General features: G+C 32.2%; 9 protein-coding genes and 2 long non-coding RNA genes across 15 annotated transcripts; 7 read left to right on the top strand and 4 right to left on the bottom strand.

Annotated features, from left to right (window-relative positions):
- The first annotated feature begins 14,316 nt into the window (after positions 1 to 14,316).
- Positions 14,317 to 31,924, top strand: LOC115884285. Of its 2 annotated transcripts, none has more exons than XM_030902819.1 (6): positions 14,317 to 14,640; positions 25,589 to 25,845; positions 28,030 to 28,287; positions 28,626 to 28,739; positions 28,820 to 29,013; positions 30,779 to 31,924. In XM_030902819.1, exons 1-6 carry the CDS (start codon positions 14,492 to 14,494, stop codon positions 30,878 to 30,880), a joined length of 1,074 nt encoding a protein of 357 aa, XP_030758679.1. In that variant the 5' UTR covers positions 14,317 to 14,491; the 3' UTR covers positions 30,881 to 31,924. The 2 variants fall into 2 exon arrangements, with proteins under 2 accessions (XP_030758679.1, XP_030758678.1); XM_030902818.1 differs by lacking the exon at positions 14,317 to 14,640 and adding an exon at positions 14,661 to 15,432.
- A 2,236-nt stretch (positions 31,925 to 34,160) lies between these two features.
- LOC115884310 (integrator complex subunit 13) lies at positions 34,161 to 41,903 on the bottom strand. Its single transcript, XM_030902849.1, has 10 exons — positions 41,389 to 41,903; positions 41,156 to 41,334; positions 40,986 to 41,099; positions 40,298 to 40,388; positions 40,127 to 40,238; positions 39,826 to 39,980; positions 39,298 to 39,771; positions 37,622 to 37,795; positions 37,179 to 37,526; positions 34,161 to 34,286 (listed from the first exon to the last, which is right to left on the bottom strand). Exons 1-10 carry the CDS (start codon positions 41,704 to 41,706, stop codon positions 34,167 to 34,169), a joined length of 2,085 nt encoding a protein of 694 aa, XP_030758709.1. The 5' UTR covers positions 41,707 to 41,903; the 3' UTR covers positions 34,161 to 34,166.
- Positions 41,904 to 42,208: 305 nt separating this feature from the next.
- LOC115884340 (histone-binding protein RBBP4-like) lies at positions 42,209 to 55,621 on the top strand. The gene is made up of 8 exons (XM_030902895.1): positions 42,209 to 42,339; positions 42,400 to 42,616; positions 43,065 to 43,276; positions 46,332 to 46,553; positions 50,374 to 50,568; positions 52,944 to 53,126; positions 54,612 to 54,689; positions 55,256 to 55,621. Exons 1-8 carry the CDS (start codon positions 42,309 to 42,311, stop codon positions 55,486 to 55,488), a joined length of 1,371 nt encoding a protein of 456 aa, XP_030758755.1. The 5' UTR covers positions 42,209 to 42,308; the 3' UTR covers positions 55,489 to 55,621.
- A 1,657-nt stretch (positions 55,622 to 57,278) lies between these two features.
- On the top strand, positions 57,279 to 59,237 carry LOC115884323 (probable histone-binding protein Caf1). Of its 2 annotated transcripts, none has more exons than XM_030902867.1 (8): positions 57,279 to 57,452; positions 57,509 to 57,740; positions 57,803 to 58,005; positions 58,065 to 58,286; positions 58,348 to 58,548; positions 58,605 to 58,781; positions 58,842 to 58,925; positions 58,980 to 59,237. In XM_030902867.1, the coding sequence occupies exons 1-8, from the start codon at positions 57,416 to 57,418 to the stop codon at positions 59,123 to 59,125; spliced, it is 1,302 nt and encodes a 433-aa protein (XP_030758727.1). In that variant the 5' UTR covers positions 57,279 to 57,415; the 3' UTR covers positions 59,126 to 59,237. The 2 variants fall into 2 exon arrangements, with proteins under 2 accessions (XP_030758727.1, XP_030758726.1); XM_030902866.1 differs by having other exon boundaries at positions 58,065 to 58,289.
- Positions 59,238 to 61,790: 2,553 nt separating this feature from the next.
- Positions 61,791 to 74,464, top strand: LOC115884299 (homogentisate 1,2-dioxygenase). Its single transcript, XM_030902840.1, has 9 exons — positions 61,791 to 61,899; positions 61,964 to 62,118; positions 62,181 to 62,292; positions 62,448 to 62,631; positions 64,370 to 64,598; positions 64,732 to 64,909; positions 64,986 to 65,159; positions 73,926 to 74,060; positions 74,229 to 74,464. The coding sequence occupies exons 1-9, from the start codon at positions 61,888 to 61,890 to the stop codon at positions 74,355 to 74,357; spliced, it is 1,308 nt and encodes a 435-aa protein (XP_030758700.1). The 5' UTR covers positions 61,791 to 61,887; the 3' UTR covers positions 74,358 to 74,464.
- On the bottom strand, positions 69,594 to 71,536 carry LOC115884300. 3 transcript variants are annotated; one of them, XR_004050539.1, is made up of 4 exons: positions 71,005 to 71,536; positions 70,846 to 70,932; positions 70,553 to 70,671; positions 69,594 to 70,501 (listed from the first exon to the last, which is right to left on the bottom strand). It is a non-coding gene; the product is annotated as an uncharacterized LOC115884300 (long non-coding RNA). The 3 variants fall into 3 exon arrangements; XR_004050540.1 differs by having other exon boundaries at positions 69,594 to 70,483; XR_004050538.1 differs by having other exon boundaries at positions 69,594 to 70,671; positions 71,005 to 71,532.
- A 6,500-nt stretch (positions 74,465 to 80,964) lies between the features above and the next one.
- Positions 80,965 to 84,299, bottom strand: LOC115884283 (guanine nucleotide-binding protein subunit beta-like protein). Its single transcript, XM_030902817.1, has 6 exons — positions 84,064 to 84,299; positions 83,629 to 83,837; positions 82,740 to 82,871; positions 82,507 to 82,684; positions 81,762 to 81,867; positions 80,965 to 81,245 (listed from the first exon to the last, which is right to left on the bottom strand). The coding sequence occupies exons 1-6, from the start codon at positions 84,170 to 84,172 to the stop codon at positions 81,020 to 81,022; spliced, it is 960 nt and encodes a 319-aa protein (XP_030758677.1). The 5' UTR covers positions 84,173 to 84,299; the 3' UTR covers positions 80,965 to 81,019.
- Positions 84,300 to 84,516: 217 nt separating this feature from the next.
- LOC115884284 lies at positions 84,517 to 84,981 on the top strand. The gene is made up of 3 exons (XR_004050537.1): positions 84,517 to 84,586; positions 84,639 to 84,729; positions 84,820 to 84,981. It is a non-coding gene; the product is annotated as an uncharacterized LOC115884284 (long non-coding RNA).
- Positions 84,982 to 85,853: 872 nt separating this feature from the next.
- Positions 85,854 to 217,540, top strand: LOC115884380 (ankyrin repeat domain-containing protein 6). The gene is made up of 8 exons (XM_030902939.1): positions 85,854 to 86,507; positions 179,967 to 180,364; positions 181,833 to 182,015; positions 188,482 to 188,776; positions 203,496 to 203,952; positions 209,783 to 209,975; positions 210,046 to 210,221; positions 215,913 to 217,540. The coding sequence occupies exons 2-8, from the start codon at positions 180,029 to 180,031 to the stop codon at positions 216,334 to 216,336; spliced, it is 2,064 nt and encodes a 687-aa protein (XP_030758799.1). The 5' UTR covers positions 85,854 to 86,507; positions 179,967 to 180,028; the 3' UTR covers positions 216,337 to 217,540.
- LOC115884381 (putative nuclease HARBI1) lies at positions 131,597 to 132,956 on the top strand. Its single transcript, XM_030902940.1, has 2 exons — positions 131,597 to 132,036; positions 132,089 to 132,956. The coding sequence occupies exons 1-2, from the start codon at positions 131,819 to 131,821 to the stop codon at positions 132,954 to 132,956; spliced, it is 1,086 nt and encodes a 361-aa protein (XP_030758800.1). The 5' UTR covers positions 131,597 to 131,818.
- A 1,959-nt stretch (positions 217,541 to 219,499) lies between the features above and the next one.
- Positions 219,500 to 225,217, bottom strand: LOC115884292. The gene is made up of 7 exons (XM_030902832.1): positions 225,079 to 225,217; positions 224,762 to 225,014; positions 221,822 to 221,937; positions 221,648 to 221,761; positions 221,445 to 221,594; positions 221,072 to 221,110; positions 219,500 to 219,817 (listed from the first exon to the last, which is right to left on the bottom strand). The coding sequence occupies exons 1-7, from the start codon at positions 225,149 to 225,151 to the stop codon at positions 219,678 to 219,680; spliced, it is 885 nt and encodes a 294-aa protein (XP_030758692.1). The 5' UTR covers positions 225,152 to 225,217; the 3' UTR covers positions 219,500 to 219,677.
- Positions 225,218 to 225,618: the final 401 nt, after the last annotated feature.

The raw sequence follows: 225,618 nt of genomic DNA, 5'->3' as shown, positions 1-225,618 counted from the left end.
GATTATCGATGTTCTGATGTATCGATATTTGCGAACATCGCTAGCGTGAAAATTAAACTTCCGAGGGGAAAGGAATTTTAGCGGTAAGTGACACGTGCTTCGCTCATACGAAAACAAAAGGAAAATTATGTCGTAATCGGTATAAACAAGGTATTTGATAGTGCGAAAACTCCTTTGATCTAATTTGTACGTCTCTCCTAGTGTAAATCTCAGTGATTTTTCGACAAGCTGTAAACAATAATGATAGTGACATAATATGAAGACTTGAAGTGCCAAAATCATGTACACATACAGGAAAAATCTAGGGATATCATTTTATTAAAGTTAAAAATAAATGTTTTGAATAAACAACCACATATTTGTAGGCCGATTCTTTCTACTTCGATTGAAAAGAAGTAGTCACACTAGTTATTTCTAAATTTGGGATATTTGCAGAAGTGTTTGTGCATTTTTTGTCAAATGTATAAAAAGCACCTAGCGTTAATTGTTCGAATTTAACCTGTACTGGCTATGTTTTTATGATAACTGGCCAGAATTAATTCAAATAACTCTGTTTAGTATTATACGACATTATGGAGCGTATACATCTTAACAGAGACGAAATGCTAAGGGTCATGGGTATGCTCGAAGCTGGAATACGCCAAATCGACGTATCTAGAGCATTAAATACAACGCAAAGTGTAATATCGCGATTAAGTGCACGCTACCGTGAAAGTGGTGATGTTGCTGAAAGGCACACAGGGCGACATCGCATTACTACCCCTCAGCAAGATCATTTTTTACAATTAAATACTCGACGCCGTCCGACTCTTACAGCACCAGAGCTTAGTTTAATTCTCCAGGAAACACATAATGTAACCGTTAGTCCTAACACTGTTCGCAATAGATTAAGAGGTCCAACTTAAGCAGACGCCCCTGGAGAGCTCAACCCTTAACGAGAGGAAATCGTGAGGTACGATATTTGTGGGCTCAAGATCATGTTCAGTGGTCGAATGAACAATGGGCCAATGTTCTCTTTACGGATGAGTCACGCTTTGGAATTCATCCGGATTCGAGAAGGCTTAGGGTATGGAGAGAATCGGGAAATCTTATTCGGTTGGATCATGTTCAGGAAGTGCACCCTTATCAAGGTGGAACAGTTATGGTCTGGGGAGGAGTCCAGTTAGGCCGAAAAACCGATCTCGTTTTTCTTGAAAGGTTTCTAACAGGAATCACATTTCGTGATTTAATTCTTGAGCCTGTCGTGTTACCATATGCCAATGATTTTGGGAGAAACTTCATTCTCATGCATGACAATGCACGGCCTCATACAGCCAGAGTGGTAAGTGAGTTTATCAATGCTCATCAATTAAACATCTTACCCTAGCCGGCACAATCTCCTGACCTCAACCCCATCGAGCACGTATGGGACGCGGTCCAAAGAAGAATTTTGAGAATGGGTATGCCTCGTGAAACTCGTAGGGATCTGGTTCGGGCCGTGAATGCAGCGTGGCAGGCTGTACCTCAAGGAGAGATCGACAACCTGATCAGGAGCATGGAGAGACGATGTAGGGCTGTAATGAACAGTAGAGGAGGCCATACCCTTTATTAAGTAAATATGGTTTTATCTTTTTTTAATTCACAGTTTAGAATAAAAAAAATGTGTGTATTTTTTTGAGTTCAATAAAAATCAAGGTAAATTTGAAAAATTCGGTAAATTTCGCATTTTTATTTCCAATACGTCCTGTAAACTATTTGTTTAGTTTAATTTTATTATATCCGAAATGCAAATAATAAAATTACTGACGATGGCTGGATAAAATTGTAATATCCCTAGACTTTTCCGGTGTGTGTATATTTTTAAAATGTATTAGAGAGCAATCAACGGTATTAGTTTGACACTCTCAAGAGAATGAAACTTTATAGTTTATAGGGGGTATTTTCCGTTGACCTAGAACCATATAAAACAAGTTTTATATGCCGTGCTTGAACTATGAAATTTGGTTTAATAATAAAATCTGGAAATTATGAATTTTTAATTAAATCATAGAAAATATAGTCTTTAAGTCCGACCCATACTTGACCGGTTTTTTTACTAAGAAAATACCCTTTTTTTCTGTCGATATCAGCTGTTAACTACTGAAAGTAAATAAGAGATTTCTTTCGGAGCAAGGGGAGACTGGTTGACCAGAGGCAACCGATTAACGGTAGTTGGTGTGTGTCCTTTACTGTCTGGTTCCGTAAAATATCGCCCACCGGTTGCTGATTTGTTCAATTGGAGACGTAAAGGCCGTTACCTTTACGTCGTTTTCCCTGTCAGGGACAATCTGCACCAGATCACACAATTTAATTATGTGATTATGTGTATGGTTAGTAGGGTGAGGAAAAAAAGCTAATCTATGGAATTTATGGGTTAAAATGAACCTAATAACCGAGAAAAAAATATCATCGGAAGGCAGGATTTTTAGCTCAATTTTAAAAGGTGTCGGTGAATATTCAAAGTTAGATCAAGGCACCTTACGTTGGGCGTCAAAATTTAAAAAAACTCTTTACAGTATGTCAAGCTAGGGGAAACCCGTAAAGGGAAAATGAAATTCTCTGTTAGCGAGCGATTCATGGGCGTGCTATAAATATTTTAAATAATATTACTTCCTTATACGAAAATTTCAAAAATTCCCAATCAGTTTTATTTTTTCAATGTTTTTTCCACATAAATGAAACATTTTCTTCATAAAAATTACAAAATCAAGAAGAGAAACAATAAAACATTATTAAAACCACGCAACTATTTTACCGATAATGACTGCACTGTTCTCCAAGCTCGGTCTGCTACTTGAAAAGTAGTCTCTGGATCTCTGGCTGAAAAATCGACCATCACCACCTTGTTTGTTAACTTTTTGAAAAAGGTTATATAAATAAATAAATAAATGCCTTTATTGTCAAAAAATTTTTCAATTTGTAGACAAAGGTAAACTAACAAACAAAGTAAAAAAAAACAAGGTACACAAACAAACAAACAAAAAATAATACAAAACATTATACAAATAATATTGTCAGTCTTATTGTTAAAATAAATATTTATAAATGTTTATAATGTCAAAGAACAAAAAAATAAAAATAATATTCAAAAATATTTAGCTAGTTTATAGTAAAATATCATGACCTCTAAATAAATTCATTTCGATGTCATTAGTAAATATAGCAATAGCAAACATTAGACCAGTGTTTACATGATCAAATTTGATTTTCAAAATATAATTCATTTACGGCGTAGAAAGCCTTGTCTAGTAAATAAGAGTTCAATGCTTTGCGAAATGAAAAAAATGATGTTATGGATTTGATTTCAAATGGCAGGTGATTGTGCATTTTTTTCGAGTTGTATAATATTGAACTTTTAACTAACTCTGAGCGTGGGGTAGGTAGATAAAGATCTTGCTCCCGCGTTCCTGAGTGGATAAGTGTGAGATGGCCTTTCTTGAGAAGCTGATACATGTTTACGTATTAGGCAAACGGATTCAAATATAAATAAGGAAGGAAGAGTCAATATTTTTAATTTTTTAAAAAAGTCCCGGCAATGAGTTCTGCTGTTTAGTCCCAGTGAATATCGAACAGCTCTCTTCTGGAGCCTGAAAATGCGGTCAAATTGAGTCGCACAACACGTACCCCAGAATGGAAGGGCATACCTGAGGTGCGACTCAAAAAGTGCATAATAGGTTATTAAGAAGATATGCTCCGTTTGTGCTAGTTTATATATTTTTGATGCCAATTTGATTAAACTAGAATATAATTATAAAGGAATATTTGAGATTAATACTCTATACCGGGTGCGTCTCAAAAGTGGCTCACCCCTATAACTTTTTTTATTTTTTTAGTTAAAAATCGAGATTCGGTATGTTAGTATATGACATAAATTAGAATTGATTGACGTATTCAATTGTTTTCGGTCACTTCCTGTTTCACCGGAAATAACTACAACTTTTAATTTTTAAATGGCACCCTCTCGAACGAGAATGACATATCATATATCAACTTTTGACATTTTCGCATTTTATGGTTTATTTGAAATTATAACTTGCGGTTCGTAACGATGAATTTGACTCGAAATACCAAGTGTGTGGTATTAAATTATTCGTAAAAAAATGCTTTTTCCAAATATGCTAATGAGCCACCCTCGTTCCATTTGAAAAAATTGAGATATGATTAAAAATACGATTTGAGCATTTTCTAACTGGCCAGGACAAAACACTAAAAACATTACACGATCAAATTTATTTTTCCAAGGCTTCTTGACGAAGAATTAGTGTTTTTACCATAGCCCCTTGGCACTCCAGATTGAATTTTAAAATGCGATTTTTTATAAAGCGAGAATGTCAAAAGGTGACATATGATATGCCATTCTATTCAGAATTTAATTTTCTATCGAATAAAGTAAAAAAATACCTAAAGCGCCCTTTAAAAATCAAAAGTTGTAGTCATTTCCGGTGAAAGAGGAAGTGACCGAAAACAATTGAATACGTCAATCAATCCTAATTTCTGTCATATACTAACATACCAAATCTCGTTTTTTATCTGAAGAAATAAAAAAGTTATAGAGGTGAGCCACTTTTGAGACGCACCTCCTATTTCGAACACAGAGACTATTATTTGTATTTAAAACACTCGTTCGTGCAATACGTCTCTGCCCCTGATCTCCTTAATTTATGCCCTCACACTTCAATCAAGATTAGCGCCATTGAATCCTCGTTTCCTTCTCTAGCGCCCATTAACAAGTGCAGTGCGGTCCAGCTGTGTGATGGTGGGAGGTAGAAACATTACTATTATTCCACCACACTCACACACAAATGCAACGCGGCGCTTAGCGCCACAATGCCGTTATTCGTGTTTTTTTGCCGCTCAGAGGCGCCAAAGAGTGACGTAACGCGTGCCAGTTGGCCAACGGGGAATTCCCAGAAGCTTGGTGAAGTTTCTTTAGTCATGTTACAAAGGGGAATTTGCAATTTCTTCGAAGCGTACTGAAGGATTTCTTGTATTATCTAGTTATGTTACGTTATTATTGTGCTGCGTTGTGTTTGCTTAATGTTGAAAAAAGACTATTAAAAGATTTCTTTTTAAAAAAATCATCAATCAAGCATCAAAGTACCATACGATCTTGAAAAATATCATACTATCGAAAAAAAAAACGGCGTCAGGAACGGCTGAGGAGAACGGGAATGAGAATCGATGATACTTTTGGCGATACGTCATTTACTTGGCACGTATATTCTTCTTTATTTAGTAATTGCGCTTATAAGTTGGCCAGCATAAAAAGGCCGTAATTTATTTTTATACAATGTTTGCCAGAAATAACTGCAAGTATTTTAAGGTGTGGTAGATCTGGTCAAAAGTTCAGAAACCCCAAAACCAAAGAATCCTACTTCTTCAGCTAATGGTAAACTGCTGATGGACACATGCCATCCAGTTCGAAAGGACCCAGTCCAGGAAAGTTTCCTCGTTATAATTCGGTTTTAATATATTCTTTTGATGATAATAATGGTATTTAATAATGAATTTATACCCCACAATCAAAGAATTCTACTTCTTCAGCTAATGGTAAACTGCTGAAGGACACATGCCATCCAGTTCGGAAGGACCCAGTCCAGGAAAGTTTCCTCGTTATAATTCGGTTTTAATATATTCTTTTGATGATAATAATGCTATTTAATAATGAATTTATACTCCACAATCAAAGAATCCTACTTCTTCAGCTAATGGTAAACTGCTGAAGGACACATGCCATCCAGTTCGAAAGGACCCAGTCCAGGAAAGTTTCCTCGTTATAATTCGGTTTTAATATATTCTTTTGATGATAATAATGGTATTTAATAATGAATTTATACCCCACAATCAAAGAATCCTAATTCTTCAGCTAATGGTAATCTGCTGAAGGACACATGCCATCCAGTTCGAAAGGACCCAGTCCAGGAAAGTTTTCTCGTTATAATTCGGTTTTAATATATTCTTTTGATGGTAATAATGGTATTTAATAATGAATTTATACCCCACAACCAAAGAATCCTACTTCTTCAGCTAATGGTAAACTGCTGATGGACACATGCCATCCAGTTCGAAAGGACCCAGTCCAGGAAAGTTTCCTCGTTATAATTCGGTTTTAATATATTCTTTTGATGATAATAATGGTATTTAATAATGAATTTATACCCCACAATCAAAGAATCCTACTTCTTCAGCTAATGGTAAACTGCTGAAGGACACATGCCATCCAGTTCGAAAGGACCCAGTCCAGGAAAGTTTTCTCGTTATAATTCGGTTTTAATATATTCTTTTGATGATAATAATGCTATTTAATAATGAATTTATACCCCACAACCAAAGAATCCTACTTCTTCAGCTAATGGTAAACTGCTGATGGACACATGCCATCCAGTTCGAAAGGACCCAGTCCAGGAAAGTTTCCTCGTTATAATTCGGTTTTAATATATTCTTTTGATGATAATAATGGTATTTAATAATGAATTTACACCCCACAATCAAAGAATCCTACTTCTTCAGCTAATGGTAAACTGCTGAAGGACACATGCCATCCAGTTCGAAAGGACCCAGTCCAGGAAAGTTTTCTCGTTATAATTCGGTTTTAATATATTCTTTTGATGATAATAATGGTATTTAATAAAGAATTTATACCCCACAACCAAAGAATCCTACTTCTTCAGCTAATGGTAAACTGCTGAAGGACACATGCCATCCAGTTCGAAAGGACCCAGTCCAGGAAAGTTTCCTCGTTATAATTCGGTTTTAATATATTCTTTTGATGATAATAATGGTATTTAATAATGAATTTATACCCCACAACCAAAGAATCCTACTTCTTCAGCTAATGGTAAACTGCTGATGGACACATGCCATCGAGTTCGAAAGGACCCAGTCCAGGAAAGTTTTCTCGTTATAGTTGGGTTTCAATATATTCTTTTGATGATAATAATGTTATTTAATAATAAATTTATACCCCACAACCGAAGAATTCTACTTCTTCAGCTAATGGTAAACTGGTGATGGACACATGCCATCCAGTTCGAAAGGACCCAGTCCAGGAAAGTTTTCTGATTATAATTCGGTTTTAATATATTCTTTTGACGATAATAATGCTATTTAATAATGAATTTATACCCCACAACCGAAGAATCCCACTTCTTCAGCTAATGGTAAACTGCTGATGGACACATTCCATCCAGTTTAAAAGGACCCACTCCAGAAAAGTTTTCTCGTTATAATTCGGTTTTAATATATTCTTTTGACGATAATAATGCTATTTAATAATGAATTTATACCCCACAACCGAAGAATCCTACTTCTTCAGCTAATGGTAAACTGCTGATCCATGGACACATGCCATCCAGTTCGAAAGGACCCAGTCATGAGCACATATTTTCTCTTTAGCATTTTTAAAATAAATTGCTAATAACCGAGTTATTTAACTTAGAAAATTTAAAAATAATGGCAACATTTTGAGAGCCGCCGCGCCGGTAGCAATAGATAATCAGCCAAAAATACCAAGCAATTACCAGAATCTCAGCTTGTTCGACGCCCAGTGTTGACACATCGACTAGAATGATTTAAAACGACTTGAATACGTCAATTTCAGGCCATCCTTGAATACGTCAACACAGGCCATCCAGTTCGAAAGGACCCAGTCCAGGAAAGTTTTCTCGATATAATTTGGTTTTAATATATTCTTTTGATGATAATAATGTTATTTAATAATGAATTTATACCCCCAACTCAAGAATCATACTTCTTCATCTAATGGTAAACTGCTGATGGACACAGGCCATCCAGTTCGAAAAGGACCCTTGGAAATTCAGATGAAAAGTAAAAAAACTTACCTAACATTAGAAAACGGGACTCCGATAGATATCAGATCGATGTAGTGAGGTTAGAGCATTGTTTTATCACTTTACCTAAAACCGCAATTTTCACTTAACAATAACACTTCATTTGACTGCGATTCTTGACAGCACTATACTTACACGTGTATTTGGCACAAAATACATTCATACAAATTTCCGCAAACTGAACAAGCGGCACTCAAAAGTTTTTCAATATTTTCCAGAAAATGCCAAGAAGAAATTTAAAAATTTCAACATTTTTTTTTTTTGGGGCATGTTTCTGGGGTCGAACTCAAGGTAAAAAGCTAAAACTATTTTTTTCGAATACAAATATTGCTTGAACTTAAAAATGTCAGCAAAATTAGAGAAAATGAATAAAGACTTTAAATCGCGCCAACTACTGTGATTGGTTCAAAGCTACGAGGCAACCTGTTAAATATAATAATATATACTTTGAGTCGAACTAAACTGCCAGTTAAAATACTTGCACTTATTTCTGGGACACCCTGTATTGAGTAAAAATTTTTAAAAATATGCAAATTTCGAGAAAAAAGACATTTTGGAAATAGATTTATGTGTGTCTCGAAACGTTCTATCCTTTTTAATCTTTCTGTAATTAGTGCTAATTTTTAATGAGGCAATATATAGTAATGCAAAATAGAGGAGACTGCAGTATGAAAAAACTTTCTTAAAAAAATTCCCCATCATACCATTCCCATAGAATTAAATATTCAATTTCGTAAAAGCCAACAGCGACTAATAAAATAATATTTCTCAAAAGCCTCGCTCGTCTGCTTGCCGTTGTCTCTGGCCTGACCTCCCCTCTACTCCCCGCGCGTTTACGTCAGCGCGGGGCCTCGCCACCTACTATACCGTTCCCGTCCGGAATGTCCCCCTCGACCCCCAAATCGCGGGATAACGGGGGTCCGCTCGATTCCGGAGGAGGCGCGTAGGCGCCCCGGACTAGTCCGGCGGTCCGGGCGTCTCGGCTGCCCCCACAGGTGGTTCCGAGACCGACGTCGCCGTCGTACGGAGGCGAGGAGCCGGCAACGGCGCCGGCGGTCCGGTCGGGGTGGGTGACGTGCGGCCGGATCGGGATATTTAGCGGGGTTGCCGATGTGGCCGGAAACAAGTTGGTTTTAGGGATTTATTTCCTAGAGACCTTTAGAAAGGACCGAAAGAACTGTTTTGCTTGCTTAATATTAGACGTTTTCATTTATACGTCCGGAATTTTAAAAAAACTTGTCAGTTAACCCTATCTATAATATTTATAACTAGATTTATAAAAAGATTTGGCAATTATTGGGCGGATTGGACATAATATATTATTCATCATGGATTATTAATTAAAAAAAAAATTGGATGCTCTCTCTGTAGAATGAACGGTATATGTTACAGACCATATATGTCAAACAGGCCATATAGAAAAGGGCCAAAGCCTAGCCCATATGTAAACGAACACTCAGAAAGAAAAGTTGTTATTTTAAAGAACCATAATACCGGGTGCGTCTGAAAAGTGGCTCACCCTTATAACTTTCTTATTTTTTCAGATAAAAAACTGTGATTTGGTATGTTAGTATATGACATAAATTAGGATTAATTCACCTATTCAATTGTTTTTGTCACTTCCTGTTTCACCGGAAATGACTACAACTTTTGATTTTTAAATGACACCCTTGGTACTTTTTACTCTACGAGGACGGTCTGAAAAGTTTCCGACTTCAACATGAAGATGGTAGCACTCGTAGATAAAAGCTAGTGAATTTTCATTGTTCATCTGTTGACAGTTATTCACCAAAGTTTCAGCCATTTTGGATACAGGTTGTTATGTAAATGTAACAGTCGTTTAAGTGAGTTGATGTCAGTGTTTTTGTGAAAATGGACAAAATCGAGTATCGAGCTGTCATTAAATATCTGGTTTTGAAAGGCAATACGCCTACACAAATTAAAAATGAGTTGGATTCTGTGTATAGGGACTCTGCACAATCATTTACCACAGTGAAATTTTGAGCAGCTGAATTTAAACGTAGCCGTAAGAGCTTGGGAGACGATGAACGTTCGGGACGTCCAAAACTGCAACTACCGACGATAACATCGCAAAGTTCACCAAATGGTGCTAGACGACCGCCGAATTAAAGTGAGAGAGATAGCAGAGGTTATGAACATATCAAAAGAACGTGTTTGTCACATATTAAATCAAGATTTAGGCATGAGAAAGCTGTCCGCGCGTTGGGTGCCGCGTTTGCTCACGTTAGACCAAAAGCGTGTTCGTATGAACATTTCCAAAGCTATGTTAGCGCAGTTTAGGCGCAATAAATCTGAGTTTTGGCGTCGATTAATTACTGTAGATGAAATTTGGATACACCACTATACACCAGAAACAAAAATACAGTCCAAACAGTGGACGGCAAAGGGAGTACCGGCTCTAAAAAAAGCAAAAACTATTATTTCGGCTGGGAAAGTAATGGCGACTGTTTTTTGGGATAGTCATGGAATTATTTTAATTGATTATCTTCAAAAAGGAAAAACCATCACAGGAGCATACTACGCATCATTACTTGACAAGCTAAAAGCAGAACTTACGGAAAAACGGCCACATTTACAGAAAAGAAAATCCTGTTTCACCAAGATAACGCACCGTCTCACACCTCAGCGGTTGCCATGGCGAAAATCCACGAATTACGGTTTGAATCCGCCTTACTCACCAGATCTAGCCCCTAGCGACTTCTTTTTGTTCCCTCATTTAAAAATTGCGCTCGGAGGACAGAGATTTTCGTCAAATGAAGAGGCAATCACCTTCGTGAACCACTATTTTGCAGAGAAAAACGCCGAGTACTATTTGGACGGGTTAAAGAGATGGGAGCATCGCTGGGAAAAGTGTGTAGAGTTACAAGGGGACTATGTTGAAAAATAAAATAAAATATTCAAAAAAAATGTCTTGTATCTTTGTTAGGTCGGAAACTTTTGAGACCACCCTCGTATTCGATAGAAAATGACGCTCTGAATAGAATGTCGTATCATATGTCAACTTCTGACATTTTCACATATGGTTTATTTGAAATTGTAACACGAGGTTCATAAAGACAATTTGACTCAAAGTAAAGTGGTACCAAATTATTTGTAAAAAATGCTTTTTTCCAAATATACTAATTCCACTTGTACCATTTGAAAAAATTGAGATATGATTAAAAATACGATTTGGGCATCTTTTAATCGGCCCGGACAAGACAGGAAAAACATTAGACGATCAAATCTATTTTTCCTTAAGTGTTTTTAACGCAGCCACTTAAAGATTGAAATTTAAAATACACCTTTTTTTAAAGTGAGAATGTCAAAAGTCGACATATGATATGTCATTCTACTCAGAGTGTCATTTTCTATCAAAAAAGTAAAAAAATACCGAGGGTGCCATTTAAAAATCAAAAGTTGTAGTTATTTCCGGTGAAACAGGAAGTGACCGAAAACAAATGAATGCATCAATCAGTGCTAATTTATGTCATATACTAACATACCAAATCTCGTTTTTTTCATCTAAAAAAATAAAAAAGTTATAGGGGTGAACCACTTTCGAGACGCACCCGGTACACTAAAATATTACTATAATTTAAGTAGCTTTTTGAACACTGAGGATTATGAAATTTTACACTAATTATCCTGATCTAAACCAAAAAGTCTACCTAAACGCTATTCTCGTCATATCGCACAAAACTACAGAATTTTTCGAAGAAATTTCTTTCAAGCTCCTGGGAGTCACCGATTCGTATTCTCACTAAAAAAAAGGAACTTCGAAGATACGGTGACTCAGTTAGATTATCTCTGTGCATGTAATGCCGGTGTATTCTGTATAGGATTAGCAACGATTACCACCACCACTACTACTGGACCACACTGATGCACTTGTCAATGGGCGCCAGTACAGGAAGGAAGAATTTTCATTCAGTGGCACTAATCTTGATATTTCTCGTAATCGTTGTGTGGGAGGGGAGGGGCATATATTAAAGAGCCCAGGGCAAGGACCAACCGCACGGCGCTGCGATAGTTTTTAAGTGGGAATAATTCTCGGAATAATTATTATTAGTAGTATTGGAACTTTTTTACAGTATGAGTGAACTTCGGAATTTGGAAATAAATACTCTAAAAGTTAATTGCCTTTTTTTTCATTTCACGTTTTTAAATAATTGAGTATTTTAATTATTTTTACATATAAAAATATGTAAAAACGTTCGTGTATAGTGCTAAAAGGCTTCGTTTTGGCTCTAGAAGTTTCATTTTTTTTTCAAAATAATTTCTGAACTAACGTGTCTGTATTTGGTTGAAAATTGATGTCTGAGTGGTTTTTAACATGATAAATTCGATTTTGATCCCTGTATGACTCCTACTTGTAGAGGGCGCAACCTACATAAAAAATAAAGTTTTAACTGTTTTGAGAGTAATAACTTTTCGTTCGTACCTGCATCACACTATTGAGTGAAAAAATATACATTTCCGCCCTTTTTACGTAAAAAATGTCTCTTGGTAAAAATCGCTACTAATAACGGTTCTCAAGATATTTGGAATGGATTTATAATCTTATTGAAATAAGATTATAAATCGAAAATATCACACTAAAAACTTCATGAAATACTGGAATAAAACTAGCAAAATAACTTTGCACCACCTACCCCAATAAAGAAGCAAAACAATGACTTTTAGCGATGCTTCGCAATTTGACACAAATGAAGCTAATGACACAGCCTTTGAATAAGAAGACTAAGGAAGGAGCATAATGCTATCCATGTATTCATGCATGGTGGGCGGAAAAAGCACCATAAAAGCACTCTAGGGTGGGGATCCTTGACAGTTCTGTTTGACGATTCATTTGACACATTTGAATTTGATTTGAAATTTTGTAGATTTGTCTGTCTTTACGGAGCTTATTTTATGTTATTTATTATTTATTCTACTACTGATAGTTGTATAAAGGTAGTAAATCTAGATGGAAATTGTGGCAGCACTTAAATTAACAGTGACACTATCGCGATTTATCGAAAAAGACTCTAAAATAGTTGGTTGTGTAGCGTGCGGTAGATCTCGGCAAAAATTGAGTGAAATAATGGAACAACTTTTCGCTAGTAAGTGACTATATAATATACATACGTGTAGTAAACCGATCATTTATGAAATTCACTTAAATTAACTAAATTATATATTTTTCTTGCATTTTAGCTTTTATTTATTACTTATCAAAGATTAGATGTCAAAGAATTTAGATACGTCAATTTGATTTATCTGCTTCAGTAGCGTATCGGATGTTTGTGTTAATAAATAATTATTATAACTTATCTATTTTTATTACAATTATATATTTTTGTAACAATTTTAATAACTACATTTATTCACAACGTAAAATAAAACAACAAATTATTGAGTCTACCCCACGTCTACCCTACATCATAGTTTTACATTTTTTAAATAAAATTAGAACGGCACTGGTAAACCGGAATATAAGTCGGCCATATTTGAGGCCCATCGCGGTGGACCTAAGATTTTTGATATGCTCCTTCCTTAGTCTTCTTATTCAAAGGACACAGCACTAAATAGAAATAAACACAGGACTTAACCCGGCTTAAATATAAATATACAGGGTGTCCCAGAAATAAGAATCATATTTCTAAGTCCAAAATAACGGAGTTATTTTACTTTGAACATTTCCAAAAAAACGATTTTTTGCTACAATTTTGAGAACCACTGGATCTTTTCCGGATTTTCTTCCTTGTAAATTTAATCTACTATCTATGTTGCCATATTATCAAGAAATTATTTTTTTAAATAAAAACTAAAAAAATCTCCCAAAAAATTTTCAAAATATTTTTTTCGCGAAAAAAACCTCATAGGCGTGTTTCTGGGGTTGAATTATAATACCAGTTAAAATACTTGCACTTATTTCTGGGACACCCTGTTTATAAATAATAAAATGAAAAAGCAAACGATCTAGCATCTAGAAAAGGAGCGAACACGTGCCATAAACTTGGAGAACTAACCTCTGCAAAACCGTCTCAGATACTGGCTTTTATCAAAGCCCTGAGACTATTGTATGACGATTTATAATTCAAGAAAGGGAGACAAAATATTTCGAACTCAGAAATTTAAAAATATTTTACCTTAATTACGAAACACCCTGTATAATAATAAGAAAACTATTTTCAAGGTCACGTGCCAAACAATACTGTAAATATCCCATTGATAATTGTTGTGGTTATTTTAAAAATACGGTGCTGTCACAGCTGGATAAAAATACCTACACGATGCACTTTAATTCTCTGTTTGCCTAGAAATAACAAAAAAACTTTAAACTCTTTAATGAAAGAAAGAGAATAATAAACTCATATATTCAATAGAAAATTACATATAAAAATGATATTATTTGTTGTAAAAACTTCAGAATTTTCTGTTCAAAACGACGAGAATATTATTTTTAATTTTATTGGCATTTAAAAAGGCTATTCCGTTGAATACACCAAACATCTGCACAAAGCGCACCGCACTTACATCGACAAAGGGAAACCTTCGGCCGGACGCTTGGCAACGCCGCAATCGACAAACTCTGCTCGATCAGTCGGCCGTCGCATTTTAGTCCGCGAACTAGTAACATGGCGACGGTAAAAGCTACGGCAAAATTTTTCACGCACGGTACGTGTGAACAATACGAACAAGTCCTCAAACTCTACCCGCAAGCACTCAAACTCAAGGCAGATAACAAGGCCAAGAAACCGGAGGAACTCATCAAACTGGACAATTGGTAAGTGATTTTCTCCCACTGTGCGTGTCTGCGATGATAAATAACTTAAATCTTGATGACAACTGACAACACTGTGTCAATGAACTCGGTTAATCAAAAGTTTCGGAATCTAGTGTCTTGTTTAAAGTGTTTTTCGAGCTTTGTTACCTACGGGAATCGTTTAAATAACGCCTGGGGAAGGTGTCGTGGCATAACGGCATCATGGCTGTTCTCGGTCGCTTGCCAACTCGTTTTACCACTCGAAAATCCGTAAAAACACCCTTTCCGTGTGTTTAAACTCCCAAACACGGTCCCTGGTTAAGGTATTTCGGGTTTCCGAGGCCTGGAAAGGTGGAATTTCGCTCGAAAACCAGTCGAAAGTGTTGCTTAACAAAGACGTTGGTCGGTTTCAAAATGGTTCCCGTTCGCGACAGACAAAGCACACTTGTACGTGTCGGACAAATTCCCGGTTTTTAGTCCCGGTTTTGGGCGAAATTGTCGCGGAAATGCGGTGGACGCACGTATCCGTATTGTTTACTTTCAAATAAATCCCGCCTTTTGCTATTTGAATTTTGATTGATCTTTACCGACTAGCGGTCGCTGGGTAGTGGAGGGGGCAGATATAATCGGCGATGTGCACATGTTTTCCAAGGATAAGACGGTGTTTTTTCGATTTGTTTTCAGTACAGTTTCGTGTTTTCGTATGATTTTTGTGATTGTTGCATTGCTAGGTTATTTGTTTAGTTGCCGTTTCAAGTCTCGCCGAAGGCGTGCGACAAAATTGATGGTTTCTCGGCTAGGATTATGCGAAAGGTTCATATTTTTCAATTTAATTCACTGGAACAGTTTGTTTTAGTTTTAATTTGTTATAGATTGTTTTTAATTCATATTTTGCTTCATAGGAATACTGTTAGTTTACTTTTCCTGTTATTTTTCTAAATTTAAATGTGCAAAGCTTTATTCAGAACCTCGCAATTAGTGGAGTAAATTAGTGGTTTCAATTAGCGTAGAAGTTTGTTCCTTTAATAAGCTTTTGTAAGCATTCAGAACGTCAAAATTAGTGGTAGACATTTTCAATTAGTAGAAAAAGTTATCAAACTTTTAACTTTTCCACTAAATATACCTACTTCAAAATTTGCCAGAAATGTCATTTTGACCTTTGATTATCTTCCGTCAAGAGAAATTGTGGTTAGACATCAAAAGTTGATTGTTTTATAAAATAAATATTGGGCTTTTCTATGGATACAACTGATTAACGCCAGCTGTTGCTAGGATATTATACTTTATATTAATTTTAATTGTGTTTTTTAATTGTGTTTTTTTAATTTTGTGTGTTTGAAGCTTTAGTGTGTTAACTTTTTCTATTAATTGAAAATTAAGCCCACTAATTTTGACGTTCTCAATGTTTACATTGAAATTAGAGGAACAAACTTCTACGCTAATTGAAACCACTAATTTCGCGGTTCTAAATAAAGCTTAAATCTTATAAACCAGGATACATATGTTAAAAACTATTTTCCGGACATTGTTAAATATTATTTTTATTTCTTTATTCTCTAAATATGTATATGTGTGTGCTTGAAATAGCCTGTATAAATAAAGTGATAAGTGATGACACTGCAACTCTCCGTGGCTCAAGTCAAACACTTGTATTACTGTTTGCTAATGAATATTGCATTATATGGTATTTTTTAGTATGCTCAGTGAAAACGGAGAACAGAACAGTGACTGTAATAATAAACTTTTCCAAGGAAGTTTCAAGCATGCGAGACAGTAATTTTATTTAAAGTTATTGTACTATTGTTTAATTATTATATTGAATGATGCTGAGATTACAAGAAGAACTTTGTTGAGTTATTTCCTTTGGGATGTATTAGGTAAAGACTGTCCAATATTAGAGAGAATTAATTATTTCTAGTTGGACAGATTGTACCAAGAAGTATTCTAACTTAAACAGTTTGTAGATTTGTGTCATTAACTAACAAATAAGCTGTAACTGATGTAAAGTAAATAAGAATACTAGTCTAAGACTGATTTAGTTAATAATTAGTTTGATTATGTGGTGTTTTTGGAGGATGTAGTCAATGTGACAACTCAAAAACGGTTTGTTTTGAATTGAAGAATGTTTGTAAACGCTTAACGCACGCGGTCGACCTTTATTAATAGAATTTAGCTCGGCATCTTTTGTTTTACCCGACCTTGACCTACAAGACGGGAAACACGTTTTGCACCGGAATTCTAATTACCTGCATCTCGGGCAGTACCGGAATTCGCAGAGATGCCACCGTGGCCGCCGGCACTGGCTCGTTTATTTGCGATAGGACAGTCAGCATTCAGTATTTCGAACACAGGCAGTAAACAGTGTACGGAAATAGTACCTGGCCTGTGTAGTTTGCATTTTCGTTATACAGGGGTGGTTATAAAAGTTTATAGTTAAACTTTTCATAGTTTTTGCGTATCGCTTAAAAGTCAATTATTTTATTTGTACCTAGAAACCTAGAACCTTTCTATAGAAAGGATACTTAGTTGTAAAAGGTATTTTATAGGGTATTTATACAGGTTGTTTGGAAGGGATATTTGATACTATCAGGAATACGAGGAGGAAGTGAAATTACGGCAAAGCTTCAGAATTTTGCGTCCAATAAAATTACATTTTGAAAATAAAGAAATTCAAAATTTTGCTTTGTGCACCAAAAAAGACTATAAATATATCGAAAATTTGACTCGAAATACCCAGTATGTGGTACCAAATCGTAAAAAATGCTTTTTCCCAATATGCTAACGAGCCATCCTTGTTCTTTTTGAAAAAATTGGCGCCGGGGGCACGTATAGCCGCCCATACTAAAATATGTTATTAAAAAGTTGGTAGGCAGTTCTTTTAGTTTCAAAGTAAAGGAATTTTTTCAATTTTTTTTAATCTCACAAACTGCGACTTGATTTTGATGTTATTACAAATTTTGTTGCAAATATTCCTAATCTTAAATTGAAAACCGCGTTTCGCTAGCTACTGTAATTTTGGAGCTACGATTTTTTAAAAATTTTAACCCCCTCCCATACCCCCTTAACAACCCCCCGCCCCCACCAAAAACTAATGGCCAGATTCTCGGGTGCCACAGTATTTTTATGCCAAATTTGGTTAAAATCAGTTTAGCGGTTTTTGAGTTATCGTGTTACAGACGGACAGACAGACAGACACTATGAAAATATTTTGTATTTAGGTCATTTATGACCCAAATAACATAACTCATTTTGAGTGCAAGAATAATTACTAGCTTTAAACGGCAATAACTTGTTTCATTTAAATGGAACACCCTATATATTTTACGTGAATCAGATGCACAATGTAATTGTCTATCAAATTGTATTATACCAATTTTTACCCATCTCCAAGTTTTCGTAGAAATTGCATTTTCTTATAATTTAGACCTCATTTATCACTATACCTATGGAATATTGACATTTCAGAACTCTTTGTAAAACCTAGTACCAATTAAATATACCACCATTATTTCCTACCAAAAATTAGTTAATTACATACTTTTAAATTGTTTTAATTAATAAATTATTCTAAATAAATGTGGATTTGGCTCAGAAATCAATATAATAATAAGTTATGAAAATGAATGTCTCTGTTTTTATAAATAAGCATTCGTCAATAAATGAAATAAAATTTATAAGGTGTTAGTTTTACCACACTGTGTAATACACACACAAAAATTCAGTTTTTTAGTATTTGGAACAATTATTACTACAACGTAAACAGTCAATTAATGTAGTTTGAATACTGGGATCATATTAATTGGTCCTCTTTAACAAAAAATATTCAAACAGTTTTTTTTATTTTTTAATAAATAAGCGAACTATATCAACAATATTAGTATATGTACCCTTTGAAAATTTGTTACATCTTTAAAAATAAGCTAAAATGTCAATATTCCATGGGTATAGTGATTAAATGAGGTCTAAACTATAAGAAAATGCATTTTCTATGAAAACTTGAAGAGATGGGTAAAAAAAGGAACAATACAATTTGATAGACAATTACATTATGTATCTGATTCACGTAAAATATATAGGGTGTTCCATTTAAATTAAACAAGTTATTGCCGTTTAAAGCTAGTAATTATTTAATAAAAAATTTTGGTCACTCTGTATTAGGTCGTAAAATTTTTATTATTGCTACACAATATATGACCAATAAATAATCTTCTGTAAATATTTAGTATTAAAAACTTTTATACCCTTGGAGAAATAAAGCCTTAAATTTTTTTCTGCAATTTCATAAAATTGAAAATATTTCAAAAACGGTAAGGTTTAAGTGTGATAAACCTTAATCAAATTTACCTTTATTTCAATCGTAGAATCCAAAAATAGAATAATATACAGGCTGTTCTATTTAAAAAAATACAAGTATAATATTTTTTACTTATTTGGGACAGTCTGTATCTTGTAAAAATATTTTTAAATTGTAGCTTTAATAGTCCTTCAACGAACCCAAAACTTACAATTTGTAAAAATCTAATCGTTTAGCTACAATACTCCGTGTCGTATGTGGTGAACAACCCTGTACAAAACTAATTTTCTACGTCTGGACATGAAAAAAATCTAGAAAATTAGTTGTTGTAGAAAATTAATTTTCTACGTGTATTAAATACGGTAAACCCTGACACTCGGTATAAAAATGAAACGAAAAGTAACCTACTGTGAACGGTTTGCTGCGAAGTAATTTTCCACTTTTAAAAGAAAGAGAATTGAAGCAAGGAAGTGTTCTTCGGTTGTAACGGGTCCGGAAAACCACTGTGCGTGAAACATCCCGTACGTTTTCTTCGGTGGTACCGGTTCTGAAGACAGGAAACAGTTGCGGTGGTAATACGCAGGTGTCTTTCCCTTAAAAAACAGCACGAGACTTTTTTAGTTTTGAAAAAAATAACACGCCAACATTTTTTTTTATTTTGCTGACTCCAAAAAATATATTTTTGGTTTGCAAATAACCAGTGGCGGCTCGTGGTTATTATTGTAGGGAGGTCAATATCTGAAAATATTGCGTCGATTTTTTTTAAGCGACCAAATTTAATTGGTTTCTCATACGGTACTTGTACGTTTAGTTAAAGGAAAATAAATCTAAAAATAAATACAAATTATGTTAAAATGAAACCTACCCTTACATTTTTAAACAGATGGTCTAGTGTCATTTCACTAAAAATCCAGTTTTTTCCACGATGGGATTTTAAAGACACTTAATAATAATGTCACAAAAATATAAATACATATACAGGGTTGTTCACCACATACGACACGGAGTATTGTAGCTAAACGATTAGATTTTTATAAATTTCAAGTTTTGGGTTCGATGTAGGACTATTAGAGGTACAATTTAAAAATATTTTTACAAGATACAGAGTGTCCGAAATAAATAAAAAATATCAAAGTTGTATTTTTTTAAATGGAACACCCTGTATATTATTACATTTTTAGTTTCTACGATTAAAATAAAGGTAAATTTGATTAAGGCTTATTACACTTAAACCTTACCGTTTTTGAAATATTTTCAATTTTGTGAAATTCCATTAAAAATGTTAAGGCTTCATTTCTCCAAGGGTATCAAAGTTTTTAATACTAAATATTTATTGAAGTTTATTTATTGATCAGTTATTGTGTTGCAATAATAAAAATATTACTACCTTATACAGAGTGTCTAAAAATTTATTTTAAATAATTTCTAGCTTTAAACGCCAATAACTTCTTTAATTTAAATGGAATGCCCTGTATATTTTAGGAGAATCAGATGCACAATTTAATTGTCTATCAAATTGTATTATACCATTTTTTACCTATCCCTACAAGTTTTCGTAGAAAATGCATTTTCTTATAATTTAGACCTCATTTATCGATATACCCATGGAATATTGACATTTGAGATTGTTTTTAAAGCAACAAATGTACAAAATGTACAGGCTAGTAATATTTTAGCAAAACGATAATATTACTAGCCCATTTGTATGCAAAAAGAAAACTATTTAAATCTTTATAAAAGAGTATACCATTAATTAAATATAACACCATTATTTCCGCCCATATACTAATTAATTACATACTTAATTGTGTTCGTTAATAAATTATTCTAAATAAATGTGGATTTGAGTCAGAAATCAATATAATAATAAGTTATCACAATTAAAGTCTCTGTTGTATATATAAATAAGCATTTATTAAAAAATGAAATATCATTTTTAAGGTGTTACTTTTTATCACACTGTCTAATACCCATACAAAATTCAGTTTTTTAGTATTTGGAGCAATTATTATTAATCAACGCAAACAGTCAATTCATGTAGTTTGAATACTGGAATCATATTAATTGGTCCTCTTTAACAAATATTTAAACAGTTTTTTTTTATTTTTTTAATGAAATAAACGAACTATATCGACAATGTTAGTATCTCTACTCTTTACAAATTTGGTACATCTTTAAAACAATCTAAAATGTCAATATTCCATGGGTATATTGATAAATGAGGTCTAAATTATAAGAAAATGCATTTTCTACGAAAACTTGAAGGGATAGGTAAAAAATGGTATAACACAATTTGATAGACAATTAAATTGTGCATCTGATTCTCCTAAAATATACAGGGCGTTCCATTTAAATTAAACAAGTTATTGCCGTTTGAAGCTAATAATTATTTAAAATAAATTTTTAGACACTCTGTATAAAGTAGTATTATTTTTATTATTGCAACACAATAACTGATCAATAAATAAACTTCAGTAAATATTTAGTATTAAAAACTTTGATACCCTTGGAGGAATCAAGCCTTAAAATTTTTACTGCAAAAGTAAAAATAAATATGTAAAAATATTCCATGGGTATATCGATAAATGAGGTCTAAATTATAAGAAAATGCATTTTCTACGAAAACTTGTAGGGATAGGTAAAAAATGGTATAATACAATTTGATAGACAATTAAATTGTGCATCTGATTCTCCTAAAATATACAGAGCATTCCATTTAAATTAAAGAAGTTATTGGCGTTTAAAGCTAGAAATTATTTAAAATAAATTTTTAGATACTCTGTATAAAGTAGTATTATTTTTATTATTGCAACACAATAACTGATCAATAAATAAACTTCAGTAAATATTTAGTATTAAAAACTTTGATACCCTTGGAGGAATCAAGCCTTAAAATTTTTACTGCAAAAGAAAAAATAAATATGTAAAAATATGTTAAAATTAAAAAAAAACGATTAAAAAAAGTCGCCTTGACTAGGATTCGAACCTGCCTTACTACGGCTCCAATGTCATAGCAGCGTAAAGTCCTAACGCTTTAACCACGCAGCCACCGAGGACTTGAAAGATTCTATGTCAAATTCTTACTTAAAAGATAATGTTTAGTGAAAGTACTTTTTTATTTATAAACATTTATTTAATTCTGTTTTTAGTATTTGTTCTTATAGCGGCAACATAGATACATTATCTATAAAAATTTCAACTGTCTAGCTATAACGGTTCATAAGATAAACCTTTGTGACAGACGGACAGACAGCGAACTCTTAGTAATAGGGTTCCCGTTTTTACCCTTTGGGTACGGAACCCTAAAAATGAAAATGTGGTAGAATTTTTCCTAAAATATGGTAGAAAGTCCCAAAAATTATATTTCTTTCTTAATCTTTTTCAACTTATTCAAATGGGATACCAATTTTTAATTATACCTCATTTGGTCATAACATTATTTTCCTAAGGTTATTACAAGCCATGTAGGTACTCAACAAATCCAAGTTCTCATTTTATTACCTTACTTAACAATGGAAGCGTTTTTTTTTGTTTAACCTGTGTGTGGCAAGCGTAACACAACAGAATACCGCAGTAGTACCGCCAGAGGTACTGCTTCTTTTGGTATACAATGCGTAGACCTCTGAGTAATGAAATAACCTAGAAAACTATGAATGGTTCGTTTACGAAAAACCACAGAGACACTTGGGTGTTAAATATGGTACAAGGTTTTTCATTTTCTATCTACATATACAGGGTGTTTCGTAAATAAGTGCACGTATTTGAAGGAGTGATAGATCAGGACAAAAGAAATTTCAGCACCCTGTATCTCTGTAATTAAGATATTTAGGACATACATTCATATGAAGTTTTTCTCTTAGAATAGGTCCAAGAATCACGCCCTTAAATATTAGCATGTCGTTAGGGAACACCCTGTATATTTAACCTATATTAATAACTAGCGTGTACCCGCGACTTCGTTCGCGTCGAATTAATCATTCGTAATGGTGATGATAAAGCAAAGCAAGAATTTCCATTAACATACAAACTGGATAAAATTTTCTTATCCAGTTTCTTCTATGGCGATATTATTATAGAACTTGGTAATATTTGAGGGGTAGTTTCATCTTGTTGGAATTTGACTTTCGAAAAATCCGTTTGCCAAAAATAAGCTTTTTACGTCAAGCAGTTTAAGCAGAATCGTGGTTAATCAATTACCCAACTTTTTGGAACACCCTGTATGATTTTTTAAAAACAGATTAACAGAAAGACTAACCCTTTTTTAAATAAAAAATATTGTAATATTTGAGTGGCGTTTTCACCCTCTGGGAATTTGAGATTCGAGAAACCCCTCCTTATCGAACCTTTACACCCCACAGTCAATCCGTTTGCCAAAAATCAGCTTTAAACTTCAAGCAGTTTAAGCAGAATCGTGATTACTCAATGGTCATATTTTATGAAACACCCTGTATAAATTTTTAAAAAATCTTAAAATATGTAAAACAACAAAATAAAATATACGCGTTTAAGAGTTTTTTTCCGAAAAACTCACCGGTTTTCAAATAAAAAATATTCTAATATTTGAGGGTTTTTTTTAAACCACTACCACTGCGAACGGCAGCTTTTCATCGGAGAGCAGTCGTGGATAAGGTATTTCACTAGAGAGAAAATTAATCAGTAATAATTAACAAAAGATATATAGATATTGGGCGCCAGGCATGTACAGAGAAAGAAAACACAGTTGTATATTACTTAAAACTAATGACTATATTTATTCATGATGAATTCTGATGGTAAATAGCATTGTACAATTTTAATAATTATTATAGTGGTTATTTGTTGAGTAAAACTATGTATGTAAATAATATTAAATATGTTCTATGAAAAGACTATGAAAAAATACAATGCGTGTAACGTTATAGAAAATATAAGAAAAGTAGCATTACTTTATTTAATTTAATATATTCCATATGATGCTAAATCGAAGATGTTACAACCTGTAGATTCTAGAATCTATTAAAATAGTGCAATAATATCTATAAAAGTAATACCATTACAAGACGTAATGCAATGAAACCTAAGATCTAAATTATATTTTAAAGATTATATCGACATGAATGTTCTTAACAATCTAACCACTGAACATAGTCTGTACGATATTACTTAAGATGTACGTTATTGTTTAAGACTGAAAATGTTTTAGATGTTAAATGTAAAACTAGAACTTAAATATACACTTAGCTGTTCTTTTATGTAACCTTGCTTCAAACAGTAGCAGCGTGAGGTGGTCTAGCATCTCTGTACTGTCTGTCGGCCATCCTGTTGGCCAAAACAACAAAAGGGGCCAGATTGAGGACACCGTGAATCACTACAGCCGCAGCCACTGATCAGGCTTAGAAATGGGAGTGAAGCAGCATGGGACTCAAGCTACATCCACGCTGTGGCACTTAGATGCAAAAAAAAATCGCTCTCACTGGGGACACTCGTCCACAGGACATCTTGGACACAGTCCGTACCTTGGAAATAGTCCGTACCTTGGACACAGTCCGTACCTTGGACATAGTCCGTACCTTGGAAATAGTCCTACCTTGGACACAGTCCGTACTTGGACCCTAAAAATATGAAACTCTTGTTTAAAACCAAACAAGGTCTAATAAACAAAATAAACCCACCTCGAAATACTTCCGAGGGCTCAATAAATAATAAACAACATGTCCTTTCTTCCATGTGACATTCTGGAGGACAAAAGAAAAGGGACGCCAACGTGCCAGCAAAACACAAATACAAGTTGGGACATCCGTAACTCTACCCTAAAAATTCAATAATAATATCGAATCTAAAAGGATAATATCTCATCTTTACCTGTTGCTTTGAAATAGCAGCTGATTCAGATTATACAGCAAGATTTAAATAATCACCATTTCTAAAAGCTGGGATAAAACAGAGCGTCAAAACAAAGTGAGGTTAAGCACGGAGAGTTGACAGAAGCGATGTTGACAGCGCGCGCCTTCACAGAATAGTAACAGGGTTGTGTCGAACGATCACAGGGTTGGCGACCAGGGAACGTAAAAATTACGCGTCAAATAAACTATCCGGCCTGAACGAGAGGGAATCCGGTGATGATAGGCCAGACATCATATATTATATATAAAAAAGACATGTAACGAACTAAAAACGTTACAACCCCCTTAGAATTCGAGTTTCGAAAAATCTTATATAATATCGATCTTAATAAAATCTTATATAATATCTTATCGAACCTCTACACCCTAAAATCAATCCGTTTTCCAAAAATCAGCTTTTTACGTCCAGGATCGTGATTAATCAATGACCAGATTTTTTGAAACACCCTGTATACATTTTTAAAAAATCTTAAAATATGAAAAAAAATAAAATAAAATATACGTGTTTAAGCGTTTTTTTCGGAAGCTTGACCGTTTTTTAAATAAAAAATATTGTAATATTTGAGGGGTGGTTTCACCCCCTTGGAACTGAAATTTCGAAAAATCCCTTCTTATCGAACCTCTACACCCTAGAATCAACCTGTATGCCAAAATTGAGCTTCTTACGTTGAGTGGTTTGAGCAGGATCGTGATTAATCAGTGAGTCAGTCACTTAAGGATTTTATATATTAGTATAGATTAAAATATTAGGTTTTGAATTGAAATCTAATACTATCTTTTTATTGGTTTTTAGGTACCAAAATGAACTGCCCAAAAAGATCAAGTCCCGAGGGAAAGACGCACATATGGTTCACGAGGAGCTGGTCCAAACGATGAAATGGAAACAAATTAGGGGAAAATTCTACCCGCAGCTCAGTTATCTGGTCAAAGTGAACACTCCCCGTATGGTGATACAAGAGACGAAAAAAGCCTTCAAAAAACTGCCCAACTTGGAACAAGCCATCACTGCACTTAGTAATTTGAAGGGTGTCGGCACTACCATGGCTAGTGGTGAGTGTTCGATAGTTCTGTTTTATAGTAGTGTTTTTATTCTTTACCCTAAGCTATAAAAAATTGCACGAAAAACTATTAGTCCGAGAGCTAGCAACGTTTTCCAGAAAGCTGGCTCTTATATCTTTTCCTATGCTCTCTGGAACAGCGTGCGAGTCGTCTGGCTGCCGATAGACGTTGCGTTCACTACTGCGGATTGAAAGAAGAAATATTCCTATACCGGGTGTTGCATCGTCGAGCGGGAAATAGGAAATCCCATGTAAATTTTAGTGGGGTCAATTATTGGCTTCCCTAATTATTTTAGAGAATAATTCTATTTAGGTTTATTGAAGAGCACTAAAACCCACATTCAAAAGAATAACTTTAGATATTTTTGATTAGCCCGTTTACGAGGTATCGTCGATTTCTTTTTAAATATTTCTCCTTTCTTATGGCCCTGTATTTACTTATGAGCACCAGTCAAGGCAAAAGATAACTGTCAAATGAAGTTGTCATTTCAGAAATTTACCTATTTAGTGCTTTATTATTATTGAAAACTCATTCCTACATCGGAAATCTTAATAAAAACTTAATAACTTATTTAATAACTTATTAATTTAGGTACTATTAAATTGTTAGAACTTTAGGATTTAAGATGCTCAAATATTCCTCCATCGACTGCTAGACAATAACCCAGGCGATCATAAAATTCTCTTCTTACATTCGCTAGTTGGTAAACTGAAATTCTATTGCATTCGGCAGGAATAGCATTTTTTAACTCGTCTAGATTTGGGTATTTTTTATCCTTGTATATCTGGTTTTTTAAATGGCCCCAGAGAAAGAAATAATTTGGCGAAATATCAGGAGACCTTGCTGGCCAATTTACTGTGTGATTTAGGTCAATAACGTTCCCGTTAAAACTATTGCCTAAATATTCCCGAACAGTCAAGGTACTATGTGCCGGGCAGCCATCCATTTGGTACCAAACTTCCTGATTTTCCCTAGCGGCATCATGTAAAGCAGATAAAATATGATTTTCGAGTAGTTCCAAATAATATTCTGCATTTAAATTTCGCGTAAGAAATAATGGCCCTATAATATTGTGTCCGGATATCCCTGCCCAAACATTTACTTTCTGTGGATATTGCGTCCTTGTTTCGACAAACCTGTGTTGGTTTTCTTTGTTCCAATATCGATAACTTTGAACCCCAATGTTCATTATTTAAGGTAAACGTGCATTCGTCAGTGAAGCATATGTTTTTTAAAAATTCCCTCTCCGTGTTTGCTCTTTCCATCATATCAAAACAAAACGCCTGCCGCCGTATGTCGTCCCCATCTCGTAGCTCTTGGTGCTTTTCATATTTGAAGGAATAGTATTTATGTCGTTTCAAAATTCGAAACGCTGTAGTGTGATCTATTCCTATTTCATCCTCAAGTTTCCTTGTGCTGATCTTTCCATCGTTCTCTTCCACGCACAATAAAACTTCCAAGTCGGTATCATTTCTTGCATCTTCTCTTTGTTCCTGCCTTGCTTCACATCTGCAGATATTTATTAGGGTACCTTTGGTCTCAAATCTCTGGATATTCCTTGCGATTGTAGATTTTCCAGGTATCGGTCTATTCGGATACAGAGCAGCAAACATGTCCGACACCTTTTGATGACTATTTCCTTGATAATACCATTTAATCATCAATACTTTTTTTTCGGTAGTGTAATTCATGGCTAATATTTTCGATGTAGGTATGAGTTTTTAATAATAATAATAAAGCACTAAATAGATAAATTTCTGAAATGACAACTTCATTTGACAGTTATCTTTTACCTTACTGGTGCTCATAAGTAAATACAGGGCCATAAGAAAGGAGAAATATTTAAAAAGAAATCGGCGATAACTCGTAAACGAGCTAATCAAAAATATATAAAGTTATTCTTTTGAAAGTGGGTTTTAGTGCTCTTCAATAAACCTAATTAGAATTATTCTCTAAAATAATTAGGGAAGCCAATAAATTTGGCCAATAATTTATTTATTTATTTATTATTTATTTATTAGAATATAAATGAAAATAAAATAAAAAAAGTTTACCCCGAGCCGCTATTGAAATCTGGACTTATAAGTCTCCAAAGCGCAGCGCTATGGAGAGCACGTCACTTGTAGATGAAAAAGACAAATGCACACACGAAACTTTACTTTTTTCTTTTTCTAGCACTCTTAGCCGCCGCCTGTCCAGAGTCTGCGCCGTTCATGGCCGACGAATGCCTCATGGCCATCCCCGACATCGAGGGCATCGACTACACCACGAAAGAGTACCTGAAGTTCGCGCAGCACATAGGCACAGTGGCGGAAAGGTTAAATAGCGACGCGGAGAGATCGAACCATTCGACGCGCTGGTCGCCTCACAAGGTCGAGCTCGCCATCTGGACGCACTACGTCGTATCAGAACTCAAACCGGAACTCTTAGACGGTAAGTTTATTGGTATAGATAATATTTTGATTTATTATTGATTAGATTCGTCAAGGTGGCTATTAGCCTGCTCCACTGCGACCTTTTCAGATCTACTGTGGTCTTCTTCTGATCCCCTTAGGTTGCATTCTTCAGTCCTATCTTTTTCAAAAAGTATCAACTTGGAGACTGAACCCTTCATATAGCCCTTTGCCAATTGCCTATAGTTTCCTAGTATAAAGAACGAAAGATTCTGACGAAATCTTCCCTGGCTCATTGAACAGATTTTACTTGATGTCGTTATTAAATGTTAATAGTACAATGCATAAAAAAATTGCAAATTTTTTTGTCTTTTGCAGATGTTCAAATAGAAAATGGCACCAGCATCCCTCCAGCCCTAGCTGCCCTTCACCAAAACGGCGATTCGTTAGATGCGGACGCCACTGTCACGTCAGACGAAAGTAATTCAGCAGGTAAATCATTAGAACTACTATCAACCAAAAAGAATAGCCAAAAAATTGACGTCGTCAATGAATATTGTGTTTGTTTCTAGGTGGAGTACCCCCGTTGAACGGTAAGTCTTCTGCGCCAGCGGCAGCAGTACCCGCCTCAGCCCTCGATGACGACACCAGGGACACGACGGCCTCGTTCGCGGACACGGACAACGGAAGTCCGGCAGTGTCCGCGGAGGAAGAACTAGGTGAAAATTCAATGTCGGCGTCCAGCGTTAGCGAATCAACAGTACAGGTGAGTCGGTCTAAAACATTGAAGAGAAAAAAACTAACTTTATTCACGAGACGCGTCGTCTTTTTACGAGAAAGATCGATTAAAACGGTAGTAGACCTAGAAGAACAGTGCAGTCGTTATCGGTAAAATAGCTGCATGATTTTATTAACTGAATTTTTATACAAATTATATTGTCTCATTTACGTGGAAAAACGTTATAAAAATAAAACTCATTTAGGTATTTTTGAATTTTTTCTATAAGGAAGTAATATTATTTAAAATATTTATAGCACGCCCATGAATTGATCGTTAACAGAGAATTTCATAACCCCCTTACCGACGTCCCGTAGCTACATAACGATATAGTATCGACATACTGTAGTTTTGTTACATTTTGGCGCCCAACGAGGGGCGCCTAGATCTAACATCTCTTTAAAAGGGTCGACGGAGCTTTCTCAAGTCTTTAATAACAACAGCTTCGAAAAAGTCTTTGTTTATAGATATTCTAAAATCGATAATATTCTTTTAAAGAGTTTTGTTACATTTTGGCGCCCAACGTGGGGCGACAAGACAGAAACATTCATGTTTTGCGACAAAGTAATGACGGATTTAATACATTTCTGCAACATTTTTGTCTCATTTTTGTTTTGTTTCCTAATTCGGAGACTTTTGAATGTCCCGTCTCGAGTCGGTAAAGTTCAAAGAGTCTCTGTTTTGTTGTGTATTTTACGACAAGTTGTCCGTGCAGTGTGGATAGCGTGCGTTGTTAAAAGTAGGAAACTAATGAAATCACACCAGTTTATTACTGTGGAGTGCTGGTACTGCTAATATAATATGACATTAGTATATGGTGGAGTACTCCATCTTTATAAAAAAAATGTCAGAAGAGAGAAAGTGAAACACGAAAAATGCCTACAAACTAATAGAGCTTTATAGAGCGCATTTATTATTTTGAGAGGGGGGTATAAACAAGGACTGCAAAAATTGTTACTAGAAAGCTGGTGCATTAGAGGAGATTTGTTTAGCATTAAATATAAACTCGGTTGATGATGTTAAGAAGAAAATAAGAAATATTAATAGCTATATAGTATATGAGAGAAATAAAAACACAAACATTATTTGTGGTTTCGTTTTGCAACATGGGATGGCGAGTCAAAGACAACACTACTGGCTGCTAGTAATATAGTTTTATCTTCTTTCTAGTGGAAAGGCTACATGATTAATAAAACTAATTCGCATATACTGAAATTTGTTGTAATTTTTTCCTCGCGGTATGGACACTTTGTCACAAATTTGTCTTGTCTGAATTTCTCATTTTTGTTGCAGATTTGTCTTGTTTTTTTCTCCAAATCGTGTTCACTTTTTGTCGATTTGGTCCGGACCCGGCATAACGTACCTTTAAAACGGTTGAAAATCGTTGAAAAAATAAAACTGATTAGGTATTTTTGAATTTTTTTATAAGGAAGTAATGTTATTTAAAATATTTATAGCACGCCCATGAATTGCTCGCTAACAGAGAATTTCATTTCCCCCTTACGGACGTCCCGTAGCTACGTAACGATACAGTATCGGCATACTGTAAAGACTTTTGTTACATTTTGGCGCCCAACGTGAGGCGCCTAGATCTAACATCTCTTTAAAAGGGTTGAAGGGGCTCGCTCTCGATTATAAAAAGCTGCTTCTAGAGCACAGTAACAAACGAGAGAAGAGGTTCAGGTAGAATTACAGCCATATAATATTGGTTATATTGAGATCGATGTTACAGTATAGTATTTTTGTGTTGCAGGACGACGATTCCAACAGTATCCAGAGCTTGAGCGCGAAGAGGCCGCTCGAGGTGCCCGACGGCCCCCCCTCAGCGAAAAAGGCGCGGGAGGAGGCCAAGTGACGTCACACCGGCCTCCCGCCCCCAACCACGCGCTCCGCTAGACTTTTTAATTCATCTAAGTAAGAGACAGAGACAGAAAGAGAGAGTATAAGCTTAGGATTTAACTATTACATGATGTTATATATACTACCTAACGTGTATAGAACCAGGCAAGACACAGTGTTACCTTTTTTAATAAAATAGACCTTTTTCCGTATATTCACAATAGACATACACACACCGTCAATACAGCATAATATTGATTGCGATTTATTTTTTTATCTATCGATTGATTAGTGGTTTTGTAAGAAATTGTTGTGAAGACACGGCGATAGAGAACGCAGGACAGGACAATGTATCACACACGAAGCCATCTCAATTAATTATTATTATTATTGTTTTAGTGAAACGCCGCTAGGTATGCAACTAAAATTACACCTAATCTTGACAGCGTACAGCTTGATTTTTATGCGTCTTTTATCTGTTGATACGATGGTCCGACGCGCGACGGCGCTCTGATTGGTCATAGCGTTTTCGCGCCACTTTTCATCCGTAAATTTTTTACTCCAGCTCGTCGACGAAGAAAGATCGTACGACACTTTTTTGACAAATTTAATTTAACCTTAATAAAAATATAATAGTACAAGAGCAAGCAACGTCGGGAAAACGAGAATTTTATGAAATCTGGTTCTTTAACTTATTGCTATGCTCTCCTGATCAAAGTGCGGGCCGTCTGGCTGCCGGTAGATTACTGCGCATCACATCTGTACAGGGTATCCTGTTTCAATTCAAATTTTCGTGTATTTTATGGGATTTCTCGTTTACGAGTAGAGATACAATGATGCGATTTTCACATTACTTTGCTACTTTTTTATGAAACTACATATGCTACACATAGGTTTGTCCTAGCCTCCTTAGTTCTTGAAATACAGGGCACATTTCTGATGCGCAGTAGTGAGCAGATATTGAATAAAGATATGATGCGCAATAGTGAACACAACGTCTACCGGCGGCCAGACGGTCCGCAAACGGTAGTAAGGGTAGACGGTAGCAAAAGATATATTACAGAACCAGCTTTCTTAAAATTCTCTCTGGAAATCGTTGCTAGCTCTTGGACTATAAGTAAAACAGCGAAATCGTTATGGAAATGAAAATATAAAATGACACCGATCACAAGCAAATCGTACATCCGATGAACGGAGGCATTAAAATGCAATCAAAATTTAAAAACTGCCTAATTTTCTAACCAATCGAAGTCTTTAAATTCAACCAATAAAATTAATATCGTATCGTCGGATAACGGATGCATGAAAATCAAGCTTAAGTTGGTTTGGTTGTTTTTTATTTATTTCTTACATTTTCTGTAAACAAAAAAAATACAGGTTTTAATATGTGCTGCTGAATAGGTTTTCCTATGATTTAAAAAAAAGTCGGAATTTTTCTAGGACTCCTTTGTGTGTATTCTTGGTTGCATACCTAGTGACGTTGACTCTTAATCACCCCCAATTTTTATTGATTGCTGTAATTTTATGATACGATTATCGTACGAACTGCCAAAACTGACATTCGTTTATTTTTTTTTAGATCAAATATATAGAGTTTTTATTTATTATTTTAGATCAATTATAATTATATTTTAGATCAATTATAATCAAATGCCGCTGCCTAGGAAGTATTTACTGATGACGGGCGGTAATCGTGTCATATACGAAACATTCTGCTCTGTAGATTTTTTCCTATATTTTTTTTATGTAGATCCTGTGAACAGATCAGTGGCGCCTAGCGCAGGGAAACAATTTTAATTGAAAAATAATTTTAACAGTTTTTGTAGATAAAGTGTTTTAATTCGTTTCATTATTAACTGAATTCGAATAAATTTATTGAATAACATTTTTTGTGTTGCCCGAACGAGTCGCCACTGGATCCACGTTCGTTCGAAGCGGTTATTCTTATTAATTTGTAAAATTGATTGATTTTAGTTCGGAAAGTAAGGCAGATTAATTATTATTATATCGAGGAATAAATATTGTTGAGAGTAGTAGTTTGTATATTCATTCCTATCTGGATTTTTGTATTTTATTTTTTAACAAATAAAGAATATGAAAACGATGTTATTTTTTAATTCTAATATTACCCAAAGTTTGATGAAAGTCAGGATAAGCATAGATAATGGAAACAAGTTTAGATTGGAATGTTCGGCTTGCCGCTAAAACTTATACTAAGGGTTGGTAAAGGTTAGTCTTGGGTCGAGATTTCCGTATGTAAGAAGAGTACAATGCGTTTATAATGTACTGAACAAAGAGAGGACAGTAAACACGTTGCCAAACGTATGAAATAAACCGAGAAACTGTGCACATCGCTAAGAGACGTGGAAGGGGATATAGCAGATTTGTCGCAGTTGACCGGTCGACTCAATCAATACCTCTGTCAGTACTTAAAGTTCTAGGGAAAGGTGTACGCCATGCGTTCAGCTTCACGATTTAATTACGTCTCGTGATACTTAATTTGTTTATTTATTAACGAGTCGTTGTAATTTTCCCTATAGCTTGAATTTTTTTAAGTGCAAGCTAGCAACACTTGCATTTTTGGTAAAAATAAGTGGAATTGAGTGGGTGTTCGATAGTGGTCGCGCTATTAGAACTCTGAATTCAAAAATCGATATCTCGAAATCTATTAGAAATAATAGATTGTAGTTTTTTCAAGAACTTTGTTAATATTTCTGCTGTATTTTCTTCGTAGACAGTATGTGAAAATCTTTATCAATAAAAAAATTACACGATTGCTGAAAATTGCTATGCTCTAAAAGTAAATGGATGGATTGTTTGAATTTTGAATGGAAAAAACAACCTTATCGAATTTTTCTTATGTAAACATATTGTTGCCAGCACGGTATAAAATAAAGTTTTTTATATGCAACACTGTATTTTATTTAAGTAATTAAAAGAAAACAATATTAAATTTGAATAAATAATATTTGGCAACATAATTCCGGAAAAAGCCGAACCGCTCCGAAATTATCAAAAGCTTTGGAGAGCGACCGTTGTGCGAATAGCGCCAAATAGTTTTTACATTGTCCTTATGGGCACTTTCCAATCTAAACTTGTTTCTTTTATCTATGTCGATAAGTAAGTGCTGTTAAGAAGCTTAAATGCGCAAGGTCATAAAATTCGGGACACATACATCAAAGAAGCCGACGCTTGCTGTCGCTTCTGTATAGCTCAAGTATTTTGTGTCCGTTAAATTAAAAACAAATCAAAATTTTAACTTAAAATTATTTATTTACATTATTTGATACATTTAATATTTATTATTCTACTTCCATGCCGCCTTCACCACGTGGTCCCCGATCTTCAGTTTTAAGGTTAGGATACAGTTTTGCCATCAGACTATCTCCAAGCCTACCAGCGAATTCTGGCCTTATTTTACTCTAAAAAAAAGTTTTATGATTACCCAGAATTTTTAGTAGTTTATTTTATGGGGTGGTAGATCTGGTCAAGAGAAATATCTTTTCTGTTTGCCATTTTTAAAAGAAATTGAAAATAACCCAGTTATTTTCAAAATTTTAAAAAATAACGACAACATTTTGAGAACCGCTGGCGATAACCAGCTATTAAGGGTTTTTCACAATGACCTCTAAATAAAGTAGACCCGGCATTTCATTCATAAAAAGGAAAAGATCAGAATCAGACATTCGTTTCTTGCTCTATGCGAGTGGGAACAAGACGGGCTGATCGCAGTCATGAAGGATTCCCGTGAGAATGGCAACGCTGTTCAGAGATCTTGAGAAAGTGTGTCATGGGCGTAGTTACTTTGATTGTAATATATAATTTAATATTATATCCGCGTAAATACCGGAAAAAAGCGGCGTCAGTTGGCTTGGAAATGACGATCGATGACATTTCCCATATAATTTTACATATAAAATGACAGCGATCTTCATTTCGTAGCCATCGTTGACGCCGTTTTTATTCGATCATACGGTATGATTTTTGGATACGATATATTGTTGTGCTCGATGGCTCTTCAAATTTTGAAAATGACTACTTCTGTACTCCAATAAATTGAAAATAACTAATTGAAATATTATGATATGCACATTTCCATAGTATAAAGTCTGTAAATTGCTCCAGTAGTAATATAATCCATCAAGCATTCAATGAATACGAGCCGACGACGACTTTTATAAAACATTTATGTGAATTAATGGTTATTATTTTGCTTGAAGCAACGGTGGAAAATGAGAATATTTTAAAACTGTCGTGACTAATTACAATTTTATATTAGGTATAAAAATATTACTATATAGCAACAATAATAAAGATCTTTGTTAAACAAAAGAAAATTTCTAAAATATTTACTTATTTCTGGAACAGTTTCTTCGCGGATAATCGGGACCTTGTACTGAATAAATAATTAACTTTTCATTAGAAATTACCAAACAAAAAATAAGTAATGCTTATAAAACATATCAAACAAAGATGCATTCATCTTTTTAAACTATATAATTTTTATAGCATTAATAAACAAAACAAAAAATACATTGCTCTATTACCATAAACATTATACCATCGAAAAAAACGGCGTAAAAATGACAATCAGTGATAATTTTGGCGAGGTGATATGTCATGACCCCTACTCTTGTTTATTTTTAATGGCACTTACTGGCAGTAGTAGGCCTTAAGGTTGTATTTGATTTTTAAATGGTGTAGTATAAATTCGAAATTTTTTTTTGGATATCGGTTTGTGTTTCTGGAAACGTTCTATCCTTTTATAATTTTTCTATAATTAGTATTAGTTTTTGACAAGCTTTATGTCAATTTTTAATAAATGACATCTAGAAATAGACCTCGCCAAAATTATATTCGATTGTTATTCCCAGCAGTCTTCGATACCGTTTTTTTTCGATCATTCGGTATTTAGTATGTAATATCCAACGTACTCTTCCCTTAACTTTTTTTCAATCATTATATAAATCTATTTTGATTTTACACTTAAAAAATCATCTTTAACAACTAAAAATCCTAATAACAATCAGTATGATAGAAAAAAAGGCCTCCAGTTGGCTTAGAAATGAACATCGATGACATTCCCCATATAATTTTACATATAAAATGACAGCGATCTTCATTTCATAGCCATCGCTGACGCCGTTTTTTTTCTCGATCATATGGTATTTCGCTTATGAACATTTTTCGTAATTGTGGCATCTTTAATTTTTTTATATATCTTTTCAACAAATTAATCGCATTTGTATACTTGGTATTTGTATACTTGGTTTTAATAATTAAAAATTATGAGCAAAATATTCAATAAAACCAAACGTGACGAAACTAACTTAATGTAATTCATTACTTATAACGGTACATTCCAAAACTGTGTGATTTACTAATACATATTTCCAAAGATTTTTCTCTATTTTACCTTTCGGCACCGCACTGATGTAACATAGCCTTACTCACCTTCGAAATGAAACTTCTAGGTTTAAATCGTCTCTATTTTTGCAAATTAAGCAAGTTCGCACCATTGTCTTATTGTTTATCAATAAAATCACTAAAAACAATACCACAAAACACTAAAATATCTGGAAATCACCTCGTAAAACATTTCGAAAAACTACAACACATTGGCAACGCCGTAGAGCAATTTATGAACGAATTCGAACTGGATGTTTTGTTGGCTGCCTAAATTTAGGAGTGAAGATAGTAAAATGCGTACGTTTTCGGCATCAGCTGGCGTTGCGACGTTGTCGATTGTTTTATGTTAAATTTCTTAATTTCTAAAAATTATAATTACAGAAGATTTAAACCTTTACTTATTAACTTTACTACCTTTAATTATTATCGGTTTAAAATATTCTACGACGTAATCTATATTTGGAATTATGGAATTCCTGGTTTACAATGTGGGTTAGCTATCCCCGTACGTATACGTAGGTAAGATTTCATTTTAAATGCGGCCGGTAGTGGAAATTTGGCATACATGCAATTTTCTAAGGCAATGATGGATTTCGCCAAAATGTAAGTCGCCGGGTCTAATTTATTTCGATGTCATTGGCTATAAGGGTTTTTCAGCATAATATTCGACGCCTCAGGTGAATAAACAAGTGGCACTAAAAAGTTTTTTGAAACTCGGAAGATGTCAAGAAAAATATAAAATTTTCAACAATTTTTTTTCACAAAAAAAACCTCTTAGGCGTGTTTCTGGGGCCGGAATATACTACCAGTTAAAATATTTGCACTTATATCTGGACACGTCAGTGGCGTAGTTTCAGGACCTTCATAAAAATAAAAAAAGAGTTATAAATAAATAAATACAATACCTTCTCCTGCACAGCGAATATCTCAAACAGACTCTTCTGTGTATTATATATCGATCCGCCTTTATTTGAGTGCTTGTTCCCAAAGGGCGCTGCTATAGCCAGTGGCGGAGGTGACATCGGAGAGTCAGTGGTAGCCCTTATAACCGAAGCTCTTTGAGCATTCTCGTCTTTCGTTTGAGCTCCGATGTTATCCAGTTGATTTAAGGCTTCATCCAGATCAACCTTTTCGGTCGTTTTGTCTTCGTCAAAGCTAAATTTGTGACACTCCAGCAGACATTGGTAGACGAGTTTGTGGTTTTCAGAATGCAGGTTACATTTTATGAAGGCTTCTAGTTCATTCCACATAGCCTGAAATAGTTTTTTTAAACTCCCAGAGTATATGCCAGGTAAAACATTATGTGTAGGCGGGGTTCAAGTTTTAATTAAAAATTACAAGTACTTACTTTGTACTGTTCTTCTCTCTTTTGTCCTTTCAATCTCTGACCAGTATTCTGTGGATGCAAGGGCTCCATCTTGGATTCTAGTGATATCAGGTTGAAAATCACTTTTTTACAGACAAAAACCTCATCATCTGTCATTTGTTCTTTAGTAATCAACGTTGGCAACGGATCGATATACTAAAATAATTAATAGAAGTCAAAGAAAACATATTTTTTCGTCCTCTGAATGAACGTCATATTACAGGATATGTTGGCTACAAAATATAGAGTCAATATTGCGGTGTCTAGTTACGGCATGACCTAAGGTTTGTTTTTTACCATTGAATAAATACTAACGAAGTTATGATCATTGACGTTCTAGTTATATTTAAAACATGTTAAAATATAAAGTAAAGCTTCACTCCTTTGAATAAGAAGACTAAGGAAGGAGCATAATGCTATCCATGTATTCATGCATGGTGAGCGGAAAAAGCGCCATAAAAGCACATCACAGGGTGGGGATCCTTGACAGTTCTGTTTGACGATTCATTTGACACATTTGAATTTGATTTGAAATTTTGTGGATTTGTCAGTCTTTAAGGAGCTTATTTTATGTTATTTATTATTTATTCTACTACTGATAGTTGTATAAAGGTAGTAAATCTAGATGGAAATTGTGGCAGCACTTAAATTAACAGTGACACTATCGCGATTTATCGAAAAAGACTCTAAAATAGTTGGCTGTGTAGCGTGCGGTAGATCTCGGCAAAAATTGAGTGAAATAATGGAACAACTTTTCGCTAGTAAGTGACTGTATAATATACATACGTGTAGTAAACCGATCATTTATGAAATTCACTTAAATTAACTAAATTATATATTTTTCTTGCATTTTAGCTTTTATTTATTACTTGTCAAAGATTAGATGTCAAAGAATTTAGATACGTTAATTTGACTTACCTGCTTCAGTAGCGTATCGGATGTTTGTGGTAATAAATACTTATTATAACTTATCTATTTTTATTAGAATTATATATTTTTATAACAATTTTAATAACTACCAACATTTATTCACAACGTAAAATAAAACAACAAATTATTGAGTCCACCCCACGTCTACCCTACATCATAGCTTTACATTTTTTAAATAAAATTAGAACGACACTGATATACCGGAATTTAAGTCGGCCATATTTGAGGCCCATCGCGGTGTACCTAAGATTTTTGATATGCTCCTTAGTGGAATAAATTAGTGGTTTCCATTGGCGTAACTACAGGGGTGCCCGGGGGTGCCGGCCCCCTCCCCAGGTATTGCTGGGCACCCCCCAGAGAAATCCCGATTTATGACTACTCTTTCTCTATGGATGCAACATGGATGCGGATGGACTCGCAACTGCTGCTAGGATATTCTATTAATTTTAATTGATTTTTTTAAAATTGTGAATAATGTTATACTCTTAAATATAAAGTATAATTAAAGCGTCTAACTTATTCCACTAATTTCGAAGTTCTGAATGAAGCACTAGTCTTTTTAATCAACGGTTTAATCCTGCCCTGAAATGACGTCACAGTAGGACTTATGTTGGTTACATGGTATCGACCAAATTAGGGTGTCTATGTATCCAATGATCTAAGGTTGTTCGAAGTCGTTATTAAAAAAAATAATTTTCTTTTCAAAAAAATTATATAAATAAACTTACCTGCTTAAGATTGAATATCAACGTGGAACTGATAGTCAAAGGCCAGTATTTCGTCTGTCTTGCCAGTCTTTCCTTCATTTTCTCTATAGGTTTTTGCTCGTCTGTAGCAATTTTGATTTTAATCGGAACCAAAGTGTTCTGTTTGATAAACAGCCCGAAATCCGTTATCCTATAATCTGTTACTCTGCCACCGCAACCCTCAGATATAGAGGGCGGATCCTCCAGCACCGACCTGGCCGTGCACAGGGTGTGAATAAAAATCTCGCCCCCGTGGGCCGCTAGCAAGTGGCTGGTGATTTTCCCGCCAGCTTTTCGCGGCATTTCCAGCATCACTGATCTGCCACTGAGTAGGAAATTAATCAGACACAACGATGGTCTAGAATTGACATCTACCGGAGTAATGCGATGCATTGCGGTGCAGTTTTGTAGCTCGTTACCGGTTACGCCTCTTGGGGTGCACCATTTTAATGTAACCTAGATAACATACAGGATTTTTGAAACACCCTGTATAGTGAATAAAAAACATACCGTATCATATTCCAAGCCTTCTTTGGGCGTTCTTATCGCCGCCGAATCGGAAGCGTTGCTTTTCAGGATAGCCGTATGAGCCAAAGACGAGTGAAATATTTCCACATCGTAATTTGCCGAAGAACTGGCGTTTTGTTCCTCCTTCATCGGAATACCTTAACGAAAATCACATTTAGATAGTCCAGGTTTCATATTACACAAAATAATCGAGAAAAAAACGGCGGCACAATAGCCTTCGAATGACAATACATTGTCATTGCAAAAGACTACCGTGACGCCTTTTTTTTCGGCCATACAGTACCTGTGACTGTTGTACTGGCCAAATCATAATGATGTAGGATTAAAGATGAAAGTTTGTTGGGTATTTGTGGAGCTTTAATAGAATGAACTTCGGTAGTCAGTAAAGGTGACAGCTAAAATTGGAGAAAATAGCAATTTTTTGAAAAAAAAAATAGATTTTTGGGTGACTTACCACTTTTGGAGGATGATTATTTACAGAGGACTCAATATTTATTGGAAAAGTATTGATTATCACTAAATGACAATGATCTATAGGTAACAGACTGAAAAAAAATATATTTAAAAAAATGTAATAAAAATCTCTTCTTTATAACCAAAGACTAAAGAATACAAGGACCAATAACACAAGGAAACAAACTGTTACCAGTTGGCACCAAAGAAACAGAATTAAATAAAAATTGCAATTTAATATTTAGTTATGAATAATCTTTATTTATTTATATTTTTAATGAAAATTTCGTCTACGCCAATAATTTAAAGAAAAAAATATTTAAAACATTCACAAAAGGCTCAAAAATAGTACGGACTATAGGTAATTGCCCAATAATTACCAAATTCAATAAAAAAAGCTAAAAAAGTGGAGTGCAGGAAACTAACTGTTTGTTTATTTATCTAGAAACATAATTCCTAGCTCTTTCTTCTATATGCAGCTTTTACACACGAAAGATGAACAAATCACCATTGTAATAAAGTTTATACAAAGTTCAGTACATGTAACAAACTATTAAAAATTGTTAAAATTATCCCTGGTGCGATTTGACACCAAAAAAATGGCATCCTATAATTTTACATCATTCAGTGTTACCTACATGTCCTTGTATTGTGTAGTTGTTGGTATAAATTGTAATATAAAAACTTACGAATCATTCCCAGCAACTAATTTATTTTGTTGATTCAAAACTGTAAGAAATATTTCTTCTAACCTCTTCATACTTTCGTTATCTCTGGCTGATGTGATACAAATAACTCTACATCTAGAAAAAAATACAATATAATAGTGATATAGACATATAAAATCATATTTTTTTACCTGTTCAACACTTTACATCCATCTGTTTTCATTTTTTCTATCTGATATTCTGTCGGCTCACACACCCCTTCAATAGCAGCCCTTAATCCATGCAACACCGTATAATCCGGTGTAGGTGTCGTGGATCTTAAAGGAGAATGGGATGGAGGTATACCGATGTGAGCACATCCATTTAAAATCTAACACAAAAAACACAGATAATAACTTTATAGAATGTTTTATACTTAACTTACATGGCTGACGGATTGTTGATTCGTATTCCAACTATTTAAAACGTGCGCTATCGTATCACTGACAAAAAATCGTACTAGTTTCCCGGTTGGAAACAAGTCCCAAATAATCCTGCAATACTCGACTGCGCTTTCTACGCTAGAGGTCCACAGGCTTTTCGAAATTGGCGTCATTGGTATAAAACTGGAAGTTCTGCCTTTCAGAAACTCAAATTCGATCACATTTTCGCAGGATATTCCAAAATACGGCGTGTGGTCCAGCACGAAAACCGTCTTGTGATTTGCGGGGTACATTTTGCTGCTGGGCAATGTATAAGACATTTTTACAAGACTTTTTGTACAATATAACTTGTTAAAAACTTTTTTACTATAGGTTAGATAATGTAGAGATAATTAGACATCATAAATATAACTAGCTGTAATAATTAAAGTATTTTTCGAACATGTATAAACAAATTACAATAAATAGAGCATTTCTGAACAAAAATAAACATTTAAAATTGACGACCACAACACCGGCCGGCAACTGTCAACGTCAAAAAGATTTAATATTATTCTATGGTCGCCACTGTCGCCAGTAATTATGTAAAAATATCCCTAGATTTTTTATTATATTCGTTTAAAATAGGATTTACATAAAAAGAACCAACGCTTTTAAATAGAATTTAATCGAAAAATAAATAATTATTGAGTTTTTTACGAACGGTAATACTTTACTCACATTTTTACTTAGTTGCAATGTACGTAGTTATGTTGCTTTTATAAAGATTTATGTTGGCTGTATTGTTTATGAATTTTTTTGGCGGGACGCACTTTCGGTACAAAAAAATTGCGTTTTTTAAGCGCATTCTTTTTCTGTCTCCAATCTAGTTCAACAACGTGTATTTTGTGTTAAAGAGCCAATCAAATATATTTCATATAAAATGGATAATTTAGAAGTCGTCCCATCCCCAGGTATGTATCTCAAAAAAATTATAATTAATTATATAGAGTATCGGCATCGATATTTTTTAGAAATGGTATTACCTAATACCGCCTATGAAACCGCAATACGTAGGGTGGCCAATCCGCTTTTTATGGAGATGGTCCATACTTTACACTGGCCCTCACTCACGGTCGAGTGGTTCCCCGATTTTGTAGCTGACGGAGAACAGGAAGACAAATTTTCATTCCACAGATTGATTATGGGCACCCATACAGGCGAACCACAAGATCACTTATTAATTGCAGGGTAATTGATGTTAAAAAGAGCGCGACTTCAAATACAGGGTGTTAAAAAAACATGCCGTTTCTGGTGGGGAGATTCCTCATCACGTAAAAAAACTACCTAGAGAAAAAATATACAGGGTGTTTGGAAAAATATGTGTCATCTCTCGTGGGGAGGTTCCTCACGTAAAAATAAGATTTATTTTTCATATACATAGGTCGTCCGATTCTGCTTTGTTTCGTAGCTACAGGGTGTTAAAATATTTTTTCGATTTATTATAATTTTCTTCCAAGGACTTTTAGCGTTTCGAATGAAATTTTGGGGGTAAAAGTTACTATAAATATACCACCCCTAAAAATATTTGCACTTATTTAAGAATCTCGTTACGCGAGAGATGGCTCATGTTATTTTAAACACCCTGTATAATTCGACGTGTCTAAAGTAAGAGCGAGTCACCCTGTATATTTTTTAGAGTTTCATTACACAAATCATTTACTGGCGACGATGATATGTCATCTTCCGATGATGAAGAAGAAGAAGATTTAGATGGTTCGAATAATCCCTTTAAGAGTGACCTAATACTCCTTCAAAAAATTAATCACGAGGGAGCAGTGAACAGAGCAAGACATATGCCTCGAAATCCTTGTCTAATAGCGACTAAAACTCCATCTAGTGACGTGTTAGGTAAGTAATTATTTTCTTAGGCGTGGCGGAGTGACACGGTCCAACTGTCACATGTATCATCATCTATATTATGCCCTTTTTGAGTCGCATCTTCGTTATGCCCTTCCATCCTACTTGCTGCGCGACAAGGTTTGATCGTATTTTCAAACTTCAAAATAGAGCAGTTCGATATTTATTGGGACTGAACAGCACTTTGAATAAGAAGACTAAGGAAGGAGCATATCAAAAATCTTAGGTACACCGCGATGGGCCTCAAATATGGCCGACTTAAATTCCGGTTTATCAGTGTCGTTCTAATTTTATTTAAAAAATGTAAAACTATGATGTAGGGTAGACGTGGGGTAGACTCAATAATTTGTTGTTTTATTTTACGTTGTGAATAAATGTTGGTAGTTATTAAAATTGTTATAAAAATATATAATTCTAATAAAAATAGATAAGTTATAATAAGTATTTATTAACACAAACACCCGATACGCTACTGAAGCAGGTAAGTCAAATTAACGTATCTAAATTCTTTGACATCTAATCTTTGACAAGTAATAAATAAAAGCTAAAATGCAAGAAAAATATATAATTTAGTTAATTTAAGTGAATTTCATAAATGATCGGTTTACTACACGTATGTATATTATATAGTCACTTACTAGCGAAAAGTTGTTCCATTATTTCACTCAATTTTTGCCGAGATCTACCGCACGCTACACAACCAACTATTTTAGAGTCTTTTTCGATAAATCGCGATAGTGTCACTGTTAATTTAAGTTCTGCCACAATTTCCATCTAGATTTACTACCTTTATACAACTATCAGTAGTAGAATAAATAATAAATAACATAAAATAAGCTCCATAAAGACTGACAAATCCACAAAATTTCAAATCAAATTCAAATGTGTCAAATGAATCGCCAAACAGAACTGTCAAGGATCCCCACCCTGGAGAGCTTTTATGGTGCCTTTTCCGCCCACCATGCATGAATACATGGATAGCATTATGCTCCTTCCTTAGTCTTCTTATTCAAAGGAACAGCAGAACTCACTGCCAGAATTTCTTTAAAAATTTCAAAATACTGACTCTTCCTTCTTTATTCGTTTTTGAATCCGTTTGCTTAATCCGCAAGTACATAATATCTGCTATTCTGGAAAGACCATCCTACAACTATCCACTTAGGAATGCGGAGCATGATCTTTATCTGCCAACCCCGAGCTCAGAACTAGTTAAAAGCTCAATACTGTACAATGCCAAAAAATGTACAGGGTGGACCATTTTGGCTGTTTCTATAGGGTATCTAGGAAACCGTGAGAAATATTCAAATTTTGATACTGCAGTCTCGGGTTCTTTTTTTGAAAAAAAAATACAATGGCGCAAACGGATCGTGGCTATCTTGATCGGTTTCGAAGCTACAGGGGGATTCTCAGATTTTGTACTTTTTGAAGATGTTCGATAGTTTGTTTATTTCAGCAACCACGGAAAAATGAATTATACATTCTAAAGGCACTTTTCTGTGTAGAATCTTCATCTTCTTTCTGATAATTTTTGGGACGCGGTTTTTGAAAAGATCCAAAATTGATTAAACTATCTTCCAATCTTTTAAAAATGGCTGGATTTGGTTGCTCTCGCTCAAAATACCGCTCAAAATATAAATCAGCTGCCATTTGCTTATGTTTGTTAGACTCAATATAACATTCTAACATATTATATTTCTCAAAATTTTCAAATTTACTCATTTTTTATTATTTAAAATACACACACTTCAATCTGTTGAAATGAAATGTCCCGCATCCATCAAACGTATGTTCCGATCACCATGATAACCGTTTACTTTGTTACTCGGCGCGGCCTACTATCTACTAAGTGGATATTTTAAGAAAAATTTGAAAAATCGAGGTTAATATTAAAAATAAATAAAGAGTGTTATATATTTTTGAGCAGCCCATGCCAAGCTGAATAAGAAAATTTAAAAATATACAGGGGGTTCTATTTAAAAAAAAAAAACATAAGTATAGTTAATATCTCAAAAAATATTTTTTTCGAAAAAAGTCTGACTACGCCACTGCATTCTACAAAGAAAAGTGCCTTTAGAATGTATAATTCATTCTTCCGTGGTTGCTGAAATAAACAAACTATCGAACATCTTCAAAAAGTACAAAATTTGAGAATCCCCCTGTAGCTTCGAAACCGATCAAAATAGCCACGATCCGTTTGCGCCATTGTATTTATTTCAAAAAAAGAACCCGAGACTGCAGTATCAAAATTTGAATATTTCTCACGGTTTCCTAGATACCCTATCGAAACAACCAAAATGGTCCACCCTGTACAATCATCTGCCTTTGAATATCAAGTCACTTTCATTCTTTCCCGCATTTCGCAAAGCTCTGAAATCAGATACTTACTGGAGAAATATATGCCCTATATGCTGTAAACGACTTTTTGTTGAATGTTATTTTGCTATAGTGACAGAACAATTTTAATTAAATACTATAATTAACCTTGTAATTGATTACTTTATTTTACTGTAATTCATATTAATTTGTATTTATAAATACATCTTTAAGATTTCCGATGTAGGAATGAGTTTTCAATAATAATAAAGCACTAAATAGGTAAATTTCTGAAATGACAACTTCATTTGACAGTTATCTTTTACCTTGGACTGGTGCTCATAAGTAAATACAGGGCCATAAGAAAGGAGAAATATTTAAAAAGAAATCGGGCGATAACTCGTAAACGAGCTAATCAAAAATATCTAAAGTTATTCTTTTGAATGTGGGTTTTAGTGCTCTTCAATAAACCTAAATAGAATTATTCTCTAAAATAATTAGGGAAGTCAATAATTGACCCCATTAAAATTTACATGGGATTTCCTATGTTCCGTCCGACGATGCAACACCGGGTATATGGGCGTTACATGTCCTTGTATTCTTTAGTCATTGGTACGAACCAAGTAAATCTACGTCTAGGGCTTGACCTCGTCAAAATTATCGTCGATTGTCATTCCCCAGCCGTCTTCGACGCCGTTTTTTTGGTATTTATGGTATTTTATATCGTTTGTAGTGTTTAATTATATGATACAACCCAATTTTCCCGATCCTAGTGGAGTATGTAATCCAGAATTGAGACTGAAAGGCCATGAGAAGGGGGGTTTTGGATTATCTTGGAACATGATTTTCGAAGGCAAGTTATTATCAGCTAGTGCGGATCAGACAGTTTGTATGTGGGATATCAATGCCACACCAGGAGGAAACAGAGTTATCAACGCACATAGCATTTTCAGAGGTATTTATTCATTTTGTATCGAGGGTATTTTATAGGTGGCCCGAACTGTACAGGGTGTCCCACTAAGAATAGCTCTCGGCTGTATCTCGGAAAGTATTGGTCGTAGAGCTTGCGGAAAAAAATATTTACAACTAAAGAGAGCATGAAAAATTGCTGGAAATTATTTTCAAGTTTGTATAGCGGCCGCTAGAGGGCGCAACTGCTATTAAAAATAAGAAAATGGAGTTTTTACACAATTTTGCCTAGATAAGGGCACTGCCGTTCTTTAAAAGATCAGCCTGGGGGCGGACTTTTGTTTACTTCATCAGCTGTACATACTTAGATATTGGGTTAGATTCCGTTTCATATTTTGTCGGTTGATTTTTGGTTTTAACTCTTTGATTTTTGGTATTATTTATTATTGTAGTGCAAAAAACTAATTATTTTGGTGTTTAAGTGACATAAACTACTACCAGATATATGGTCACTCTCGGTTTCGCATAAAAAAATAGAAAAATTACACGTTGTGTAAGTGATTTAACCTAAAAGTGCCCATACATTTTTTACTTATCGTGATTTTTGTGTGTTTTTTAAGACTCTAACAATTCATCAATAAAGCTTAAGTGGAGTGTGTTTTTGGTGCTATGCCTCATCTTTGTTGTGTTCCTGGTGGAAAGGATAGTTATACTAGGCAGCCTAAAGTGTCCGGAAGAGCAAGAAAAGTGGGTACGAGTTATAAATCAAGAGAATTCTATTGAAAATATCTTTAATAAATTTAAAAATAATATTCTCCCATGATGGTATTAATGAAAACTGGACAATTATGTTTATTTTATTCATATTGTGGAATCTCCACTCCAAGTGTTGTTGGTTCAGCTTCGATAGATTCAAACACGTAAGTTGGTATTATGATCTAGGGAAAAATAAAGAATATGTGTATTAAAGATCATGAAAAAGATTATTATTTTGAGTTCAAATTTTAAAAAAGATTATTGTAAAGACAAGACTGATACAGTTTAAAAGAAGAATGTGTTTTTGTTTGATAATATATAATGTATGTCAAGCATAACATATATTTGTTCAGTAATTTTTAATGAATAGTGTTGATTATTTATATCAAATTAATATCAAATATTTAAGTGATGGCTGAATACAATATGAATAAAATATCAATAAAATTGGTATATTTGCATAATACAAAATTAAGTTTTAAGAATAAAGGTGTTACTAAAAATTCTAAGAAATTCATATTTCTTTGTTTTAATTGGTCTAATGTTATTTACATTTTATGTAAGAATTATACCGTATCATCGAAAAAAATCGGCGTCTAGTTGGCTTGGAAATGAACATCGATGACATTCCCTAAATAACTGTACACAAAATAATTAACTAGAATTTTACAATCTTGGAAAATTTGATATTCTTGAACCTTGTTTCTAAATATTCTAAATTTTTTGATTTTCTTGGGATTTAGGTTCGGGAAAAACGCTGATTAAGTTTTCATTTGGTTTTCCATTATTTTTATTTGGTTTAAAAAAAACGTTTCGGCTAACATTATAGCCTTCATCAGTGTTGTATCATATGAAAAAAATAGTGTCGAATATAATCCAAAAAATTACATAAAAATATTCACACCACACACATAATGTTTACTGCGTACTCCATAGTCAATGTAGATAATTTTAGTGTTAAGAATAATAATTTTAAAAAATATGTAGTCATCTTTTGATAAGTTTATATTAGTTTATTAATTGCAGTAAACATTATGAGGTGTGAATTATATTGTATATGTAATTTTTTGGATTATATTCGACACTATTTTTCTCATATGACACAACACTGATGAAGGCTATAGTTAGCCGAAACGTTTTTTTAAACCAAATAAAAACAATGAAAACAAAAATGAAAAACTTAAATCAGCGTTTTTCCCTGAACCTAAAATCCCAAGAAAATCAAAAATTTTAGAATAATTTTACATATAAAATGCCAGCGATCTTCATTTCATAGCCATCACTGACGCCTTTTTTTAGATAATATTGTATTATTTGTAAATATAATTTTTCGAACATTGATACTTGATTGAAATATACATATAAATTTTGTGAATGCAAATAATAATACATCACTATTAGTAGATATTGTATTGTAATGTTTTTTGTTAAATTAGATCGATTTTCAAACCCCAAAATTTTAAATATATTTACATTTTACCCATTATCTTATGTACCTATACATTATTTGTACATTGTAAAACATTTGCTGCATTTGTATGGTTCATAGTTTATTTGCCAAAGTATTTATTACTATAAATAGGTATATATGTTGTAGTTATTAACTGTATATTATGTATATTTCATGTAAACTATATCATTTTTAAAATACAAACCAAAAATCTGAGGAATAATTATGCTTTCCATGTATTCTACAACATTTTTATTAATCCGTTATATCTAACTAGCGTGACGTCATAAATCTCGCCCGTAGGCTGATCTTTTAATAGAAGGCACTGATAAGGGGTACTATAAATAATAGCTTCATAATCTTCAGTAAATTCTGAATATTTTTTGTTTGAACCAATTTCCCCTATCAACCAAAATAAAGTGGTGGGGGAAGGTTAGATCTGTTTTTATTTAAATATTAATAACTCCGGACTGGATGGACGGAATTTAACAAACGGGAGCTCGTTTAAAAGAGCGTTTCTTACTCTATATTATACCATATAAACAATAACAATAAGCTTTTGAACGTAGACGCTTGGGGGCGCTGTCTTGCATTTTAACAAACATTGCGTGTTTTTTCAAAAAAATCAAATGCGATGGTATATGTAATTTTAGCAGATAGTAAAGAGTAATCAAAGCTTAAAAAATCAGTGGAAACCGCATCTTGATATCTTTTTTCAGACCAAAGTTATTTGCAAAATTATAATTAATACGAAAAAATAGGCCCTTAATTACCTTACTTTTTTTTAACACGGTTACAGTAGCCCTTTTGATTCTGACCATTCTAATAAAAAATAAGATAGAAACGATTAGTTTATTCTTAAATTGATAATATACCAGAATACGATAATACCAGATGTATTAATATCTAATAATTAAGATATCAATGACAGTGATTAAGAAAACGACGCCACAGTGAAGTCATGGTAGGCTTTGGAAAAAAGATGCTTTTGACGTAATTATATAAACGTCCAAGAGTTATTAAATCAACATTTTGATAGTCTTTTTTTCTCTTTTGAAGAAAGGCATTTTTAGAAAAGCAATCGAAAGATAAAAAACGCTTCTGAGACTATCAAATTGTTGATATAATAATATTTTGAGTTTAAACTATCTCTTTAAAAGCAACTTTTTTCCAAAGCCTACCATGAATTCACTGAGGCGTCGTTTCTTAGTCACTTTCATTGATATCTTCATAATTAGATATTATTCCACCTAGTATTATGGTATTCTAGTACATTGTCGATCTTTTGAATGAAATAATATTTTCTATCTTTTTTTTTATTAGAATGGTCATAATCAAGAGGGCTAGGGATACCGCGTTAGAAAGATAAGGTAATTAAGGGCTTATTTTTTCGCATTTATTATAATTTTGCTAATAACTTTGGTTTGAAAAAAGATATCAAGTTGCGGTTTTCGCTGAATTTTTAAACATTTATTACTCTTTAATATCAGCTAAAATTGTAATGTCCATTGTAAAATGTCCAAAAGTTGTCTTATTTTAGTCTTTAGCCGTTAAGATCTAATTAAGATATAAAAAAGACGTCTTTAAGATATTATGTGCTGTCTGGGAATAAACTAAAAAAACTGATGGCTTTTTCTAAACAGATATTTTGTCTCTCCAGGTCATACAAATACTGTCGCAGATGTGGCTTGGCATCCACAATTAGTTCATCTGTTTGGAACGGTGGGTTTTGATGAAAAATGGATGATGTGGGATTCCAGATGCAGTCCTAAAAGTATTCTCTCAATTCGTGCTCACTCAGCGGGAGTCACCTGTATAGACTTTCATCCATGTCACGACTATCGTTTGGTAACAGGTAGATATTTATAGGGTCTTTCAAAACAACTTTCACAGTGTTCAGATTTAGTAAAGTGATGTTGAAAGTCTACGTATAGGCTTGGTGCATTCTCCGCCGGTGCTGCCACCATCGGAGAATATCGTAAACAACTAGTATATACAAATACACGGGTTTATATAGCGAGTATACAAAAAAATATTATATATAGTTATTCTAAAAGTGTTAGAAAGTATAATTTGTGAAAATTTTAAACACACAGTTCTGACAGTTCTACCGAAGTGGTCCAGAATTAGTAGTCGTAAACAAACCAATTGTTTTCATTAGTTTCGCAACAAATCTGTGTTTTTTACGCGTTTCTATGCTAATAAAATTATACTAAATAATTTTGAGTGAATAGTGAACTATCTAGATCCGATTCATAACATCGTACCCGCGAAAAACACCATACTTTCGGTTAAAATTATAGTAACACCGGCGATGCCGGCTGTGTGTCCGGGCTAGGAAAAAGTTGGGGAATTTACATAAAAACATAATTAATAGGCGTTAGTGTTAGTGTATAGTGTTAAACCAACCTAACTGACGTGTATTTGTATGTAAAACAGTTTTCGTTTCTTTATTTTTACTTTGTGAAATAAAAAATTCCGCGACATTGTTCTGTGCCTGTGCCTTGTAGCAGCAATTATAATAAGTCCTCAGGATCTGTCTACATTTTCTTTCCAAAAATATTAACTGTAACTAGGTCACGTCCAAAACCTATAAAACATGCTGTGCCTACAATTTTTCCAAATCAACCCTCTTATGGACCCTTTGTGCATGTTCCCATAAAGAGAAAACGTCCCGATGAAAGAAAACATTTTGGAAATTCAGGATGAAATAAATAAATATTGAAAAGTAATAAACAGATTTGGAAATTCAGGATGAAATAAATATTGAAAAGTATTATTATTATTATGAAATGGCAATATATTTTAAAGAAATTAAATGAATTTGTACTTTATTTCAGTATTTTATATAAAAATAAATTATATATTTATCTTTTTATTTACGATTTAGGGAGATGGTTACTTGATGAACATCGAACTAAAAATTACTTAATGTTAATAGTTAATTCTATCTGATATCCACATTTTTTAAATATGTTAGGCAAATTTTTACAATTATTTTTAATTAAACTTTAAAATGTATTCTGCCGTTATCATATACAATACATTTTCTTAACTTGTCGATAAACGTATAGTTTTCAAATTTTTTGATATTTGGAAACTTTTTATCACAGGTATATTATTACTAGTTGCTAAATACTCGCTAACGCAATTTTAGGACACGCTTTTTATTATCTAGATTTTATTTTGTTCATCTTATGCTGTAGTTTATTTCACATTAATATTCGTGCTTTAGATCTAAATTTTAATGCTATTCAATTACTTTAACGCGATAAAAATTTAATGTTATTTTTTAATACCTTTCTGTATAATATTTTTCATATTTATATCTGGCAAAACTATCAATAAATACTATTATTTAAGCAAAACCTATATGCAGTACCATATGGCACAATACAAAAGCCGGACTAGTGCGGTGACGTCACAAATCGATGTCTCTGGCCTGACTGTCATGTTGGTCATGGGTCTAACTTGTATTATAATTTATTATTTCAGCTAAAAAAACTTTTTAGATAAGTTCAACTACGGTAGCGCGCATAGTTTTAATCACCGGTTTTGCTAGTGGGGTATAATTGGGGCTATTTCGGCTACAACGAATTTTTAAAACATTTTAAATTATATTTTATCCTCTCATAGTATATGTCTATTTAATATTTTGATTATGTAACGAGCACTTTACCTACTCATTTCTTTCGCCGAACTGCTTGAATCCATTTTTGCTTCTGATTAGATCGGTCTGAAACGTTGTGAAGCTATAAAATGTTGTTTCGGGAGAGTTGAATATCCGGGAAAGTTGAGTTATTGAATGTTGTTGCACCCAACAACGCCCTCATTACGCTCTCCTTTACTCGTTTACATTTTTTCGGCAATTTTATTAACATTTGAAATTGTCACAACACAACACGACGCCTAGTTCGAATTCTTTTTCACTTATTTTTTACTACCCGAAACAGCGTTACATCACACAAACCTCGTACCTGAGTGTTTTATAGTTTCAATCACTGTCGCACTATTAAAAACTAAAATACTTAAATATTATGACAGAGCCACGATTTCAATATTATTTCAATGCGATCAATACCGGAATTGCGTGAAATACTGAGCCGAAAACTTGTGATTTCTGCCGTACCGAGCGCTGCTGTCGGAATTTTTAAAATCAACCGAAATGCACCGAGCCTATAGAAAATTAAAAATAAAATGTATTTACGTGTGTATTTCTAATAAATTTAGGATCAGCCGATAAAACTGTAGGTCTCTGGGATTTGAGGATGCCTTCCTTGAAAGTGCATAGTTTAGGTCCAGGGTGCCATACGGCAGCAGTCTCCCAAGTGCACTGGTCGCCTCATTGCAAAGAGGTTCTAGCATCGTCAGACATAGATGGAGGCATTTATATATGGAATATAGATAAAATAGGTTAGAACCTACCTTATTTCAATATACAGTAGGGTGGCGCCCCAAGCAGCATTTGGACATCGGGACAACGTTGTGTCACGCGACCAAACGTCGGGGTGCAACGGCGGCACAACCTCGTGCCAACCCTAGTCTGCACTAGTTTGGAGAATAATTTTTGGGTCGAAACGACGTTGGAAACCAACGTTGGCTAGAAGCCTAATTTAGTACAAACTGCAACGTTGTTTAAAATCCTAATTCACAGAAATACAAAACTAATATGGCGTCTAAGTCGCGTTTTATCCTAAATTGGGATAATTATAGTAAAAATATTATTTTTATGATTTAGTTTGAGACATATGTCAGATGGCAGTGAAGGAAAACAAAACAAAAGTATTTAAGTGTGGAGGATGTTTGAAGATCATAATTATTGAAACACTTTAACCGACTCTGTAACTCGTTACCCAAGGCAAAAAAGTTAAACGCAAACAACTTTATTGATAAATGTATTGTTTCTACTTTGAAAAATACTAATGGGCCTTAAAATTAAAGAAGTTTTAAAAATTTTCTTGAATTATTCGCAGTCGAAAAAATTGTTTCCGCGTGTTTTTTAGGGTCAAATATTTCAAGTTAATGTATTCAAAAAGCAGGAATTGCTATTTTAGGAACGAAACATTTTCTTATTTAACATCATGGCGGCTTTCACTTTGTTGTTTTGGAGATTAAGATGGAGTAGTTCGAGTAGTCGCATACTGGACTAATAAAGTCGTAACAGGTAGTATATACTAGTCCCGAGTTTGCCTAATTTAGTCATCCTAGAGTCTAGCTTGTGCCGCCCTCTATAATCTAAATAAACGAGGGAGTGGATAAACTATCGGTAAAATATGTCGATGTATATTTAAATTTAGTTCTATATGTACCTTTCTTATGTCCCATTTTAATTAATTTTTTTTTTTATAAAAACAAAAACAGCACTGAACTGTCTGACTGAACAGAACAATGAAGTGAAAATTTAAGATTTAAGGTTATGGTTCAATACAGTTGCAAAAAGGTAGTGACTCGACGTCCTACCAACGTAAGAATAAGGAAATCTAAACAACGTTGGAATTAGTAAAACAGACGACGTTTGCATAACGTTGGAATAGGTCCTGAAACTGACGTCGGAAAACTCTATATTGTCCAACGTTGTAACTACGTTGTCCGAATCACCTAAAGATCACTTAAGCAAAAAAGGTTACAAGACAACGTTTATTCGACGTCGCAGAAGCTTCTACTTTGCTGTAGTACTAGTCCAACGTCGGCACAACGTTATAAAAACGTTTAAATTTATTTTAATACCTAAGGTGGGGAATTTAACTATTTTTTGTAATTAATCCAACGTTGTGTTTAGTAAACATGTGGTCGCAAGTCGTGAAAATGCTACTTGGGGCGATCTTCATTCCATAGCCATCGCTGACGCCGTTTTTTCTCGATCATACGGTATAAGTTAATATCTTTATAATTCATTAGGAACAATACCCGAAGAGGATCGAGATGCTCCACCCGAATTTGTGGATTGTCACTCAGGACCTTGGCAAAAAGTAAACGGTAAGATCGGGGATATACAGTGTTACAAATTGGTAAAATTTAATTAATATTCAGGGTCCGGCAAGAGTACCTTATTGGGCATCTGTAGCTCCTATATATAGAATAAAAAAAACTGGGGAATTTTGTTTATGTGTAAACCTAAAGTTAGTACTTGGATGAATTTCAGGAAAATATTTTAACTTCTTAGGGTGGCTCAAAAAAGTGTGAGTGGATCGGGATGGGTTTTTGAAATGGGACACCCTGTATATTATTGAATTTTTGACTTCCTTTCAGATCGCTTTACATAATCCTAAGATATGAGTAAATATATTTCGATAGTTTCAGAGATATTAATACATATTTTAAACAAATATATTTTTCAGCATTTCTTAATTCTTTAATTTCTTTGGTCTGTACTTATTTTGCTATAAATATGTCTTGCTTTGCGAAGTTTTGGCAATGTTCCAGCAATAAATTTTGCTTGTCGGGCAGGGTGTTCCGTTTAAAAAATATCATCCCGATTCACTCACACTTTTTAATATTTTCCTACAATTAATTTTCGATACTTAACAATGTATTTTTAATAGATTTCAGTTGGAATCCAAACACACCCAGTGTAATATGCCAGGTATCTGAAGAAAATATAGTGGAGGTCTTTCATTCTTATTCTCTTAAACAGTACGTCTCTGCTCGGTATGGTTATAACCCTTGTGTTAACTTTCTTGATTTACTTAACTCTGGCAGCACAATTTCAGAAAATTCAGTTCCGTCAAATAATATTCAACATAATCCTATTTCTTCAACAGCGCATCAGTTTTAGATATTATACCTTTAAAGTCGTGAACTTTTTCAAAATATAATTATTGTAAAAAAAATATACTGATATACAGGGTGGCCCCAACTGTATTCCGGAAAATTAAAAAATAAAAAAATAAAAGTAAAAAAGTTCGTATAAATGTATGTCCTACAATGCTTAGTTTCGGAGATACAGGGTGTAGAAGTTTCATTTTTATTTTCATTTTTTCCAAATAATTTCTAAAGTAACGTCAATATTTGAATGAAAAATGGCGTCTGGGAGTTTTTTGACATGAGAAATTTGATTTTGATGTCCATATGACTCCTACTTGTAGAGAGCGCCACCTACATATTTTTTAACTTGTTTAAAGAGCAATAACTTTTCGGCCGTACCTGTATAAAGCTACTGGATGAAAAAATATACATTCACGACGTTTTTTACGTAAAAAAGATCCCTTGGTAAAAATCGCTACGAGTAATGGTTCTCGAGGTATTTGGAATCGAAATGATCAATACCTGTGGTCATTGACTAAATAATTATTGAACTGAAATTATAAAATTGAAATGTTTTTGTCTAAAGTTCAACAGAAACTTTTTTATTATCATTTTTTCAAAGAAAAATTTATAATTATCATTTAAAAAAATAAAAAGTTCCCAAATTAACTATTTCAATCAAATAACTATATATCTTCTCGACATGTTTATTTTTTGTCAACAATGACATGTATTGACTATTTCTATTCTAAATATCTCGAAAATGGTTGCTCGTAGCCATTTTTACCAAGAGATATTTTTTACGTAAAAAATCACGAAAATGCATATTTTTTCACTCAGTAGTTTTATACAGGTACGGACGAAAAGTTATTACTCTTCAAACTAGTTAAAACAAAGTTAAAACACATGTAGATGGCGCCCCCTGCAAATAGAAGTCATATTGACATCAAAATCAAATTTCTCATGTCCAAAAACTTCCAGACACCAATTTTCATCTAAATATTGACGTTACTTCAGAAATTATTTGGAAAAAATCGAAATAAAAATGAAACTTCTACACCCTGTATCTCCGAAACTAAACATTTTAAAAGATACATTTATACGAACTTTTTTACTTATTTTTACTCTTTAATACAGTTCGGGCCACCCTGTATACGTTCTGTAACTTTAATAATATAGCTTCTTGTTTATCCTTTATGTTACTATTGTCTATGTTAGTATGTTTTACTAATTTTGTATTTTTTGCTGTAATGTATTCAGTGTTTTTAGTAATTTTTGACATTTTATTAGACCTATTTACATTTTTTATTATTGTATTTTAAACTGAAGTGTGTATATTATAAGAAATATAAGAGACAGTTGCTTTTAAAATGTGTTTTTTTTTTATTTTTTATAAGATACCAACCATAAAGATTTGTTAAAGGATTTGTTTGTCAAAAGATCCGTCATTCAACGTTGTCCGTCAGTTGAATATTCAATGTTGAAAAAATTCAATATTATTAAAAATCACTAACCAGAAGAGTCTGACCAAGTTCATGATGGGTTCATGTCATGACGACATAAAAGGGTGTCTAGGGCTTTATTATCTACAAAGGTTGCCTTTTAACCAAGTATCCAAACTTAACCGAAAGAAAATCCCTAGACAGAAGAAAATAAATTTAAACTTTAATTTAATATATGTTATAAACTGATATTAATAAAATTTATAACTACAAAAAGAAATTGTTATTTTTCTTGTTTTTAAAAAATGTTACCTAACTTATTTATTTTTAAAAATTAGTTTTTTAAAGAAGCAGTAGCCATATTGATTTTACGAAAATTTACGTTGGCTATATTGTCTGAATTTGTTTGGCGGGACGTTCTACAAAAAAAAAATATTTTATTTAAAGTGATTTAAAGGCGTTTAAAGCGACTTTATTATATGATATAAGTCAGTTAAAGATATACTTCAGTAAAAAATGGGAAGTTTAGGAGATAAAGGAGGAGATACTGCAGGTTTGTTTGTCTAAAATTTTTGAGTTTTCTGTGCAAACATCTAGTTTTTTGTTTAGAAACCTTCGACGATGCTGTCGAAGAACGTGTTATTAACGAAGAATACAAGATATGGAAGCGAAACACGCCCTTTCTGTACGATTTGGTCATGACCCACGCCTTAGAATGGCCCTCATTAACAGCCCAATGGTTACCTGATGTTACACGTCCCGAAGGAAAGGACCATTCACTGCACAGATTGATTTTGGGTACTCATACAAGCGATGAGCAGAATCATTTGTTAATTGCCAGGTAATTTAGGGAGTTTGTACTGTTTAACGGCTGTATTAAGTGCTGTTATATATCAATTTCAGTGTGCAATTACCAAATGAAGATGCCCAGTTTGATGCATCCCATTACGACAATGAAAAAGGAGAATTTGGAGGCTTTGGTTCTGTTTCTGGAAAGATCGAGATCGAAATTAAAATCAACCACGAAGGAGAAGTGAATAGAGCCAGATATATGCCCCAGAATCCATGTGTTATAGCCACTAAAACACCATCAAGTGATGTTTTAGGTATGTCATCAATTTTTTATATTTTAATAGTGTTTAAATTGTGTTTAATAACATTTTAGTGTTTGATTACACCAAGCACCCTTCTAAACCTGATCCCAGTGGAGAATGTCATCCGGATTTGAGACTGAGAGGCCATCAAAAAGAGGGTTACGGATTGTCTTGGAACCCGAATCTTAACGGATATTTATTGTCAGCTAGCGACGATCATACTATTTGTTTGTGGGATATTAATGCCACACCAAAAGAGAATAGAGTTATTGACGCTAAAACGATTTTCACAGGTTGTAAGGCCTTCACTCTCAAAGTATTTAACAAAATAGTAAAGTTATTTTGTATATTCAGGTCACACAGCTGTTGTTGAAGATGTGGCTTGGCATTTACTGCACGAAAGTCTGTTTGGTTCAGTTGCCGATGATCAAAAATTGATGGTTTGGGATACAAGATGCAACAATACCAGTAAACCATCTCATACAGTCGATGCTCACACTGCAGAAGTAAACTGTTTAAGTTTTAACCCATATTCAGAGTTTATCTTGGCAACAGGTACTAAAAATTTGAAACAACTTTAATAAAAACTATTTAAAAATATATATTTTTAGGTTCAGCTGATAAAACTGTAGCTCTGTGGGATTTGAGGAACCTCAAACTGAAATTGCACAGTTTTGAGTCACATAAAGATGAGATTTTCCAAGTCCAATGGTCACCACATAACGAAACTATTTTGGCATCGTCGGGAACAGATAGGAGGCTCCATGTTTGGGATTTAAGCAAAATAGGTATTTATTTTCTATAAATTGTTGTTTATATAAACTAATTTTAATTAAATTATGTATTAGGTGAAGAACAAAGTGCAGAGGATGCAGAAGATGGTCCACCTGAATTGCTCTTTATTCATGGAGGACACACAGCTAAAATATCCGGTAAGATACAGTAAAAAGTTTTTTTTTTGATACTTAACGATGTATTTTTAATAGATTTTAGTTGGAATCCGAACGAGCCATGGGTAATTTGCTCGGTATCTGAGGATAACATAATGCAAGTGTGGCAAATGGCTGAAAACATTTACAACGATGAGGAACCGGAACAGCACACTTCAGATCCCGAAACGCCAGCTCCATAAATCACAATTATTAATAATACACATATTTATTATCATTGTACGAATCTTGAATTCCATTTTAGTTGTAATTTTACTTATGTTTAAGCAAATGAATAAACCGTTTCTACTACAACTAGCAAAAAGAGTATATTTTTTAATATTGTAGGGCTGCTGAGATTGAAACGAGTCCATCTAAAGCGTCGTCTACACCTAAAGTTTTACCTGTCGGTTAAGATGGATTAAAAACTCAAATATCATATACGCTGGAAGTTTAGCTGCGGTTTTATCAATAATTATAGAATTCTGATTAGTGAGTTTTTTTACTACAAATCTGAATTTTTTTAAGTTGATTTCTATAGAGTTGCTTAAAAGAGTGTGAGTGTTAGGATGTTTTTTTTAAATGGAACACCCTGTATATTATTGCATTTTTGACTTCCTTTCTGATCACTTTGTGTAATACTAAGGTATTAAATATGTGTTGATAGTTTCAAAGATAAATAAATAAAAAATATATATTTTTCAGCCTTTATAAAAAAAATAATAAAAAAAATATTACAAATACAAGAAGTGCACTAAAATAAAAACTATACGAGGTATTTACTGTAATTGGTCTGTACCGACTTTGCTATAAATATCGTAATCTTAGATCAAACGTGTTCAAAATTCTACGCCAAATTTTCTAAAATAAAAATAAATTTTCTTCGTTTGTTAAATGGAAAACCCTGTATATTATTTTTTTCTTAGATGGAGTATTAAAAAATGAACATTTTTTGTATTTAAAGTATTTCAAAATTTTGAAGAGTTTCGCAGATATTCGCGGTAATATATATTACAAATGGCTTTTTCAATATTATTTTTTTTATCAAAACCACCTAATGATGTTTGCGTGGTGTTTTACCGTTGAAAGAGCTTTTTTTTTAATTTCCCATCTAACAAAAAATAATCTACAGGGTGGTCTACTGAAAAAAAAACAAGAAAAATTATTTTATATTTTCGAAAGTTTGGCATAGAATTTTGAACACCCTGTTTGATTTAAGATTACGATATTTTTAATAAAGTAAGTCCAGACCAAGTGTAGTACGTACTTAGCATAGTTGTGACTTAGCACGTTATTAGCGGGTGTTGCGTTAAAAATTGACTCGCGCATATCGTAACCTTAATCGTAACCGTGATAAGGTACGCGTAAATACTGGATGACGCTATTCGGTTTTCCGATATCTCTCTAATAACTGTGCCGGTCAGGCGCTGTGCACAATTTTAGAGGCCATAAGTGGGCGTGCTATGTGCGCAAACAAGTCACCTAACTAGTGCCCGATTCCGAAAATTGGAACTACGAAAAACAATAAAGAAAAAACAAAGATTATAATCTGAATAGAGAGATATCGCTAAACCGAATAGCGCGCATGGACGTTAATAAGGCCAGGTGTTATTTCCTTTACGTGAGGTGGTATTAACTCTCTTCATTTATAGTTATCGGATTGGAAAGAATTCTGTTCGCGTCGCGTCCGCTATTTAAACTTAACCTAACTTTGAATTTAAAACTTTGAAATTGTTTTGTTTACTAGGTATTTTAAAACTAAAGGGCTAAAGTGCTTATTTCCAGTGCTTTATTGTTGAACGTCCGCCAATGGGTTTAGGACAACAAGCAACAAATTCTCTTAGAAGGGCTAAGTCGTCATCTGCTGTAAACCTAATAAGACTCTTTATAGGTTCTTTAGTATTGGAAGAGGTGGAATCCATATTTTGGGCCATATTTAAATATCAAATTACCTAATAAAACTAAAGCAATAATTCAAAACAATTCAAACATAACCTAAAATAAAAGATCTCGCCGGCCGGCTCCGATTGTCAAATACCCGCACATGCCCATTTAAGCAATTTTTAAACGTTATCAGAGGTTATTTAGAAAGAGTGCTTGGTGTAATTGATCCGCAAATTACGTCAGGCCGTAACGTTATTAGCGGGTGTTGCGTTGACTCGCGCATATCGCATATCGTAACCATGATAAGGTACGCGTAAATACTGGATGACGCTATTCGGTTTTCCGATATCTCTCTAATAACTGTGCCGGTCAGGCGCTGTGCGCTGTGCACAATTAGAGGCCATAAGTGGGCGTGCTATGTGCGCAAACTAGTCACCTAACTAGTGCCCGATTCCGAAAATTGGAACCACGAAAAACAATAAAGAAAAAACAATGTTTATAATCTGTATAATCTGTGATGTAAATAAGTGATCAAGAAGAAAGCAAAAAATGCAATAATATACAGGGTGTTCCATTTAAAAAAAATCATCCTGATCCGCTCACACTTTTTTGAGTCACCCTGTAGAAGTTAAAATATTTTCCTGAAATAGTACATATTACTTTAGGCACAGAATATTTTTGTTCTGTGCTTTAAAAATGCACTTATTACACAAAATTCTTAAGTTCTTTTTTATAGGACCTACAAATGCCCGCGACGCATTTTTGCTGCATGGACCCTGTATATTGTTTATAAATACAAATTCTTTTAAACAACTTATTAAAATATTATGAGGCCGTATTTGAATGCGAATAAACAATAAACAGATTAATATTAATTCAATAGATTTACAAACATTTGAAAATGTTATATCTATCTTCATAGTTGTCAGTTAAAAACAAGTTTTCTAATTATTTTAATAAACTAGTAACAATATATTTGCATAACAAGCTTTTGAACGGTATATAAAAACATGGGAAATTTACTTCAAGAATTTATTTTGTTTTTATTTTATTGTAATGCGTTTCAGAGATACTTTTAAACATGGCTTTAAAGGTATTTATTTTTAAAATATATTTTTTTTATAAAATACTGTGATTTTGTGTGTGATATTTTATAGTATTTGAGTGGATTTGGTAACGAATTCTCCTCAGAAGATCCCAGATGTCCAAATTCATTGCCAAAAGATCAGAACAATCCCCAAAAATGCCCTTACAATCTCTACGCAGAACAACTTTCAGGGAGTGCTTTCACAGCGCCTAGAACTCAAAATTTGTAATTTTTTAACGTTTTTGCAGTGATAAAAAGACGAATTATAGTTTTTAATTTTGTTTTAGACGTACATGGCTGTATAGAATCCTACCATCAGTTGGGCATCAACCATTTAAAAAGTTTCACGGGTCCAATCTAACTCACGATTGGTCAGAGCAGGAACCAGATCCAAATCAAGTAAGTCATGGCTGTTTTTCTTTAATTTTATGTACAGAGAAACGGGATATTTGCGACAAAAATCTGTTTGGGAGGTTTTTCAGAATATTTGGTCACTCTGTAGATATCAAATTATTAAAAAAACGTTTTTATTCAAGTAAATTATTAACTTTTAGATGAGATGGAAGCCTTTTGATGTGCCCAAGCCAGTGGACCAAGTGGATTTTGTTCAAGGCTTGAGCACAATATGTGGTGCTGGTGATCCCAAACTAAAAAACGGCTTGGCCGTTCATGTTTACAGTTGTAATGCTTCAATGAAGAACAGAGCATTCTATAATGCTGATGGCGACTTTCTAATAGGTAAAATCTTTCTTATTTTTATATTTTACGATTTAGTCAGTGTTGAATACTATTTATTTCATTATAAATATACAGGGTTAATCTCAAATAGACTCAGAAACACGCCTACGACTTTTTTCTGCGAAAAAATCTAGAAAATTTTGTGTTTTTGGAATTTTTAATTATAATTTATACATGGGCGCCGGACAGGGGGGGGGCAAGAGGGGGCATTTGCCCCCCCCCCCCCCTGGATCACTGAAACAATAAAAATAAAAGCTATATCTTCTTACATCCATCTGTAAAAAAATAATCATTATTATGAAATTGTTAGGTGTTACCTGTAAAAAATAAAAATGTGGTAATTATTGGGAAAACTGGAAATCGTCCGATTTTTCACCAAAATTAGTATACACACTATTTTGAGGTCGTAGATTACGAATCTACTTTTTCTTGGCGGTCTCTTACCGTTTTCAAAAAACGGAAAATTATTTCAACATTGAATTTTTCTTTATTTCGGCCCTATAAAGTAATAATTTCACTATATTTTCATTATATTATAGTTTATCTAAAAGCTACACTTGATTGGGGATAGAAAAGTGTCCAACATTTTACTGAAAAACACTTTTCTTAACAAAATAGCAAAGAAAATTGAGACCAGATGGAAGTTTGACATTTGATATATCCTTCTTTCTCTCTCCTATGTAATAAGAGAGACAAATATATTCTAGACCTAATCTAGAAATTTTAAAATTTACAACGTTGCCATATCTTCTATTTTTCGGGTGATTAGGGATTTTAAATAAATTACCTATTTCGACAATAAGAGATCGACAATAATTAAATATACACCTATATCCAAAAATTACGCGGAAGAGTTTTGATTGCATTGGTTTTAACTTCTTTGCGGAGGGGGCTAATCTTTTTTTAGTTAATCTAATAATATAACAACAAAAGATTAACACCCTCTGCATGGAAGTTGTAACTAATGCAATCAAAACTCTTTCGTGCAACTTCGTGGCTATAAATAGTCAGATCTCGTTGGTAAAATAGCAGTTATGGGAAGGAGCCGTTCTTCTGGCGACCGCGACCGCCTTTCGTAATTCCAGAATGAGCGAAAAAACACGCTAAATTTAGGATTAGCATTGGCAACGTTGCTTTAAATGCCAGAAACACATAAGCTTACTTCGGGCTTCTCTTATTACCGATTCTGAACCGTCCTAGAACTGTGATGCGTATGCGCAGAAGGAAATATGAAGATATTATTTCATTTGCGCATGCGCTGCAGAGTTCTTGGACGGTTCAGAAAATCGGTAATACTCTTAGAACCCGAACAAAGCTATAACCTAACATTTTCAGATTGTTTACAAATTTATTTTAGCAAATTTTCCTCTATTATGCATAGAATTGGTTAAAAAAGTAACAGAAAATAGCAAAAACATTATTGATTATTGAATACCTAACAAAATATGTGTAAGAAAACCTTAAAAATATGAGAAATTAAGAAAAATTCGAAATAATTATCGAAATTATTTTCCGTTTTTCTGAAAAACGGTAAGAGACCGCCAAGAAAAAAGTTCAGATTCGTAATCTACGACTTCAAAATAGGGTGTGTATACCAATTTTGGTGAAAATCGGACGATTTCCAGTTTTCCCAATAATTACCAAAAATGTCAATTTTTTATTCATTTTTACCTTGCCCCCCCCTAAATTTCATTCTTCCGGCGCCCATGAATTTATAAATATTTGTTTTTATTGACAGTACCACAACTGGAGGCCCTTGTTATAATAACAGAACTTGGAAAAATTGAAGTGGCACCCAACGAAATATGTGTGATTCCCCAAGGAATTAAATTTTCAGTTGATGTTTCCAAGCCATCCAGAGGCTACATTTTGGAAGTTTTTGGAAGACATTTTACTTTGCCAGACTTGGGACCGATTGGAGCCAACGGTTTAGCTGATCCCAGGCATTTTCTGACCCCAGTAGCTTGGTAAAATTATAACAAACCTACACAGAGTGATTAATGATTCTGAAAAAGCTTCATATCAATTTTTTTTTAAATACATGGAGCTTTTTAAGCAAACTGGACCATCCTGTATATGATAATATCCTTTTTTGTACAGGTATGAATTAAGAGAGGATATTTCTTACGAAATAGTAAATAAATATCAAGGAAAGTTGTTTGTCTGCACTCAGAATCACAGTCCTTTTGATGTGGTTGCTTGGCATGGAAATTACGTACCTTACAAGTACGACCTAAGTAAATTTATGGTGATAAATTCAGTGTCGTTTGATCACTGTGTAAGTATTTTGACTCAAAGATATGATAAAATTTAATTTTATCATAACTAAAATCTATATTTTGGTTATTTTATAGGATCCTTCGATTTTCACTGTGCTGACTTGTCAATCAGAAAAACCCGGAACTGCCATAGCTGATTTCGTTATATTTCCACCAAGATGGTCAGTACAAGAACACACGTTTAGACCACCATATTATCACAGGAACTGTATGTCTGAGTTTATGGGACTAATCACTGGAGAATATGAGGTAAAATCACAGATAACACATAATCCAGATGGCCATTGCTTACGGAACAGCATGTTTTCGATGAGACAGTTCCCTATTAATGACACAGAGGGCGCCTATAGCCAAATCTAATAATATTTTTAAAACGAACGAATTTCGAGCCACACCACGGCCACGCGATGTGAAGCGACGTAGCCGGTTGTTCATATTTATAAGCAAATTCCCGGTCAAACCCAGGAAAATGTATATTCGGACTTTAATACTATACAATTGGATATGAAAATACTAGTCGCAGTGGATGTTTGAAAGTCAGAATTTCTAGATGAATATATATGCTATTTATAGCCATGAAATTTATAATTTAGATTTTATTCTTATTATTTGTCTCTTAATATTCATTAGCTGAAAATAAGGGTAAAGGTTATCTATATAGTAATAAATAAAATTTGGCACATAGGTTCCTTAAGTGATGTAAATGAGCACTAAGAAGGGATTTTTGAAAATTCGACCACTAAGGGGTGAAATTAGGGATGAAAAGCTGCATAAAAATTTGTTAAAATCTGGTTTAAGAGTATGAAATTTTTTCACGAGTGCTCCTTGACTGACGTAATTGAACACTAAGGGGCAATTTTTGGAAATTCGCTCGTTAAGGGGGTGATATGGGGGGGTACTTTTGTATACAAAAAAGCATGTCCTAGGACTACGAAATTTTGCATAGAGGTGCCTTAAGTAGCGTAACTTAACAGTTCGATTATACAAAGCGATTTTAGGAAATTCTTCTACTAAGGGGTGAAACTGGGGGTGAAATTTTGCATATTTTTTTAAAATTAGTCCGAGGAGTTTGAAATTTGGAAATTGTTAATTAAGCGACGAAAGTGAGTACTCAGAAACTGTAGTACTCAAAAAAATCTGTCCTAGAAGTATGAAAATTTGCACAGAGGTTCATCAAGTGATGAAAGTTATACTCAGAAGCGAATTTTGGGCATTCATCCCTTAAGAAATAAGGGATGAAAATATGTACAAAAATTTGTTAAAATCGGTTTTAGAAGTATAAAATTGTTCGCAGACGTTCCTTATATAAGGTAATTTAGCACTAAGAAGCAATTTTTCGAAATTTTCCCTCTAAGGGGTGAAATGAGGGGTGAACTTTCTGAAAAAATCTGTCCTAGAAGTATGAAAATTTGCACAGAGGTTCCTCAAGTGATGAAAGTGAGTACTCAGAAGCGAATTTTAGGCATTCGCCCCATAAGAATTAAGGGATGAAAATTTGTACAAAAATTCATTAAAATCGGTTTTGGAAGTATGAAATTTTGCGCAGACGTTCCTTATGTAACGTAATTTAGCACTCAGGAACAATTTTTGGAAATTCGCCCTCTAACAGGGTGAAATGAGGTGTGGACGAAAAAAAAATTGCTTGTTATTGCTAAATTACGTCACATAAGGAACAAACAGAATTTCATACTTCTAAACCCGATTTTAACAAATGTTTGTACGAATTTTCATCCCTTATTTCACTCTCTTAGGAGATGAATGTCCAAAATCCACCTGTACAAAATTCCACACTCGTAGGACTGTTAGTTTTAACTAACAATTTATTAAAGTGCAACTATATAAAAATTATACAGGGTGGCGCCTCTCATACGACTCGGAGGCTCCAAGGAGAACGACCAGTTCGTATTGAAATGAAATTTTGTGAGCATATGTAAGTTAATTCTGCGCACGTTTTAAAAAATATAGAGAGTTCTACAGGGTGTCCCCAAAAAGTTACACATCAAATTTGTGTTTTTTGTAACGGAATACCCCCTTTATTAACTAATTTTAGATTCTAAGAGAAAAAATAAAGGTGTGTTTTATTAGGGAAGTATATGACTGAAATGTAAGGTTTTAGACTTACTTAAGATTTTGAAGAACAATTTTTAAATTTCAAGAAAAACTACCTAAATTGGAATTTACTCTATTGCACTTTAAATCAAATTAAAACCTGACCCATAAAGTTATACAGGGTGGGGCAAAATTAATGTTGAACATTGGTATAACCTGTATAACTCCTTTAATACCCACCCTGTATAAATCCTTTAGTTTAATTGAATCACCCAGAATATTATTCCGATATTCAATGGGAAATTCATGTCACTTCCAAATACTATTAAGGTTGCCGGCCTACCCCTCAAACAAAGATTTTCCTAGATATTTTCATTTCTATGATTTAGTGTGAATAGATCTTTATTATTTGATAAAATCTAGGGTGGCTGTGATATGTCTGACGTTACTTCAACATAGCTGTCAAATTAGTTCAACTTTAGCAACTAGTTATTATTTTGTGTCAGTTCGTCAGTTGAAACAAAAAAAAATCTAAGAAATTTTCCGAAAATAGAAACTTATCCTACATCAGAAAGAATTGATATGATTCTACTTTTAGATTCAAATTTTTGTTATATAATTATACATTTATATCTAATTTTAATTCTGTGATAATTAATATATGTTTTAAACGTATGTGGATGTTGGAAATGATGGTCGATGACATTCCCCATATAATTTTACATATCAAATGACAGCGATCTTCATTTCATAGCCATCGCTGACGCCGTTTTTTTTTCGATCATACGGTATATGGTAAAAGCCATCGATCACCATTTCTAAGGTAACTTAACGCCGTATTTTTACATACAAAATGTGCAAAAAATTCTATATGAATGAACTCACCACAATTTTCTATCCACTTTGTACATAAATTAGGATCTCTTGACGCAGGAAACTTAAACATATGTACACCTGATTTCCGAGAAATCCCACAATTATAAAATTGGCACTTATTACCAGACATTTTAATAATAATTTTATTATCACTAATCACACACAGTTATAATCAAAGACAGTCAAAGGTAAATTACCCGCCTTTTTAAAATATCCGTTAAAAACAAAAGACAGTAACGACATATCTAAATCTTCTATCTTTGTCGCATATGGTTCGTTCCTTTATTATTCCGTGATAAAGGGAAGGAATAGAGATTTTCTATGATAAGTGGTAAAAGCTAGGTTTTCATATGTACAAATTTGAAAAACTTTCCAGGAAATTCGGTCATATTATTTTCATTAATAAATTGTTTATCATAAATAAATTTATTAAAAAAAAAATTTTTGAACGAATATTCAAATTCTAAACGTTTCAATTAACAAAAAAAATTGGCCAAGTGCGAGTCGGACTCGCGCACGAAGGGTTCATTATCATTGAATGTACCATTCACACATTATCTATACTCTGTTTTTTTTTCTCAGGTAAGATTTCGACAGACGATGACAAAAGAAAAGCAGATGACGTCCCATACCAATCTATTTATTTTACTAAAAAAAGTTTCTAATAATTTTAAGTTAACTATGGATGGGTTTAAATATAAATCCGTCATATGTCGCCTCTTGTTGTTTTTAACCAGTTTTATTGGTTTATTTCAAAAATGACAGATCGTATTTCAATTTTATTGGTTTGACGGAACGATGAACGACAAACGGATGCCGATGCGTATGAACTCGCCTTTAGATTTTTGACGCTTGTCAAAGTCTTGCCAAATTGTAGGTTATAATTTTGTGTCAACTTTTGTCAAATACTCTGCGTTTTGGAAGATGATGCATTTTGATTCATGATATTACGTGTGTTTTGTGTCTTTTGAAGTCAAGTGGAAGAAAAATCGAGTTAAAATTAACTGTAGACCTAGAGCAGAGTTTATGGTTAATACTCGCTACTCAAGCAGAAAGTCTTATACACCAATAAAGTTACCATCAATCTGCCATCAATAAAGTTCGTATACCATCTCGTCGTAGATAAGTGCATCTCGAATATGGTAGAAGGACCGTATTAAACACATGCTAAAAACTGGAGTAGCTGTAAAATATCGACATCGCACGATAGGTAAATAATGGATTTTAGTACTTCAGAAAAATAATATCAAAAAGTACTGGTTTAAAAAAATTAAGATTAAAGTTAATTAATCAACCTTTAAGGTATAAAATTTGGTAAGTGTTATTATTAATAAAATAGTTTGTTTTATTTATGTTGTTTTATTTATTCCTGTAGAATATTACAAATTTGTATTTGTACATAAGTTATATTGATAAATATAATCGTAAATGCGGGAAGTTTCATAAAGCTTGAAAGTAAGAAATAGTTCTTTTTTATATTTTTTTGGTATGTGGTGTCTTGTTCTTGTTTGTGTTGTATTAACACATACCGTTTTTTATTAAATAAAATAACTGGATTACATTTTTTCAGTTTTATACAGTTTTTTTTCACAATATTTTGAAGTAATCACTTGTCAGTCAAATTTTACATATATTAATTTCCTGCTATGCGTTCCAGTTGTACCAACTTATCTCTTTGTAAAATAAAATAAACTACTTTGAAAAGAAAATGACAGACACATCTATCACTGTCAAGGATCTTCTCGTTGGACAGACTATATACAACATCAGACATTATATTATTGTAAACTTTTTTCCGATTTAGCTGAAATTTTGAATGCGCTTGTAAGTAATTTAAAAAAAATGAAGAAATACATTGCTAAAAATTGTATTAATCAATAATAAATAAGTAAAAATAAATATGTAAAAATATGTAAAAATAAAAAAAAAGACTAAGAAAAAGTCACCTTGCCTACGATTCGAACCTGCCTCACTACGTCTCAACGCCTTCAAATCCTAACGCCTTTAACCACACGGCCACTCGAGGACTTGAATATTCTGTGTAAAATTCGTACTTAAACGATAATGTTTAGTGAAAGTACTTTTTTATTTATAAACATTTATTTAATTCTGTTTTTAGTATTTGTTCTTATAGCGGCAACATAGATACATTATCTGTAAAATTTTCAACTGTCTAGCTATAAAGTTAGTTAATAAGAATTAATAGGTGTAGCATATTTCAACATTATTCACTGGTTTTAAAAAGATCAAAAAATATGCATGTGTGTTTATAGTATAAATGAATTGCTCCTTACGTTAGTTCTTATTGATATAATAGCAAAAAAGTATAAAGTATAAGCGCAATTTTATTAAAAATATGTTATTCTAAGTTAGAATAACATAGAGTTAAGAAAATATGTGTTACAATTTCTAACACATAGGTATATTTTTTTAACTCTAATGTTCTAAATTAATTGTTCAAAATATAATTGTTATTTTTTTCCTAGGAAAGATAAAACTTCATTAATTTTCATAAATAAATTTATTTCTATTAAATTTTATAGAGCAATATGTACTACAGTTTTATTTCACATTTTGTAATACTGCTTCGGTGCGGTGCCCCATTGCTATCTGTGACTTCATTCAAATTATGAAAAATCACTACTGATCTAGAAGATAAAATGTACCTAAGTACCATAATATTATAATCAAAAATGACTAATTTTGTAAATTATTACCTATAATGGTTAGATGAGATGCATGTAAACTTCTTTAGGCTGGTTTCTTAAAGTTAGGTGATTAATTATCTTCACATCGTCATAGGCTCTAATCAATTGTAGATTATTCTTCAATCAACCTGAAATATGTAATATTATTTACTTTATATCTATGAAAAATTATCATTTTCTTTATGAAAATTTTGAGTTTAAATTTAAATGTGATTAGAATAAATATACGTCACTAATTAACATTTTATCACAGGTAATATTCTATATTACTTTATGTTTACTTTTGTGAAAATATTACTTACCTATAATATTTAAACGAGTTCCTGAATGTACAATTTTACTTGTTTATCGCGATGCCGAGTTCTGAATCTTGTATTGGTTGTCTAAAACTGTTTGATTTTGCTTAGTTATATTGTATCCTATATTTTATTAAACAAACTCAAAATAATGTTTATAATTACCTTCATCAGCCTTTATACCATTAAAAGTCATTATTATCAGTTATTATTATGTAGTATGTAGTTATTTCTTTGAGTTATTTGTTGTTGTTTGTTTTCAAAGATCATTTTGAGGTTAATATCATATGAAACTTTTCGTAATTAGGCAACTGGTAAATGACGTGTGACGATAAATTAATAAAATAATAATGTACGTATTAAGTTAAATATTTATATATTAATTTAACATCCGGTATTACCTAACATCCATATCTATTTCATGTTTATAAATTACATAATTTTTAATTTTATATATTCATAATGAAATGAAATATATTTCGATATAACGTTTGGCAACCACGCAACTGAAGTGCAAGCGACATCTGTGCAAGAGAAGCAAAACCTCCCAAAAAAGTTAGAAAAGGAATCTAAAAATTTCAGATTATTCAAACGTCACTCCAATATTTTTCCAAATTGGAGTGAAATTGGGGTGACAATTTTTAACACGTAAGGAGCCATCTGGATTATGTGTTATCTGTGGTAAAATCATAGACTTAAAATAAAATATAGACTACACTATTTACATCTCAACGCGGACAAACAACCTTTTTTGTACACATGTTTACTTCTGGGTACAGTCTGTGGTACAGTCGACCGAGCCTTCCACATCCAGCCTATGTTGTCACGTCTTTAATATTATCAATATTTTTTTTCTTGTTATACACATATATTGAGATATTAATACTACAGTTTAATAAAGTAGGTTTTAATATTCCATAGATGTATTAAATAGTCCTTATAATACTAAATTATAAGTCGGATACTGTTTAATAAGGATAAGTTCTTTACAATATGACAACACCGATTAGAGGCGAGGAGCCTATTCATTCATTTATTACCTTGTAGTACGTGTCGCACGTGTGCGGTAAAGCTTTGTTGCCGCTATCTCCCCGGCTGTATTAACGCATTTTCTTAGCTTGTAGTCCTTAAGTGTTTATTTTATTGACTTTTCTGTTCAAAAACTATAAAATATGGTTCGCCAGTGCCAAATTTGCAAGAAATTTGACTTAAATAATCCATTTAAGTCTTGAAACGACTTTTTGACCGGTAGGCAACTCTCAATTTACCCATTGGCAGTCAGTGGCGTTGTTGTAGAAAGGCGCTTATTTAGATAATATTTTAGTAAAATGTAAAATCTGAATTTTTTCTTCTACATTACATTATTTACTTACTTACATTGTAACAAAATCATAATTATAACCCTGTTAATAATTAATAATGTTTTTATTAACAATATATTCCGGTTTATTCTAAAATTATCTTCAGAATCTAAAATAACATACAAGAATTTTAAAATGATATTACATTATGAAACAATATTTTTTAATATACCGGGTCGTCTCAAAAGTGGCTCAACCCTATAACTTTTTTTTTTTTTTCAGATAAAAAAACAGATTTGTATGTTAGTAGGTATATGACATAAATTAGGATTTATTGGACGTATTCAATTGTTTTTGGTCTCTTCCTGTTTCACCGAAATGATTACATCTTTCGATTTTTAAAGGCACCCTCGGTATATTGCTACTTTATTCGATAAAAAATGACACTCTGAATAGAATGACATATCATATGTCAACTTTTGACATTGTCGCTTAAAAACATATCCTATTTTAAATTTCAATCCAATTTTTTTCAATCCACTAAGTTTTAATCAAGGAGCCTTGGAAAAATAGTTTTGATGGTCTAATATAGGTTTCGTGTCTTGTCTAGGCCGGTTAAAAGATGTACAAATCGTATTTTTAATCATACATATGTCAATTTTTTCAAATGGAACAAGGGTGACTCATTAGCATATTTAGAAAAAGCATTTTTTTATGAATATATTGATACCACACACTTGGTATTTCGAGTCAAATTGTCGCTATGTCAACCGCGTGTTACAATTACAATTAAACCATATGCGAAAATGTCAAAAGTTGACATATGATATATCATTCTATTCAGAGTGTCATTTTCTATCGAATAAAGTAGAAATATACCGAGGGTGCCGTTTAAAAATTAAAAGTTATAGTCATTTCCGGTGAAACAGGAAGCGACCAAAAACAATTGAATGCGTCAATCAATCCTAATTTATTTCATATACTAACATAGTAAATCTTGTTTTTTTATTTGAAAATATAAAAAAAATATGGGGATGAGCCACTTTTGAGACGCACCCGGTATAATAAAGACAGTACCGAGTTCAAATGTAGTTTTTTATTTTATCCACTTCCTATCACCTTCCTTGCTTTAATGGAACAGATTTATGTTTTCTCTAATTTACATAATAAGACATCACTTAACCAGAAAAAAAAATTACAACAATCATATTTTTTTCTCTCCTGTCGCCGATTCTATTATATCTGTGGAATAGATCCTGTTTTGATTAATATTAGGGGTTGTAAATGTTTGACTAAAATTAATAATTTATTATTAATTTCAAAAATTACCTAATTTCGATTATAAAATTTCTTCTATAACGTGTATTTTATTATTTTTATCCTTTTTGGACTCTAAAAAACCTGTCCTAAATCTTAATAAAATATAAAAAAGTTTAAATACGATATATTTTTAATTTAATTATAGCTTCATTAAAATAAAAAAAATTACCCGGCTATGATACGGAGAGTTCAGGTGTACTTGAGAAACGAAAGACAGTGTTGTGTTTCTCGACAGAGTCGTCAGGGAACGACCGTTACGACAGAGACAACCTATCTATCGCTCGTGTCGCACTCGTTATAACCTAAAACAATAACACAACAATAACAAGACAGTGTCTGACCGCATGTTCCAGCTATTTATGAATGAGATGCTCAGTCTATATTTTATTTTAAGTCTATGGGTAAAATAGAGTTATTTTCAGTACATTACATTGGTTAATTAATGTCTTTAATTAAATTTTACAGGCAAAGAAGGGACATTTTTCACCTGGAGGGGCTACTTTACATAGTATAATGACTCCCCATGGACCTGACAAAAATTGTTTTGATTTTGCATCTAAAGAAGAACTGAAACCATATAAAATTGCTGTAGGAACTCAGGTATTTAACATACTAATACAGGTATAGTCTGCCCAACGAGACGATTCAAGACAGTGACAGTACTGTCAGTTTCTGTCATTTGTTCCATGTCGTCTGTCTAAATCTTCCCTCGACTCGTTGGACGGACTATACTATACAGTATAATATTTAAACAAGAATATTTTCTAGGCTTTTATGTTTGAAAGTTGTTTGGGATTGGCTGTTACAAAATGGGGTGCCGAGACATCTGAAAAACTTGATCCAGACTACTATAAATGCTGGCAAGGTCTCAAAAATAATTTTACAGGACCTGTTTGACGTTAAAAACTTCAAATTTTACCTAGACTGAAGTACAAACTATTATTTTGTTGGCTTTAAATTAAATTTAACTTATATAATATGTATATTTTATATTAAAATAAATAATTTTAGGTCTATTTGTGACTCGTTTTTAATTAAGCTGTTGAAATATTTTGCGGAAATACCGTATGATCAACTGCGTCCAGTTGGGTTAACTGGAAATAAACATCAATGATATTCCCCATATAATTTTACATCTCTTTGAATAAGAAGACTAAGGAAGGAGCATAATGCTATCCATGTATTCATGCATGGTGGGCGGAAAAGCCACCATAAAAGCTCTCTAGGGTGGGGATCCTTGACAGTTCTGTTTGACGATTCATTTGACACATTTGAATTTGATTTGAAATTTTGTGGATTTGTCAGTCTTTACGGAGCTGATTTTATGTTATTTATTCTACTACTGATAGTTGTATAAAGGTAGTAAATCTAGATGGAAATTGTGGCAGAACTTAAATTAACAGTGACACTATCGCGATTTATCGAAAAAGACTCTAAAATAGTTGGTTGTGTAGCGTGCGGTAGATCTCGGCAAAAATTGAGTGAAATAATGGAACAACTTTTCGCTAGTAAGTGACTATATAATATACATACGTGTAGTAAACCGATCATTTATGAAATTCACTTAAATTAACTAAATTATATATTTTTTTTGCATTTTAGCTTTTATTTACTACTTGTCAAAGATTAAATGTCAAAGAATTTAGATACGTTAATTTGACTTACCTGCTTCAGTAGCGTATCGGATGTTTGTGTTAATAAATACTTATTATAACTTATCTATTTTTATTAGAATTATATATTTTTATAACAATTTTAATAACTACCAACATTTATTCACAACGTAAAATAAAACAACAAATTATTGAGTCTACCCCACGTCTACCCTACACCATAGTTTTACATTTTTTAAATAAAATTAGAACGACACTGATAAACCGGAATTTAAGTCGGCCATATTTGAGGCCCATCGCGGTGTACCTAAGATTTTTGATATGCTCCTTCCTTAGTCTTCTTATTCAAAGTTACATCTTAGATTAATAATAATTTTACATATCGACGGTTGAAAGGAGAAATGGCTAATACCCCACTTTTGTGGAAATTGAGTTATTTATACCTTCGAAATCAGCGAATTTTTCTGCGTCGATCTACTTAGGTTTCATCCTAATAATCCTATGGTTTGGCGCATTAAAATTTTAAATTTTGAATAAATTACGAGAAACATAATGTCTTAAGCAACAGAGTTTCAAAATAAAACAGACAAACAGGTCTTCTGTAAAGCTACGAAAGTGGCGAACATAGGTGGCGAATTAGCAGTTTCTCCTTTCAACCGTCGATATAAAGTGACAGCGATCTTCATTTCATAGCCATCGTTGACGTCGTTTTTTGTGGCTGTCCTTAAACTGCCGTTAAACGGTAGCTTACTAAAATGCCGTTAATAGGTATGACGTCGTTGATGTGACGCACTTGACGGCTTTATGAAATATAGGAATTTTATAAGGACTAACCAACGCTATCCACTCCACCAAATAACCAACTTAATCAACGCCACTAACCTCGACATTTATAAAAAATATAAAAAACAAATATAAATTAGTAAAAATCAACCAACCCCACCAAATAACCAACTAACCAATGAATTAACACCCTCCAAATAACCACGCTAACCAACCCGCCAAATAACTAAACCAATGCAACCAAAAAGAGTGAAACCAATGCAATAAGATCACGCTATAAGCAAAAAAAATATAAAAAAGTCTTGGTCGGCCTGAGATTTGAACCACGGACCATTCGCTTACGAAGCGATAGCCTCAGCCACTGATCCACAGGTGCTCTTGCAAAATGCTTAAGGCTAGGCATTAGTTTCCGCCAACATAAAAAAAACGCCGTCCATTTTGGAAATGACCATCGATATTTCCTATACAGGGTGTCCCAGAAAATAAGTATTTTAGGGGGTGGTAGATGTCGATAAAAGAAACATTTTCTCTTTATCGTTTTTCAAATAAGTCCAAAATAACGGAGTTATTTTACTTTGAAAATTTCCAAAAAAACAATGATTTTTTGCTAAAATTTTGAGAACCACTGGATCTTTTCTGGATTTTCTTTCTTGTAAATTTAATCTAATACCTATGTTGCCATATTATCAAGAAATTAAGTTTTTTTTAACTAAAAACTAAAAAAATTTCGAATTTTCTAATCTTCTTTCGCAAAAAACCCTCATAGGCGTGTTTCTGGTGTTGAACTATTTATACTACCAGTTAAAATACTTGCACTTATTTCTGGGACACCCTGTATAATTAAAAAAAAAATGACAGCGATCTTCATTCCATAGCCATCGCTGACGCCGTTTTTCTGTATGCTAACTGGAAATATTTTGGAAGCAGTTTTAAAAGAACAGTCCCTCTATCAGTTTGAGTTTATATTTTTATTATGATTGCCATTGTTATCTGTTCTCTGGACAGAAATACGGAAATATATTGCAAATACTAAAACCACAAAACACATACACAAGAAGAAGTGCGAGCACCTTGCTAAATATTGGAAAGTGAAATTGACGTTTAAATTTGACACTGTTGACAAGTCTACTGCTACTAGCGCCCCCAATTTCGCTTGTAGGAACTACGGACTAAATTGTCACGCATGGCGGGAAGTTTAAAAAAATAAACAATTTTATTTCTTCATTTATTTTTAATTATGACATACACAAAAACACAAAAAATACACCATTTTTAAAAATATGTTTAATATCAATATCAAATATACAACAGAAATTAATTTCACCACAATAAATTAATAAAATTAAAAGAATAATGTTACAAGTAGATCAAGGGACAAAATTAATTATAACAAAACTGAAAAAAATGGCGTCATAGATGGCTTAGGAATAAAAGATATATCATAATTTTGAAAGTAAAATTATATGGGAAATGTCTTCGATCATCATTTTTAAGCCAACTGGACGATTATTTCAAACATACAAGCTGAGCTCGTTCATAGTGCTCTGAGAAAAATAGATAAACAAAGAATAATAAATTAAAAGTATTCCAGGGGAAAAGAGAGGAAAAACCTGTATCGTCTCTGATATCTGTCAGGGTATTGTTGAAAGTGTCATCTTTTTGCTCGAAGTTTTCAGGTCGATCAAAAAGATGACATTTACAACAATACTTTGCTGTAACTTTCACAAATATCAGAGAGAGTACATACAGGTATTGCCTCTCTTTTCCTCTGGGATGCTTTATATCTGTTGTTCTTTGTTTATCTATATTTCTCAGAGCATAATGCCGAACACGACTACAGTATATAATAATTTCAATATCCGAAGTGGAAAGAAAAAAGATCACCTTTCTGTTTTGTACTATGGTCCCTTTCTTCCGATGGCTCATCTCGTTGATATTTAGGAAGGATAAATAGGAAGGAAAATATAAAATTCAATTTGATTTGATGATCCTTTTCTGTCACCTAAAATCAGGAGAACGACAATGAGCATGTTAAGATGAAAAAAAAATTATCAACACTTACCTACACGTTAGTCCGAGGAGTTTTATTAAAAACCTATATATTTGCCTAAATAATTTATGTATTAAATTTGCAAAGCAAAATGTAGCGTGTAAACAAAAGAAATAAAATGGCGACAGGTCAACGTCAACGACCCGACAAGGAGAAAAGTGGTGTTCGAATAACAAATTATGGGTCACCAAAAATTGTTTTTGTCTCCTTTCAACGCACACTTTAGAAAGAAAAAGAGATGAACTGGAATACTGAAAGAAAGTCAAGGCTTTATCTGTCACTCTTGTCAATAATTTATCGGTAAGGAAGATTCCTAGAAAATCGCTTGTAGTCAAGTTTTCAACCATTTCCAGTTCTCCCATAAGAAGTGTCATCCACCTGACTAAAACCCTTGTTTATATATTCTTAAAGTTGTTCAACCAACTCAGAGAAATAGAAGGGATAGAGAATGAGCTTCAACATGCGCGGAAGGTCTAATCAAGTTGGGCGCCATATTCCAGGTCTCCGTGTCATTTTGTATATAGGTGGTAATCTATAAGTAATCAAATATCAATTTGCTGTTTTCAACCATACGGGGGGCAATTTAAATTTAGTGAAATTCTATCATTTATTATGGTTAGTTAACATTAATATGATTTATTTAATTATCAGTTTGAAAACTGCGTACAATATTGGTATATAATACACTAAATATACGAATATTCTGACAAAAGACGCTACGGACAGATGACCTTTTCGTCGTTAAACACTCGAAATGCCATTAAATAAGTATTTAAATTATTTCATGTTTACTGGTACATTATTTATAATTTATAATGCTAATTGCTGTTAATTAATATTTAAAAAAAAATTATATACCTATTTTAATTTGATTTAATGCAGGTTTATAAAAGAATCTGCTTTACCAATTTTACGATATTTTTTTTTGAAAACATAAAACTTTTTACATTTTTGATGACAACTAATTGGCATGGTATTATTGGTATGGAAATTAGCCAAGAAAGAAAAGAATTGGCTATAACTTGTAATTTTTCGAAAAAAAACATATTATACCTATATCGCTGAAAAGCTTCATAAAGAATGGGACTCTTTATGAAGTCATGGTCAACTAGGGTTTCCATTTAAAAAAAAAACATAATGTTTGTGTCATATGTCAAAAATGACAGGCTTTAGAAAAAAAAAACAGAAAACACACTCATCAGGTATGTGATTATCTACAACTTTTATCTGAAAACTTTTTGTCTAAAATACCATATGATCGAATAAAAACGGCGTCAGCGATGGCTATGAAATGACGATCGATGATATTTTCCATATAATTTTACATATAAAATGACAACGATCTTCATTTCATAGCCATCGTTGACGCCGTTTTTATTCGATCATACGGTAGATTATAATGGAATTAGAGACAAGTATTAAAATAGCCAAAATTTGTTTTTTTTTCGTAATATCTAGTAAGCCTTGAACTTCACCGAAAAATCCGAAAGGCGCATATTTAAGACCCCACAAAACTGCAGTTCTTTCCCCATTTAACAGACTCTCTGTCTCCAGTAGTTTCCAAGATACCCATAGCGAACATCGTAGGAAACTCACTCTGTCTAGTATTTAGAAACTAACTATTATTATTATTTGACTAGATTTATTTGATTAATAAGACTCGATTAATTTATTTTAAAATAAATTTGATCAGATTTTTTTTTCGTACATGCTACTACCAGAAAACCAAAATTATATGATAAGCACTTTTCAACGAAGTTGAAAGAAGATATAGTGTATCTATCACAATACTTAATAGAATTACTACAATTAGAAGAAAAACAAAAAGAAAAAATACCCAAATACCTTCACCACTCATCTACAAAATAAACGAAAATAATCTCTTATAAAAACACTACACAACTACTTCTTGTACTTTACACTGAAAAAATGATCAAACTTACTAATTAACCAAACAAAAAGAAAAAATAACTAAATTATCCCTTCAATTCATCCTACTACTTAACTACAAAATACTAAACTATAAAAACACTACTAAACTAATTCTGGTATTCTACACTAAACATTATAATTAAACTTAATAAAATTAATCTAATTTTACACTACAACCACAACAACTACAAAGACATAAGAACATTTTTTAAAACTAGAAGAAACAGAACTTCGATACGTGCGACCAGTATAATAGATCAAGCTGACAAAAAATATAAAATACTTTAAAAATGTGCATTCAGAAAGAAAAAATATCTCGAAAATTATCTAAACAAACAAGTTTTTTTCTTATCAGTGAAAAGCATCGGCCTCGTCGGCCTTGTGGAATTTGTCGGGTATTTACAATGGTCAAATTGAATAATTACCAGCTTTTATAGCATATCTATAGACAAAAAGTATCTGGTCGATTAGTAACCAATTGGCACAGTCCGAAAATTATCGATTTTTATTTTCTCTGTTTTTATTGGTCGCTTCAAAATTCAGAGCAACAAAAAATATTTTTCTGTAGTAAAAGACTGTGAAATACGCCCCGCCATCTGGTGCTTTACATCCATAAACGTCTTAGGTTGAGCTACTTTAAAAATTCATATACAAGGCTAAAACCCTTGTACTATTTAAGATTGAGGATAGAAATTTAGTTAAATCATTTCTTCCGCACCCAAAAATAGATATAATTTCCTTCCTTGCAACAACCCGAAAGATTTTGATACATCAAACTGGTGCTTTTATAGGAAGGTACAAAAACACATTTAAAAATTACTTCAAATTTATCAATAAATGTTCGTTACCTTCTTGAAAATGCCCACTTACCTTACATCTTAGGTCCTTCTTGCAGCAAAGATCTTCCAACTGAAGAAATATTGACTTAAATCTCGTCCCAATTAGTTCGAGATTATATTTTTTGGACAAAACAGATCATTTTATAGCAGTGCAATTCAACAAAAAGGAATAGAAATCATAAACACCGAAGACATTATCTATAGACAATTAAATTAAAAATTTATTTAAAAAATACTCATTTTACAAACTCTTACAGGCTAATATTTACAGAATAAAAATACAAACATTCTATCGGATAGATTTATTCTTATCACATATATAAAATAAAAAACGGATTTATTTTAATGCGCCGACACGCTAACTTGCCATACCCTGATAATATTATCTGAGTAACCGGCGAACAAGGTTTGACCATCGGTCGACCACGCCAATGACAAGCACTGTGGTGGTTCGGCTTTGGATCCAGGCGACTGTGATACAACTTCCGGTTTGAGTTCCTCAACCATTTCCTTGCTTTCCAAGTCCCAGATTTTGATTGAAGGACCGAAAGCTGCACAGAGCCAATATCTGGAAAGAAATATTATATTTAATATTTGTTTCTTGATATCAAAGTTTTTTTAGGTTAGGAAAAAAAGTATCAGTCCCATATCCGCATAAACCCTTTCATAAACTATCAAGGGGCCAAAAATCTCATCATAAGCATTTTAAAAGTATGGTACGGTGCAACCAACAATGAATGAAACAGTTGGCAATATACTGTTATATGATTCAGGGAAGATTTCAATAGACGACGACGGAAAAAAAGTCAATTAAGAAAATTGTCAAATTAAAGGTTATTATTGGTCTCTAATTATGTCAAATAACCTGCGTTCCAGAAAATGATAAATATTTGGCATTTTGCATTTGCAATTTTAAATATATTAATTTCCCGTTTTGCACTCCGCTTGTACCAACTTATTTCTTTGTAAAATAAACTACATTGAAATTAAAATGACAGTTGTTGGACAGCCTATAGTTGATAACAAGAACAATAAATATTTCATCATTGTTGACTGTACCATATATTTTTTTGTAACTACATACCTGTTTGGTGAGAAGCACAAAGCTGTGATAATGTCGTTGTGATCCAAAGTGTGAAGATGTTTGCCATCATTCAAATCCCACAACATGGCTTTGCAGTCTTTTCCTCCTTTAAAATAAAAATCATAAAAATTAATCACTAAAAACTTGGGTAATTATTGCGAAAACTGGAAATGGCCAGTTGTAACCAATGCAATCAACACTCTTCCGCGTAACTTTGTGGATATAGGTACGTATATTTAATTATTGTCGATCTCATAATAGGTGATTTATTTAAAATCTCTAATCGCCCGAAAAAATAGAAGATATGGCAACGTTGTAAATTTTCAAATTTCTAGATTAGGTCTAGGACATATTTGTCTCTCTCATTACATAGGAGAGAGAAAGAAGGATATATCAAATGTCAAACTTCAATGTGGTTTCAATTTTCTTTGTTATTTTGTTAAGAAAGGGTTTTTCAGTAAAATTTTGGACATTTCTCTATCCCCAATCAAGTGTGGCTTTTAGATAAACTATAATATAATGAAAATATAGTGAAATTATTACTTTATAGGGCCGAAATAAAGAAAAAATCAATGTTGAAATAATTTTCCGTTTTTCTGAAAAACGGTAAGAGACCGCCAAGAAAAAAGTTCAGATTCGTAATCTACGACCTCAAAATAGGTTGTATAACAATTTTGGTGAAAATCTGATAATTTCCAGGTTTCCCAATAATTACCAAAACTTTTATTTATCATCAAAATCCTACCTGAAGCACACAGCGATCCATCAGGGGATACAGTAACTGTATTCAGGTAACCTGCATGTCCAGAATGGTTAATCTTTAGCCTGCAATTGGTCAAATTCCATACTTTAACCATACGGTCCCAGCCTGCTGAGACTATGATTGGATTGGCGTGGTTTGGAGAGAATCTCACACACGATACCTAAAAAATAAGACTAGTTATTTTAGTTTTACTATAAAGAGTGAAATTTACTAACCCAATCGCTGTGTCCATCCTCCTGAATTGTGTATTTACATTCAGCCAATGTATTCCACAATTTAATTGTTTTGTCTCGAGATCCGGATACAATTTGTCTGTTGTCAACTGAGAAAGCAACACTCAACACATCCTAAACAGAAATATTTAATGTTAAAACGTGTGTGAATAGCTATAAATTACTTATTCTATCATTATAATACATGAAAATACATTTTTTTCATTAGAACATGCCTATACAATGTTTTCTTAAATACATCTTAATTTTTCAACCCCAGAAGTATGCCTATCACTCTTTAAGAGATTATTCTATACTCTTTCCAGTGGAAGAATATACCATTATGACTCAGAAAATCTAAAAAATTACATTTGTTTATGAATTATACCATAGAAAAATTATTGTTAATGTTATGAGTATATCCTTTCTCTGGACAAAATATATAGCAAGACCGAACCTGTGTACTATTTAAGATTGAGGATAGAAATTTAGTTAAAATCATTTCTTCCGCACCCAAAAATAGATATACTTTCCTTCCCTGCAACAACCAGAATGATTTTAGTACATCAGACTGGTGCTTTTATAGGAAGGTACAAAAATACAATCAAAAATTACTTTAAATATCCCAATAAATGTTGGTTTTCTTCTTGAAAATGCATACTTACATCTTAGGACCCTTTTGCAGCAAAAATCTTCTGTCGTAACTGAAGAAATATAATAAAAAACAAAAAATCTTCTAGCTGTTGTTAAAGAGAGAATTATTAAACCGTTTACATATAAAGGTTAAGGTCCAGAGTCTTATATGAAAATTTATTACAGTAAGTCTCAAGAAAAATTAAAGATTTTCATTTAAAACTCTGCCATAACCGGGCATAGGAAAATCTAGTCAAACCTGAGTATGATCCTCGAATCTCCTGGTGGTTTTGCCTGCAGCCAAGTCCCAGAGACGTAGGGTTTTGTCCCAGGAACCCGATAGGGCATAGTTACCATCACTGGAGAGGACTACGTCAGAAATAAAGTGTGAATGTCCATGGAGACGTTTTTGGGGTACTCCGTATTGTGTGTCTTCGCGAGTCAATTTCCATACAATAAGGGTCTTGTCTGGAAAAGAGTTTTGCTATGTTAAATATGCATGGAGCAAGTCATAGCAATTTTCTACTATATTTCACTTAAAACGGAATAAACGACAAAAATACTGGTTTAAAAACATTATGTAATTCTTTGGGAATAAAGTCTGATTAAATTAAAATAAAGATGATTATCCTACATCAAAAAATTAAAAGATTTCTAAACAGACATTGAAAAAAAAAAGGAGAAGTCTTCTTACCTCTCGACGACGACAAGATCATGTCGGGAAATTTGGGGTTTGTGGCGATTTGCGTAACCCACCCATTGTGCCCCAAAAGGGTGCCTTTAAGTTGAAGGGTTTCAGACATTTCTTCGTCAGAAAAAGTTAAATCGACGATCCAACTCGTTCGACTACCAAATCAGAAAAGGATGATGGCGGATTTTGCTGGCGGAAAAGTTGACTTTTGCTCTGGTGATAAAATTATGTAACTTTTGGATGTATAGAATTCTACACAAAAAAACGACAGGTTTTTAAATATTCAACTATTTCTCTTAGGGGAAAATGAATTTATAAAATAAAAACATTAAGAATATGATTTATTAACTTTACGGACACTATACAATAAACAAAATAATTTTTATTACAACTTTTTAAAGTAGTACAAAAAGATTTTGATAGATGTCGATAACATAGGAATTATTGATATCTGTCATCTGTCATCTATCAGCCGGTCGTCAGTGCACATTTGATCTTTGCTGTTCTATTTTTCAAGAAATTTCAAGTAAGAATTTTACAATTTTAAAGTGATTTTTTCATTAAACGATTGTTTTTAGAATGGCAGGACACGAAGACCCACCAGAAGCAGCAAACCTGAAGGGCTTCAGCAAATATTTTAACAGTCTTACCACCAGAGGAAGGGCAAACGTAAGATTCTTGTTACCTAATCAGTTGATCAGTTCCCTTTAAAAAATATAACTATCTATGTTTAAATATATATTTGTTTGTTTTTTTCAGGTCACTATTGCGACATATACTGGCTGTGCCCTTTTAGGGCTCTATTTTTACTTGAAACCCAAGAAGGAGGAACCTGCAGTTAAATAGTTATATAACAATGTAGATTTTTTTCTTAAAATTATACCTATATGTTAATAAAATACCTGTGTAAGTACTAAAGTACGTTTGGAGTTTTAATGTGATCAGAAACTGACGAAAAAATCAGATTGTAGTTAAATTTTTTATAAAGTTGAAAAAATAAACTTGTGTATTTGTAGTTGCATAACTTTAGTGTTGATTTTTATTTAACAGGTTTTTAATTAAAATATAGTAATTATTTATTATTTAATTCAGATTATTTATTATGGTGTATACAAGGTGAGTCATTAGATGATTTTATTCATATTTTTAAATCTCCTAACTAGATATATATTTTATAATTTGAAAGAGTGTGATATATATTTTACCTATTTTTGGTTAAATATTTTTTAATACAGTTTTCACTACTTACCCTGTATATACTAAGCAAATATAGTCCATGAAGGCGAGACTACTTGTTAAAAGCATATCAATAATTTGCAATTTTGTAAGTGTATAATATTTAACCAAAAATGGTCATACTTCGAAAACCACCCTGTATAGATTATGAGATTTGATATTTTTAGAATGGTAATTTTATAGTAAATCTATTGAACACAACATAATTCACACAGTATTACATTTAAAAGTACTACAAAAATTTTAAAACCCCTAGTTGAATAAGACTGTATTGTTGGTTGCCGATCCAATACATAAAATGCAAATTTCCTTTCGCGGTAATTCAAGATTAAAAATATTTTTAATGAGTTTATGTAATTTAAGCTAATTAGTTTCATATTTCGCCTATATTTATTGATTTTTTTCGTTTTTAACTAATTTTAACAATACACAACATTGCGATTGTTCTAGCGGCGCGTTATTCAGTATATTTCAAGGAAAATGAAAAAAACTAGCGAAAAATAAACGGAAACGCGCGTTCTAAAAATACCCGCCCGCCGAAAACAGTACGGTGGTCGCGAATTTTCACTCAAATAGCGCAAGGTACTCGCACAGATCGCATTTTCAAGCCTTCATCTCGCGTAAAATTCATTTTGAACTTTGCCATCGCCAGTTCTTCCGTTCCTCTACCTTTTACGCTTTGACTGTGATCGAATTCCTTCATCCCGCCGTGTTTCCCAGTACATTCTAAACGTCCGCGATTCTCAGGTATGTCCTTCGCTGAAGAAATAGCCGGCATGGCGTATGTTGATGGTGGTTCTTGATCGCAGAAGGCCGGTGGATGAGCGTACTCGCTCAGTGCTGTGGTGCTGTCGTAAAACAAAAGACACACGGTTTTCGGTGTCAACAAATTTTTTTAAGTAGGTGTACAAGGTTTTATTTCAAGTTTGTTGCGTAAAATAGGTGAAAAAAAACGCTTTTTTTGTGGGTGATAAGTTATTTTCGCGCGTGTGTGTTTGGTTTGGTTTGAATCGTATCGTACAGGAGTGAAATGGATCGTATCGTACAGGAGTGAAATAGTACGAAAATTCGGTATTTTTTTTGGTGTTTGGAATATGTGATAAATCTGGTGATTAGTGAATTGTTGTAGCAGTGCGAGAAATAGCAGGGATTGGTGAATTTGGCGATCTGCAGGATAGGGATAAGAAAGTACGCGAGGAATGTGATTAAAGGTAAGTGCCATCTTTCACCATGAGGTTTTTTATATTTAATAGAGATTTATAAAAAAAACTTTCGAAAAATTATTAATAATTTGACACAAATAAATGTTTTATTTATAAATTCATCGCCCGCTAGGATTAATACTACTCTCTTGAATTAAGCCACTCTTTTGGTTGATTTTAATATCCTTTAATTTTGAACCAAGTAGATACTTTTTCTGGATCAAATTTTTTACAGAGTAGACCAATAACAATTAATAGGGCACATTAACTTATGTCGTTTCTTTGGAGAATTACTAAAAAATATCAAAGAGACTAACGTTAATTTTAAGGAATAATAAAACAAACATTAGTTTAGGGTATACAGGGTGCCGAAAATTAGTGTTTTATTTTTTTTATTGATTATAAAATATTTTAATTTTGAACTAAGCATGTACTTTTGTTGGATTGAATTTTGTGCAGTGTCAGCCAGTAATAATAGAGCACTTTTGAGAATTAGTAAAAATATTAAATACTATGCTGTATCATAGTACATTAGTTTTAGGGAAGGGGATATACAGTATGTTCCCGGATTGTCTTTACAAGAGGAAAAAAAACTTTTTTATTATGGACATTTCGAGAAAAATGCATTCTTCATAAAATTTTTTGCGTGTTCTAAAATGGTTAATCCCCTTTATAGTTTTCCAAATTTCCATACCGTTTTAGAGAAAATTAAGGAAAACATCAAATTAGGGCTGAATTTTTTCTGTCCTGAAAATCAAAACGCGTTTCTGTGGTAATATAACTTCGTTTTCATTCTTTGATAGATTTTTATTGGTAGAATTTTCTTAATTTCATGTCTTTATTAATTTTCTTCAAAACGGTATCGAAATTTGGAAAATTATAAACGGGATTTTTTAGAACAAGCAAATTTTTTTATGAAGAATGCATTTTTCTCAAAATGTCAGTAATAAAGACAATCCGGGAACATACTGTATATTAGTTTTAGGGAATATTATAGTACATAATTAAAATTTATTTTAGAGTATACAGGTTGCTTTAAATTATGCTTTTTATTGAAAAATACTATTTTTTTTATTTAATTTTAGATTCAGTCTAAAATTCTATCAATTTTTCATTAATACTTTGATAGGTATATGGAGAACTATAAGTTTTTGCTAATAAACCAATTTCCAAGTAAAGAAGTACCGTCTGATCGAAAAAAAACGGCGTCAAAGACGGCTGGGAAATGACCACGCCAAAATTATCATAGATTGTCATTCCCAGCCGTTTTTGACGCCGTTTTTTTCAATCGTATGGTACATACATTTTGCTCTAAAGAATGCGATAAATAAGTAATTAAGCAAAATTAGCTAAAATAAGGTGTAATTTTCTAACGCTATAGGTTTTCACTGTCCATTTTTTGTTTGATCATGCACGACATTTAATACCAAACTGGTTTCGTGAGACGCTACTGAAGCCTGGTCCCTGATTGAGTCGGTACACAAGATTATTATTACATAAAAATACGACGGTTTTACTGAAAAACGAATATAATGCAGCTGAAATTAACATAAACTTGTATAACAAGCTATTACCATACTATTTGCGTATAAATACCCATTTTGTTATCGAGTCTTCTTTAAAATGAGCGTAGAGAAAGTGTATTACGAGGGATGATCAAAAATTAACAGAAATAAATAAAATAAACAACCAGTAGTGAGGAATTTGCTGTACAGGGTGTCCCATTTTTGTGTGTTTTATGGGGGTCTCGTTTATGAGTAGAGATACAAAGATGCGGGTTTTCAAACAGCTTCAGTTCAACAGTTTTGAATTACGCAAGCGTGAAAAGTACTTTATTGTATTGACTATTTCCATTCTGAATATCTTCAGAACGGTTACTCATAGCGATTTTTACCAAGAGACATTTTTTAAGTAAAAAATCACGGAAACGTATATTTTTTCACTCAGTAGTTTTATACAGGTACGGACAAAAAGTTTGGTTTGGTTTGGTTTGGTTTGGTTATTACTCTTCAAAACAGTTAAAACACATGTAGGGGGCGTCCCGTACAAATAGGAGTCATATTGACATCAAAATCAAATTTCTCATGTCAAAAAACTTCCGGACACCAATTTTGATCCAAATATTGACCTTACTTCAGAAATTATTTGAGAAAAATCGAAATAAAAATGAAACTTCTACACCCTGTATCTCCGAAACTAGACATTTTACGACATACATTTATAGAAACTTTTTTACTTATTTTTATCTGCAGAATCTGCTGGCGAAGTTTCCAGAATACAATTCGGACCACCCTGTATATCTTATCAATTTTTATCAAGAACATGATGGTGAAAACCGCACATTGTACATTTTTAACAAATATCTGTAACCTTATTGCTATGGAAAATTTTGTATTTTTGTGAAAACATTTTCAAAGCACCTTTTTACGTAGAATTTAATGGTTTAAGTATAATTTTTTTTAAATTAATAATTTCAGAGTTACCAACAGAAAATTTGATTTTTATATGGGACACCCTGTATATTTTTAATTCATTGAAAATAATTTAAAATTACCTTTCCAAAAATAAGCATTTCGCTCGATTCCTCTTCGAGATATAGAGGCTTTGAACGGCACCGGCTATAATGGCAAATAATATTCTTGCTGTGAGCAGCAATTAAAACGAAAATAATATTTGCAATGAGAGATGCAGAATTTTATAACAATTTAATAACTGTATTTAGCAACATCAACATTCAACATAGATAGATAGATAGACAGATAGATAATGCTTTATTTATTTCCTTATTGTATAATACAAAAAGAAACCCAAAAAAAGGGCATGGAAACAATGTCAGTGAAAAATTTTAAAAGAAAATAACTGCATATTTCAACAAAAAATGAACTATATGAACAAAAATAAATAGTAATATTAAAATTAAATATTTTATGAAAATAATACTAATAATGAATTAAATCTATGTATGTATAGACAGATAACAACACAAAATTATACTTACAATAAATAACAAATTTAGATCAAATGATACAAAACAAAAGTAAAACCTTATATTTAAACTATATCTAATAACAATAAAAATAATAGCAGTGGGGGTGAAAGATACCTTCCTAACTACTTCTAATTCATGTCTAGATTATAGGGACAATTTAAAAATAAGAACCTTTATTCTTCCGCAAATATAAAAATTCACTAAGGATAACATGCAAGTCCGGCGGCCACGACGGCCAACGTCAGGGATCTTGGTTATCTATTCAATTATTCTCGAAATTGGCTGCAAAAATTTGCTGATAACTGTCTTGCTGGAAAAATATGTTTTCCAGTTCCATTAGGGGCAGAACATCAATAAGGGGTCCAAAGCCTACTAAAAGTGGCTCAAATATCAATTTTTGGAAAGGTAATTTTAGGTTCTTTTCATTTAATTAAAAATATACAGGGTGTCCCAAATAAAAAAATCATTTTTTCTGTTGATAACTCCTGAATTATTAATTTAAAAAAAATATACTTAAACCATCGAATTCTACGTAAAAAGATGCTTAGGAAATGTTTTCACAAAAATACAAAATTTTCCACAGCAAAAAAGTTACAGCGATTTGTTAGAAATGCACATTTTTTAAGAACACCCCGTACTCATAAACGGTAACAGATATCGATGTGCGATTTTCACCATAATGTTTTTGAGAAAAATTGAGCTCCAGACACCGATATTAGTTTTCGTCGATTTAAGGCTTCATTTCTCCAAGGGTATCAAAGTTTTTAATACTAAATATTTACTGAAGTTTATTTACTGATCAGTTATTGTGTTGCAATAATAAAAATAATACTACCTTATACAGAGTGTCTAAAAATTTATTTTAAATAATTATTAGCTTCAAACGGCAATAACTTGTTTAATTTAAATGGAACACCCTGTATATTTTACGAGAATCAGATGCACAATTTAATTGTCTATCAAATTATATTATACCATTTTTTACCTATCTCTTTAAGTTTCCGTAGAAAATGCATTTTCTTGTAATTTAGAACTTATTTATCAATATACCCATGGACTATTGACATTTTAGATTATTTTTAAAGATGTACCAAATTTTTAAAGAGTACAGATACATGACAGATACTAATATTGTCGATATAATTCGTTTATTTCATTAAAAAATAAAAAAAACTGTTTAAATATTTGTTAAAGAGGACCAATTAATATTATTCCAGTATTCAAACTACATTAACTGACTGTTTGCGTTGATTAATAATAATTGCTCCAAATACTAAAAAACTGAATTTTGTATGGGCATTAGACAGTGTGATAAAAAGTAACACCTTAAAATGATATTTCATTTTTTAATAAATGCTTATTTATAACAACAAAGACTTTAATTTGATAACTTAAATTAATTAAAAAAAAAAAAAAAAAACAAAAATCAACATATATTTATAATAATTTATTAACGAACACAATTAAGTATGTCATTAATTAGTATATGGGCGGAAATAATGGTGTTATATTTAATTAATGGTATACTCTTTTATAAAGATTTAAATAGTTTTCTTTTTGCATACAAATGGGCTAGTAATATTATCGTTGTGCTGAAAACGATAATATTACTAGTCTGTACATTTTGTACATTTGTTGCTTTAAAAACAATTAAAATGTCAATATTCCATGGATATATTGATAAATGAGGTCTAAATTATAAGAAAATGCATTTTCTACGAAAACTTGAAGGGATAGGTAAAAAGTGGTATAATACAATTTGATAGACAATTTAATTGTGCATCTGTTTCTCCTAAAATATACAGGGCATTCCATTTAAATTAAAGAAGTTATTGCCGTTTGAAGCTAATAATTATTTAAAATAAATTTTTAGACACTCTGTATAAGGTAGTATTATTTTTATTATTGCAACTCAATAACTGATCAATAAATAAACTTCATTAAATATTTAGTATTAAAAACATTGATACCCTTGGAGAAATGAAGCTTTAAAATTTTTACTGCAATTTCACAAAATTGAAAATATTTCAAAAACGGTAAGGTTTAAGTATAATAAACCTTAATCAAATTTACCTTTATTTTAATCGTAGAAACTAAAAATGTAATAATATACAGGGTGTTCCATTTAAAAAAATACAACTTTGAAATTTTTTATTTATTTGGGACACTCTGTATCTTGTAAAATTATTTTTAAATTGTACCTCTAATAGTCCTTCATCGAACCCAAAACTTACAATTTGTAAAAATCTCATCGTTTAGCTACAATACTCCGTGTCGTATGTGGTGAACAACCCTGTATAGAAACGGGTGTTTTCCTTTAAAAGCGTCGAACTTGACCCACCCTGTATATGGTTTTTTTTTAGAATTTTGTAAATAATCCGAAAATTGAATAATAAACAAGGTGTCGCGTTTAAAATGATAAAATTGGTGGTATTGGCTATCCTGTATAAAAAGTTTTTTGCTTAAAAAAATGCTCAACTATAATGGACTTATAACTAGATTATTTAGAACATGCTTTCATTTATTTATTATCAAATCTGTTACACATGGTATAAACTTCATTTATTTGACGTAGGTACTTACTATTACACTATTTTTTTTTAATAGAAAATCGAGTTATAAGACACGCTTTATAAAAATACTTTTGACAAAGTAACTAGAATGTAATAATAGCAAAACTCACGGTCGGCCTGCTGAAAAAAATCTATTTTTAACCAATTCTAGACACATGCGAACTTATAGCATAATAATTATATTTTTGTTTTAACTTGAAACTTTTAAAATTCATAGTTTTGGATTTTTAAGATTCGCCAATGTAGTGTAACAACCCAAATTCGTCAACAAAGTTGAAAAGGTAATATTTTGGCCAACTGTATAACAAGAAATTTAAATGAAAGAAAGGAACCTACGTTGTGTTAAATATTTTTTTATTGTGATTACCTCGGATGCGCCTCGACAAAGCAATATTTTGGGAAATTTGAGGAGAATAGGTTATGTAAATAAAACGCTAAATTTGTAAATAGCCCTACTTATTTTATTAAATGAAATGAAAGGAGTGCCGTACTCTGCCTGGAATTCACATGTAAAAGAGCACGGCAGAGAAAACCATGATCACTATTCCAGAGAATCTAACTATGCTGTCCTGAACTTTAATAAAAGAGAAATAATAATATAGAAACTGTCCTCATACCTAGGTTTATAGTTTAATACATTCAAAACATGCCACATTTATATCGTTCAAAACTGAAGAGTTTTTTGTTAGTTTAACGGGTCCCCACCCGTAGGTACGAAGTCCCTTGTTGCGGAATCGACCCTAAATTGGAGGTTTGGCGCCAATATCTTATAATTTAATAAATTGTAAGTTATTCTATGAATTATTTTATTTATTGTTTTTGTTTGCCCTTTTGCGAGCTAAGATATTCGCCCATGCAAGGTCGAAAATTGTAAGTACACTCAACAAGGCTCTTATTCTCACAAACCACAAACATCGGCACGAAGGAACAGTAAACGATTTTATTTAGATTACTTTTAAACTGAAATTATTTACAGCATAAATAGATTCCATTTAATGTATACACATGTTATATATTGTCTTTGTCAGATCAAATGAATAATGAAAAAGCTTTAGAACAGAATTACAACAAGAAAACAAAACAATATGATTTAGTTAACATTAGTTAAATAGTGAGAAAACATTTACTTTACCTTTAATAATATTCTTTGTCACAAAACTCAAGAACCAAAATAATATCAATGCGTCTCGAATGGTAGTCTAGAAGCTATTATCTAACAAACATCACCTCTGTTCGTCGCCTGATTTCCCTCTCCCTAGTTTGTGAATAATATTTTTAAAAATCAATAATTTTGTTTATGTATACAGAGTGTCTTAAAAATTAATGTTTTGAATTTAAATAAATATGTCTATTTTTAAATAGGCGGTTCATCTCACCAAGGAACAACAGATGTTCATTTAGTTGCTTTTAAGTTATTTTTTTTGTTGAGGCATTTTTGAAGCTAATATCTATAGGCTTGGTGCATTTCAGTTGATTTCAACAAATTCCGACTGCAGCGCACTCTACGGTAGAAATCAGAAATTATCAATATACAGGGTGTTTCAAAACAAATGCGAAAAACTTCAGGGGGTGATTCCTTGTTCAAAATAAAGGGTAGTTTGCTTCATAAACGTTGGGTCAAAAGTCAACCATTAGGGAGATATCGCGGTACAAAGATGGCGGAAAAATAATGTTTTTATTTTTTATCTTGAAAACGAAAAGAGATAGACTAATAAAATTTTATGGAAGCATTACTGTTACGAAAACACACTTTCTGGTAATTTTTTCACTTTTTTAAAATAAGTGGAAGGGGTTGAAATAAACTACCCCTATCATTCTTGTTAACGAAATTTAAAGAAAAATCTTATCAAACACATGCAAAAAAATTAATTTGGATAGTTTAGTTTGTTTAGAAACTTTTTATCTCTTGTATTTTTTTGATAAAACTCACCGATTTGAAATTAAAAAATAAAATGTAAAGCATAGACAAAAAACATTTTCTGATAAAGAATCTAGTGGGCTGCTGTAATTTTTTAGGAAAAAATCTAGTCGGCCGCTGTTACTTTTTTTAGGATGTTCCTAATATTATTTTATTTGACATTACTCTACTGCAATACGTTATTATCTAGATGATTATTATTATCGTTATTATCACTAGATTCTTAATCTAAAAATGTTTTTTGTCCTGACATGTAATGCTTTACATTTTATTTTTTAATTTCCAATCGGTGAGTTTTATCAAAAAAACACAAGAGGTAAAAAAGTTTCTAAACAAACTAAACTATCCAAATTAATGCACTTGCATGTGTTTGATAAGATTTTTCTTTAAATTTCGTTAACAAGAATGATAGGGGTAGTTTATTTCAACCCGTTCCACTCATTTTAAAAAAGTAAAAAAATTACCTGAAAGTGTGTTTTCATAACAGTAATGCTTCCATAAAATTTCATTAGTCTATCTCTTTTCGTTTTCAACATAAAAAATAAAAACATTATTTTTCCGCCATATTTGTACCGCGATATCTCCCTAATGGTTGACTTTTGACCCAACGTTTATGAAGCAAACTACCCTTTATTTTGAACAAGGAATCACCCCCTAAAGTTTTTCGCATTTGTTTTGAAACACCCTGTATAGTTGACGCCTCGGTGATGTCGATCGCATTAAAATAATATTGAAATCGGGGTTTTGTCCTAATATTTAAATATTTTAGTTTTTTGCTAGTGCAATTATTGAAACTATAAAATACTCAGGTACGAGGTTTGTGTGATGTAACGCTGTTTCAAGTAGTAAAAAATAAGTGAAAAAGAATTCGAACGAATTCTTGTTGTGTTGTGACAATTTCAAATGTTAATAAAATTGCCTAAAAAAATGTTAACGCGTGAAGAAGAGCGTAATTAGGGCGTTGTTGGGTGCAATAACATTCATTAACTCAACTTTCCCGGATATTCAACTCTCCCGACACAATATTTTATAGCTTCATAGCTTCTCACACCGATTTGATCAATAGCAAAAATGGATTCAAGCAGTTCGACGAAACAACTGAGTAAACAAAGTGCTCCTTACATAATCAAAAAATTAAATAGACATATACTATGAGAGGATAAAATATAATTTGTGCAATATTAATGACATACTTTTTTTAATCTTTTTTTAAAAAATTTCGTTATAGCCGAAATAGCCTCAATTATGCCCTACTAGCATACCAGTTGTTTACGATATTCTCCGATGGTGGCAGCACCGGCGGAGAATGCAGCTAAATGGGAAGTTGTTTTTACTTAAATCAAGGCAAATCTTCGATTTTGCTCCTGAGAATTTTTTTTTAGCTTTGATTAGAACTTGTTTGGTTTGGTTATAAAATTTTCTACAATAAATTTTTATTATTATTTTGTATATTATTAATATTTCCTCGCATTATACGCTATTAATAATTATTCAGAACGGGCAGCATTACCATAATTTTCACATTTATTTGCTTATTATACAATTTTTAAATGGTGCCTGCTGTTTTTATAGGTTTTCAGTGAAACGGATATAGCATTTTGTGGAATACGCATAAATACCATAATAATACAAGGTGTTCCAATTTTTTAAACGCTATACCATATGTTATTCGAAGAAAAAATGAGTTGCTTTCACTTTAGTTAATTTACAGTTTACAATAATGCATAAATTATTCTTTTCAGTGCACCCGCCATGTTTTTTTTTAATATAGAATCGCGTGAAAAAATTGTTAAAGAGATATATACCGTATGATCCAAAAAAAAACGGCGTCAGCGATGGTTATGGCTTATTTTTTTAAAGTTTGATGCCCTCTAGCTGACAAACCAAGCACTTTTGTATAGAGGTAAATAGTGTCAAATGAACATATTTTTATTCCAAAAATACGTAGTAGTTCTGTATCTACGGAATATTGGGACACCCTGTATAAATTTTAAGATACGAAAATCACTGTCTAAAAATATGACAAAGAGTATGACATTTACAAGAAATCTAAAAATATCAGTATTGTGAATTGAAATAAATTTCGAATCGCTTTTTTTAATTATCAACAAAATGAAGTTAATTTTGTTTTATTTTCCCTGAACAATCATCTAAAAAATGTTAAAAATAGTATTTTTATTACTTAAAATCATTTTTAAAAATGATTTTTACTTGCATTTTTTTTATTTTTTACGTTTCTTTGCACTATTTAATTGTGAGAATATTTTACATTTATTTATTTTCTTTAATAATATAAAGAAATCTTTATAATTTAAAGAAATATCATACGATCGAAAAAAAAAACGGTGTTAAAGAAGGCTGGGGAATGTAAATCGATGATAGTTTTAGCGAGGTCCAGCCCTAGACGTCATTTACTTGGACCGTACTCTTCTTTATTTTTTAACGGCGCTTACTGTCAGTAAGAAGGTGGTAATTTAATTTTATATTGATTAAAAATTATTTTTAAAAGGTGTAGTTCAAAATTCGAGAAAAAAAAATTGGAAATAGATCTACATAATATGTGTCTTTGAAACCGTTTTTTTTTCGATCGGTATTATTAGTCTGGAATATTAACAATCAGTGGCTATATATTTTCTATTATACAGGGTCGAACAAAAATTAAATTGAAAATAAAATATTTAATGATTTTTTTGGTTGAAATCAAAATACCACTTCTAATGGCTAATGTAATGCATTTTTATCAAGAACTTAGATGCATTATTGAACACTTACTTACTGCGTTGTTGAACTATTTCGATGACGTAAAATCTCAATCACACCGTTTAGTTAAAATAAACAAAAATCTGGAAATAAATCAAATTAACTTCACATAATTAGCCTGAGAAAACAGGCAAGTTTTTGAAAGGGCCTCTAAATACTCTGATTGAATTTGTCTTGTTTTGTATATTTTTGCTTATATCGTATGCTCTACCTAAATGTAATTTTCTCTAATATTTTTTTCTAACTTTTTTTAATATTCTTGGCTGGAACAAAAATAACCAAAGATCTCGAAATAAATCAAATTAACTTCGGCATAATTATCTTTGTCCGAAAATAGTTTTTTTCGCGATAGTGCTATAGGGATGAAAAAGAAACATGATATATCGATACATCCATACATTACTATATACTTTTTTTTTTATTTAAATCTTTATTCCGAAATAGAAAAAGATTTAAGTCTTTTTATAAAAGGCTTAAGTCAGATTTTTATATATTTTTATCTACGTCAGTGAGTTAAGAAGCTCTTAACTTCTTAACTCACGTATTTTCATTACCGCACTTCTTGTTTAGATGACTACCAAAGAGAAAAAAATATTTTCTAAAACATTTATTTTGTACTAAATTGGAAAAATATTTTATGAGTACCTTTTCATTTCCATAGTTGTGTACTTTTTTTTTGGTGCACCATTTTTCGTACTTAGAATATGTATATTCATACTTCTGCTTCGATCTTGCTGGAAACAATCCAGAAATGACTCTGAATGACTCTTCTTCATTGTCAGAGGGAACACTTTCCGAATCGCTCATTTTTTAAACTAGTGACATCAGTATTATTTACTGTCATATTGACATTGCCATGCATGGTGTTATTTGAACAAAGGTATTCAGGTAATTGATTTTTAGGATAGGTATATAGTTAAGTACAATAATTATTCAAATTCATTGTGTGTTTTTATAGTTAGACGTAGATAAAACAATACACGCGAGTTAACTCCATTAGAAATAGAAAAATAGAAATTTTTGCGTTTGTAGTTGATCTGAAAATTAACCGTTTTATTTGATATGTACTGAAAAAAAGGATCTCTCAGTCGAAATGAATATGACTTTGACCCAAAAGATTGGCGCTTTTCAATAGGGCCAAGAACGACGTTTCTTTGCCCAAAGCATTAACTATCTTTTCATAAGCTTTAAAAAATTACTTTAGAGAATAGAAGAATCTATCAGTCCAAAGTATTTCACTCTTCACCCAAAATGAATATGCAAAGAAGTTCTTGCTAGAAGAACAATAGTCTCTTTGATTCATGCAAAAATTCTCGATTGAAAAGGGACATTTCTTGATTAAAGAGACACTTTTCTTAAACCAATAGCGAATACTATTGACTCGACTAAAATTTATTTTGATCTAAGAGAAGTCTATACATCATGTACAGGCATATTACGAGCTATATTATTTTCTGATAAATTTAGGTTTTCCTGGTCTGTAGTTAGTAAAGTGATATTATTTTCCTCGATAGTAGTTATTTCTGCTTCTTCACTCCTTGGTATTTTTTGGGGTGGTTCATCATTCTTCAAATTACAAAGAAATATTACATCACGATTAATCAAAGTAAAGCAAATAAATTATTAAAATTATAAGTTTTGTCACATTTTGAATTTTTCAATACGACGACTTGAAATTCTAAAATTTTTGTAATTATTTGCATAAAAAAACCAATACCTATATTCTTATTCTATCTATAGTCACACATGCATTATCTAAACAGGTGCATTAGGTAAATGTCTCTTACCTTCAAATATAGCAAATAAATGCTCTAATTTCCATTTTTTCAGAAACTTCTTTAAAGAATCCATATATCCCAAAAATTTGTCGATAAAAAATGACAAATGCATGTTAATAACGATCACTAATTTGTTATACGATATGCGTTTAAAAGGTAAATTATACAAAATTCCAAATGGACAATTCCAAGCAACAAAACCCGAGCGTACTATGATGTACGACTGATCGGACTGCCGACTGATTGTATATGCCGTCCTTCGTCATCGTCTTTGCGTGTAGTTATTATTTTTCATCAAAAGAGTATTTAGCTATTAGAAAAATGGCCATGTTTCTTGAATGAAGTACTTCCTAGCGTATTTTTCTTATTATCTTAAAACAAAGTAACTTGCACTTGGTTGAATGAAAATAGATTCAAGAGAAATTTTCGAATTTTTCAAGAGAACCAGTTTTCTTGAGTTAAGAGAGTGTTTCTTCAGGCAAAATATTTTCTTTTACGCTAAAATAAATTCTCTTGCCACAATTTTTTTTTTCAAGAACGACGACGACTTTAGTTCAAGGCTATCTTTTTTATCAGTGTGGTTTTAGTTATTTCTTCTTCTGTGGTTTTAGTGTCGGTACCCAATTGGCTCAGAGTAAACCTCATTGGAAAACTCATCAATAGTTGAACATCGAAATTTTGATATTGAAGTATCGATATTTCAAAAATATCGATGTATCGTTTTCATCCCTACACAATGCCCACGATTTCATCCTCTATAGCTTCTATTTTGATTTTTACGACCATTTGAGAACGTTTCGACCGATTAATCATCAGGATTACGACTATTATTTACGTTTTTCTTTTTCCCGCGCGAGTGTATTTCATTTCTAGAAAAATAATCAGAAAATTTACAAGCGATGATTAAAATCGTATCTCGGTTTGAATCCGAACCGCAACACTACACAATCCAAGGATTTATTAAACATAGTTGCCATCATAATAAATAATTAACACTCGCAGTTTTAAATAGCTCTCGAGATATACGAGGTACATTGAAAGTTTCATGACGCCATTGAACTCAGTTGTCAACTTTTCTTTAGGGTGCATCCACACTATCCTAAAAACGGCGTATCGGCGTAACGGCGTAATGACCTTGAATAGATTTCCAGTAATTCTATTGGCTGAAACATTCATCTGTCAGAAATTTTATCTGTCAAAAATTTCAGCCAATAGAATTACTGGAAATCGGTTCAAGGTCGTTACGCCGTTACGCCGATACGCCGTTTTTAGGATAGTGTGGCTGCACCCTTAAGCAATGTTCTCAGAACTGCGACTGTCGCCAGCGACACGACAAAAGAACCAATCAGATTTGTACAAAATTCAAACAGCTGTCAATTTTAAATTTAGTACAGCTCCCATTGGTTGTTTGAAATGTCAAACTGTGTCGCCCGCGACATGACGTTGTTCTGAGAACGGGGCTTTAATTTTAATCACCTCTGTATCTTTTCTGGTTCCGATTTAATGGCCAAACAAGGCTGCTATCAATAGGGTTAGAACCACAAAACACATACACAAGAAGAAGTGCGAGCGCCTTGCTAAATATTGGAAAGTGAAATTGACGTTTAAATTTGACACTGTTGACAAGTCTACTGCTACTAGCGCCCCCAATTTCGCTTGTAGGAACTACGGACTAAATTGTCACGCATGGCGGGAAGTTTAAAAAAATAAAAAATTTTATTTCTTCATTTATTTTTAATTATGACATACACAAAAACACAAAAATACACCATTTTTTAAAATATGTTTAATATCAATATCAAATATACAACAGAAATTAATTTCACCACAATAAATTAATAAAATTAAAAGAATAATGTTACAAGTAGATCAAGAGACAAAATTAATTATAACAAAACTGAAAAATATGGCGTCATAGATGGCTTAGAAATAAAAGATATATGATAATTTTGAAAGTAAAATTATATGGGAAATGTCTTCGATCATCATTTTTAAGCCAACTGGACGATTATTTCAAACATACAAGCTGAGTTCGTTCATAGTGCTCTGAGAAATATAGATAAACAAAGAATAATAAATTAAAAGTATTCCAGGGGAAAAGAGAGAAAAAACCTGTATCGTCTCTGATATCTGTCAGGGTATTGTTGAAAGTGTCATCTTTTTGCTCGAAGTTTTCATTCGATCAAAAAGATGACATTTACAACAATACTTTGCTGTAACTTTCACAAATATCAGAGAGAGTACATACAGGTATTGCCTCTCTTTTCCTCTGGGATGCTTTATATCTGTTGTTCTTTGTTTATCTATATTTCAGAGCATAATGCCGAACACGACTACAGTATATAATAATTTCAATATCCGAAGTGGAAAGAAAAAAGATCACCTTTCTGTTTTGTACTATGGTCCCTTTCTTCCGATGGCTCATCTCGTTGATATTTAGGAAGGATGAATAGGAAGGAAAATATAAAATTCAATTTGATTTGATGATCCTTTTACCTAAAATCAGGAGAACGACAATGAGCATGTTAAGATGAAAAAAAAATATCAACACTTACCTACACGTTAGTCCGAGGAGTTTTATTAAAAACCTATATATTTGCCTAAATAATTTATGTATTAAATTTGCAAAGCAAAATGTAGCGTGTAAACAAAAGAAATAAAATGGCGACAAGTCAACGTCAACGACCCGACAAGGAGAAAAGCATGAGAAAAGTGGTGTTCGAAAAACAAATTATGGGTCACCAAAAATTGTTTTTGTCTCCTTTCAACGCACACTTTAGAAAGAAAAAGAGAAGAACTGGAATACTGAAAGAACGTCAAGGCTTTAAATGTCACTCTTGTCAATAATTTATCGGTAAGGAAGATTCCTAGAAAATCGCTTGTAGTCAAGTTTTCAACCATTGCCAGTTCTCCCATAAGAAGTGTCATCCACCTGGTTAGAACCCTTCTGAGGTGTTGCAAAAGGAGTCACAAGAATTTCTTAGACCATTGGAGGATTCCCAGTCCAGGTTAATGATGGAGTCTTCCATTTTTTTGAGTTCCGTTTTAAGACACCGTATATATGGTAGATATAAATTTATATAAAGCAAATTTCTAACTGTTCTCGAGCCTGTTATCTTCGTATATCATTTGTGGCCGTAAAATCGAAGGAATTTCGACTCACTGTAGGCGATAATAAAACGTTAAACTGGCACTTAATTACTAAGAAATGAAGTGATATGTCCGTAAATCTATGCCCAAAGGAAACAGGTGATTAAACTGTACAGAGTCGCAACAATTCAGGACACTTAAAAGTGTGATACAATTTCTTGATTGTAAAACAAAAAATACGTACATCTCGATGATATACACTTACCAGCACAAGAGTCTATTTCAATAGTCCGAAAGAGTAGCAAAATAAGCATTCGGCATTTAACTTTTTACGTAAAACTGGCTAGGTATTTTTACACAAATGAAGAAGGAAATTAAAGATAAAGGATTATCCTATATCCTATTGTGAGACAGGAAATTGTGGAGAGAAACAAGCCCTATAACATAGGATACAACATTTTAATGAACAGTGCTTTTCATAAAATCAATAAAATAAAAAATATACGAAATAATATACATGTACTGATTTCTTTCGAAAATCGACAACTATGAAACTATGATCCCTTCCCCGACACAAACGGTACATTGTGATACAGGAAACTGTAGAGAGAAACAAGCCTTATAAAATAGGATACAACATTTTAATGAACATCAGTGCTTTCCATAAAATCAATAAAATGAAAAATATACGAAGTAACATACATGTACTGATTTCTTTCGAAAATCGACAACTATGAAACTATGATCCCTTCCCCGACACAAACGGTACATTGTGATACAGGAAACTGTAGAGAGAAACAAGCCTTATAAAATAGGATACAACATTTTAATGAACATCAGTGCTTTCCCCATAAAATCAATAAAATGAAAAATATACGAAGTAACATACATGTACTGATTTCTTTCGAAAATCGACAACTATGAAACTATGATCCCTTCCCCGACACAAACGGTACATTGTGATACAGGAAACTGTAGAGAGAAACAAGCCTTATAAAATAGGATACAACATTTTAATGAACATCAGTGCTTTCCATAAAATCAATAAAATGAAAAATATACGAAGTAACATACATGTACTGATTTCTTTCGAAAATCGACAACTATGAAACTATGATCCCTTCCCCGACACAAACGGTACATTGTGAGACAGGAAATTGTAGAGAGAAACAAGCCCTATAACATAGGATACAACATTTTAATGAACAGTGCTTTTCATAAAATCAATAAAATAAAAAATATACGAAATAATATACATGTACTGATTTCTTTCGAAAATCGACAACTATGAAACTATGATCCCTTCCCCGACACAAACGGTACATTGTGATACAGGAAACTGTAGAGAGAAACAAGCCTTTAAAATAGGATACAACATTTTAATGAACATCAGTGCTTTCCATAAAATCAATAAAATGAAAAATATACGAAGTAACATACATGTACTGATTTCTTTCGAAAATCGACAACTATGAAACTATGATCCCTTCCCCGACACAAACGGTACATTGTGATACAGGAAACTGTAGAGAGAAACAAGCCTTATAACATAGGATACAACATTTTAATTTTAATTTTTTTGATTCTTTTCAGTATTTTTTTTGTTGGAGGTATATTAGGCACAAAGCTATGAAAAAATTTAATTTGCTAAAATTTTTCACTGAATTTTAAGCTCATACAAATAATTAATTTTCTTGCTTTCTTGGCGCTTCTATATGGTTTTCTGAGCTTCCTCCTTCATGTTATCGACTTTCCATCTACTATTTTCAATATCTGTAGATCGAAACGAGCCCAATAAGCATAAAATTATCGACTTAGGATCGATTTTCAACATGGGACCGGTTTAATTACAGCCTTCGATCAAAAATAACGAGACCAAGTCGTTTTTTACAACGGCAAATGACCGATAATAGCAAATATGAGGAGAAAAAACCGAAGGAAATTGTTATCGAGTAACTATTTTCTCTTTTTGGTCATTTTTCATCGTGTCTCGAAAGCTATAATTTAAAATTCATTGAGGATGTTAGCTCTATAGATTGTTGATGGTAAACTAATATAACTTTCAAAGTAATTGAAAATGTAGAAAGATGTCCGAGTAACATTTACAAAAATTAAAAATAAAGGAGGACCAGTATTTTCTAAGACCTTGGAAAATGTGTAAAAGTCAAATTAATAGTCAAATTTTTTTTCGGCATTTTTCATCGCCTAAAATTGGCGAATTTTGTCATGTCATCGATTTTGTTAAAATTGCTGTTATTTACTAATTAAAGGTGGTAGAATAAGAAAATATAGGCTGTTGTAGTCTTACGAGAACAGTAATGGATGTAGGAGACGTTTTAACCATCATCAAAAATAGCTCATAACAAGGGTCCAAAAAATTATATATTCTCACACTATATATATTCTCACAAAACCAAGACATCTAAGGCTTTAAAGGAGTATATTCTCTGAATATACATAAAATTTCCTACAAATGCTGAAATTTTCATAATTTTATGACAATGATTACTATTTTTCTAAGGCATTTGAAAATGTGTAAAAATAGCCAATAATGGTCTTCATATTTTCCACTATTTCTTAGTCGTGAAAATTGACGATTTCTGTCATATCATCGATTTTGTAAAACTGCTATTATTTACTAATTAAAAGTGGTAGAATAAGAAAATATAGGCTGTTGTAGTCTTACGAGAACAGTAATAGATGTATGAGACGTTTTAACCATCATTAAAAATAGCTCAAAACAAGGGTCCAAAAAATTAATTTTCTCACAAAACCAAGACATCTAAGGCTTTGAAGGAGCATATTCCCTGAATCTACATAACATTTCCTACAAATGCTGAAATTTTCATAATTTTATGACTATGATTACTATTTTTCTACGGCATTTGACAATGTGTAAAAATAGCCAATAATGGTCTTCATATTTTCCACTTTTTCTTAGTCGTGAAAATTGACGATTTCTGTCATGTCATCGTAATTTGTAATACTGCTGTTATTTACTAATTAAAAGGCATAGAATAAGAAAATATAGGCCATTGTAGTCTTACGACAACAGTAATGGATGTATGAGACGTTTTAACCATCATCAAAAATAGCTCAAAACAAGGGTTCAAAAAATTAATTTTCTCACAAAACCAAGACATCTGCGGCTTTGAAGGAGCATATTCCCTGAATCTACATAAAATTTCCTACAAATGCTGAAATTTTTATAATTTTACGACTGTAATTACTATTTTTCTAAGGCATTTGAAAATATGTAAAAATAGCCAATAATGGTTTTATATTCTCTTCATATTTTCCACTTTTTCTTAGTCGTGAAAATTGGCGATTTATGTCATGTCACCGATTTTGTAAAACTGCTGTTATTTACTAATTAAAAGTGGTAGAATAAGAAAATATAGGCTGTTGTAGTCTTACGAGAACAGTAATGGATGTAGGAGACGTTTTAACCATCATCAAAAATAGCTCAAAACAAGGGTCCAAAAAATTAATTTTCTCACAAAACCAAGACATCTAAGGCTTTAAAGGAGTATATTCTCTGAATATACATAAAATTTCCTACAAATGCTGAAATTTTCATAATTTTATGACAATGATTACTATTTTTCTAAGGCATTTGAAAATGTGTAAAAATAGCCAATAATGGTCTTCATATTTTCCACTATTTCTTAGTCGTGAAAATTGACGATTTCTGTCATATCATCGATTTTGTAAAACTGCTATTATTTACTAATTAAAAGTGGTAGAATAAGAAAATATAGGCTATTGTAGTCTTACGAGAACAGTAATGGATGTATGAGACGTTTTAACCATCATCAAAAATAGCTCAAAACAAGGGTCCAAAAAATTAATTTTCTCACAAAACCAAGACATCTAAGGCTTTAAAGGAGTATACATTCTGAATCTACATAAAATTTCCTACAAATGCTAAAAGTTTCATAATTTTATGGCTAAGATTACTATTTTTCTAGGATCTTTGAAAATGTGGATAAAATAATTAAAAAGGGTCTACCTTTTCAGAACTGTTCTTTTGTTGTTTTTTTTTATATTTTAATGAATTACTATAATCGTTATATAATAATGATGAGACGACCTCAGTTAATTTTCTTAATAAAATAGTTTCATGTATTTTTTTGTAGGTAAAAAAAGCAAGTATAATTAAATTCTCAAAAATCTCAGCTTTCTCCAATTCAAAAGCTTGAATAAACAAACAAGCACATATAATAAACTAGTTAAATTAGTATGAAAATCTAGGTGCCTGCATAATAAACTAAAGATTGATATAGTTATGCTATTTCTATAAAAGGGAAATAAAAATTACTGCTATTTTCCGCAGAGTTATGATACTATTAATCATAATAAATAAACATTTACTGTTGATTTTATGGTTTATTATGAAATAATGTTAAACAAATAATAAGCATAATTTGAATATTTATTACATTATATCTGTTTTTTTATATATCGTAAACTAGATATTATGTTTTATATTTATCTATATATACATTCACTTGTTTAGGTCAGTGACAGGTGATATAGTTTCAATAATTAATAATTTTTTTAACGCAACTTTGCCTTGTTATTGTTTTATTGGCTTATTGACAGCGTTCAATTAGGAAGTGATCCAATTATTTATGCACATAATTTACATAATTTTTGCATAATTTTACATTATGCATATAATATCAGCTTTCTTGAAATAATATATTTTCGCGTGGTAGCTAAAGTGTATATATTATAATATTTTTTTTATTTATTGCTTTATTTTAAGTGTAATTTTTAAAATTTAAGTCTATGAGGCTGTACTTTCGGGTCGCTCTCAGGGGTCGGGTAAAGTGGGCGTGTGGCCGAAGGAAATATACAGTGGTGGCCAAAAGTATGTAAACTCTTTTAATTTGTCATTTATGCTGAGAAATTAAAATATGAAATAAAACGACTTATATAATCGTGACCTACAAATAATTTCCTACAAAACCTAATACATTTAAATAAAAAATTACAGCTATCAAAAAATATATAAAAAATTATGAATATTTTCTTGGTCAAAAGTATGGAAAACTTAAGAAGAATGTTTATTAAAATTCAAGATAATATAAAAATTACTAATATTTAGTGGAATATCCCTTTGAATTAAGTATTTCTCTACATCTTCGTGGCATCGAATCGATCAATCTCGTACAATCTTTACTGGAAATGGCCGCCCATTCAGTTTTTAGCACTTCCCATAATTCCTTTTTATTTGAAATAGAATGGCTTCGAATTTTGCTATCCAAATGGTCCCATAAATTTTCTATGGGGTTAAGATCCGGAGACTGTGAGGGCCAATCCATTAGTGGAACATTATGTTCATTTAACAAATTTTGAACAAACCGAGATTTGTGCTTGGGATCATTGTCTTGCTGGAACAACCATCTGTCATCAGCATGAGGCAGCATATTATTCTCCAATATGTCTTTGTACAAAAAACGGTCCATTATCCCATCAATTTTAACAAGAGGACCAACACCTGAGCGAGAAAAACATCCCCATACCATTATACTCCCACCCCCATGTTTTACTGTGGGCATCTGGTACTTATGGCTGTACCGTGTACCTTTTGGTCTTCGGACATAACGTCTCCCGTCACTACAAATAGTTGAAACTTGCTTTCGTCTCTAAACAGTACAGTATACCATTTCTGATAAGACCAGGTGAGATGATCTTGAGCAAATTTAAATCGGGCCATGCTATTTTTCTTTGATATTAGTGGTTTCTTCACCGCAACTCTTCCAAAAAGTCCCATGTCATCCAACCTTCTCACCGTGCGTGCAGACACCGATATTCCCCTTTCACCCATTTCTCGAGAAATGTCTGTGGATGTTTTTCTTGGATCTCCCATTGATATTCTCTTCATTACTTTCATTGTCCTGTTGCACAACTTTCTTGGTCTTCCTGACTTAAAAGCTGTTGAAACGTTCCCTGTTTTATTAAATTTACGAATTATTTTCGAAACGGTGCCTTTTAAAATGTTTAAATTTTTACTTATTTGAATCTGTTTATAACCGCTCTTGTATAATTCAACTATTTTATTTTTTAAATCCGTAGAGAACTATTTAGACTTGGGCATGATGTTTATATTTATCTGAACCAAATCGTACCGTTTATCAGCTTAAACTAAATAATTTTAATGTATTTATTTATGATTTCCATACTTTTGGCCACAAGAAATCTATTGTTCTACAAAAACTGCTAAACAGAGTTTTTTCGCTGTGTAATTTTTGGAATACTTTTATTTGCTGATAAGCTGTTCATTTATATTCCTGACAGTTTAAGCATAGCAATATTTTCTGTGATATTTTAAAAAGTAAAAAGTTTCCATACTTTTGGCCACCACTGTATATTATATTTCAGAAATCTGCCTAAGGCTTAGCCCGATCCTGTCGTGTTAAGCCCCACCCAAAATTCCAAACACATCTTTAATTTCCTTTTTCATTTGTGTAAAAATACCTAACCGGTTTTACATAAAACGTTAAATGACAAACGCTTATTTTGCTACTTTTTCGGACTAGTAATCCAGACTTTTAGTCAAAATGGCCAAAAAAAAACTATAACAATATCAATAAATTAGTGTAGATTATCTCTATCTCTTGCTATTAGCAAAAAAAATATTTTAATAAGATTTATTCTAAACAAAATAGAATTAACTATAAATAACAAAAAAAAATCTTTATAAGATATTTAAAAACAATGATAATTTGTTTTACAATTTACAACTCTATTAAGAATAGTTTATGGTCAACTTCCAACGCCTCTTGTGTTTATTCAAATTTATTCATGGCCCAACGATAAAGAAAAGATAACTGAAGAAGTAATTTTTCGAAAATTTATGTTTTAATTTGAACACTGCCTGGTATTTTCCATCTCTTTTATATCTCTGAATCTCTGAAAGTCGTTATTTCTTATTTATTTGGATTGTGGGAAACACCTATACAGGTTTGTCAGGTAGAAAAAAAATCTTGTGTGCAAAGATATACACGGCTAGTAAACAATTAAGTCATTGGTTCATTTATTTTGAAAATTAGGATAAAAATTAATTATTAAATAACATTATTATCACCAAAGGAATATATTAAAACCGAATTATAACGAGAAAACTTTCCAGGACTGGGTCCTTTAGAACTGGATGGCATGTGTCCATCAGCAGTTTACCATTAGCTGAAGAAGTATGATCCTTGAGTTGGGGGGTATAAATACATTATTAAATAACATTATTATCATGAAAAGAATATATTAAAACCGAAGTATAATGAGAAAACTTTCCTGGACTGGGTCCTTTTGAACTGGATGGCATGTGTCCATCAGCAGTTTACCATTAGCTGAAGAAGTATGATTCTTGAGTTGGGGGGTATAATTTCATTATTAAATAACATTATTATTATCAAAAGAATATATAAAAACCGAATTATAACAAGAAAACTTTCTTGGACTGGGTCCTTTTGAACTGGATGGCATGTGTCCATCAGCAGTTTACCATTAGCTGAAGAAGTAAGATTCTTCGGTTGGGGAGTATAAATTCATTATTAAATAACACTATTATCATCAAAAGAATATATTAAAACCAAATTATAACGAGAAAACTTTCCTGGACTGGGCCCTTTTGAACTGGATGGCATGTGTCCATCAGCAGTTTACCATTAGCTGAAGAAGTACGATTCTTTGGTTGGGGAGGATAAATTCATTATTAAATAACACTATGATCATCAAAAGAATATATTAAAACCAAATTATAACGAGAAAACTTTCCTGGACTGGGCCCTTTTGAACTGGATGGCATGTGTCCATCAGCAGTTTACCATTAGCTGAAGAAGTACGATTCTTTGGTTGGGGAGGATAAATTCATTATTAAATAACACTATTATCATCAAAAGAATATATTAAAACCGAATTATAACGAGAAAATTTTCCCGGACTGGGTCCTTTTGAACTGGATGGCATGTGTCCATCAGCAGTTTACCATTAGCTGAAGAAGTACGATTCTTTGGTTGGGGAGGATAAATTCATTATTAAATAACATTATTATCATCAAAAGAATATATTAAAACCGAATTATAACGAGAAAACTTTCCTGGACTGGGTCCTTTTGAACTGGATGGCATGTGTCCATCAGCAGTTTACCATTAGCTGAAGAAGTATGATTCTTGAGTTGGGGGGTATAAATTTATTATTAAATAACATTATTATCACCAAAGGAATATATTAGAACCGAATTATAACGATAAAACTTTCCCGGACTGGGCCCTTTTGAACTGGATGGCATGTGTCCATCAGCGGTTTACCATTAGCTGAAGAAGTATGATTCTTGAGTTGGGGGGTATAAATTCATTACTAAATAACATTATTATCATTAAAAGAATATACTAAAACCGAATTATAACGAGAAAACTTTCCTTGACTGGGTCCTTTTGAACTGGATGGCATGTGTCCATCAGCAGTTTACCATTAGCTGAAGAAGTATGATTCTTCGGTTGGCGGGTATAATTGCATTATTAAATAACATTATTATCACGAAATGAATATATTAAAACCGTATTATAACGAGAAAACTTTCCTGGGCTGGGTCCTTTTGAACTGGATGACTTGTGTCCATCAGCAGTTTACCATTAGTTGAAGAAGTATGATTCTTCGGTTGGGGGGTATAATTTCATTATTAAATAACATTATTACCACCAAAAGAATATATTAAAACCGAATTATAACGAGAAAACTTTCCTGTACTGGGTCCTTTTGAACTGGATGGCATGTGGCCATCAGCAGTTTACCATTAGCTGAAGAAGTAAAATTCTTTGGTTGGGGAGTATAAATTCATTATTAACTAACACTATTATCATCAAAGGAATATATTAAAACCAAATTATAACGAGAAAACTTTCCTGGACTGGGTTCTTTTGAACTGGATGGCATGTGTCCATCAGCAGTTTACCATTAGCTGAAGAAGTACGATTCTTTGGTTGGGGAGGATAAATTCATTATTAAATAACACTATTATCATCAAAAGAATATATTAAAACTAAATTATAACGAGAAAACTTTCCTGGACTGGGCCCTTTTGAACTGGATGGCATGTGTCCATTAGCAGTTTACCATTAGCTGAAGAAGTATGATTCTTGAGGGGGGGGGTATAAATTCATTATTAAATAACATTATTATCACCAAAAGAATTTATTAAAACCGAATTATAACGAGAAAACTTTTCTGGACTGGGTCCTTTTGAACTGGATGGCATGTGTCCAGCAGCAGTTTACCATTAGCTGAAGAAGTAAGATTCTTTGGTTGGGGATTATAAATTCATTATTAAATAACACTATTATCATCAAAGGAATATATTAAAACCAAATTATAACGAGAAAACTTTCCTGGACTGGGTTCTTTTGAACTGGATGGCATGTGTCCAGCAGCAGTTTACCATTAGCTGAAGAAGTACGATTCTTTGGTTGGGGAGGATAAATTCATTATTAAATAACACTATTATCATCAAAAGAATATATTAAAACTAAATTATAACGAGAAAACTTTCCTGGACTGGGCCCTTTTGAACTGGATGGCATGTGTCCATTAGCAGTTTACCATTAGCTGAAGAAGTATGATTCTTGAGGGGGGGGGTATAAATTCATTATTAAATAACATTATTATCACCAAAAGAATTTATTAAAACCGAATTATAACGAGAAAACTTTTCTGGACTGGGTCCTTTTGAACTGGATGGCATGTGTCCAGCAGCAGTTTACCATTAGCTGAAGAAGTAAGATTCTTTGGTTGGGGATTATAAATTCATTATTAACTAACACTATTATCATCAAAGGAATATATTAAAACCAAATTATAACGAGAAAACTTTCCTGGACTGGGTTCTTTTGAACTGGATGGCATGTGTCCAGCAGCAGTTTACCATTAGCTGAAGAAGTAAGATTCTTTGGTTGGGGATTATAAATTCATTATTAAATAACACTATTATCATCAAAAGAATATATTAAAACCGAATTATAACGAGAAAACTTTCCTGGACTGGGTCCTTTCGAACTCGATGGCATGTGTTCATCAGCAGTTTACCATTAGCTGAAGAAGTATGATTCTTGAGTTGGGGGATATAAATTCATTATTAAATAACATTATTATCACCAAATGAATATATTAAAACCGTATTATAACGAGAAAACTTTCCTGGACTGGGTCCTTTTGAACTGGATGGCATATGTCCATCAGCAGTTTACCATTAGCTGAAGAAGTATGATTCTTCGGCTGGGCGGTATAATTTAATTATTATATAACATTATTATCACCAAATGAATATATTAAAACCGTATTATAACGAGAAAAACTTTCCTGGACTGAGTCCTTTCGAACTGGATGGCATGTGTCCATCAGCAGTTTACCATTAGCTGAAGAAGTATGATTCTTCGGTTGGCGGGTATAATTTCATTATTAAATAACATTATTATCACCAAATGAATATATTAAAACCGTATTATAACGAGAAAACTTTCCTGGACTGGGTCCTTTTGAACTGGATGGCATGTGTCCATCAGCAGTTTACAATTAGCTGAAGAAGTATGATTCTTCGGTTGGCGGGTATAATTTCGTTATTAAATAACATTATTATCACCAAAGGAATATATTAAAACCGTATTATAACGAGAAAACTTTCCCGGACTGAGTCCTTTCGAACTGGATGGCATGTGTCCATCAGCAGTTTACCATTAGCTGAAGAAGTATGATTCTTGAGTTGGGGGTATAAATTTATTATTAAATAACATTATTATCACCAAAGGAATATATTAGAACCAAATTATAACGATAAAACTTTCCCGGACTGGGCCCTTTGAACTGGATGGCATGTGTCTATCAGCGGTTTACCATTAGCTGAAGAAGTATGATTCTTGAGTTGGGGGGTATAAATTCATTACTAAATAACATTATTATCATTAAAAGAATATACTAAAACCGAATTATAACGAGAAAACTTTCCTTGACTGGGTCCTTTTGAACTGGATGGCATGTGTCCATCAGCGGTTTACCATTAGCTGAAGAAGTATGATTCTTGAGTTGGGGGGTATAAATTCATTACTAAATAACATTATTATCATTAAAAGAATATACTAAAACCGAATTATAACGAGAAAACTTTCCATGACTGGGTCCTTTTGAACTGGATGGCATGTGTCCATCAGCAGTTTACCATTAGCTGAAGAAGTATGATTCTTCGGTTGGCGGGTATAATTGCATTATTAAATAACATTATTATCACCAAATGATTATATTAAAACCGTATTATAACGAGAAAACTTTCCTGGACTGGGTCCTTTTGAACTGGATGGCATGTGTCCATCAGCAGTTTACCATTAGCTGAAGAAGTATGATTCTTCGGTTGGCGGGTATAATTTCGTTATTAAATAACATTATTATCACCAAAGGAATATATTAAAACCGTATTATAACGAGAAAACTTTCCCGGACTGAGTCCTTTCGAACTGGATGGCATGTGTCCATCAGCAGTTTACCATTAGCTGAAGAAGTATGATTCTTGAGTTGGGGGATATAAATTCATTATTAAATAACATTATTATCACCAAAAGAATATATTAAAACCGAATTATAACGAGAAAACTTTCCTAGACTGGCTTCTTTTGAACTGGATGGCATGTGCCCATCAGCAGTTTATCATTAGCTGAAGAAGTATGATTCTTCGGTTGGGGGGTATAATTTCATTATTAAATAACATTATTATCACCAAATGAATATATTAAAACCGTATTATAACGAGAAAACTTTCCTGGACTGGGTCCTTTTGAACTGGATGGCATATGTCCATCAGCAGTTTACCATTAGCTGAAGAAGTATGATTCTTCGGCTGGGCGGTATAATTTAATTATTATATAACATTATTATCACCAAATGAATATATTAAAACCGTATTATAACGAGAAAACTTTCCTGGACTGAGTCCTTTCGAACTGGATGGCATGTGTCCATCAGCAGTTTACCATTAGCTGAAGAAGTATGATTCTTCGGTTGGCGGGTATAATTTCATTATTAAATAACATTATTATCACCAAATGAATATATTAAAACCGTATTATAACGAGAAAACTTTCCTGGACTGGGTCCTTTTGAACTGGATGGCATATGTCCATCAGCAGTTTACCATTAGCTGAAGAAGTATGATTCTTCGGCTGGGCGGTATAATTTAATTATTATATAACATTATTATCACCAAATGAATATATTAAAACCGTATTATAACGAGAAAACTTTCCTGGACTGAGTCCTTTCGACCTGGATGGCATGTGTCCATCAGCAGTTTACCATTAGCTGAAGAAGTATGATTCTTCGGTTGGCGGGTATAATTTCATTATTAAATAACATTATTATCACCAAATGAATATATTAAAACCGTATTATAACGAGAAAACTTTCCTGGACTGGGTCCTTTTGAACTGGATGGCATGTGTCCATCAGCAGTTTACAATTAGCTGAAGAAGTATGATTCTTCGGTTGGCGGGTATAATTTCGTTATTAAATAACATTATTATCACCAAAGGAATATATTAAAACCGTATTATAACGAGAAAACTTTCCCGGACTGAGTCCTTTCGAACTGGATGGCATGTGTCCATCAGCAGTTTACCATTAGCTGAAGAAGTATGATTCTTGAGTTGGGGGGTATAAATTTATTATTAAATAACATTATTATCACCAAAGGAATATATTAGAACCAAATTATAACGATAAAACTTTCCCGGACTGGGCCCTTTTGAACTGGATGGCATGTGTCTATCAGCGGTTTACCATTAGCTGAAGAAGTATGATTCTTGAGTTGGGGGGTATAAATTCATTACTAAATAACATTATTATCATTAAAAGAATATACTAAAACCGAATTATAACGAGAAAACTTTCCATGACTGGGTCCTTTTGAACTGGATGGCATGTGTCCATCAGCAGTTTACCATTAGCTGAAGAAGTATGATTCTTCGGTTGGCGGGTATAATTGCATTATTAAATAACATTATTATCACCAAATGATTATATTAAAACCGTATTATAACGAGAAAACTTTCCTGGACTGGGTCCTTTTGAACTGGATGGCATGTGTCCATCAGCAGTTTACCATTAGCTGAAGAAGTATGATTCTTCGGTTGGCGGGTATAATTTCGTTATTAAATAACATTATTATCACCAAAGGAATATATTAAAACCGTATTATAACGAGAAAACTTTCCCGGACTGAGTCCTTTCGAACTGGATGGCATGTGTCCATCAGCAGTTTACCATTAGCTGAAGAAGTATGATTCTTGAGTTGGGGGATATAAATTCATTATTAAATAACATTATTATCACCAAAAGAATATATTAAAACCGAATTATAACGAGAAAACTTTCCTAGACTGGCTTCTTTTGAACTGGATGGCATGTGCCCATCAGCAGTTTATCATTAGCTGAAGAAGTATGATTCTTCGGTTGGGGGGTATAATTTCATTATTAAATAACATTATTATCACCAAATGAATATATTAAAACCGTATTATAACGAGAAAACTTTCCTGGACTGGGTCCTTTTGAACTGGATGGCATATGTCCATCAGCAGTTTACCATTAGCTGAAGAAGTATGATTCTTCGGCTGGGCGGAATAATTTAATTATTATATAACATTATTATCACCAAATGAATATATTAAAACCGTATTATAACGAGAAAACTTTCCTGGACTGAGTCCTTTCGAACTGGATGGCATGTGTCCATCAGCAGTTTACCATTAGCTGAAGAAGTATGATTCTTCGGTTGGCGGGTATAATTTCATTATTAAATAACATTATTATCACCAAATGAATATATTAAAACCGTATTATAACGAGAAAACTTTCCTGGACTGGGTCCTTTTGAACTGGATGGCATGTGTCCATCAGCAGTTTACAATTAGCTGAAGAAGTATGATTCTTCGGTTGGCGGGTATAATTTCGTTATTAAATAACATTATTATCACCAAAGGAATATATTAAAACCGTATTATAACGAGAAAACTTTCCCGGACTGAGTCCTTTCGAACTGGATGGCATGTGTCCATCAGCAGTTTACCATTAGCTGAAGAAGTATGATTCTTGAGTTGGGGGTATAAATTTATTATTAAATAACATTATTATCACCAAAGGAATATATTAGAACCAAATTATAACGATAAAACTTTCCCGGACTGGGCCCTTTTGAACTGGATGGCATGTGTCTATCAGCGGTTTACCATTAGCTGAAGAAGTATGATTCTTGAGTTGGGGGGTATAAATTCATTACTAAATAACATTATTATCATTAAAAGAATATACTAAAACCGAATTATAACGAGAAAACTTTCCTTAACTGGGTCCTTTTGAACTGGATGGCATGTGTCCATCAGCAGTTTACCATTAGCTGAAGAAGTATGATTCTTCGGTTGGCGGGTATAATTGCATTATTAAATAACATTATTATCACCAAATGATTATATTAAAACCGTATTATAACGAGAAAACTTTCCTGGACTGGGTCCTTTTGAACTGGATGGCATGTGTCCATCAGCAGTTTACCATTAGCTGAAGAAGTATGATTCTTCGGTTGGCGGGTATAATTTCGTTATTAAATAACATTATTATCACCAAAGGAATATATTAAAACCGTATTATAACGAGAAAACTTTCCCGGACTGAGTCCTTTCGAACTGGATGGCATGTGTCCATCAGCAGTTTACCATTAGCTGAAGAAGTATGATTCTTGAGTTGGGGGGTATAAATTTATTATTAAATAACATTATTATCACCAAAGGAATATATTAGAACCAAATTATAACGATAAAACTTTCCCGGACTGGGCCCTTTTGAACTGGATGGCATGTGTCTATCAGCGGTTTACCATTAGCTAAAGAAGTATGATTTTTGAGTTGGGGGGTATAAATTATTATTAAATAACATTATTATTACCAAAAGAATATATTAAAACCGTTTATAACGAGAAAACTTTCCTGGACTGGGTCCTTTTGAACTGGATGGCATGTGTCCATCAGCAGTTTACCATTAGCTGAAGAAGTATGATTCTTCGGTTGGGGGGTATAATTTCATTATTAAATAACATTATTATGACCAAAAGAATATATTAAAACCGCATTATAACGAGAAAACTTTCCTGGACTTGGTCTTTTTGAACTGGATGGCATATGTCCATCAGCAGTTTACTATTAGCTGAAGAAGTATGATTCTTCGGCTGGGGGGTATAATTTCATTATTATATAACATTATTATCACCAAATGAATATATTAAAACCGTATTATAACGAGAAAACTTTCCTGGACTGAGTCCTTTCGAACTGGATGGCATGTGTCCATCAGCAGTTTACCATTAGCTGAAGAAGTATGATTCTTCGGTTGGCGGGTATAATTTCATTATTAAATAACATTATTATCACCAAATGAATATATTAAAACCGTATTATAACGAGAAAACTTTCCTGGACTGGGTCCTTTTGAACTGGATGGCATGTGTCCATCAGCAGTTTACCATTAGCTGAAGAAGTATGATTCTTCGGTTGGCGGGTATAATTTCATTATTAAATAACATTATTATCACCAAAGGAATATATTAAAACCGTATTATAACGAGAAAACTTTCCCGGACTGAGTCCTTTCGAACTGGATGGCATGTGTCCATCAGCAGTTTACCATTAGCTGAAGAAGTATGATTCTTGAGTTGGGGGGTATAAATTTATTATTAAATAACATTATTATCACCAAAGGAATATATTAGAACCAAATTATAACGATAAAACTTTCCCGGACTGGGTCCTTTTGAACTGGATGGCATGTGTCCATCAGCGGTTTACCATTAGCTAAAGAAGTATGATTTTTGAGTTGGGGGGTATAAATTCATTATTAAATAACATTATTATCACCAAAAGAATATATTAAAACCGTATTATAACGAGAAAACTTTCCTGGACTGGGTCCTTTTGAACTGGATGGCATGTGTCCATCAGCAGTTTACCATTAGCTGAAGAAGTATGATTCTTTGGTTGGGGGGTATAATTTCATTATTAAATAACATTATTATGACCAAAAGAATATATTAATACCGCATTATAACGAGAAAACTTTCCTGGACTTGGTCTTTTTGAACTGGATGGCATCTGTCCATCAGCAGTTTACCATTAGCTGAAGAAGTATGATTCTTCGGTTGGCGGGTATAATTTCATTATTAAATAGCATTATTATCACCAAATGAATATATTAAAACCGTATTATAACAAAAAAAAATTCCTAGACTGGGTCCTTTTGAACTGGATGGCATGTGTCCATCAGCAGTTTACCATTAGCTGAAGAAGTATGATTCTTCGGTTGTGGGATATAATTTCATTATTAAATAACATTATTACCACCAAAAGAATGTATTAAAACCGAATTATAACGAGAAAACTTTCCTGGACTGGGTCCTTTCGAACTCGATGGCATGTGTCCATCAGCAGTTTACCATTAGCTGAAGAAGTATGTTTCTTGAGTTGGGGGTATAAATGCATTATTAAATAACATTATTATCACCAAAAGAATATATTCAAACCGCATTATAACGAGAAAACTTTCCTGGATTTGCTCCTTTTGAACTGGATGGCGTCTGTCCATCAGCAGTTTACCATTAGCTGAAGAAGTATGTTTCTTGAGTTGGGGGGTATAAATTCATTATTAAATCACATTATTATCACCAAAAGAATATAGTAAAACTGAATTATAACGAAAAAACTTTCCTGGACTGGGTCCTTTTGAACTGGATGGCATTTTTTTTAAAAATAACTCGCCCTATATATTATTAATTAATTATTTTGTCTATCTTTTTAATTAATCCTAAACCTTTAGAAAACCCCCAAAAACCGTAAAATACCTGGATTTTAGGCTAAGTATTTAAATAATATATACTGTATATATCTCAGTGATTTATAAGAAGCCTCTCTCTCTAGTTTGTAAACTTTGACTTTGAAGTTTAAAAAATTTGTTCTATTGTCTGACTCAGTAAAGAATGCGTTGTTTCACTTAAATTTAAAATTAGAATTGTTGTACAGAGGATTGGAATGATATACCAAGATTCACAAGCTAAATTTAAGATCGACTATTCCCTAAAAATAATAGAAACGCATATTTTTAGTAGCTTGAATTCCATGAGACTAAAAAAATGCTTTTTGAAGATAGCTTAACAAATGTACTCATAGTTTCTAATTTTATAGAATTTCTTGACTTGCCCTGTATATAATGTGTCATTTTTCAGAGCAAATTAGTATTCGTGAAAGTCCTCATACGTATATGAATAATATTCTTATTGCGTCCATAAAAAAGCGTTTTACATACAATGTCTTTATAAAGACTTCTTAACGACATAACAAAGGAATATGAGTGGGATTACGGTATCTTTTAGACAAAGACATTAAAAAAAAACAAGTTTCTGTAGATAGAGAAATTAGCTAGACCTTTTGTTTAGGTCTAGTTGGAGGTGGCAATTGTATGAGACCGTATTTTTTAACAAAAAAATCTAGATTTCTAAATTTGACAATTTTGACAACACCACATGGCACAGATGTTTATATACAAGTTAAAGCCTTGCAGTTTTCTACAGGGTGTCCCAGAAATAAGTGCAAGTATTTTAAGGAGTGATAGACCTCGATAAAAGAAACATATTTTCTCTTTATCGTTTTTCAAATAAGTCCAAAATAACGGAGTTATTTTATTTTGAAAAATCAAAAAAAAATGTTTCTTTGCTAAAATTTTGAGAACCACTGGACCTTTTCTGGATTTTATTTCTTGTAAATTTAATCTAATACCTATGTTGCCATATTATCAAGAAATTATGTTTTTTAACTAAAAACTAAAAAAAATTCCATTTTTTTTAAAATGTCGAATTTTTAATTTTTTTTTTCGCGAAAAAAACTCATAAGCGTGGTTCTGGGGTTGAACTATACTACCAGTTAAAATACTTGCACTTTTTTCTGGGACACCCTGTATATTTTTTTAAAAGTACATTATTAATACAATTTACAACAAAAAATAAACGCTAAATGCTTAAGCATGCGTTAAAGAATTAGTAATAAACCTAGAATATATATTTAACGAGTTACCAGTTAATTTTTAGTATTCACTGAAGCAGAGCTCTTTGTGGATATAATTGTAATACTTGCATTCCACCACATACTCTACAGGATGTCACAAAAAGGCCAATGCTCCTGCTTCATTTTCATTAATTTTAATTCACTATAATTTTGTGGTCTTCTAAATTTTTTTATAATCCAGAACCGGCTCCGAATGCCTCTTCTTCAATGTTAGAGGGAAAACTTTCCGAATCGCTCATTTTTTAAACTAGTGACATCAATATTATTTACTGTCATATTGACTTTGCCATGCATGGTGTTATTTGAACAAATGTATTAAGGTAATTGACTTTTAGGATAGGTATATACACACACCGGAAAAATCTAGAGATATCATTTTATTAAAGTTAAAAATAAATGTTTAGAATAAACAACCACATATTTGTAGGCCGATTCTTTCTACTTCGATTGAAACGAAGTAGTCACACTAGTTATTTCTAAATTTGGGATATTTGCAGAAGTGTTTGTGCATTTTTTGTCAAATGTATAAAAAGCACCTAGCATCAATTGTTCGAATTTAACCTGTACTGGCTATGTTTTTATGATAACTGGCCAGAATTCATTCAAATAACTCTGTTTAGTATTAAACGACATTATGGAGCTTAGACATCTTAACAGAGACGAAATGCTAAGGGCCATGGGTATGCTCGAAGCTGGAATGCGCCAAATCGACGTAGCTAGAGCATTAAATACAACGCAAAGTGTAATATCGCGATTAAGTGCACGTGCATGCTACACGTGCACGCTACCGTGAAAGTGGTGGTGTTGCTGAAAGGCACACAGGGCGACATCGCATTACTACCCTTCAGCAAGATTATTTTTTACAATTAAATGCTCGACGCCGACCGACTCTTACAGCACCAGAGCTTAGTTTAATTCTCCAGGAAACACATAATGTAACCGTTAGTCTTGACACTGTTCGCAATAGATTAAGAGAGGTCAACTTAAGAAGCAGACGCCCCTGGAGAGTTCAACCCTTAACGAGAGGTACGATATTTGTGGGCTCAAGATCATGTTCAGTGGTCGAATGAACAATGGGCCAATGTTCTCTTCACAGATGAGCCACGCTTTGGAATTCATCCGGATTCGAGAAGGCTTAGGGTATGGACAGAACCGGGAAATCGTTTGATTCGGTTGGATCATGTTCAGCAAGTGCACCCTTATCAAGGTGGAACAGTTATGGTCTGGGGAGGAGTCCAGTTAGGCCGAAAATCCGATCTCGTTTTTCTTGAAAGGTTTCTAACAGGAATCACATGTCGTGATTTAATTCTTGAGCCTGTCGGGTTACCATATGCCAATGATTTTTGGAGAAACTTCATTCTCATGCATGTCAATGCACGGCCTCATACAGCCAGAGTGGTAAGTGAGTTTATCAATGCTCATCAATTAAACATCTTACCCTGGCCGGCACAATCTCCTGACCTCAACCCCATCGAGCACGTATGGGACGCGGTCCAAAGAAGAATTTTGAGAATGGGTATGCCTCGTGAAACTCGTAGGAATCTGGTTCGGGCCGTGAATGCAGCGTGGCAGGCTGTACCTCAAGAAGAGATCGACAACCTGATCAGGAGCATGGAGAGACGATGTAGGGCTGTAATGAACAGTAGAGGAGGCTATACCCTTTAGTAAGTAAAAATGGTTTTTTCTTTTTTTTTTAATTCACAGTTTAGAATAAAAAAAATGTGTGTATTTTTTTGAGTTCCTATATATAAAAGAATATATTAAAACTGAGTTATAACCAGAAAACTTTCCTGGACTGGGTCCTTTCGAACTCGATGGCATGTGTCCATCAGCAGTTTACCATTAGCTGAAGAAGTACGTTTCTTGGATTGGAGGGTATAAATTCATTATTAAATATTATTATTATATTCAAAAGAATATATTAAAACCGAATTATAACCAGAAAACTTTCCTGACTGGGTCCTTTCGAACTCGATGGCATGTGTCCATCAGCAGTTTACCATTAGCTGAAGAAGTACGTTTCTTGGATTGGAGGGTATAAATTCATTATTAAATATTATTATTATATTCAAAAGAATATATTAAAACCGAATTATAACCAGAAAACTTTCCTGGACTGGGTCCTTTCGAACTCGATGGCATGTGTCCATCAGCAGTTTACCATTAGCTGAAGAAGTACGTTTCTTGGATTGGAGGGTATAAATTCATTATTAAATATTATTATTATATTCAAAAGAATATATTAAAACCGAATTATAACCAGAGAACTTTCCTGGACTGGGTCCTTTCGAACTCGATGGCATGTGTCCATCAGCAGTTTACCATTAGCTGAAGAAGTACGTTTCTTGGATTGGAGGGTATAAATTCATTATTAAATAATATTATTTAGGTCCTATATTAATTTAGGATGTGGCTCTATGTTGACTTATTTCTCTGAGAATAGAAAACAATAGAAATTTTCCAGACGTACACGTACGTATTTTCCGTTTTCTAAAATAAAACATACTCCGAACTCTCTAGTCTATTACGTCTGGGTTAATGGCAGACTTCAAACGCTTTCTTAATGACTGTACTGATTGTTTCGACCTAAAATACAAAGCATCGATGGCCATTGGCTATTTTTACGGCTTTCCCATTGAATTTCTAAACAGTTTTGCGAGCTATAAAATCTCTTTTATTCCATTTTTGAGTGTCTTGCTTGGAAAAAGGATATAAACTTGAGTTTAGGTGTAACGTATCAACACCTGCATTTATACGCTCTGTATTTTTGTTAGGTGGCTCGTAAACTGCAAACAAGATGCACTGAAAACAGTATAAAATAAGGTATGAAATAAAGATAGACATTTTCGAGAACCCGCAAGAAATTTATAGTTATTTATGTATCCAGGAAATTATAAAGGTGTTAATTATTGAGGGCGAACTTTCTGTCTTAAAGTGCTTAAATTTTGAGAACCACCGGATCTTTTCTGGGTTTTCTTTCTTGTCAGTTTAATCTACTGCTAATCAAGAAATTATATTTCTTAATTAAAAACTAAGAACATTTCCAAAAATTTTTTTCAAAAAATTCCAAAAATCAATTTTTTTTTCTCAAAAAAATATTTGCACTTATTTACGTCTCACGCTGTATAATGAAGTAGGTACACACTTGTCGAAGAAATGTATGAAACCACTTCTATTTTTCGTCTTGCCATTTTTACCGTTGTAATAATACACACAACCAAACTTATATGGGATCATCTGTTATTTTTCTTAATTTTTGAGATCTATGAAAATTTTCTGGTTATGAATAAAACTCAATCCTTACCAATGACTTTTAATGAAAAATAATCCATATAGCAATAAAAAAATTAATCACTTCCCAAAATAAACAAAATGGTATTTTTTTCGTTTCTGAAACGAAATTAAGATTTAAATTTTTGATGGCCAAAAAGCATAAACATAAAGAAAATTGATAATTTTAATATTCCTTGTTGCCACCTCTAGCCCTTATGCAAGCTTCTATCCGCGCTGGAATGCTTCTTATTAAATTATCCACGTTGTCTTGGGGTATGTTTTCCCATTATGCTAATGCTGCATCAATAAGCCGTGCGAGATTTTCTGGATTGTTTCGACAAGCTTTTTTTTTTTTTTTAGATTTAAGAGGTGAAGGGGGAAACCTGCAACAGGTACTCGCCTTGTAAAACCTCCTATGTGCCAGACGAGTTATGTGGGATTTTTACCTCACTAAAACCTAACCTACACCTCTGTCCTCTCTCCAGGAACGTTCTATCCCCGGCGGCACTCTTTGTAAATACTACTTCGCCGGGGCGTTCTTATTTGGTGTTACTGCTGTCTATTCTTCGTAGGCGGTGCGAAGATCCTTGAGTATGGTCTCAGCATACTCTTGTTCCATGCCGATTGACTCTTCAGCATGCAGTCCACTATATTTTCTGGGCTGATGGACAAGCCTAGATTTCTCTCGAGTTCCGTCCTTATCTCCTCGTATAGAGGGCATCGGAAGAACACGTGCTCCGCATCTTCGGTCACCACGCGGCAATGGTGACAGTTCGGGGAGTCACTTCTCTTGAATCTGTGCAAGTATGCTCGAAAGCATCCATGCCCATGAGTTGGGTGATGTAGAATCCAACCTCCCCGTGATTGTTTCGACAAGCTGTAACCCTTCTTTTGAGCTAGTCCCACAAGTGTTCGATAGGGTTTAGATCTGGTAAATAGGCAGGCCAGTCCAAAACTATGACACCTTCCGTTTCAAAACATTTCCTAGTCACTCTGCTGGTAGGGGAAGGTGCACTATCGTGCATGAAGTTAAAATCCCCAATTGCAGCTCTCCAAAGACTAACGATTGGTTCTGGCACCAAATCAACATATCTCCGACCCGTTAAAATTTGTTGAACAATGGAGTTTTTGCTCCTAGTATAATACCTCCCCAGAACATTACAATTCCTCCTTTATATCTTGGTACAGATTTGGCAGTAAGTCTCGCTCGTCTTCCTGGAGCTCTAAGAACCCGAATTCGATGGTTATCTGATCTTAGGCCAATTCTGGTCTCATCCGAAAAAAGAACATTTTGCCAATTCTCAGTTGTCCAGTTCTGATGTTGAAGGCATCAATTTAGCCGGTCAATTTTATTTTGCCGAGATAACTGTGGGATCCGTAACTCTCTCCTACCGTAAAACCTTCGTGCACGAAGCCTTTTTCTTATGGTTTCAACTGAAATGTTCACACTTGTAGCTGCCAGAAGTTGTCTTTGTATGATGCTCTGGATGAGAAAAATTGGGATTTATTCTAGCAATTTAGCACACAAGGCGGTCTTGTTGTTCAGTTGTGACTCTTTGACGACTTTGTGTTCCTAATTCCAGTACCTTACATATGTTTTCGATACAACACCCTGGGTAACGCCTACTATCTCTGCTACGTCTCCCTGGAGCATTTTTTGTTCGTTGAGAACAATAATTCTTCCCCTCTGAACATCTGTTAATCCAACATAAGGCATTTTTTAATTTTTTTGGATTGAATGAAAATTACCGGACTATCGTGATTTTACTACTGGACACAAAATTCAAAAGAAAATAAATTGCAGCAGTCGTTTATTATTTATTATCATGTTTATTTACAACAAAAAGCCTTATCTTAAAGTTGTATACCAATTTGTATCCTTGCAAGAAATTTAGTCAGAAATAAAGAGTGGTTCCATATACATAAGTTTGGTTGTGTGTATTTTTTCTAATACTGTACACGTTCTAAAAACATTAAAATAATGTCTTAATCGACTTTACCTTGCTTTAGCAAAAGGCACAGACTCTTATTTAAGGCAATAACCCATTTAGATATAACATTAACTATAATATGAAACTACCTAGGTAGCAGCAGAATATCCGTAATTATGTATCAGACTCAGCTACAGATATAACAGGTATTTATATAACGCTTTTTTATGTATCCGTTTTGATGTCGTTATGTGAATGATACCAACTTCAGAAAAATAAGAAAACATAGAGGTACAGTAACATTTAAGTAAATAACTATATATACAGGGTGTCTCAGAAATAAGTGTAAGTATTTTAACTGGTAATATAGTTCGACCCCAGAAACACGTCTATGGGTTTTTTTACGCAAAAAAAAAAAAAATTTGAAAATTTGGAATTTTTTGAAAAATTTTTTGGAAATGTTTTTAGTTTTTATTTAAAAAACATAATTTCTTGATAATATAGCAACATAGGTAGTAGATTAAATTGACAAGAAAGAAAATTCAGAAAAGATCCAGTGGTTCTCAAAATTTGAACAAAAATCATTTTTTTTTGGAAATTTTCAAAGTAAAATAACTCCGTTATTTCAACTTATTTGAAAAACAATAATGAGAAAATATGTTTCTTTTATCGAGATCTACCACCCTTTAAAATAGTTGCACTTATTTCTGGGACACCCTGTATTGTTATCATCACTTTTCATCTAATTTTCATCAAATTTTGTACTTAAAATACAAGAATTAGGTTTCTGACAGTGCTGTATAGACCACCGATTTTAGTAATACAGGGTGTCACGTAAATAAGTACACGTATTTTAAGAGATGGTTAGGTTTGGACAAAACACATCTTTATTTTGGGTTTACTAGTTGAGTTATTCAACTTAGAAAATTTTGTTAATTTAAGTATTGGTGTGTTAAAAAATATGTACCGTATGTTTTTCTAGAATTATTAAAATTGTAAATGATATAATTAAAATTCATTTTTGTAATTTATTGTGTAGAAAATTAAAATTACTGTAATTTCTTATAAACACACAAATATAGAGAATGTGGGAAACAATTGCCTGTCTCACAATGTACCGTTTGTGTCCGGCAAGGGTTCATAGTTTCATAGTTGTCGATTTTCGAAAGAAGTCAGTACATGTACATTATTTCGTATACTTTTCATTTTATTGATTTTATGGAAAGCACTGTTCATTAAAATGTTGTATCCTCTGTTATAGGGCTTGTTTCTCTCTACAAGTTCCTGTCTCACAATATACCGTTTGCGTCCGTGAAGGGTTCATAGTTTCATAGTTGTCGATTTTCGAAAGAAATCAGTACATGTATATTATTTCGTATATTTTTCATTTTATTGATTTTATGGAAAGCACTGTTCATTAAAATGTTGTATCCTATGTTATAGGGCTTGTTTCTCTCTAAAATTTCCTGTCTCACAATGTACCGTTTGTGTCCGGGAAGGGTTCATAGTTTCATAGTTGTCGATTTTCGAAAGAAATCAGTACATGTATATTATTTCGTATATTTTTCATTTTATTGATTTTATGGATAGCACTGTTCATTGGAGGTGACAACATTGCAAGGCTTTAATATACAGTCAAGAAAATTCAGGAAAACCTGCGGCACTAAAAATTTTTTTTCCCGGAAAATTTAAATAAACTTAAAATTTGCAAAAAAACCAAGGACTTGTTTCTAGAGTCGAACTATAGGTACTACCAGTTAAAATACTTGCACTTTTTTGAAATACCACCCTGTATATTGTAAAATATATATTATATTTTTTAAAAATCGAGATCGGTGGAAATAAGACAGGTGTTCTAAAACTGGTTTTTATAAAGGTAGTCATTATTTTAGAGACTTTATTCATTCAGGTAGTTTTGGTAAGAACAGGTGGATTGTGATAATATAAGTCCTACTACAAAACACTGACTTTTTATACTAAGTAATATTTCACAGAAAATACTATTTTACAATATATCTACTTATTATGAATATACGCAAGAGAATAAATCGAAGATTCTTCGAGATATAAGTAATGTTTCTTTTTGAAACAAAACTAAAAAAACGTCATTTTTCATAGTGAGAGAGACATGCTTGGCATCACTCCATGTCAAGTGTCAGATGCTTACACGGCTAATTTGACCCCTATCTTGACCCGTACGCTGCGGCCGATCAAGGCTAGGTACTTTTTCAGTACTGCAAGTACCCCAGAGAGATAAGTAAAAATAGAGACGCGCTAACATATAAATAACTTTGATTTTCAGTGAATACATTGATATGGAGAGCCTAAATATTTAATATATGGTATAATATGTTAAAAATTTAATGAAAAAAAATTCAAATATAGTTTCTCTTTTATATGGAGATCACACACGTGGAGAGTTTAAAGACAGCTCATCATCATTTGCGCAAGAGGAAAAAATAGTTAGGTATAAATAATAATCAAGCTTCACTCAGCGTTTTTCCAATCAACTTATTCAATGCTTCAACAAGCTCATTAATAAGGAGAAGAGATTGGCCAAAAACCACTGTCATTCTCTATAAGAATCCGTGGGAGAGCCTTTTCGGACTAGGGATGTCCTAAACTATCGATACAATTAAATTTTAAACATCATTAGTAGTGTCTTAAGTAAGCTCTTTTATTTGTACTTCAAGCTCTTTAGGAGTTTACACTTCATGTTAACGATTAGATGTATGTCGAAGAGAATTTTAGCTGAAATTCACCATATATCATTTCACACATAAAGCTTTACATTATATTTTGCATGTCAGTTAAAATCGAAGTTTTGTCTGCGGTTTTTGATCAGTTTTGGTAAAGCCCATGGAGGAAGCACTTTTCCTTATCAATTACAGCATTGTGTTTATTGAAGTTGATAAGAAAAAAAAAATCGTAATATGGTACTATATCAAGGTACCACTTTATATGCATCATAGTACCATCATATTACAATGTCACCGAAGATACTTACTATACCAAGTATAAGTCCAATCGCACGCCAGGAAATGGTATCGTATATGGTACTATTATGGTACCTCTTGATATGCTTCATGGTACCATAATATTACAATGTCACTGAAGATACGTAATATACCAAGTTTCAGCCCATTCGAACGTCATGTATCGTAATATGGTACTATATTACGGTATCACTTGATATGCTTCATGGTACCATAATATTGCAATATCAAGAAAAATACGCAAGTATATATCAAATACCGTATGATACCGAAAAAAACGGCGTCCAGTTGGGTGGGAAAAGACGATCGATGACATTTCCCATATAATTTTACGCATAAAATGACAGCGATTTTCATTTCATAGCCATCGCTAACGCCGTTTTTTCCCGATCATACGGTATGAACACAATCGAACGTCAAGAAGTGGTGTCATAATAGTAGAACAATACTTATTATATTGTCGCCGAATTACAATCAAAATTCAGGATTCAATTAGAATCAAACGTCAGGAAGTGATTTTAATTCAGCTCGTAAGATTTAACTCCAACTAATATGGCAAGTTAAATAGGTACTTAAACGTTTGAAAAAAGAGCTCTAATCTATTTTAATATGTTTAAATGATGTAGCAAATTTGAAGGTAGGCTTTATCAGGAAGTATTACAATATAAATTACACAATGGCAACACTGCATAAAATTCTTTTAAATTTCGTTTGTAGAAAACTGTTTTCTTTTAAATTTATCGCCCTCTGTTATGTAGTAGTGAAACTACCGCATCAAAATATCTGATTTGGAGACAGGCTTTAAAAGCCTGTCTCCTTTTGAGACCTACAATTTTATGCATGTAACGAGGCTTCTGTTGCGTAGCTAGATATTCTGTGCTATAAGGCTCCAATATTGCCAAATGATTTTCGACAAATTCTAACTTCTCGTTAATATCGAGGCGATTTTGTGCACTAATCAAGTTAAATATTTCTCTACGAGTCAGTGCCCAAATGCCAGATGGTCCTAAAATAAAGGAAAATGCAAAATTACTAATAACTTGAATGTCACAGACCATAAAAAGTATCAGCAGATCAGCAGGAGATTATTATTTTTTTACATTTAAATATTTAATTAATCAATAGGTGGAGCATAGTGGATCTTGAATATATGATTTTTAGGAAGGGAATACTGTTCATTTATCATCTCTACAAAAATCACTAGCGGGACGAACCCTGAAGTACAACAAAACACTTTCAGATATAATATCTTTTCAGACAAAAGTACAGGATTTTTTAACATAAAGGAAAACGCATAAGAAACCGATAATAAACAAAAACTCTAATATGGAAATAAAGGTAAAATGACCTGCCATTTCAGAATTCATGAGATTTTAGTCTTGAAAATACACCAAAAAAATACAACACTTCTAAAAGTCACGTTTTTCACACAGAAAACAGTTCGAAACAATTACGGCTGTTTAACGTCCGAAAGCCGATTGATGCATTCGATTTTATGGTGGAGTGGGGCACCATAAACACTGGGTTCGGAGCGGGGGGTCTCTCTGGCATTGCTTGAGAACCGTATCTTTTTATCTACGCGTGATTTTCGGAAATCACTTTTGGCCTCTTTTACTATTATATTTTTATTAAGGTTAGATCAAAGAATATACCTAGCTAGAAAAGAACGGACTCTGCCATACTGAAAAATGATCCTACAGAAGTGGCGCAGATTATTTGCGCCATCTAGATTATTTGCGCCACGCAGATTATTGGCGCCATCTATTGAGTAGGGCTTGTTTTAAATGGATCGAAGCGCGGGCTTTTTAAATGAGCTTATTTATTGAATTCTACTTTAAAATAATTAAATTTGATTATTAAATCTTATTTTTTACACAAATTCAACAATACTAATAACAAGTATCGTTGTGACGTGTAAAAAATAAGATTTAACAGTATAATTTATACAATTATTAAGTAAAATTAAAGCCAAACATGTGAAATATTATTTATTATTTAAAGTTTTTATTTATAAGTCAAATATTTAAACATCGTTTATTATAATAAAACAAGACCAACGTAATACGCCCAAAGTTTTGTAAATGGAGTAAATATAAATAGGTACTTAAATGATGGCAAAAATAAAAGACTTACATTATATTTTTAGTGCCACAAACAAAAGGAATTGTCTAATTAAAACACATATAACAAATTATAGTATAGTTTGAAAAACATTTTGATAATCATTTATTTGATAATATTATGATTGGTGCTATGACAACGACAATATTTTTTGAGAATTTGACAATAATATGACAATGGCCGTTGGAAACTATGGAAACTACAAAAAAATTCTGATTTAACGCCATCTGGCAATAACTAGTAGCAACTTCTTAACCTAAAAATTAATTTCACTACCACCTAGTGGCTAGGGCTGGAACTATTTTATTTTAGATTTCCGTGGAAACGGTGGAACCGCTTTTGCTATTTCACTTTCCCGCCCCTAGATTAAATTTGTCAAAACAGTGTCAAAACGTCCGTTATCGTACGATCATTCTCCGTTGACGGGCTGGAGTAAAAAATTTACGGATGAAAAGTGGCGCGAAAACGCTATGACCAATCAGAGCGGCGCGGCGTAGAACCATCGTATCAACGGATAACGGATGCATGAAAACCAAGCTTAATTCGTCACACAACAAAAATTGGGTCTTCTTATAAATCATTGTACTAAACGAGATAAATTTAAAAGTATCGATTTCTTTTTCTTAAAAATGGCCATCCTTAGTTGGAAGCTGATAAGTTATTGGCATAAAATAAACCGACAGGATTGGAAAAAGAACATTGTGAGAATACGTACGACGTCTACGCGCATCTAAGAATAGCGCTCCATTTACCTACAAAGCTAAATCCGAACTTTTCTCACAGTTAAATCGTCTCTACTTCGAAATCGATGTTTGTTTTCACAAATCGCGATCTCTCTGAGTTAGTGCCTCTGTTTGTAGCGGCTTGTTATTTGGTTTTATGTAATTTTTCAACAGGCCTCGCGCGTGATTTTTTTCGCACTGACTTAATTTCCATTGAGTATTGTACAGGGTGGCTCGAATTCGACGCTCATCATTGGGATTTCGGAAACCGTAAGAGATACAGGATCGGTTAAATGGAGGCAAAGTTGCGCAATTTGATGCTCAATAAAACGGACCTGATTTTGATACTTTTAAATATTAAACTCCATTGAAAAGAAGAAACAAACGTAAAAACAGAGAATAGATACATTAAAAATGCATAAAAGATAAATTTTATAATAGAGAGGTATTGAACAAAATATTGAAATTTAGAAAACGTCAACGTTTGACAGTTTCCAGTATTTTACCAAAGCGTTCCGTATCAAACCGAGATTTAGTAGTTTACCGGTCTGACTCGCCTGGTTTTGCAACGGAATACAGCCTAAAATGTTTAAAACCTAACAACGTACAGGGTGTAAAATAATGTTGTTTTAAGCTGACTTAAAACCATCATGGGTAGTCTTTCTTTATCCTACTCTGTACCCCACCTCACCCATCTGCTGCCGACCATCTTTCACATGCCCACAGATCCGTTTTATCGCCTCTTGAGTCGTTAAGGGGCACAACCCACGCCATAAACCGAGTATTCTCCAAGAATAAGGCCCGGTTGTACCAACGAAGTTCACCGACAGATCAACTGTGAACGACGATCAAAGCAAAAAATGCGTTGTACCAAGCCTGAACGCCGTTCAAATTGCCCGGTCAACTGAACGGTGACATTAGGCGGTTCAAGCGTCGTTCAGGGGTAGACATAACCTTATTATTTGACATATTCCGCTTTTCGTTGTTTTGATTATCGTTTTGTTATTGTTCTTAAGATTTTTCGTAATGGATCCTTTATTAGGTGAATTAACTGACGACGAAGACTTTTTAGAATTAGTGAGACAACATGAACGGCTAAGGAGACCACAAACAGAACGATTTCGACCAAACAATTTCGAAAAATGGAATGACGTGGATTTTAAAAAAAAATTTCGACTTGCTAAACCTATTGTGAATTATTTAATAGAGGAAATTTCCGGTTTAATTGCATCTAAAACAAACAAGTAAGTTTAATTATGTATATTTACTGTATCTTATTTAAGCTTTTATTTTTAGAAATCATGCTTTAACACCAGCTGACATGGTATTTATCACATTACGGTTCTTAGCAACAGGATGTTTTCTACAAAGTGTTGGTGATATCAGTGGTGTAGACAAGTCTACTACGAGCCGCGTGATTACAAAAGTAACTAGAGCTATAGCATCTTTAAGCAAGGACTTTATTAAAATGCCAATGGGAGTGGAAGATAGAAATTCAAAGGCACAAGGATTTTATAATATTTGTCGCTTTCCAAGATGCATAGGAGCAGTTGATTGTATGCATGTGAAGATACAATCTCCTGGAGGGGCAAATGCAGAGAATTACCGCAATAGGAAAGGATTTTTTTCATTTAATGTCCAAGCAATTTGTGACAGCGATTTGAAAATATCTAACATTGTGTGTAGATGGCCTGGTGCTACACATGATTCAGTGATTTTTAGAAATTCTAGAGTAAAGGCTGAGTTTGAAAATGGAGTATATGGAAATAATTTATTACTAGGGGACAGTGGGTATGGAGTAAAACCATACCTAATAATCCCTTTGGCGAATCCAACAACGAGGGCTGAAAACTTATTTAACGAAGCTCAGATAAGAACAAGAAACCCAATAGAAAGGTGTTTTGGTGTACTAAAAAGAAGATTTCCTATATTAGCGACAGGAATCCGTTTAAATGTTGATAAAGTAGAAGCGATAGTGGTTTCCGCTGCTGTTCTTCATAACATATTGTGTCAGTTTGCAGATCCAACACCATTAGTAACTGATGAAATTGAAGCGGAAATAAACATTGGAAATAATATAGGAGAACATGTTCCAAATGACTTGGGTGGTATAAATAATAGTGTTAGATATAGTTTAATTAATGAATATTTTGAATCACTGTAAATATATATTTTGAAGCTCAGCTAGTTCAATTTTTGAACTACTCCAATCTGTTAATTTTTTTGTTAAACCCCTTACATACCCTCTAAATATAGATTTCACTTTATATAATAATATAATATAAAAAATAAGGTATGATGTACAGATGTATTAGCTAGAACGTCTAAAAAGTAAATGAACGAATCGGCCAGCCGCGAACAGGTATTAAAAAGTCGTATTTTATGGCAACAGAAAGGAAAAAAGGTACCATAATTTATATTTTGGGAGAACCCGCCAATCAATAAAACAAACTTTTAAAAGCATTTACGCCAACTTATATAAAAACTCCAAAAGTTACTGTGAAATTCAATACCAACATAAGAAACTAAATATTGATCGACGTTCTACTGAACGCGAGTTGGTGCAACGCAATCCAAGTTCAACTTTGACCAACAGATCAGTTGAACTCTCGTTCAGTTTATTTTGGTACAACCGGGCCTAAGATGGCTTAAAAGCGTGAATAAACGGCCGCGTCGGTACGTACGTACGACTTTATAGCGGGGTCCCCCGTTCGTTTTTTCGGTTTGGTTGTTTGCCCGCCAACAATGGGGCCCCACCGGACCGTTTTATTGTGTGCAAGTGGATAAGGTACGACCGCCGCGGTCGGGAAATGGCTCTAATTAATCTCGGAGCCGGTGGTTCTGTTTGTTTCCGAGGGTTTTCAGGGGAAAATGAGGTTTGGTGTGAGAAAATATGGGATAATGGGTGGTATTGTGGTCTGGTATTACTGTAAAAGCCTTTGACCTAAGTCAACAAGACTATAGAAAACAGAGGAAAGATTGTAATTTTTAAAAAATGTCTATACCTATGTAGCGCATTCATCTCTCCAAAAAATCCTATATGGGTATTTCGCAACTGCAAGAAAATCTACAAAATAAAATTGTTATTTTTTGTAAACACTTCTGCGTCAATCCCAAACGGAAACTACTTGTCAGAAGTTAGGTTTACAGATATACAAATTTGCCTAACGAACAAAAAAATGCTTCACGTTTCGGAAAGTTTATCTCTTTCCGTCGTCGGAAGCAAAAAAATTACAAAGAATCAAGAAAAAAACTATTTAAAATATTTAAATTCAACTATTCGAGAACACTTTACTTTTTAAAACAGATACGTCTACAAAAATCGTTATATACATATCATAATAATAATAATATAATATAATGTCATTTTAACAGATCGTCAACGGTTTTTGTGTCCATGTCATCATCAGCAGATTATTAAAACCAAGATTATCCTATTACTACTATCTTAAACAGGAGGAAACTGTTTAAGATTCAAAAAAAAACAAACATCCATATTTTAGAACTAGAGAAACTTAAAGACGATTTCTACTTTCAGTGACATCCTCAGCAGCCTGTTGCTAGATCGAGCGCAACAAGTTTTTGTCCGCGTTCCTACTGTTTATCTACTTCAAAGCTACAAGACGCGACGCGCAAATCAAACGCGTAAAAAGTTGACATTACAAAATCAAAAAGAAGCAAAATTAACCGTCTTATCTATTTTATTATCTGCTTTTTGCTAAAGGCTATAACGTAATGTAAAGCCAATTTAATGTGATACGTTAAATTGGCTTTTTTCGTAAACGCCTCTTGTTTGTATATTATTCTTCGCATCTCCGTCCTTCTATGATAGTTTTTGGTAGGTATCACTTTTCCTATCCCGCGCACAAAGTGGTTCGAAAGAATGTGTAATGTAAACAAATATCCTCATCTTCGGCCCTGGAGGCGACCCATCGGTCCTTAATCAGTTCATTTTTTTGTGCCGTCGCGTATAGTTGGTTTAAAAGAATGTTGTTACGATGCCAAGGATACGGGAAAAACGAAAATATTTTAATCAGCTAAAATCCATTAAAAAAACTCTCAGTCGTACCGAAAAAAAAAATTAGCTAGTGATAGTGAAGATTTTTCTTCAGAGTCATCAGAGTTAGAAGGTAAATAAAAGGATGTAATAGTATCATTAATATTATTTTAATTTGGAATTAATATTTTGCCTACTTTAATTGTAAAATATATAAATATATTTAACGCAAACAATATATGCGTTGGCAATAGAGTCGTAATTTGTTATATTTAAGAGAATGTTCGTTGTTTTAACTGCATTCTGGCCATATTTCTATTATTTCCATACAGGATGATTATTATCTTGATGACATTCCTGTCATCTTTTGATTTTCTATAATAGAGAATTTATAAGAATTATAAGATTTATAGGAAGAGGGTTTTAACTACACAGAAATATATTATTTTAAAAGCAAGTTGAGCTTTCTTTGTTTTATAAAATAAAGTTTATCGCTATAGTGCGTATGCGACTGGACGCCAGTTTTTTCAGTTCCAGATACGTCTTGATTACAAAGCGCCCTTTGTTTTATTTCAGATACACGCAGACTTATGTGTTATTATGTTTATATTTTGTTTTGAATAATAATCATTCTAAATATGTAGGTATATCCAATAAGAATGTTCGTTGTTTTGGCTGCATTCTGGCCATATAAAATTTCTATAGAGGATAGTCATTGTCTTGATGACTTTCCTCTGATATTTTGATTTTCTATTATAGAGAATGTTGCTGTCTTGGCAGCATTTTGGCTATATAAATTATCTATACAGAATGTCATTGTCTTGATGGCATTTCTGTAATAATTTGATTTACTATTATCCTTATTATACTGGGCTATTATAGAGAATGTTCGTTGTCTTGACTGCATTCTGGCTATATAAATTATCTTTACAGAATGTCATTGTCTTGATGGCATTTCTGTAATAATTTGATTTACTATTATCCTTGTTATATTGGGCTATTATAGAGAATGTTCGTTGTCTTAACTGCATTCTGGCTATATATAAATTATCTATACAATCAATTGTCTTGATGGCATTTCTGTAATAATTTGATTTACTATTATCCTTGTTATACTGGGCTATTATAGAGAATGTTCGTTGTCTTGACTGCATTCTGGCTTTATAAATTATCTATACAGAATGGCATTGTCTTGATGGCATTTCTGTAATAATTTGATTTACTATTATCCTTGTTATACTGGGCTATTATAGAGAATGTTCGTTGACTTGACTGCATTCTGGCTTTATAAATTATCTATACAGAATGTCATTGTCTTGATGGCATTTCTGTAATAATTTGATTTACTATTATCCTTGTTATACTGGGCTATTACAGAGAATGTTCGTTGTCTTGACTGCATTCTGGCTATATAAATTATCTATACAATCAATTGTCTTGATGGCATTTCTGTAATTTGATTTACTATTATCCTTTTTATACTGGGCTATTATAGAGAATGTTCGTTGTCTTGACTGCGTTCTGACTATATAAATTATCTATACAATCAATTGTCTTGAAGGCATTTCTGTAATAATTTGATTTACTATTATCCTTGTTATACTGGGCTATTATAGAGAATGTTCGTTGTCTTGACTGCATTCTGGCTATATAAATTATCTTTACAGAATGTCATTGTCTTGATGACATTTCTGTAATAATTTGATTTACTATTGTCCTTGTTATACTGGGCTATTATAGAGAATGTTCGTTGTCTTGACTGCATTCTGGCTATATAAATTATCTATACAATCAATTGTCTTGATGGCATTTCTGTAATAATTTGATTTACTATTATCCTTGTTATACAAGGCTTTTATATAGAATGTTCGTTGTCTTGCCTGCATTCTGGCCATATAAATTATCTATACAGAATGACATTGTCTTGATGGCATTCCTGTAATAATTTTGATTTGCTATTATTCTTGTTATACAAGGCTATTGTATTATAGAATGTTCGTTGTTTTGACTTCGATTTATTATTATAGATAATATTTGTTGTCCTAACTGGTATTCTGGCCATATAATTTTTTTTTTCATACAGGAGATTTTATGTATTTTATATTATAGGAAATATTCGTTGTTTTGACAGCACTATTAATAATGTCCGTTGTTTTGCCTGCATTCTTAGATAATTTTATTTCTTGACTTCTTGGGTTCAGTTAAGACAGAGAATTAATATTGACAGATGATATTGTAGAGAAGTTGGTTGAGGGAGGACAATTATTTACGAATGTCCACCCAGCAATCTCGTTTAAAAGAAGGTTTGAAATTAATCCGCATTTAAGCCGATCTGTGGCTATTAAAGCATCTTTAGATGATTACTTGTTTGGATCAGAATTTTTGTCTAAAGTAAAAACCAACAAAGAAATGGAAAAAACAATAAGTATTATAAGTATGTATAAAACAAAATTAACAAGAGGAGATCAAGGAATCCAAAAAGATAGATTTCTCTTCAAGGGCTGGGCCATCTGGAGCCCAATATTTAACCTCCAGACGCCCTCTTTACAAAACCAGAATAAAACCAGACAGAGAGGGGCAGATACCCACCAAGATCATTTCGCAAATAGAGGTAAACACATTACCGAAACATGCAGGCAGACTAATTTTTTTTTCAAGAACAATGGTCTAAACTTTCTGATAATATACAGATTCGTAAGTGGGTATCAGGCATAAAATTACCTTTTTTCTTGCAAACCTATCCAGCCTAGAAATCCAAATATAAAAATTTCGAATTTCAAGCTGCCCATTTATAAGGCGGAAATTAGAAACTTAGTGGGAAAAGAAGCTATAGTAGAGTGTTCTTATAAAAAGACCCAGTTTTTGTCTTCATATTTTTTTTTTAATAAAGAAGCCCAATGGGGAGCATGATTCTCATATTCTTAATTTAAACAAATTAAACAAATTTATTATTAACCATAATTTTAAGATGGAGGATTATCGAAGCGCTTTGAAATTAATAACTTAGTTAATAAAACTTAATTGAAATAATTGTTTCATGATAAGATCGATTTAAAAAAAATGCATATTTTCTATTATCCATTAATGAAAACTATAGAAAATATTTAAGATTTTGTTTTCGAAAGAAAATTTATGAATTTACATGCTTGCCTTTTGGCTTAAATATAGCACCATTTATTTTCACTAAATTGCTAAAACCGGCAATAAAGAGATTAAGAGAGAGAGAGAGGGCATATCTTAGTTATTTATTTAGATGACGATTGTAAAACGACTAAAAATACTATAGAACTTTTATATAGCCTAGGTTTTATTCTTAACTTGGAAAAGAGTATTTTAATTCCCACACAGAATATAACATTTTTAGGGTTTACTTTCAATTCAGTTCTTATGACGTTGGGCCTGCCAATAGAAAAGGCAGAGGATATTAAAAACAAATTAACTAGACTAAGACAAAAACAAATTGCAGAATAAAAACATTTGCTTCGGTAGTAGGCAAATTAGTTTCAATTTCACCCACATTTACTCATGGTCGGCTTCATTTAAAATCGTTTGAAATAGTTAAAATAAAATCATTAGCCCAGAGTAGAAATAATTATAGCTTGAATATGATTATTCATAATAACTTGTTATTTGATATAGATTGGTGGATACATACCTAATATAAATAATTCAGAGAAACAAATAAAACCGATACCATACTCTCTAGAAATATTTTCTGACGCTTAAAATACAGGTTGGGGGAGCTTGGTGTGTTGACCAGGAGGCACAGGGATTTTGGGACAATACCCAGATTTTATACCATATTAATTACCTTGAACTGTGTGCTGCATTATATGCATTAAAATGTTTTGCTTAACTAAGAACTAATTGTCATATCCTATTGCGAATTGATAATGTCAGAGACTACGGTATAATAATAATAATAGCCATATATAATATAATATAATAATAGCCATATATAATATAATATAATAATAGCCATAATGATAATAGCCATTGCATGTATCCACAGAATGGGCAGCTCCCGATATTCAAGCCTAAATAGTATAGCTAGAAACAGTATAGCTAGAAACATATATAAATACCAAAGAAAATATTAAAGAAGATTTTTTATCTCGTAAACATCAATCAAATGTAGAATTTGAATTAAACCAGAGTGTTTTCAGGAAAATTATAGAAATATATGGTTGTCCCGAAATTGATCTTTTTGCATCAAGAATAAATGCAAGATGCAAAAAATATGTTTCACCGGGACCAGAGCTTTCGAGTAGATGTATTTACTTTTAGCTGGGCAAATTATTACGTTTATGCTTTCCCGTCGTTTTCTCTGACTAACAGGGTACTTAGTAAAATTACTAATAAAAGAGCAATGGGTATAGCTGTAGTGCCAAACTGGCCAATACAGCCCTGGTAGCCACAATATATGAGTCTACTTATAGAAGAACCTATAATATTGTTACCAGGTGATGACCTTATTTTCTTTCCTTTCAGAGAAAAACATTCCTTGTTCAACAAAATTTCCCTGGTGGCAGAGAAGCTATCCGGGAATGGTTAAATTGAGATCCTTTCCTGAAGAAACTATTTTTTTTTATCGTCATTTTCAGATAGGACCTTAAAACAATATTCTTATTGTTATAAAAAATGGTGGAAGTTTTGTTGGGATAGGAGTCATAACCCTTTTAGTTACAATTTACATGCGTTACTGATCTTCTTAACAGACATTTTTAACAATGGTTTATCTTATTCTTCCCTTAATTGCTATAGATCGGCATTTTCATTAGTATTTACACACCGGAGGATGAGTTAGTACTAAAGAGATTTTTTAAAAAGTTTATACAACAGACGTCCGACAACACCCAGATATGAGTCAACATGGGACACCTATCCAGTATTATCGATATTATATTAATAGCTTTTTTCCCATTGAAACTCTTACATTAAAGGACTTGACATTGACACTGGCTACTCTGTTGCTATTTACTTCGGGCCACAGAGTTTAGACCATTTCAAAAATCTCTGTATTTAACATCAGATCGGATAGAGATCAGAATTTCTGATAGAATAAAGATCTCAGGTGTTAAAGGGAAACAACAAAGGTTTTAGTTTTTCCATACTTTAGAGATAAACCAGGACTATGTGTTTGGTTTGGCATCTACATTAATGTATTATTTAGATAAGACTAAGTTATATCGTAACTCTACAAATTCACTGTTAAGTTAATTACATACCAGCGACCCCTTCATGCTGCATCGACCCAAAGCATATCTCGCTGGGTAAAAGAAATTTTACAAAGAAGTGGTATTGATACTTGCATATTAAGGGTCTAGTGTCCGTTATGTCACCACGTCAGCAGCTTATAGGTCAGGACTAAACATAGATTTAATTTAAAAAAAAAAACGGCAGGCTGGACAGAAAGATCTAAAGTATTTAATAACTTTTATAATTTACCCTTGGCAACCAACCCTACAGATTTTGATAATTGTATTATTAAGAGAATAGACAATTAAGAAATTTCGTAAAAACTAAGAAACTAAACAAGATTAGACTTATTGTGTGTCTGTTTCCTTTTATTGTAAGGTTTACTCGTAGTCATTTAATTTAAATAATTATTTTGGTTTTTCTTTTTGGTATTAATTGTTTTACTACTATATCGTTACGATTAATATAGGCAAACATTTTGTTTAGGTTAAAACATAAGGTAAACATAATATAAGCAAATATTTGATTTAGGTTGTATTAATTATAGATAATAATTTTATAATAAAATATTACTAGATATTATCTAGCTTTCTTACCAATATCGCACCGAATAAAGTTTCTATGAACATCTACCAAAAACTATCATAGAAGGACGGAGATGCGAAGAATAATTATAAGATTGATTGACTTACCTGGTAAGGAAGATCAATCTTGATTATTCGAGCATCGTAGTCCTTCTATGATAGAGCCCTCCCATACCCCAAACATTACCCGATTCAGTGCGATTTACTCCGTCACAAATGAACTAATTAAGGACCGATGGGTCGCCTCCAGGGCCGAAGATGAGGATATTTGTTTACATTACACATTCTTTCGAACCACTTTGTGCGCGGGATAGGAAAAGTGATACCTACCAAAAACTATCATAGAAGGACTACGATGCTCGAATAATCAAGATTGATCTTCCTTACCAGGTAAGTCAATCAATCTTATAAATATGCGGAGAGTGATGTTTGATACGAAATGGATATACCGAGTGTTATTTTTTTCTGTTTCGTGTTAATACAATAAAAGTATCAAGACCCAGTGATTGGTAGCAATGGTAAAACAAATCATCGATCGAAAAAATTTAGCACTTTATGTAATCCTACTAATTCAGTAAATTTTTTTGCTTTTCTTTTTCTTCTTAGAAATTTACAGCTTACAGACATCCCTTCCTACCAAATACAGGAGTTAGGCAGGGACGTGTCTTAGCGCCTCTCCTATTCAACATATTTATGGCATCGCATAAAAAGACTCAAAGGGGCAAAACACGTACAAAATTCATCACAGAACTTCAAAACGCTGATGACTGCCTTCTAGTTGCAAAAACGTTACAGCAATTAAGAAACAAGAAACGTTGAACACATACATATACCTGGGCATACAGGGCTTTGGGCCTTTAGCTGATCATCGATAAAACCAAAATCATGTGCACTCCCCCGGAAGATCACAATAATGCTATAAAAATCTTAGAAGAAATATTGGAATATGTAGCGGAATTCAATTACCTCGGCAGTTTGATTTCGGAAAAGTCCAATATCGACTCTGAAATTCAGCACAGGATTAGCAGCGCCTCAAGAGCATTCTGGAAATTAAAAGAAAGAGGGACACCATGTTATATGGAAGCGAAACCTGGGTGCCGTACCGCCGACACATGAAGGCATTAAACAAGTTGCAACAGAGACACCCTAGACAACTCTTAAGAATCTGGCGATTCCATCATGTCTCAAACGTATCGGTCCTGGAAAAAGCTGGCTGCTAGAGCGTTGAAGTCATGATTACTAAATCCCGCTTAAGATGGGCTGGTCACGTATGCAGAATACAAGAAACCCGCCTACCAAAATCTCTGCTTTACGGTGAGCTTGTAGACGGTAAGAGGAAACCGGGTGGACAACTCAGAAGATACAAGGATATTTTCCACGAAAACTTAAAGGGAATTAACAAGCAGAATGAGTGGGAAGAGGCAGCTCACAATAGAACGGAATGGAGAAGAATTGTAAAGTCAGTTAACAGTGACAACCAAAAAGTAAAGAGGCAACAAAGCAATGAGATTTTTGAATGTCTGGAGTGCGGTAGACAGATAACATCACGTATCGGGCTTTTCAGTCACAGAAAAGCTCATGAAAGAAAACGCCTTGCGTGACAATCTTCTGAGGCGTGTCAAATACTCGTCAGCGAGTAATGGCAGTATGTATGTATATGTATGTATGTAAATTTACAAATTTTGACTTTGTTGATTGACCAGAACTAATATAAAGATTTCTTAAATTTATAGCTAGCTAAAGAAGCAAAATCAGAACAGTCAACTATCTGAATCATATTGGATCGTTTTGTATAAATAGTGAAAACATTTAACTTGGAAATTCTCTGTTTTTATTCATTATTTGTTAGCTACATTTTTTCTCTAAGAACAATCCTATCCAGAGAGTTCACGTCGCACATTTTACTGGATACATGCCAGAAAAATGTCGAACTACTACTAGTTTTATTTGTTTCATTACCTAATTTTTCAGATATATAAGATCAGAACTCATTCATTCTTATTATTTACATTAGTCTATTCTTCATAAAAAGAGATTTTTAAAATTCTATACATACTTCACTAATGCAGGGTGAGTTGTAAACAAGTGCAAATATTCTCAGGGCTAGTAGTTGATAAAAGAAAGATATTTTCTCTTTATCGTTTTTCAAATAAGTCTAAAATAACGGAGTTATTTTACTTTTAAAAATAAAGAATTATATTTTTGCTCAAATTTTGAGAGCCACTGGATTTTTTCTCGGTTTTCTTTCTTGTAAATTTAATGTATTACCTATGTTGCCATATTACCATTAAATTATGTTTTTTAACTAAAGAGAAAAAAAAAATGGCGCCGGGAGGCACGTATACCCGCCCATACTAAAATCTGTTAATAAAACATTGGTAGGCAGTTCTTTTAGTTTCAATTATCTTCAAAAACTGCGACTTTGACTGATTTTGATGTTATAGTCTATAAAATGAATAACTTTGAACACTTTGAATTTTGACCGTTATTTTTTACCAACATGGCAAATATAAAATCCCTCTGTTAAAAAAGTTACTGATATTCTTTAAATTGAGTGCCTGAACGAATCAGATAGGTAACTCTTTTTACTTTCATGAAATAGAAAAGGAAAATAATAAAACAAGTGACAGTTCTTCCTCTTCTTGCAAAAATCAACACGAAATGTCATAATTGACAAAAGTAAAATGTCATCAGCTTTTGACACTTCTAAATATTAGACCAATGCCGTCTCTAATAGAACAGCCACGGAGCGAGATTTATGACGTCACGCTAGTTAGATACTACGGATTAATAAATATGTTGTAGAATACATGGAAAACATAATTATTCCTCGTATTTTTGGTTTGTATTTTAAAAATGATATAGTTTACATGAAATATACATAAAATACAGTTAATAAATACAATATAATATACTTAAATTAAGAAGATAATATATACCTATTTATAGTAATAAATACTTTGGCAAATAAACTATGAACCATACAAATGCAGCAAATGTTTTACAATATACAAATAATGTGGTACATAAGATAATGCGTAACATGTAAAAATATTTTTAAATTTTGGGGTTTGAAAATCGATCTAATTTAACAAAAAACATTCAATATCTACTAATAGTGATGTATTATTATTTGCATTCACAACATTTATTTATATATTATAATGTTTACTGCAATTAATAAACTAATATAAACTTGTCAAAAGATGACCACATATTTTTTTAAATTATTATTCTTAACACAAAAACTTTCTACACTGACTATGGAGTACGATTTCAGCCATATTTTAAAACATTTGCTGCATTTGTATGGTTCATAATTTATTTGCCAAAGTATTTATTACTATAAATAGGTATATATATATATATATATATATATTGTATTTATTAACTCTATATTATGTATATTTCATGTAAACTATTTCATTTTTAAAATACAAACCAATAATACGAGGAATAATTATGTTTTCCATGTATTCTACAACATATTTATTAATCCGTAGTATCTAACTAGCCTGACGTCATAAATCTCGCTCTGAGGCTGTTCTATTAGAGACGGCATTGCGTCAGCATGGCCGCAAGTTGCTAACCTAATAAAATTAACACTAGAAAAGCCCGCGGGAACTGTCAAATTCAAAGTTATTCGTTTTACGGACTATATTACAAGTTTTGTTGCAATTATTATTCCTAATCTTAAATTGAAAACCGCGTTTCGCTAGCTACTGTAATTTTGGAATTACGATTTTTTAAAATTTTTAACCCCCTCCCACACCCCTTTACCAACCCCCCACCCCCACCAAAAACTAATGGCCAGATTCTTGGGTGCCACAGTATTTTTGTGCCAAATTTGGTTAAAATCCGTTTAGCGGTTGAGTTATCGTGTTACAGACAGATGGACAGACGGATAGACGGATAGACAGACAGACAGACAGACACCATGAAAATATTTTGTATTTAGGTCATTTATGACCCAAATAATTCATTTTGAGTGAAATTAAAAAAAACCTTTCTTTTGCAGATCTTGATAGCCTACCATACCTGTTGGTATGGTCGGCTAGAAATTTCAAAAAAATCCAAATTTTATTTTTTTTTTGCGAAAAAACCGCAAAGACGTGCTTCTGGGTTCGAAATATGCTACCCCTAAAAATTTTTGCACTTATTTAACACTTACCTTGTATAACGAAGATGGAGAACTGGCCTCTGTGGAGCCGTCTCAGATACTGGCTTTTGCCAAAGTATCAAAAAATAAAAATGGGAACACACAATAGATCTGGAAGGTCGCGGTGATTAAGTCACCTCATAAACATTCTACCTTCTACCATGTATAAGTGTTTTAGGGAGAATTCTGTCCAGGCATGAATGTTGAAACGCTACAGTTGAACATTTTAACTTACATTTTTTTTTTCAACTTGAAATATAAAAAGTTAAGTATAAATCAATGCCTCATTATATCTTCATCCAAGTAAAAAATAGCATTTTCTATGGGCGATAAATTTCCTCTTATTTACTACTGTTCGCAACTGGAGAGTATAAATCGGATCTAGGCGAGTTTTAAATGCCTGACGTTCCTCTTCCGCGGAAATTCCACCGACTATAATTCTCTGTCGATCACTCGGAAGAAATTTATGGCGAGATTCGCGTTTCCTGCATGGCAGCAGCTAGCTCTAGTTATAAACTAGTACTAATGACTGGACACGCTGGTGAAAGGACGACCTTTTGATTGTATTTTATATTTTCACCAGGAAAAAAAGGTCTACTAACAAGGAACAGGGCTTTCACAGGAATAGGGTTCCTATAGGAGGTACACTGAAAAAAAGGATCTCTCAGTCGAAAAGAATATGACTTTGACCCAAAAGATTGGCGCTTTTCAATAGGGCCAAGAACGACGTTTCTTTGCCCAAAGCATTAACTATCTTTTCATAAGCTTTAAAAAATTACTTTAGGTAATAGAAGAATCTATCTGTCCAAAGTATTTCACTCTTGACCCAAAATGAATATGCAAAGAAGTTCTTGCTACACGAACAATAGTCTCTTTGATTCATGCAAAAATTCTTGATTGAAAAGGGACATTTCTTGATTAAAGATACACTTTTCTTAAACCAATAGCGAATACTACTGACTCAACTAAAATTTATTTTGATCTAAGAGAAGTCTATACATCATATATAGGCATATTACGAGGTATATTATTTTCTGATAAATTTAGGTTTTCCTGGTCTGTAGTAAGTAAAGTGATATTATTTTCCTCGATAGTAGTTATTTCTGCTTCTTCACTCCTTGGTATTTTTTGGGGTGGTTCATCACTCTACAAATTACAAAGAAATGTTACATCACGTTTAATCAAAGTAAAGCAAATATATACATTATTAAAATTATAAGCTTTGGTCACATTTTGAATTTTTTAATACGACTTAAAATTCTAAAATTTTTGTAATTATTTGCATAAAAAAACCGATACCTATATTCTTATTCTATCTATAGTCACACATGCATTATCTAAACAGGTGCATTAGGTAAATGTCTCTTACCTTCAAATATAGCAAATAAATGCTCTAATTTCCATTTTTTCAGAAACTTCTTTAAAGAATCCATATATCCCAAAAATTTGTCGATAAAAAATGACAAATGCATGTTAATAACGATCACTAATTTGTTATACGATATGCGTTTAAAAGGTAAATTATGCAAAATTCCAAGTGGACAATTCCAAGCAACAAAACCCGTGCGTACTATGATGTACGACTGATGGGACTGTCGACTGATTGTATATACCGTCCTTCGTCATCGTCTTTGCGTGTCGTTATTATTTTTCATCAAAAGAGTATTTAGCTATTGGAAAAATGGCCATGTTTCTTGAATGAAATACTTCCTAGCGTATTTTTCTTATTATCTTAAAACAAAGTAACTTGCACTTGGTTGAATGAAAATAGATTCAAGAGAAATTTTCGAATTTTTCAAAAGAACCAGTTTTCTTGGGTTAAGAGAGTTTTTTTTCAGGCAAAATATTTTCTTTTACGTTAAAATAAATTCTGTTGCCACTAAATTTTTTTTTCATGAACGATGACGACTTTCGTTCAAGTCCATCTTTTTTATTAGTGTACTAAGGAATAGGGTACCTAAAGCTACCACGCTTAAAAATGGCTCTAAAGGCTAGGCTATCAAATTCTTAAAGCTTCGTTCAGAATCTTGAAGTCAGTGGATGTAAAAAAAACAAATAAATTATGCTTGTCCAAGCGTTTTCCCGAAAGACTAACCGTTTTTTAAATAACAAATATTGTAATATTTGAGGGGCGTTTTCACCCTTTTGGAATTTGAGATTCGAGAAACCCCTTCTTATCGAACCTCTACACCCCACAGTCAATCCGTTTGCCAAAAATCAGCTTTAAACGTCAAGCAGTTTAAGCAGAATCGTGATTACTTTATGGTCATATTTTATGAATCACCCTGTATAAATTTATAAAAAATCTTAAAATATGTAAAACAACAAAATAAAATATACGTGTTTAAGAGTTTTTCCGAAAAACTCACCGGTTTTTAAATAAAAAGTATTTTAATATTTGAGGGATAGTTTCACCCCCTTAGAATTCGAGTTTCGAAAAATTCCTTCTTATCGAACTTCTATACCCTAAAGTCAATCCGTTAATATTTAAAAAAACAAAATAAATATACTTGTTTAAGCGTTTTTTCGAAAATTTGACTGTTTTTTAAATAAAAAATATTGTAATATTTGAGGGGTGGGTTCACCCTCTTGGAACTGGAATTTCGAAAAATCCCTTCTTATAATTATTAACCTTACAGGCTTCTGTAACGTCGAAGTACATCGATACGATCACAAATCGTGCCTTAAACCGTGTATTTCTTTAACGCTTCATGGCTTGAAACCACAAAATTCGGTATAGTAGATGGAAGAACCACAGGAACAAATAATTTCGAAGTAGTTGATGTCTTGCGGCTAGTAAAAAACTAACAACTAGTGCGGTCTACCGATGCTTCGGTAAACAACAACAAAAAACGTAACTGATAGTTATCGAATGAGGTTAGAATGTCAAACAGAATGCTAGTATATTGGATTTTAAATTTGCAAATGGTTATTTATGATGCGGGCAAATTTCTCTTCATAATTTTGCAAATTAAAGAGATTAAATTATAAGAGTTTCTGTTTATTGTAGTATACAGTATGTCCCCGGATCTCCGAACAATGGTTCTGATGATCTTCTTGTTTATTTTTATTGCTGTTAGATAAGTATTTAATTAAGATATTACAAGAATATTTTGCTTAATTAAATGAGGCGAGAAATAAGAAAAACCGAGTGAGGAAAATGGGTGAGGGAAACGGATGAGGGAAGAAATGTAGATAATTTGACACTTTCAAATTTTTTAAAAGTCAGTAATGTCAGTATTACATATGTGGTTGTAAATAAAATGGTTTTTTACCTCATTATTTTGTATCGTATGGCGGAAAATTTATCAAATATCCGAATTGATCCGAGCGAAATATTATTAATTATTTTCGTTCATTATAATGGCTTAATTTATAAACCTGCTCCGGTTAATTAATTTGTTTTTCGTACCTTTTCCCATAAAAGATTTACGACGTGTTTGGGTCTTTAACGGAGCCCATGGAAGAACATTATTTACGCTCCAGCAATTTTTCTCCGACTACAAAGGGAAAATTCCGCAGATTTTACTCGGTAGGCGTTTGTAGTCTAATCGGTACTATTGTTAGGTATGCAAATACAAAGAGGTACGTTCAGTGTAAAATGGATATCTGCTGAATTCAAATATCAGTAATTATTTTGTTTTCTTTGTAAAAAAGAAGTATTTTAAATTAACAGCTCTTTTTTGCTGCTACGGGGCCTACTTTGTTTACACGGAATCTGAACCGCGCACTGATAAAAAAGAGAGACTTGAACTAAAGTCGTCATCGTTCTTGAAAAAAAAATTAGTGGCAAGAGAATTTATTTTAGCGTAAAAGAAAATATCTTGCCTGAAGAAAAACTCTCAAGAAACTCGTTCTCAAGAAACTCAAGAAAACTTGTTCTCTTGAAAAATTCGAAAATTTCTCTTCAACTGAGTATGCAGTCTGGAAATATTCTATTTTTGAACGGTCATAAAAATATTATTTACGATTTTTGGGATTAAGAGTTTGACGTTACAATATACACCTTTTGCATCTGTTGTCCATACATTAATGTATTCTGAGCATTCGCTGAATCATACGACATTATGTAGTCGGTTTAACTTGTCAAATAGACTGTTGCATACGAAATTAACATCAAAGAAGCATTTCTTAATAATTCATTTACACTCTAAAATTAAATAATTTTTTTACTGAGGAGTTAGTTGAGGAGACAGTGTCAATGTCTAAAAAATACAATCAAGTGGAACACCCTTTTCTATAGGAGATAGATAAAAACTAATAACGGTGTCTGGAGCTCAAGTTTTGTCAAAAACATGATTGTGAAAACCGCATATCGATATCTGTTACCGTTTCTGAGTTACGGGGTGTTTTTCAAAAATATGCATTTTTAACAAATCGCTGTAACTTTGTTGCTATTGAAAATTTTGTATTTTTGTGAATACATTTCCAAAGCACCTTTTTACGTAGAATTTAATAGTTTAAGTATAATTTTTTTAAAATAAATAATTTAAGAATTATCAACAGAAAATTTGATTTTTTATATGGGACACTCTGTATATTTTTAATTTATTGAAAAGAATTTAAAATTACCTTTCCAAAAATATAACACACCTGATATTTTGCTCGATTCCTCTTCGAGATATAGAGTATAAAAAAATTCGGCCGTTTTAAATAAGTAGGCTTTGAACGACACCAGCTGTAATACAAAAAAAATTCTAGCTGTGAGCATAAATTAAAACGAAAATAATATTTGCTATGAGAGATGCAGAATTTTATAACAATTTAAAATATATTTAACCAACATCAACACATTTAAACTATATCTAATAACAATAAAAATAAATAGCAAACCAAGACATGAGATTTTGCTACAGGTGTTCGATATATCGACCGTCTTCTGTTATGGACAGACGGGGCAGTTTTTGAACATTTCTCGCGGAATTCATTAACTCGTGGGGGTGAAAGATACCCTCTCATAACTGCTAAGTATTTCTAATTCTTATCTAGATTATACGGAAGAATAAGGAACCTTTATTCTTCAGCAAATATATTCATAAGATTAGATCCATGGGCACTAAGTCAGGAGGCCTCGACGGCCAACGGCTGGGATCTTGGTTAGCTATTCAATTATTCTTTAAATTGGCTGCAAAAATTTGCTGATAACTTCAGCGTTCAGAGGCGGTGCGTCGTCTTGCTGGAAAAATATGTTTTCGAGTTCCATTAAGGGCATATCATCAATAAGGGGTCCCAAGCCTACTAGTTAAAAGTGGCGAACTTTTAAAAATTCTGTATTTCGAAGGGGATTATAACAAAATATCAAGTGTGCTATATTTTTGGAAAGGTAATTTTAAATTCTTTTCAGTTGATTAAAAATATAGAGGGTGTCCCAAATAAAAAATCAATTTGTCTGTTGATAACTCTTAAATTATTAATTAAAAAAAAATTATACTTAAACCATTAAATTCTACTTAAAAAGGTGCTTTGGAAATGTTTTCATAGAAATACAAAATTTTCCATAGTAAAAAAGTTACAGCGATTTGTTAAAAATGCACATTTTTGAAAAACACCCCGTAACTCCGAAACGGTAACAGATATTGATGTGCGGTTTTCACTATCGTGTTTTTGATGAAAATTAAGCTCCAGACACCGATATTAGTTTTCGTTTATCTCCTATAGAAAAGGGTGTTTCCATTTAAAAGCGTCGAATTTGACCCACCCTGTACCTATTCTCTGCTTTTACGTTTGCTTCTTCTTTTCAATGGAGTTTAATATTGAAAAGTACTTTATTAATAAACTGTTAAACTCGTTAGACAGCTCAAGTGAATATTTGCAGGTCCAATATTAAAACAGATCAATAATAAATAAAAATATCTAATCAATATTTATATTTTTATAGCTTCACGATTACTTGTTGTCTGGATTTTCATCTTTTCTTTAAATGTTCCTGACTATAAAAGACAATGGTTGCATGATAAGTTTACATGATCCTAAAAAGTAATTCTATTTAGTTAATAAAATTTATTTACCTTTACTGCCTACCTCCATTGCTTTTGGATGTAAATACAAAATATTATTACAAATTTTAGAAATTAAATGAGAATTTTACTCGAACTTCCAATATTTGCTTGATTTAGAGTACAAAAAAGTTTATTGACATAAGCTTACTTATTCCTGATACAGCATTAATTTTTTAACCGTTCTCGAAAAAAAAATCTTAACTCGAATTCACAATAAAACGAACATCGATGAATAATAAAACGCACATATCACTATCCGTCAAACTGACAACACTGCCAACCTACAGAAAGAATTTAGGGGAATTCCCTAGTCATAACTTTTGAATTTCTCTCAACTGAGTTGTCATGATTAAAGTGGGGTTGCAACCTGTCAAAAGTTCAGTTCAATCGAGATTTCTGGTAAGGATTCGAGGGCCCCTTGAGCTTGAGGGTCCCGGGGCACTGCCCCGCCTAACCCCTAGGTAGCTACGCCACTGAATTTAGTGCAGACATTTCTGAGTAAAAATATATAAGTAGATTTTCATAGAATCGCATTTAAATAGTGGGAAAAAATATGTTGCTTGTAATTTATCGTTTTGTTATGTTTCTATAAATATATAAATATCTCTTTAATGACGCTTAAACTGTATATAACTCACGTCGCTCTGTTTCCAAAATTTGAGATTAATCGCGAATATATTAGCCAATTTTTAATAATTCTGTCATGATGGCACATCTTACTCATTCTGTTTCAGTTATTAGTTTTTTTTTGTTACTATATTATGTATGTCATTGATCTGTCTCTGGGATATTAAAACATTAATCATATTTTCACCAAAAAATAATGTAAATCAGTCCACCAGATTTTACAGAATAAATATACAGATCTGGTCATCCAAACTACGTGGTCTGGATTTTAACGTGTTAGACAGCTTAATCGAAAAAAGTTAATAAAAAAGAAAGTTGCGTTGATACATTTCTTTTATGCGGTATTGCCGGATTGTGCATCAAAATTTCAAACCGCACAAGTAGGCGTTTATGAAAAATTTTGGATCTAGAATTGGAACTTTATCTTTCACAATTAGTTCCCCCCCCCCCTTATTTTACTGCAGCTGTAATTTATACTAATATATAAAATCCTTAAGTGACTGACTCACTGATTAATCACGATCCTGCTCAAACCACTTGACGTAAGAAGCTCAATTTTTTCATACAGGTTGATTCTAGGTATCGAACCTCTAGATAAGAAGGGATTTTTCGAAATTCCAGTTCGAAGGGGGTGGTTCGAAAACGGTCAAGTTTCCAAAAAAACGCTTAAACACGTGTAATTTATTTTGTTTTTTACATATTTTAAGATTTTTTAAAAATGTATACAGGGTGTTTCGAAAAATCTGGCCATTGATTAATCACGATCCTGCTTAAAGCGCTTGACGTAAAAAGCTGATTTTTGGAAAACGGATTGACTTTAGGGTGTAGAGGTTCGATGAGAAGGGCTTTTTCGAAACTCAAATTCTAAGGGGGTGAAACCACCCCTCAAATATTAGAATATTTTTTATTTAAAAACCGGTGAGTTTTTCGGAAAAACTCTTAAACACGTATATTTTATTTTGTCGTTTTACATATTTTAAGATTTTTTTAAAAATTATACAGGGTGTTTCATAAAATATTACCATTGAGTAATCACGATTCTGCTTAAACTGCTTGATGTTTAAAGCTGATTTTTGGCAAACGGATTGACTGTGAGGTGTAGAGGTTCGATAAGGGGGGGTTTCTCGAATCCCAAATTCCAAGAGGGTGAAAACGCCCCTCAAATATTACAATATTTGTTATTTAAAAAAAAAACGCTTGGACACGCATAATTTATTTTGTTTTTTACATATTTTGAAATTTTTTAAAAAATTATACAGGGTGTTGATTAACCACGATTCTGCTTAAAAAGCTTATTTTTGGCAAACGGATTTTTCGAAAGTCACATTCCAACGAGATGAAACTACCCCTCAAATATTACCAAGTTATACAGTTGTGTAATAATATTGCCATATTGTTTTTTCTCATGCTGACATAAATGTGAGAAAATTTCATCCAGTTTGTATGTTAATGAAAATTTTTGCTTTGCTTTATCATCACCATTATTACAAATGATTAATTCGACGCGAACGAAGTCGCGGGTACACGCTAGTAGATTATATTTAGCTTAGATATATTATTTTCATTTCATTAGTACACATGAAGGTTTTTAAAATAGTTTATTTTATTTACACACATTTTCTTACAAACGTAAAAACCGGCAACACTGTATGCCGCTTTTATTTTGTCTTTCTGTCTGTCACATTCATTAAAATAGAGACCACGCAGATGAGGTGATCAGGGCTAATATAAGCATAGTAATAAATTTTCAACTTTAGGCGTACTTAAATAAAAGTTTGTAATCTCTCAAAATTATATTTGGTTTAGTTTAAAAACCAAAAACCATAAAAATCGTATAAGAAAAGTGATATAACGATTTTTACCGATAGCTATTCGCTATACAACAGTACCGGCAGTACTTTAACAGCTCTCACAATCGCCTTTTGTCATGTAGTGCTAGAATAATATAGCAAAGATCTATTGTACTCTTGCCTTTTACGTACGTTTCCTATCAGTCAATATTTAAGTACCGTTACAAGTTAACTGGTTCTGGTACTAAGTAAAAATGTCCAGTATACCAACGGTAGACATCGGGAAATTTATTAGTATAATAACTATTCTCCTAACAATTTCAGTGTGTTTTTGTATTTGGATAGTGATTTTATGAACTTGAAGTGTCATATAAAATATAGTTCAACGAAATATTATGTCTTTAATAGTTATTTATTATTAGGGAGCTTTCCTAAGTGGATCAAATTCGACTAAAACATAAATGTACCCAAGTAGCATTTTCACGACTTGCGACCACATGTTTACTAAACACAACGTTGGATTAGTTACAAAAAATAGTTAGCTCCCTACCTGGGGTATTAAAATAAATTTAAACGTTTTTATAACGTTGTGCCGACGTTGGACTAGTACTACAGCAAAGTAGAAGCTTCTGCGACGTCGAATAAACGTTGTCTTTTAACCTTTTTTGCTTAAGTGATCTTTAGGTGATTCGGACAACGTAGTTACCGTTGGACAATATAGAGTTTTCCGACGTCAGTTTCAGGACCTATTCCAACGTTATGCAAATGTCGTCGGTTTTACTAATTCCAACGTTGTTTAGATTTCCTTATTCTTACGTTGGTAGGACGTCGAGTCACTACCTTTTTGCAACTGTATTGAACCATAACCTTAAATCTTAAATTTTCACTTCATTGTTCTGTTCAGTCAGACAGTTCAGTGCTGTTTTTGTTTTTATAAAAAAACTTAATTAAAATGGGACATAAGAAAGGTACATATAAAACTAAATTTAAATATACATCGACATATATTACCGATAGTTTATCCACTCCCGTTTATTTAGATTATAGAGGGCGGCACAAGCTAGACTCTAGGATGACTAAATTAGGCAATCTTGCGACGAGTATACTACCTGTTAAGGCCGAACTGCAACTTTATTACTCCAGTATGCGACTACTCGAACTACTCCATCTTAATCTCCAAAACAACAAAGTGAAAGCCGCCATGTTGTTAAATAAGAAAATGTTTCGTTCCTAAAATAGCAATTCCTGCTTTTTCAATACATTAACTTGAAATATTTGACCCTAAAAACACGCGGAAACAATTTTTTCGACTGCGAATAAATTATTCTCATTTTTCATTTTAAAAAAAAAATCAAGAAATTTTTTAAAATTTCTTTAATTTTAAGGCCCATTAGTATTTTTCAAAGTAGAAACAATACATTTATCAATAAAGTTGTTTGCGTTTAACTTTTTTGCCTTGGGTAACGAGTTACAGAGTCGGTTAAAGTGTTTCAATAATTATGATCTTCAAACATCCTCCATACTTAAATATTTTTCTTTTGTTTTCCTTCACTGTCATCTGACATATGTCTTCTAACTAAATCATAAAAATAATATTTTTACTATAATTATCCCAATTTATTATAAAACGCGACTTAGACGCCATATTAGTTTTGTATTTCTGTGAATTAGGATTTTAAACAACGTTGCAGTTTGTACTAAATTAGGCTTCTAGCCAACGTCGGTATCCAACGTCGTTTCGACCCAAAAATTATTCTCCAAACTAGTGCAGACTAGGGTTGGCACGAGGTTGTGCCGACGTTGCGCCCCGACGTTTGGTTGCGTGACACAACGTTGTCCCGACGTCCAAATGCTGCTTGGGGTACTGTATTACATAACTATAATTTTAGATTTCTGAATATTTAATTTATAATTTCAATGAAGGAAATAAATTGCAATTGCAATAAAAGTGTTTGTATTTTCTGCTCAAGATTAATGATCGGTTTGAGTGGATTTTTGGCGCTCGAAACTCTCATTATTCCATTAGAAGTACACGCATTTCAATAAAAATGTCATGTCGAAAAATACTCGTCATTAACTTTGGACAGTCATTAGCCCATTGTGTATAATTTGGGAAGAAATAATGCAGACATAAAATTACATTTTCTTTAATAAAGTTTTATTTACAATGCTATTGTTACTCTCTGCCCCAGAGAGATAAAAATAGACGAATCTTTTTGTACAAGTCGAAGGTATTTCTTGGTATAGATAGATAGATAGATAGATAGATAAATCTTTATTAGTTTCAAGTAATACAATTACATAAATAATTGACCCAAGATGGGTGTGGAACACGTTAACAAAATACATACTACAGTACGTCTGTCCGTTCTGTAGCTACGGGGTATCCGTGAGAGGGGAAACGATATTCTCTCGATGTTTTTCGTAAAAAAAACAGACGACGCGTCCCATCAATAAAAATTCAACAAATTTGCAAGTAGCCAATAAAATGAGTGGGCGGAGCGATTTGCGGTGACGCACTCGTCAAATCGACGTATAAAATATATTGTTGTTTATTTAAATGTTTTTTGTCCGCATTCCTTTCATAGACACAGATCCAGCAGATGTACTGTAAAACACTCATAAATTTACCCTAATATAAAGATGACTTCTAAAATACTTCTCTGAAGAGTCTACGTACTGTATTATATAACTAGAATTTACTAGTTGCAATATTTATATAATTTCAACAAGGAAATAAATTGAAAACACAATAATACCTACTACAAATAGTCAAATAATATTAAACGCTATATTAACAGTTTACCTTTATCTGCATAGAATTCATATAGCGTATATAATGTCATGTAACTATTTATGTAGATTGTAGATTATATGGGAGGATATTATAGCTCATCAAGTAATCTCAGGGCTTTGATAAAAGCCAGTATCTGAGACGGTTTTACATAGGTTAGTTTTCATTAAGAGAATCTGAAGATTGTTCTTAAATCAAAGAAAAATCGTTGATTTTTCTCGGTCGTAAGTCCTAAGAATTTTTTTCGAGTGTCTTAGACGAGTTATTGTTAGACTGTATTTCTTTTATACATATTTATAATGCCCCATTTCTCATAGTAGTAGGTATTCGTACAGGTTGGTATAATAAAGAAAGCCATGAAACGGAAAGGAGGTTACGTAATGAGCTTATTTAGTGGCATACAGAGCTAGAAAAACATCCGAAGTAACATTTTAAGGTTCTTCGTGTGCATTAACGAGATCTGGTTTTACGATTATACATATACGTTTTCTGGTGTTGCTCATAAAACGTCAGTATTACACATATTATTAGTGTGTGAGACTTGCGGTGCATACTATTTATCAATCTTCTACGAGTTAGCAGAAGGTTGTAGGCTATGGTTGTAAGTAGGTATTTAGTAGCCATATATTTTAGTAGTACTGTGAACGAATCTTTGCTTTCTTTGTCTTGCATTAGAGGCTACCTAGCTGCCCTATAACATAGGATATAACATTTTAATGGACATTTCTTTCCATAAAATCAATAAAATGAAAAATATACGAAATAATATACATGTACTGATTTCTTTCGAAAATCGACAACTATGAAACTATGATCTTTTCCCCGACACAAACGGTACATTGTGAGACAGGAAATTGTAGAGAGAAACAAGCTCTATAACATAGGATACAACATTTTAATGAACAGTGCTTTCCATAAAATCAATAAAATGAAAAATATACGAAATAATATACATGTACTGACTTCTTTCGAAAATCGACAACTATGAAACTATGATCCCTTCCACTACACAAACGGTACATTGTGAGACAGGAAATTGTAGAGAGAAACAAGCCCTATAACATAGGATACAACATTTTAATGAACAGTTCTTTCCATAAAATCAATAAATTGAAAAATATACGAAATAATATACATGTACTGATTTCTTTCGAAAATCGACAACTATGAAACTATGATCCCTTCCCCGACACAAACGGTACATTGTGAGACAGGAAATTGTAGAGAGATATAAGCCCATTAACATAGGATACAACATTTTGATGAATAGTTCTTTCCATAAAATGAATAAAATGAAAAATATACGAAATAATATACATGTACTGATTTCTTTCGAAAATCGACAACTATGAAACTATGATCCCTTTCCCGACACAAACGGTACATTGTAAGACAGGAAATTGTAGAGAGAAACAAGCCGTATAACATAGGATACAACATTTTAATGAACAGTGCTTTCCATAAAATCAATAAAATGAAAAATATACGAAATAATATATATGTACTGATTTCTTTCGAATTATCGTTTTTTAATAAAAATTAAAAAAAAACATCCTTCAAATACTTCAATTTAATAGCTGTTAGCCAAACCAAATCAAATATGCGCACATAGTGTACACAATTTTTTTTAAGAATACATAGTTCTCAGCACCACACTTCATTGATAATTTTAGCTACTTCAGCTTATGGAAATCGGCAGATTGTGTTATTCCCGTGATTCTTGAATGATTTTCTTCAAAATGAAAAAAAAAACACGCTTGAGAATGTCAAGGGGACGTTTTTTTACGTTAATACTATCGCATTTATTTAAAATAACGTTTGTATCATGTAAAGTCAGAAAAACTAAATGGATTATGGCCTCTTAAGAACGATGACAGATGGCTGGAGCAAATGACTGAAAGAATTATGCAGATCTGATTTATTATTATACGTATTCGCTTGATACCCATCTCAGTGCTCGGCTTTGTCTCAATGTGGTTATTCGTCTACGTCACGCTTGTACCAAGACGAAAGAAATAAATATGCATAGCTCTGATGGCTGGGAAGCAAAAATGTCATGTCGTATTTTATTTATTTTGTTAAAATATTGTTATATCTGAGCTTTTAATACTTTTGGCTTTGGAATTATACCAATATATATCAACCAAATGGGCAAAATTCGCTATAGATTTCAGAAGTGTGTCTTGTGACAGTGACCAATACCAACTTTCTTCTTAAATAGTCTTTTCCATTGACACACTTTAAATGGTATCACTATGTTTGGACTGTATTTTTAAAAAGAGTAATTTCTATACGATTCACTGGCTTTCATTGTATTGCGTGCTAAACGAGAAGCTTTTTTTACAAACGATATAGTTCTGTGTTTTGACAGGCATGAAAATTTGTTCTGACATGCGAATAAAAAAGTTTGATTTAATGCTCTTGTTTAGTTTGGTTTGTATAGATTCATTTTTTGTGCTTCACAATATAATTTTTTCAATTTGCTTAACATTTCTTTCGAATCTGTTTGGTTTTTAATGTACAGGGTGAGTGTTAAATAAGTGAAACGTCGATGAGGTTTTCTTCGCGAAAATCTTTTTTTTGAAAATTTGAAATTTTTTGGATTTTTTTTCTTAATTTTTAGTTAAATAACATAATATCTTTATAATAATGGCAACATAGGTAATAGATAAATTTCCAAGAAAAAATAATCCGAAAAAGGTCCAGTGGTTCTCAAAATTTAAGCGAAAAATCATTTTTTTTAATTTTCAAAGTAAAATAACTCTTTTATTTTGGACTTGTTTGAAAAACGGTAAAGAGAAAATATATTTCTTTTATCGAGATCTGGCCAGCCCTGAAGATATTTGCACTTATTTGAGACTCACCATATAGTACCATTATATTTAAATTTATCGATTTTTTTTTCGCAAAATATAAGGAAAAGAAGAAATTATACGATTATACTTCAGTATATTCAGAGTCACTCGTGTTCTGAATAAATGCGTAGGATATACATATATTAGAATAATTTAACCACACCCAGGTCGTCTGTTCATACTGTGATATATTATTAACAACTTTTCGCTAGTAAGTGACTACATAATATACATACGTGTAGTAAACCGATCATTTATGAAATTCACTTAAATTAACTAAATTATATATTTTTCTTGCATTTTAGCTTTTATTTATTACTTGTCAAAGATTAGATGTCAAAGAATTTAGATACGTTAATTTGACTTACCTGCTTCAGTAGCGTATCGGATGTTTGTGTTAATAAATACTTATTATAACTTATCTATTTTTATTAGAATTATATATTTTTATAACAATTTTAATAACTACGAACATTTATTCACAACGTAAAATAAAACAACAAATTATTGAGTCTACCCCACGTCTACCCTACATCATAGTTTTACATTTTTTAAATAAAATTAGAACGACACTGATAAACCGGAATTTAAGTCGGCCATATTTGAGGCCCATCGCGGTGTACCTAAGATTTTTGATATGCTCCTTCCTTAGTCTTCTTATTCAAAGGAAAAACCAAAAATTTGATTTTTAGTAAAATGTCATCAGCTAGTCAGTGCCTGTCTAGTGTCCCCTCTTCTTGAGTTATAACTTATCGTACAGTCCCAGGGTTTGGACAATAGCCAGTATTTGAGTCTGTTTTATGGATTTGTAAACCCTTAATATTCCCAATAAACCTTGCCCCAAAAAGGATTTATTTTCACTTTGAGATTTGCCACTTTTTGCAAATATTTATTTTTCTCTCGATCTTGTTCCCTCGCAGCCATAACAGTCAGATATTCTTATACAGAATTGAACGCTCTATAAAAAAAGGTCACTTACAACAATGTTTATTAAAATAAATCAGCTATACTTAAATCAGCTTAAATGGTTTAAACTTCATCAGACTTGAAGATTTCTTAATTCCCAACCTTAACACTATTAGAATTATATATTTTTACATTTTTCAAAAATAATCATAAGTTTGTCAAAAAAGTTGAAGAATTTACCGAGTCGTGGGGGCAAGGTTTATTGTGAATATTAAGGGTTTACAATGTTCTGTTATTGTCTTTAGACAATAAACTAAAAAATTAGAGGGCGTCAAATTATTCAATTCAAATAAGTCCAAAATAACGGAGTTAAAATTTCCAAAAAAAATGATTTTTTGCTAAAATTTTGAGAACCACTGGATCTTTTCTGGATTTTCTTTCTTGTAAATTTAATCTACTACCTATGTTGCCATATTATCAAGAAATTATTATTTTTAAATAAAAACTAAAAAAAAAATCAAAAAAAATTTCAAAAAATTCCGAATTTTCAAAAAAAAAATTCGCGAAAAAAACCTCATAGGCGTGTTTCTGGGGTTGAAGTATACTACCAGTTAAAATACTTGCACATATTTCTTGGACTCCCTGTATATGAGAAATAAATGGTTACCTAGCAATCGTCGGCAGTTAAAAATCTTGCGTGGGCCAGTGTTAGTCACAGGGTCACGGGTCATAGGTTCGCCATCACTGGTTTAGGGCCTTTACCAATATCAGTTTTTAAAATTATTACTATTATAATTTTTTTTTCTATTATTTGCAAACGAAAAAAAAATGAAATGAATCCAAATCAAATTACTCTCGAGCCCAGACCTTAATAATAATCGTTCTCGCGTTCGTTCCACCTCGAAATAATTACAGTTTCGAGTACCGAGTACTACGGCGCTCGTACCCGAGGCTAAGTACCTTTAACTTACGTCCCAGATTACGTAGCCGGCGAGGAACCTGGCGGAATGCCACTCCTCTGCGAAGCCCAGGCAGAATCGCCACGTCCAAACGTCTCTATTATGGGGCTAGGAAGGGTTATTTACCAACAGCTATGGCGGGATTTGCGGTTACTGCACGTTAAAACAGTTAACCTATCATTTTAGAAAGAGTGTTACTCGCTAGAGTCTTTATACGCTTGAAAAACTACAAAAATCATTGTAAATTTACGCTTCTCTATGTACAAGTATTACTAATTAATGAGATAAAGAATAGTAATTTTCATTGAAAAATCATATGAATACACCGGAATAAAGACTTGACTATTTTGTAAAAGCAGGGATGAGTAAGACTGGTCTTGGTCTTGCACAAAAAGCAACACCAAGACCAAGAAGTGTAAGACTTTTGCAAAACCAAGACCAACACCCAGACGAAGTTAGCGAGAGTTTTGCGGTCTTGCATTTTTTTTACGTTCATCTATACTAATATATAAAATCCTTTAGTAACTGACTCACTCATTAATCACGATCCTGCTCAAACCACTCAACGTAAGAAGCTCAATTTTGGCATACAGGTTGATTCTAGGGTGTAGAGGTTCGATAAGAAGGGATTTTTCGAAATTGCAGTTCCAAGAGGGTGAAACCACCCCTCAAATATTGCAATATATTTTATTTAAAAAACTGAATTAAATAATCAGGATTCTGCTTAAACTGCTTGACGTTTAAAGCTGATTTTTGGCAAACGGATTGACTGTGGGGTGTAGAGGTTCGATAAGGAGGGGTTTCTCGATTGTTTTTTCTCATGCTGACATAAATGTGAGAAAATTTTATCCAGTTTGTATGTTAATGGAAATTCTTGCTTTGTTTTATCATCACCATTACAAATGATTAATTCAATATAATATGGTACTAGATTCAATTGAAATCAAATTAATACAATATTTTTAGCAGATTATCAAAATTATTTTGTGAAGCGCAAAAATCTATGAAAACTCTAAACAAGCGCGTTAAATTAATGAAACTTTTTTATTCGTTTGTCAGAAGAATTTTCATGCCTGTCAATTCACTAATATGTATTTGTATTGCATTTAAAACAGAATACTTCTTGAATCACGCATAGTGTTGTAAAAAGTTCGACAATTAATTTTTGTAGAACGTTTGTAGAAAAACGAGCAAAAATCGAGAATTTATAATTAGCGCAAAGAAAATATGTTGGAAAATCAATCAGTTACTTTTTTTAATTTTATTCTGAATTTTCTCGTTTTTTATTATTATAGGGAAAAATGAGAATTTTAAGGAAAAAATGGGAGAATCAAAAAGTTCAAAAGCAAAAAAAAAGTCAATTTCCATTTTTTTTTCGGCAAACAAACGATTAGTTTACATTTTGCTTGTTACATACATTGTGAACAGTGTGACAAGTAACATTTGTCACACTGTTCATACAATATTTGTTTTGACACATTGACAGTTCGTTAATATGACAGTTTTGAAGTCTTGAAGACTCAAAACTACGATTTTTCTGTAATTATTGTTTTCACATCTATGGAATTGTTTTTTACTGATTTCTCTCCATTAGGTATGATAGTTATAGGCTAGTCTAGTAGTTCATTCTTTATAGATAGATATGTAATAATCGTCGAAAAAACACTCTCATGTAGCCATTATTCGGTTCGTTGACTTGAAAAATCTCTCTAAGGATAGGCTTAATTGGAAGGATAATAAAAGTCAGGCAGTCTATAAAGATATCTTTATTGGTTTTCAAGTCTCTTACGTAGTATATCGATTAATTCGTAAAAAAATTAAAGTACAAAAAATTATTATTGCCAAGTTGACATAAAGATCAATCTGTGTAAGTATTTTTATAATAAGTATGCTTTTTTTACTAATATATTGCATCTTCTTCTTAAATCCTTCTATGGAATAAGGGAATGAAAAGATAGAGTGGTTCTCAAAATTTAAGCAAAAAATATTTTTTTTTAATTTTTAAAGAAAAATATTTCGGTTATTTGGAAATTATTTGAAAAACGGTAAAGAGAAAATATGATTCTTTTATCGAGATCTATAATACCAGCCTTGAAAATATTTGCACTTATTTAAGACTCACCCGGTATAATAAATTAAAAGACCATTAAAATAGTGATGAAACCAATAATTGACGTCAATCAAAAATTATTAGTGCCAAGTTGACATAAAGATCAATCTGTGTAAGTATTTTTATAATAAGTATGCTTTTTTTACTAATATATTGCATCTTCTCCTTAAATCTTTCTATGGAATAAGGGAATGAAAAGATAGAGTGGTTCTCAAAATTTAAGCAAAAAATATTTTTTTTTAATTTTTAAAGAAAAATATTTCGGTTATTTGGAAATTATTTGAAAAACGGTAAAGAGAAAATATGATTCTTTTATCGAGATCTATAATACCAGCCTTGAAAATATTTGCACTTATTTAAGACTCACCCGGTATAATAAATTAAAAAACCATTAAAATAGTGATGAAACCAATAATTGACGTCAAACGTTGACAAATCTTCTAAAATTACAAATTTTTAATTTGTTTATACCCAAAATTTTAAAATATATTATTTTTTGCCAACGGATGAACGATATCTAGTTACATATACTCTGGCCACTTCAAGAACAACTTTGATGAAATTTAAAAGTCCACGCTGCTTTGTTCCAAGCCAAAACTAACAATAGCACCCAAAATATATTTTCATTTTTGATAAATATTTGGCGAAAAATTGCGAAAAGTTTTTCCAGATTTTTTTTAACAATATATAATTTCAGTGATACTAAAATAATCTAATGAGGTATTTTTAGATGTTATACGTCAGCTTTTCAGATTAACAAAAGAATGAATGTAGAAAGTTTATTTTTTTTTGTTTTTTTGTAGTTTGGTCTTCTTCTAGGTCTCTTAATTTCTCTATAAAGTTTTTTTTACCTAACCTAACCTTTAGTTTATAATCATCTGCTGATGATGCTAACATGGTTAGCGAAACGCGCGTCCAGTGTAAAAGTAAAAGTGTTTTGGTGTATTGTGGTGATTTAGTGTTTTTATTTTGATATAAAATATAATAATTGAAAAAATCATAACATAATATAAAGAAAGATTGAGTTCAAGTAAAGGAATATTGGAAATATCTTTTTTTCCTAATAAATATCTTGAAATCACTCAGAAAACGTCAACTATCTTTGACAAATTTTCCAAGCCATTTTACACATATCTAATGAATAATTGTCTGATGTAAAACGGCAATTTTATGAAAAGTGTCTCATTGAGGCTGAAAATCGCTTGACAGGATGTCATCTATATGTCAAATAAATTCCTGTCTTAACTGTTGCATTAATTATTTCTGGGTAATTGATTTTCTCGAGCTTAACAGTATTTTCCCATTTATTGAAAACAACTTTCTTTGGTGTTTATTATTTATCGTTTACATTGTATCATGAAAATTCATGAAAATATATTTATGTATTTATTCATATCTTCTTAGATTAATGTCGATCATTATAAATCTGAGTATTTCTGCAAACTATTGAAGCAATATTAGTTATTGATCATGAATTTCTTTGATAATCAATTTAAATGTAACTGTCAAGTCAATATATCGAGGGTTCCGTTTAAAAACTATATTTAATACAATAATTGCGCGATGAATTAACAGATATAACTGTCACTCTCAAGGTCTCTTGATGAACAGACTATAGCTACTGTTTTTAGCTGACCAGACCAACAGGTATGGTAGGCTATTAAGATCGGCAAAAAAAGGTTTTTTTAATTTCACTCAAAATGAGTTATTTGATATATGAAATAATAATAATAATATAATCATAAATGACCTAAATAGAAAATATTTTCGTGGTGTCTGTCTGTCTGTCCGTCTGTAACAAGATAACTCAAAAACCGCTAAACCGATTTTAACCAAATTTGGCACAAAAATACTGTGGCACCCGAGAATCTGGTCATTAGTTTTTGGTGGGGGTGGGGGGTTGATAAGGGGGTATGGGAGGGGGTTAAAATTTTAAAAAAATCGTGACTCCAAAATTACAGTAGCTAGCGAAACGCGGTTTTCAATTTAAGATTAGGAATAATATTTGTAACAAAATATGTAATAACATCAAAATCGGTCAAAGTCGCAGTTTTTGAGATAAACAAAATATATCAATTATGGGCGGCTATACGTGCCTCCCGGTGCCAATTTTTTTTTGTTGATTTTACACATTTTATTTTCTGGGTGGGATAATATCGAAAAAAAATCATAGTACGTCCCTGTTTTTTACCTACGACACACCTAACGAAATTTCGCGTCTATTATTAAACTAAAATGGGACAGGAAAAACAGATATTAATCAAAATTTGTCCCGCTAACGGATGACAGCTTTAAAGGAAACTAATGTTCACGATGACAAGGTTCCTTTTGAGATCACAGAACCAGATATTTAAAGGTCGGGCAAATAGTCTATTGGCTAATTAACCGTTTTACGTTTAATATCTGGTGGACTTGCTGAGTTACTGATCCCGAAATTGGTTGACGTCTCGTACTGTGACGTACGAAAATGTACAGGGTGGTCCACGTTTTTAAACCATATTTTAAGAGGAAATTTTTATAGCAACATATGTTCAAAGATGGTTTATTTAGAAATTTGATTTTTTTCAGCAAATTTTTATTGGAAATTTTTATTTCTTAATGAAGATATTGTATACAGGGTTCGGCAATAGTGCGTCGGGCATCTGTAACTCTCCTAGAATAAATAACTTGGGAATTTTGTTCAAGTGCAAACCTAAAGTATGTACTAGGATGTATTTCAGGAAAATATTTTAACTTCTATAGGGTGGCTTAAAAAAGTGTGAGTGGTTCGGGATGATTTTTTTTAAATGAGACACCCTGTATATTATTGCATTTTTGGCTTCCTTTCAGATGACGTATTTTTTCAGAAAAGAATGCTCAAAAGTTCAGCCACTTATGTAAAACAACCAACTGGGATACTAGCTCTTATGATGTCGACACCGAATTTTCTATTTTCGTAAAAACATTAACCAGTCTAGCGTTCAAATCCTTTCCTCTTAGGCCTACAAAAAATAAGCATAATAAACCTTGGACCACTAAAGGTCTACGCATATCTTCTAAAAACATGCGTTCATTATCTCACTTAAAAAATTCTCAACAGTCTCTTCTTCCACAATTACGTAAAACTATACAGAAAAATTTATCATAAGACTATAAGAGCCGCTAAGGACCTTTATTATAATAGGAGAATAGTCAATTCTGGTAATGTTGCTAAGGAAACATGGTCTATTGTGAATGAGTTGAGAAACAAAGCTTTTCTTCGTCTAGCAATATCTCTACCTCGCCTGAGAACCTTAACGATTACTTTGTAAATGTAGCGAAAAACTTAACTAATACCATATGTCCTCCTCATGATCCACTTTCTTATCTCTCTAATGATAATGTAAACTTACACAGTTTCTTTTTTTCGCCCGTAGTTCTTGAAGAGCTTCGGAGTACAATTAATACCATCAAAAATAAATCCTCTTCTGGGACCGACGGGCTAACTTTAAAAATGTTTTCGAATCTGCCAGAAAGCACTCTGAATCACCTAACAACTTTAATAAACATGTCGTTCCAAAATGGTGTTTTTCCAAAATGTCTTAAGACGGCAATAATCATTCCTCTGCACAAAGGAGGAGACAAAGATGAAGCTTCTAACTATCGCCCAATTGCACTCCTTCCAACGCTATCTAAGATCATAGAAAGGTTGGTTAAAAGAAGGCTGGTATCTTTTCTGTTTAAGTACGAAATACTTACTGAATATCAATTTGGATTTCTAAGCAACAAGTCCACAAATGACGCTATGTTTTCCCTCCTTAATAAAGTTTACTCCAGCCTAAACAACCATCATTCTACAGCAACAATTTTCTGTGATTTTTCTAAGGCGTTCGATTGTTAATCATAAGATCTTAATTAATAAACTGCAGCACTATGGGTTCAGGGGATCATCTCTCGGATAGTTTAAGTCGTATCTGAGCAACAGAAGTCAACTTGTGAGGGTGGATACCACGTTGTCTTCTAGAAAGCCAATAGAATGTGGAGTACCACAAGGCTCAGTACTAGGCCCTGTTTTGTTTCTTCTTTTTATTAACGACATTGCTAACATAAACATCAGTGGCAAAATATGTCTTTTTGCGGACGACACTAGCTTCACTTGGAGCAACAAGGACATCGCGGCACTTCATAGGATTATATCAAATGACTTAATCACCATTAAATCTTGGTGCGATTCGAACCTCCTGAGTCTCAACATTTCTAAAACTAAGGCTTTGTCGTATAAAAACTCGTTGCAGCCTTTTGTACTTGACAACACCACCATTGACGTCGTAAAATCCGTAAAATTCTTAGGGCTTGTTGTGGACAATTCTCTGAAATGGGACATACATATCGAAGCTTTGTCGAAAAAATTGAGCTCTGCCTGTTTTGCATTAAGGTCTGTTTCTAAGGAGCTTAACTTGTCAGTGGCTAGAACTGTTTATTATGCACTTTTTGAGTCGCACCTCAGGTATGCCCTTCCATTCTGGGGTACGTGTTGTGCGGCTCAATTTGACCGCATTTTCAAGCTCCAGAAGAGAGCTGTTCGATATTCACTGGGACTAAACAGCAGAACTCATTGCCGGGGCTTTTTTAGAGAATTAAAAATATTGACTCTTCCTTCCTTATTTATATTTGAATCCGTTTGCCTAATACGTAAACATGTATCAGCTTCTCAAGAAAGGCCATCTCACACTTATCCACTCAGGAACGCGGAGCAAGATCTTTATCTACCTACCCCACGCTCAGAGTTAGTTAAAAGTTCAATATTATACAACTCGAAAAAAATGCACAATCACCTGCCATTTGAAATCAAATCCATAACATCATTTTTTTCATTTCGCAAAGCATTGAACTCTTATTTACTAGACAAGGCTTTCTACGCCGTAAATGAATTATATTTGAATTGAAAATCGAATTTGATCTTGAAAACACTGGTCTAATGTTTGCTATTGCTATATTTACGAATGACATCAGAAATTAATTTATTTAGAGGTCATTGATATTTTCTATAAATTGGCTAAATATTTTTGAATATTATTTTAATTTTTTTTGTTCTTTGACATTGTAAACATTTATATATGTTTATTTTAACAATAAGACTGACAATATTATTTGTATAATGTTTTGTATTATCTTTTGTTTGTTTGTGTACCTTGTTTTTTTTACTTTGTTTGTTAGTTTACCTTTGTCCACAAATTGAAAATGTTTTGACAATAAAGGCATTTATTTATTTATTTATTTATTTATGACTTTAATTCAGTAAATATATTTCGATAATTTCGGAGATATTAAAAAATATATAAAAAATATACATTTTTTAATATTCCTTAACATTTTTTTACAAATACAAGAACTGTCCCGAAATCAAATTTCGAAATATACTTTTCATTTTTTTTTCGCTCAAAAATACTAATAGGCGTGTTCCTGCAATCAAAATATACCATCTCTAGAAATATTTGCACTTTTATTTAAAATTTACCATGTATTCTAGGTAAGCATTGTAGTTGGACTGGAAGCATGTTTGATGCCAACCGAAAATGGTGTATTTAGTTGCGGTAATGCTAGTTTAAATTTACTCACTTTACTGATAATGCGTATACGATAGCTATTTTTTCCCGAATAATACATAAATTTAGAGTTTCCCGAGAATATGGTATTTTGGGTTAAAAATTTCCTTTTCTCTCTGGATCTAGAAATTTCCCACGAATCGGGAAATTTCCCATGAGTTGGCATCATTGTCTTCTATGAACTAAATGCATATTTTTTTGTTGTATCAACTAATTTTCTTCCAAAGGATTTTCATAAAACAGTCACAAAATCAAGAGATACTTTTTTTTTCCAAAAAAACCTCATGTGTGTTTCTGTGGTCGAACCATATAACTAAAAAAACTAGTTAAAATAGTTGCACATATTTAAGATATACTCCGTATTTCTTCCTGGAACGTATAGTAGTAATAGAGAAAATAATTAAATGTCTTGGTGATTTTAAATTAAATTTTAATATGTGTATGTGTATGCTTAAAATTATTCAAATAACATCGAATTATCTATAGAACGAGATTCCTTAGAGCTTCCTGCAACTCGAGGATTCACCCAATCGCCAGTAATAATTATATAAACAAGATTAGCGTAATGACGTTATAATAACACACTTTCAATAATTACATAGCGTGATCGGGATAAGAAAGTACTTATGTAGGAATCTTGAATGATATATGAGATATTATCCAGAAAAAATGAGTCAAAAACAGTTTGTAATATTCTCGAAACCAAAAATCTCTAGAATGTTGGCGGATAAGGGAGGGGGGAGAGGGTGTCATAGTATAAAAATGTGAGAAAATCAGATTAACTTAAATTAATGCATGTAGAAATCTGACAAAATTCTTTTGTATATTAAAATCCATGCATATTATAGATTAAAGTTATTTAATACCTACTGATATATCGAAAATGTGGTCCCCGATTCCTTATTGGTTGAAAAAAAGAAGAAAGAGAATAGTTATTTTTTATACAAGACGATAAAATGGTATTTTGACGATAAAGCAATTTTATCGTCGTGTATAAAACAATATTTTTTTCCATACGAGTAGAAAAAATATTGTGCTGGGTTGGCGTTGGTTTCTATGTAATTTGACAAATAAATAAAGCTGTCTCTTTAGTTGTCAGCATATATTTTTTAATTCTCTCTCGTGTCAATTGCTGATTGAATTGGAGCCAGAAATGGCTCAAAACGAAATAAGTAAATTACCAACAGATATTCAGGCTGAGTCGACAAACGCCATATCCAAACTACTTCCATCTAAATTCCGAATAACTTATGAAAAGGAATACAAAAATTGTCAAAAATGGAAGCAATTAAAAAACGTGCGAGAAGAAATAAAGTTTTTAACCTATCTTCGTTGTTAAAGTATCATTTAATCTACCCTTGTGGTTAAAGTACTATTTTATCTACTATTTTTGATAGATATATGGCAATTTTAACAGTTACTATGGAAAAAAGAAATTATTTCAGAAATAACAATCAATCTATCCTAACCTTATAACAAGTTACCTCGCTATTAAACATGGAATAGTTTAGATGAATTCTGTGAAAGCAGATATGCGAATAAGTATGTTGTTCGGTGTAAAAATGAGAACCCGCTTTGCAACGTTTGATTAAATATTTACAATGAATTGAATAACGGCTATGGTGGGTATAACCGCAAACGGATTGACCTAGAAAACCGTTTTTTTTGTCAAAGAAAAGCGTTATTGTTACACTAAAGAAATACGAGAACGGAACTTGTAGTTTTTGTGTAACTGGAAAAATTATTTAGCGTGAGTACATAACTGTCATTATCACTATATTATAGAGCATTTTTTTTCTAAATAAGATTTAATGCTCAGATAACAATAATTTGTACCCAAGATACATAACACGTATTGTGAATTTCTATCTCCATGATGAGTTAAACGCAATTTTATTAATCACAAAATTAATAAACTATTTATTTTTAATTTATTATTGAATTTTCTTAAAATTTATAACACTGATGTTCAGTGTTATAAAAAAAACACAAATGGAATTTAAAACAATTACAGAATACCTATTTTTTATTTTTTTTTTAAATTTTAACATCCTAGCTGTAACTTTAAAACTATGCATTTCCGCATTCATAATTTTTATAGAAACTTTTTTTCATATTTTGGGATGTGGTATCAATGAGTTTGAATACATTAGCCAGTTAATGACAATAAATGTTTTTTAAAGGTTTCTTTTAAACTTGGATTAAAGCAAATTAATAAAATTGCGTTTATCTCATCAAGGAAACCGAAATCGAGAAAATATCAAGGGACAAATCGATTAATCGGCATTAAACGGTCTACATAATTTTGCTTACAAGAGAAAAAAGTCAGTGGCACACATTACATATTTTTATTAAAAACATATTCTAATTATAATTAATCGAAAAAAATATTAAGATTTTAACTAAGAAGGCAGAATCGGAATATATGTTGATATAAAAAACAAATGTTATTTTTTCGTGAGGAATATCCGCACGAGAAATGGCACATGCTTTTTGAAACACCCTGTATATAGTCTGTCCAAAAACGCCGGAAAATTTTGAAAGATTATTATAATTAGTATACCTCACATTTGGAGAAAAAAATGCGGTAAAAATTATTGTAATTAATATTAAGCATCTGTCTTCTTCATTATTGTACAAACGCTATCAAAATTTACAGTTGGACGTATGTATGAGTACATAAAATGAGCGAAATTGTAAAATTGCCCATTAAATTAAATGAACAACTCAAATAATATGTGGAAAAATAATTAACAACGAGTTTAAAAGCTCTAACATATAATAGTCCGTTATTTTAAGTACTGTCGGCTGTTCAAGTAAAAAAAAAAAGAATTCTTTGAAATTTATGGTTTTCGTTTCACGCATGTTTTATATAGAGAGCAAACAAATACCAGTGTAACGTGTAATTACTGGAAGTTTTAGTTCATATTTGGTAGTAAAATACACCCAGATGCAACAAAAAACGCAACGGAAAATTTTTTCGTCAAATTTAAAGTGTTATTTTGTTTTTAGCCCTATTTTAACATTATTTTTCGTGCAGAATCATGTTTTCTGAGCATTTTATTTTTTGGCTCATGTCAACACATGTCTTGGTTAATTTATGAAGTCTGTTATTTTTTTTTTCATTTTGCAAAAAAGAATAAAATAAAACTTCCGTACATGTAACTTAATGATGGTGCTTTTTCTGAACATTGGATCACCTTGTATATTAGATACAAATAGAAAAACAAACTAAAAACTTATTTTTTTATTAGAACGATTAAAAACCAATATTTCTTTTTCTTTTAATTGAGAAATGTTTAAATCATCCAAATTAATATGATTTAGTAACGAACTTAACTTAATCCAACACAAATTTTTACGACATCTTTATATCTTCATGCCTTTGAAGTGTAAATCCGTACAAAAAATACAATAAATCATCTCTCACATCGTTTGTTATAACTGGCTTTTATACAAAAGTTAGAATACTGAACTAAATATTGATTATTTCTTTCACAAAATATTCAAAAATGAAATCAGCTACTTGGACAAGATGCCTTAAAATCTATATCAAGCCAGAAAAATTAATGGAATGAAATGTTTACGGTTTATTTTTAAAAATCCAATGAAAAAATTGAGAGATTTATTGAGTTAAGCCTGTGAAATTGTCCGAGTTTATAAAGTTTTCTGGAAAATAAGAGATTTTTTAATAAATTCAATTTAACAAGTGGTGAGGTACAAGCCCATCATACGAGTCTCTTCACATTGATAATATTGTTTTCTTCTTTAGTGAAGTCTGTATATAGTGAATTGTTATTACCAGGGATATGCTCGTCATTTTATTAGTTTCCTCAATATTTTTTGTGATAAGGCTGATTGGATTTCCCCTTACGTCTCAAGTGCTGTACGGTGGAGACACCAATCGTTCTGCGGCCAACGCATAAAACAATTATTTTCTCTAATTCGGCCAGCGCAGGCATATCGAAGACAATGTGGAACTGAAAGCGACAGTGTTGCCATTTTAAAATCTGTAATATCTGTAATAAGTTTGACGAACATATTTTTGGCTGAAAAATCCGCATTTATGTATTGAAAATTTATTCGTGTTAAACATAGAACAAACAACATAAATAAAAATTCTTTGATAGGTACTGAATATGTCGTATGATCGAAAAAATTCGTTTAGTTGGTTTGAAAATGACGATTATTATTGACATTTACCATAATATTTTACATATATGAAATAACAGCGATCATCATTTCTAAGCCAACTCTGACGCCGTTCTTTGTTTAATCATATAATATTATATTAAACTGTTTAATGATTAAAAATCCGTATTATCACAGATTAGGTATCCTATAAGTATACAGATAAAAATCTTGTCCCTAATTCGTGGTACGAAAATTGTTTTTTATGACGATGTGCAAACGAGTAAAATTTCCTGTGCGCAAAAATAAACTCGCGTAAAATAACAATAAACAGCGTAATAGAGAGATATCGCTAAACCGAATAGCGTGCATGGACGTTAATAAGGCCAGGTGTTATTTCCTTTACGTGAGGTGGTATTAACTCTCTTCATTTATAGTTATCGGATCGGAAAGAATTCTGAACGCGTCGCGTCCGCTATTTAAACTTAACCTAACTTTGAATTTAAAACTTTGAAATTGTTTTGTTTACTAGGTATTTTAAAACTAAAGAGCTAAAGTGCTTATTTCCAGTGCTTTATTGTTCAACGTCTGCCAGTGGGTTTAGGGCAACAAACAACAAATTCTCTTAGAAGGGCTAAATCGTCATCTGCTGTAAACCTAAGACTCTTTATAGGTTCTTTAGTATTGGAAGAGGTGGAATCCATATTTTGGGCCATATTTATTTAATTAAAACTAATCCCAGCTACTTAAATATTAAATTACCTAATAAAACTAAAGCAATAATTCAACACAATTCAAACATAACCTAAAATAAAATATCTCGCCGGCCGGCTCCGGTTGTCAAATACCCGCACATGCCCATTTAAGCAATTTTTAAACGTTATCAGAGGTAATTTAGAAAGAGCCTTTGGTGTAATTGATCCGTAAATTACGTCAGGCGATAACGTTATTAGCGGGTGTTATCCGTTATTAGCGGGTGTTATATATATTATATAGGCGTTAAAAATTGACTCGCGCATATCGTAACCATGATAAGGTACGCGTAAATACTGGATGACGCTATTCGGTTTTCCGATATCTCTCTAATAACTGTGCCGGTCAGGCGCTGTGCACAATTTTAGAGGCCATAAGTGGGCGTGCTATGTGCGCAAACTAGTAACCTAACTAGTGCCCGATTCCGAAAATTGGAACCACGAAAAACAAAGATTATAATCTGTATAATCTGTGGTAATATTAACATACTGTACCCCCAAAATCCGTAAATCTACGAATTCCTCAATCAACGATAGTACTCTTCGTTACTATTTAGTAGTATAACATGGGGATGTTTTATTACCTTCATGTTATTTTGGTTTGTTTTAATCCAAGGTCGATTGCCAGATCGACGACAATAACACAATCAAAAATGACGATCCCAACGACAGCTTGAATGGAATTTTTCATTCCGGTTTGTACGCCGATGACCTCCATGTTTTAATTACATCGAGGATCTGGGTTGTAGGAGAGATCTATTGATACGTCAGCCAAGGTAGACAGTAAATTACTGCTACAGCTAATTAACGAAGATTTTTCGGCTTTCTGAAAATATACTGAAAAAGTTATTAACATCATGACTTATGCTGCTTTCATTTTTCTTCTTGCAAGATAAACATCTCTCTGTCTAATTATCATTTATAATTAGTTACTAGTAAGAAGTTGTTTCAGTTTTATTTTACTAATATTTTTTTTTTACTCTGGCAAACTATCGCCCTCTGTAAGTAGATAGATGTAGATGTTATAGATATATTGTGTCCGTTGAGTGTCTTTCTTGGTGATTTTTTTTGTTAAGAACTTCTAATCGAGACGATCGACTTATTGTAAGTTTATCGCTAACAAAGCGCCGTTTGCCAGCTTTTCAAATTGATAATGAATTGCACTTAAGAACCGTACATATTAACTAACGGACTACAAGAAGACGATTAAATGAAGCAAATCTTATGTCAAGAAGGCCTGCTTCGGGACCAGAACTTACTAGATGTGTTGACTAGGCCCAAAAGCAAAGGCATGGTCTTAATGTAAAAATTACGAAAAATGTCAGTGCCTTCTTTAAAACCGAATATTTCCAACAAAAATAAAGCTAATGAGATGAACCAAAAAACAAACCATCGAGAAAGGATGTATCTAGATGATAAAATAATTTTTAAATTTCTTGCTGTTTTAACATATTTCACAGGGTGTTTCAAACTTTCATTTTTTTTTCCACAATAAGGGGCCGTTCTCTGCCGGAAACACTGCGACCTGTGAGGTCTATTGTGTTTGTCCCCTTTCTATATCTGCACCCATTCTCCTATCCCTGTGCCCTGCACTAACTTATGCAGGTCCTTGATAGGATGGGAGCATAGTTCCTCCGGTTCTAGCCTAGCTTTCCCAAATAAAAGTGTCGCTTGCGATCCAGAGCCTCGCAGTGACATATTATGTGCTCCGCTGTTTCAGGATCTTTATCGCAGAGTCTGCAGCAAAGACTTCCTTGATACAGATTGAGCTTGTTCAGGTAACACTTGACAGCCATATGTCCTGTCAAGAGGCCTGTTGTAATCCGCAATTTATTCCTGCTAAGCATTAGCAGTTCTTTTGCGGTTTTGGAGCTAGGTCCTTGGATAAAAACTTTGCTGTGCCTGTGCCCCTGTCTGTTTCTCCAGTGGACATTCTGCTTTTCCCTGATCCAGAGTTTTAATGCACTACGGGCCATTCATTTGGGTATTCCCAGTACTGGCTCTGGACCAAGATAAGATGCCGATGATCCTTGCCTAGCTAGCTCATCGGCTTTTTCGTTGCCTTGGATGCCGCTGTGGCCCGGCACCCAGAATAATTTAATTCTGTTCCGTCGAGCCAGAGCTTCCAGTTCACCTAGGCATTCCCAGACGAGTCCCGACGATACCTTTGGGCTCATAAGCGCCCCAAGTGCCGCCTGACTGTCTGAGCATATATTGATGAGCTTATCTGAATAAGCTCTTCTATTGTTTTCTCTCGCACATTGTAGAATGGCGAAGATTTCTGCCTGGAATACGGTTGAGTGTTTACCCAAGGAAAAGGATAAACTTACCCTTGGTCTTTCCCCAAATACTCCAGCTCCTGTTCCTTCAGCGGTCTTTGACCCGTCTGTATACCAGGTTAGTCCATCCTGAAGGAATGTTATATCTGTCCACATTCCTCGATCCATTTTGTTCACCTGGAATGGTTTGTGGTAGTGATAAAGAGGGGTCATCTGGTCCGATCTCATTTGGAGTAGAGGTCCCCCGATAGGATTTCCCATCTTTGTGTGTCCTGTTTCTGTCCTATTTCCCAGAGACAAGACACTTTGTTGTCGATAGAGTCCCATTCTTGCCTCCGCCTGGATCACTATGTGAAGAGGCGGAAGGTCCAGAAGCGCCTTCATTGATGCAGTGGGCGTTGATTTCATCGCCCCTGTTATGCCTCAGACAAGCAAGTCTTTGCACCTTGCTGAGGCTGAGCATTGTTGTTTGTTGCATTACCTTAGGCCACCATACCAAGGATGCATATGTTACTGAAGGCCTCACCACTCCAGTGTACAGCCAGTGCACCATCTGTGGTCTAAGGCCCCAGATTTTTCCATGAAGGCGTCTGACTACCGCTAGTGTAGTCACCGCCCTCCTTGTGACATTTTCCAAATGTCGGTTCCAGGTCAGTTTGGTATCAAGCGTGATTCCTAGATACTTGACCTCCCCCGAGAGAGGAATCTCATCACCGCAGAGCCTAGTCCCTCAAGTATTCTGCGCTTGGTGAAGGGGATTATTACGGTCTTTGTAGGACTAATATTTAGTCCCTCCCGTGTCACCCATAGTTCCACAATCTTCAAGGCCCTTTGCATTCGCTCCCTTACTGTTGTGTTAAACTTACCTCTCACTAACACGACCAAATCGTCTGCGTATCCCAGAGTGTTGAAACTAGCCCTGTTGAGACTATTAAGCAGTCCGTCCATAACGAGATTCCACAGCAGAGGGGAGAGAACTCCCCCCTGCGGGCATCCTCCCGCCACCCGGACTGCAACAGTCTCATTAAAAATATCAACAACGCAAACTTTCACTAAAAATATCAACATTTTGTTTTCCCTCGTATAATTAACAGATGGAGAGTTTCATTTTTAATTTAGAAAAAGATACTAAGAAGTCAAATAATTTGGCAACACACTGCTTAAAAAATCATCAAAATCGGTCCATTAAAATAAAATATATTAACCTTTAAAATACATCAAAATTTTAAGGTGTAAAAACTATACATTTTAGTCATATACTTTTCTAATGAAATAAACCTTTATTTTTTTACTAGAATCCAAAAATCAATTAATATATAGGGTGTTCCATTACAAAAAACGTAACTTTGATGCGTAACTTTTTTTTGGGACACCCTGTAGAACTCTACATAATTTTAGAAAATACTTTAAGTTGACTTACATAAGCTCAGAAAATTTCACTTCAATACAAACTTTTGTTCTCCTTGCAAAAACCGCGTCGTATATGACGCGCCACCCTGTATAATTCGATTTCAATCAAAATTTCAATGATTAGAATATAAACAGAATAGGTATAGCTTATGTATTAGATTTATTTATTTCAATACATTTACTTAGAAAAAGAATTAAAAAAATCAAAATATTAAGAAGGAAATAATTAAGAATTTACTAAAATTACTAAAATAAAAAATTAAAAGCAACGAAAAAAAAAGGAAAACATTTTAGTATTTTATCTACAAAACACAATACAGAAGGTTTCACAGTAATTAAATTCCGAGGTAAAAGTCTCTGGGCACTCCACTATAGGTACTAATATCACAAATAAAAGATAGGAAACCTCACACTACAACAGAAAAGTGTATTTTCCTATGGCAGGTACTTCTTCATCATCACCAGACTGTCTCACCTCGCTTTTGGCCTTAAACAGAGGTAATTTTATGTCGTTTTTCGCATTTCGACTCGTTGAAGAACCAAGAGCGATAATGAGAGACAATTAAGACGAGAAACGTCTGAAAAAAAAACTCGGCCTAGCTTGATAAGAGAGCAAACGGCGGTCTGTCAATGAAACCATTACGGATCAAGGAAAATAGTACTTCACTGCCTTTTTCGTACCAAAGTATATAACCAATTAATTGCGAAAAAGGAATGAAAATGCCGAAGAAGCTTTTGGTCTAACGGCAGAATAAAGTCGACCCAAGAAGGAAGAAGTAATTTTGGATAAAAATTACATTTTAAAATAACTTACGATTTGACTGTTACCAGTTGTGGCGCATAGTTTTTTTCAGTCTTTCTATCTTTTTGGAGGTCTTTTACCCACCGAAACAAGTCGTTCATTGGAACGAGTATTAAAAATGAATCGTGAGCTTTGATTCACCACTTAGAATGCGGTTTGTTCAATTGAATCAATAGCCTCGAACCAAAAGCCTAAACAAAAATCATGGATATAAAATTCAAGCGAAATGAAACTTATTTACAAAAAAGATCTATAGGCTTGGTTGATTCAATTCACTAAAAAGTCCGTAGTGCCCATCACTAGAACCGCTATTGACTGTTACATAGTTCGTAATAGATAATTTTACAAAAACAAGCGATCGGATAGAATTATTATAACCCAAACAATTAATTGTACGCACTTAAAATAAACGGCTACTCCATAATAAATAAGCTGAAATCAGTTTTCAATTAGAGGAAAATTTACATAGGAAATCTGGATCGATGTGTGTATTGTGTATTTAACGAAACCAAATAGTTTAGTTTATTTCTGGATAGACAATAGCTAGATCGTCCAAAAAGCATTTTTAGCATACTTTTTCCGTTCTTTTTTTTTATAGAAATTCTGGACTATTTGCCAATTCTATTATGCGGCTTAGCCATTAACTAAATGTATGTGTGTCGTAGTTACGAAATGCACGCATTGTTGTAAATGATGCGGTCAACCGTTTATACACAAATCGGTTATTCTGGGAATGTTGTTGCGGGTCTGTTTTGTCACGCTGGGCGACCTTTTCAAGGATGCCAACCGTGCAATCATTGCTTTTTGTAGTACGTATGTAAAACAAGCGGTGTTGGTTCCAGTCGGTTTAATCTGGGAGACAATGCTAGCGATGGGTTTGTGTATTAATTATTTTCGTAATCAGATATATGTGTTTATTTTTATGTTTTTTCTGATTTTTTTTGAACGGTTTAGAAATAGATTTATGCGTCTTTATGAATCTTTTATAATTTTTCTATAATCAGTATTAATTTTAATATTTAAGCGATATACAGGGTGTTTCAAAACAAATGCGAAAAACTTCAGGGGGCGATTCCTTGTTCAAAATAAAGGGTAGTTTGCTTCATAAACGTTGGGTCAAAAGTCAACCATTAGGGAGATATCGTGGTACAAAGATGGCGGAAAAATAATGTTTTTAATTTTTATCTTGAAAACGAAAAGAGATAGACTAATAAAATTTTATGGAAGCATTACTGTTATGAAAACACACTTTCTGGTAATTTTTTCACTTTTTTAAAATTAGTGGAAGGGGTTGAAATAAACACTCTATCATTCTTGTTAACGAAATTTAAAGAAAAATCTTATCAAACACATGCAAAAATTAATTTGGATAGTTTAGTTTGTTTAGAAACTTTTTTTATCTCTTGTATTTTTTGATAAAACTCACCGATTTGAAATTAAAAAATAAAATGTAAAGCATTACATGTCAGGACAAAAAATATTTTCTGATAAAGAATCTAGTGGGCTGCTGTAATATTTTTAGGAAAAAATCTAGTCGGCCGCTGTTACTTTTTAGGATGTTCCCAATATTATTTTATTTGACATTATTCTACTGCAATACGTTATTATCTAGATGATTATTATTATCGTTATTATCACTAGATTCTTAATCTAAAAATGTTTTTTGTCCTGACATGTAATGCTTTACATTTTATTTTTTAATTTCCAATCGGTGAGTTTTATCAAAAACACAAGAGATAAAAAGTTTCTAAACAAACTAAACTATCCAAATTAAAGCATTTGCATGTGTTTGATAAGATTTTTCTTTAAATTTCGTTAACAAGAATGATAGGGGTAGTTTATTTCAACCCCTTCCACTCATTTTAAAAAAGTAAAAAAATAACCTGAAAGTGTGTTTTCATAACAGTAATGCTTCCATAAAATTTCATTAGTCTATCTCTTTTCGTTTTCAAGATAAAAAATAAAAACATTAATTTTCCGCCATCTTTGTACTACGATATCTCCCTAATGGTTGACTTTTGACCCAACGTTTATAAAGCAAACTACCCTTTATTTTGAACAAGGAATCACTCCCTAAAGTTTTTCGCATTTGTTTTGAAACACCCTGTATAATCCCCGTGTCCCTCGAGCAACAAAAATTGAATATTGATATCTTTTTTTAATATATGAAGATGTAAAATAATATTATTAATAAAATAAATTACTTGATGAGGCCTATAATACTAGTTACTAAATTTTCCTCTTCCCTTTGTTCCAGAATAGAATGTCGAATGGCTCCTCAACCCCCCGCAGCATCGCGCGCCCTTTTGCGCCGCCGCGATGAGCTCCCCGGGGGGCGGCGGCGGGGAACCAGGCGCCGCCGCCCGCGCAGCCGCCTCTTCCGGCGACTGCGCAGCCCTCTCGCGTCTCCTACCCGCGCGAGGACCCGCCCGCTTTACTCGCGATGCTCTGGGGCGCACCGCCATCCACGCGGCGGCGGCCAACGGTCGCGCGCAGGCGCTGCGCATGCTGCTGGCCGTGGCTGCGCCGCAGGAAGTTGATGCGCCGGACGGGGCGGGTTGCTCGGCGCTGCAGCGCGCCGCTGCTGACGGCCACGAGGAGGCGGTGAGGGTGCTGGTGGCCAAGGGAGCGAGGGTGGACACCGTGGATACTATGGTGAGTTTTAGTGTGATCTTAGTGTGTTTTTTTGTTTGTTAATGAATTTAACTGATAATTTATATGAATACTAGTTTTTTTCGCGACTTAATAAACTGTTTTGTAAAATTACATTTTTTTGTGAAACTATATAAAAATATCTAATTTTTACAAGTTTCTTATTAAAAATACAATAATATATCAATATGTTTAGCCGACCATACCAACAGGTAGGGTAGGCTATTAAGATCGGCAAAAAAAGTTTTTTTTTAATTTCACTCAAAATGAGTTATTTGCGTTATAAATGACCTAAATACAAAATATTTTCATGGTGTCTGTCTGTCTGTCTGTCCATCTGTAAAACGATAACTCAAAAACCGCTAAACCGATTTTAACCAAATTTGGCACAAAAATACTCTGGCACCCGGGAATCGGGCCATTAGTTTTTGGTGGGAATGGGTTTTGGTAAGGGGGTATGGGAGGGGGTTAAAAATTTAAAAAAATCGTAACTCCAAAATTACAGTAGCTAGCGAAACGCGGTTTTCAATTTAAGATTAGGAATAATATTTGCAACAAAATTTGTAATAACATCAAAATCAAAGTGGCAGTTTTTGAGATATTCCATTTTTCCGTAGTCCGTTTTTGAGACTTGTTGTGTCTAGTTGTAATTGATAGTCTAGACATAATACACTAGACAAAAACGTTTTTGATTAAAATAGTTTTGTTCTTTCTGTGGGCGTTAGACTTTCAAACAATTTTGTATAACCTTGTTTGCTTATGCCATTTTGTACAAAAATTACTCGTTTTTATTGACTCAAGTGAAGTATAGTTTTATTTTTGCAGTATCTTACCAGCTTCACTGATATTTCATATAAACATTGATATGTTTTTGTAAAAGAAAACATTTTCTAGAAATAACATCGCAATATGTTGTCCAAATGGTACAGAAAACAGCAGGAAATGCACTTTTTAATTCGCGATTCGAATAAGATATAACATTTCTGACATTTCTGATTGACAGGTTTACTTTCTGCTTTGATAATATTATTTTTTATTAGAAACATCTAAGAATTTTAGTACTATAATGTAAGAGAGAATAAGAAAAATAAAATATTTTTTTTTTATTTATATAGCATAATATATGAATGGTGTTAACATCAATTTAATATTCAATCAACATAAATAAAAGAAGCCAAACTTACCTTGGATGCCTGATCTACACAATACTTTTCACTCCTTGAAATATATATTACGTGTTTTGCAATCTATAAAAATAAAATATACTTGAGCATCACTGGAAAACGCACACAATCACATTACCATAATGGAGTATATAAAATAGTTAAATATGTTTGTTATTGTACCGTAGCTAAGGCCACAAGGCGTCTCACCTACATATAGGCATGGCCCAAAAGCGACATAGTCGTAGCTTAGGCCAGAAGGCGTCTGACCTACATATAGGCATGGCCCAAAAGCGACATAGTCGTAGCTTAGGCCAGAAGGCGTCTCACCTCTGCACCTGGCCTGTCAAAACGGCCACAATCAGTCCTGCAGGGAGTTGCTGCTTTCTGGAGCCGATCCTGATTTAAGGAATGGATATGGGGATACCGCTCTGCATACTGCTGCTCGCTATGGGCATGCGGGTGTAACAAGAATATTAATATCAGCAAAGGTATGCTCTTTTAACTTCATTAATTTATTAACTAAATTTTATGCCACTAATATTTGTATAATAATATATACAAAAAAATCACACAATGATTATTTTTAAAATTTATTTTGCTTTTGATCTTGAAAACGTCGAGATGTGTAAACGCTCTCATAAATAATGCGACAAAATTCTGTGAAAAAAGTGGCATGTAAAAAATCCGAGGCATTTCCTTTACAAACAGAAACAAAAACGATGTCGACCATTACGAAAATATTTGCGAAAAATGCCGGCAGAATATGAATCGGCAGAATATGAATTAGTCTGTCGATTTGGACATCACACTGCTTTTCAGTTTATTCGATTGTTAATATATACAGTAACAGTTTACATTAAAAAAAAATCAGCGAAGACAAATAGCACAGCTGTGTAAAAATAAGATAATCGTTAAAATAATTTATATAATAAATTAAAAAGTTAAAATAATTTATATATTTATACTTTGAATAAGAAGACTAAGGAAGGAGCATACTGCTATCCATGTATTCATGCATGGTGGGCGGAAAAAGCGCCATAAAAGCAGTCTAGGGTGGGGATCCTTGACAGTTCTGTTTGACGATTCATTTGACACATTTGAATTTGATTTGAAATTTTGTGGATTTATCAGTCTTTACGGAGCTTATTTTATGTTATTTATTATTTATTCTACTACTGATAGTTGTATAAAGGTAGTAAATCTAGATGGAAATTGTGAAAAACACTATCGCGATTTATCGAAAAAGACTCTAAAATAGTTGGTTGTGTAGCGTGCGGTAGATCTCGGCAAAAATTGAGTGAAATAATGGAACAACTTTTCGCTAGTAAGTGACTATATAATATACATACGTGTAGTAAACCGATCATTTATGAAATTCACTTAAATTAACTAAATTATATATTTTCTTGCATTTTAGCTTTTATTTATTACTTGTCAAAGATTAGATGTCAAAGAATTTAGATACGTTAATTTGACTTACCTGCTTCAGTAGCGTATCGGATGTTTGTGGTAATAAATACTTATTATAACTTATCTATTTTTATTAGAATTATATATTTTTATAACAAATTTTAATAACTACCAACATTTATTCACAACGTAAAATAAAACAACAAATTATTGAGTCTACCCCACGTCTACCCTACATCATAGTTTTACATTTTTTAAATAAAATTAGAACGACACTGATAAACCGGAATTTAAATCGGCCATATTTGAGGCCCATCGCGGTGTACCTAAGATTTTTGATATGCTCCTTCCTTAGTCTTCTTATTCAAAGTATTTATATAATAATAATATTTACTGACCCTACCAGATTATAGAGTTTTATTTTTTACTGATTTAATATAAGCATATGTCGTCTTGGTTACGCTAGCCATAAATAGAGCTGTAACTCTCTGTGGACGTTATTAACGGGAATTTTACAGGGTGGTCCGAACTGTATTCCGGAAACTTCGGCAGCATATTCCGCAGATAAAAATAAGTAAAAAAGTTCGTATAAATGTATGTCCTAAAATGCTTAGTTTCGGAGACACAGGGTGTAGAAATTTCATTTTTATTTCGATTTTTTCCACATAATTTCTGAAGAAAAGTCAATATTTGAATGAAAATTGGTGTCTGGGAGTTTTTTAACCTGAGAAATTTGATTTTGATGTCAATATGGCTCCTACTAGTAGAGGGCGCCACCTACATATTTTTTAACCGGTTTGAAGAGTAATAACTTCTCGTCCGTACCTGTATAAAACTACTGAGTAAAAAATATACATTTACGAGGTTTTTTACGTAAAAAGGTCTCTTGGTAAAAATCGCTGCGAGTAATGGTTTTCGAGATATTTGGAATCAAAATTATTAATACCTGTCATCATTGACATTAATTAAACATGTTGACTAAATAGTTATTAAACTGAAATCATAAATTTGAAATATTTTTGTGCCAAAAGTTCAACAGAAACTGTTTTATCGAGGGGTAAACCGCAGAGGGAAAAGTGTACACCGTAATTCCTTTTACTCAAATAATTCCTCAGAATTCCTCGTAATTCCTTCGGAATTCCTTGGAATTCCTGGTCTTCAAGGTCAAGGTCAATCATTCAAGGTCTTCCTTGGAATTCCTTGGTACGAACTCGGTAACTCTTTCAGTCTGAACCAGCGTTGCCACCTCGGTTTCGCAGTTCCGCTATGAATTTTCTGGTGATTTTTATAAATGTCTAATGTCTCTATAAGTACTAGATCTAACAATAAAAAGTACTATTACGAGATTTACGTTTTTTTAGTTAAATTTTAGGACTAATAGGGGATCATGAGGTAAAAATACTGGAAATATGTCGGCACTTACTTATTAAAATTAATTTTTCTCGGGATTTTTTGAAAATGATAGGTACCTAGTTATACTCGTATCTATAGGAAAGGAAATTAATAAAACTTCAGTTGCACGTCATAATACGATCACCAGTAAATTCCATAAGATTACGCATGGTATCATTGATGAAGTGCACCTAAAGTTGTATTAATTTCCCTATAGTATATACCTAGGTATTATTCCGAGGAAATGAAAAAATTAACTTTACACTTTCTGAGTACTGAATAAAAAATCTCTTATGAGGGTTTCTTTAAAATGGCGAAATCAGGGAACGTTATAAATAGATCTCGGGGGTGGTTCGGCCGTACTATTGGAAAATATTTTAGATATATAATCGAGGGTACAATATTAAATTAAAAGAATATCTAACCTGTAGATATTTGATATTGGGAAATTTTGGAAGCGAAAACGAAAAACGGATAGTAAAAAATCGCCTGCAAAACGTTTTTCTTTAAATTTAGTACTACCTATTATAGTATTCATGGTTTACTAATGTTAGTTAATTTTTTATAAAGTTGCTTGTAATTCCTCTTAATTCCTGTGGAATTCCTCTAAATTTCTAAGGAATTCCTTGGAATTCATTGGAATTCTTACGGAAATAATTGGAATTCCTACTAATTCCTATGGAATTCCTTGGAATTCCTCGTAATTCCTTGGAATTCCTGTAGAATTCCTTCATAGTGTACACCATAATTCCTCTGCGGTTTACCCCTCGTGTTTTATCATCATTTTTTGCAGAAAAATTTATGATTAATTTAAAAAAAATAAAACTTTTCAAATTTATTATTTCAGTGAAATAACTATCTACTCAAGGTGTGTTTATTTTTCGTCAATAATGACATGGTATTGACTATTTCCATTCTAAATATCTTAAGAACGGTTGCTCGTAGCGATTTTTACAAAGAGATATTTTTTACGTAAAAAGTCACAGAGATGTATATTTTTTCGCTCGGTAGTTTTATACAGGTACCGACAAAAAGTTATTAAGCTTCAAAGCAGTGAAAACACAGGAGTCATATTGACATCAAAATCAAATTTCTCATGTCAAAAAACTCCTAGACACCAATTTTCATCCAAATATTGACGTTACTTCAGAAATTATTTAGAAAAAAACGAAATAAAAATGAAATTTTACACCCTGTATCTCTGAAACTAAGCATTTTAGGACCTACATTTATACGAACTTTTTTATTTATTTTTATCTGCAGAATATGCTGCCGAAGTTTCCGGAATACAATTCGAACCACCCTGTATATGGCATAATTCTCTCTACCTTTTATATGTAACAATCATGAAATACAATAGAGATTTTGAGTAATATTATAAAATAAAAATGGACACTTATCTAACTGTAATAATTTATTTACATCATTATGTCAGGTATAATAAATTTACAAGAGAACAGTTTCATCGATATATTCCCTGTTACAAAATGATTCACAGTTTGGTCGAAGCTTGTCGTGCTTCTTCAGCTTTTTTAATATTTCCTCCAAAAAATTCGTGCAAAAGGCGTTTTTTTTTTGACAAAAAACTGTAATGCTAAATTTGATACTAACTAAAAAATATACAGGGTTTCTCACCTAGTTAGAAGTTTTTGAGGTTAGGAAAAACTTAGAAGTTTGAAATTTTGAGGGTTATTTAAAATTTCCTTTCACTTAAAAATATTTTCAAGGTCATACCACTTCCGGTTACACCGGAAGTCGCCATTATCTTCCTTATTTCAAATGGAATACCCTGTATATTATTTAATTTTTGGACTTCTCAGAAAATTTTATGATGAGTTTCATTAGATTTCCCTATACCTATTTTCAACTGTTTCTCAGATATCTTGATTTATTTGAAAATTTTTACATTTTTACCCCTATTTTTAACAGTGGGTTTTTACTCATTTTGAATTGGTGATAAACGCTCCTGCGGTAAACTGGAGCAGAGGACTAATAATTTCGAAGTCCATATTGACAACTAATTTATCTCATACAGGGTGTCCAAAATTCGATAACTGATTAGATTATATTCAAACTCAAAAAAGTCCATTTTTTCAAATGAGACACCCTATATTTTTTTCGATAGTTGGATGCAGAATTCAATTCTGTATCGATTTGCTATATCTTTCCCTATACCCATTTTCAACGGTTTTCTTTTTAATCCGTATATTTTACTTTAATTCAATTTTTGGCAGAATCGACAATATCGTTTGTATTTTTTAAAATAAAATAATTATGTTAAAGTAATGAAATTGAATGTAATTAGAACATACGAACAAAACAGGAACAAAATGAAAGTGAAAACGTATAAAATATAACATAACATAACAAAACAAACGTATAACAGTAACGGTAATTATTAACACTAGACGTTAGTGTATCGCTACCATAATAAAAAAAAATAAACACAATAATTACAAAAATTATTGTTCGAAGTTAACTTTTTTTATTATTGTATGGATAAACGTCTAGTATTAATAATTAATGCCTCACCGTTACTGTTGAAAATACGTTTGTTTTGTTTTGTTATGTTATATTTTATACGTTTTCACTTTTGTTTTGTTCCTGTTTTGTTCGTATGTTCTAATTTCATTCAATTTCTTTACTTTAACATAATTATTTTCTTTTAAAAAACACAAACGATATTGTCGATTCTGCCGAAAATTGAATTAAAGTAAAAAATACGGATTAACAAGAAAACCGTTGAAAATGGGTATAGGGAAAGTTATAGCAAATGGATGCAGAATTGAATTCTGCATCCAACTATCGAAAAATATACAGGGTGTCTCATTTGAAAAAATGAACTATTTTGAGTTTGAAAATAATCTAATCAGTTATCAAATTTTGGACAACCTCTATGCAATAAATTAATTGTCAATATGGATTTCGAAAATATTAGTCCTCTGCTTGAGTTTACCGCAGAAGCGTTTATCACCGATTCAAAATGAGTAAAAGACCGACTGTTAAAAATAGGGGTAAATCTGTAAACATTTTCAAATAAATCAAGATATCTGATAAACAGTTGAAAATAGGTATAGGGAAACCTAATAAAACTCATCATAAAATTTTTTTAGAAATCCAAAAATAAAATAATATACAGGATGTTCTATTTAAAATAAGGAAGTTAATGGCGACTTCCTTGTGAAGTGGTGTGACCTTGAAAATATTTTTAAATGAAAGGAAAGGTTAAATAATCCTAAGTCTCAAAATTTCAAACTTCTAAGTTTTTCCTAACCTCAAAAACTTCTAACGAACGGCTACGGTGAGAAACCCTGTATAACTAACTGAAATACTATAATCTTTATAAAATAACTATGTAACATCTTCGCGAATAAACTGTTTTAATAAGTGGCAACCTAGCATTTCTCTGTTTACATCTAGTTTGTATATCTTGGATCCTTTTGTTTTGCACAGGTCTTCATCGTGGACAAAATAAAGTATGCCCGAATTTTCTTCAACGGGAGTTTTTCGTTTTTTCAAACCCGCTACTTTAAGTAAATAAAAACGTTTAATAAGTTCATAGTCACTAGGTTCCTTAATATCTTTTTCTCTTGCATACTTAGCTTTTGCTATGACTTCATTACATTGCAAAAATGAAAAACGAGCACTAATACATTCCTGCGAGTGCCTAGTTTACCTAAATTTTTCACAGAAAATTTCTTCCATGGGGAAAATACCACACAGCACTTTTTACAACGATAAATAAACACTTATGCATAACCACAAAAAACAAACCGAATTTACGCCAGAGGTCTGTCAACGTTGCCAACGTTTAGCCCAATTTAATGTTATCCTTATATTGCCTATTATTCAACTTATCCCTAGGTATCCTTATATTTTACAACGTGTGGAAGTGAATCTTTCAAACTCACTGCTATCCTCCAGGGAACGATAGTGCACTAGTAAAAGTTGGTTTCAAAAAAAGCTGTTTAATAACTTTTACTGGCGTAGTCTTAGCAAATCAGTGAATGTGAGCTTCACTAGTAATTGTTAATAATCACTGATTTCCAACTTTTACTGTAACATAATATACTATATTCGTTCTATTCTTTTTGTTTTACCAATTTTTTTAAGAGATATACTCATTTAAAACACGTTTTTCTTTATTCTTAGTGTAAAGTATCAGAAAGAAACAAGAATGGCGATACGGCCCTGCACATATCCGCCGCGATGGGCCGCAGGAAACTGACCAGGATCCTGCTCGAAGCGGGTTGCGACAAGACCGTCAGGAACAAACAGGGTGAAACAGCCAGAGACATAGCTTTCAGAAAAGACTTAGGGGAGATTATCGATATTTTGGACGATAACAACACCAGGGAGGGAAGACGGAGTAAAAAGGACAAGGGAGGTAAAAGGAGGTCGAAGAGTAAGGTTAGGTTCGAGGGAAGACAGCCCAAAGAAGCAAAAGGTGAGTTTGTTATAATAATATTGCTCAATTTGTATTTTTTTTAATTAAAAATATGCTTTAAGAGTCCATTTTTTGACCAACTTCAAATTGAAGGTTACCGAGTCGATCGCTTTCAAATAAAAATATTACTTACATTTACTAGTATTTGGCATAAATCTATCAAATTTTTTCTTAAATAAATTTTAACTTACTTTTTGGCACCTGATTTAAGCAACCAAAGAAGTGATTTCCCGCTACACTCAGTGTATATTTATCCAGTTGTTTCCAAAAATATTTTAAAAAGCCTCCTAAAACATAAACGGATCGGATCACTCGATGATTAACCTGATTGATTTTTTATTATTGCTTGAATTTATTTTCGTTCAAGTTCAGCAATCCCTCTTCGTCATTTTAGACATTGTAACACGTGCGTAAAAGTCAACAGTTTGGTTCTGAATTAATGAGCTGAAATTTTATCTTTTTTTGAATTATTTTTGTAAGGAAAAAAGGGAAACGACATAAAAAATTATCTTTAATCGTCAGTAAAAGAATATTTTTTTAAAAGTTTTGACAATTTGACTACATTACAGTTGTTTATTTATTTTGCATGTTAAACTCTGTAAAAACATTTTATTATCAGAATAAAAACTAGGAAACTATTCGAAAAACGAATATTTCCAATAAAAATAAAAGTTATTGAAATGAACTAAAAAACAAACTATCGAGAAAAGATTTACCTAGTTGATAAAATGATTTTTAAATTACTTGCTCATGCTATGTTATAGGGCTTGTTTCTCTCTACAATTTCCTGTCTCACAATGTACCGTTTGTGTCCGGGAAGGGATCATAGTTTCATAGTTGTCGATTTTCGAAAGAAATCAGTACATGTATATTATTTCGTATATTTTTCATTTTATTGATTTTATGGAAAGCACTGTTCAATAAATGTTGTATCCTATATTATAGGGCTTGTTTCTCTCTACAATTTCCTGTCTCACAATATACCGTTTGAGTCGGGGAAGGGATCATAATTTCATAGTTGTCGATTTTCGAAAGAAATCAGTACATGTATATTATTTCGTATATTTTTCATTTTATTGATTTTATGGAAAGCACTGTTCATTAAAATGTTGTATCCTATGTTATAGGGCTTGTTTCTCTCTACAATTTCCTGTCTCACAATGTACCGTTTGTGTCTGGGAAGGGATCATAGTTTCATTGTTGTCGATTTTCGAAAGAAATCAGTACATGTATATCATTGTGCCAGTGAGTACCTAACTATAAATCAAGATTTTGATCAAATAATTCCTTAAATTCTCATAATCAATAGACTCTCTCTGACTTCTGATTAGCACACTTAATGAATGAAAAAAGCCCATTATAATATGGAAAGTCACTTTCTATCTGTGGTCGTATAAATCAATTCGAGATAATATTTCCCTTTCAATTTAAATTTAGAAACTTGACTGAAACCATGTCTTATGTCAACCGCGCTGTTTATCTATATTATAAGCTATAAAATCTTTTTTTTTTCAGTGGCTAATGCTTTATATCTGCCACAGGTTTATCTAAAATAGCAATTTGATTGCCACTCGATCGCGTAGCTGAGTTAATGTTGCGGCCAATAAGAATTATAAAAATTTAAGCGATGTTATTGGATGTTTCATTAAATTTATGGTTTAATATTTATTACGGGTACATTAAACGTAATGCTCGCGAGAATTGCTCTCATTAATTGCTTCGCTTCGCGATGGAGTGTGATTTTTCGCATCTTACATATACAGGGTCCTGCAAAAGTGCGTCGTATGGTAACATCAAACCTATGTTGGTATAGGTATGTTAAGTCATAATAAATCAATGTAAATTTGGTTAAGTTTGGAGAGTTTTTTTGACAATCTTGTAGTCTGATTGACCGAATGATTGATACCAGTCGATTTGACAGTTGTTGCCATTTGTTCTCTATATTTTTGTTTATGTTTTGATTCAAGTATTTCCTAAATATTTCAATATATCCTAGATTTTTGTTATCAAATTAACTTTTAGTTACGTAATTGAGGGCGCCATTTTTAAATTCATTGTTGCCAACCATGGAGATATTCGGCGCCAGGCTGACTGACTGGAATTTAAATTTCCCGCTGGGGATTCAGGTGGTAGCTCTGCTGCAAAAAAATGCCAAGTTACTACATTTATTTATTTATTTCCTGATATTGTCATTTGTTCTGACATTTCAGTTTTGGTTCTGTTTAGAACCTCTTTTAGTGCGAAGTGTACAATATAGCTTAATAGCCGTAAAAAAACTTATCGCAACTTTATTAGAATATTTTGAACGGGAAAGCGGTAGTAATGGCTCTTTATGTCCCTTAAGTGCTGTTAAGACGGTGAGTTTTGTTGATGTAAATAATAACTGTTTATATATTTATAATTAATTTATTTTTGTTTTCTAAAATAGTTTGATTAAAAGAAAATATGTAAAAGTGAGCAACGTTGTGCCGGTCAAGCTTAATCACGTGACTCAAAGTTTATTTGATATGGACGTATGGTATTTCTTTAGTCTATCGTAGGCGTATCATACTCGAACCCGTCCTATTCTCAGAATTAACTCATTGGAACAAAATTTCACCTGAAACTAAACCCGAGATAAATAATTAAGAAAGAATACTAATACTGTGAGGAAAAAAACTGGCCCCGACCAATTAAATATCGAATAGAGTTGTCGGACATAAAAATTATCTGCCGGTACCACTCGAAAATCCGTCTTCCTTATGGCGCACACCGGCCGCACTCAATTTGAATAACCTGTATCGCTGATGGTACTCCAAACGGGCCGAACTGAGTGGTTCTCTTGGCTCTAATGTCTTTTAAGACAAAGAGAGCTTAGTACCGGTGCCGGGTTAAGTTGGGGTACTCAGCCAGTGGCGTTGCGTGAACCATTTATAAAGCCACAATAGGTATTCCGAAAAATATGAATAAAATGTGTCCAACGAGTTAGAGAATATTTCTACAGGGGATATCCAAAAAATGATAGGAAATACAATGTGTCTGCGAATTAAAATGACAGACAACTGCCACTCTGATGTTTTATATACTTCCCGGTACAAAATTCCGCTTGTTTCATGTTTCATAATTTTTTAGTTTTAAACCCGATTTTTATGATTATGGTATCAGTTTGAAGATACATTTACTGGCATTATTTTTTTATTATTTTAATGGCTTATATTCTTCGGTTAGTTAAATAAATAAATAAATAAATAAATGCCTTTATTGTCAAAAAATTTTACAATTTGTAGACAAAGGTAAAGTAAACAAACAAAGTAAACAAATAAGGTACACAAACAAACAAACAAAAGATAATACAAAACATTATACAAATAATATTCTCAGTCTTATTGTTTAAAATAAACATTTATATAAATGTTTACAATGTCAAAGAATAAAAAAAAATAAAAATAATATTCAAAAATATTTAGTTAGTTTATAGTAAATATCAATGACCTCTGAATAAATTTATTTCGGTGTCATTGGTAAATATAGCAATAGCAAACATTAGACCAGTGTTTACAAGATCAAATTCGATTTTCAAAATATAATTCATTTACAGCGTAGAAAGCCTTGTCTAGTAAATAAGAGTTCAATGCTTTGCGAAATGAAGAAAATGAGGTTATGGATTTGATTTCAAATGGCAGGTGATTGTGCATTTTTTCGAGTTGTATAATATTGAACTTTTAACTAACTCTGAGCGTGGGGTAGGTAGATAAAGATCTTGCTCCGCGTTCCTGAGTGGATAAGTGTGAGATGGCCTTTCTTGAGAACCTGATACATGCTTACGTATTAGGCAAACGGATTCAAATATAAATAAGGAAGGAAGAGTTAATATTTTTAATTTTTTAAAAAAGTCCTGGCAATGAGTTCTGCTGTTTAGTCCCAGTAAATATCGAACAGCTCTCTTCTGGAGCCTGAAAATGCGGTCAAATTGAGTCGCACAACACGTACCCCAGAATGGAAAGGCATACCTGAGGTGCGACTCAAAAAGTGTATAATAAACGGTTCTAGCCACTGACAAGTTAAGCTCCTTAGAAACAGATCTTAATGCAAAACAGGCAGAGCTCAATTTTTTCGATAAAGCCTCGATATGCATGTCCCATTTCAGAGAATTGTCCACAACAAGCCCTAAGAATTTTACAGATTTTACGACGTTAATGGTGGTGTTGTTAAGTACAAAAGGCTGCAGCGAGTTTTTATACGACAAAGCTTTAGTTTTAGAAATGTTGAGACTCAGGAGGTTCGAATCGCACCAAGATTTAATGGTGATTAAGTCATTTGATATAATCCTATGAAGTGCCGTGACGTCCTTGTTGCTCCAAGTGGAGCTAGTGTCGTCGGCAAAAAGACATAATTTGCCACTGATGTTTATGTTAGCAATGTCGTTAATAAAAAGAAGAAACAAAATGGGGCCTAGTACTGAGCCTTGTGGTACTCCACATTCTATTGGCTTGCTAGAAGACAACGTGGTATCCACCCTCACAAGTTGACTTCTGTTGCTCAGTTACGACTTGAACCATTCGAGAGATGTTTCCCTGAACCCATAGTGCTGCAGTTTATTATTAGTTGGGTTTATACCTAGGTAAATCAAAACGTTGTTTTTTGCAATAAATTCAAAACACCCTGTGGAAAAAATGAGACGGGCATTTTGGATAAAAAAACACTTTTCTATAGTCCTAGATGTATTTCTAACCTTTTATTTTTTGAATTATCCCATTATCTCTAGTCTTTTATGAGCTACACATTTTTAAGTAAAATATTGATTTCAGAGATTCTTTTATCGTGCAATAACAGCTCAATATTGAGCAATAACAGCTCGACATCGAGCAATAACAGCTCGATGTCTTCGTCGTATCGAATTAATAAGGGTAGTTATTTTTTCTTGATCTATAGCTTGATGTTATGTATATATTTTATGATTTAAGATTACCAAGAAACTGCCAAGAAAAATGTAAAATTTTCAATAATACACTTTGAAAATGGCGTGTTTCTGGGGTCATCATCCTATCCTACCACGCTGTATATTCGCATTAATCGGAGAGCAATAAATGCTATTTTACCCTTAAAGCGAGTCGCCTCTGTCTTTAATATATTTTTTTAGTTACCGTTGACCAACTTTACGAAAGTGATTATCCAAATGGCCTGTTGGAAATACGATTTCTGGCGTGGAACTGATGAGATGAAACCATTTTTTTTTTGATTCTGTATAATTAGATATTAAGAAAACGAGCAGTCATTTGTTTGGGTTTCTTCAGCGATATTAATAAGCAGGCTCTGAACATATTAATATAACCACTGTAATTTATAAGCAATACTTTTTACCTTAGATTTTTTCTAGTGTATCAATTTTTTGTCTTGCTTTTTTCTAATCTCACAAATGTTCGGTTCTATTTTTAACGCTACTGAAATTTAGTAAAGTTAAATAGGATCATAGGTAATAAGACTTACTAAAACCTGTATAACAATTATTACAGTAAATTTTTAATAAAACCACTTCATGCATGACTCTTTTTTGTTTGGTTTGGTTTGGTTTGGTTTCGCAGTATAGATTATATTATAGTTATATCGATCGCCATTTCCAAGCTAACTGGACGCCGTTTTTCTTTCGATCATGCTGTATTAGTACATATTAACCAGACAGATTACATAATAATTCGAAAATAATTTCCCCGGATTATTATACGTTTCGTAATATGTAAATATATGCATGCAATTCATTATCTACATGCATTATGACAACGTAATGTCCTGTTAATTATAGTTTCAATACAAAACGACACAAAAAACTCTCGAAAAAGAACCAGCGAAAATTATAGTTATTAAATAGCTTTTAGTTTCTTATCTGCTGGACGCGTTCTTTCAGCTATATAAGCTCTTCAGAGACTCGCATCCATTTCTTAAAACAAATTAAACGTACGCTCTGTTTGGCATTCCAATTTTGTTATGTCCACACACACACTCAAAAGGTTTTTTGTTTTCGTTTTTTAAAGGCTGGTGAGCGTTCAGTTTGAATATTAAATTAGAGACACATAAATAAACGTTAAACAGCCGCATAGGTGCTAATTGGTAAAATTAAACATGAAAAAAAGTCAGGTCTTAGATCATGTAACAAGTAGACACTGTCTTACGTCGATGGACGTTTTGTAGCCAACATAAATAATGAGTTAAATCTTTGAATAAGAAGACTAAGGAAGGAGCATAATGCTATCGATGTATTCAGGTAAAGTTGGCGGAAAAAGGACTCTAGGGTGGGGATCCTTGACAGTTCTGTTTGACGATTCATTTGACACATTTGAATTTGATTTGAAATTTTGTGGATTTGTCAGTCTTTACGGTGCTTATTTTATGTTATTTATTATTTATTCTACTACTGATAGTTGTATAACGGTAGATGGAAATTGTGGTAGAACTTAAATTAACAGTGACACTATCGCGATTTATCGAAAAAGACTCTAAAATAGTTGGTTGTGTAGCGTGCGGTAGATCTCGGCAAAAATCGAGTGAAATAATGGAACAACTTTTCTCTAGTAAGTGATTATATAACATACATACGTGTAGTAAACCGATCATTTATAAAATTCACTTAAATTAAGTAATTATATATTTTTTCTTGCATTTTTGCTTTTATTTACTACTTGTCAAAGATTAGATGTCAAAGAATTTAGATACGTCAATTTGACTTACCTGCTTCAGTAGCGTATCGGATGTTTGTGTTAATAAATAATTACTAAAACTTATCTATTTTTATTATAATAATATGTTTTTATAACAATTTTAATAACTACCAACATTTATTCACAACGTAAAATAATAAAAAAAATATTGAGTCTACTCCACGTCTACCCTACATTACGTTTTACATTTTTTAAATAAAATTAGAACGGCACTGATAAACCGGAATTTAAATCGGCCATATTTGAGACCTATCGCGGTGGAACTAATATTTTTGATATGCTCCTTCCTTAGTCTTCCTATTCAAAGGAGTTAAATAGATAAGCAAAATTTAAACAAATCGTATTTTTGATGTGACCACAGACTTAATATACCTAATTAATCATTCTATATCTCAAAGACAAATACATAGTCCAGGAGGTAGTGAAGAATTTTAGTACTTATTTTTCCAGTCAGCCAACACCGATATAATTATTCGGTATCTTATTCTAAGCGAATTTCATATACAGGGTGTTTTAAAAAACATGTGCCATCTGGTGGGGAGATTCCTCATGTAAAAATGAGATTTATTTTTCATATCAACATATAGGTTCGATTCTGCTTTGTTTCGTAGCTACAGGGTGTTAAAATCTTAAAATTTTTTCGATTTATTATAATTTTCTTCCAAGTATATTATATTAATTTGCCTTGATCCAAGTCTATTGGATTAACTTGCAAAAGTTTTAAACCTTACTCATCGATTCCTCATCAAAAAATATGAAAAAAAAGTTCCTATAAACATGGGTATGAAAATGCATAATTTTAGAGTTACAGGATGTTAAAGCTTTTCAAAATTAGTTTTTTTATTATAATTATCTTAAATACCATTATTTTTTTATTTGAAATTGCTGTAGGTTGGACTAATAGTAATAATACTGACTTAATAATAAATTAGGTAAAATATACAATTTATTAATTTTATTTTTATTTTATTAATTGTGATTAATAAAATTGCGTTTATCTTATCAAGGAGGCCGAATTCGACGAAATATGAAGAGATAACTTTTAATTGGCATTAAACGGCATATATAATTTTTCCCACGAGAGATGGCACATGTTTTTTGAAACACCCTGTATACAGGGTGTCCCAGAAATAAGTGCAAGTATTTTAAGGGGTGGTAGATCTCGATAAAAGAAACATATTTTCTCTTTATTGTTTTTGAAATAAATCCAAAATAACGGAGTAATTTTACTTTGAAAATTTCCAAAAAAAAAATGATTTTTTGCTGAAATTTTGAGAACCAATGGATCTTTTCGGGATTTTCTTTTTTGTAAATTTAATCTAATACCTATGTTGCCATATTATCAAGAAATTATGTTTTTTTTAACTAAAAACTAAAAAAAATGTCCAAAAAAAAATTCAAAAAAACATTTCGAATTTTCAAAAAAAATTATCGCGAAAAAAACCTCATAGGCGTGTTTTTGTGGTTGAACTATATATACTACCAGTTAAAATACTTGCACTTCTGGGACACCCTGTATTTACCTACTGGGAAAACAAGTACAAAAAAATTTCACTGCCTCCTGGACCATAGACTTAAAATTTAGAACACATATTCATAGGAATTTTTTTATCTTAGAAAAAATTAATTTGAATACTAAATGACATTCTTCTTCTCGTGTGACAGTTCGGTAGGCCGAAGACATTTTTCGAGGAACGTTTATAATTACGCAAATAAATCAGCGTGCTCACGCACACGAAAACAAATCGACTTTAATCTAATTTGTTTGCTGTCAGGACCGGAACATCTTGTACGTGTAGAATATCGAATATCAGGCAGGTTTAATCGATGAATTTATAGGTCTCGATCGCAATAAATAATAAATCTTGTCTCGCACAGCATCAGCAGGACAACCGCGGTTCTGCGTAGAGATACAGTCGCTTCATTTGCAGTTGTTAGTCGCAGATTAGCTTTGAATAAAAATATTTAGGAAGGAGTATAATGCTATAGTTTGTCCAACAACAAAAAAAAAGAACTATTTCTTACTTTTAAGTTCAAGCTTCAAGAAACTTTCCGCATTTATTATTATATTTAGCAATATAACTTATGTACAAATACAAATTTGTAATGTTCCGCAGGTATAAATAAAACAATATAAATAAAACAAACTATTTTATTAATAATAACACTTAACCAAATTTTATACCTCACAGGTTGATTAATTAATTTTAATCTTAATTTTTTTAAACCAGTACCTTTTGACATTATTTTTCTGCAGTACTAAAATCCATTATTTACCTATCGTGTGATGTCGATATTTTACAGCTACTCCAGTTTTTTGTATATGTTTAGTACGATCCTTGTACCATAAATACGAGATGCACTTATCTACGACGAGATGGTATACAAACGTATATTTTCTTTTTGTTGTTCCAAAAATACCTAACTTCTCCATTTTCTATAGGATCTTATGACAAAATAAGATTCGACTTACGTCGTTTCGACTTAAGGCGCTATTTTGAAGAACCTAACCTGCCGTAAGTACGAGGACTGCCTGTATTTCGAATTTTTTTAAAAAATCATACAGGGTGTTCCAAAAAGTTGGGTAATTTCTTAACTACGATTCTGCTTAAACTGCTTGACGTAAAAAACTGATTTTTGGCAAACAGATTTTTCGAAAGTCAAATTCCCACGAGATGAAACTACCCCTCAGGTTTTTTCAAATTTATACAGTTTTTTTCACAATATTTTGAAGTAATTCACTTGTCACTCAAATTATAATAATTTTCTGCTATGCGTTCCAATTGTACCAACTTATTTCTTTGTGTAATAAAATAAACTACTTTGAAAACAAAATGACAGACACATGTATCACTGTCAAGGATCTTGTCGTTGGACAAACTACGGTGATTGTCTTCTCACCTACAATCATTATTTTATGTTTTTGACATAGGAAATATCTCAAGCGCAACAAGAAACTATTTCTGAAGCTACTTTCTAAAGTTTACAATAATATCACAGTAATTCAAGTGTCTGTCAAGTGACAATGTCTGCCCAGATCTTTGAATAAGAAGACTAAGGAAGGAGTATATCAAAAATCTTAGGTCCACCACGATGGGCCTCAAATATGGCCGACTTAAATTCCGGTTTATCAGTGTCGTTCTAATTTTATTTAAAAAATGTAAAACTATGATGTAGGGTAAACGTGAGGTAGACTCTATATTTTTTTTTATTTTACGTTGTGAATAAATGTTGGTAGTTATTAAAATTGTTATAAAAATATATAATTCTAATAAAAATAGATAAGTTATAATAAGTATTTATTAACACAAACATCCGATACGCTACTGAAGCAGGTAAGTCAAATTAACGTATCTAAATTCTTTGACATCTAATCTTTGACAAGTAATAAATAAAAGCTAAAATGCAAGAAAAATATATAATTTAGTTAATTTAAGTGAATTTCATAAATGATCGGTTTACTACATGTATGTATATTATATAGTCACTTACTAGCGAAAAGTTGTTCCATTATTTCACTCAATTTTTGCCGAGATCTACCGCACGCTACACAACCAACTATTTCAGTCTTTTTCGATAAATCGCGATAGTGTCACTGTTAATTTAAGTTCTGCCACAATTTCCATCTAGATTTACTACCTTTATACAACTATCAGTAGTAGAATAAACATGGTACAAAGAATACAAGGTATGATCGATAGCGGTTCCAATTTCGTTCAGTTTGCGCATACCACCTGTGACGTCACTAGGAAAACAATTAATAAATAAAAAATAAAGAAAGTTGACAGGAGATCTGTATTTTTTGGGGTTATGATTAAGAATTGTTTATTTTTAAGACTTTTTAGTTCGTTTAATTTAATAATTACTAAAACCAGCAGTTCCAAAAATATATTTAAAAATAATAATTATCTATTAACATGGATTTGGACGATAATAGGTAAGAATACTAAATTTATTTCTATATTCGGTATAAAATTGTTTATTAGGTTTTTAGTTTGCGATGTTTATGGTAAATAATTTTCATGTTCATTGTCTCTGAATTCACATGAGGACAGAGATGAGGATATCTATGGAAAAGTAACCACATGAGGAATTGTTACATCATTTAAAAAATGTTGGAAAGTTTATTGTTTCCCATCGAACAGTAGAAAATGCCAATGCAGATGAATGTATTGTAATTGTGATAGAAGTAATTCCAAGGGTGAAATTTATTATAATTAGTGGAAGTAATTCTAAGGGTTAAGTTTATTATAATTAGTGACCTGTGCTTTTCTTTTTATATGTAGATGTTTCAGGTTTTGAGAATAAATCGGTTGAACGAAACCCAAAATTTAGAGGAAGATGCGCATCAAGGATTATATAGCTCAAATTTCCTTTAATGGTAGGCAATTATTCAATGCAAATTAACTTTTTAAGTGACTGAAATACTAAATAGTTTACAATATGGTACATCACTAAAAATATATTTTACTTTTAGGTACAATTAGGGCCCGATACATTTCAAAAAGTAGAATATTATTTTATATTAAATGAGGTATTGTACCAACAATCAATTTATATTAATACCGGAGATTAAAAAATCACAGAATAAATAGTTCTTTTTTTATACTACAAAAATAAACTATAGAATACAACAGTATTTAAAAAAATAAATAAAAAGTTATGTCCCGGCCGAGATTCGAACTCCGGTCTCTCGCTTCCTAGCCCGACTCCTTATGCCCTGCTCCATAGTAACTTGCTTACCGATAATTCAATGACGGTATATAAACAAAAAAAACAGGTTTATAACAATATCTTGACGATTTGAACTGGCGCGCGAGGCGTGCTGACCAATAGCGCCTGTTATCACCTGTGACGTAGCAACCAACCTGCGCAATATCATACCTTGTATTCTTTCTACCATGGTAGAATAAATAATAAATAACATAAAATAAGCTCCATAAAGACTGACAAATCCACAAAGTTTCAAATCAAATTCAAATGTGTCAAATGAATCGTCAAACAGAACTGTCAAGGATCCCCACCCTAGAGTCCTTTTTCCTCCCACCATGCATGAATACATGAATAGCATTATGCTCCTTCCTTAGTCTTCTTATTCAAAGTTTACAATAATATCACAGTAATTCAAGTGTCTCTCAATTCACAATAAGTGTCCAGATTGATACATTTTTCTCAAAGCAACTAATAAATTAAACACAAGAAATATTGTAAAGTAAACACAGAGAGTCTGTTAACATTCAAACAGACCACTCTCTGCGCTTGATTGATTTCGGTGTCTTGCAATTTTCGACGAAGGTACCGTACCACTCGACACGCACTAATGTAAATATAAGGTTCTTGCACCATTTGCATTGGAGAATATGTGAACGCAATTAAGAGACAAGAGTTTGAATACTCGGAGTATATTTTACATGCTACTATCTAACTTCCCGGTCTCACTGTTGGTTATTATACAAGTTCAGAAGGAAAAAACGGTCTAGCAGTAAGTGGATTTTTTTTCTGAAAAAAAATAAATAGAAAACGAATAGGTAATCTTACTTTGAAAGTAATTCCATACTTCAGCATAGTAATTCTGTCGAAGAAAAGTATAGACATATAGAAGTAATAGAATATATATTTTTATATTTATAACCATTAAAAAAAGTATACTAGGTATGTTGAAATTTTTGACTGATTAAAATTTTGTCATTTCTTTTACTTTTGTTTCCCTTACTCTTTTTCTTCTGTTTTTTTTCTGGGTTCTACTTTTCCTCCATTTTTTTTTAAGTTCTAGTGTTTAGCAATGTTGAAATAGTCTTTGTTATTCTTACTTTATAACCTCGTTTATAACAATACTAGCGTGTACCAGCGACTTCGTTCGCGTCGAATTAATCATTTGTAATGGTGATGATAAAGCAAAGCAAGAATTTCCATTAACATACAAACTGGATAAAATTTTCTCACATTTATGTCAGCATGAGAAAAAACAATATGGCGATATTATTATATAACTTGGTAATATTTGAGGGATAGTTTCATCTTGTTGGAATGTGACTTTCGAAAAATCCGTTTGCCAAAAATAAGCTTTTTACGTCAAGCAGTTTAAGCAGAATCGTGGTTAAGAAATTACCCAACTTTTTGGAACACCCTGTATGATTTTTTTAAAAAATTTCAAAATATGTAAAAAAACAAATAAATTATGCTTGTCCAAGCGTTTTCCCGAAAGACAAACCGTTTTTTATATAACAAACATTGTAATATTTGAGAGGCGTTTTCACCCTCTTGAAATTTGAGATTCGAAAAATCCCTTCTTGTCGAATCTCTACACTCTAAAATCAATCAGTTTTCCAAAAATCAGCTTTTTACGTCAAGCGCTTTAAGCAGGATCGTGATTAATCAATGACCAGATTTTTCGAAACACCTTGTATACATTTTTAAAAAATCTTAAAATATGTAAAAAAACAAAATAAAATATACGTGTTTAAGCGATTTTTCGGAAACTTGACCGTTTTTTAAATAACAAATATTGTAATATTTGAGGGGGTGGTTTCACCCTTGTTTCACCCAAGGATTCTATAGAGATAAGGATAGTTCGATTCCTATCTTCCTGCACTGTCAGTTTTTTTACGTGATCTACTGACCGAGTTGAAGTTGGCGCTAAAGTAGTAGTAGTTTTGTTTTACGGCCACAGCTCCAGGACTATCCGGCCGTCAAAAAGTTGGCGCTAAAGATTTTAGACAGTGACAGTTATTTTTGCATTTGACGGACGAGCGCACAGTGCGTTGGAAGATAAATTTAGCGGGACAAAAGCGTTTGGTTAGAAATAAGCCAAAAAATGTGTACTGATAAAAATAAATAGTAGACATTCCAATTGATACAAAAATGCATGAATATTCTTTCTATTTCGATACACTTTTACGAACCAAATGTGGTCGTTTTCTGCTCAGCAAGGCAGAGATCATACGAAAACAAAATATTTAGAAGTGCTTATATATTTTATTAGAAAGCCAAATTATGTTGAAGATTGCCAAAGGTACCTATGTACTTTTCTACTGTATGTATATTATTTGTTAAAATCCTTCGTGCCTTTGTTCTGCAGATATCAAACTTTCACTTTTTTTTCAAATATCGATATATTGAATGATGTAGATCTTTTGAGTTACCAATAGTTACCAACACAGGTAGTTACAGTCACAGGGAGTTCAAGCTTAACAGGTGAATGCCCAAAAATATTCATTTCAATCGGATAATATAAAAACAAAACAACGCCATCAAAAGGCACTGAGTTTAAAAGATTGTCTTAGATACTTACTATATATGAATTTACAATTACCGAGTGTTAAAATTAAAATTAAAATATCTATCTTATTTATTATTTTCAAAGTAAAATATATTTTTTTTAAATAAATTATAGAGGGTGTCACAAGATTACAAATTAATTAAAAAAAACTGCTAAAGAGTTTTTTGATATCATAATTTTATGTATTTGGCAATAGTTTACAATACGGTTTTTGTGTGCCATGTACGAATAATATCATAGTTTTATTATCTTGTATTTATTTATTAATAAATTAAGTTGTTAATAAATAAATAAATTTAACCATATGGTTGCTATATATTAGACCATTTGCTACGTTCTTAGATTTTAAGTCTCAAACATTGCTCTTGTGATTTTGTCCCGCTAGAATAACCATCCGCCGCACTGTGGAGTGCTGGTCCTTGCGTGACGTAGCATTCCACGGCGCTACGACAGCGGCGATTTGACGCGATCGAACAGTCCTTTAGAATATATACAGTCCTTGGGTTTCACCCTCTTGGAAGTGGAATTTCGAAAAATCCCTTCTTATCGAACCTCTACACCCTAGAATCAACCTGTATGCCAAAATTGAGCTTCTTACGTTGAGTGATTTGAGCAGGATCGTGATTAATCAGTATGTCAGTCACTTAAGGATTTTATATATTAGTATAGATTTCTAGTAGTATATTGATGTAAAAATTGATTGTAAAAGACACCTTCTTGATTAATATTTTTAACATTTTTTTTCCAGACGTGGTAGACATCTCCATTACCGAAACCGTCAAATCATCCCCAGGCAAACACTGGTCACCGTACGGCTGCCACTACTACCCGGACCCAGAAGCATTCCCATCCCCCAACCTAGACAGCCTGCCTTCAGAACCCCTGAAAAAAGGCGAACAATACTACCTAGACTTAGCAGGAAACATCAGGAAAGGTCCAGTAGGCGTGGGGTACACTTGCTACTGCGCACCTTTGTTCAGGCATCTGGAAGCCAGGCTGGAACGGGACAAGCGTGAGCTGTTGAGGGCCCAAGTGAGATTAGGACAGCGAGTGGCGGGATTGGAGCAGAAGATCAGTAGGGGAGGTCAAGGTAGGAGGTCGGAGAGGGTTATTAGTATGAGCAAGGAGCAGGAGCCTCAGTTGCCGAGGTCGAGGAGTCTGGAGATGTTGGATAAAGGGGAGAAGAATTCACTTCAACCAACGAGGTAAGTGAATATTTGTATTTCTTACTTAGGTAGAGAGATTAACAGGAATTAAGATGCCATCATTCCCTCTACCTTTTGTAGGTAACAACCGTGAAATACAATAGATATTTTGAGTAATAATATAAAATGAAAATGGATACTCATCCAGCTACTTTAATAAAGAAGAATAATAAGGAAGATTGTAACAAAAAGAAATGCAACATTTGTGTCGTTTTAAAATGGGACAAAATATACTAAATTTAGTAGAAAATAAAATCTTTGCTATACCGTCAAAAAAATTTAGGAAAAGGAATCTGCACCATTATTTTTTCAAGTTTTCCGAAAAATATCTAGAAAAATGAAAATTTTTTAACAATCTCTTTGCCAAAAAATCTTGTAAGCTTGTATACTAGCTCTTATTTAACAGATACCCTGTATTACCTTAAATATCAACTTTTCCCAGAATTATAATATGAGATATTATAATCTTTCCAAGATATTTTACTAAAAAAACTGTTTCACTTGATAAATTGAAAGTAGACCTTTTCTTATATGATTCAATTCACCGATTTGCCGCTGCAATGATCTTTCAGAGCAAAACTTAATAAACTTTTTGCTAAAGCCCGAACCACACTTGCTTTTCTTCGCCATTAGCCCGCAAATAAGCGTAAACGATGGACACAATGGATCGTAAAGACGCGATTTCAGTTGAGCCATGACCTTAGACGTTATGTCTATAAACTAGACACCTTCTTTACGATGTTTACAGTGAAGCTATAGGATACAACACGAAATATTTCGGTATTGAGTATTGCAAACTCGAAAATAATATCCATACGAATGTCTGCGATACCAATTAAACTTTTAGTTACGTAATCCAGGGCGCGATTTTTAAATTCATTGTTGCCAACCATGGACATATTCGGCGCCGGGCTGACTAAGTGGAATTTAAATTTCACGCTGGGGATTCAGGTGATAGCTCTGCTGTAAAAAATAAAGCTTAAAAATGTTTACTAGCAGACCCTGCAGCAGAACATTGTTCTTTTTAGAACCTGTTTTAGTGCGAAGTGTACGAGATAGCTTAATAGCCGTAAAAAACTCACCGCAACTTTATTAGAATATTTTGAGCGGGAAAGCGGTAGTAATACCCCTTTAGGTCCCTTAATTGCTGCTAAGAAGGTGAGTTTTGTTGATGTAAATAATAACTGTTTATATATTTATATTTAATTTATATTTTATTTCCTAAAATATTTTGATTAAAATATGTAAAAGTAGGCAACGCTGTGCCGGTGAAGCTTAATCACGTGACTAAAAGTTTATTTGATATGAACTATACAGGGTTGTTCACCATATACGACACGGAGTATTGTAGCTAAACGATTAGATTTTTACAAATTGTAAGTTTTGGGTTCGTTGCAGGACTATTAGAGCTACAATTTAAAAATATTTTTACAAGATACAGAGTGTTCTAAATAAATAAAAAATATCAAAGTTGTATTTTTTAAATGGAACACCCTGTATATTATAACATTTTCAGTTTCTACGATCAAAATAAAGGTAAATTTGATTAAGACTTAAACCTGACCGTTTTTGAAATATTTTCAATTTTGTGAAATTGCAGTCAAAATTTTAAGGCTTCATTTCTCCAAGGGTATCAAAGCTTTTAATACTAAATATTTACTGAAGTTTATTTATTGATCAGTTATTAGGTTGCGATAATAAAAATAATACTACCTCATACAGAGTGTCTAAAAATTTATTTTAAATTATTTCCAGCTATAAACGGCAATAACTTGTTTAATTTCAATAGAACGCCCTGTATATTTTAGGAGAATCAGATGCACAATTTAATTGTCTATCAAATTGTATTACGCCACTTTTTACATATCCCTTCAAGTTTTCGCATAAAATGCATTTTCTTATAATTTAGACCTCATTTATCAATATACCCATGGAATATTGACATTTTAGATTGTTTTTAAAGCAACAAAGGTACAAAATGTACAGGCTAGTAATATTATCGTTTTTAGCAAAATGATAATATTACTAGCCCATTTGTATGCAAAAAGAAAACTATTTAAATCTTTATAAAAGAGTATACCATTAATTAAATATACCACCATTATTTCCGCCCAAATACTAATTAATTACATACTTAATTATGTTCGTTAATAAATTATTCTAAATAAATGTGAATTTGAATCAGAAATCAATATAATAATAAGTTATGAAAATGAATGTCTCTGTTGTTATAAATAAGCATTTGTCAAAAAATGAAATATCATTTTTAAGGTGTTACTTTTTACCACACTGTTTAATACACATATAAAATTCAGTTTTTTAGTATTTGGGATAATTATTATTAATCAACGCAAACAGTCAATTAATGTAGTTTGAATACTGGAATCATATTAATTGGTCCTCTTTAACAAATATTTAAACAGTTTCTTTTTAATTTTTAATGAAATAAACAAACTATATCGACAATATTAGTATCTGTACTCTTTAAAAATTTGGTACATCTTTGAAAATAATCTAAAATGTCAGTATTCCATGGGTATATTGATAAATGAGTTTTAAATTACAAGAAAATGCATTATCTACCGAAACTTGAAGAGATAGGAAAAAAGTGTAATAATACAATTTGATAGACAATTAAATTGTGCATCTGATTCTCATAAAATATACAGGGTGTTCCATTTAAATTAAACAAGTTATTGCCGTTTAAAGATATTAATTATTTAAAATAAAATTTTGGACACTCTGTATAAGGTAGTATAATTTTTATTATTGCAGCACAATAACTGATCGATAAATAAACTTCAGTAAATATTTAGTATTAAAAACTTTGATATCCTGGGAGAAATGTAGCCTAAAAATTTTGACTGCAATTTCACAAAATTGAAAATATTTCAAAAACGGTAAGGTTTAAGTGTAATAAACCTTTATCAAGCTTACTTTTATTTTAATCGTAGAAACTAAAAATGTAATAATATACAGGGTGTTCTATTTAAAAAAACACAATTTTGATATTTTTTATTTATTTGGGACACTCTGTATCTTGTAAAAATATTTTTAAATTGTAGCTCTAATAGTCCTTCAACGATCCCAAAACTAATAATTTATAAAAATCTAATCGTTTAGCTACAATACTCCGTGTCGTATGTGGTGAACAACCCTGTATATGAGTAGTGTATTTTTATAAATGTTAAAGAAGGACTTTTTTTCATATTAAATATTTTATGAATTATGTAAGCTTCAAAATCCTGCTGAAAGCCTTTCTAGAGACTGCACGCTCTAAGGTTCCGGTATTCATAACTAAAGCCATTTTTACACTTCTCCTCCCTGGACGTGTGATACGTGCTTCAATGGAGTTGTTGCGATTCAGGCGCATTCGTTTTGGTCAGGCCGTTGTTCCCTAATGGCGTGCGTTTTTTAAATTGTTGACAGAGGTGTGGCCAGAATTAATTCTTTCTTTTGTTATGTCAGCTTTTATCGAATTTACTTTGAATTGACTTAAAAAGTCTATAAACTCAAAAAAAATATTTATTTAAATCGATTCAAAGTTTTAGTTTGGTATGGGGGTATGGGAGGGGGTTAAATTTTTAAAAAACCGTATCGCCAAAATTACAGTAGCTAGCGAAACGCGATTATCAATTTAAGATTAGGAATAATATTTGCAACAAAATCGTATTACGTTAAGTAATTTGATGCTGATGACATCGATATTAAAGTCACGTCATAAATTATCCACATTTTACAACTGCCAGCGAGTTTTAATTGCTGCCACCGACAGAGGTCGCTAATTAATTCAATGAAGGCCCCAAGGCACGAAACATATCCCGGCATTCTAATTATGAACGCCATTATAAATCATGGTTAATTCGATTAAATATACCTACCCAATGCATCATTTTTTGTTATGATTCTTTAAATGCCAAAACAATGTATATATATAATTTAATAGTTTTAAAACTAATTTACATTGATACATTGCAACAAAATTAGAATTAAATGCAAATTCATAGTTTTAAATAATATATTTTTCACAATTTAAGCCATTTAGAAAAGCTACCAGACAAAACGGGTTTTTCCAAATATTGTATGACCAAAAAAAAACGGCGTCCAGTTGGCTGGGAAATGACGATCGATGACATATCCCATATAAAATGACAGCGATCTTCATTTCACAGCCATCATTGACGCCGTTGTTTTCAGTTATACGGCATTTCTTTATAGTTTAATATCTTTGTATCTCTTCTTGTTTACGAGAGATATTTCTGTAGTTAGTGGTCTTATATGGGACACCCTGTATACAAGGCGAGACATTAGTATATTTACGAAACTTAAAATGGCCTGAAGTAAAATACAGGTACCATAAAATGTTCTTACGCGCAAATATATGCGTTTCCTGTGTTGTTTAATTCTATATCACGCACACAGTACTGACAAAGTCTAAATAGGCTTCAGCACCTGCAGGGAGGTGATAAGGTACGCAACTATACCATTATTAAAGATAATAAAGTGAATTTATGAGTGCGTTTTTGAACATGTGACTTCCGGTGATACGTATACCAGTGTACATATGCATTTGTATACCAATGAAAGTGATTTTTAACACAATTAATTACACTATAGAAAAATAAGGTTTAGCAGTTCAAAGAGTTAAAACTTAGGAACAAAAATTATACATGCTTATTAGTATTTCTTTGAATGTGGTAGACACTGATTCAGTATTAATGTATGGTTCTTCTGAAGTCAGTTGAAATAGAATGGGACTCTCTTAATTTCTGCACAGTCTTGATTGGCATCGACTAGGCAAACAAATTAGAGTCTCAATACTTCCAATTGATTTCGGAAATACTATATCATTGATCTTTTCTAAGTGAATTAATCTACCATACGATCGAAAAAAAAACGGCGTCAGCGATGGCTATGAAATGACGATCGCAGTCATTTTATAAGGAAAATTATATGGGGGAATCTAATCGATCTTCATTTCTAAGCCAACTGGACGCGGTTTTTTTTTCGATCATACGGTAGTTCTAAGAACGTCAGCGTTGGTACTTTACATAAGGAGTTTCCATATTGTGGAAATTTCCATACTTGGATTCCTAAAGATGTTACTGCTCCTTGATGTAAAACGGCTTCTTTAAATTTACACTTGTGTCTTTTATCCACAACTCGAGCCTTCCACCAAAATTTTGCTTTGTCTCTCCCAATATACGACTCACCGCATTCACAAGGTGCCTTGGAGATGCCCCCTTTTTCTTGTTTCGATGTTTCCGGTCTTGTTATTGTTAAGACGCTTCTCAGAGTAGTTCCAGACTTATTACAATCTGGTCCTTTCTGATGTTCATTTTATACATGGAATACGGACAAGAGATAGAGAGCATCTTGTTCAAGCTTGTGTGCTAGTGATTCTGTTTTATGATTCGATATAGTTTTGTCTGTTATTAATATTTGTTTGTTTTTATTTCAATTTTCTTAGAACTTTTCCTGAACTATTAGTATAGATCGTTTTAAAAACAGAGAATTTGTAACTTTTTTACCGTTACAACAAGCAGTATGGTCGTTTCTGAAAATTGCTTTTATCTACATTAATACAGACGTTAAATCTACAGATTATTGGGCCTGTTCCAAAACACATCTGACATCTTCACCATATGTTGTTCGTTTAAATTCCCGGTATCGAAAATGTAATGTTATCTACTATATTTTTTCTGTTTAGCAATAAACTTGACAACCATCCGAATATTTTTAGATTATTTTATGTTTCTTTAATTTTGATTTATTAAATATTTTTTCCAAATTTGTTCTAAATATAAATTTTAATGAATTAATATTTCAGGAGCATGGATGAGCTGGAAAACCATGCAGATGACTCAGGAGCTAGACCATCAGTCAAAGAACTGGTCGCTAGAATACAGCAGCAACAGCAAAACAGACACGATGGACCTCACAGTGAAAGCAGTGATGACGAAGACAGCCCTTTGAGGATACCATCTAGAAAAGGACCAATGGGTGATTCAAATTTAGTACAAGTAAGTACTTGATTTAATTTATGAATTGACTTAAAGAACATTATTTCAAATATGGATTTTATCTTTTTAGGTGCCTCTAGGACACACTCCAGGCCCTGTAAGGATAGGGCACTACGAAAATGTGCCCGGAGATGCCCCACCAAGGAGTAGAAGTGGAGTGTACAGCCCTACAGTGGATACAGGCATGGTGGACTCCAGTAATCGCTACATAGAGCCTATAGTCAAAATACAAGAAGCCGGTGTAAGGTAAGATATCGTGTAATAGATTGACTGGTCAATTCAGTGACCAATTTAGCCTACATATAGGGGAATTACAATATATAAATTATATATGATATAATGATATCATATATAAATTATATATTATTTCTACACGCGTTTTTATATATGATCATATATAAAATGTCATATATAAATTACATATGCTATCATATACAACTTATATGTGTTATATATTTATATATGCTTATCATATAAATTATGTATGTTACCATAATTTATATATAGGGGAATTATAATATATAAATTATATATATATTATATAACATATAAATTATATATTATTTCTACATGCGTTTTTATATATGATCATATATAAAATGTCATATATTAATTATATATGCTATCATATACAACTTATATGTGTTATATATTTATATATGCTGATCATATAAATTATGTATGTTACCATAATTTATATATCATATTTTTTATATATATATGATGGCATCTTATTTATATACGATACTTCTCACAATCATATATAGATATATCCTAGGTTTTATATTTCATGATCATATATAATTTTATATGATCGTAAAAATGTCATATATAATTGATATATTATCGCAAATGTTATATATAAATTATATGAAAGTTTAGAGATCATATATAAATTATATATGATAGCAAAATATAACCGTCATCAAATATAACTTATATATGATGGCGAAAATATAAAAATCATCATATATAAATTATATGTGATCGCAAAACTATAAACATCGTATATAAATTATATATGATTGCGAAAATATAAATATCATATATAAATTGTATATGATCATAAAATATAAAAATCATAATGTATAAATTATATATGATCGCAAAAATATAAAAATCATCATATATAAATTATATAGTAACATAAAAATATAAAAATCATCATATATAAATTATATATGATGATTTTTTATATTTTTATGATCATATATAATGTATATATGATGATTTTTAGATTTTTGTAATCATATATAATTTATATATGATGTTTTTTATATTTTTGCGATCATATAATTTATATATTATGACTTTTATATTTTTATGATCATATACAATTTATATATGATGATTTTTAGATTTTTGTAATCATATATAATTTATATATGATCATAAAAATATAAAAATCACATATAATTTATATATGATCATTTTTTTTAAATATTTTTCGATCATACATAATTTATATATGATTATTTTTAGATTTTTGTAATCATATATACTTTATATATGATGCTTTTTATATTTTTGTTATCATATATAATTTATATATGATGATTTTGGGATCATATATAATTTATATATGACGTTTTTTTATATTTTTCCGATCATATATAATTTATATATAATGTTTTTGCGATCAAATATAATTTATATATAATATAAAAAAATAATTTAAATCGATAAATCGATAAATATATCGATAAATCCGATCATATATAATTTATATATAATGTTTTTGGTTTTAATAAATCAATAAATCAATAAATCAATAAATCAATAAATCAATAAATCAATAAATCAATAAATCAATAAATCAATAAATCAATAAATCAATAAATCAATAAATCAATAAATCAATAAATCAATAAATCAATAAATCAATAAATCAATAAATCAATAAATCAATAAATCAATAAATCAATAAATCAATAAATCAATAAATCAATAAATCAATAAATCAATAAATCAATAAATCAATAAATCAATAAATCAATAAATCAATAAATCAATAAATCAATAAATCAATAAATCAATAAATCAATAAATCAATAAATCAATAAATCAATAAATCAATAAATCAATAAATCAATAAATCAATAAATCAATAAATCAATAAATCAATAAATCAATAAATCAATAAATCAATAAATCAATAAATCAATAAATCAATAAATCAATAAATCAATAAATCAATAAATCAATAAATCAATAAATCGATAAATCAATAAATCAACAAATCAATAAATCAATAAATCAACAAATCAATAAATCAATAAATCAATAAATCAATAAATCAATAAATCAATAAATCAACAAATCAAAAAAAATAACAAATCAATAAATCAACAAATCAATAAATCAACAAATCAACAAATCAATAAATCAATAAATCAATAAATCAATAAATCAATAAATCAATAAATCAATAAATCAATAAATCAATAAATCAATAAATCAATAAATCAATAAATCAATAAATCAATAAATCAATAAATCAATAAATCAATAAATCAATAAATCAATAAATCAATAAATCAATAAATCAATAAATCAATAAATCAATAAATCAATAAATCAATAAATCAATAAATCAATAAATCAATAAATCAATAAATCAATAAATCAATAAATCAATAAATCAATAAATCAATAAATCAATAAATCAATAAATCAATAAATCAATAAATCAATAAATCAACAAATCAACAAATCAATAAATCAATAAATCAACAAATCAACAAATCAATAAATCAATAAATCAACAAATCAATAAATCAACAAATCAATAAATCAACAAATCAATAAATCAATAAATCAATAAATCAACAAATCAATAAATCAACAAATCAATAAATCAACAAATCAAAAAAAATAACAAATCAATAAATCAACAAATCAATAAATCAACAAATCAACAAATCAACAAATCAACAAATCAACAAATCAACAAATCAACAAATCAACAAATCAACAAATCAACAAATCAATAAATCAATAAATCAATAAATCAATAAATCAATAAATCAATAAATCAATAAATCAATAAATCAATAAATCAATAAATCAATAAATCAATAAATCAATAAATCAATATATCAATAAATCAATAAATCAGTAAATCAGTAAATCAGTAAATCAGTAAATCAGTAAATCAGTAAATCAGTAAATCAGTAAATCAGTAAATCAGTAAATCAGTAAATCAGTAAATCAGTAAATCAGTAAATCAGTAAATCAGTAAATCAGTAAATCAGTAAATCAGTAAATCAATAAATCAGTAAATCAGTAAATCAACAAATCAATAAATCAATAAATCAACAAATCAATAAATCAACAAATCAATAAATCAACAAATCAATAAATCAATAAATCAATAAATCAATAAATCAACAAATCAATAAATCAACAAATCAATAAATCAACAAATCAAAAAAAATAACAAATCAATAAATCAACAAATCAATAAATCAACAAATCAACAAATCAACAAATCAACAAATCAACAAATCAATAAATCAATAAATCAATAAATCAATAAATCAATAAATCAATAAATCAATAAATCAATAAATCAATAAATCAATAAATCAATAAATCAATAAATCAATAAATCAATAAATCAATAAATCAATAAATCAATAAATCAATAAATCAATAAATCAATAAATCAATAAATCAGTAAATCAGTAAATCAGTAAATCAGTAAATCAGTAAATCAGTAAATCAGTAAATCAGTAAATCAGTAAATCAGTAAATCAGTAAATCAGTAAATCAGTAAATCAGTAAATCAGTAAATCAGTAAATCAGTAAATCAGTAAATCAGTAAATCAGTAAATCAGTAAATCAGTAAATCAGTAAATCAGTAAATCAGTAAATCAGTAAATCAGTAAATCAGTAAATCAGTAAATCAGTAAATCAGTAAATCAGTAAATCAGTAAATCAGTAAATCAGTAAATCAGTAAATCAGTAAATCAGTAAATCAGTAAATCAGTAAATCAGTAAATCAGTAAATCAGTAAATCAATAAATCAATAAATCAATAAATCAATAAATCAATAAATCAATAAATCAATAAATCAATAAATCAATGAATCAATGAATCAATGAATCAATGAATCAATGAATCAATGAATCGATAAAGCGATAAATCGATAAATCGATAAATCGATAAATCGATAAATCGATGAATCGATGAATCGATGAATCGATGAATCGATAAATCGATAAATCGATAAATCATTTAGTTGATTTTAAAAATTCCGACCGCAGCGCTCGATACTGCAGAAATCAGAAGTTTTCGGCTCTGTATTTTACTCAGTTCCGATGGTGATCACTTTGAAATAATATTAACATCATGGCTTTGTCATAATATTTAAGTAGGTACTTCAGTTTTTAATAGTGCAGTTATTGAAACTAAAAATCACTCAGGTACAAGTTGTTGTTTCATATAACGCTATTTCGGGTAGTAAAAATTAAGTGAAAAGGAATCCAAACTTGGAATGTAAATATTATCGAAAAATGTTAACGAGTAATGGAGGGCGTAATTACGTGTTTGTTGGGAGCAATAGCATTCAATAACTCAACTTTCGCGTATATTCAACATCTTCGACATTTTTACGATCATATAAAATTATATATGATGATTTTTATATTTTTATGATCATATATAATTTATATATGATGATTTTTAGATTTTTGTAATCATATATAATTTATATATGATCATAAAAAATATAAAAATCATCATATATAATTTATATATGACCATTTTTTAAAATATTTTTCGATCATATATACTTTATATATGATTATTTTTAGAGTTTTGTAATCATATATAATTTATATATGATGCTTTTTATATTTTTGTTATCATATATAATTTATATATGATGATTTTGGGATCATATATAATTTATATATGACGTTTTTTATATTTTTCCGATCATATATAATTTATATATAATGTTTTTGCGATGAAATATAATTTATATATGCTGATTTTGATATTTTTCGATCATATGTAATTTATATATTACGTGTTGCCATCATATATAATTTATATATGATCATATTTTATATTTTCGATCATATATAATTTATATATGATCATTTTTATTTTTCCGATCATATATAATTTATATGATGCTTTATATATTTTTGCAATCATATATAATTTATGTATGCTGTTTTTGCGATCATATATAATTTATATATGACGATTTTTATATTTTGTGGTCATATATAATTTATATATGGTGATTTTTATATTTTGCAATCATATATAATTTATATATGGTGATTTTTATATTTTGCAATCATATATAATTTATATATAACTTTTATATTTTTATGATTACGCATAATTTATATATGATAATTTTTATATTTTATACGGTCATATATAATTTATATATGATGTTTTTTATATTTTTGCGATAATATTTAATTTATATATGACATTTTTTATTTTTGCAATCATATATTATTTATATATGATCTTAAAGCTTTCAGATATGATTTATATATGATTGCTTCTATATTTAATGATCAAATATGATTTATATATATGATCGTAAAACTGAATTTATATATGATAGTTTATATATTTACGGACATAATAAATATTTTATATGACAGCTTTGCGACCACATATAAGTTATATATGATATTCTATATTTGATGATCATATATGATTTATATATATATGATCTTAGAACTGTCATATATAATTTATATATGATAGTTTTTTTATATTTGATGGTCATAAATAATTTATATGACAGTTTTGCGACCGCATATAAGTTATACATGATATTTTTATAATCATATATAATTTATATATGCTATTTGTGACGGTCATATCTAAATTATATGATATAGCGTATAATTCATAAAATATTATGTTTTCTCTATATAAAAAAGAACTTTTTTTCTCTAGGTACAACGACTCCTACCCAAAATTCCCCCAAGCCAGCACGAGCAAGTACGATCCCATGAACCCCTACCAACCGGAAATGCGCTACGTCGACCCGGGGGGCTTCCAACCCCACCACTACTACGAAGAAGACCAAATTCCCGCCCCCACCACCAAATTCTACGACCACTCGATCTCCGCGCGGTTGGCCAAACTGCGCGTGCTCGACAGTTCCAAGGGCTACCCCGATTCAAAAAACCCGATAGAGGGGTCGTCCAGGATGCTCGACCCCAACCATTTGCTGGACAATCCCCACGACACGATAGACAGGGACACCAACAATGACTCGGGGTACTCCACGAAAGTTTACGGGAGTTCCAAAGGCAACTCGCCCAGTTTGAGCGGACAGATCGATGGGGAGTGCTTGGGGGCGAGTAGTTTAGTGTAAAAGATTGGGGCTGTTGGTTGGTTGAAAACTATGGAGAAGACAGTGATGATCATGTTGATTGGTTCAGTCAAAATGTAAAGTATGTCCAACGAGTTAGGTACTATTTTGACAGACGACAGTCAAAAAATGACAGAAATTTCAATTTAATTGTGAATTAAAATGACAGATAACTGTTGCTGTCATATATCTTCTCGTTGGACATACTTACTAGTTTATGTTGTTACTACAGAACATTTATTAAAGATGTGCAAATCACTTAAAATATTTGTATTCTTCCTGCACTAAGCATGGTCTACAGCTTGTCAGAAGGAGTAAAAACACTGAAGGAGTAGAATAGCAACAGAATTAGCGAGACTACGAAATCACTTACCCTTTATTTTTACCCTTACTTCGTTGTCCTTCATCATTACCCTCCCATTTAACACTGACACTTACCCTTTACTTAATAGTAGGGTAAGTGTCGGGGTAGATGGTAGTCTAATTGCAAAAGGTAACTTTATAAATAATAATAATATGATGGTAAAGGGTATCAAAATATACTTTATGACCTTTTACGAAGTCACTTACCTTTTGCTTTAGCCCGTTGTCCTTCATCATTACCCTACCATTTAACCTGACACTTACGCATTACTTAATAGTAAAGGGTAAGTGTCGGGGTAGATGGTAGTCTAATTGTGAAAGGTAACTTTATAAATAATAATTATATGGTGGTAAAGGGTATCAAAATATATTTTATGACCTTTTACGAAGTCACTTACCTTTTACTTTAGCACGTGGTCCTTCATCATTACCCTACCATTTAACCTGACACTTACGCGTTACTTAATAGTAAAGGGTAAGTGTCGGGGTAGATGGTAGTCTAATTGTGAAAGGTAACTTTATAAATAATAATAATATGGTGGTAAAGGGTATCAAAATATATTTTATGACATTTTACGAAGTCACTTACCTTTTACTTTAGCACGTGGTCCTTCATCATTACCCTACCATTTAACCTGACACTTACGCGTTACTTAATAGTAAAGGGTAAGTGTCGGGGTAGATGGTAGTCTAATTGTGAAAGGTAACTTTATAAATAATAATAATATGATGGTAAAGGGTATCAAAATATATTTTATGACCTTTTACGAAGTCACTTACCCTTTACTTTAAGCCCATTGTCCTTCATCATTACCCTACCATTTAACCTGACACTTACGCTTTACTTAATAGGTAGTCTAATTGTGAAAGGTAACTTTATAAATAATAATCATATGATGGTAAAGGGTATCAAAATATATTTTATGACCTTATACGAAGTTACTTACCCTTTACTTTAGCCCGTTGTCCTTCATTATTACCCTACCATTTAACCTGACACTTACGTTTTACTTAAAAGTAAAGGGTAAGTGTCGGGGTAGAGGGTAGTCTAATTGTGAAAGGTAACTTTATAAATAATAATAATATGATGGTAAAGGGTATCAAAATATATTTTATGACCTTTTACGAAGTCACTTGCCCTTTACTTTTACCCATACCGTTGGCCTTTATCATTATCCTACCATTTAACCTGACACTTACCACTTACCCTTTACTTAATAGTAAAGGGTAAGTGTCGGGGTAGATGATAGACTAATTGTAATACTATATACGTATTAACTTTATAACTAATAATAATATACGGGAACTTTATAAGGTAACTATACGGTAACTTTATAAGTAATAATAATATGATGGTAAAGGGTATCAAAACATATTTTTACCTTTTAGGAAGTCACTTACCCTTTACTCTTACCCTTACCGTTGCCATTCACCATTACCCTACCATTTAACCTGACATTTACCCTTTACTTAATAGTCAGGCGTAAGGGTCGGGGTAGATAAAAAAGGACTAATTGTAAAAGGTAACTTTATAAATAATAATATGATGGTAAAGGTAAAGGTACTTATAAAAGGTCATAAATATAAATTGGTAAAAGATAAAGTCAATCCAATATTAAACAATTTGCACAAAAATCATATTTGGGTGCAAAAAGTGTACATAGTGCAGGAAGTTATACAAGGAACGTATAGTTACAAGGTATATTATGACAGACTATTAAAATAACTATATCTGAATGCGTTTTGGATATAGTTTAACTGAAATTATAATAAATTTTAATAAAAATATGCATTAAACACTCAAATGAACACTAAAATATTCTGACATAATACCAGGTGATCGAATGGAATTACGTTACGTTCAATAGCAAATAGTTTAAGGTAACTCTTTTTTTAATTTAATTTCACTGATTTAAACATTTTCTTATAATTTAATATCGTATTTTTTTTAGTGTGTAACGTTGTGATGTCATCTCATTTGATCACATGGTATATTATGCACTTATAAAAAGAGAAAAAGCAACGGTTATAAAAAAAATTACTAAAAATTAAACACATTTCTTTTGTTAATAATAAACAGTGTTCTAGAAAGTGCCTTTTCTTTATTTAGTGTTGAAAATTAACTTTAAGAAACATACAAAAAGAGACACTAACAGTGTGTAAAAAAGACCATAATTAGTTTAAGATAGAGTAATATTATACTGTATAATCGAGAAAAAAGCGTCACTGCAGCTGTTGAATATTTTTAAAATTTACTTGCTTAAAAGCTACCGTGACGCTATTTTTTTCGATCTTAATTATTTCTAGTTGTGTGTACAAATCAAGAAAGAATATTTCCTGAATTAAATATATTAACAAGAAATAAAATAATATATAATATTATTTATTTTGTTTTGCTAAAAAGTCTACTTGTAAAATAACTTTTTTTGTTCTACTTCTTAGTTTTATTAGAAGCGTAGTTATTTATTTTTTTCTGTTTAGCGAATAAAATAAAAATGTTTACTGTATATAATGAATCGATCGTTTTGTATGGAAACGTATGTAAACAAACTTGTACTTGTACATTACCTCCTATTTTTTTCCTGAAATTTGTTGAACAATAATTTGTATATTGGAAAGAAAATAAAGTCTATTTTATTTATTTTTTGTGTTATTTTCAAATAATATCTTGAATATTTTGTAAAGTGGCGAATGCGCAGGGATTCAGAAATTTATATAATAATTGAAGCAGGAGTGGTAATAGAATGACTGCATATAAACACCCTGTGTATTATACATTTCAATTAAAAAGAAAGGAATAGGATTTTTTTTTCAGACTATTTTTATTTCAATAAATAAAGATTATAACAATCGTCAGTCTTAAAATCTATATAAATAATAATTTAAAAAATTCGTCCAACCAGAGAGACAGCCTTGATAGTGATATTTTTAGTAACTGTCATTTTTTGACATTTCTGTCTCGCTGGACGAACTATACCTACTTATATTACGTAAGTTACGCATGTCAGTAGAGGAGGAACTTTGCATTCACAGGTGACGTTCATACTTCTCGGACTTTCTATGGTTTTCTCAAATTTCTGTCCCACTCTGACAAGTCTTTGTCCAAAAAGACACATTTTGTCTAAAAAAAAGGAAGGTAAAAATTACAGGGATTCAACTCTCGAGTTGTCTCGACATTACATATATTTTATATGTAATGTCATAATTACAAACATGCAATTTTGACATTACAAATATTTATATGTAATGTTTGCATTGCATATATTTTATAACAATATAAAATATAATGCAACCGTTACATATAATTATTTGTAAAAAAATGCATGTATGTAATGACGACATTACATATAAAATATATATATTACATATAAAATATATGTAATGTCAACATTACATATAAAATATATGTAATGCCGACATAACATATATAATATAATACCTTAAGATAAAAATAACGGAGGTATAGATTGATTTGGAAATAAAGATAACTGGCATTTTCTATTATGTAAAACACTGATTGTCATTTCAAAGCCACCTCTGACGCAGTTTTTTCTACCATATAGTAGTTAGTTGTAAACATGTAAATAGACACTTTTTTTAATACATTGGTTATTATATATACACGATTTGACAATCATATTAGCATCATCAGCAGATGATTAAAACTGTATGAGAAAAAAAAATCGTACAATTTATAACTCAGTTCGTACAAAAAGGGTACAAGTTATAACTCAAAATTCTTGTAGTATGTAATTATTTTTTTTTTCTTAAAAACGCAAATATAATAGAAATTTTTATAACTTCAAAGGAAAATACAGGAAAAATCGGATAGATGTCACCTCTAATGAAATTTTCAATATTTTTATTCTTTGATTAAATGAAAAATAATGTCATAGTAAAAGTAGAATTAATATTGCATTTTGAGTTTAATTATGTTTATTACTCTTTCTTTATATTAACATACAAGCTAACTTCCAAAAAATAAAAATAAAGAAAATATTTATTTATAATTTTGAAAAATATTTAATTTGAGTTCAAAATTTGTGTTCAAAAATATATATTTTATATCATTATTTTTCCAAAAAAAAAACCTATATCTAATTATTCTAGATTCAGTAGTTTTTACTCAAAAACACAATATATAAATTTTCTTATTTGTTTTTGTACTATTCCTGGATGAAGCTAGACTTAGAAATTAATCTTCTAGTATATTATTATTTTTAAATGTCTTGTTAACGTTTAATTTTATTTATATTCTCTTTGTCTTCCTCTAAGAAATTTCCGTGAAATCATCACCAACATGATGTAATACACAAGTTGTATGATAATTAAATTTAAATTATAAACAGTGTATATGTATTTTTTTCATTATTACCTGTTCTGGGTCTGCCAGTTAATTTCTCATTGCCCTCGCCTAAAAAGAAACCATTTATTATTTTAGATACACAAACAAAAAAAAACTCTAGAGAAAGAATGAAACACATAGAGAAGCTCAAACATATAAATAATATTTTGGGTTGTAGTCAGGGGCGGATCCCGGATTCGGGAAGGGGGGGGGGCTAGACACAAAACTTTACTCGAAGTAGATACTCCGGAGTCGTTTCTGACATAATAAATTAATAATATCCTATTACATGACTGATGCCAAGATAGAAAATTCATATTTTGAATTCCTCTAGGTTTACTTATTTCTCTGAGAACTAAACACAATCAGTATTGTTAAATAATAAAAATTTGATGATACTTACTGCAAATCCAACTTGTTGGACAACAAAGTGGATCATTTTCTCGGTATTTTCTTTTGTAGTAAAGTGGAGCACATCTTTCTTGGAGTTTTTCCTGGTTTTTGATTTGAACACCGCAAGATCGTCTTCTACAGAAAGGTTTTTCTAATTTTCCTTTAAAAATATTAACAAATTAATTAAATGAACTTTTGAATCAAAATTTTTACCTCTGAATCCTTCCTGACAGACACATCTCCAACATGAATTTTTCGGCAAAAAATTTTCACCTTCTTTGTATACTTTGCCATCGTACACGCATGTAGTTGAATTCTCGTAAGGTGCTGTAAATAAATGAACGGAAATTGATGAATTTAAGTTATACAGGGTGTCCCAATACTTACCACACATTTCTCTTATCGAGCAACAGTCATCCAACGAATATTTTCTGTAACAGCCTGGATATGGTTCTTTTACACCCCATTCTGGACAGTCAACAGTGGCGCACTTAAAGTTGGTTCTATATTGATAAAAATAATCAAAATTAAAAAAAAAACTGCTTATTCTGGTCTATTCGAAATCATTGATTAATATTGTATGATCGAAAAAAAAACGGGGTCCAGTTGGCTGGGAAATAACGAGCGATGACATTTCTCATATAAAGGAATATATTTGAAATCTGCCCCCGCGGCTTTTTTGGCTCGCACTCAAGGGATCGATTTGGTGTGGAATCAAAAAAAAGCTCTTTAACTCAAACGGTTTTCGAGATTTTCAAAAAAAATCTGTTTTTTCAATTTTATTTTTATAGTAAAGTTCAAAACTAATTAATAATGACTTTTTTTCTAATTCAGAAGTCTAAGACATGAAAAAATAATATGATTATGATTCCTAAACGAAAGGCCGATTTAGAAAATTTAAATCATTTTTTTAAGATTTTTATAAAAAAACGAGCCTTAGAAGATTTTAGAAAAAAAACGATTTCAGAAAAAAATGAGTTTTTTTCATATTTTTCCACCACTTCAAAAAATTCTAAAAAATTTATGAGTGCAAAAGAGTATAAAAGTGTCAAAATGAATGACAATGTCAGGAAATAAATTTATTTATTTATTATAGTGGCAACTTGACCTTTTCTACAGCAGAGCTACCACCTGAATACCCAGCGTGAAATTTAAATTCCAATTAGTCAGTCAGTTGGCAACAATGAATTTAAAAATCGCGGCCTCGATTACGTAACAAAAAGTTTAATTGGTATCAAATATACTTAAGTTTATCCAAATGTTTTTTAACTCCAAAAATCTTTCTTTCAACCTTCAACGTTTTGCTCATCCTTATAACACAACCTAACGTACAAATAAATCACTTTTCTAAAACTCGAGGTATATTTATTGCAGTTTGAGGGACTGTTAACTTCTGGATATTAAGAGTGCGATAAAAACTGGGCAAAAAACTTCACTTCGGGATCCTTATCGTTCTTTTTATATTGCTTTGACGCCGGCCGAAACTTGGAAAGGTGCTTAACGCACTAAAATAAATCTTTCCAGGTTTTTTTTCCTGGATAGGTACAGAAGAAATCACGAGAGTTTTACTTGTTTCGAAATTTGACATCTTATACAAGGTGTCCCTTATAAGAATGCATACTGATTACTGATATCACAACACAAATGAATTGTGTTGTGATATTTTAAGCTAAAAAATTTTCATTAGCAGACCTTGCAGTCGAACGTTGTTTTTTTTAAATCTCTTTTAGTGCGAAGTGTACAAGATAGCTTAATAGCCGTAAAAAAGTAATCGCAACTTTATTATATTTTGAACAAGAAAGCGGTAGTAATGACCCTTTATGTCTCTTAAGTACTGTTAAGGAATTCAGCTTTGTTGATGTAAAAATAGCTGTTTATACAGGGTGTTTCAAAACAAATGCAAAAAACTTTAGGGGGTGATTCCTTGTTCAAAATAAAGGGTAGTTTGCTTTATAAACGTTGGGTCAAAAGTCAACCATTAGGGAGATATCGCGGTACAAAGATGGCGGAAAATTAATGTTTTTATTTTTTATCTTGAAAACAAAAAGAGATAGACTAATGAAATTTTATGGAAGCATTACTGTTATGAAAACACACTTTCTGGTAATTTTTTCACTTTTTTAAAATGAGTGGAAGGGGTTGAAATAAACTACCCCTATCATTCTTGTTAACGAAATTTAAAGAAAAATCTTATCAAACACATGCAAAAAAATTAATTTGGATAATTTAGTTTGTTTAGAAACTTTTTTATCTCTTGTGTTTTTTTGATAAAACTCACCGATTTGAAATTAAAAAATAAAATGTAAAGTATTACATGTCAGGACAAAAAAAAAATTTAGATTAAGAATCTAGTGATAATAACGATAATAATAATCATCTAGATAATAACCTATTGCAGTAGAGTAATGTCAAATAAAATAATATTAGAAACATCCTAAAAAGTAACAGCGGCCGACTAGATTTTTTCCTAAAAAAATTACAGCAGCCCACTAGATTCTTTATCAGAAAATGTTTTTTGTCCTGACATGTAATGCTTTACATTTTATTTTTTAATTTCAAATCGGTGAGTTTTATCAAAAAATACAAGAGATAAAAAAGTTTCTAAACAAACTAAACTATCCAAATTAATTTTTTTGCATGTGTTTGATAAGATTTTTCTTTAAATTTCGTTAACAAGAATGATAGGGGTAGTTTATTTCAACCCCTTCCACTCATTTTAAAAAAGTGAAAAAATTACCAGAAAGTGTGTTTTCATAACAGTAATGCTTCCATAAAATTTCATTAGTCTATCTCTTTTTGTTTTCAAGATAAAAAATAAAAACATTATTTTTCCGCCATCTTTGTACCGCGATATCTCCCTAATGGTTGACTTTTGACCCAACGTTTATGAAGCAAACTACCCTTTATTTTGAACAAGGAATCGCCCCCTGAAGATTTTCGCATTTGTTTTGAAACACCCTGTATATTTATAACTAATTTATTTTTGTTTTCTAAAATATTTTAATTGAAATAAAATATGTAAAAGTGGGCAACACTGTGCCGGTCAAGCTTAATCACGTTACTAAAAGTTTATTTGATATTAACTATTGATCAAAAAATGTTCTCATTTTCTGAAAATCTATATTTTTTGGAAAAAAACACGTTCTAGAATTTGTACACTGTTTAGTAAAACACACTGGCTAAACATTCCCCCAATTTTTTTTATGAAGAATGCATTTTTTTCAAAATGTCAATAATAAAAAAAAATCCTCTTGCAAAGACAATCCGGGAATATAGTGTAGTACTAATGATTTCCATCCCTTAGCTTAAGATAATATTAATACTCACGTATCATCATTTTGTTGACAGTAACATCCAAGATCACATAATCCGGCAGTCACTCTAGAATCCACCATCTCGTTCAGCTTATAAGCTTTTCCCCTCAAAAAACAATTTTCACTCGATTTTTTCAAGCCCAAGCAATCAAACTTGGACGGACACCTTCCCAATGTCTGGCTGTAATATACCGAGTTGTCATACGAAGCCTTACACCCCATATCTTCATACAGCAATGTACCGTACAAGTCACAATTTTCACCCCCTAGAAAAAAACGAAAAAAATAAAATTATTTTTGATTACATTTTATTTCTAATATTTATAGTACTTATTGGGTGGATTTGGTTGAAAAAATAGAACGTTGAGAGTACGGAAGAGACGAACAACACCTTGACCGTCATCTTTGAGCGATGGTGTTAACACACTGGCACGGTTTGGTGGTACCGGCACTTTAGCTATGCCTTTCTTTAAAATATTCATATTTTCTGCTGTAGTACCGGTGTACGAATAAGACGCAGATTGAATGAGACCGTCGAGTGAATGTATAGTGGAGTTACCAGAACAAATGCTATTAACAAGCGTCCATTGACCCAATTATACAGGGCAAGTCTTAAATAAGTGCAAATATTTTTAGGGGTGGTATATTTTGATGCCAGGAAACCAAATTTCCCATGTCAAAAAGCTTCCAGAAACCAATTTTCATCCAAATTATGACGTCAATTCAGAAATTATTTGAAAAAATCGAAATAGAAATGAAACTTCTACACCCTGTAACTCCGAAACTAAGCATTTTAGGACATACATCTATACCAACTTTTTTGCTTATTTTTATCTGCTGCCGAAATTTCCGGAGTACAGTTCGGACCAC

The sequence above is a fragment of the Sitophilus oryzae genome, unplaced genomic scaffold, assembly GCF_002938485.1.
Source record: "Sitophilus oryzae breed Bouriz unplaced genomic scaffold, Soryzae_2.0 scaffold_227_pilon_pilon, whole genome shotgun sequence".
In the NCBI taxonomy this organism is placed as follows: Eukaryota; Metazoa; Arthropoda; class Insecta; order Coleoptera; family Curculionidae; genus Sitophilus; species Sitophilus oryzae.
The sequence above is the reverse complement of the archived record's forward strand: the minus strand, read 5'-3'. Positions and strand labels throughout refer to the sequence as shown.

Excerpts from the sequence above, each read along its gene's own strand:
- LOC115884285 (XM_030902818.1), top strand. The coding sequence starts at position 15,260 with ATGTTTTCCAAGGATAAGACGGTGTTTTTTCGATTTGTTTTCAGTACA. Across the intron at positions 28,288-28,625 it reads CAAACCGGAACTCTTAGACG|ATGTTCAAATAGAAAATGGC; the intron begins GTAAGTTTATTG and ends TGTCTTTTGCAG. Across the intron at positions 28,740-28,819 it reads AGACGAAAGTAATTCAGCAG|GTGGAGTACCCCCGTTGAAC; the intron begins GTAAATCATTAG and ends GTTTGTTTCTAG.
- LOC115884310 (XM_030902849.1), bottom strand. The coding sequence starts at position 41,706 with ATGTCTTATACATTGCCCAGCAGCAAAATGTACCCCGCAAATCACAAG. Across the intron at positions 41,100-41,155 it reads GGATGTAAAGTGTTGAACAG|ATGTAGAGTTATTTGTATCA; the intron begins GTAAAAAAATAT and ends ATTTTTTTCTAG. Across the intron at positions 37,796-39,297 it reads TGATATTCAATCTTAAGCAG|TATATCGATCCGTTGCCAAC; the intron begins GTAAGTTTATTT and ends TAATTATTTTAG.
- LOC115884340 (XM_030902895.1), top strand. The coding sequence starts at position 42,309 with ATGGATAATTTAGAAGTCGTCCCATCCCCAG. Across the intron at positions 46,554-50,373 it reads CGCACATAGCATTTTCAGAG|GTCATACAAATACTGTCGCA; the intron begins GTATTTATTCAT and ends TTGTCTCTCCAG. Across the intron at positions 50,569-52,943 it reads CGACTATCGTTTGGTAACAG|GATCAGCCGATAAAACTGTA; the intron begins GTAGATATTTAT and ends TAATAAATTTAG.
- LOC115884323 (XM_030902866.1), top strand. The coding sequence starts at position 57,416 with ATGGGAAGTTTAGGAGATAAAGGAGGAGATACTGCAG. Across the intron at positions 58,006-58,064 it reads ACCATCAAGTGATGTTTTAG|TGTTTGATTACACCAAGCAC; the intron begins GTATGTCATCAA and ends ATAACATTTTAG. Across the intron at positions 58,290-58,347 it reads TAAAACGATTTTCACAGGTT|GTCACACAGCTGTTGTTGAA; the intron begins GTAAGGCCTTCA and ends TTGTATATTCAG.
- LOC115884299 (XM_030902840.1), top strand. Across the intron at positions 64,910-64,985 it reads CAGTGTCGTTTGATCACTGT|GATCCTTCGATTTTCACTGT; the intron begins GTAAGTATTTTG and ends GTTATTTTATAG. Across the intron at positions 74,061-74,228 it reads AAATTGCTGTAGGAACTCAG|GCTTTTATGTTTGAAAGTTG; the intron begins GTATTTAACATA and ends AATATTTTCTAG.
- LOC115884283 (XM_030902817.1), bottom strand. The coding sequence starts at position 84,172 with ATGTCTGAAACCCTTCAACTTAAAGGCACCCTTTTGGGGCACAATGGG. Across the intron at positions 83,838-84,063 it reads GATCTTGTCGTCGTCGAGAG|ACAAGACCCTTATTGTATGG; the intron begins GTAAGAAGACTT and ends ACTCTTTTCCAG. Across the intron at positions 81,868-82,506 it reads TGGATCGCTGTGTGCTTCAG|GAGGAAAAGACTGCAAAGCC; the intron begins GTAGGATTTTGA and ends TTTATTTTAAAG.
- LOC115884381 (XM_030902940.1), top strand. The coding sequence starts at position 131,819 with ATGGATCCTTTATTAGGTGAATTAACTGACGACGAAGACTTTTTAGAA. Across the intron at positions 132,037-132,088 it reads ATTGCATCTAAAACAAACAA|AAATCATGCTTTAACACCAG; the intron begins GTAAGTTTAATT and ends TTTTATTTTTAG.
- LOC115884380 (XM_030902939.1), top strand. The coding sequence starts at position 180,029 with ATGAGCTCCCCGGGGGGCGGCGGCGGGGAACCAGGCGCCGCCGCCCGC. Across the intron at positions 180,365-181,832 it reads TGGACACCGTGGATACTATG|CTTAGGCCAGAAGGCGTCTC; the intron begins GTGAGTTTTAGT and ends ACATAGTCGTAG. Across the intron at positions 209,976-210,045 it reads GTGATTCAAATTTAGTACAA|GTGCCTCTAGGACACACTCC; the intron begins GTAAGTACTTGA and ends TTATCTTTTTAG.
- LOC115884292 (XM_030902832.1), bottom strand. The coding sequence starts at position 225,151 with ATGACGGTCAAGGTGTTGTTCGTCTCTTCCGTACTCTCAACGTTCTAT. Across the intron at positions 221,762-221,821 it reads CTCGATAAGAGAAATGTGTG|CACCTTACGAGAATTCAACT; the intron begins GTAAGTATTGGG and ends ATTTATTTACAG. Across the intron at positions 221,111-221,444 it reads TCCAACAAGTTGGATTTGCA|GCGAGGGCAATGAGAAATTA; the intron begins GTAAGTATCATC and ends GTTTCTTTTTAG.